At 46.0% G+C, this 288,358-nt stretch overlaps 1 protein-coding gene across 1 annotated transcript; it reads left to right on the top strand.

Annotated features, from left to right (window-relative positions):
* The first annotated feature begins 113,947 nt into the window (after positions 1–113,947).
* Positions 113,948–281,616, top strand: TMEM248 (transmembrane protein 248). Its single transcript, XM_085649753.1, has 7 exons — positions 113,948–114,299; positions 154,926–155,092; positions 200,166–200,448; positions 231,694–231,844; positions 232,424–232,607; positions 263,387–263,530; positions 280,291–281,616. The coding sequence occupies exons 2-7, from the start codon at positions 154,943–154,945 to the stop codon at positions 280,309–280,311; spliced, it is 933 nt and encodes a 310-aa protein (XP_085505879.1). The 5' UTR covers positions 113,948–114,299; positions 154,926–154,942; the 3' UTR covers positions 280,312–281,616.
* The last annotated feature ends 6,742 nt before the right edge of the window (positions 281,617–288,358 follow it).

Genomic DNA, 288,358 nt, shown 5'->3' with positions numbered 1-288,358 from the left:
GCCAATTACAGGCCGATAAGTTTAATCGACGTAATACAGAAGGTGGTTGGTAGGGTCCTCCTTATGAGGGTCAGGACTTGGATGGATGAAGCTAATGTGCTTTCACACTTCCAGGCAGGCTTTAGGCAAAGGGTGGGCATGATGGACCACGTCTTCCGTTTTTTTATGCTCCACTGGAAAGTAGTTGTTATCGGGAAAGGCAGCTTATATCTGGCCTTTATCGATCTCAAGACTGCGTTTGACCTGGTCCCTCGCTCCAAACTCTGGTTGGTGCTGTCCGATCTGGGCTTTCCACCTCTGATCCTTGATATTGTCATGCGCCTTCATGAGGGGAACTACCCAAAAATCAGGTGGGGTAACAAGGGTCAGTTGACAGATAGGGTGGCGGTAGATAGGGGAGTCCGCCACGGCTGTGTGCTGGCTCCAACCCTGTTCTCCCTCTACATAAACGGGGTGGTTGACCATTTGAGAGAGGATCCATCACACGCCCCAGCCCTGGCAGGGGAGAAAACTCCCACCCTCCTTTTTGCCAATGACACCCTTTTGATGTCAAAAAGCCCAAGTGGTCTCCAAAAGCTGCTTGTTAGGTTCAGCCAGTTTTGTGATGCTCGGGGCTTAGTAATTAATACTTCCAAAACGAAATTAATGACTCTATCCCCATCTAAACGATTTAAAATTGGCTTCTCACTTAATGGAATGCCATTAGACATCGTAGATTCCTCTGACTATCTAGGCATCAGGATCACTAAGACGATGAAATGGAATGGCCATCTAGCCAAAATGATTCTTAATCATAAGAGGGTGGCGGGCGCTATACTAAGAAAACAGCGGCTCTCTTTTAGTAGACCAGTAGTCGCAGCCCTCGAGGTACACGATGGGAAGGCTCTACCATCAGCACTATATGGGGCGGAGCTATGGGGGTTCGAGAATACCAGTGACCTGGAGAAATCTGAGAATCATTTTCTAAGAGGACTGGTTTCCCTCCCTCCTTCCACCCCCTTGTTACCACTTCATATGGACCGGGGCAAACGCTCTATCAAGCACTTAGCAAGATTACGCCCACTGCTCTTTTGGGTCCGCCTGAGACGCACCCCTGAACTGGCTAGTTAAGCTGATGCCTTGAATGAGATTATTAACCTAAACACAGGCAATAAGATCAAATGGATCTGCAAATTAAAGCGGTTGGTTACAGACATTGGTTATGGGGAGGCATGGCTCAACCAGACCCCACCTGAAAAGCAAATCATCAAAAAAGCCTACTGGGACTGGGTGAAGGGAGAGGAAGTTAGAAATCCCAACCGAGGTATCCTTACAAACCAGTTTCTTGAGCATAAATTGGTGGCCAAATCCGAGCAATATCTGGATTACATACAATGTCCACGAGACCGAACGCTCTATATGAAGCTTATGTTTGGGACACTCCCGCTTAATGCTTTGGTAGCAGGCTGGAATTGCCAGACCCCAATATCTGCCAACTGTCCCGGGTGTTCTGCCCCTAGCGAGTCTGTTCCCCACTTCCTCTTTGCATGCCCGGTTTATAGGGCGGCAAGGAGGAAGTGGCTCAGCCCTATTTGTAGAAATTTGGGCTTTGAGAACTATAGGGTGGCGCTACATTTCCTTTTAACCGATGCCTCTTCCCTGATGGTGGTCTGCGGGGTAGCTGAATTTTTGGGGTGTGCCTGGCTGATACGTACTAAACTGCTAAGACCTCATAAGAGTTTGGCCACTGGAGATTTTTGAGCATTTGTTTTTATTATAACATGAGGTGTTTTTTATGGTTTTTTATTTGTATATATTCCACTTCTTTATCACTTTTTAAACGCTATATGCTGTATCATGAAGGATCTTTAGGTTGATCTGTCAATGTACATACTTTTATGATATTTTATATCGAATAAAGTTATTCAACAACAACAAATGTTCTTGCGCTAGCCTTAGCAACAAAATCTGAATGCTGATCCTTAGCTATCTCAAAGGGCTTTTGCGTTAGATTTCAACAAAGGAAGGGGGAAACACAGGGAACACTTCAATGTCTCATACAGGGAACTATCCTCCATACACAGACAAAATTAAATTTAACATTCCTCTGCGTTCTCATCATGTGCCAACGCGTTTCGAGTCTCGGGCATTTAATCCTGGGACTCTCGCCAGGGCTCTTGAGTTTAACAGCAGTGTTGTTTGTCTAAATAAATGGGAGGACACACCTTACTCAACACCCTATTCTCCCTCAGGAGGAGAAGATGATAAGACAAAAACTTTATCGGATCCCACCTGCGAGAAGACAGGCTGTGTTTAAAGAAATAGAACAAATGCTAGAGATAAACATGATAGAACCTTCCCAGAGTAATTAGTCATTTCCCACAGTTTTGATTCCAAAACCAGATGGGAGCATAAGGTTTTGTATAGACTTTAGAGTCATTAACCAGAACTCAAAGTTGGATGCATACCCCCTTCCCCGGGTCGAAGAGTTAATTGAGAAAATAAGAGATGCTAAGTACATCACCACAATTGATCTTACAAAGAGATACTGGCAAGTTCCCCTAAGACCAGAAGACAAAGAGAAGACAGCCTTTTTCTACTCTTTTTGGCCTGTTTCACTTTACTGTACTTCCTTTCTGGATCCATTGGGGCCACAGCCACTTTCCAACGACTCATGAATTTAATTCTTAAGGGTCATCAGGATTACACTTCCGCTTACCTAGATTATCTCATTGTATTTAGTCACACATGGGAAGACCATTTGAGACATTTGACACTAATCTTAGCTAATCTTATTAAAGCCAACCTCCACATAAATGCAAAGAAATCGAAAATAGGCTTTAACCATGTGAAATACTTAGGATATAAAGATGGCCCTACAGCAACAACTAAGTAGTACCCATAGCAGGCTCGACCAAAAACCAACAGACAAAGAACCGTGTCGCAACATGGAAAGAGGGATTACCACACTGGAGACAGCCGATGGGAAACCTCACAGCTGGGCGTGATGCTACCAAAGCAAGACCTCACAAAATTTCCATCACGCGCCTTGGAAGTAAATCATAATCAGGGGGCTGATTTACCCCCTATAGAGCACGAATCGGTCCCAGAAGCGAAGGACAAAAAATCGTCATGTCACCAACACAGAAAATCTCCAACTAATGGCAACAAATGGCCCGTTGCTCTAGTAAAAAGAGCAAAAAAAAGACAAAAGAAGGCCAGAAACAAAGCAGAGAGAGATCGTCTTTCAAACTGGCTTTCACCCAAGCTAATAAAATTAAACAACAACTCGCCTAACGTATATCCACTGTTTAAAGGTTGTGGCAATTTGAAGAATGCATTACGATCTGCACAACCACCTGCTTCCTTACCCCAGGCAACCCTGGTCTTGACAACGACACTGCCTAAACCGAATACAGCCCCCACCATGGTACAAAGCCTAGCATCACAATCCATTACATCAGGAACACACCCGTCGGGGCTCCCACTCTCAACTATGCAACAGTGGTAACACAACAAAAGATTCAGAAATAGGACAACGGCCGGCTTTCTCATCCGAATGCAGTGAGATATTAGTTCAATCCACAACCAAGAAAAACCTAGACTCCATTACCGATCAAAGCCCCCCATCTCAACACTTAGAGCCCTCCATTCACTCGCAGAGGGCGCAGCAACCCCCAGGATGGGTGGTGACTTGAGCCCCAAAAGAAACTTTCCCTTCTACGACAGAAAGTGGAGATCCACGGAGATCATTGCTAGTGCATGAATTGATTAGACCAGCGATCAACAATCACTATCCCCTACCTCTCCCTAACAATGAAGGACATACTAAAAGGTGCCTAGGCGAGGATCAATCGACCAAGATGGCCCTCTTTCCATGCTATCCGTCGGAAGGGAGGCACGACGTACTGAATCGGTCCAACATAACTTCAGGCTACTCCTATTCAGTCAAAGCTAACCTCAGATGACATACTGATTTAAAACTACCCCGGAGTGCCACAATGGAAGAAAATTAGGGGAGTTAGGCCCAGGAGGCTAGGTTCTGGCAGGGCCGTATTTATATATAAGACAAAAAAAGGGGGGATAGACCTGAACCTGATTTATGTCAAGAAACGTGTTTTGATTCACCTTTGGACAAAACCATTGATTTTAGTTTGTACCGGTATTTTATTTACACCTTTTCTTTAAACTTCTTTGGTACTTTCAATATATACTCAAACACAGAAAAAGACAGAAAAGTCTACATACAAAAGTCCATATGTGCATTGTTAATTCAAATAACATTAAACAACAACAATTAGTTAGATTAAATACAATGAAAAAAATACACGAATAAATAAATATCCAATAGTTAAAATGTTATTGCGCTAGAATTAGCAACAGAATCTGAATGCTGATCCTTAGCTATCTCAAAGGGATTTTGCGTTAGATTTCAACAAAGGAAGGGGGAAACACAGGGAAACACTTCAATGTCTCATCTTGGGAACTATCCTCCATACACAGACTAAATGAAATGTAACATTCCTCTGCGTTCTCATCATGTGCCAACGCGTTTCGAGTCTCGGGCATTTAATCCTGGGACTCTCGTCAGGGCTCTTGAGTTGAACAGCAGTGTTGTTTGTCTAAATAAATGGATGTATAAGAAAAAGATTTTTTAATTATTAATTTAGACTCCCTTTTATATCATTGTTTCCTTCTCACAGTTGTTTTGTTATTTATACCTTCTGAGTAATGTTTAAAAATGGGGACAGTATTTATACATTGTCTCACACTATTTGTTTAGGTACTGATGACAGTTTTTGAGCTACATTATATGTCACCATTTTTCCTACCTTGTGCTACAGCTGAGCAATTCCTGCTACTGATCGTCTCAATTTGTATTGCCAGGGCCGCACTGTCCAAGAATATTAATGTGATGCGAGTTCATTGGGGCTCTTTTAGCAGGTGTCAATCTCTAATGTGTGTCACTAAAAAGCTTTGTCGCAGACCTGCAGGCGGGGTGCTTTCTTTGCTCGGTCGTTCTTGGTCCTTGCTAATCGATCCGATATTTTTTCAAATGCTGAAACACATTTCGCTTTATTAGCTAAGTGTTTAATTCACAAAAGGAATGTGTCAAAAAGATTTATGGTTATGGCGTACCTCTGAGCAACGTTTGCACGGTCGCATCTTCTTATGCCGACTTTCAGTTTCTTTACTCGAGTCTTCTAAAAAGAGTATCAGAGCGCATTTAGTGTTTTTGTCGAGTTTGGTTGTTCGTATATTTTTTAAGATGTTAAAAGGGCGGCAAACCTCATTCTTCGTACATTTGTTTTCATCTCTCCCTATCGAATGAAGCTCGGGCAGTTCCAAATGGAGGCACCTAAATATGGCTTCTAACTGAGATATATGGTAAGTATAGTTTTCAACTTCATTTTGGGCGGTCATAGCTTTACTGCTTTTGGATAAGCTTGAATATTGCATTATGGGTATTGTAGTGTTTATATTCTCGATAGCTCAGTCATGCTATTTAGGCCTGTCATTGCGTTACTAAATTTCAGAATTAAGTATGCTTCCTTATGTAGTAATGTACTCTAGATATCTGTCAGTGTTTTTGAAGGCTTAAAGCTTGCCAATACTGTCCATCTGCTCCCAGGAACATCAGAAAAATAGGGGTGGAGGGTTTTAGAATGTTTTCAAACTCATCTTTCTGTGTGTTAGATAGGCCATCATTTATGTGTACCTGATCTAAAGTTATTTCTGCATTAGTTTCCAGATGCACCATATGTATCATTTTAAGTAAAGGTCCTAACCATCTTTTTAGGAGATTTACATGAAAGACTTGTTCTCTTTCAGCTCCTAATTTTACCTTGTATGAGAGGTTCTCAAGTGTTTTTCCGTGATTTTGAAAGGGCCTCTCCATTCTGATTTCATTTTATGAGGAGAACTGGGTAGCAGGACCAAAACCCAATCACCAGATTGATAGCTCCTCAGGTTCTTCCCTTTATCATACATTCGTTTCTGTTTACTCTGACCCATTTCTAAATTTTTAGTTGCCAGTTCCTGGAGTTTCCCAATACAGGTACGTAACTGTTGCGTATACTCTAGGACGTTATCTGCTTTGGGTTTTATGCCTTTTTCCCAAGCCTCCCATGTTATTTCCAAAAGAGTACGAAGTTTTCGTTCATAAAGCAATTCAAATGAAGAACACCCCAAACTACTTTGTACTTGGCTTCTAAGCACAAAGAGGGCCAAGGCAAGCATTTGGTTCCAATTTCTACCTTCTCCAGCTGGCATTTTCTTAAGAAGGAGTTTGAGGGATCTGTTGTATCTCTCTACAAACCTGTCCATCTGGGGGTGATATACAGAAGTTTTAAGGTGTTTAATACTTAGCTGCTTACAGATTTGTGCCATTAGATGTGACACAAAAGGGGTACCCTGATCCGTAACGAAACCCTATGCGAGCAAAAAGTTCTATAAAGTTTTTTGCAATAGTTTTGGTGTCAAGGTTATGGATAGTGAAAGCTTCTGGATATCGAGTGGCGTAGTCAACTATAACTAGGGCATATTGACATCCTTTTGAGGACTTCAGTAAAGGATCTATCAAGTCCATTTCTAACCTCTCGAACGATGTGCCTAATATAGGTAAAGGTTGGCGGGGCGCTTTAGGGGGTACGTACGGGTTCTTTTTTTGGCACACCTCAAATTCTTGACAATATTTTTTTATGTGGGCATAGATACCAGGCCAATAAAAGTTATTAAGGATTTCTTTGGTTGTTTTCTCTGGTCCAGAATGACCACCTAATAAGTGTGAATGAGCATAAAACATAATCTGATCTTGAAAGTCTTTTGGTAAAATTAACTGGGGGGGTCCTGAAATGCGGTATAGGAGTCCATTCTTTATTCGGAAATGGGGAAAAATCTGGGTGCTGCTTTGTTGGGCCTTCTCCCAAATAGGTTGTAGAAGGACATCATTCATTTGAGTGAAACGAAAATTACAGTCTATCATCCAGGGTTCTGGGGTTAATAACGAGTTTTGGGGTTTTGAACCTCTAGCTGGTTCTTGGATGTCTTTCACACGAGTACGAGTCTCATAAAACATCTCTATCAAATGTGGATTGTCCGTTCCCAATATAACAGTTTCTGGTATATTAGGAAGTACTCCTACTTCGATCTCTGTTTGTTTTTCTTGTGTGGAAATGATCAATCTGGCAACAGGATAGGTTCTAATGTCCCCATGTACACACCATATTTGTACATATCTTTCGCTTAGGATCTGGGAGGGTAGGACCAAATCATCTCGAACAACTGATTGTTTACACCCAGAGCCCAATAAGGAGGTTATCCACTTTTGATTTATTTGTACACTTACAAAAAAGATGGGTCCCAATTCCTGAGTGAAGTAGACAGAACTTTCCATTGGTTCGTCAGGGGGCTTTTTGTAATTGCAAAAACGAGCTATGTGGCCCCACTCGCCACACTCGAAACACTGTGGTCCAGAAGGGATCTGGAATTCTGGTTTGACTTGGGGAATTTTCTTAGTCTCAGTGACTACTTTTGTTGTTTACAGTTCATTATGGGTGTGAACGGTTTTGGAAGTATTCCTTGAGTGTTTGTACGTCTCCAGAGAAAAAGGAAGGGGTTGAACCCTTGAAAAGGTACTAGCCATTTCAACTGCCTGTTCGCTACTAAGTCCTGAATACTGGCGTAACAACCGTTGTATTGCATGGGGTAATGCTTCTATGAACTGTTCTAGATAGATCTTCTCCAAAATCTCCTTGGAGTGATTATGGGGTTTTAGCCACTTCTCGGCCCCCGTCTTTAACTTAAAATAAAGCACCTTCGCTGTATCCCCAGGCTTCCCACTTTCTTGTTTAAACTGAAGTCTATCTGCTTCTTCATCTAGGCCTGCCCGGTCTAATATTATTCTTTTCACCTCTTCATAGGAGGCTTCGCCTTGTGGGTAGGCAGTTTGATAGGCTGCCTGAGCATCACCCGATAATAAAGGGGCCAAATAGAAAGACGACCTTGCTCCAGCGTGGAGTGCAAATTCCCTCCCTCCGTCACAGACCAAAGATCTCACATATACACATTATCCATACATTCGCTGGTGGGGCCCATAACACCAACATTCACTCTCCATTAATCCGTGTGGGAGGCGATTATCTTCCAAACGCTGGCATGAGAAGGAAATACCACTTTTATCCTAATGAGTGACAAATCTACACCACCTTCTGATACTCATTAGGCCCTAAACTTCACCTTTAGTATTCCTCTCATAAATCGGGATGGATCAGTTAGTTGCTGATTTAGCCTAATTTCTAATTCTCTAATTAACCTTTTCGTTAACACATTTCATTGAATAAACAACCCAACTCATTTCTATAGATATTCAATTTCAATCTTTATATCAATATTGCAAATTAAATCATTCATTTGATCAAGTTGCCATTCATATTTACCTATTTTGGCTAAATGTCGTCCTCTATGTCAAATCTGGCAGTCTCGCAAATCTATGACCATCCAATTTTGTAAGCTCAGTTCATCAGGAGTTTGGGCATTAATTCAGTCCGTCAAAGATTCAGGCACACAGCTGTCCTGCAGTGTCTCCGTCCTCTCCGTCAGCATAACGTCAGGAAATCAAGAAAGACCAGAAACGAACCCACGCCAACCTCTCTATTCTACCATAATTTATAGTAAAAATCATTGACAAATTGTATCGAAAACGGGTCTTCAAATGTTCTGATTGGTCAATTGAAATCGTCTGACAGGATTCCCACCAAAATATAGTCTCTGGGGTCATTATACTTGATTGTTCCGTTTTTTTGAAGCACATTATTGTTCTTTCAGAAAAGCTGGCTTGTGTCCCAGGGCAACCTTGAAGGGTACAGTCTGGTTAGGGTCATGACGAGGCCACTGTAGCTGGCGTCAGCGCAGGCGCACTTCACCCAAGCCTTGTTCGGCGTCGGCAGTCGGGTTAGGCACCAAAGGCAGCCATTATACGACAGGCCCAAATGGTCAACTTAAGCAAAAGAAACACAAAACGTAATTAATACATAGAAATGACTAAATAAATGTTATTCCCTCACTAATACCCATATGTGTGTGTATTTATCTAGCATTAATCAACACTCAAGCGGGTTTATACTTACAGAATAAAGCACAAATCACAAATACATCACAAACGCGACATATATCATGCAATATTCTAATTGTCTATGATTAGTATGCGTACATATTCTAGTTTATGAATTAAAAAAATCATGCAAAGCAATCCCACGTGTATTTCAATCATTAATAAGGCTGATTAGTTAATTCCACTTCAATCCATTAATTCGATTATGATTAATTAATTAATCTAAATAATAAACATCCAAAGTGGGGTAGGTATACAACATTTTTGTATTACCCGCTCCAGCAATCCCCCCTTTGGTGATTTTATCACCATACCACCCAAAAATGTTGTTCTGTCTTATGGAATCTTTAAAATGTTTTCATGCTCTTAATCATAATTCAGTTTCACCTACATCTTCTCTTTTTGCTGATTTGTACATACTCTCCTTCCACTCCTCCAATTCTACCTCCTCAATTTCCCTTTCTTGTTTCTTATCTTTTCCTTTTGATTTTTCGCTTTTTACTCTTTTCGTGTTTTTACTATTTTTACAACAAATACAACCTAATCTTATCACTAAAATTATGCAAATTACACATGTTAATGGGAACAATATTTTGCCTACAAATGTACTACCAAGCTTTACTAAGAAATTTTTAATAGCAGCTATTTTCTTTCCAATCTTTACCTAAACACCTTCAACCTCCAGTGGTACTATTTCATCATGCAATTCAGTAATTTTCTTAATATAAATTTTCAGATCTTTGCTTTCGTCAGGAATGTAAGTACAACAAAGTTGAACCTTCAGCATTCCACAGACTCCACCCTCTTTTGCCAATAATATATCAAGGGCAAGTCGATTTTGCATTACCATAGCACGCATGGCAACCATTTCAGTGTTTACCAATAAAAATCCTCCAGCGGTGCTTGTTTACAAGCGATCCACTACTGTTGATAATTTTCTAATTGTGTTTGCATTCAGAGTTATTCCCACGGCTGGTATCAATGCTTCAAAAATGTCACCTCCAATTTCTGCCCAGCATTCTCTTTTACTCCGCACTAAATGATTACTTAAACTATGTACACCATTTTCTCCTCTATCCATATGATTTTTTTTTGGAAAGAGCAGGCCTACGTAACATGTGCTATACCAATGGTCTGGCAAACGATAATATGCCCTGTTCCCACAAATAAAATATAATCCAGGAAAGACTGGATCTTTACCACCTTTAAATCCCGATCCACCCATGTTTCGATATGTATCATGGCACTCACTATTACCTAGAAAATGATTATCATACACAGTTTGATTCCTTCGGATGCAAAATTTCCCTTTCTGAGGCCAATCTAAAGCTATAGTTGGACTAGCTTCTCCTTTCAAATGTTTTTCTTTCTCTATATCCCAGACTGTTTTCTCCACTTTCCCTTCTGCTGCCTTTCTTTGCATTTTCAATCTCCTTTCTTCACCCATGTCTAAGAATGTCTTTTCCTCCTTCTTCAAACTGCATGTCAAATTGTTTCTAAAAATATACTCTAATGTTAGTTCTTTAGTTTCTAAGAAAAATTCACCTAATACCCTAGCAGGTTGTATTTGTTTAATTTATTATAAGAAGGCACTTGCGCAAAACTGTTATCTACATCTGAAAAATAATATTCTAATTTCCCTGTCTGATAAAATAAACTAGCTACACACTACATGTTATTCCATACGTTGCTGGAAGATGATGATAATTCACTCCTTCAGAAAGAGATGCAGGTAACTGCATACATACGTAGCAGTCCCGTACGTCCATTGTATTTACATATTCATACAATAATTTTGAAAACACATTATTAGAAAAATCTGTTATTGACCTGGTTTTATGCAAACAATTATTATCTATTCTAGTTGGAACTACCTTTGGAATTTTCCCTATATTAGTTTTGTTCTCACTATGTACTTCTAATGTATCTATAGTGACCTTAAAAGAAATGACAAGAGCAAGGATGCTCCATAAAAGCATTAATAATCCTGTACAACAACAACACATTTTACACCATCTTTTCATGAATGTACATCTACCTTTGCCACTATCTATGTTAGCCATCTTTGTTAAAATGGACTGTGTCTTTTGACTTAGCCTCTTTCACTTCACAACTAGTTTTCTAACCTAAGGCTCTAACACCTGTTTGTTTCTACCAGCCTCTATCTTTTGATTTAATTTCTTGTTCTCTTCATCAACAGTTTTCTTGATTATTCAGTTTGGCATCTCATCATTCTTCACTTTCCTCTCGTCATCCAAATACAGAATTTCCTGAACTTCCGTTTCTTCTTCTCCAATGTCGGACAAGAGAACTCTCAGGATTTCCGATTCTACTTCTTCTTCAACCACTTTCAGTACAGCCTCCTCTGGATTTCCTTGACTATCTGCCTCTTCTCCCTTTTCAGGCATAGCCACGTACGTCCATTCCGGTGAATTATACTTCTGGTTAGGTTTCCTTGTTTTACTCTCTTTATCCTCAGTTATTTCGTCTTCTTTTGATTTTTCTTGACTTGTCACTTCATTCATCTGTTCAGCTCTTGGTGAATTCACTCGTGTCAATCGACATCTCAGTTTCCTTATTTTATTGGGCCAAACGTCATCTCTTGCAACTCTTTTTACTTTACTCCCTTTGTCATTCTTTTCATTCCTCCAAGCTCTCTTTCTTAGAACTCGAACTTCAGGTATTTCATTTTCACTCTCTTCAGACTCTGTCTCAACTTGCTTTGTCTTTTCAACGACTTCTTCTTCCACCGCTTGTTTTGTTTTCCCTACTTATGTCCCTCCTCGGATATCCGACACGCAATCTTCCTGCTGGCTACTTGTCCCTTCACCTAACTAGATGTTGCAGTTCCCTACACCTCCTCGGGGGTCTTCCACAGAAATCTGTCCATCTCTCTCTGTACCTGTCCCTTGTTCACTTAAATTTGTTATTTCAGGTGGAATTTCTCCCAGTCTCTCGTCTGGTACTTCCTTTTCACGAATTTCTCTTATTGTTTCTTCAGTACTCTTTCCTCTTTTCTTCCTGTGTTCTTTTTTAGAACCCTGCGCTTCTTGCTCGTTTCCGGAATCGCTGGATTCAGAAATCTGCAATCTTCTTCTCAGAGAGCTACTTCTGGGGACCAAAGCTAGACTTGGTTCTGTTTCCCCCCTTTCAGAGTTTTCGCGTGTCTTTGACCCTTCGTCGTCTGACTCAGTACTTGATTCTGATTCATCAAAATATTCTTTTCCTGTGCTGTCCACTGGATTCGGAATTCTCAATGTGTGACTTGCATGGATCCAGTTTTTCAGCCCAGCATACTTCACAGCTGTTGTCGTGGTCAGAATGACATGTCTTGGTTTTCCCCACCGTGGAACCAAACTATTTCTTCTTCTGTGACTTTTATCCTTACCCAATCACCTGGGCTCAGATCATGGGCTGGCTTCTTTTCAAGTGTGGTGGCATCTGCTCCAACCTGATGAAACACAGATGGAACTGCGTCAGCCAGGCCTTTACAGTATTCCAACACCATGTCATCAGTTATAGTCATCAGCTTGTTGACTGGTATAAACACATGTCTCATCGCACGTCCCATGATTATTTCATGAGGATTCAAAACTGTAGTTCTGTCTGGAATTGACCTAATTGTCATGAGTACCAGAGGCAAAACATCAGGCCATTTCATACCTGTGGCCAAATACATTTTCCCTATTCTATTTTGAGTACCATTCATCTGTTCAACCACCTCTGGTCGGTAGGCACAATGTAGTTTTTGTTGTACATTCAATGCTTCACAAATTAATCCTACAATCCCATTATGGAAATGTCCTCCTCGGTCTGACTCAATTGTCACTGGGAACCCGAACCTAGGGATGAAATCTCTCAGCAGTAGCTTGGCCACTGTCATCCCATCATTTCTCCTTGTTGGGAATGCTTCCACCCACCTAGAGAATAGGCAGACCACAACCAAAACATACCTTAGTCTGTTACAGGGAGGCATCTCAATGAAATCTACTTGCATTCTGGCAAAAGGCCCTCCTTCCCGACCTATTGTCCCAGACTCACTACTGTCTTCCTTCCAGGATTGTATTGCTGACATATTAAGCACCTTTGACAAATTCTTTCTGCTACAAGTCTGAATTTTGCATTGTACCAGGTCTGCTTAAATGACCTGATCATGGCATCTCTCCCTATATGTCCCTGGCCATGATACATCCGTGCCATGGTAGACATCATACTATCAGGCATAACTGGTCTTCCATCTCGATAGACCCACACATGATCCTTTTCCCTTGGAGCACATCCTGCTTTTACCCATTGTCTCATTTCCTCATCTCCTGCCTCTTCTTGCAACTGCCTTACCTCTTCCCAGGTCCCTACAATGTTAGTAAACATTAATGAGCAAGAAGACATTTCTCTTTCCTTAGCCCGGTTGACCGAATTCTGATTTCGTGCACAATATTGTGCCATGTCATTGGCGTACCTGTTTCCTGTGGCGATATAATCACCACCTTGACTATGAGCAGCACATTTTACAACAGCCAATTGTCTAGGCAGCTGTATCGCCTCAAGCAACTTTCCAACCACTTCTGCATTCTTAACAGGAGTTCCACTCAAGGTCAGGAAACCTCTTTGTAGCCAAAGTCATGGACCACTCCAAAGCCATACTGGCTGTCAGTTATCACAGTCACTCTCACACTCTTCCCAATCTTGCATGCTCTAGTCAAAGCCACGAGTTCTGCTACTTGGGCTGATTTTACTCCTTTCAGATAGGACGCTTCTATTACTGCTGCAACTGTGCGTACTGCATACGCTGCACTCAGCACTCCTTCATCTGTTCTCAAACATGACCCATCAACGAACATCACAAAATCACTTTCTGGCAAAGGTACATCTTTTATATCTGGTCGTGGTTTTGTACAAAAATCAAGTACATCCAAACAATCATGATCTACTTCATCTCTTACTTCCACAATCTCAGCATCAGGAAACAAAGTTGCAGGATTCACATTCAAACATCTTGTAAGACTCACATTAGTTGCACCTAATATGACCTTTTCATACTTAGTCAGCCGACTGTGTGTCATATACTGAGTACGACTCCTTGTTAACAGAATTGCTACATCATGAGGTACAAACACTTTCAATGGATATCCCATTACAATTCCTTCACTCTGCTCCAAACTTCGACATGTTGCAGCCACCGCTTTCAAACATCCAGGTAAAACTACAGCTACTGGATCAAGCATCGATGAAAAATATGCAATTGGTCTTCTCAGTTTTCCATGCTTCTGGATCAACACAGAAAGTGCACATCCATTTCTCTCAATGCAATACAACTCGAATTCTTTCTCATAGTCCGGCATACCTAATGCAGGTGCTTCACACAAATCATCTCTCAATTTTCTAAACGCTGCCAATTCCTCCTTGTTTAATTCAATGGGATCTTTCACATCACTTCTCGTTAATCGCACCAAAGGTTTTGCGATCAAGGAGAAGTTGCTGATCCACTGACGACAGTATCCAACCATTCCCAAAAACATTCTCACTTCTCTTTGAGTCATGGGAGCTCTCATTCCTTTTATTATTCTGATTCTGTCTATGGTTATTTTTCTTAGTCCTTTCTCAATGTTATGTCCCAAATACTGTACTTCCTTCTTGCAAAACTGTTATTTCGCTGGTGACACTTTAAGTCCTCCATCTGCCAAATGATTCAGCAAGGCTATTGTATCTACCTCACAATCTTCACGTGTTTTTGACGCCACCAAAAGGTCGTCAATGTATTGGACTAATACAGAGCTTTCGGGCATTTTTAGACACTCCAAAGACTTCTTTAATAGCTGATTGAATATTGAGGGGCTTTCTGTATACCCCTGTGGGATTCGGCACCATGCCAAAATACGCTCACCAAAACGAAATGCAAAAATTTGCTGACTGTCGTGGTGCAATGGGAAGGAAAAGAAAGCATGACACAGATCAAGCACTGTATACCATTCTCCATCATGGGGAATCTGATATAAAATCACTGATGGATTTGGTACAATGGGACAACATGATACCACAATTGTATTCACCTTTCTCAGATCTTGCATTATTCTGAATTTACCATTAGGCTTTTTCAGTCCCAATATCGGTGAATTACATGGACTACTCATTATTTCTCTCAAAATTCCTTGCCTGATCATTTTCTCTATTACAGGAGTTACACCTTCACTTATTTCAGGTGTTAATTTGTGTTGCCGAACATTTGGATATGTTACTCCTTCCTTTACTGTTATTTTAATTGGATCTACATTTCTTATTATTCCTACATCTTCTCCAGTGAAATCCCAAACTTCTGCTTTTACAGATTGTCTCAATTCTTTAGGTAATTCATCAGGGTTGAATACAGCATATGTTTCAGTAACTTCATTTTCTCTGTTAGCTATGGTCATCTTGTACAATACATCATCATCCGGTGTTTCAAAAGCTATTTCATCCGGAGTACAAAATATAGTGCAATTCATTTTGCACAACAGGTCCCTACCTAATAAATTCACAGGACTGGTGTCACACACCACAAAGCGGTGCATTTCTGAAAATTTCGAGTAGCACCAGTATCCACTAGGAAAGTAATATTTTCATCATTAACCTTCCCACCAACAAAAGGACCTGTCTGGTCTACTTCTAGAGTTGCGCCAAGTACGCACTCTCCTTCCTCCCTTCGGCACCGTCAATAGCTCTCTTCTGAGTCACTCTCATCGCGTTGCAGCCAATACTGCGAGACAGCGCTAGCGCGTGGCAGCTTATTTACCTGTTCTTCATTGTAGAATCCCGATTCACTACTATACTTCTGTGTGTTTCTGCTCTGTGGAAAAGGCGGTTTTGGCACCTGATTCTGTGGGGGAACAACTTGCTGCTGTTGCTGCAGTTGACCACTCACCTCATGCTGCACCTGTGGGTTCAATGATGGATTTTCATTGTTAGTACTTGGGGGGAAACTTACACTCGGATTTCCAATGCCCTATCCTGCCGCAATTATGACACGGAAATTTCTTTTTAGCTTCTTCAATATTCCCTTTATACTTCCCAGTATTACATTTCGGCTTTGACCCTGCTTGTTCCACTAATTGTGCTTCCTGTCTCTCCCTGCTACCTTTACCTGTGCCCACATTGCCTTCTCTTTTAGCTTCCGCTGTTTGGCTTCAATTTCATCACTGAAGTATTTAGCATGTCTCAGTACTTCATCTATTTTCTTGTTTTGCCAATCTAATGTATGCTGCTTAATCATCTCACCAATTTCTGGACGTAAACCATATACGAATCTGTACACAAAATGACTCAAATCCTTTTCACTCAGATTCTCATCTCCGCTAAACTGCTTAAAAGCTAGTATTAGCCTCTCATAGTATGCATGTACTGACTCTTTACTTTCCTGATGCGTTCGATCAATTTTGACCCAATCTGTCTCTTTAGGGGGCACTTTATTTTTCAAAAATACCATAACCTGCTCATATTTCTTCATTACCTCGAGATCTGGAGCTCCTGTTTTAGGACCCCTAGGATATTCCTGGGTTGGCCAATTAATTATAAGTTTGCACTCTGTCCATAGATCTGCTGGTACAATTATGTCAAACAGACTATTCAAATCAATCCATAATACTTTAGACAATTTCACAAATCTGTCTACCTGCCTGTACCACTCGACGGGCTTTTCACGTAGTCGAGGGAAATCATTCGTAAAAGACAAAATATCCTGTCTTGTCCATGGAACATGTACATATCCTCCTCCTGGAATCTCTCTCATAGGGCATTCTGTCACTACCTTCTCCTTTTCTCTTACAGGAAATGCTGAAAATGTCTTATCTGAGGCATCATCATGTTTTCTATACCACCTGCTTCTCCATTTATCCACGTCTCCCCATTTTCTCAGCAAAATGATTATGTCCTTAATTTGACCTGGTCGTCCTGTGGTGTTCATATTCTCAATGTCCTTTTCAGTGAAATCTACTCAATATGGTTTCTGTAAGGCTTTTACTTTTTCAATATCAATGCCCATCTCATTTGCTACTTCCTCTAACCTTTCATGTAAGTTTTTTGCTCTCCAGATCACACTTTTACACAAAAATAATAATTCTTCATCCTGATATGTTTTCAATTTTTCTGTTGGGATAGTCCCTGCTATTAATTCTTCCAATACCATTCGTAACTTGGCCACATCGATTGATTGGGATTCCTTGTCCTTCCTCTGCAAGCTTCTTAACCATTCACTTAACTCCTCTGTCGATGGTCCTACTGGTTTTTCTGTACTTCGTGTCCAAAATCTTTTTGTGTTTCTGACACTGTCTCTATCATTCATAAACCCAAAGAGTCTGGAGGTCTAGATATACAGGAGAGAGAAATGAAAAGAGAAATGCAAGGAACAAAGACCCTTTAAGTGCTCTATCGCTCGAAGGATTTCCATCAATAACCAGTTTCATCATCTGGATATCCAACCTTACCACCACTGCCAACCTCTCCAACATGAGGTGTTTGTTTCGGTTGGGTGTCAACCAAATGACCAATGGTGTAAAAGGGAAGGAACCGGAGAGCAACAAGGGTTCTTGTCCTGACCAAGATGTATATCACTAAATGATATAGAAGGGTGCAGTGCAAAAAGGTGAGATAAAAAGGATTTAGGGGAAGAAGAGAATGTTTATTCAGGGTATTCCAACTAATCCATAGATTAAAAAATGGTGCAACAAAACAGCTTTAAACAAATAGGCTGCGTTAAAGTACGGTCGACATGTTTCAGCCTTAATGACCCAATGGTCAAATGGCTTTCTTCAGGACCTCATACCATGTTAGTATTGCTACTGCAACATTATTCGTGAAAAAAAGAAAGAAAAACTGTAAAATACAACCTTTGTGGTGTGTTTCCTTCCGTGTAAATGGTATATCTGTATTACCTGAATACATAGGAAAGGAAGGAGACAAGGGTTGGAAAATTACAATGACTCTATTGTACATTTCACTCTCCTGTGTTTTAACAATTTCGTGTAATGATTCCAGGTGCTTACCTGTTTAGCACGAGGAATATGCCTCACCTACCCGGAAAAGACTCCGGTTGATGGAGGCCCCGCCCTGTGAAGTGAAGGGAATGTTGCCATATGAGGCTATTAATGAGAGAGTAAAACATACGAAACTCCCATATGTCAAAAAAATTACATTGTGGTTTAAAAGGGATCCCATTGTGGATCCAAAGGTAGGTACCCATAATTGACACTCCTCAAAAGCAAATCGCCATAGGTGGAGGGATGATGTTAAAGGTAGAAAACCGAACAGGGGGTCCGTTCGGAGGAAGACACTGATGTACTGGTAGACTGTAATAGCGAGCAACACTAAACCGCCCCCAACATATACAGATACAGCAAAAATGCAGCAAAGAAACATTGCGCTGCCTAGAGAATCCTTTCGCTGTTTGAGAGAAGCTCCGGTTAAATACATGATTTCAAACATGCTCGTGATCTAGATACAAGCACTTGTTAGACTGATTCGCCTCTAGTGTCGCTCGGCATTTAAAAGTTATATTACCGAATACATAGCGCTGCGTGGGAAGTTAATTACGCTACTCAAGAACTCTTGGGAAGTTAGCCTTACAGGGCAGCAAAGAGAAGTAATGCGGCAACAGAGCGTTTACCTGTCCGTCGGTACCTCAGAGTTTTCCTGAGTCGTGTGGGAGGTAACTGGCGGACTGGGTCGCGGTCCTTATGTCGTCAGTAAGGCGCGCAAAAGACTGTGTCTAGCAACCAATGCCTATCTAGTGTCATCGTTGTTCAAGGAAAAACTACCAGATGACGTATCGAAACCCGGAACTAGTAGTCCGTGGGTCAAAAACGTACATTAGGGAGTTTTGCATGTGCAGATCTGTGTCTATATTTGTTTATTAGACGCAGAGTGTTATTAGATAAGGTGTGGTGCTCGCTAGTGTCTACTGCAGTATAATAGTCGCTTAACACCCTGTGGGATAGAAATGAGGCGTCTAATGTAAAAAAGCTGTATGGAATGTATGCAACTTTATTGAGTCAAGGGATAAAATACAATTACTCGACTCGTACGGATAATTGATTTAGTCCTCAATGAGTAAGATATGTGAAATATCTATTGTTTTGTAGAAAGCAAAAAGCCTCAAAGTACTCAATATAAACCATAGTTTAAGAGGTTTTAAATAGAGCACCTTGCATACCAGCTGTATAGAATGTGTAGGACTTAATGAGATCGATGAAGCGATCGCAGAAAGAGTAGGGAGAATTACTCAGTGAACGATGCCCACATGACTGGCCCACTGCGAACAGCGCTCAAAAAATAGTGATATCTATTGGTCACAAGGGATGGCAACAGTAGATGACGTGAAATCATTTGTAAACACATGTTTTGGAAACGGCGTGTTAAAGAGAGGATCATGGGATTGCATCATTCAGACCTGAAGTGTCGCTGTGAATTTTGAAGACCCATCTTTGTTCTTTCCGGAATAGGAAGTGGGATACATCACTCACATGAGATGGTACAAAAGGTTTCTCCAGGACTGTCCATGTGAAGTCTGTGGCTTGATGGTTGGTTTCAAGAAAATGCCTTGTCAACCTAGTGTTGTTTTTCTTACATCTGGAAGTGCTTTTGTGCTCAAGCATACGTAGTCTGACTTTACGAGTAGTCATACCCACATAGCGAAACTTACATGGGCACTCAATCAGATAGATCAGATTGTCGCTGTTGCAATTCGTGAACGTTCTTTGTTCCCAAGATGTTCTCATGCCAATGTCTATCGAATTTGAATGTTTAGTTTGTGGACAGATTGAACAAGTGCCACAAGGATGGTGTCCCTGAACTGCTGGTAAATCCCACAAAGTTCCAATTTGGCGTGGTTTGATTTGTTGTGGTCTGGTGTGCACCAATTTGTCTCTAAGATTCACACCTCTCTTTAGAGAGAAAATAGGTAGTTGTATCTTCTCTTTACATGAGTTTAAGAGTCGCCAATGTTTTTTGACACATTTCTGGATGCCGTTGGTCAGAGTGCTAAGGTTCTATTTCAAAGATTTGTCTATTGAAAGTATCCCCGTAGTGGGTTCTATACTGGTACTACCCGGATATTGTATTGTGGTCATGTGTAACGTCCATGTAATATAAAACATATTCCCTACTGCTGCTCTTTCTTATTAACGTGTGCCCATTGCATACGCCCGCTATGTCTTATGATATCGATTTGGTAAATCGCTGTGTACCAAAAGAACCTTGAAGCTACGTCGCTTTCTGTAACTTATTTTTGGATGAGGTGGTAGTAAGTTTCCTACAATTGGATCCCCTTTTAAAAGGTACTTTCAATAGACAAATCTTTGAAATAGGACCACTAGCAAGGTCGGTATTGTCATTTCAAATTATTTATTTCCAATTATGTATTTAACGAGTGACACAGGTATATCAAAACATGTTTGTGATGATTTTGTCCAGATACGCTAATCTTGTGTAATATATCCATGCAAATGTAACATATCCATGCAAAAGGTGGTGCTAATGAATATGTACCACAACTAATCAGTTACATCCCGAAAACGTAATCATATCGTAGGGATTGTCATTTGTGATTAACTGTATACAATTGTCCCACTCCAACATGGCGCCCACAGATGCCCCTGTAAGTCCCGTTTCGATGGCTATGGTGATATCGGAATAGTATGTAACTGTCGAGCGTTGTGCACAATGGTGTGTGAGCAAGCCCCCAGAGGGTGAAACGCGTCACGTTGGGTTTATGATGACAATAAACCCCCTTTGAAAATTCCTTGGTTTGCGGTGTATTCCTTTCTAAGGATCCAAGTGCACGAGTGGAACTCCGTTCAGTGTCAAGATTATTTACCGGCATACTCGACCGGCTTCGTGCCACCCCTCAACGAGCTACGTTCTCCATCAGGAGTAATTCTTCATTTGGATTTCAATGGGGAGAGCGACGGCCAGCCGCAAAGAGAAGGAACTGCTGAATATCCCGCTCCCATCCGGAGGACCCGACTTCACGCTATCCCAGAAGCGGGATACATCGTGAGGTAAGGACAAAGGGTCAGAGGCGGGAGGATTTTTTCGGGAGTACTCTTTCCTTCTTGTATCTTTAATTTTCCTCATAAATATTGACCTGCAAGGATTCTTTCCATGTGGCCATTGCAAGGCATGTGGAAATAGTTGTATGCAGAAAGAATTTTGGAACAGCAGTACCAACAGTATGCTAAGTATCACACAATTTCTCACTTGCAGCAGTGCCAATGTGGTCTATGTACTTGAATGTCCCTGCAAGCTCAGATATGTAGGAGTACTACACATATGGAAAAGAAAAGGGTCCTCGAACATATGAGGGCTATCACTAATAAGGACCAACAATATCCCATTGCTTGCCATTTTGAGACCAAACATTTATCAGATTATACCAAACTGTCATGCTATGTAATAGAGCAAGTTGTAGCGAACAAAAGAGGTGGCAATAGTACATTGAGATTAAGACAACGTGAATCAAGATATATTATTGGGATGGGGACACGTTATCCGAATGGCCATAATATTGATGAGGAAATGGCCATACACTTACACAATGACTAATTAGATATTTGCATGTCTCCCCTGTTTCAGAAAATAGCAATTATATGCGAGAAAATTAGGCTCAGTCACTGAGACATAATGTTAGCCTCAGATATACCTATGCAGACATTGCTCTCTTCTCTTCCCCCTTCCCCCCCCCCCTATATCCCCCCCTCCTTCCTCCCCCCTTCCCCCCCCTTGTTTCCTTTGGATAAGCAATGAATGTTCGCAACTATGAGGTTCTTGCAAAAATGATGCAAATTGATGTATTCTGTTTTATTTTGTAGGAGGAAAGGAAGGGACCATGTCTCGGGCTTGCGACAAAGGATCCCTACCCTTTTCTTCAAGCTGCTCTCCAGTGAACAGATAAGATCGTTTTCAATTTTAAAACAAATTATTTCATTATTTGAGTTTTGTTTGGGTCTTTTAGTTAAAAGGGTGTACCACGAGATCAGATTTACATGTACAGTGATATCATAAGACATAGCAGGTGTATGCGATGGGCACACGTGGATTAGAAAGAGCAGCAGTAGGGAATGTGTTTTCTATTACATGGACATTACACATGACCACAATACAATATCCGGGTAGTACCAGTATAGAACCCACTACGGGGATACTTTCAATAGACAAATCTTTGAAATAGGACCACTAGCAAGGTGGGTATTGTCATTTCAAATTATTTATTTCAAATTATGTATTTAACGAGTGACACAGGTATATCAAAACATGTTTGTGATGATTTTGTCCGGTTACGCTAATCTTGTGTAATATATCCATGCAAATGTAACATATCCATGCAAAAGGTGGTGCTAATGAATATGTACCACAACTAATCAGTTACATCCCGAAAACGTACTCATATCGTAGGGATTGTCATTTGTGATTAACTGTATACAATTGTCCCACTCCAACATGGCGCCCACAGATGCCCCTGTAAGTCCCATTTTGATGGCTATGGTGATATCGGAATAGTATGTAACTGTCGAGCGTTGTGCACAATGGTGTGTGAGCAAGCCCCCAGAGGGTGAAACGCGTCACGTTGGGTTTATGATGACAATAAACCCCCTTTGAATATTCCTTGGTTTGCGGTGTATTCCTTTCTAAGGATCCAAGTGCACGAGTGGAACTCCGTTCAGCGTCAAGATTATTTACCGGCATACTCCACCGGCTTCGTGCCACCCCTCAACGGGCTACTTTCTCCGTCAGGAGTAATTCTTCGTTTAGATATATAGATATATATATATATATATATGTGTGTGTATATATATATTCACTGAAAAAACCATAGGTTTCACACATGTTATAGTTAGCTGGACATTTTACTGATAAAAAACCAATGAAATTCCCCCGTTATAGTTACTGTAGGCAACTATAACTCACGCGACCGTAATCCTCTGCTGATGCTAATACTGTATTTAGACACTTATTTGCCCATGTCTTCTTCCATTAAATTTTAGCTATACATATATTACAAATATTTTTTTTTCATAAAGACACATATGTCATCAGCAGAGGATTACGGTCGCGTGAGTTATAGTTGCCTACAGTAACTATAACGGGGGAATTTCATTGGTTTTTTATCAGTAAAATGTCCAGCTAACTATAACATGTGTGAAACCTATGGTTTTTTCAGTGAATTTGCAAGGTTTTTTAAATGCTAATTCCTAACTATAACGTGTGTGAAACCTATGGTTTTTTCAGTGAATTTGTACGGTTTTTTAAATGCTAAGTTACTTTACGCCATTTGTGGCGTGCGCGCCCACTTAACGCAGTTCGTTCCGTGCGCGCACGGTGCGTTCCGCGCACCGTGCGCGCACAGTGAGCACGAGGTGCGCTTCGCGCACCGCGTGCCCACGTTACGCTAGATGGGCCATGAACGCACGATGCGCTTCGCGCACCGTGTGCACATGGAGGACATATGATGAGCATCGTTGTGACAAGTAAAATATATGTTTTGTTTTGCAGTAATAAGCCATGCTCAAATGGGGCCCTTCGGGCACCATTTGCACACGGGGTGGGGAGAATGTGGATATTTTTTTTTTTATTATTATTTATTACCGTATGCGTACGGTAACCGTAATCGGCGAAATGTTCGAAAAAATTAAAATTGCCTTTATTCACTTGGGGGATCGTTGGGGACTCCCTAACAGCCCCTTTACATGTTTTTGCACTTCGTTTTTCAACCCCCTGTCAGAGTGCGAGAGAGAAAATGGCGGCCGCCGCTTCCTGGTTTCGACCGATTCGAATGTTTACTAAGATCTAACGGCCAATCAGAATCGCGCTCGCGCACGTCACCGTACGCGTACGGTAAGCGCACCGTAAGCGCACCGTAAGCTGGCTCAGATATATATCTTGATTTAAAGGCTATTTTCTCAGAATCTACTGAACAGATTTACACCAAACCTACAAAAGGCACTTCCTTGACCTGAGGAGTACCTCTCTGCCAAATTTCATTACATTCTGTTCAGCCGTTCGGGCTCTAGCTCTGTCTAAAGGTCCTATGGAAAAATGCATGGGAAAAACGCGTTTTGGGACCCCGCTTTTATCTCAGCCCCCGCTTGACGAATCCCCCCGAGACTTTCAGGGTAGGAGCGGAGCTCAACGCCCCACCTATTTTGAAAATTTTGCGAGGATTCGTCGACCGGCGCCAAAGTTATTCAAAATAGAATGTTCCGGATTTCCTATGGTAAGAGGGTCCTAACTATAACTATCTACTGGCGACCGCCAGTAGATAATATATATTCACTGAAAAAACCATAGGTTTCAGGGGTGTTATAGTTAGCTGGACTTTTCACTCGTAGAAAACCATTGAAATTCCCCCGTTATAGTTAGTTCAGCTAACTATAACTCGCGCGCCCGCAATGCACTGCTGATGACGTCACATATTACATCACTCATGACATGGTCAGTGACATCACTCATGACATCACTGATGACATCTCAAATGACATCACTGATGACATCACTGATGACATCATCCAGTGAATGTGTGTTTTTCTGAAAATTACATATGTTTTATATATGTATTATTTCAAGGTCGATGGAAGAATAAATAGGTATATAAGTGTCTAAATGGATGATTTGTTTTTGAAAAATTGTTTGTATAACTGACTGATTAAGTGTATTTTAGTGAATACATGGCTTAGTGAGTAATGATTAAATATGTAAATATCTGTATCAGTCTCTCACTTTGTGTATAAATGGCTGCATGGGTTGGTGAGTAGCTACATGAGTGTCTATATAGGTTATTAGTTGGTTTTTTGAGTATCAGTATGAGTGTCTGAGTGTCTGTATGGTTTGGTGGGGGGTATTACGTAGTGCATAGGTGCATGAATGAGTGACTCACTGTTTGTATGTATTGAAGACAGCATGTGTGCAGGACTGTATGGGTGGATGAGTGTGTGCATGGGTGTGTTAGTGAGTGAATGACTGTCTCAATAGTGTCTTTATGAGTAACAACATATGTTTTAAACTAGTATATGTGACTATTGGTGTACATAAGTGAGTATATGTGAGAGTGAGAGATTGGAAGAGTTCCTGTATAAATAAGTATGTGTTTCTATAAGTGATTGTTTAAAAGACTAAGTATGTGTAAGTTTCTGTAGAAGTAAGTGTGGTGGTGTGTGTATAACTGTATATGCAAGTAAATGGATGTTTGATTCTTTATTAGCATGAGTGACTATGTGTGTGAGTAACTCTATGGATGAGTGGCGTTGCGTAACAGGATGTATAGGTGTATAAGTACATATGATGAGTGAGTACATGTATGAGTGACTGTATAGGACTGTTGGTGAATGAGTGGATGTGTATGTGGATCTTAGAATTACTGAATAGGTTGTTGTAACTGGTATTGGTATGTCCATTGTTTTGAAAATTTTAGTTTCTATTTTTGAATGTGTGTATCAAAGGTTATATTAGGTGGAGAGGAAGTCTGCCACTCTATCACAAGGATGATGTCATCAGTGATGTCATTTGAGATGTCATCAGTGATGTCATCAGTGATGTCACTGACCATGTCATGAGTGATGTAATATGTGACGTCATCAGCAGTGCATTGCGTGCGCGCGAGTTATAGTTAGCTGAACTAACTATAACGGGAGAATTTCAATGGTTTTGTACGAGTGAAAAGTCCAGCCAACTATAACGCCCCTGAAACCTATGGTTTTTCAGTGAATTTCTAAGGTTTTTTAAATGCTAATTCCTAACTATAACGTGCATGAAACCTATGGTTTTTTCAGTGAATTTCAAAGGTTTTTTAAATGCTAATTTCTAACTATGCCTACAGAGATAGGACATGTGAAGAAAGAAGAAAAAAGGCACGGAAAGAAAAAAAAGAAATGCAGAAAGAAGCAACAGAAGTCCTCAAAGACGAAGAAAAGTGCAGGAAGAAGGATAACGTGCAGAAAGAACAAACAGAAGAGCAGAAAGAAGCCTTGTTGCAAAATCATCCTGTACCCTCAACTTTTTCAGACGGATACTGGTGGTAACTGAGTCTGACTAACCAGTCCTAGAGCCAGTGCTATGTTAAAAGACACTCAGAATACAGTGAAAACACCTACATACACTAGGAAACACTTTGCGTTGGAGTCCCCCTGTGAATTGCATGACCTCCTCTGTAAGCCCCTAGTATATAATAGGGCAGGGGATTAAAACTACCTCTTAAAACTCGCCACAGGGCGTGTTTGCACACGTCACCTCAGGCCCGTCCCCTCCCTTCCCCACTGTGTAAACACGCCCTGTGGCCTTTTTAAGTTGGGAGATTAAGTCCCCTTGAATCCTGAGGGTCCCTAGGGTCCAACTAGACCACTAGGTACCTCCAGTAAGCGCCACAGAGCTGCGTTACAGAGAGATGTAAAAAGGGGCACGGCCTAGACCACCTCTCTGCAACGCAGCGCAGTGGCGCTTACTGGAAGCACCTGGTGGGCTAGTTGGCCCCCAGGGTCCCTCAGGATTGAAGGGGAATTATTTCCCCAACTTAAAACGCGCCACTGGGCGTGTTTGCACACGTTAACTCAGGCCACGTCCCCTCCCTTCCCCACTGTGTAAACATGCCCTGTGGCCGATTTAAGTTGGGAGATTAAGTCCCCTTGAATCCTGAGGGTCCCTAGGGGCAAAATAGCCCACTAGGTACGTCCAGTAAGCGCCATTGCAGAGAGGTGTAAAAAGGGGCACGGTCTGCACCACATCTCTGCAACGCAGAGCAGTGGCGCTTACTGGAAGTACCTGGTGGGCTAGTTGGCCCCCAGGGTCCCTCAGGATTGAAAGGGAATTATTTCCCCAACTTAAAGCGCGCCACAGGGCATGTTTGCACACGTCACCTCAGGCCCCGTCCCCTCCCTTCACCACTGTGTAAACGCGCCCTGTGGCCGTTCTAAGTTGAGAGATGAAGTCCCCTTGAATCCTAAGGGTCCCTAGGGTCAAACTAGCCCACTAGGTTCCTCCAGTAAGCGCCACAGAGTTGCGTTGCATAGAGGTGTAAAAAGGAGCGTGACCTCAGAACACCTGTCTGCAACGCAGATCCCTGGCGCATACTGGAGATACCTGTTGGGGTAGTTGGCCCTCAGGGACCCTCAGTATTGAAGGGGAATTAATTCCCCAACTTACAACTGGCCAGGGGGCGCGTTTGCAGAGAGCTGGGAGGAGGGGGCGTGGCCTCCGGCGCGATGCCGGTCTTTTGTTTATTTAATTTTTTTAAGAAGGAGGGCTATGTGGCCCCCTTCTTTTTCTAATTTATTGGCCTTGGGGACCACATCCCCCAGGGCCTGCACCCAAATTTTTTTTGTTGAAAAAAATAAATTTGGAAGGGGGCCGCGTGGCCCCCCTCCCAAGGCCTTAATCGGCCCCAGGGACCCCAACCCACGGGTCATGGCCTTTTTTTTTTTTATTCTTTAGGAGGGAGGCTGCATTGCCTACCTCCTCAGGCCACTTATGGCCCCGGGGACCCCATCCCTCGGGGTCGGCCTTTGTTTTTTTTTATTTTTAAAAAAAGAAACACCTAGGACATGCTGGACAAACCGTATGTACCTATCACCATGACGATTTGCGTGATATTCATTAAAAGGCGACTATGCATACAATGAATCCATGTGGAATGTATTTACACCACTAGTGAAGCTCTGACGTGTCTGACGCCCTACCGTGCCCAATCCCGGCGCCCCCGCCGGTGGGTACTCTCCAAGTAGACACCCTTGTCGTTTATTTATACAAACATGGGTAGCTATTGACGGGCAAATTTAATACACACGCACACCAAGCCATTCAAAGGGGATTCGACCAAAATTTGACCAAACTATGCAAGAAACCCCCCTCACGGTTAATAAAACACACATCCACCGCTGGATGTGTAATACTTTTTATTGTACTCTCTGGAAAGGAGAAAAACCTCACTTGAGAGTCACAGCATGCTCCTGGCTGAGCCCAATGCTGTGTTACACCCAACAGTGCCCGCCGAGTGCCACACATCTCTGTATTGTATTCCACCAGCTAGTGCGTATGCTATGACACTCTCTGGCCCATGTGCACTGTAACACCACCCCGTGAATATGTCATGCCACACTTGCCTTCGCACGGGTTATATTGCCCCATCTGCCTTCCTCGATGCCTATGTTATAACGCACAGCGCTATGCCATACATATTACAATCTGGGATCCATATCTTTGTCACAGTGCATATGCAACGTTACACTCCCCAGCACATATTTTATATTACAACTTTAGAGACTAGTTAGGTTACACAACACTGCCCTGTGCATATTACACTCCAAGGCGCATATCGCATAGCACGTGCTAGTGCCTGTGCTATCTCGCACTCTTCAATGAATCTGTCATTGCGCACAATGTATTGCATATTATATTTCACGCCCCGGTTCATCTTATATCACACTTTTTGGTGCATAGTTTATACCATATACTATATCTAGTTTTCATTTTCAATCGTGCTCTCAGGACTATGTTCTATATAACACTGCGTCCACCTACCCTTTTCACGGGCATTACATTTTGCAATGGGGGTGGAGGGTCAGGGGGTGTTTCTGCCAAGTGAGCCCGGAGTCACAGTCACAAACGTCCTCTTCTTCCTGAATAAAAGTGAGATTATGCTGCATACTTGTTCATGTTTTAAGTAGTTCGCACAGACACACATTTTAGAAACAGTAAAGTTCCTAATACCCACCTTCTCTGAACAGTTAGCTTGCTGCCCCATCCACCTCCTCCCTATCATCTGTTGTCTGAATCCATGGACAAGCCTCCTCCCTCCTGCCATGCATGGTCTGATGTGCTACAACTGCCCTCCATTTAGCATGATGTACCAGTCCACTCCTCCTGCCCTCCATTGCCCAATTCTATGGCCCATCATTGACCTCCTGCTTAGCCTCTGTGCTTAGCTTGCTGCCCCTATTCTCCTTCCCCCTGCCCTCCGATGTCTTTGTGCATGCCCCTGCTCCATCCTTTTTGCCCACCATGTTCCATGGACCTGCCACTCCTATCTACTCTGAGTGTTCTGTTGAGCTGCCACTCCCCTCTCACCTGCCTAGCATTGTCAGATGACTGTAACCTGTCCCTGCCACCTCCACCCCGCCTGTCCACATGCTATGCCCCTATCCCCTTCCTCCTGTCCTCCATGGTCCATTTTACTGCCACACCCTTATGCCCTCCCTGGTCTCTTGTGCTGCAACTGCTCCTCCTGCCTGCCCCACGCGGTCTGTTGTGAGGCCCCTTCCCCTGAACTCTCTTGTCTGTGCCCAGGTCCTGACCCTCCCTTCTATCATCCAAGGTCCTTTGTGCATGCCCCTGCACCCTCCTTCTTCCCCATCATAGCCATTGTGCTGCCACTAACCCTCCCGCTTCCCATGCATGGTCTTCTGTGCTGCCAAGGCCCCTCCCACCTTCCCTGTGTGGTCAGCTAGCTGCCCCTGACCCCCTCCCACCTTCCCTCCATGGTCTGTGTGTATGCCATCATAGTCTCACTGTTGCTCTCCATGGTGTGTCTTGTTTCTAGTGCCCATCTTGCCTGACCTCCATGGTCATCTTGCTGCTCCTGCCCTGCCCCCTTGCCCCCAGCCCTCTGTTTCCATGTGCAGACCCCTATTCCCTCCCTCCTGGTTTGTCTGTTCCATTGTAATGCCCCTGATCCGTCCCTCCTGCCCTTTATGGTCTGTTATGCTGCTCTCAGGACTATGTTCTATATAACACTGCGTCCACCTACCCTTTTCACGGGCATTACATTTTGCAATGGGGGTGGAGGGTCAGGGGGTGTTTCTGCCAAGTGAGCCCGGAGTCACAGTCTGTGCCCAGGTCCTGACCCTCCCTTCTATCATCCAAGGTCCTTTGTGCATGCCCCTGCACCCTCCTTCTTCCCCATCATAGCCATTGTGCTGCCACTAACCCTCCCGCTTCCCATGCATGGTCTTCTGTGCTGCCAAGGCCCCTCCCACCTTCCCTGTGTGGTCAGCTAGCTGCCCCTGACCCCCTCCCACCTTCCCTCCATGGTCTGTGTGTATGCCATCATAGTCTCACTGTTGCTCTCCATGGTGTGTCTTGTTTCTAGTGCCCATCTTGCCTGACCTCCATGGTCATCTTGCTGCTCCTGCCCTGCCCCCTTGCCCCCAGCCCTCTGTTTCCATGTGCAGACCCCTATTCCCTCCCTCCTGGTTTGTCTGTTCCATTGTAATGCCCCTGATCCGTCCCTCCTGCCCTTTATGGTCTGTTATGCTGCTCTCAGGACTATGTTCTATATAACACTGCGTCCACCTACCCTTTTCACGGGCATTACATTTTGCACCCTCCTTCTTCCCCATCATAGCCATTGTGCTGCCACTAACCCTCCCGCTTCCCATGCATGGTCTTCTGTGCTGCCAAGGCCCCTCCCACCTTCCCTGTGTGGTCAGCTAGCTGCCCCTGACCCCCTCCCACCTTCCCTCCATGGTCTGTGTGTATGCCATCATAGTCTCACTGTTGCTCTCCATGGTGTGTCTTGTTTCTAGTGCCCATCTTGCCTGACCTCCATGGTCATCTTGCTGCTCCTGCCCTGCCCCCTTGCCCCCAGCCCTCTGTTTCCATGTGCAGACCCCTATTCCCTCCCTCCTGGTTTGTCTGTTCCATTGTAATGCCCCTGATCCGTCCCTCCGGTCCTTTGTGCATGCCCCTGCACCCTCCTTCTTCCCCATCATAGCCATTGTGCTGCCACTAACCCTCCCGCTTCCCATGCATGGTCTTCTGTGCTGCCAAGGCCCCTCCCACCTTCCCTGTGTGGTCAGCTAGCTGCCCCTGACCCCCTCCCACCTTCCCTCCATGGTCTGTGTCCCTCCTGCCCTTTATGGTCTGTTATGCTGCAGCTTTCTCTCCTGTCTGTCCATTATGGTCAGCTAGCTACCATTGCCTCTTTCCCCTCTGTTCTCTGTTCTCCATGTGCATGGTCCTGTCCCCTCCCTATGCATTCTATGGATTGTTGTGCTGCACTCCTGTCCCGCATGCCCCATGTGGTGTATTGTGCTGCTGCAAACCCTGATGCCTGCCCTGTAGGGTCAGTTTAGCGCACCTCTCCATGTCCCTCCTGTCCTCTGTTATCCGAGTCCATGTCCCTACCCCAATTCCTCCTGCCTACCATGATCCAATATACCATACTTGCGAACATTTTGAACTTGGTAAGAGGGCGATTTTGAAAAAAAACTGGGGTATTGATTTTCCCCTTTGAGTTACATTGAAAAAGAGGAGATTGTAGACAGGAGACAGATCAAATAAAGCCCATTTGAGCTTAAAAACATTGGACGTTTCCTGGCTGAAACAGGTCTGTTGGCATGTATGGTTGTACTACCACTGCCTCTTCCTTCTGCCCACAATGGTCTATTATATTGCCACAGCCTCTCTTGCCAGTCCAGTATTGTTGGTTTGTTGCCCCTGCCCCACTTTCCACTGCTCTCCATAGTCTGTTGTGCTGCCACTGCCCTTCCTGCCTGCCCAGTGTGGGCAAATTGTTGCCTCTGCACTCTCCTACCTGCCTTTAATTTTCAGAGTCCGTGCCCCGGGCCTCTGCCTCTCAACAGTATCCCAATGAACAACTAGATTGCTAACATTCTATATTTATTACAAAAGTGTGGAATGCCTGACGTCATCTTGATGTAATCAAAACTGTAATAGCTAGAGCATTTACTTTAGAAATTACATATACATATATTTTAATATTTCTTTCAATCATCTAGGAATGCCACATAATCAGTACATGACCACCTATACAGGAAGGAAACCTAATGTTTATAGGGCGCTCTCCCAACTTAAAGGAAGTTTTGACCTAATAGATATTTGGGCTTTCAAACACCAACTAGATCCTGGATACACGTATTTCTCATTTCCACACAATAAATACGTACGAATTGATTATATGTGGGTAGCCAGCGAGCTATCATCTGGAGCTGAAATTGATAAAAGCCCCAAGCTACTTTCTGACCATAATATGCTCATTGTAACCATTAATCTGACTAAATTGCATAGGCCCCTATTTAATTGGACTTTTGACAGAAAACTTTTGGTAAATAAAGAATATACTGAACATATCAAGACTTGGGTGCAGGGATATTTCGACTGCAACCGGTATAGTACAACAAGGAACATGGTCTGGGATGGTTTTAAGGCTGCTCTCAGGGGTGAAACTATGAGTTTTGTAGCTAAACTGAGGAAAAACGCAGCCCTGGTCAATCAGCAGCTGATGTTGGATTTAGCTAAGGCAGAGCAGGAACACATAAACACTATAATTAATGGGGACAATAGCCAAGATATATTACGTAAATTAACAATTCTAAAAACGGAGATCAATAGCAAGCTTAATCAGAAAGCCGCGGAAATTTTCCAATCTAACCGAAATAAACTATACGAAGACGGGGAGAGGGTTGGAAAGCAACTGGCCCTTCGTACCCACCAAAAACACTCATTCAACAAAATCAACACCATTCATGCAAATGGTATGATTTATACAGAATCTGATAAAATACTAGATGTCTTTAAGAGATATTATGAAGATCTTTATAAAAATGAAGATTCTCTTGAGGCAGACAAACTACAAGAGGGATTATGCGATTGGGGTGCGAGTAACATTCTCAATGCAAATAGCAGAGAAGAATTAGAAAAGGATATCACCCTTGAGGAGGTACAAGTGGCGGTAATGGATCTCGCAGCCGGTAAGGCAGCTGGCCCCGACAAGATCCCCATAGATCTGTATAAAATTTTGGGATCAGTAATCATACCATATATATTGGATCTTTGCATAGGGATACAGACGAATGGAACCACGCCGGTGTCTTGGAGGGAGACTAATATAATGATATTCCTTAAGAAGGGCAAGGCGCCGATACATCCTACATCGTATCGCCCTATCTCCCTAATTAATTCAGATGCAAAAATGTATGCAAAGGTCTTGGCCAATCTGCTCAGGGGGGTGGTTGAACATCTGGTCTCCCCGTGGCAACATGGATTTATCCCTCATAAGGGAACCACGGATCATACCCGTAGGGTTATTTCACTATTTGATATCATGGCAGTGACGGGGGGCCAGATGTCCATGATCCTCCTTGATGCCGAGAAGGCCTTTGACCGAGTATCTTGGAGATATCTTTGGGCAATAATGGACTCTAATAACTTTGGGCCTGGGCTTATCAAAGCAATACAAGCCATGTATCAAGATCCGACAGCAAAAGTTCTGACGATGGGCTTAGAATCGAGACCATTTAAAATCCAACGGGGTACAAGACAGGGCTGTCCTTGCTCCCCAATATTATTTGCCCTATATATAAATCCTCTGATTGAGAAAATATTGGCAAATATGGCCATAACACCAATTAAAACAGGCATCTACGAAACTAAGGTATTGGCCTATGCCGATGATGTGGCGATTGTGACACCATATCCCTATGAGGCTTTAGAAGAAATCGAGAAAATAACTCGGTCTTTCGGAGATATGTCTGGATACTCTTTGAACACTGAAAAAACTGTTGTCATATGCACTCAAAGCACCTTATTCAATGATCCCCGAAAGACATCTAACGCAGTATATTTGGGTGTCTGTATATCCCCACAGATGGAAAATATTAACAAACTTAATTATGACCCCTTGCTTGCAAATATTAAAAAGGAGCTACTGAGGGTTAACAGCCTTAATCTTTCAATTATAGAAAGGACTAATTTTGTTAAAATGAACATCTTTCCGAAGATCTTGTATCTATTTCGCGCGATACCCATCTTAGTTGAGGATAAGACTATTAAAATCCTGGAAACACAAATTTCTAAATTTATCTGGGGATACGGCAAGATCAGAAGATCCTCAAAATTTCTATCTCTCCCACAGCAGAGAGGGGGCCTAGGACTTCCCAATATAACTTTATATTTTTGGACTAGCCTCCTCCAAGGGATGTTCCCGCTACTCAATGTTAGCCCGCTGTCTTATAGCACAGCTAGTATACGTAGCCCTTCTATATACGAGTTGGCTGTAGGTGAGAACGCAAAAGGATTATTGCTACGACAAATTGAACCGTCCTATTTTAAGAAGGTTAAATTCAAAATTATAGATAATGCTTGGAGTGTTTGGAAAAAAATTTGCAAACATTTTGATATTTCAAAAATTAATAGATATACACCCTTATGGCACTCTTTTCTTTTTTCTAGACAAATTAATGACGATATTGCTAAAAGATGGGAGGCCCTTGGGCTATTATCAGTGGGGGATTTCTTAGATGCTCCATCTAGTACGAGATTCTCCAACCTTCAACTTAAATTTATTATCCCGGCTTCCGATCTTTTTAAATATATTCAAATAAATTCCATTCTTTCCGCGAAGGTTTCACAAATTTCAATGAAGACTGTTTCTTTTTTTGAAATTATTGACAGAGGGGGGGGGGGGAACCTAGTATAAGTATAATATATAGGTTGTTGATGGAACAATGTCAAGACGACATGGAAAGAACAGAAACATGCTGGGCATCTAAATTGAACAATCCAAATGTGGATTTGGATAAGATTCTCTCCCTCGCTGATAAGATTTTTCTAACAGCAACTCTTAAAGCACAATTTTATAAAACTGTATACAACCTATATTTTACACCCGCAAAACTATTCACATGGGGCAAACGAACAGACGATAAATGTCCGCGGTGTGGGATGGGCCCGGCACATTTAATGCATATGTTCTCTTAATGCAGTAAACTGACCTTGCTCAAAACTAAAATATCAGATTTTTGGGAAGAGGTTTTTGGCCACAAAGTCCAGATGTCTCCTACTTTATTTTTGATAGGGCATGACAATACTTTGAGTCATAGTAAGGAGGAAGAGATGTGTCTGTTTTTGGGTATGGCAGTATATAGATTAATATTGGCTACCAGATGGAAGGATATAGATCCTCCTAATTTCCAAGTTTGGATAACTCGCTTTTTGGGAATAGCAATCCAAGAAATGGCAATTTATGCAGTTAAAGGCAAAAAGGCTAGACAACGTGGTGCTCTAATTTGGATGCCAATCACCTCTTGGAAAAACAGGTTTTAGTTTAGATTTTTTCTGGCTTTTTCTGTTGTTGATCAGACTAATCGAAATGTATTATTTATTTGTGAGTTATCTAAACCTTGGATTATTATTTTCAGCACTGTATTCTAAAAAAAAAATACGGAAATTTTGTTTTGTATATATTGTACGCAATTAAGTTGCCTAATAAAAATTTCTTAAAAAAAGAAATTACATATACGAGAGGGTCTTATTTGCATCAAAATTATGGTTAGTGCTCTAAAAAACTAAAATGAGGACATATTTTCCGAGTTTTCAAATAGCGACAAAGAACTTTTAAATTATTTGTAATCTTTATGCTTTTTTATCCAGTTGACCACTTGATTAAATGTTGCACTTAGGGGAGAGGATGTGGTGTTACATCCAGAGCTGCAGACTTTGCAACTGGGGAACCAGGTTGGAGTTTCTGCTTCAGCTCAACATTCTGTGATTCTGGTCAAATCACTTAATCTCCCCATGTCTACAACCAATTTGATCTTGTGTGATGTAACTAATGCTCATGTAAAGCACTCCAATACCTGACAAGTCTGCACTATATAAAACTGCAAATACACAACAAAATAAGTGTTTTGCACACTTCTGTCATTGGTCTACATGTGGGCTACATCTGGGTGATATTTGTGCTGCATTTTGTCTCTGGTGGCCATCTTGGGAGATTTATTTGTTATGAAGTTTCCTAATTTCCTCATTTACTGCAGTCTCCTCAGTAGGAAATGCTTTCAGTTTTTTACTTTGGTTACATCGAGAAGGCATTCAGATGTGTCACACATTTGCCATAAATTCTGAATGTTAGCACTCTAGTTGCTCATTAGATCACTGTAGTAAAGCCACTGCTCACCAGGGAAGTCTGCTGCTGGTATTCAAAGTGCATGTTTCAGTCTGCATGTCAGAATTTTTTTAGGAAATAGAAGAGGATTTGAGAAGTCAAAATGTGCCCTAATTTTTCTTTCTGCCGCACTAATCATAATTTCTATGGCGAAATGAACCCACTCATTTTGTTCCTTTTTAAATTAAATGTTTTAAGAGTTACCACTTTATTCCAATCAAGATGGCTTCAGGTGTGCAATACGTTTGTCATAAGTAGGACTGTTAGCGCTCTAGTTGTTCTTTAGAACACTCTGGGAAGCTGCAGTAGAACCCAAAGGAATCAACTGACAGTCTCTGCCCTTGTTGGATGTACATGTTTTACTGAGTATGTCAGACTTCATTCTCACATGACTGAGAAAGATAATGTGAATTTACAGAAAATATGCTCTCAGTTTAGCTTATAGATCACCTTCCAAACCTCTGTGGGAAAAGCATGAGAAAATAGTTTTCTCTCAAACATGATTAAGGATATCACAGCAGAAGGCTTTTTCACATGGTAAAATCACCTTAGAGCACATCACATCTCCTAAAATGAGTATGGTACCATCAACAAATGATTTATAATGTAACTAAAGTCTTAAAACCTTCTATTAACTGCAATGCTTTTTAATGATGTGCTATCATGTATATTGGTCCCAGGATGGCTGACAACACTTCTTGGATGAAGTACTGACAGCCAATCAGATCTCAAGATGAGATGTGTGGTTAGGCTCCACCCAGATATATCTATCCTTTTAACTCTAATTTTCTCAGGAACTAATGAACGGATTTACACCATTTAAGCAAAACGCACGAGTCTGAACTGAGGACTACCTCTTTGCCAAATTTGGTGTAATTCCGTTCAGCAGTTCGGGCTGTAGCTGCGTCAACAGGTCCTATGGGAAAATGCATGGGGATAACGTGTTTTAGGACCCCCCTTTTTCCTCGGCCCACGCTTGACGAATCACCGTGAAATTTTCAGGATAGGAGCTGACCGGAGCTGGCCAAAAGTATGGAAAATTTCGCGAAGATTCGTCAATCGGCACAAACGTTATTCCAAATAGAATGTTGCGGATTTCCTATGGAAAATAGTTCCTAACTATAACTACCTACTGGCGACTGCCAGTAGGTAAGATATATATATATATCGTGTCAACGTGAGATCAAGGGCACTGGATGCTCACTGGATGCTTGAAACGCGTCACGTATGAGGTCTTTGGAGAAATAAACATCTTTGCCACCATATCTGTGGGTTTGTGAGCTTTCCTCTCGCCGGCCAGGAGGTTTGGAATAGCTTTGCTGATTGGATATATATATATATATATATATATATATATATATATATATATATATATATATATATATATATATATATATATATATATATATATATATATATATATATTCACTGAAAAAACCATAGGTTTCACACATGTTATAGTTAGCGGAAATTTTACTGATAAAAAACCAGTGAAATTGCCCCGTTATAGTTAGTGCTGGCAACTATAACTCACGCGACCGCAATCCTCTGCTGATGCTAATACTGTATTTAGACACTTATTTGCCCATGTCTTCTTCCATACATTTTTAGCTATACATATATTACAAATATTTTTTTTTCATAAAGACACATATGTCATCAGCAGAAGATTGCGGTCGCGTGAGTTATAGTTGCCAGCACTAACTATAACGGGGCAATTTCACTGGTTTTTTATCAGTAAAATTTCCGCTAACTATAACATGTGTGAAACCTATGGTTTTTTCAGTGAATTTGCAAGGTTTTTTAAATGCTAATTCCTAACTATAACGTGTGTGAAACCTATGGTTTTTTCAGTGAATTTGTACGGTTTTTTAAATGCTAAGTTACTTTACGCCATTCGAGGCGTGCGCGCCCACTTAACGCAGTTCGTTCCGTGCACGGTTTTTATCAACTTTAATAAGCCCTGTACATTTGGTGGCCTTCGGCCACCAAAAGCACAGGGGGTGGGGTCAATGTGGATAGTGTTTTTTTTATTTCGATTTTATAATTTCATGTTGCCAAAATTTAGTTTTTTTTACCTATTAATAAGCCCTGTACATTTGGTGGCCTACGGCCACCAAAAGCACAGGGGGTGGGGTAAGTGTGGATAGTGTTTTTTTGTTTTTTTTGTTTTTTACCGTACGCATACGGTAAGCGTACGGTAAGCGTACTCGGCGAAATTGCCGAAAAAAAAATAAAACCGTTTTTGCTCTTGGGGGATGTTTGGGGACTCCCTCAACATGACTATGTGGGAGGGAGTTGTCAAAACAGCCCCGTAACATGTTTTTGGCCATCTTGTTTGATAAACAACACTCAGTGCGAGAGACAAAATGGCGGCCGCCGCTTCCTGGTTTCGGCCGATTCGAATGTTTACTAAGATCTAAGAGCCAATCAGAATCGCGCTCGCGCACGCCACCGTACGCTTACGGTAAGCGTACGGTAAGCGTACCGTAAGCGGGCTCAGATATATATATTGATTTAAAGGCTATTTTCTCAGAATCTACTGAACAGATTTACACCAAACCTACAAAAGGCACTTCCTTGACCTAGGGACTACCTCTCTGCCAAATTTCTAGTAATTCTGTTCAGCCGTTCGGGCTGTAGCTCGTTCTAAAGGTCCTATGGAAAAATGCATGGGAAAAACGCGTTTTGGGACCCCCCTTTTATCTCAGCCCCCGCTTGACGAATCCCCCCGAGACTTTCAGGGTAGGAGCGGAGCGTAGCGCCCCACCTATTTTGAGAAATTCGCGAGGATTCATCGACCGGCGCCAAAGTTATTCAAAATAGAATGTTGAGGTTTTCCTATGGAAAAGGGGTCCTAACTATAACTACCTACTGGCGACCGCCAGTAGGTAATATATATATATATATATTGTAATCAATGTGCCTTGCGCCCACTGGGGGCGTTCATACCAATGATGAATAAAATTGAGGAAATTGAAATGTGGTGCGCTTCATTACTTGCCTGCTGCCCATGAGGAAGGGATTTGATATCCCGAAACGCGTCGGCATGAAGTTAGTAAAGATGGACTAAGTAAGCAGGCTGCATTTCACTAAGGCAATGTCGAGTGACCTCCTATGCGCAAGGCACATTGATTACAATATATATATATATATGAAAGCTCCACAATTCCCTTGTTTTTTAGAAGGAAAGACGGCACTCATGGGACTTCGTTTCAGCAATGGTTTATTCCTTAAACCGAATACAAAACAGACGCGTTTCAGAATAGATCCTTCATCAGTGTTTACAGTACGCGCTGTGAGGCGCCATTTTCAAGCATCAATTTGATTATCATCGAAACAGACAAGGGCTGGCGACACGCTGTATTAACCATGCGCCATCTTGGAGGGGTTGTTAATACACTGCCTGCTATATCACAAACAGTCAATAAATTTTATAAAGCAAAATATTCAATGAAAATTCATCACAAATTCATCACAAATTCATTTGGTTCTATATTGTTACTGTTATGGTGATCATACATCCAATTGTAGTCTCGCCGTGTATCGGCCACTCGCAACCCATTATCCCGGGTTGCAAATCCCCCAAGTAAGTCGGTATTATAGCCGTATATCGGCTGATGCTATAAGTGTTAATTTCATGATTTTAGTCAATGACAATGTTTCAGATCCCCAAAGAGAAATATATCAAAAGAAGAAAGAAAAATACTTGTTTAAACAAAGATGAATCCACTTACAATAGTTGGATTTGATTTCATTAGTGAATGGATGACCCTAATTACCCAGATGAACCGTCAGCTCTTTTCCACCATTTAATCCATTAGGGGATTTAGATTGGAGCTCTATGATATATAGAGATTCCAATCTTCTCAATTTCAATACTCTATCTCCTCCCCTGATGTCAAATGGTACACAATCGATGCTGAAATATTGCAACAGATCCCTGTCGCTTTTGTGTTTAAGGGCAAAGTGGCGTGCTACAGGATAATTAAAATCTTTCTTTGTAATCGCACACATGTGTTCCAGCACTCTTAGTTTCACGCAATGTAAGGTGCTCCCTATATACCTAAGTCCACAAGGAGGATGTATGACGTTACAACGCGTGCTGTTACAACGCATGCTGTTACAACGAAACTGTTACAACGCAAGTGGATTTACAACGTATGCCATTACAACGCAAGTCTTTACATCGACTTGCGCTAGATGGCGTGCTAACATTAGAAAAGTGTAATTTACTATTACAACTCCAGTCCACTTAACAGTAGGGAAGGTGTTGGGATAGTAAACTACACTATTTGTAATGTTAGCACGCCATCTAGCGCAAGTCGATGTAAAGACTTGCGTTGTAATGGCATGCGCTGTAAATGCACTTGCGTTGTAACAGTTTCGTTGTAATGGTAGTGCGTTGTAAAAGTTGCGTTGTCAAGGTTGTTCCCCCCACAAGGACATTGTAGACAATAGACTGCATGTGTAGTATGGCATGTCATGAATTTGTTTATCTTTTTGGCTTTTCTTAAGCCTTTTATCTCATACGTTAACACCCTTTTACTGAAGGCACATGCCTTGCATTTTCCACAGGGAAAGAATCCTTTCATTTCATTCAGAGTTCCCTGTCTTAATGGTATAGCATCTAAATGACTATGTACAAGGCTATCTTTGAGTGACCGGGCCTTTTTGAAGGTGATTAAATGTGCCGCTGGAATGTCAGCGCCGATGATTGCGTCAGTTTTCAATACATGCCAGTTTTTTCTCATAATTCTTCTCAGACTGTCTGCATCCTCATAAAAAGTAGTTATCATTCGGAATTTGTCGGTTTGCTCCTTACGATCTTTTTGTTGAAGTAAATCCTTTCTGGGTAATAGTTCTACCCTTCTAAGAGTATTCTCTAGGAGACCTGGATTGTAACCTCTCACTACAAATCTATTTAGACTTGCTGTAGCTGCCAAATTAAAGTCACTTTCTTTTGAGCAATTCCGTTTCAATCTGAGGAATTCCCCATACGGAATACTGTTTTTTAATCTCTGGGGATGACTACTAGCGGCATGTAAGGTACTATTTCCAGTGGTGGGTTTCCTGTATAGAGCTGTTGTGATTCTGCCTTCCTGTATCTCAATTTTCAGGTCTAGATAGTTTACTGCCACTAAACTTATCTCCCCTGAAAATTGTAGGTTGACCTAATTTTTATTTAGATGTTTAATGTATTCCTCAGCTTGATTCACAGGACCATTCCATACTAGGAAGAGGTCATCGATGTATCTGTACCATGATACTACGTTATTGGTCCACTCTTCATTGACCGCAGACCATACCACCTGCTCCTCCCACCAGCCCACGAACAAGTTCGCGTAGCTGGGGGCGAAGCAGGTGCCCATCGGAGTACCTGAGATTTGTCTAAAAAGATCTTCCTGGAAAATAAAGAAACCCCCAGAAGAAAGCAAAAAACCCGAAGGGGGGGGGGGCCGGAAGAGGAAGAACAAGGCCAAATCAATCAACCAGAACTACAAGGAACAAGAGAGGAGGCAGATGGTAGATAAAGATCATCTAACCATAATAAATTTGACATCAAAAATCTTAACAACAGCCGAAGAATCGGTGCTTAAGTTAGGATTGACATTCTGTCCACAAAGCCGAATGGAGTTCACCCAAACAAGAATTGACTTGTTCAAATTTGTTCGTAAACTTAAGTTACATAAGTATTTCAAATTGAAACCAACACCTAAAGAAATGAAAATGCTCAAGTCACAGAACAACACTGACCTGCTGGTTGGCAATGACTTGATTGCATTGGAAATCTTAGAGGATTTGCGTCAAGAAGGGACTATTGAAGGACTACAGTCAGTGACCACCATGAGCCAAAGGATAAAACGGGTTGGCATAGAACAGGAAACACCGAGAAGTGGCATGAAATTACCCTCTAAGTTTCTACCAGAGATGCCTTTCGATGCCATAGACACCTTTTCCGAAATAGTCATCAAGGAACTGATCAAGTTCCGAGAAAACAAAAATGGAAAGACCCACAAAAAAAGAGACAATTTAACTAAAGCACAGAAACTCGCAATAAAAGATCTTGAACAAGACAAGTCGATTATCTGCAAACCTTCGGATAAAGGAGGTAATATTGTTTTGATCCCACGAGAAATGGATGTAGCAGAAGCCTTACGCCAACTGGGAGATAAGAACTGTTACGAATTGACAGCGCCTGTGAAATATCAAGAAAGCATACAGCAATTGCACACCTTAATAAAAAAATGGTACGAGCAATCAACGTTGGACTTTGATGAATATTTATTCTTGAGAACCAACAACCCCCTTTTACCCACATTCTATCACTTACCTAAAGTGCATAAGGATAAAAATCAACCACCTGGGAGACCAATCGTTTCTTCCATGGGGAGTCTAACAGAAAACCTTTCTAGGTTTTTAGACCATTTTTTATTTGAGGCTGTACTCGAGTTGAAGTCATATATCAAAGATACTACTGACTTTATCAGACACATCGAGAATCTCACCTGGCAACCATCTTACTGTCTGATTGTCCTTGACATTACGAGTTTATACATATGTATTAATCATAAATAGGGTATAAATGCAGTGAGATATTTCCTTCAAAAACGGGCATTGAAATTCAGTACCCATAATGAGATGCTATTGAAATTAATTGAGTTTTGTTTGTTTAATAACATCTTTATTTTCCAGGGAGATCTTTTTAGACAAATCTCAGGTACTCCGATGGGCACCTGCTTCGCCCCCAGCTACGCGAACTTGTTCGTGGGCTGGTGGGAGGAGCAGGTGGCATGGTCTGCGGTCAATGAAGAGTGGACTAATAACGTAGTATCATGGTACAGATACATCGATGACCTCTTCCTAGTACGGAATGGTCCTGTGAATCAAGCTGAGGAATACATTAAACACCTAAATAAAAATGAGGTCAACCTACAATTTTCAGGGGAGATAAGTTTAGTGGCAGTAAACTATCTAGACCTGAAAGTTGAGATACAGGAAGGGAGAATCACAACAGCTCTATACAGGAAACCCACCACTGGAAATAGTACCTTACATGCCGCTAGTAGTCATCCCGAGAGATTAAAAAACAGTATTCCGTATGGGGAATTCCTCAGATTGAAACGGAATTGCTCAAAAGAAAGTGACTTTGGCAGCTACAGCAAGTCTAAATAGATTCGTAGTGAGAGGTTACAATCCAGGTCTCCTAGAGAATACTCTTAGAAGGGTAGAACGATTACCCAGAAAGGATTTACTTCAACAAAAAGATTGTAAGGAGCAAACCGGCAAATTCCGAATGATAACTACTTTTTCGGATGATGCAGACAGTCTGAGAAGAATAATGAGAAAAAACTGCCATGTATTGAAAACTGACTCAATCATCGGCGCTGACATTCCAGCGGCACCTTTAATCACCTTCAAAAAGGCCCGATCACTCAAAGATAGCCTTGTACATAGTCATTTAGATGCTATACCATTAAGACAGGGAACTCTGAATGAAATGAAAGGATTCTTTCCCTGTGGAAAATGCAAGGTATGTTCCTTCAGTAAAAGGGTGTTAACGTATGAGATTAAAGGCTTAAGAAAAGCCAAAAAGATAAACAAATTCATGACATGCCATACTACACATGCAGTCTATTGTCTACAATGTCCTTGTGGATTTAGGTATATAGGGAGCACCATACATTGCGTGAAACTAAGAGTGCTGCGTGCGATTACAAAAAAAGATTGTAATTATCCTGTAGCACGCCACTTAGCCCTTAAACACAAAAGCGACAGGGATCTGTTGCAATATTTCAGCATCGATTGTGTACCATTTGACATCAGGGGAGGAGATAAAGTATTGAAATTGAGAAGATTGGAATCTCGATATATCATAGATCTCCAATCTAAATCCCCTAATGGATTAAATGGTGGAGAAGAGTTGACGGTTCATCTGGGTAATTAGTGTCATCCGTTGACTAATGAAATCAAATCCAACTATTGTTAGTGGATTAATCTTTGTTTAAACAAGTATTTTTCTTTTTTCTTTTGATATATTTCTCTTTGGGGATCTGAAACATTGTCATTGACTAAAATCATGAAATTAACACTTATAGCATCAGCCGATATACGGCTATAATAACGACTGACTTGGGGGATTTGCAACCAGGGATAATGGGTTGTGAGTGGCCGATACACGGCGAGATTACAATTGGATGTATGATCACCATAACAGTAACAATATATAACCAAATGAATTTGTGATTAATTTTCATTGAATATTTTGCTTTATAAAATGTATTGACTGTTTGTGATATAGCAGGCAATGTATTAACAACCCCTCCAGGATGGCGCATGGTTAATACAGCGTGTCGCCAGCCCTTGTCTGTTTCGATGATAATCAAATTGATGCTTTAAAATGGCACCTCACAGTGCATACTGTAAACACTGATGAAGGATCTATTCTGAAACGCGTCTGTTTTGTATTCGGTTTAAGGAATAAACCATTGCTGAAACGAAGTCCCGTGAGTGCCGTCTTTCCTTCTAAAAAACGAGGGAATTGTGGAGCTTTCATATTGTGCGGTGCACCGCCGCATTCTGGCACCCGCCCCCTTGAGTGACTCGCATCTCGGTGTATCGGAGCAGCATATATCTATATATATATATATATATATATATATATATATATATATATATATATATATATATATATATATATATATATATTCCAACCAAACCCGACTTCTTTGAAAAAATCGGACACCGACACTGGAAATGCTTTCAGCCATCCGGCTAGGGTATTTATTCTTTTCGCTTACGCGTTTCGGCACAACTGCCTTGCTCACATATATAAAGTCACAAAAAAGAAAAAGAGCAAAGAATTGAAAAGGAAACTCAATAACTTCAAAGCAGAAGGACTTTTGACTAAGGGTGAATTTATTTTCCTCAATAATGAAACACGAGTGCTCCCAGTGCTGTACATTCTTCCAAAAGTACACATGGGCACATCACCGGTTCCTGGACGTCCGATCATTTTAGCTTGCAATAGTTTATATGAAAACATGTCCAAGTAAATTGATTACTTCCTGCAGGATTTTGTCACACAGCTACCGTCATACCTACGTGACACAAGTGATTTTCTTCTCAAGATCAAAGATATCCCGTGGTCCACCATCAACATATTGATGTCAATGGATATTACCTCCCTGTACACTAGTATCAAGCATTGTGATGTGCTGAGACCTGTGAACAGTTCTTAAAGGACAGACCTATACACTGCGATAAACATAATGAGCTGATTTTGCTCATGATAGAGTGGTGTCTCAACAACAACTTCTTCATGTTTGACAGGGAAATCTGTCAACAGTTAAGAGGCGTCACATTGGGAGCCTGCTTCTCTCCTACCTACGCATGTTTACCTGTGGCTGGTGGGAGGAGCAGGTTCTCAAGGAGGTGCATCATGCAGCCGGGAGTGCACATATAGTTCCATGGCTCTGATACATCGATGATGTTTTGTTATTTGGAATGGCACTAGGGAGAGTGCACTATTGTTTATTGCTGCTCTAAATGTAAATGATTTCAATCTTGAATTCGACGCTACCATCAGCACTACCTCCATAGAATTTCACTATCTACATAGAGAATGATGCACTCCATTCCAATTTACACCGTAAGTCCACTGCTGGAAACTCCACACTACATGCATCTAGTTATCATCCCAGGCAACTCATAGCTAGTATCCCCTATGGCGAAATGCTATGGCTCTGCAGGATTTATAGTTCTGACAGTGACCTCAAACAGTGCCAAAAGGACGCCCACTGTAGATTTATAGCATGTGGGTACTCTGAACAAGTAATTACTAGAGCTAGAACCCGTGGCAATGCCATACCTAGGGAACACCTTTTGACAAGCAGACTAGGCAACGTACAGAGTGACACCACTACTATTCCTGATGCCAGTCATTACATACAGCAAGGAAGAACATGTATCAGATCCATTATTAATAAACATTGGCACATCATTTTTACTGACCCTGTCCTTGGCCCCATAGTTACCAAGCGACCTACGATCACCTGCCGTTGTGCATTCTCCATAAGGGACGCGTTGTTCAAGAGTAATCATGAAGTCATTGTAAAATCTAATTGGCTCACTTACATCAAAGGCTTTTTCAAATGCAGTACCTGCAGAGCCTGACGGTTTGGCATCAACACCACTCAAGTCACCGCCACTTTCCGCACTGAACCTATTATGATCAATAGCAAATATACATGCAGAACAGAATTTGCGGTATATGTATTAACAGTGTAGTTGTAGTCTCAGGTATGTGAGTAGCACCAAACTTCGAGTCCACATAAGAATTTTGCAGCACTTGAGGGCTATCGTTAACAATGACTCTTCATATCCAGTAGCCAGGCTTTTTAAGGACGTTCATAACATTAACCTCAAACGTCTCAGATATTTCGTCATTGATAGTGTAACTACACAAAGACGCGGCGGTAATCGCGAAAAAAGGCTAAGACAGTTGGAGCCACAGTATATATTGGAGCTCAATAATCAATAAGACACCGTCTGGTCTGAATATCAGTGAGTATTTATACATCTATCTGTAAATGCCATTCTGATATATTATGTTGTTGTCATTTTCCCATCATGAGATAGTGTATTTTACCTTCTACGTTGATATTCCTGCGTTCTGTTATCTGAATCACTGCATTTAAGCATCCATATGTGTACAGATTTCCATTTGATCATGTTGTATTCACATTAGCATCTAATGTTTTGCTTGAGTAAGACTTTGCTTTAATATTGAAATATACACTGATTGTTCCGGCTGGAACTTCATGACATCGGCTTATGAACTCTTTGTTAGTATTAACTTCGATTCCTAGTATTTTATACTAAGTTCTAGTACGAGTTTGTTTAAATTTTTTATTTTTATTTTTGTATTTTTCAGACAAGAGCACTCCTTTCTTTATATTTTGCACTTGCACGTCATTGATGTCATATGATGACTTTTTGCACAACTCTTCGACCCCAGCCCGTCTCTTTAGGGTGACAAGCATTTTAGCGCAATTAATATTGGCTTTTCAGCTATTCTGATCACTTGAGGTCAGTGACATTCTTTCTACTCTCTTGAGTATGACTACTTTGCTACATTGTTGCGCACGCTTTGTGGTGTGTAAACTGATGACATAGCTATTCTTTAAACTACTGCTGTCTTTTCTCTATATCTATATCAGGGGGATACATTGGTGTTGGTACTTTTATTTTACAAATTTATTACCTCAGCAATGCATTGTGCAGATAGATATGCTAGATTATCTCTGGTAACTTAACAATATGTATTCGAGTACTATAGTGGTCACCAATGCTTAACATTTTTTGTAGCTAGTCTGCTTACAATATCCATCCACTTACCTGTGTGCCATGAGCCTGTGACCACCCGGGGCCTGGTCGAAATGCACTCTGTGATGAAAAAACGTAAAAAATGCAAAAACATTTACCTGGCTACATAAGACGTTTCTTGCACTTAGCGCATTATGTGATCAAGGCTGCAGGTCGGCGGCGGAAACGCAGCATTTGGACCTTGTTCTGATGAAATAAAGCCACACATCAACTGTTGTCTGTTCCTGTGTTGTTTTTCCTCAGCGGGGGAACCTGGGATATGTATATATATATATGTGTGATCAAGGCTGCATGTTTGGCAGCCGAAACGCGTCATGTTGGACCTTTTCCTGATGTGTGAATAAACTACCATCCTTTTTCACACCAGCTTTCGGAGTCTGTGCCCGTGTGTTACGCCAGAGTGTCTGCTGTGGCATTGGAATTTCTTTGTGATATATATATATATATATATATATATATATATATATATATATATATATATATATATATATATATATATATATCCAACAACTCTCCTTTCTCCTCCTGCCGTTTGGACGCAAGAACGGAGCACGGACCACGGAATTCGCGCTAATTAATTATTTTATCTAGTTCCACTGAACAACAACAGCCATTATATTATCTACTGGCGGTCGCCAGTAGATAGTTATAGTTACAACCTAGTTTCCATAGGAAATCTCAAAATTCTATATTGAATAACTTTGGCGCCGGTTGACGAATCCTCGCGAAATTTTCAAAATGGGGCGCTCCGCTCAGCTCCTACCCTGAAAGTCTCGGGGTGATTCATCAAGCGGGGGCCGAGAAAAAAGGGGGGTCCCAAAACGCGTTTTCCCCATGTTATTTTCCATAGGACCTTTAGACACAGCTACAGCCCGAACGGCTGAACAGAATTACGTGAAATTTGGCAGAGAGGTAGCCATAAGGTCAAGGAAGTGCCTTTTGCAGGTCTGGTGTAAATCTGTTCAGTATTTCCTGAGAAAATAGCATTTAAAAGCATATCAATATCTATACGCGCGCACCGTGCGCGCACTGTGCGCGCACCCTGCCGTGCACGAGCGCAATTCTGATTGGTTGTTAGATGTCGGTAAACATTCGAATCGGTCGAAACCAGGAAGTGTCGGCCGCCATTTTGTCTCTCGCAGTCTGAGGGGGTGAATAAAAAAGGTGGAGAACGTGAAAAGGGGGCAGAGTGGACAGTTCCTGACCCCCTAGCCTTGGTCAGGGGGTCACAGAAGGACCCCAAGGGAGAAAAAAACATTTTTTTTTTTTTAAATCGCGAGGTACGCGCACCCTGCGCGCACGGCACGCACTACGACCCGTGGGTGCTCGGTGCGCGAAGCGCACTGAGCGCCCACAGCGCGCGCACGGTGCGCGAAGCACGTTATAGTTAGGTCTGTTGAGCTCCTGGCAGCTAGGGTGCTACTATGAAAGACCACTCTGCAGTAGCAGGGGCCTGTGGCAGCCATCTTGGGAGAAGGGTGCACCTGCACCTTAACACTGATTGGCAATGAAAAGGCGCCCGGAGACCTAGTCCAACATAAAAATGAGGGTGGAAAAAATGAGGCACGATCAAAAATAGAAGGGGAGACCACCCTAGGGCTGACAGGTCCAACATGCGTCCCCCCCCAGCCGAAAGAGGGGAGAGCTACCCAACCTCTAGGGAGTTCTCATCACTAAGGCGGAAAAACCTGGAGAGACCGTCAGCATTGGCGTGGTCAACTCCGGGCCGATGTTCCACCCAAAAATCCATCCCCTGTAGGGAAATGGACCACCTCAACAACTTGGGGTTTTCGCCTCTCATCTGCATGAGCCAGCGAAGGGGCCAGTGGTCGGTCTGAATAAGGAAGTGAGTGCCAAAGAGATATGGCCTCAACTTCTTCAGAGCCCAGACCACCGCGAAGGCTTCTCTCTCAATGGTGCTCCATCGCCGTTCCCGAGGGAGGAGTCCTCTGGATATGAAGGCCACTGGTTGATCTTGGCCCTCGGAATTGAGTTGCGAGAGCACCGCACCTATGCCATGCTCTGAGGAGTCTGTCTGTACAATAAATTCCTTGCTGAAATCTGGTGTTGCTAGTACTGGAGCGGTACACATCGCCTGTTTCAGCGTGTCAAAGGCTTCTTGGCATGCATCTGTCCATATGACCGTGCGAGGTTGCTTCTTTGAAGTCAATTCCGTCAAGGGGGCTACGATGGGACCATATCCCTTGACGAACCGGTGGTAATACCCAGTGAGGCCGAGGAAAGCTCGGACCTCGGTTTGGGTCTTGCGGGCTCCCAAGCCAAGATGGTCTCTATTTTGGCCTGGAGGGGTTGCACCTTACCTCCGCCCACCAGGTGTCCCAGGTACACGACAGATCCCTGTCCAGTCTGGCACTTGCTGGCTTTAATGGTTAAGCCAGCGCCTGCAATACCTCCTGGAGGTGTTGCAGATGGTCCTCCCAGGAGCTACTGAAGACAGCTATGTCATCCAGGTAGGCCGCTGAGAAGGACTCCAGGCCAGATAGTACCTGATTCACTAACCGCTGGAATGTGGCCGGAGCATTCTTGAGCCCAAAGGGCATCACTCGAAACTGGTAGTGGCCCTCGGGGGTGGAGAACGCTGTCTTCTCCCTTGCTCCATCGGCCATGGCAATCTGCCAATATCCGGATGTCAGATCAATGGTGCTGAGGTACCGGGCTGCTCCCAGCCGGTCCACCAGCTCGTCTGCACGTGGGATGGGGTGAGCATCTGTCTTCGTGACAGAGTTCAACCCCCGGTAGTCCACACAGAACCGAAGCTCCGGTGTCGTACCCGGTGGGGCCGCTTTCGGCACCAACACCACTGGACTAGCTCACGGGCTGCTGGAAGGTTCTATCACCCCCAGCACCAGCATCTTTGCCACCTCACGCTGGATGCTATCCTTCACTCAGTCAGAGAGCCGGTAAGACTTGTTCTTCACCGGGGGGCTGTCCCCTGTGTCCACATCATGGGTACACAAATGAGTGATTCCAGGCATGAGGGAGAACAACGAGGCGAACTGTCCCAGGACATGGCGACAGTCCCTCTGTTGCTCTGGGGTCAAGGATGGGTATGGACTACACCTTCCACCGAACCATCCTTCTTGTGTACCGCTAGAAGGTCAGGAAGAGCCTCACTCTCTTCCTCTTCGCTCCCATCCGTCACCATAAGGAGAGAAAGCTCTGATCGCTCATGGTGCGGCTTCAGGCGGTTGACGTGGAGCACCCTGAGGGGCTGACGGGGGGTTTTCATATCGACTACGTACGTGGTCTGGCCTCGCCGCTCCACAATGTCGAACGGGCCAGTCCACCGGTCCTGGAGGGCACAAAGTTCCCCAGGTTCCATAACCCACACCTTCTGTCCAACGTCTAACTCGACCGTCCGAGCGTTGCGGTCATACCACTCCTTCATCACGGTCTGGCTAGCCTCCAGGTTCTCTGTGGCTGCCTTCCACAGCTTGGCCATCTGGCTGCGGAACGCCAGCATGTAGCTGACAATGTCACGGGGAAGCTTCTGTGAAGTCTTCTCCCACCCCTCCTTCACTAAACTGAGGGGGCCCCGAACGGGATGGCCATAGAGCAATTCAAACGGGCTGAACCCGACTCCCTTCTGCGGTACCTCCCGGTAGGAGAATAACAAGCAGGGGAGGAGGACGTCCCATTTACGCCTCAAGCCCTCTGGTAGGCTTCGGATCATCCCCTTCAATGTCTTATTGAAGCGCTCTACAAGTCCGTTAGTCTGGGGATGGTAAGGAGTGGAGAACCGGTAGGTCACCCCACACTCCTTCCACATGGCCTGCATGTAGGCCGACATGAAATTTGTGCCCCTGTCCGACACCACGACCTTGGGGAATCCCACTCGGGTAAAAATCCCCAACAGTGCCCGCGCCACCACCGGTGCAGTGATGGTCCTCAGAGGAATAGCCTCTGGGTACCTTGTGGCGTGGTCCACCAAAACGAAGATGAACCTGTGTCCCGCTGCGGTCGGAGGGTCCAATGGCCCAACAATATCGATACCGACCCTCTCAAAAGGGGTCCCGACCATGGGGAGCGGTTCCAACGGGACCTTCAACTTAGTCCCAGTCTTGCCACTGGCCTGACAAGACTTGCAGGTCTTACAAAAGGTGTCTGAGGCAATCCTCATCCTGGGCCAATAAAAATGGCGGACCAACCGTGCAAAGGTTTTGTCCTGACCCAGGTGTCCGGCTAAGGGTATCTCGTGCGCTAACTCCAGCAGGAAGGCCCGGTAACATTGGGGGACCACTATGGCCCTCGAAGATCCATGTACCGGCACCCTGGGCTCACTGTATAGGAGACCATCCTCCCAATACACGTGATACCCTCCCAGTTCCTGACTGGCCACTTGGGCTTTGGCCTGCCGCCGCATGCCTTCAAGCGTGGGGCACGCCCTTTGTGCCTGACAAAATTCCTCCTAGGTAGGCCCTCCTTCCACATGCCAGTCAGCAAGGGTCGGCACGTCCTCCACAGGAATGACATCTACCTCCGCGGACTCCGGGGGCACCTCTGCGGCCTCCCCATCCATCTCACGGGGCATGTCCTCTACCACCTTCTTCTTTCCATGTTTGGCTTTGGGTTGGGCCATGATTTCAGGCTCCAACCCAGGGTGAGTTCCATGCCGGGCAGCCATGGACCGCGTGCTCACGCAAGTCCACCCTGGTAATCCCAGCATCTCGGTGTGAGCGTGAATCTCGACATCTTTCTACTTGGTGTGCTCCAGGTCGTTCCCTAGCAAACACCCCACAGGCAAGGCAGGGCTCACAGCAACTCTCAGTAGGCCTCTGACTCCTCCCCACTCAAATGGAACACGAGCCACTGGATAGTGACTCAGACTGCCGTCAGCCAATACGGCCGGATGGAACTCCTCGGGGACTACTTGGTCTGGGGACACCAGCCGCCGCACGACAGTGGTCATGCTGGCCCCTGTGTCCCTCAGAGCTTCCACCTCCTCCCCATTAATTCTCACCCTCTGCTGATATTTAGCAGTGTTCGGAGGCAGGGACACTACGGGGACCACCTCTCTATCCCCGAGTGAAACCAGCGTCAGGCCTGTCCACTCCCCTTCCCTATCTAAGGGCAGCTCCACCCCAAGCGCTATACTACTCACCCCGGGACTTTTCCCGCCCGTTGGGGCTGGTGGTCGCTTGCGACACTTGGGATCTCCCCTGTAGTGTCCAATCTCCCCACACTCGTAGCACCGCACAATCCTTGGCTGCTGACTCCTGTCAGGGTAAGTGGGTCTTGTGGAATTGGACGGGGGTGGGGTTCCTACTCCTTTCCCAAACTTATTTTGGGGACCTTTCGAGAACTCCACCTTTTTATCTCCCCCCTCTTTCTTCTGGGGGAAACCCTGTCCGCCTTTCGAGCCATCTCCCCCGGGGCCCTTGTGAGACACCCGGGTGCTCACCCAAATATCTGCCTCCTCCGCAAGCTCACGGGGATCCATCAGCTTGCGGTCCTCCAGATGTTGGCGCAGCTCCGGAAAGCTCTTATCCAAGAGGTGCTCCCTTAAAAAAAGATCGTACAACCCTTGGTAGTCCTGCACCTCGCTGCCACGCACCCAACCATCTAGTGCCTTCCTCGCATAATCAAAAAAATCTACCCATGTCTGGGTGGACAGCTTATGGCTGCCACAAAACTTTTGCCTGTACCTCTCGGGGTTGAGACCAAACTTTTTTAACAAGGCCTCTTTCATGGGGGCATACCTTACCTGATCCGCCTTGGCCAAATATAGCAGGGTGTCCCTAACATTGGGAGGTATATACCGGTATAAACCACCTCCCCAATTACTCTCGGGTACCCCATGGGCCATCAAGGCTACCTCGTATGCCTCCAACCATTTCATGATGTCGTCCCCCACTGTGTAATTGGCAATTACCTCCGTAGGTAGGTAGAATTTTGATTCTTGAGGTTCCTTAGGTATGCTGCCACCATTGTCCTTATTGGACGCGTTCACTTGAATGGCGCGTAGCTCCAGCTCTTTTAGCTGAAGCTCGTGCGCCAGCTTCTTCTCCTCCATTGCCCATTTCTTGTTCTCTCTTTCCCTTTCTCTTTCATGTTCTAATTTCCCTAGCTCCCATTTTAATTGCCTCTCTTCCCTCCTGTCCTCGTACTCCTCTGGAGACGCGCTCCTTCTAGACCCTGTCCTACTACTGGCCCCAGAACGTCTCCCTGGGGGCACATTTTCCGACTCGTCTATATTTAGTACCTCTAGTACTTCCTGGGCGCTCTCCTCCTGAGGTGCATCTGGCGCCTCCTGTCCCTCATCCTCTTTCCCTTCTGGGTGGGCCTCTACCCATGCCCTAATGGCGGTGCGGAGTTCCGGTCCTTTGGCCTTCCGCACCCCAGGCACCCCCATCCCCTGCCCGAACTCCCTTAGTTGCTTCACACTGTACCCCTCGAGGTCAGCTAACCGGAATTCCATTCTGGCAGGAGGGGACCTAGATACTAAGGAGAAAAATTCCTAGGGGATAGGCAACAGTTCTCAGCTAACCAGGCTTCTTGTACTCTCAACCTGGACAGTGGAAATAACAATGCAGCAATCAATGGTTTCAGAGCTCTGGAACAAATAGGTGTTTAATTGTGGCGCCCTTCGCCTCACGGAAGGGTGCTGTATGGTCACAGGTCCTAAGGATCCCACCGCTGCCACCAATGTAAGACCTGGGGTCTCCAGGCCCTATGGGGCGGTAACGTGACACGAGCGGTCGGGCCACCAAAGGTCTGTGTGTAAAGCAACCATACAACACGCACCTCACATGGGACGAGGAACACACACAATAAGTGACGCCACACTGTTGGAGTTATGTAAATACTCAAGTTTATCCAAGTAGATCACGTGATATGCAGTTCATGAGGTAGCAGTACATTTCATAAGCTGATAATACCATTCCTAGCGATGTACATGTCAGTCAGGAGCTATAAATGCTGGTCATACCATAAATGCAATTCATGAATTATCAGTACTGCCTGAGGTACAACTACCATTCACGTAGATGTACACGCGCGCGCTTCACCTTCCTGTCGCGCCTTAGGGGGGTGATTATAGCGTTATGCGCGCTAACCGGTGACGACCTCAGAACGGGGCATCTAGCACAGAGAGCTACTCGTAATCAATGACATTTAGCACTTCGATATGGAACATGAATAACCGAGCGCTACTCGTAATCAATAGCACGTAGCACTGCAATGTGGAACATGAATAACAGGGTGCTACTCGTAATCAATAACACGTAGCACTTCAATATGGAACATGAATAACATAGCGCTACTCGTATTCAATAGCACGTAGCCCTTCAATCTGGCACATGAATAACGTAGCGCTACTCGTAAGCAACGACATTTAGCCTTTCACTGGGGAGCATAGATAACATAGCGCTACTCGTAAGCGATGACATTTAGCATTTCACTGCGGAGCATAGATAACATAGCGTTACTCATAAGCAATGACATTTAGCACTCCAATGCGGAGCATGAGTAACAGAGCGCTATTCGTGAGTAATGATATTTAGCACTTCAGAACGGAACAGGGATGTCAGAGCGCTACTCGTACTCAGGGGCAGTCAATACTTCTCACGGGGCTGTCCGCAGGGAGCGCACGGGACTTGCGGAGCGAGTCTCTCGGGCTCCGGTGCAGTTCGTAGGGCACTGCGCTTCAGTGCAGTCACGGGGGGCACCAGGAAGGGATCCCTCGGCGGGGCCTCTCTGTCGCGATGACAAGGGGGACTCCCACGGAGAGGGAACCCGGGCTGAGGGTGCGGTGTGGCTCCCAACCAGTAGGGGGCGCACCAGGGACAATCCCAGCCTCCGGGCTTACCTCGATCTTGACGTCGGAAGGCGTCCGCTCCCGCGATGATGGGGGCACTCGTCCTCGGCCTCGCGCACCTTTCCTCACAGCTGCGACGGCAGCGACGGGGCCCTGGGCTTCTCCTTTGAAGCCCTTGACGGCAATTGAGGCCAATGCCGAGCCCCGCAGTTGCAGAGCGCGCACACCGCTATATTAAAAAATGCACGCCGAAGGCCCCCTTTGGCTGATGGCTCATTTGCATAGTGGTTGCCACACGGCAGTGGCCGGGAAGCTGCGACCGCAAGCCTGCATCATTTAATTGGGGCCAATGCGTGTCATCGCTGCGGATGCCAGTGACCTCGCATGCAAACACATTCTGCATTTGCATTGGCGTCATGCGAATTACATCACACATCACAACTCATTTGGATAAAGTGATTGATGCACCCCATGTGTAATATTGTGGTGCACAAGGCCCCCATGCATATAAAGTAAACACACAGACACTGTACATGTATAGGAGAACTGGCACAGGGCATGTGCGTCTGGCCCCGTTTGTTGGCAGGGTCACATGTCCAGTGCCGCCTGTGCTGGGTGGCTGTGGGGTGAGGGAAAGCAAGCCCTCTGGGAGTGGCTGGTACATCAGAACAACTAGAAAAGTGTCCAGCTGGTCACTACACTGTGAAGGTATGACAGAGCGTGAGCCTTGAGTCAAGTCTCCACACACATAGCATGTCCAAGAAAAGGAGAGTGAAAGTACATACATAGCCATGCCCCGTGGCCAGCATGGACTGAAATGAGGGAAGGAGTCTAAAAGGACAACGGTCTCTAGTACTGTACCAATGTTGTGTAATGAAACATCTAACCTGTGAACATCGCTTGTATATCCCTTGACATCTGACTGGCGTCTCTTGGCCAGGGTTCGACTTGTGAAGGGTCAGTGACGTAGGCAGACAATCAGAGGTGTCCATAGTCTGCAAATCCGACATACTTGTAATCCCTAGCACTCCCAACACACGTACTGGTGTGGTGTGCAGTGTGCATAGCTGCCATTGCCTGTAAATGTTCCCACACATGTCATAGGAGTGCACATGTATAACAAACAAACAGAGCTCAAACCGACATCATCGGTCATTGTCAGCCTTGTGGGCATGTATACACAATCCATGTGCATTTGTGCCTCATTCAGGTGAACATTATAATGTCTGTTACACAAATTCCACACACACTCACGCAAGACTGACCCCATGATGTCCACATGTCCGTCCTCCGTGTTGAACATCCATGTTGCATTGTCCAGATGACACCCACTGCCCTCATCCCTTAATGTTGTTGTGTATTGTGGGACTGAAGCTTGCGCTCGTGCAATGACAGCAGCTACATGCAACTCAGCACTGATGCTGGGAAAAACAAGTGATGTGCCATTTAACTACAGGGCAGCTCATCCTTATGTAGCAGTGTACCATATGCCATACACATCGACTTCATTGGATATCGTAGTGTCAGTATGTCGAGTGAGTGAAGAAAAACAACGCCTGAATGCAGGTCACTTGTGCATTTCAATTGACCATGAGTTCTGTCAATATTGTGGTTGTGCGAGTCTCTGTGTAAGCTGTGCACCACATCTCATCTATAACTCAGCCCATGCTTGTGTACCCTGACATACATAGAAGGAGACCACCCATTGTTCCACCTGTCCCTGACCTGGCGACGATGGAGGACATCGAAATCATCCGGAAATTCCGTTTGGATTGCCGCACACTACCAAACCTATGTGTCCAGTTGGAGCCCCATTTGAAGCCCGAAAGAATATATCCAGCTGCATTGTCTGCTACAGTTAAGGTTATGGCTGCACTGCATTTCTTTTCTACTGGGTCTATTCAGTACACTGTGGCCAGCACCGGTGGGATGGCACACCCCATGTTCAGCATGCAGTTGCGTGACGTCCTGTCAGCATTGATGCCTTACAAGGACAGTCATGTCCACTTCCCGAGGATGGATGGATTGCCCGCTATGAAGGGGGAGTCTTATGACCTGGGAGGCATTCCAAATGTTGTGGGAGCCATTGATGTTACCCATATTGCCCTCGTTCCGCCACAGGCAAGTGAACGCATCTATAGAACCTGCAAACACTACCACTACATCAATGTGCAAGTGGCATGCCAGGTGGATCAGATCATCTCACATGTGTGTGCAAAGTATCCTGGGTCGGCACATGACTCCCACATCTTGCGGAACAGGACCATACCCCAATTGATGGCCAACCACCACCCTGAGCGGGCCTGGCTTGTTGGTGAGTGGGCTGTGACAATGACTGTGATGTATGTGTGACATGCTGTTCTCCCCACATATTCAGATCAAACTGTTTGCCTATCTCACAACTAGGTGAGCCTGGGAAACCCAATCATCCGTGGTTGCTGTCCCCACTATGGTATCCAACAACACCGGGGAAAGTCCAATACAATGATGCACATGGGAGGACACATTGTGTGTTGGAGCGCACTGTTGGACTGCTGAATTCAAGATTTAGGTGCCTAGACCAGACTGATGATGCACTTATGTACTCACCACAGAAGGTATGCCAGAGAGAAGTCGCCTGCTGCATGCTACACAACCTGGCCTTGCGCAGAAGGATCCCCCTGATTCTGAACGATGATGAACAGCAGCTTCCCCCCGCTACCAACCCACACAAGTTCAGTGACGATGACAGTGGTGAGGAAGATGGCCTTGACCAGCGACAACAGCTCATCGTCAACTACTTACATTGAGTGTAAGTTAATAATGAGCGACTATAACTGTCTGTGTGCCTTGCTGTTGTCTAACAAACTTTGAGAAATGTTGCTGATATTTTGTACACATACAGGACTATGCGTGGGATCAGAGAACTTAGGCAGGCAGGGACTGAGCACCCAGAAGCACCCATTAGCACAGGACTCAATTGCTATAGTGCCTCACTAGTTCTCCCACTCACTCAGAGGTATGTAAGCATGTGTACACAAGTCGATAAGTTGAAGACAAGAAACGATTTGAAATGTGCATTTTTTTACTACAGTGTCAAAACAGGCAACATACGTGCCACAAGAAGTTGAGAATACATGTGTACATATACAGTTTCCATAGTGACACATCCATAACACATGGAGCAAGATGTCATATCAATAATCCCTCTGGACGAAGACCCACAAGCATATCCCCCACCCCTTGCTGGGAGGAGTTGAATGAGATGTCCCAGGTCTATGGGCTTCGTCAGCCGACCCATTCCTCAGCCAGTACATGGTGAAATGTACATCCCATGTGCTGTGTCGCCCTCATCACTCATTGGCTCACTCTCCAAGTGTGGGGCAAGTAGCCTGCCTCCCAATGATATCTAAAAGGCACCCGTGTCCTCTAGCAGCTGTGACACTTTGTTGAGTGGGGGTGCTAGGGCCTGAACAAAGCAGAATGACACGGACAATGTCCTCCGACAGCGGATAGAATGTTTAGGCAGTACTCCTGGACCACGCAGCGAACAAGCTCTGCGGACACTTCTCATGTGACAAATACTAATGTACTTGCAAAATGACTACGCCATGTAAATTTCATGCGCTACAGCTGCATGATGGGAGCTGGGCTCATGCCAGTCGACAATGTCCATGACGGTCTGATGACAGCACCCCTTGCTCGGGTCTGTGGTACCAAGCAAAACAGACCACAGAGGTCAGCAGAGTGAAAGCAGATGCAGACAGGGTAAAAGTCAGAGAGCTGAATGACAATTCCTGATAGTAGGTGTGAAAAAGGTAAAAGGACATTTAATTAGTCACCAACAATTCCTGTTGCTGTTAAATAGCTACGAATACAAGAAGGCACAAGCAGCTTCGAAGGCAATCAGTTCCAAAAGACGATCCAAATCATCTTCAGCAAAAAGGACCGCCATTCAATTCAGCAGTATGAAGGAAGAGATGTGCTCCCCACACCATGAGGATGAAAGGAGCATCCCATGGCAACCTAGGAGAGGTTCGATGTAGGCATGGCACAGGAGCCTTTGCGCAAACGCACAGGCGCAGCTGGCAGCTTGTCTGACACATTGAAAGGCATCCCACAAACGTGTATCACCGGAGCAGTCCTGATCGTGGACCAACAAAGGACTCACCCATGTGTTGGAAAGGCAGACATCCATGGACCACTGAAAGGGGCATCGTCTGCAGTAGAACACAGGTTGCACGCAGCTGAAATAGGCATAGCGGAAAGTTCGCCTATAACTGATGCGTAGCACAGCTAATGGGACACATCCAAAGAGAAGCTGCATGCGGTCACGGTACAGTTGCAACTGACCGGGGTTCGCCTGGACCACAGGATGGGCAGACATGGCGTGAGAGCACTCCTAGAACCAGCGCTCAGCTGTACAGCCACAAGTAGTGATATCAAACCACTAAATGCAGTCTGAAAATTGGAGGAATGACTCCCGGTAGTACTCCAGAAATTGCATGAAACGAAGGGACAAGGCCAGAGCCCAGAAGTGTTAAAAAAGTGTGCAACAGACTTCAGTATCAGAGGCTTTAGATGATTTTTGTGTCAGTCCCCCGGAAAAAAAGTGGGCGTGCTGTGTTCAGCAGTGACTGAATCGCGCAGGACGGTCAAGGCACCTGGAATTCGAGGGTCACAGGGCTGATGTATGAGCGAATACTTGTTGACACAGAAGCCCATTGTGCCTGCACACTTATTAAAGTCCACTTTCGCTGTGGGAATGTGAGGCCCCAAATGACTATCCACAATCACATATGGGGGAGTAAGGAATACATTGCTACAGCAAGGAATACCGTGTGCAACAGTTCCTATATACGTGATGCCTGCCCTGTGACCGCAGAACTGCCCATTCAGGAGAAGATAACTTCGGTTGTAAAACAGATTTAGTGTGGGTATGTTGTCAGGGACTGGTGTACATGTGGGTAAACATGCATAGATCGTACATGTCACTTAAAATCCCTGGGCAACAGTACTTAAGTGTGTGAATGTGACAGGATGTGTTGTGATGCTGGCTCTTGTCGGCACACTGCTAAAGATTTCATTGTTCTGCGTTGTGTGATCTGTGTCAACTTCTGTCATGTCCATGATGATGTTCTTAGGGGGGTGGGAGCACACTGCTTCACCTCCCAGCACAGTTCACCCCTCAGCATTCTGGAAAGTGCAGTTCAGTCATGATGCTTACTTGTCATGTGACTGAGGTGTTTCACCTGAGTTGGGCAGGGAGAGCTACAGAGACCCGAGTAGATTGTGGCAGCTTCCACCGATCACAATGTATCTTACCCCTACTGATGTGGGAGGATAACGCGACATACATGGTCTAGAGATTCACAGCACTGACCTGCACCAACTTTGGTGATACATGACAACGGTAACAGAAGTGAGCTTTTCAACGGAACTGCATTCACCGGGATGCTAAGGGCTCACCTGTGTTGGGAGGTGCAGTCGTGTGCTCCAGTCCCCCTGCTGTCCATGTTGATGGTGTTTACTAGTGTTATCTGTAATGCATATTGTACAGTGTTACCTCGTGGTGTGCTTTTGCTGTTATTCCATAATATGGCAAAGCACTGTTGTTTCCTTGTGTCTTTCCAGGTTCCTCCACTCTCTCAATGGATTTTTGCTTTTACGTATTCGGATACATTGCAATGTGAGTCAACATGCTACTTACTGTGATGAGAATGCTCTTGACGCAAAGGCATACTGTTGTGAGTTGTGTTTATTTTGCGATGTGTGACAGGTGAGGGGTGAAGTAGAAAGTGATGGTACATGAATAGTTAGGGGAGAACACATAATGGTAGAGTGCCAAAGTCCAACTGGACACTCCCATCCTTGTGGCAATGTGGTTTGGTTATGTTACAGTGGTGACATCAGCGGCTGCTCCCAGAACTGGTACGGCACGGTGCTGTGCCACATGATCCTCCAGGAGTCTTTTTTGGATGCCCCCTCTGCCGTTTTTCCGGGAGGAACTTGCTGCATGCTCAGCAGTGTCTGAGGATTCACCGTGGTGTGACTCACCCCTCCCTGTGGCCGCTACTGAGGTGGTGTGACTATCATCCGGCTGGCCACGGGGGGGGGGGGTTGGCAGCGACTTGAGCCGCATGCATGTCCCTTAGGACACCCACAAACTGGCCCATGTACTCCACATGTTGTCCCAAGCGAGTGTCCATGGAGCTCTGCAGCCGGCTGAGTTCCGCAGTTCATCATGGCCCTGGCCATCTGTCCCTGGTTCTGCTGGTATGCACTGTGTCCAGGGCCTCAGTCTCATTGTCCTCCTGTGGCTGACCCCCAGTTGGCCTCCCACCTGCTCTGCTGCCACGGGCCTGTGGCGGTGCCAGGTGCTGCTGCCGCACACCGTCCCCAGCATCCCCTAGTGGTATTCGCAACTGCTGGCAGAGGGACAGTGCTGGAGGCAGCGGTGGTGATGACACAGGTCTGCGTTGGCGGTGCAGCTGTTGTGGGAGTCATGTTGGTGGTTATGGAGACAGTGAGGGCCAGAGACTGAGCTGTACTGGGCACGCTGGAGGGGCCAGGTTGGTCCTCCTCATATGAAAAGACCATGGAGTCTGCGTCCGAGGGTTCACCTTCCTGGGGGGGGGGGGGGAGGGGGGACTGGCTGGGCTCGTCCATGGCATGGGCGCCTGTTGTTGCTGGCGAGTCACCTGTTGAAGAGAGGTTACATTGTCAGCATGTTCAGTACACAGCACAACTTTGATGTTCATGTTTGGCCCATTTCATTTGAGATGGCCTTACTTTTTAGCTTGGCATTACTTTGCATTCATGACAGTTTGTCAGCAGTCAAACGTGATGTGGAGGTACATACATTGATCGTTAGCTATGTGTCATGGCTGAATATACAAAATCATTTGTACAGATATTGTATTTTCAAGGACATGTCATCTGGTACCAACTTGTTGCTCATCCGATTCAGTTTATGCTTGGACATTTGTGGCTTCTCAATGAGTATCTGACTACTATGCCGCAACTTCATGATTTGTGTTATGCTTTTTGTACTTGCCTCCTGTGGTTTGTGAGTTTTGACAGGGTTTCCAGGCATGTGTTGTGTTGACCCGAGTCTTTCTGCTTTGAGGCAATGGGACTTGCAAATAGGCTTTTTATGATCGCGTTCTTGTATTTTACTTTGCAGTTACATGATACTTCATCACTGACACTGTGAATCATGTGGCCTCTCAATGGTATTGGCTGTATGTGCACTGCCTACAACTTACGGGGGGTTCTAGTGTTGGCTACCAGTGCGGGATGTGGGGGTCATTTGGTTCCATGCTTTCAGTGAGGGAAGACAGAGGGCCATGTGGCCTTGCTGACACGGCTCAACAACCCCCTCCCCAGTGAGATGGCTACCTACCTGTTAGGAGGCACTGTTGACGGAGTTAGCTGACACATGGCTGTGGGGTGGGGTGGGTGGGTCATGCTGTTTGGGAGGGAGGCCAGGGTGCATGAGCTGACTACCTATCTGTGAGATGAAGCTGGGTAAGGAAATGCTTGCCTTGTGATCCATTCATATTGAAAGCTTGCATTCCACATCAGTTTGATGTGGGCTGGCGATTAAGTCTCAGTTGTTGTGCACAACAATACATTGCAGTGTGATGGGAGACATTTGTTAGTACTTACCAGCCTCCACTCCCCCCTCGATTCCTGTGAGACACTCTGGATGCATTATGGCAAGTACCTTCTCCTCCCATTCGGTGAGGGTTAGTGGTAGAATGGGAGGGCCGCAACCAATTATCTGGGCCACTGCGTGGTTCCTCTGGGCCAGATGCTTGACCAGCCCCCCAGGGGGCCCCCTCACTCCCTGATGTCACGCACAGTGGGTGGTCCCTACGGCATTGACTTTGCTGTGGATACTTGACCACATCTGATTCTTGCACGCAAGTGGGGTGTGTTGGAGCAGGTGCACCAACAGATGTGGTTCTACCCTGATTATCTCGTCTACCATCACTTTCAACTCTGGGCATTGTCTTAGGGGGCATGGTGCAAATAAATGAGGGGTACAGGGTGCAAGGTAGTGGTGGAGATATGTGCAGTGTGTGAGGTGTGTGGGTGGAAGTGGCGTTGAGTGGAGATGGGTGGGTGTGATGTTGTGGAGGGTGATTCAATGGTGTCCTGTCTCTCTGTCTCGGCTTGTGGTGTGCATAGGATGCTGGTCCAGGAAGGGGTTGGTTTTATACTGTGGTATGTGGGTGTGTCCACATGAGTGAAGACCTCCAGTTGTCTCTTCCATGGTGCGCATGGCTTTCCTTACCAGGAGCAAGTTAGGGTGGATCATTGTGGCGTGTGTTGTGAATGAGGGCAGCAGGGAGTACAGGCACACTTTGGGCATAGTTGTGAAGTAGGTTCTGTCCCCCATTCATTTGGCCGATGTGCGTGCGCGGACGCAGTGCTTAGTCCGCCAGCTCCACATTCTCATCGTAGTTCACCGTGCAGTCATGACGCGGCGGGAGCGGCCTTTTCAAGCCGTTGCTCAGCTTTCCCCGTCCGCCGCGGGCGGATTTGCAGCTTTTCGACCGCAGTGAACAGTCTTTTGTGACATCTATCCGCCAAGGTATGATTTTGCGTACATTGCATCGTAATTTGGCTGACGGAAATGCAGCGGGTCATGCGGGGGAATTTTTTCAAAACCATGACGGTCGGAGGGCTTTTCCGTACGCCTTCGTAATTGGGCCCTAATTCTGAATTAGTCCAGATCGTTAGCCAGCATACAAATGGGGCCAGGCCTATCAAGTCAGAGACAAAGCCAATGCCTAATTCTTGATGTATAATGTACATGGGGATGGATTGAGGGACCGAAAGAAGGTTCCCAGGAAACCTATTTTCAACTATGCATCAGGCGTGCACATGCTGGCAGCTGCCAGTCACAGGTGTGCTGAATTCCACCACCCATCCTTGGCCTGCAGGGGTGGAAATGAAGCATTGAGCAGGGGATTGTAGGTATTGGAATTACAAGCATGAGCAGACTGGTGTCCACAAACCCTAACAAGGACTGGGAATGGATGGCAATTTCCATATAGCATCCCAATGGCTCGAAGTTATTATATGCATGCCGGGTAGGCCTGGAAGCTTATTAGAACACTGGATAGTCCCATAATTTGGCCCTCTGGTGGTGGGCACGAGAGCATATTGTGACAGTATGCCCCCTCTCAAGACTAGCTCCTGGGACCTGGAACTCGATTGAAAGCCTTTGCTCCTATGAAATAAGTCGATTTCCATCAGAGTTGTAGTGCAATGTACCAGAGAACTGCTGAAAAATGTGACGTTCTGGAGGGTAGAATAGTAGGCTGTAAATAAACAGCAGTACTTAAGGCAGAACTCCAAATACAGTAATGGAGGCTTACAAGCCTGAATCAAAGGTGCTTGAAGTTCAGATCGCATGCTGGAGTAGCACTTTTAAGGCAGATTGGCTGCAGGGTTAAAGCAGGTTGGTAGGAGGCACAGATGTCAAAGGTACGACGATGGAATACAAAGGAGGTAACAGGAAGCAGAGTTGAAGCTCTGGCCCTGGACGCTTACATTCTGAGAGTTTTGTCTCGAGGCTAGAGACTCAGTCTCTAAAAGTATACGTGAAGGCTCTGAAAGCTGGCAGACTGGAAGAACAGGGTCAGAAAGCAGGGAAGCTAGAGGCTCAGGGTTGGATGGCAGTCAAGCTAGAGGCTCAGAGTTGAAAGGCAGGCAAGCTGGAAGCTTAGATTCGGAAGGCAGGTAAGCTAGAGCGTCAGAATCGGAAGGCAGGCAAGCTAGAGGCTCAGGGTCAGAAAGCAGGAAAGCTAGAGGCTCCGGGTCGGAAGGCAAGCAAGCTAGAGGCTCAGGGTCATAAGGCAGGCAAGCGAGATGCCTGGGCTCTGAAGCCTTGGGCTCAGAAGGCAGGCAAGCTAGAAGCATTGCGCTCTGAACGCAGGTGAGCTCTGAGGGCTCAGAAGGCAGGCAAGCTAGAAGCCTGGGCTCTGAAGGCAGGTGAGCTGAGGGCTTGGAAGGCAGGCAAGCTTACAGCCTATGCTCAGAAGGCGGGTGAGCTGAGGGCTCAGAAGGCAGGCAAGCTAGAAGCCTGGGCTTTAAAAGCAGGTGAGCTGAGGGCTTAGAAGGCAGGCAAGCTAAAAGCCTGGGCTCAGAAGTTCAGAAAGCGGGCCGGCTGCAGGCTGAAGTTCAGAAGGTGGGCTGGCTGAGGGCCCTGGGTCCAAAGGCAGCAGCTAGCTAGGGCTCTGGCTCCGAAGGCTGAGGCTCTGGCTCCAAAGGCAGCGGGCCAGCTGAGGGCTCTGGAGACTCTGCAAGAAGACAAGCTGACTGTGAAAAGGCACATGGTTGACAGACTTTAAACTCTGGGAATGGTAGAAGCTCATGAATAGAAGATTCCCTGTTGTCAGTAGTGAAATCTTCACAGTTCCTTAGCACATTACAACACACTGTAGCTGTTTTTTCGGGATGGCTAAGAAAAGTGCTGATCTTAGAGATTCTGATGACCAGACATCCTTTATCATTTGGCAGTTCACATCTCATAGTCAGAGGAAATAGGTCAGAGATTACTTGATCATGGAAGATCGTTTTATTTTCTTCAGCATTAAAAGGTGGTACAGATGCATCAGAGCATGGGGTATTTATATTTCAGGAACTTTCAATATGTGGCATCTTTGATGTAGGGAAAGCAAACTAGGAGTCAGGATCTTGTTCCTTCTCAGTCAGGAAGTTTGCTACAGTCACAGCAGTTGGGTCAAGAGCATGTTCTGATATACAGGATATTGTCACACAAGTGATAATGTTGGGTACTGGTTCAGGTTTTGTCTGTGGGTCAATGTCCTGTCTATGGGTTACCTCTAGGGTACAACGGACCTTACCACCGGGAAGAGAAAGCAAAGAGATATTATGAGTTTTGCCTGCCATTTGGGGTTCCTTAAAAGCTGAGGGACATGTCTCACATGTAGCGTCTAAGTATAATTTAGCACTAGAAGACAAAACATCAGAGGATTTCGAAAATTCTGAATTCAAATACTTTCAATAACTGAACTTTGAGACAAGGTATCACGGCTAGTCTGAGCGGAATCAGTGTGGTAAGCTGCAGTATTATTCACACAATCACTGGACCAGCTATGAGGGGATTGCAAAATAGAACGCAAGGTTCCATTTTCCACTTGTAAGGAAGCTAACATAGATACAGAAAAGTAGTCTTGTACAGGGGTTTTAGATTCCCACTTGAACTTTGGATTATAGTATTTTAACATGGTCTGAAAAGTGTTATTGTCTTGTAATTGCAGAATCTTAGATTTAATTATATCCTGTGAAGATTGTAGATCTTTCCCTACAAGGACAGTGGTAGGCTTGGCAACTTCACAACAAGCAATAGCACTAAACCTTGTATTTTGTTCAAACTGGCTACTAGCTGCCTGTGTTCTAGTAGGTCTTTTCTCTCTTTTGTTAAACTGAGCATTGTTTACCTTGAATTTAGTATTAAACATTGTCTCGTTAGTATCAGGGACTGTGATCTTTACTGGGTCACAAGATTGGACTATATCATTCAAATGGAAAACTGAGGTTATGAAATGTATGTGCTCTTTCTTTCGACACTCATTCTTGGTCTGTAGGGGTGGAGACGAAGCAGTGAGCAGGGAATTATATGTAATGAAGATTCAAGCATGAGCAGACTGGCTTCCACAAAACCCGGCATGGATTGGGATTGGATGGCAATTTCCAAATAGGGTCTAAATGGCTGAAAATCAATATATGCATGCGATGTAAGGTCCGGAGGCTTAATAGAACACTGAAGAGTCTCTGGCGGTGGGCACGAGAGCGGAGGGAGCGAATTTATGACACCAAACCGATTAAACCAGAAACATTTATTAAAACTCTCTTGATGAACCTTTTCATTGCACTAATTTCTCAACTCCGCTGGTGGTGGAGCGGAGGCATAATTCGCTGAGTGTGAGACCCTCTCAGGCCATCATCTCTTGGTTATTGAATTATCAAGACTGCAACACAGTGCTGGGCTTAGCCAGTCAGAAGGGAAACATCAGGTATCAAGTCAGTTAATTATCGTGTTATCCTGATTTTACCTTTGCGGTGTAGGAAGTGAGGAGACCTTTTTCAGACACTAAGGAAATACTAAGGTAAAAAAAATTAACTACGGAATGCTGTGCCACGCTCGGTTGAAATTTCAACATCAGGATCAAACAAAAATATTCCTGAACCCAAAGGAGGCTCTGCGCTTTGCTAAGGAGATTTCTAAGAAAACTGGGGGCTCTGACCAACAATGCATGGAATTGCTGCATGCCTCAGAGGATGAGGCTCCTACTCGCTCCCTTAGTGATTGAGATCTGGACAGAACCGATGTAAGACCCTTTTGGAGTTACAATACCTAATCTGCATGGATGTTTTTTGGGTTTGTTCTTCTGAATACCTGGCGATGACTCCATACTAATAGGAAGCTGACTTTTTTTTAATGAGTTCCTATAACACTATTTAGATTTGGGGGAAAAGACAACTGGACAGAATATGTGGCTATGGCAATAAAGATAAATTGATTTTCCAGACGGTGATGGGCTCCCTGAGGCGCTACCACTTTGCGGGGACACGGACTACTCGAAGATGGCCGCGGCGCTCGCGCCAATAGGAAGTAACACAGGCGGTACAATGTCTACCCCCCATTCTATACCTCAGCCGTAAACTGTTCCCAGGAGAGATGGGTTAAGCTACCATGGACAAGGAGTGCTTGGCCATCAAATGGCCAGTAGAAGCCCTTCAATATTACCTCCTAGGCCGTCACTTTATCTTACTCACCGACCATGCACCTCTTACGTGGTTATCTCACCATAAAGATTCAAACTCTAAAGTTCTCAGGTGGTTTCCTGCCTTGCAGCCCTTCTCGTTTAGCACCATGCACGTTCCTGGCAAGCTTCAGACCAATGTGAACTTCCTGCCACGGTGCCCTGTGACCGAATGGCCCACGCGTCCATTCCTGGGAGCAAGGCAGTGTGATGGGCTCCCCGAGGCGCTACCCCTTTGCGGGGACACGGACTACTCGAAGATGGCCGCCGCGCCAGCGCCAACAGGAAGTAACACAGGCGGTATAGTCTCTACGCCTCACTGCGGCGAGACCACGCTCATCGAGGCCGGAAAAAGAGCCGCGAGCGCGGAAGCGGAGGAGCGAGACCAGGCGGTGAGTAGGGAGACGAGAGAAGACGAGGAAAAGGACGTTGCGGCTAGTGAAGGCGAGCGAGGACAAAGCGGACCCCCGGACGAGGACAGCGAGGCGGGACGACCCAGGATCCCGGGAGATAGCTTCCTGTGTACTGTGAGCGAGACCGGCCTTCTGAGGAGAGATGAGGAGGCGGGTTCTCACCACACCACGGCCCAGGAGGGTCGTGGACCGAGGCAAGTGGCTGCTGCGCGTCCGTTTTCGTGGACCTCAGCACCTTAACTTCCCTCACTTAGGCACCACACTGATAGGGTCACTGGTGGTGTTACACAAACCCCTTTTCCCCAATACTTTATAAAGAGGCAGTAGCCTGAGGAGTTTCTTTCTTTCCCGCCTCCTAATCTCCCCCGTTGTCTCATTGGTCCTCCCGAGTGCTGTAACCCGGATAAAAGAGAAGAGAAGACCTGAACCTGGCCAGAGGCGAGCTGCCGAACGGCAAGGGAACTTTCATTTGATTGCAAACCCTGAAAGGATTGAATACAGTAATAAAACACCCCTTGAGCCTAACCCAATGTCTTTGCCTTATTCACGATCCAGAGGGTGCGAGGACCATTCCCTCAGGGTAAGCTACGACACAGACCATTGTCGGGGACAGATATATTATTGTGATAGGTACCATACAAGACTCTTCGTTAACTCTTGTCAATGTCTATGCCCCAAATACAGATTCCACTGAGTTCTTTGAGGCTACAATGATGATTTGTAGACAGCACTGTTAATAGTGTCTGAAGAGAGGATTTTAATTTACTGCTGCGACTTGATGTGGATAACAGTAACCCCCTTCGCATAGATTACCCACAAGCTGTGTGTCTTGTGAATTTGCTAATAGAGATGATGGAGCTGACTGGTGTCTGGAGGCCATAAAGAGCCTGAAAAGAGCATGTTTGCTTAATTTATTGTTAGACAACACCCACTCTCACACTGATTTCCAGCTGGTGTCAATAAAGATGATGGTATGGACCCGCGATTTTCTAATTTGCTCCGCACTCTCGCAGATCACTTGCCCGTGTTGTTGTTGCTAGAGATCCCTGACACTTCCCTGCACTATACGATATGGCCCTTTCCTTCTTATGTGCTTCATGAGTTGGTTTCCGCAATGACATTGAGGAGGCTATATCCGACCTCTTTAAAAACAATGAGGGGTCGTGGACTTTTTTCCATAATCTGGAAGGCCTTTAAGGTCTACATCCATAGTATTTCCTCGGGCAAACAAGTCAGAGTGCCCCGATCCATTCGTACTCAATTGAGCTTGACTGAAAGACAGGTTGCGGAGTTGGACAACAGGTATGAGACGGTTCTGGAAGCTAAGACACTGGCATCATTAGGTGACACACTGTGTATTTTTCAAGAGTTTGCGCAAGAGGAATGCCAGTATCTGGGATGAGATGCTCAGGCACGCTGCTATGGGGAGTGAGAGCACCCTAGTAGAACCTTATTCTGGCTGGTGAGGAAGGTGTGTCTGAGTAGCTTAGTCCACTCCCTAAGAAGGCGTGGGAGACAGTGAGAGGCAGCAAGGGGATCTTACAGGAATTTTGTGCTTATGAAGAACAGCTGTATGCTAGAGAGGTTGACCGCTACACCTGCACACACAGAAGGATACCTCACTGATGTTGTGTTAACATAGATAGATGGAGGGGTCAGAACTTTCTTGTAGGAAACCATTGACTCCACTGAGATCATACGAGCTATAGACGGACTCGGGAGTGGGAAAGCACTGGGGTTAGATGACTTGACAGCGGAGTTTTACAAAAACTTTTAAGGTTTAGCTGGCACCTCAATTAGCTTACCCTTTTCAGGAAGCAATTGAAAAGGAGGTTCACCCACCCTCAGTTACGGAGGCCATTATAATTGTTATCCTAGAACAAGAAAAAGACTCATAGGACTGTGGGTCGTATTGTTTGCTATCTTTAATGAACCTGGATAATAAATATTCGCCAGAATCCAGGCGAACTGTTAAGGGGCTGGAGAACAGGAACACGACAGGGTTACATACTTACCTATTATCCCATACGCAGGTTGTGCACGGTCCTTTTCGATCATCCTTAGACAGAAGGAAAAGCGTTAGGGAAAGATGAAAGACAAACACCAAGACAGGGAAGAAGTACAAGTAATAGAAAACAAACTCACATTTTTTCAACAGGAAGAAAGACAAGGGGAGGGAGGATGGAAACAGAGATAGAAAAGGGACACTACAGAGAGGGTGCAGCGCGAAAAGATGAGGAGAATACAGGCTGCATGACAGTTGCTGGCAGATCTCGGAGAGAACCGAGCAGTTCAGAGGGACGTTGGGACCGGCGAGGCAAGGGAGACAAACGCCGACCTATTGGCAACGGGACCCAGAGGTCAGAGACAGAGGGCTAACCTGAAGATGAAGGTGGGAGGGCACTGCTTCAGCTGCAGTGCCTCCCAAGTGTCAGCGGGACTGGAAAGGCACCCAGCCGTAGCCACCCTCACCGGGGTGTGAGCATGACCAAGTTGGCTCCTGCATACGGCAGTGGCGGAGGCCTCTCTGACAGAAGGATGAAGGGAGGGAGAAACTCTAAAGGGGGATTAGATCAGCCCCTTTTGCAGGTTGATTCGGTGTTCAGGAGTTCTATGCTTTTAAATGCTGACAGTCATTTATTTTCCTTTTTTTCCCTTTAATCAAAACAAGTCTTTTACGCTAACTAGTGGAATGTACTTTAAGTTGGAAAGAGTTGGAAAGAGTTTGTTTTACTTCTGAATAGCCAAGTGAAAGGATTAAGTTTGAACTAAAAGGGTACATAAAGGATATGAGAACTTGAGAGAAAGCAAAGAGTTAAGAAAGTGAGAAAAGAAAAAGAAAGAAAAGTTTAAATGAAGAAAAGTAAATTAAATGATGAAAAGATGAGTAAAAGGAGGAAAGAAAGGGAGAGAGTTGGATGTAGAGAGAGAATACATATTTACCAGTAATCTCTGTGGTCTTGTCCGAAGCATCCGGAACCAGAGGAGAAAGTCCCTACTAGAGAACAAAAGAAACAGTGTCACCTGAAAAGTAGGGAAGAGAACCCCCCGGAAAAAGAACCAAGTGACAGAAAGATCCTTTGTACCAAACAGTGAAAGTATTTAAATAAAGACCTTCCTGTTTATACTCCTACCAAAGTCTGTTTGCTTATTTCACCATATCACACCAACCAACTTGACCCAGCAGTTGGGATTTATCCTGGGCAGAGCCACATGTAGCAACTTGAGCACATTGTTCATGCTGATACACAAGATCAGGCCGAAGGACGATACCCTGCCAGCTTTTTTAGATGCCAAGAAGGCGTTTGATTCACTTAAGTGGTTGTGTGTGTTTGTGGTTTGTGGTGTTACATAGGCCAGGCGTAAATACTAACATTATGGAGCTAATAAAACTGAAAAATAGGAAGCTCCGACTGCTAGGGTTATATAAACGGCTGTATCTCTCTCGCTTTTTTGATACATAGAGGTACTCTGCAGGACTGTCTTCTCTCATCGCTCCTCTTTGCACATGTTATGGAGCCCCTGGAATCCTGGTTGCGAGAGCGCCAGAGCCGTAGAAATAAAGCTTTGCCGTCTGCCATGTACTACTGTCCCTCTGCTGCGATGATATTATGTTCTATGTTGGTCGACCAGCCACAAATGTGGCCACCCGATCAAAGAGATACTAAGATTTGGAGATGATTCAGGAATCCGCATATGTTGGTCAAGTCAGAGATGTTCCCACTAACTGACGTTGCTAGTAGACCGCAATTGGACTTTCCATTGCTATTGTGTGATCGGTCAGTACAATATTTGGGGATAATGGTCAACAGAGAAAAAGGCATAGGATTATTTAAGATAACTATTGCCCGGTCACTCATAAACTGCAGGACCAGATAGAACGATGGATCACACTCCCCTTATCCATGGCTGGCTAACTGCCTCTCATAAAAATGTTGATCCTGCCCAAATTCTTGTATTTGTTCAACAGTATTCCCATATTCCTCCAAAAAATTCCTATTTGTTCAGTTGCGGTTGCTCCTGTCTAGGTTAGCATGGGGTGGGAAGAACCCCAGACTGAAGTGGGACATTCTCACAGTGTCCTTTGAACAGGGGTGTTTGCGGTCCTGGATTTGGAGTCGCTATTGTCATGTGGCTTAGGCCCACTATGCAACATACTAGTTTGACCCACAGATTAAAGTGCTGCACTTGCAGATAGAAAGAGACCAGATTGAGAACAGAAGTCTGCAGATCAGCATATCTATTCCGCCCAATCAACCATTGTGATACATCCAAACAGTACACTGTACCAATTGATCTATTTGGACCATGGCGGGTACATGCAGGATTGAAAGTGTATTTCCCCGAAACTGACAATACTTGGTAATTCAGCACCTCCCTCCCCTCAACATCAGAGATGGGGGTTAAACGGTGACTGGAGAAGGCTGGACTCCTTAGGGTGGGATAGCTCTACACCGAACATACATTTATTACATTGGTGCAATTACAAGATGGCATACATTACCTCAGATTACATCAGGGAGCTGTTGGCCTACCTATCTGGATACACCCCCTGAGTTTGTTCTCCTAACATATGTGCTAAAAGACCTAGGGGCATATTATCAAGAAACGGCGTTAACATTATCGCCGCTTTAGCGGCAGAAAACTGCCCCTAAAGCGGCGATAATGGGCTTGATAATATGCCCCTGAGAATTCCCATAGAAGCCCATGTTCTGGTGTCAGCATGGGCTTCTATTGGAATTCTCTATGGCATATTATCAAGCCCATTATCGCCACTTTAGCTGCAGTTTTCTGCCGCTAAAGCGGCGACAATTTTAACGCCGTGCTTGATAATATGCCCCCTGGTTGGTAAGTGCTGGGTCTCTGAGCTCTACAAAGGCTATACAAAAAAAGCTATACAAAGAGGGGAGGATGTAGCCTTACGGCTAGAACAGTTGTCCTCGAGACTGGAGAACCGGGTTCAAGTCTCGACAATGACGCTCAACATCCTGTGATTCTGGGCAAATCACTTAATCTCCCCGACACGGTTTCTCTTCCGGGTCTCTCCCAAACACTTCCCTGCTGCAGCTCTTAAAGGGACCGGGTCCTTTTGTAATTTGATCTGCTCTCATCACGTGGTCTTCCCTGTACAATGATACGGAAGGAGAGACAGATCTGCCTGTCTGTTTTTGAACATCATCGACAGGCTGTAGGGAAAGAGAGGATTGGTCCAGTAGGGGCTCATCACACACCACATGCCACGGTATGTCTTCTTCCTCGATGTCCTGAGTGTGGTCTGCCTGATGCATCCCCCCTCAAAGATTTTCAGGGAAAACGGGCAAGCGGGAAAGAAAGTCTGCATTACCGTTATCCCCACTTTTTAATGACGGACCTCAAACCTGACGGGTTGGCGAGACAAAAACCAGCAAAGCACCCTAGGATTATTACCCATGTTGCGGCTCATCCAGGTCAAAGCATCACAGTCGGTATAAAGGAGAAAAGGTGCACCCTCCAAATAATACCACAACTACTCAACAGCTCATTTAATAGCAAAGCATTCCTTTTCTATTAGTGGGTATTTCTGTTCACGGGAAACAGCTTACGACTCACAAAAAGGATGGGAACCTCTACTCCTTTATCATTGACCTGGGAAAGAACAGATCCAATACCAGTATCTGAAGCATCGGTTTGAAGGATGAAGGGTCTAGAGAAATCAGGATAACTGAGAAAAGGGGTAGATATAACAGCCTTTTTCAGAGCCTGAAAAGCTTCTCTGGCTTTCAGAGGTGGATTGCGTAGGTTCTGATTAAAAATGCCTTATTTCAATATTTCAGTAAGTGGACCTGCAATGTCTGAATATTGGGGAATGAATCTTCTATAGTAGCCAATAAGCTCTAGGAAAGCCCGGATTTCTGTTTGGGTTTTGGGCAATGGTGTGGCCATAATGGCTCTGATTTTTTGTTCTTTTTTTTTTTTTAATTGAGAGTTCAAATCATTGTACATTGTGAGCATTATCCCCCCAAAAAAATACAAAGTGCAATATGCATCCGTACTTATCCTATTTACAATTCTTCAAGAATACCTAAATATATATAAATATATAAATATATTCTGCTATATACGATACACTTAATATATTTTTGAAAAAAAAGTCTGTATATAAATAATCATATATTGCACACTTCCCCATCACATAATAAATAAATAAATAACTATTATAAAGTGACTTGTGCATATATTTGGAAATTTTTTGTCTTGGGATTGAATCGAACCGTTATCTAACACAAACCCTGGGTATTTTATTTTGGTGAAAGCCACACAACATTTTTTTGCATTTATGTGTAACTGGGCTTGTCTTAACTGTGTAATATGTTGTGGAGATCTTGGAAGTGTAGATCCCAAGTGGGAATCAATACGACTATATAGTCAAGATAAGCCGAAGAATAGGCCTAGTGATTCATCAACACTTTTAGTGTGCGTGATTAATAAAAATCATTGCAATCAAAACATTTCACAATCATGTAATATATAAAAACAGCAGAACGCAAAACATCAAATATTAAATATAAATGCATTCATAAATATCCCATAAAACAAAACATAAACCAGGTCATACATTAAGAACTGATTCCAAAGAGAAACGAATTAATTTTTAAAAATGTCAATCATTATTATAGCAAGATATTGCACATATTACATATCAAAGTGCCAACATGCATAAATGGTTTATCAATAGCTCAAAAACAATGAAAAAGTGCATCAATGATGTCAGACCCAGGGTTATTTTTAAAAGAAAGATTCCACAAATGCTATAACAAGATATAGCACTTAATTTTTGTTAAAGTGCTAACATGACATTAGCTATTGCTGCTGCCTGCCTGCCTGCCTGGGTAGACTACCGTTCCCATACCGCCTTGCCCCCGCTGCACCTGCCGCCATTTGAAACGCGCCCGGAGACGCTTAAATACAAACGCGGCTTCCGCTTCGTGGGAACCGCGCACGGGCGCGCACCGTGCGAAGCCCGGGCAACGGGCGGGCCGTCTGAGGCCGTCCGTGGTCTGACGAGGCTGGGCTGGGCCACCTTATTTACGTTGTCAAATCTGTGTTCCAGTGGCACCTGAGGTAGGAGTGTTCAAGTTTGGCATCGTTTGTACCCTCTCTCTTGCTGTAGCAGGTCTGTTTGTGGGCTGTTAAGTACCCCTACAATGAACAAACGCGAAACTGGCGATAGGGTGGTCGGCACTCTTGGCACATTCCTAAAAAGAGCGGAATCTGTCCTAATCCATGAAATTGAGGCTACTGAAAGAAGACTTTCCTTAGATCCCAGGTGTTTAGGGGGGGGGGGATCCAAGTTATGTACGTTCTCACATACTAATCGGTCTTCACCAGAAGCTGTTGCTCCGTCCACTGGTATACTGTCAAGACCGCCTAGTCCAGACTTTACCAATTCTGTGCATCATCTGCCGCCTCCACCATGCCCCCCGCGTCCCCCCTGCTGGAGTAACAACTAGAGGGATGAAAGTGGTGGGGAGTTCTAATAAAGCGGCACAGAAAAAAGTAAGGAAGGGGCGTAGCATTATAAAACACAAGCCTCTCTTTCCACCCACTGCCACGAATGGGGTCTTTTGGTGACTCAAGTTCTGTATCCTCCGACAACCCTCCTAAAGCTTCTACTGATCCTAATCATCTTGTGAGCGGGAATGACCCTTTTCTTGCTCTTAAGGAGCAATTAGCTGCTTTACTTGAACCATTTACCAAAAGACTGGATTCTGTTGACCATACGCTAGCTAGGATTGAGGACGCCCTGGCACATTTTTCACACGAGGACCAGGCCCTGCATCATAGGGCAGTTACTACTGGTAACATCTTGGCCTCGGTGAGGGACTCTCACAAGGACCAGAATGGTGCAAAGGTACAAGTCGAACCACATGTGGCTGGGGTAGACACAGCTGGTAATGTAAGATCTATCTACCCAACCAAGTCGAGCAATGTTGAGACAACCCCTAACCAGGTTCCATCTCTGCCAAGGAGCCCTTGGAGGTCGGATATCAACAGTGTTGTAGGGCATAATTCGAGGCACTCCCATCTCCATCTGCCCCCCAAAGCGATTCCCTACACGATCATCCTGGCGAATGTTCCTCCCCTTCCCCCGGGCACACAAGAACACTGGTCCTCTCTCAAAAACAAGGCCCTACACCACCTGAACAAAGTGACAGACATTGGGGTCGGTTTATTCGAGAATTTTAAAATGGCTAGGCGGATTGAATGGGTAGGGCACTCTGCCAAAACTTTAACAGGGGATTGTGTAGTTCTGAGCTTTAGGTCTCCGGGTCTGGTCCGTTATATCTTGGAGACGGTCGGTCATGCGCCAGCTGAGGGGGTATCCATTGGCATTCTTCCCCTTGGCTTCTTCTATCAACAGAGACATAGGGATGGCTGACTAGCCCAAGGTAATTATCCAAGGCCAGACTTTCCCACTCAGCTTAATAACCGTTTTGATGCCCTCTCTTCTCTTGAAGACATAGATTGACAACGGGTGGGTGTCCCTGGGGGAGTAGTGATAGGAGGTCTCGGGACAGTTGGAGCGACATCTACCACCAGTGCTTTTAATCCAGTTGACCCTTTGGTCCAAACCCTGGTTCCCTCTCCTGCTGTACCAACGCCGGTTTGTTGCTCCTTGCCCCCAGATGCTACTACTGGGGGTCTGCCTTCTATTCCTCAGAAAGAACAAATGATTATTTCCTCGTGGAATATAGCGGGGCTGGAATCAAAAATCGGGTCATTAGAATGGTCAGCCTTTATCAACAGAGTGGACATCTGGGCGTTCCAGGAAACCTGGTCAGTGGACAACGTGTTCCATGCCGGTTATTTAAACTTTTCGAAACCGGCTATTAAGGGTTTATGGGGGAGACCGGTAGGTGGCCCAACATGTTGGGTTAGGCAAACCGAGGGGTTATCCGTGGTCGAGATTCCCTTTGACAATCCTAACCTTCTTGCTATAAGAGTAAGATCTTCAGGCGGCCTCGATTTATCCTTGCTTAACATTTATGTTAGAGGTCAAGCGGGGGGCAGGAGTTCTCAGGTAATTGTAGCCCTTGAGTCCCTTTTAGCGGTGGGTGCTTTGAACACCAATTTGATCATCACCGGGGATCTTAATACATGCTTTGAGCCGCTGGACGGTGATGATGGAAGGCTTAGCGAGGAGGTGGACTCTCTCTGGGGTGTGCCTCAGCTGGACCTTCCACCTATTGAAAAATGGACCGAGGCCGCACTCCAGGTTAAAGGGTTGTGCCTGGAATGGGGTTTTAGGGCAGTCAACGGCAGGACCAAGTCTGACGCACTGGGGGTGGCGACGTTTGACAACGGCAGCCACAAAAGCAGGATTGACTACATCCTTGTAAAAGTCGAATTCTGGCACCACGTCGTAGACATGGAAGTACATTCTCGCCCCGAAAGTGATCATAACCCCTTGGTACTAACACTAAAAGGTCTGAGCTTCCGCCCCACTGCCACTCTGGAGCCCGATAGCAGTTCAGACCATGTAATACTGGGAAACGATCTGAGAAGGGTTCGTTGGGAGAAGGTGGCCCTCGACGAAAAAAGTGTGCTAGAAATCAGGGGATTAGTTATAGGATCTCTGAGGAAAATCAATGATTGTGGCCCGCAGGAGACTCTCAAAGATTCACTCCCAACAATTCACACTGAGCTCTTTAGCAAGCTGAAAATTTATTTTATTAACACCAAGCCGATTAGAGCGAATCGCAAGCTAGAATCCATCTCTTGGTATAATGACCTATGTAGGTCCACCCACAAGGCACTCGTAAAAGCTATTAAATCTAGGAATCACACTTCTATCAAACAGTCCAGGATATTTTATAAATCTTCCTTAAGATCTGCAAAAAGAGATTGGGACGAGGAGCGTTGGAAGGACCTGTTATTGGCCTGCAATGGGAGGAACATGACACAGTTTTGGGACCTAATAAAATGGGGGAATGGGCAAAGGTTGATCACCCCTAATAATAACGTGGATCCACACCTTTGGGTTGCCTTCTTTGAAGCTCAATACCGCCAGGGTATGGAGAGGGAAACTAGTACACCAATTATATGCATAGATACTCCCCTGACGTTTAGCACCAAGGAGGTTGAGGTGGTAATAAGGAATATCCCAAGCGGTAAGGCACCTGGGCCCTATTGCATCCCCCCAGATTTATTTAAACAGCATGGTGACCTCTGGGTACCCTATATTACGACCTTGATTAATTCTCTGGCGGGGGGATCTCCTTTCCCACCTTCCTGGTCTGGGGCGGAAATCATCCAGATCTATAAGAAGGGGGATCGTTCCGCCCCGGCCAACTATAGGCCCTTCAGCCTCATCGACGCTCTACAAAAAGTTATAGCCCGGGTCCTCCTGGGCAGGATCCAGAACTGGATGTCTAACGAAAATATTTTATCTCCCTTACAAGTAGGATTCCGGGCTCACATGGGGACTTTAGATCAGGTTTTCAGATTTGTCATGCTCTATTGGAGGGAGGTTATTCTAGGTAAGGGCTTGATTTTTGCAGCCTTCGTAGATCTAAAATCCTCGTTTGACCGCGTTCCCAGATCCAAACTGTGGGATGTTTTGTTGGGATTGGGGATGCCCAAGGAATTGGTGGACTTTGTGATTAAACTCCACAACTCTAACTATGCACAGGTTAGGTGGGGGAAACCAGGCGAGGTTACTGAGAAATTTAGTGTGGGGAAGGGTGTTCGCCAGGGGTGTGTCCTGGCCCCAACACTTTTTTCACTGTTTATTAATGGGGTGGTACAGTATTTTGACAACTTCCCCACAGACGCGCCTATGCTGGACGGCCAAAGGGTACCTCTGCTCATGTTCGCTGACGATACTCTGATTTTATCCAAGACGAGGCAGGGCCTTCAGTTGGCACTGTCTCGCTTTGAGGAGTTCTGCAGCGACCATGAGCTAGCGATCAACGTGGGTAAGACCAAATGTATGGTACTCCACGGGTCGAGGCCTGTAACCTCAAGAGTCTACATGAGCGGGAAGCTCCTGGAACAGGCCAAAGTCTTTACCTATTTGTGTATCACCATAGGTGAAAAATTGAGCTGGTCCCCCCAGGTGAAGCTACTTGTATTGAAACACTCTCAGCTAGCTGGGGCACTGACAAAAGAACACAGGCTTTCCCAGACCAAGCCTATAGCTCCAGTTGTTAAAATTTACACCTTGAAAATCTTACCAGCTATTCTCTATGGTGCTGAGATCTGGGGGTATAGTAACCTAACCGATTTAACATTGGTCCAAAACAAGTTTTTAAGATCTATTGTGGGCCTCCCTCGATCATCCCCCCGTATTCCCCTTCTCCTTGACCTGGGTTGCAATGCTATTGAGGACATTGTTCATTTTAGAATGTTGGCTTTTTGGAGAAGGCTCTGGACGGTCCCTGAATTACTCCCTTTTGCCAACGCCCTACTTGAAATAAGGGGTATGGATCGTTCTAATAAGATCCCTTGGCTCTCCAAAATTAAATCACTTCTTACTGAGATGGGGATGAGGGACTTATGGGTGTCTCCCGAGTCTGCTGTATTCCCAATGAAAGTACTGTATAAAGCAGCCTTCTGGAATTTGATCAAAAACCGGAGGCACTCCATCACGGGTGGTTCCCCACTGACAAGAGTTTTTCTGGATTTTAAAGACGACCCCCGGATGGAAGGCTACTGGGATTTGATCACGAAACCTAGAGACCGCAGGTTGTTTCATCAATTTCGAGTAGAAACACTCCCGCTCAGGCAATTTACCCGCAATTGGTTAACTTGTAAGGGAGACAAGTGTCCATTTTGCGTAGACCTTGTTGAAAATATTGACCATCTTTTATATGTTTGCCCTGCCTACCGTTTACCCAGAAGTGTGTGGCTCAAACCCTTGTGAAGAAACTTGGGTAAGAATTCAGCATTGATCACTAAAAGGTTACTGAAAAATGGCGGCGACTCCATCATTATAATTGGGGTGGCAAAGTTCCTGAGCTGGTCCTGGGCAATTCGCGAAAGAGAAGGAGGGTGATGCTTCTTAGCCAAGGTCTTATCCAGGATTGTATTTTTTACTTGCCTAAAAATTGATGTACATTTATATGCATAGCCCTTGTAATCACGAGTTCATTCCCTAGTACCTTGCATTTTATTGCTATGCACTTATGCACTTTAGTTCGCTATCTCCTGGCCCGTCATCGGGAATGCTTTATGTGTCTTTCATTTTATACTACTATATAATGTTTGTATTTTATAATATACCAGGTTTTAGCCTATTGGTATGAGTCCAGTAACTCTTATACAGGGACTCTGCTTTTTTGCACATTGTATTTTACAAAGCTCTTTTATTGTTGCTTTTTTAGATTGGTCATAGGGACTGATACCAGGAATACTTTAGCCCTTTTTTTTAAAAACCGTGTCATTGATATGTATTGTTGTTTAATGTGATCACTTTTAAGGCATTAAGTTGTCGAATAAAGTATTCTTGACTGACATTAGTTAAAATGTCATGATTCCAGGACACTAATAAAGTGCAACAAGTATATCCGTCCTGAAATAGGTATAGTAGGTTCAGGTTGTACTACTATGTGTCTAACTGAATTTAGTACATCTCAAACCGACAATACCAAACACTTTTCAGCTGAATTTAAAAATGTCATTAACTGACATAACAACGGAATAGACTCACCAGATAAGGACCTAACAAGTGCCTGACGTGCTGATGTAACCCCAATCTTCAAAAATAGATGTTTTAAATCAAAACGCCAAATTGTAATCAATTTAGGACACACACATACTATATGGACTAATGATTCATGTGGCTATCCACATAATCTGTAGTTACCGCCCATTGCTCAATTCAGGGCTGCATACACTCTTTTGTCGGATTTATTCCCATTCGTAGATTTAAGAAACAATTTTTTATATTAGCAGAGAAATATGCCGTCAAATAGGGCTGAATTTGTAACGACTGATATGAATTAATCACATACCAATCATGCTTTTTCCCAGCTAATGCGGTTTTATCCAACTTAAGAGATTCAATTTTAATTTGCTTTTTTATAAGTAACTTATAATTGGACGGTGTCAATTCCTGAAGGGCTACTTGCAGACCAATATCCCTTAAGCATGTTAAAATGTGGGATCTCCATTTTACAGTATGGATATACTTATTTATATCAATCCAGCAATAATTCCCCAGGTAGGCTGGGGCAGCAGAAAACATAGAGTACACACATTTCAAAAATACTCCGGCTGTCACCAAACTCTGCCTTTGGAGACCGAACTCTAATCTAATTCCTGCTTGCCCTAATGATCTTGGGATCCCAAAAGTTGATTTAAAAGCCTTGACCAGCAATAAATCTAAATGTTTTATATCTTTCCCCCTGGTAATTGGAGAGCCGTATAAAAGAGTTGGCCCTAGCTTAGCTTTCATGACTTTAAGAATATAATCATAAGATTGACAGTTCAACATTTTTTTTAAACTTTTAAAAGCATTAATTAAAACCACAGTTTTTGCCCTTATATCTTTCAAATGAAATTTAAAAGAAACTCTGCTATCAAACACCACCCATAAATATCTGTATGTTTTAACAACATCAATTGGTCCTGCTCTGGCTCTCAATGCATTAAACTTTTGTTTGGTAAGTCCAATTTTCATGTTTTAAGTCTTTTTAACATTTAATTCAAGGCCAATCGAGTCTATATAGTCATCAAAAGCATTTATAAGTCGTTGAAGACCGATAGGTGAGTAGCTCAGAAGGATAGTATCATCTGCGTATTGGAGGTAGCTAATTTGCACTTCCACCAACCTTGGCATGTGGGCATTTACAGAGTCTAAATGCTGAGCAAGATCGGCTAAAAATAAGTTAAAAAGACAAGGAGCAAGGACACAGCCCTGCTTTAGGCCATTATATGTACTAATTTTCTTTAATGATCTACCATCACCCAACTTAACTTGGACCCAGGTGTCCGTATACAAAAGAATAATGGCCCTCAACAATTTGCCTGGGATTCCCCAGGCTAGTAACTTTTTCCATAACAGATTTTGTGGCACTGAGTCAAAAGCTTATCTATGATAAGGTACCCCCTGTGCGTACTTCTAGGTCTGGGAGAAGGGGAAAACAAACAATAAAATACAACAAAATACTCCCACACGACCTATAGTGATTTCATTGCGGCTATCACAAGCTCTAATGGACTTCCTTTTCTGTGTGGATCAAAGCCTACTACAAGATTTCATTTAAATATTTTATTCAAAACATATTTTTCTTTTTTAGTCAAATTAATATTTTTACTCTATAGTGCACTTTTTTGGGGGTATGAAACATAAAAAAGCATCATTTTTGTACAATATGTGAAAAGCAAACTTTTTACATATGTATAGTTAAAACATGACAGACATATGAACAGCACATATCATAGTTCGAATTGCAATACACATGAATACACTTTCAATGATATGGTAATTGCCTATCTTATCCCCATCAAGAGAAAGAAGAATTTGTAAAGAAAAATCAAATCATGCCGCACCTGTCACTCCATTCTACCGTCACTCGGGACGCGCGCTGTGACAGAATTCTTATATAGCATCACTCACGGTACCTTCCTCTGTGTATTTCTCATGTGTTGCTCTTTTTAAACAATCGCCGAACTATTTTTAACAAACTGTCAAAAATCTAATTTGCCAAAACCTTTGAATCACTCACCTGCACTCCTGCACCCTTGGACACCCGACACCCGCATTCTCCCCGGTCCACCACGGGAATTCATCCCGATTGATGTGGAGGGAGGCGCGGTCATAGCAACAACTTCCGGGCTAGAGGGGAGGAGGGCGCAACGTCATATCCTGCACTCTGATCTTCAATTGCATAAAAGCTGTATGCCATATGCCACACGCAGCGGACGCGCGCAGCAGGCGCGCCAAAGGCAAACCCGTCTGCGCCCGTCCGTGGCCGTCCGGGGCCTGGGGACATGACCCCTGCCCGGGTATTCACCAATACCAGTAGCTACAGCCCCAACTCCTTACTGAAACTAAGAGCTAAGGCAACTACTTCTTGCCTCTCTACCTGGAACCCGGCATGCGAATACACAGTCTGCCCACACTGTGGATTTCTGCCTCTCCCTGATCCCCCAATCAAAACCTCACAGCGGAATATGTTCCTCCTTAACTGCAGGTCGCTCCCCAAGCACACTACAGAGATATCCATGCTTCTAGAAGAACTGAAACCAGATATCTTATTTTTAACCGAGACCTGGCTTCACTCCAACTCAGAACCTGACCTTATTCAGGCTCTACCCCAAGGATATCAAATCTTACGTGAAGACCGCATAACGGGAAGAGGTGGTGGCCTAGCAGTCATCTATAAAGACTCCTTTGGGTGCCGCAGCTATACTAACCTTATACCTGACTGTGAAAGCCTCTCCTTTTCCATAGACTTTTCACCCACAAGCACGTTCTCGGGGATACTTATATACCGCCCCCCTGGGTCCTTGGGTCAATTCCTCCACTCCCTGCCCTACACCTTAGCCAATCTAGCCTGTAACACATCCAACTTTACTCTCCTTGGAGATCTGAACATCCATCTTGATGATGCCACGGACCACACTGCCCTAGAACTGTCTATCAGTCTCTCGGCACTTCAGCTTAAACAGCTAGTGCAAAAACCCACCCATACCAAAGGGCACCCCCTTGATCCCATCTTCAGTAACTGCACAGAGCTCTCAGTAGGAACCCCTCTTCCTCTGCCTTGGACAGATCATTTCCTCATTCCCTTCTCCTGGCTAAATTCACTCTCCCCTCACTACAGTCATCCACACGAAACGCAACTGGCCAAAACGTTCCCAGTCTGATTGGGTAACGAGTCTCGAGACCTCCACACCACCCAACACCTCTAATCTCACTCTAGCTAATGAAAATTATAATAAATGGATCTCAAATTCACTTGACTCCGTGCTTCCCTTAAAACGCACGAAGTCCATACGCAGTGCTCGAACCGCCCCCTGGTACTCCCCTGGCTTACGGGAAAAGAAACGCCTCTGTAAAAAACTTGAAAGGAAATGGCGAATGGATTACTCTCCCTCCGTGAAAATAGCTTACAGAGCCGCAATAAGAACTTACAAAAATGAAATTCACACCGCGCAGGCAACCTTTTTCGAAAATAAAATCAATACAGCTGCCTCTAAACCAAAGGAAATATATTAAATTGTGAAAGCCCTCCTTAAGCTGCCAGACAAACCCCTTAACCCCCTTAATGTACAAACTCGCTGTAATAACCTGGCTGAGTTCTTTTTCCAAAAGATACAAACCATCTACACCTCCTTTCCCCACATCCAACCCCCCATCCCACCCACCGAGCTGCGTGAGCTGGAACTTTGTACCCCAGTAACACTCAGGAACCTTCCACATCTTGATTTCACCTCGCTAGAAATCATCATGCGTCAGGTGAAATCCGGCTCTCCCAACGACCCAGCACCTCCATGCAATTTGCTGACAGTAACCAACCACATCCTACCTACCATCCTCAACCTGCTTAATGCGGCGTTGTCCACTGGGACTGTCCCGCCCCCCTAGAAGCAGGCTATGGTGAAATCCAACCTGGACCCTGACAACCCAGTGAACTACCGGCCAATCTCCTTACTACCATGGCTAAGCAAGATCCTTGATAAACACGTTAACAACGCTCTGGTTGAATTCTTAGAAAACAATCATCTACTCGACCCCTCCCAGACGGGATTCCGTCCCATGCATGGGACCGAGACCGCCCTCATTGCAGTTACAGAAGAGGCAAGGAAGATCATGGATCAAGGAGGATCGGCCGTCATCATCCTCCTTGACCTAAGTGCTGCCTTTGACACGGTAAACCATATCATTTTACTGCAAAGACTCGCAAGCCTAGGAATCTCCGAGAACGCTTTGGCCTGGCTCAAGTCTTTACTGTCAGATCGTTCATTTAGGGTCTTCGAGGGTGAAACCATCTCCCCTAGTAAGCCTCTTGGGTGCGGAGTGACGCAGGGCTCTTCCTTGAGCCCTACGCTCTTTAACATATACATGAGCCCCCTAGCTGAGATTGTCCGTCCTTTTGGAATAAAAATAATCACCTATGCAGACGACACTCAGCTAGTGGTGGCCCTTAACCAACTACACACCGCACCCAACCATCTGAGGGACTGTATGGAAGCAGTACACTCATGGATGACATCATCTTGTCTCAAACTGAATGGAGACAAGACCGAGCTGATGCTCCTAGGTAACCCCCCCAATCCTACCATCGATCATCTATGGCCCACCTGCCTCGGATCCACCCCCATAACCAAGGATTCCATCAAGAGCTAGGCATCTGGCTGGACAAATCTCTTAATTTTAATTGCCAAGCAGCCAAACTTTCAGCAACGTGTTTTGGTTTGCTCAGGCTCATTCGGAAAATCCTCCCTCTCTTACCCTTCCAGGCAAGACAAACCATGATCCAAGGTCTAATTTTGTCGCGCCTCGACTTTGGGAATGCCCTTTTCCTGGGGGCCCCTCAGGCCACCTTACACAAGCTCCAGGTCATCCAAAATTGTGCATATGCCACACGCAGCGGACGCGCGCAGCAGGCGCGCCAAAGGCAAACCCGTCTGCGCCCGTCCGTGGCCGTCCGGGGCCTGGGGACATGACCCCTGCCCGGGTATTCACCAATACCAGAAGCTACAGCCCCAACTCCTTACTGAAACTAAGAGCTAAGGCAACTACTTCTTGCCTCTCTACCTGGAACCCGGCATGCGAATACACAGTCTGCCCACACTGTGGATTTCTGCCTCTCCCTGATCCCCCAATCAAAACCTCACAGCGGAATATGTTCCTCCTTAACTGCAGGTCGCTCCCCAAGCACACTACAGAGATATCCATGCTTCTAGAAGAACTGAAACCAGATATCTTATTTTTAACCGAGACCTGGCTTCACTCCAACTCAGAACCTGACCTTATTCAGGCTCTACCCCAAGGATATCAAATCTTACGTGAAGACCGCATAACGGGAAGAGGTGGTGGCCTAGCAGTCATCTATAAAGACTCCTTTGGGTGCCGCAGCTATACTAACCTTATACCTGACTGTGAAAGCCTCTCCTTTTCCATAGACTTTTCACCCACAAGCACGTTCTCGGGGATACTTATATACCGCCCCCCTGGGTCCTTGGGTCAATTCCTCCACTCCCTGCCCTACACCTTAGCCAATCTAGCCTGTAACACATCCAACTTTACTCTCCTTGGAGATCTGAACATCCATCTTGATGATGCCACGGACCACACTGCCCTAGAACTGTCTATCAGTCTCTCGGCACTTCAGCTTAAACAGCTAGTGCAAAAACCCACCCATACCAAAGGGCACCCCCTTGATCCCATCTTCAGTAACTGCACAGAGCTCTCAGTAGGAACCCCTCTTCCTCTGCCTTGGACAGATCATTTCCTCATTCCCTTCTCCTGGCTAAATTCACTCTCCCCTCACTACAGTCATCCACACGAAACGCAACTGGCCAAAACGTTCCCAGTCTGATTGGGTAACGAGTCTCGAGACCTCCACACCACCCAACACCTCTAATCTCACTCTAGCTAATGAAAATTATAATAAATGGATCTCAAATTCACTTGACTCCGTGCTTCCCTTAAAACGCACGGAGTCCATACGCAGTGCTCGAACCGCCCCCTGGTACTCCCCTGGCTTACGGGAAAAGAAACGCCTCTGTAAAAAACTTGAAAGGAAATGGCTAATGGATTACTCTCCCTCCGTGAAAATAGCTTACAGAGCCGCAATAAGAACTTACAAAAATGAAATTCACACCGCGCAGGCAACCTTTTTCGAAAATAAAATCAATACAGCTGCCTCTAAACCAAAGGAAATATATCAAATCGTGAAAGCCCTCCTTAAGCTGCCAGACAAACCCCTTAACCCCCTTAATGTACAAACTCGCTGTAATAACCTGGCTGAGTTCTTTTTCCAAAAGATACAAACCATCTACACCTCCTTTCCCCACATCCAACCCCCCATCCCACCCACCGAGCTGCGTGAGCTGGAACTTTGTACCCCAGTAACACTCAGGAACCTTCCACATCTTGATTTCACCTCGCTAGAAATCATCATGCGTCAGGTGAAATCCGGCTCTCCCAACGACCCAGCACCTCCATGCAATTTGCTGACAGTAACCAACCACATCCTACCTACCATCCTCAACCTGCTTAATGCGGCGTTGTCCACTGGGACTGTCCCGCCCCCCTAGAAGCAGGCTATGGTGAAATCCAACCTGGACCCTGACAACCCAGTGAACTACCGGCCAATCTCCTTACTACCATGGCTAAGCAAGATCCTTGATAAACACGTTAACAACGCTCTGGTTGAATTCTTAGAAAACAATCATCTACTCGACCCCTCCCAGACGGGATTCCGTCCCATGCATGGGACCGAGACCGCCCTCATTGCAGTTACAGAAGAGGCAAGGAAGATCATGGATCAAGGAGGATCGGCCGTCATCATCCTCCTTGACCTAAGTGCTGCCTTTGACACGGTAAACCATATCATTTTACTGCAAAGACTCGCAAGCCTAGGAATCTCCGAGAACGCTTTGGCCTGGCTCAAGTCTTTACTGTCAGATCGTTCATTTAGGGTCTTCGAGGGTGAAACCATCTCCCCTAGTAAGCCTCTTGGGTGCGGAGTGACGCAGGGCTCTTCCTTGAGCCCTACGCTCTTTAACATATACATGAGCCCCCTAGCTGAGATTGTCCGTCCTTTTGGAATAAAAATAATCACCTATGCAGACGACACTCAGCTAGTGGTGGCCCTTAACCAACTACACACCGCACCCAACCATCTGAGGGACGGTATGGAAGCAGTACACTCATGGATGACATCATCTTGTCTCAAACTGAATGGAGACAAGACCGAGCTGATGCTCCTAGGTAACCCCCCCAATCCTACCATCGATCATCTATGGCCCACCTGCCTCGGATCCACCCCCATAACCAAGGATTCCATCAAGAGCTAGGCATCTGGCTGGACAAATCACTTAATTTTAATTGCCAAGCAGCCAAACTTTCAGCAACGTGTTTTGGTTTGCTCAGGCTCATTCGGAAAATCCTCCCTCTCTTACCCTTCCAGGCAAGACAAACCATGATCCAAGGTCTAATTTTGTCGCGCCTCGACTTTGGGAATGCCCTTTTCCTGGGGGCCCCTCAGGCCACCTTACACAAGCTCCAGGTCATCCAAAATTGTGCAGCCCGAACTCTCCTCCAGATCCCTCGTCGACTCTCCACCAAATCCGGGCTGAAGAATCTTCATTGGCTACCAGTAAGGCAAAGATTTGAATTTAAGAGCCTATGCATCATCCACCGAGCCTTTTGGAAAACCGGCGCTCTCATTAACCAATCACTGGCTATCCCCTACATACCAAACAGACATCTCAGATCAATCTCCTCTTTCCTCATCACTATCCCCAGGATCAAAAGAGTCAGATGTGGGGGCCGCTCGTTCTCCTACAACTTGGCCAAACATTGGAACGCCCTCCCCCTTCCTCTCCGATCAGAGCCCAATCTGCTCTCTTTCCGCAAACAGCTAAAAACCCTGCTCTTTAACAAATCTGATTAAGTGTCTCAATTCTCACCCACACGCCCGTCCGTTAGCGCTGGGACGCCTCAGGGTAGCTATCGCGCTCAATAAATCCTCTTTTCATTTCATTTCACTCAAACCAGACATACATGCACACTTTCAACCTATCTTTCACCACCAAGCTTAAAAAGACGTGCTACTACACTGCATGGTAGAGATCCTATTTCTCCATCCATGGTGTGGCCGTCAGCCAGGAGTACATCTAGCCAACGTACGTTTCGGTGGATTCAATTAGTTAGTATCCAACTTCCTCAGGGCCATCCACTTTCTATTCTTAATCTCAATAGTAGAGGTGCGATGGGAGAATCCTGATTGAGTAATCAAGAAATGTTCTTTTCCTGCCATCTGCTGTTTTCTTGCCAGCCAGGAATGGAATCCTAGTTTAGATACTTCTTACTGCGTAAGAGGTTGGATTATGAACATGGCATAGTTATGCTTGTATCTCAGGACTGTGGGGTTCAAGCGTCCAGATTTTTTAAAAGGAGATCTTTTGAGATGGTATCTTCCAATGTATTATAAATTAGATCTTTAGAGCAGGCTCATAATTCGATCAGTCAGGCTGCATTTATTTGTTCAACCAGGAGAAAAGGCTTCTTGCAGCTGAGACCAGCTGGATCACACACGCAAGGAGATCGGATGGAGGGAGCTGGATGGCTGTTCCATCATAGGCAGAGATCCTTCTGTGGCTCTTGATGAAGGTCCACAGCGTCACACACACGTTCTTCAGTCTCTCTGTCAGAGAGCGCAGGCTGTCTGTCTTCAGATCATAGTTCAGAGCACAGAGCTGCTCCACCACTTCCAGAATCAGCTCCTGGTGTCCAATGCTCTTCACACCCTCGGAGGGGTCAGAGGACTCCATTCCACGATTCAGAAGTATTGCTTTGAGGAGTGGAATTTGACTGGTGAAGACCTGCTGCGCATCTCTTCCCTGGAGCTGGAGAACCTTGGAGTGAAGAGCATTGGACACCAGGAGCTGATTCTGGAAGCGGTGGAGCAGCTCTGTGCACTTATTTCCGGACTGCAGTAACAGCAGAATGCTGTCACTGCAGTCTAGAAAAAACACAGACCGCCTGTGCCAGACCGCCTGTACCAGGGCACAAAACAGAGCCCGATAAAGACCCGTTTCAAGGCCTTCTTAAAACAAGCATTTGCAATGCAATAGGTCTCGCATTATAAAAGTGTGAGCAGTTGGCATTGCTAATAATAATGCAACACTAGCTATTGGCATTATAAATGATAATGGCATTTATTTATGTGTTTGTTTTATAAAATAGATAATAAAATAGCTTAAACTTTTGCGAATGCGAGACCTATTGCATTGCAAATGCTTGTTAAATAGGCTGCAAGATACTGCCCTGCCATGATGCAGGCACGGTTTCCAATGTCAATATATCTTTAAACAAATTGGACAGAATGTCGGCCCACATATCAACATTTGCACGAAACAAGGCGTTAGGCATCCCATTAGGGTCTGGTGCTCCATTTGTGCGAAGCCCACGTAACAGAATAACTAATTGATTACTACTTGCACTTTCTAGAATATTATTAATATCAAGGCTTGAATCACTAATTTTAACAGGAGTAGTCATCCCCGTGCATACGTCACTCTGCATATTGATTGTTGATGAACTCTTTTCAATGTAACCACTACACATATCTTGTTGATTTGCCTCATGACTCACTGTACCATACAATTTTGCGATGAAAGTTACCCAGTCAGTATCGGAGACATTTACACGAAATGCCCTGTTGCCCCCCCTTTCAAGCTTATTAATTATTGTCCAGAAACTTTTTGCATCATTCCATTTAGAGGCGCATAATAGACTATTCCAAAGTCCTGCTTGATGATTAAGTTTAGCCTTCCAAACTTCACATCTCTATACTTTTCTAAGCTCCTTCATATTTTCTATATAGTGGGAATGTTGAAATCTATGGGCATACACATCGCGCACAGCTCTGTTAAGGGACTTTTTTAACCTAAATAGCTAGGGGGAAAACCATTGGTTTGTAGATTTTTATAGCTTATTTTGTTTCTTATGTTGTTCAATGACAAACGTCTCCACCAAAGATGTAATTATGAAGTTCCATTTGTCGATCAAATTAACGTCCCCTAGATCACACTGGTCTACTTTTATTAATTTTTTAACCGCCTTTATAATTTCTTCTGCTTAGCCAAACTAGCTTCTTCAGATTATATGAGGAGTGGGCCACATTGGGAAGTTCTATATATCTAGTGTTACATTTTACTAATGAATTAAGGGCCACTATCTAAGCATAATGATCACTTTCAGGCCGGGGAATTACTGCATATTCAGAACATTTTGTTTTTAAATTGTCTGAGATAAATGTATAATCAATTATTGAGCCTTGATTTGAATATTTGATTGACGGGGTGAGCCTAGATTTTTCCTTTAACAAACTAAACTCCGCCTGGGACATTATATCACAGCATTCTTTTGCAATTCCCTAAATCTTACCTTTTACTAACTGAAACGGAATCAGATGTAGATTAAAATCGACAGAAACTATAAGGCCAGCTTCCGAGTGCTTGATAATTAATGAACCAAGAATATCTCATAGAACATACAGCTGCGTGATTTTATTTTTCTTGGCACTTAAATATACATTGAGTATGATTAACTTAAATTCCGTATTGTATAAAACTAGACAGGTCCAGGTCAATATCCACCCCTTCCACTATTATGTTTAACACACTCACTATATAGCATGAGAGCCCACACTTTGCACAGCCCATTTTATTTGTTCGTACTGCCTGGAGACTGTTTATTAAAGTCAAGTAAGGGGGTAATTTGCTCACTCCACATTTCTTGTAATAATAAAATTGTAAAGGTATTTAGAAATGATAATGTTTCAGGGTCAGACAATAAATGAGTCAATCCATGGAAATCCCAAGAACATATTCGTAATTCCACAACATTATCACCGATATCTAAAAACTTTCAATTTCCATCTCCTCTATGTACATTTGCAAGGGTAGCTGGTAACCGGGACCAGTCTTATTTTCTAACATTATTTTTTGGCAAGCACTCACAAATTCTGCTCCCTGATTGCAAATTGGTAATCGGCAAACCTGAACTGCAAGCTTGGATAGCTGATGGGCCTATAGCTCCTCTAAGTACTGGATTTGGCTTATAGCTTTCCACCTTTATTCTCTCCTTATCTACTTTAGGGGCCAATACCTCTAGCATCAGGGGATAATCTAAAGCAATCCACTTCCCCATCTTAATACCCCGTTCCAGAAAATAACAACCTGAATCTAAAATTTTATTCACAATTTCATTTGTGGTCCAAGTTATAATAGTAGACTCACAAGACGTGAGTGGTTGCATTTGTTTGAACTGGACCGACACTAAATCTGAGGTTTTGATACATGCTAAATCTGGGGTAGTTGATAGTATTTTGAATATTAAGCCCTGATTGAAGCTATCATGGACACCACGGGATTCATACAAAGGATATAGAACCAGTTTTATTCCCTGATTATTTATACTATTATACTGTATATTGCCTTGGATGCTTGATGAGGCTGATTTGCTGTCTTTATTTAAGGGGATATTTGAGGATACTTTCAACGATGTTAGACTTTTGGTGCCTATGGGATTAATCATTTCTGCCATACTTAGGCAATTCTGAGGGTGGACTACTTTATCTTGAGGGGTGGGCAGAATTTCCCGAGATTTATTAACAAAGATAGACCCTTTTCCCTTCTTGGTCCTACCTGTTTCATGATTCTTTATGCCCATGGAAGGAGAGGCTTCTTCTTTACTACCATTTACAAAAGGTTTTTGCTTCATGTATCGAGTGTTTCACAGGGCCGGATTGGCTAATAAGAGGTACCAAGCCATCATGGGCAGGGTCCTGAACTGGGCATTTGTTATTGACACAATTAAAAATGGTATAACAGTCCTTTATTGCTATAACCGCAACAGCAGCTGACTTCTTTGCCTTATTACGGGCTTTCTGTAACCTTTTACGTGCCCTCCTAGATAATAGAGAACAATCACTGAAACAAACTCCAGGGCTTGAACTTTGGGAATTAACACGCTGAGTTGGCTTAATTTCCTTTTTTCTTTGAGAGACATAACATTCATCGTTTTGTGTGTCCAAACCTAAGCAGATCTCCGAGGCCCCACCTGATTCTTCCGATTCCCTAATAATATCACTATTTACATCAATCAGGAGTTGTTGCTGATTCATAACTATACTGGATGCACTCATTCCCAAGGCTTCGTGTGAAACCGAGATTTTATCAGAAAAAGTATTCCCCACTGATTTTTTCACTTCATTGACAAGTGATCCTACTATTGTCGGAAGGTCGGCCACCTTATCTAAAGTATGAGAAAATGTACATCTTATTAATTGATCATTTACTTCATTTTGAGCATTAACCACGAAGCTTGTCAGATTTTGCAATTTTGTATCAATGCCTGCCACATAGATAGCTAGAGTGTTTAACAGCTCCACCTGTATTTCCAGTTTGTTAGAGTGGAACTCAAGCGCAGTTGTAATAGCGTTCATTGTATTTAGTAAATTTTGCCACATACCGTTATTATGTGCATTTTTATGGATAGTAGAACGCTCATACATTATAGGCGGAGATCTGCTGAGTTTGATGAATTATCCATGTGTTCCGTGGTCTATGTACCAGGTTGAATATTTATGGCACTACGTTTTAAGGGGATTAAAGGGGAATGGGCATCTATAACCTGATTCCCATCACAGATCCCTGAGCCAAATGGACTCCATGTTTTATTATTAATAGATAATTCCAACATAGACGAAACGAGATTCTCACATTTCAACACCCCTTTATTAGGTACATGAGGTTTCAAGAGGCTTTGATTTATAGGATTTATATACAATTCACCCACACAAATAACAGAATCAGTACTAACATTTGAGAGATTAATACACTTGGAAATATCTGAAGGAATATCTCCCGCCTGTTGCACAGAATTCAGACTACGTTTCAGATTGGATTGGGAAGCCAACACATTTACCTGCCCAACTTTGGGGTCATTATGAATTTGACCTATAGCTACTACCTCACCAGGTAAATTTGTTGCCACAGGTGAATTAAACACTAAAGGCAAACCACAAGCAGACTGTTCTCCAATAACTCTCAGTTTGTCGTAATTTAAAGTGCGGATGCATTTGATTTTAACGACGTACAGCTTGCTGACAGTCTTCCTGTGCCTCTCAGTTTGTTGCAGTGCAGTATGGCATCATGACCAATTGTATGGACAATAGATACACACATATTTTCCAATTCAGGTGTAGAAAGAGGAAGTTTGGCTTCATTTTTGCCTTCAAACTGAGCAACATCTTTTGGTTTAAAGAAGTCCATTATACTTGACTGGGCAGAATAGGCCACACACCCCCCCACAGGGCATGGATTGCAAACTACTCCCACAACACTCGGTACTCCCACCAGACTTTGTAAAGGCCCATCTGTGACTTGTAAGTCCTCAAGATCTTTATTGAAGCAAGTTTGCACATTCCTTGATGTTTTTCTTCTTTTTTGGACTTGAAGTGAAGGTTGCACTTCCACCCTTGAGCGACCTGACCTCATGATGTGGACGTAGAAAATCCGAGTATCTAATCAACAAGATAACTGCAGCTCTGGGGTTCCGGTGCAGTCAAACGGCGGTGCAGAAAAGTGGTCAGGTGGAAGAGCGGGCAAAAAGTCACCTGGTTTTATTTTGGCTTACTTTCAACAGTCTTTCTTTCATCCCTCAGTTGCAAGGATATGTGTGTTTCTCACCTTGGGACAGTCGTCACTCAGTGTATAAGGAGTGATGGTGGGAGGCAGCACTATGAAGCCGGGGCTGGCCGTTGAACTGGCTACTTTGTATTACTAGAAGAGTAAAGCTCTGGTCCTACCATAGGTAATGGTGGATAATGGTGAGGCAAGGGGCAATTATGTTCACAAGGCAGCTGCCTGCTTCAGAGCGCCCACTACTATTGCTGTTGTTTATGCTTTTTCCTCACTGTTCGCTTCACTTACTTCTTGTGCTGATTCACGGCCATACTGTTTCTTTATCATGCTTAGGCAATACTTTTCACTCTTCTCCTTCAGCGTGCAGCACGAGTGGGGCCTGCCAGGCAGACTGCAAGCCGAGCTTGGACCTGGCCAGGTCACTTCCGCGGTCACCCGGGGCTCACTCTCTGCGAGGGACGAGTACAGCTCCCACGCTCAACACGCTCCTGGCGCCTGTGGGGAAGAGAAACTAGGAGAACGGTTGCTCCGATAAACAAATTGGCGATTTTCACGGTAAAGCAGGGAAGCAGTAAAGCGGCCCAACCGACGAGCGCGGGGTGACTCTGCTTCTCTGCTTCTGGCCTGCTCACTGTCACCACGAGCCAGGACAGAGGATCGGTCGCACTCAGCTAACTCTGTGCAGGCTCGGCAAAGCAAGATCCAGCGGGGGCCGCAGGCTGCAATTCGGGGTCTTGATGGAGCTTTGGCAGGATTTTTTTACGGAGCCGTGCAGGGCAGCGAGGAAGCAATACGGCGTCTACCAGCACCTCTACCTCCTCACTGCAACTGGCGGTTGACTGCAAACTCGAAAACACGAACCTTGGATAGGGGTGAGAGCACAAGGGCACAAATACTTGATTATACCATCAACACTTTATTTATAAACCTCTGAAAGGTTGCTGGGGTGCCATGATGGCCGAAGAGTTATGTTCTAACATATTTGTATTGCGCAGGATCATCAAAGGTTTCTTGGCGCTGGGGTAAAGAAAGGCAACATCCGGGCAAGATTATTAGCAGTATGCTTGTGTGAATAGCCAAGTTTTCAAAAGGGTAAAACAGTAAACTCAAAAAGTCTGACGGTGTAGCAAAAGCTGTTTTATTTTGGTCTTCTCATTTAAGTGGTACTTGCCAATACCCCTTTGTCAAGTCCAACGTGGTAATGTACCTAGCCCCGATTGACGGCCCTAAAGTCAATGCAGAATCTTATTGATACATCGGGTTTGGGAACAAATTCTATTGGAGAGAACCAGTTACTTTTGAAGGGGCAAATTACTCCTATTCGTAACATGGATATCTCCTTTTTTATAGCATTTCTCCTAGCTGTGAGTATCCTAGAAGTGTCAGGATTGCCGATATCAGACCCAAGATGGCGGCCCGCTACCGCGCATGTGCGAGGAAGTCAGGCAGGTAGAAAAGCCTGACTTCCTGTGAAGACGAGGCTTCGCGTTCTAGTGTTGCCCCGTATCCGGTTCCTGATTTCCTGTTATACGAAAGGCTTCCCGGATTTATCCCGCAGTGGTTTTTGCTACCACGTCCTCGTCTCCTTGTTTTCCCTCCGCTTCTAACCGGACTCACCAAACGGTGTCCGGAGCTCTGGACTGCCCCGTGTTCCCCATTTGTCCCCTCGCTCTTGGTGTAGCCGGACTATTTCCTGCTCCATTTGCTAGTGGGTGGAACTGGTTGTGGCGTACTCTGCCCGCCGTCCGGATTTAGTCCCGTCGGCCGGCCGGGTTTCGTGGAGCCGGTATTGGCCGCAGTGAGCTACGAGAGGTTCGAGGTTCCGCTGCACCTGGAGTGTGCTCCCATTATTATTTACCACCAGTTATCTTTTGCTTTCCTCCTGGAGCTATGTAGTACCTTTGGAAAGGGTGCTACGTAGTGTTTCTGGATTTGGTGCTACGATACCCCTGAAGCTCACCTGAGACCAGATTCATCGCTGGAGTCTACTTTTGGTGTCACGGAACAGACTGCCGATTGGAGAATTGACATAGTCCAAATACCTGCACTCCCTATCTGTGATACTCCTGTTTGAGACCCAAGTCTACTGTCACACCCAGAGGCCCAGTTCTGTGTACCCCTGATCAGAGATTAAGATTAAGGCTCTAGGTACTTTCATTAACTGAGTTAACAGAGTTAATTACCGGTCTCTATAGGTTTGCCTGTTAGTACACTACTCATTGTTTCTTTCCATTTCAGAGCGTTAAGGTCCTCTTACCGGCTTGTGGAGTGGTGGCTGAAGACCAGGGATTGTTTCCCCTTTCTTTTCCCTTGTTTTGTTTCCCTTCTTTCCCCTATTTACCAATGCGCTCTAGTGGTGATAGTGGAAGGTTGAGGCACTATCTACAGAGTCCTGGAGTTCCGTGACGCTCCTGCAGAAAACTCTTCCGGTAAGATTCTTACAGAACGCGAAGCCCAAGTGGTGTGTTCTGCCCGAGCGCCATGGACCTTCATCAGGTGACGTTGGCAGATGTGGCCAACATGATTGGTAATTTACAGGCAGAAACTCAGGCGTTAGCAACCCGAGTGAATGCTTTACAGAGGGAGAGACAGATGGGTCCTGGGGGAGGAGGTTCTAGGGATTCAACCCCAGTGATACATGTAACAACACCCCCGTCCATACCTCTAGCCCCACCTGAAAGGTTTTCGGGCGAGTCAACCTGGTTTGCTGCATTCATTAGTCAGTGCCAATTACATTTTACATGCAAAGCCCATTGTTTCCCTACGGACCAGGCGAAAGTCGCTTTTGTGATTTCATATTTGGGTGGATCAGCGGCTAATTGGGCAATCCCTTTAATAGAAAGAGACGACCCCTTGTTACAAGATTATGGAGCCTTCAAAAGAGAGTTTAAGAAGTTGTTTGACAAACATACATTTACCCACTCGGTAGATACCGAATTACTCTCTCTCAAGCAAGGAACTACAGACCTTACTTCATACATCACCACTTTTCAAAGGTTAGTGGTAGAGGCGGGTTGGTCAGAAGAGAAACGCAGTGCTCTGTTTTACAAGGGTCTTAGGGATGAACTTAAAGACGCCTTAGCCCAAATAGTAGATCCACCTGAGACATGTAAGGAGCTTATAGATTTAGTCGTGAAAATGGATCATCGTATTCAAGAGCGCAAGAGAAAGAAGTTAAAATCCGACGTTCGAGTCATATCATTACGAGATAGGAGAACAGAAGCTAGTTCAGCAGCCGACGATGGAGAACCTATGCAGATAGGTATTGTAAGAGGCCCATTAACTCCTGAGGAAAGACGACGAAGGCGTGAAAACAGGCTTTGTTTATATTGTGGTAAGGCGGGGCACTTTCTCAGAACATGTCCCACAAAACCCATACAGAATAAGAAGGCGAAAAACTAGGAAGCCCGAGGCCCTGTGAGGCAAGGACCCCGGGTTATTCAGGTTTAAGTGTCTCCTCTTCTGACCCTGATAAAACCCCTTCTAGTCATTTCTTTACCTTGGCAGACCTCTCTTGGGAACAAGGGAAGGCCCAGGTCTTAATAATGATTGATTCAGGGGCCTCAGGAAACTTTATGGATAACACATGGGCACAGGCACATCAAATAGGAAGAAGGAAGGAATGTGACCACTATTGATGGTAGTGCATTAAAATCAGGGCCTATCACACACCAGACTGTGTCTGTACAAGTTATCATTGAACCAGGTCATCAAGAACTGCTAGAATTCGATCTGATTCAATCCCCTCAGTTCCCGGTTTTATTGGGTTTACCTTGGCTGAAGTTTACATAACCCCCTTATTAACTAGAGGCAGGCAACTATGCAGTTTAGGCCGGAGTGTTGTGATGCCCATCTCATGGCATCTAGTCAGACGGAAGACGTGGTAACTAGTGAGGAAGGGAGTACATTACCTCTGGAATATCGTGATTTGATGGCCATATTTGATGCAGAAAAGGCTACGAGCCTTCCTCCTCATAGACCCTATGACTGCAGGATTGATTTACAAGCAGGAGCTAAAATACCCTGCAGTCGGGTTTACTCCCTCACTGAGAAGGAAAACCTCTATCTGCGAGAATATCTAGACACTATGTTAGAAATGGGTTTTATTCGTCCTTCTAGATCGCCTGCTTCCTCATCATTATTTTTCATACCGAAATGTGAGGGTGGCCTTCGATGTTGCATCGACTATAGATCATTAAACAATATCACTATTAAGAATAGATATCCTCTCCCACTCATCTCCTCTCTCCTTGACAGAGTAAAGAATGCCCAGGTCTTTACAAAATTGGACCTGCGGGGGGCGTATCATTTAGTGCGAGTAATGGAAGGAGACGAGTGGAAGACCGCCTTCTGTAAAAAATACGGTCTATTCGAGTATCTCGTAATGCTCTTTGGGCTTTGCAACACCCCTTCGGTGTTTCAGTTTTTAATTAACGAGGTCCTCAAAGAGATGCTAGATGATTTCGTCATAGCCTATATAGATGACTTATTGATCTACTCTCCTTCTCTACAAGAACATATACCTCATGTACGTAAGGTATTGAAACGTTTACAAGACAACCATTTATATTGTAAATTAGATAAGTGTACATTCCATGTGCAAAGAGTTGCCTTTTTGTGTTTTATCATCTCACCCCAGGGTTTAAGCATGGATCCCCAGAAGGTAGAGCCTATCTATCGTTGGCCGGCCCCCCAGAAAGTGAAGAATATTCAAAGTTTTCTTGGGTTTGCCAATTTTTATAGGCGTTTTATTAAAGGTTTCTCAGGACTAGTGGCACCCATAGCAGGATTACTGAAGAAGGGAGTTCCTTTTCTGTGGACATTAGAAGCTAATGAAGCTTTTGACACACTGAAGAAAGCCTTCACTCAAGCTCCTGTACTGCATCACCCTGATCCTGTGTACCCATTTGTATTGGAAGCCGATTCTTCTCAAGTGGCAGTGGGCGGAGTTCTTTCCCAGGCAGACCCATTGACAGGGGAATTACATCCAGTGGCTTTCTTCTCACACAAACTAACACCAGCTGAGTTGAACTACGCAATTGGGGACAAGGAATTACTGGCCATTAAGAAGGCTTTTGAGGAATGGAGGCAATACCTGTTGGGTGCACATCACGCAGTTACAGTGTTCACGGATCACCGTAATCTTCAGTTCTTGAAGTCTGCCAAGGCCTTGTCCATGAGACAATTGCGTTGGACTCAATTCTTTAGTGAGTACGATTTCACCATTCAGTATCGTGCAGGGAGGAAGAATGGTAAGGCAGACACCTTGTCTCGCTTAGGGTTTAATCACCCGGAAGAACAAGTTGAACCACACCTCATACTACCCAGGAATAGGTTTGTTGGAGGGACCATTTCGGAAGAGGAGTTTTTGGAAAAGGTAAAAACAGACCAATTGTCAGATGATATGCAAGAGTTAGTCGGTTCACAAAACCTTATAAATAAATCAGGCTTTTGTTTATGTCCAAGGAGGGTTTGTTCTTCCAACTCCAGAACTACAGAGACACGCATTGGAGTGGTGTCATTCACACCCCTTAGCGGGACATCCAGGGATTAAAAAAACCATAGACTCATTGCGTAGGTGTTTCTGGTGGCCTACTCTGTTAAAAGACGCTGAGCATTACGTAAAGACATGTCATATATGTGCTCAGAGTAAGGTGTCTCATCAAAATCCTGTAGGTCTACTTCAGCCCTTGCTTACACCTCCTCGTCCATGGCACACTGTATCCCTGGATTTTATTGCAGAGTTACCACTCACTACTAAAGGACATAGCACATTATTGGTGGTAGTTGATCTATTCACGAAAACAGCTCATTTCATACCTCTACAGGGTCTGCCTACTTCTAAAGAACTGGCATCCATTTTTTTACAACATGTGGTCCGTTTGCATGGTTTTCCCTCTGTGTTAGTCTCAGACAGGGGTGCCCAGTTTATTTCACGTTTCTGGAGACATCTGTGTTCCCTTCTTCAAATAGATGTAAGACTGTCATCTAGCCATCACCCACAGACAGATGGACAAACTGAGAGGGTTAATCAGTGTTTCGAACAATATATGAGAAGTCAGGCTTTACATTCACTCACTGAATGGGATAGGATGGTATGGGTGGCAGAAATTGCTTATAATAGCAGTCATCACACTTCCACTAAATATACACCTTTCTTCTGTTCTTATGGATATCATCCTAAAACCTTGCCCTCCATAACATATTCGGATTGTACTGCTCCTGCAGCAGCTGAGTTAATTCAGGACATTCAGAACGTACACAGAAACGCGCAGGAGAACCTAGATCAGGCAAAGGCCAACTATAAGAAAGGGGCTGATTTACATAGGCGTACTGAACCATTGTATAAACAGGAAGATGAGGTCTGGTTGTCATCCAAGTACATACCCCTGCGAGGCCCCTGCAAGTTTAGACCCAAGTTTATTGGACCTTACAAGATAATAAAGGTGGTTAATCCAGTAGCCATGAAGCTGGAACTTCCTGCTTCCTTCAAGGTACATCCCGTTTTCCACGTTTCTCTGTTAAAACCTGTTGAACCTGGCACCCGTCTCCCTACGACCGCAGCTCCGGTATATCTGGACGATGATAAGGAATATGAAGTGGAAGCCATCATAGACTCTAGAAGAGTTAGACGTCGTTTGTAGTATTTGATTCATTGGAAGGATTTTGGTATTGAGGAGCGCACTTGGGAACCTGCCGGTCAAGTACACGCCCCACGATTAGTTCGTCTGTTTCACAGAAGATATCCTGACAAGCCCAAACCGGTGGGGAGCACTCTTGGGGGGGTGTACTGTCAGGATTGCCGATATCAGACCCAAGATGGCGGCCCGCTACCGCGCATGTGCAAGGAAGTCAGGCAGGTAGAAAAGCCTGACTTCCTGTGAAGACGAGGCTTCGCGTTCTAGTGTTGCCCCGTATCCGGTTCCTGATTTCCTGTTATACGAAAGGCTTCCCGGATTTATCCCGCAGTGGTTTTTGCTACCACGTCCTCGTCTCTTTGTTTTCCCTCCGCTTCTAACCAGACTCACCAAACGGTGTCCGGAGCTCTGGACTGCCCCGTGTTCCCCTTTTGTCCCCTCGCTCTTGGTGTAGCCGGACTATTTCCTGCTCCGTTTGCTAGTGGGTGGAACTGGTTGTGGCGTACTCCGCCCGCCGGACGGATTTAGTCCCGTCGGCCGGCTGGATTTCGTGGAGCCGGTATTGGCCGCAGTGAGCTACGAGAGGTTCGAGGTTCCGCTGCACCTGGAGTGTCCTCCCATTATTATTTACCACCAGTTATCTTTTGCTTTCCTCCTTGGAGCTATGTAGTACGTTTGGAAAGGGTGCTACGTAGTGTTTCTGGATTTGGTGCTACGATACCCCTGAAGCTCACCTGAGACCAGATTCATCGCTGGAGTCTACTTTTGGTGTCACGGAACAGACTGCCGATTGGAGAATTGACACAGTCCAAATACCAGCACTCCCTATCTGTGATACTCCTGTTTGAGACGCAAGTCTACCGTCACACCCAGAGGCCCAGTTCTGTGTACCCCTGATCAGAGATTAAGATTAAGGCTCTAGGTACTTTCATTAACTGAGTTAACAGAGTTAATTCCCGGTCTCTATAGGTTTGCCTGTTACTACACTACTCGTGGTTTCTTTCCATTTCAGGGCGTTAAGGACCTCTTACCGGCTTGTGGAGTGGTGGCTGAAGTCCAGGTATTGTTTCCCCTTTCTTTTCCCTTGTTTTGTTTCCCTTCTTTCCCCTATTTACCAGTGCGCTCTAGTGTTTGATAGAGGCAATTGGTGATAGTGGAAGGTTGAGTCACTATCTACAGAGTCCTGGAGTTCCGTGACGCTCCTGCAGAAAACTCTTCCGGTAAGATTCTTACCATAAGGTTTCTGTTTTATGACCACCACTTTCTCAGTGGATATGGCATGTTCTGTTAAATTGCTACGACCGGGAGAACAAATCATTGAAAAAGACTGTAAGAGAGAAGATCTTTGTTCCATATTCAGATCATTATTGATGACTAGTTCTTCAACTGTACTAGTCGGGACGACTTTTTTTTTAAGCAACTGTACTTTGGGAAAAGGCCGAACCACTTTTTTGAAAAGATTTATGTGGTAGGTTTGGTGATTGGAAGGAGTGATTTCTAGTTTGTATGTTATCTTCTCTAGAGTTGGGCCACGATTTTATAGGGCCTTTCTATACTGTTTTCATTTTTTTATTACAGGAGGGAAGAAGGACGAGAACACAATCATTTACTTGATATTCCCTCGATTTCTTTCCTTTCCTAAAAAATGTTTTAGTCTAGATTTATTTTTCTCTAGTTGGTTGTGTGTCAAGTCATGTAATTCACAAATCCTAGACCTTAGTTCTTGGGCATACTGTAAAAGATTCTGAGCCTCGGATCCTGTATCTCTTTCCCAGGCCTCTTTTATCATTTCGATCAAAGGTCTGGGTTGTCGGCCATATAATAGTTCAAAGAGGAACATCTCAAACTGCTTTGGACTTGTCCTCGAATGACAAAGAGGGTTTTGCGAAAAGACTGGGAGGAAAGCCCTGTGAGGCTATCTTAGCTATTTATCAGGCTAAAACTATTTCAATTGCCAGGTATGGGGCTGCAATATGGGGGTACATTAAAGCTGATCCCATACAAAGAGAAGAAAATAAATTTTTACGTGCCTTACTCGGCCTCCCACAATCTGCTGCGACCCATTCGGTCCATCTAGAGCTGGGGATTGGTTACATTTTGGACATAATAAAAATTGCCCCAATCCTGTTATGAATCAGAATTTGGTCAAATCCGAATCTCGCGCTAAATCATAAAATCTTGAAGGATTGTATTAAACTTGACAACACTAAGGAAATCCAGTGGCTGTCCTACATTAAAACGTCAACTAAGCAATTAGGGCGCCCAGAGATATTTACCAATCCTGAAGGCTTATGTAAAGCTGACTTAAAGTGGGTCAAAATAAATTATATTAAGCTTAGTGAAGCTGAGCGAGAAGCCCAGGAGTTAAGTAAACCTTCAGTCAGGGCTCACTTCTTGCTTATTTTGTCCTTGGACATACAACCTTATTTGTCTACTGTTATGAATTCTTTTCATAGATGGTAACTGACAAAATTTAGTTTTAATCAGATTCACCTAGTACTAAGTGATTCACAGGGTTGGTTTAGGCTGGAAGACATGACTCCTTGTAAATGTGATAACTTCTCTCCCCAAGATACCATGCACTTTATGTTTTTTTGCCCCCTGTATCTTGAAGCAAGAAAAAGGTTTATTTTCCCAATATTGAAAGAGAAAGCCTTTATACAGACTAAACCTGCATTACTGTTTTTACAATTAATGGAATCCCCCGTAACCATGTTTGGTGCTGCTAGCTTTCTCGTTGCATCTATTAGGAGTAGGAGGAATAGACATGTAGCTTTGCTGGAGGAAATCAATTAGTTTTTATAACTTTATTGCCTGTGATTAACTGTTTTTTAACAATGAAAATGTTTTTAACTGTTTTCTAATGTACTGTATACTTTTATGATTTTAAATAATCGAATAAAGTGGTTTTGATTGATTGATTGATTGACAAAGAATTAAATCCCAATTTTTTACATCACCAATAAGCATTTTCCTAAGTGTTAGTTTGAGAGTGCCAGTGTAGCATTCAACCAAACCGTCAGTTTGTGAGTGGTAAACTGAGGTTTTGATATGATAGAGGTTAAGGTTTTTACATACCTCTTTCATTAATCTAGACATGAAAGGGGTTCCCTGATCAGTAACGATTTATTTAGGGAATTCAACTCTGGAGAACACCTCAAAAAGAACATGGGCTAGATTTCTGGTGCTAGCAGTTTTTAGGAGAACAGCCTCAGGATAATGTGTGGTGTAATCAATTATTACTGAAACATATAAATTACCCTTGCTTGATTCTTGTAAGGGACCGATCAAGTCCATGCCAATACGTTTAAAAGGTTTACCCACTATAGGTAGAGGTTAAAGAGGTATGGATGAGGGTTTGTATGGGTTTTTGCGTTGACACGTCACATTCCTGACAATACTTTTTCATGTCAGCATGAATACGAGGCCAATAAAAGTATCTTAGGACCATTTGGGAGGTTTTCTGGGCCCCTGTATGACCAGCTAACAAGTGAGAAAGAAAAGGATGTTTCCTAAATTATTTTCGTACTAATAACTGTGGTTCATCACCATGTCTTCCTACCCTGTACAGTAATGCTTTTTCCATAAGGAATTTAGGGAAAGTAGATGTGGGGTTTGTTTCAATAGCTCTTGCTTCCCTCCAGGCATTTTGTAAATTACCGATTGTTTGAGCAAGGTGGAAATCCCAGTCTAATTGCCAGGGTTCAGAGGTAAGTAAGGTATCAAGGGTAGGAAGTTTGGAAGGGTTCACTGAGTGGGTATCCAGGATTTGAAGCTTACTGAGAAACACCTCTAAGAAATCAGGATTATCCGTACCCAATATTATAGCTTCCTGTAGATTATGTAGAACCCATACTTCTACCATTATTGTTTCCTCCTTTTGTGTAGTTACTGTTATATGTGCTACTAGATACGTTTTTACATCTCCATGGACACATATGGTAGCTACTATGGGGAAGAATCTGAGGGGCTTGCACTAATTCCCTTTGGATTACTGACAGTGTGCATCCTGAGGCTAATAAGGCCGTAACCCATTGGTTATTAAACAGAAGATTTACGTAAAAATAATTTCTCAATTCTTGAGTATAAAGTATGGAGCGGAGTACGCTGTTAATGTCCATAGGTTCCTCTATGGGTTTTTTGTTAGGACAATATCGAGCATTGTGGCCCCATTCCCCAAAGTCAAAACACTGGGGTCCTTTGTAGATGGATGGCTACAATTTTGTGGTTCTAGGCATGAATACCTTCATATGGAGGTTAATTAGGTTGTCTATCTGTTATCCCCAGTTACAACTGTTGTCAGCCTGTGGTATTTGTCATGTTCCCAGAGGGAGAACCTGGGTCGTGCACAAGCATATGTTGTAGCCATTTCCACTGCTTGTTCAACTGTTAATTTGGTGTGTTGTCGCAACCATTTTTGAGTTCCAGGTATATTTGATTCATGATTTTGTCTTTTGTTTTCTCTTGAGGTTTGAGCCACTTGTCTGAAACCAATTTCAATTTGAAAAAAGTGTTATGGGAATATTGCCAGGCAAACCCCTTTCCTTCCTAAATTTCACTCTATATGATTCTGCATCCATCCCTAAGTGGTCCAAGATGAGTGCTTTGATTTCCCCATAGGGCATGTTCCCGTGAGGATTGGCAACTTGATAAGCAGCCTGGGCCTCACCTACTAACAGCTGAGCCAAAAAGGAAGGCCATTTTTCCTGAGGCCAGGCACAGGCCTTTGCAGCCCGTTCAAAGTTCAGCACGAAAGCATCAGGGCCTTCTCTAGGCGCATATTTCTATAAAGCTATGTTGGAGCCCAAGGAATGTGTGGTACGAAAACCTGAAAGACTAGAAGTTAACAAAAATTGATCTTCTGCTACTTTATGAAGACTTTTGACTTGCGTATTTATATAATCTTTGAAAATCTCCCAATCTGCCTTAGCAGAGGACATTTGTCTCTCTAGGGCCCATTCCAATTTGTGCTGGCCCTGTACCATTTGCTGAATAAGATTCTCTATTTTTGTCAATGGTATTTATGTCTGCATTAGACTCTGACAACAGTTTAGGTTGAGTTATTTCATTTTATTTCAACAAAATTATAATATTGTTTATTTCTTCTTTACTTCTAGTTCCCAAGGAACTACAGCCTCTCTGCAGGAACTCGCTGTCAAACAAAAGGAGAAAGCCAGGGATAAGTCCTGGCACATCCACTGTTTGTTATATAAACAGAGATCGGGGGAAGAGGGTTGTGAAAGAGCACCTAGTAGCTAACACCAACACCACTGGTTTTAATAATAATTTAAAAAAATAGTAACGTAAGTAATCTAGTTACCACCGGTAGACTCCTAGGTTTATTGTTTTTATAAGAGTGTATACGAGCATGCAGAAAGATAATGACCGTGTTCCGATCGAGCAGCGTTCAATAAGTACGCAAAAAACAGGTTTTCCTGCCGCCTCTCTTTAGGAGACTCCCGTTTCCTTCCTTCCCAGTATGCGACCACGTACCTGGCTGAGCCACGTTTCTCCTGAAACGTGGCTGGGCGGTGCGTTGTGCCAGTGGCTTCCGCGCTCTTTCCCATCCTGTCCTAGAGCAATGCCGGAAACTCCCTTGCATCCTCTGTGTCGTCTGTCTTGACCTCTGGGTTATTCCAGTTCAGCCGCATAACGAATTTGCAGGTGTCCGGCACGTTCGGATGTCATTGAAGTCATCCTGACTTCTCGTGGCAAAAACCAAGTAAGTCCCTGCTTGGTTCTTTCTCCTTCCGTATGTTGGAATTTTTCCTCCTCAGCCTTGCGACATAGCTTCTCTCCAGGGTCTCTCCCAAACAATTCCATGCCGCATGCTCTTAAATTGACAATGTCCCTTTGAGATTTGATCTGCTCTCATCATGTGTTTTTCACCATACGATGATCCGGAAGGCCAGACAGCCCTGCCTGTCTGTTTTTGAACATTGTCGAGGGGCTGTAGGGCAAGAGGGGATTGGTCTGGAAAGGGCTCATCAAGCACCACATACCATGGTATGGCTTCTTCCTTGATGTCCAGAGTGTGGTCTGACTGACAGGGACGTTAGAAATACTGTTTTCCCAAACAAAATATAAATATCAATTTGCTATAGGCACAAGTTACTCCATTTTAAATTTCTCAACCAATGGCATTGCTCCCCTAGTTTCCTACACATGACTGATCCGGCTAGATCTCAGTGTTGTGAGAGATGCTGTGCAGACTAGCCGGGCTTCTTTCATCTGGTCTGGGAATACCCGCCAGTGGAGCACAATTGGCAACAGGTTGTATAGGTTAAAGGAAACAGAGCAGAAATATCATTGCCAGGCAGGCCCTGGACGATGCTGCTAGAATATACTAAATTTCTCCCATTCGGGACTAGGCAAATGGTGTCAGTCCCATTGTTGTTAGCGAGACTCAGGTTGGTTATGAGATGAATGAAGGAGCCTACTCTTCTGGTCTCGAACTGTCTCAAAGATCTTGCCATGAGTAAGACCCTGGCTTCAAATTTTACTACACTACAGCATCATACAGCCTGACCATGAGATATCTGGAGCCCATTGACATCATATCTTTGCGGGTCCAGGATAGTGCCAAGAACTCTGTTCAAGCAAGTCATTGTTTTGTTATGTAGGCAAAATCGGAAGCAGAGAACCCTGGGTAGTTCCCAGATTTTGGTTGAGAGCAGCTCCTATATAGAGACCCCTACAACACCAGCGACTCTCTGAATCTGCTCACCTCAAATGTCTGTTTTTCTAGAAAAGATTTAAGCATATGATTAGCACAGCACCATCCATGCTGAGCAAGAAAGGGATAATGCCTTTTGTCATTTATACAGAAAAATCTTCAAGCATAGGATTAGCACAGAGCTATCCATGCCGAGCTGTAAAATGACAAAAGCCTTTTAAAACTCCAGGCACAGTATTAGAGCTTTAGATTGGTAAAACACCATCCAAGCCAACCTGGAATGCATAAAAGCAACCCCTGGCATGTGTTGCTCTCATTAGAGCTCTTCAGAAAGGTATAGCTTTGTCTAGACACAAGGGAGCACCCAATTAATCAAAATGTTGTGGTATCGGTCATAGGTACGTTGGCGCTTCAAGGGAAATTCACATTCATATGTTGATATTCATTTATATGACGGTGCTGTAAGGTGTAGAGAAACCACCAACTCTACAAGAAGAGCAAGAGCTCTACGTAACAGTTCAGCAAATCCCCAGCACTCGTAATTATTACAATTTCAAAACGTTTTAAGACGTGTAAGTCAGGAAAAAACATTGACATCAAAAAATCATATGCGAGGTTTTTCTTCTTTGTTCTTTATTTTCAATGGATCATCCTAGTCACAGCCAACACGTGTTTCGTCGTGTAGGGACATTAATCCCACGACTTCCTCAAGGCTGTGTAAATTAAAAGACAATAAATACCATATGGCATCACAAACTTCTGAAAAGAGGGGTCGTGTAGGTATACATTACAAGTCAAAATTGTCTTGAATAAATACAAAGAGGTTTCACATGCGGTGAAACAGTATACAAAGATATATGAATAAGAATCCATTAAAATCCAAAAGTGAAGAGATGCACATTGCAGGTATATACAAATAATCATTTGGAAAGAAGTGTACCAACGTGAAAAGAGATCAACAATTTGTAGGTATCTAGTAAGACTAGCGACCAAAAGGGATGGAGAGAAAGGAAGGGCGTGAAAAAACAACGTGACCTGGTCCCGCCTAGTAAGATACTAAGTTACTAAGATACTAAGTCGTGATTAACGAGATGAAAGTGACGAAGTGAGTGACAAGACAGCATGCCAAACATAGTGAATCCACTTAAAACGAGGCCAGTGGCCAAGCATATTTACCTATTTTCTATTCAATAGGATCTCTATTGTAAGAAGACACAATAAAGGGACAAGTGCGTTAGTGCTCTAGTCCACAAAGTATTATTGATTCTCTTTGGTGAGTGTGTACAAACCAAACCTACTTGTTATGTGGTTGAAATTCCAGACCACATGGGGGTCAAATCCAGGATGGGGACAGTCAAATTCAACGGTCTCTTAAACAACGAAGCGTACGTTTAGCGCTGAGCTGTAAGTAATAAATGTGCCAGTAAGTACTAATAAGTAGACATATACTAACGGGTAAACACGTGATCTCCTAATCTTATTATACGGCAATTATTTACCAAGGCTGTCATTATATCTCTCAGTCAATGAATATCGAGAATCGTTTAGCTGTCATGAGCTCACAATTATAGGTAAATACCTCATATGTACGTGCCACTGTGTCCTTAAAATAACAAAGTCTCTTATATTCGCTAGCTACAATCACAGTTCACCAGATCCCTACCATAATAAGCGTATACTATGCTACGTTCAAACAGTAAATTTTCTCACCCAACTTCTCAGTCGGTATCCTGTTATCTTAGTCTCTTATATTCGCCAGCACTCGGCTCCACTGTATCGGTTGGATGGGAGGATTAAGACAACGGGATACCGACTGAGAAGTTGGGTAAGGAATTTCACTGTTTGAGCGTAGCATGTTTAACGCCTATCTTGTTAGGAATTGGTGAATTGTGATTATAGCTGGCGAATATAAGAGACTAAGATAACAGGATACCGACTGAGAAGTTGGGTGAGAAAATTTACTGTTTGAACGTAGCATAGTATACGCTTATTATGGTAGGGATCTGGTGAACTGTGATTGTAGCTAGCGAATATAAGAGACTTTGTTATTTTAAGGACACAGTGGCACGTACATATGAGGTATTTACCTATAATTGTGAGCTCATGACAGCTAAACGATTCTCGATATTCATTGACTGAGAGATATAATGACAGCCTTGGTAAATAATTGCCGTATAATAAGATTAGGAGATCACGTGTTTACCCGTTAGTATATGTCTACTTATTTTTACTTACTGGCACATTTATTACTTACAGCTCAGCGCTAAACGTACGCTTCGTTGTTTAAGAGACCGTAGAATTTGACTGTCCCCATCCTGGATTTGACCCCCATGTGGTCTGGAATTTCAACCACATAACAAGTAGGTTTGGTTTGTACACACTCACCAAAGAGAATCAATAATACCTTGTGGACTAGAGCACTAACGCACTTGTCCCTTTATTGTGTCTTCTTACAATAGAGATCCTATTGAATAGAAAATAGGTAAATATGCTTGGCCACTGGCCTCGTTTTAAGTGGATTCACTATGTTTGGCATGCTGTCTTGTCACTCACTTCGTCACTTTCATCTCGTTAATCACGACTTAGTATCTTAGTAACTTAGTATCTTACTAGGCGGGACCAGGTCACGTTGTTTTTTCACGCCCTTCCTTTCTCTCCATCCCTTTTGGTCGCTAGTCTTACTAGATACCTACAAATTGTTGATCTCTTTTCACGTTGGTACACTTCTTTCCAAATGATTATTTGTATATACCTGCAATGTGCATCTCTTCACTTTCGGATTTTAATGGATTCTTATTCATATATCTTTGTATACTGTTTCACCGCATGTGAAACCTCTTTGTATTTATTCAAGACAATTTTGACTTGTAATGTATACCTACACGACCCCTCTTTTCAGAAGTTTGTGATGCGATATGGTATTTATTGTCTTTTAATTTACACAGCCTTGAGGAAGTCGTGGGATTAATGTCCCTACACGACGAAAACCGTGTTGGCTGTGACTAGGATGTTCCATTGAAAATAAAGAACAAAGAAGAAAAACCTCGCATATGATTTTTTGATGTCAATGTTTTCTCCTGACTTACACGTCTAAAAACGTTTTGAAATTGTAATAATTACGAGTGCTGGGGATTTGCTGAACAAGGGAGCACCCAGTATAAGTCAAGACAATACCCTTTCAGGCTTAGAGTACAGAATAAATTATGCAAAATAGGAAGCAGAGAACCCTGGGCGGTTCTAAAATTTAGGTGGAACGCAGCTCCTATATAGAGCACCCTGCAACTCCAGCGAAATTGTGTTTTGCCTGAGCCTCTAAATGTCGAAATGCGCACATTGATTTGTTGAATCGCATGAAGAAAATATTCAGAAATTTTGGGTTTTTTAAAGGCCAATGTCTGGGCCTCTGCACAATCCTGAACAAATGACCTGTATGTTTCTCTGGAGAAAGTCTAAATTTTACAAGTGCAATGGAAATATAAATGTGTCACACATTATCAAACTGCAATATCTATAGCTACATAAGGACTGGGAGAAGGGACGTAGAGATGATGTTTTATTTTAGTCTGGAATTCGGTTCAGTTCAGTTCAGATATGTACAATCGTCACCCTTCACAAAAACCACTTACTCATATACAAACTTGCCAACATGTGTACATGCTATCCTTTTAACCTTTTACCTTGGAAGGAAAAATGTCGGGTTACTCAAAATACATTTACTCACATACCTTCATCAGTCTGGTCCTCACCCTGATCGCCACACGGTTCTGAGAGGGGAGAAAAAACAGAAAACATGGTTAGAAGCTCCTCTAGGGTTCCCCAGCAGAGCTGGGAGAACCCCTTAGATCCTCAAATGTCCTCGTTGATGTCATCATCCAATCCATCAGTTACCGCATATTCACTATGGAAGGCTGTGGGTCTTCTTTCAGAAAGCCAAAGTTGATGTCTCCTTCTTCTATACTACCAGGTGATTTCTGGAAAACAGAATGACATCTTTAAATCAGCACAGGAGACTCCAGCTGTCCTGGAATAGATCATACATTACCAATTATGCAATGATGCTCGTCATGGATATCAAGGCTCTAAGGTCTGTGCTTAGGACCCTTAGCAGGCCCTAGGCGTAGGTGCATCCACAGAAAAGGTGGTGGGTCGTCTCAGTTGTGGTGCACCCTCTCGGACAGGACATCAAGTGGCTGAGCCCTCTTACGTACACAAAGACTCTCACTGGCAGACCTACTTGGATTGCCATTGAGGTGATGTCTTTGTGCTTGTTGGTAAGGCATCTGGGGGTGAAATTTTTCCACACATGGCCTACTGTTGCAATGGGGAAGGCACTTATCTGTTTGCTGATGTCCTACTTCTCTGTAGTACCATGGCATATCCCAGTTGTATGGCCCTCACCCATTCTGCACATTCAAGGTGCCTCCACGTCGGCTGTAAAAAGAAGCGTGCCATCCGAAAACCAGTGTGGATCTTGTATTCGTTCCTCAGGGTGTTCCTCACGTAGTGGCACACAAAGATCCTACTCGGGATTGTGGTGATGTCAGGTACTCTTTTGCTTCCCTTGTTGTGGGTCTGAAACATCACCCCTTTCTTCACTCTGTCCATCTTTGAGCTCCAGATTAAGTAGGTCATCCGCGTGATGGCCTTTGCTGTTTGTGTCTGCATCGATGAGACTGGGGTGATATACTAAAGTATCAGCATGGTCTTGTTCTATAGGACGATCGGGGGACGTCTTCACTCATTCGTCAACTTCCTGAGGCTCCAGAGCCCCAGGTTTTGCTTGATCTTCACCAGTCACTAGTCCCACGTCTTCTCTGCCACTACGCCTTTTCTGAACCAGACTCCAAGGATCTTCACAAAGTTCTGCTTGATGGGGAATGACGGTGAGTCTTGGCTGGGGTCCAGTGGTTGAAGAGCAGAGTTACTGAAATGGTACTGTTGATCTTTGCTCCAACTCGATGCATGTTTTCTCCGATGCATTCTTTGAATGCCTGCTGGAGCAGAGTTGTGTCAATGTATGGAAGCACCTCACTACCTGCTGCCAGGTACAGTCATGCCATTGATGTTCCTTTTCGGGCTGATGTGTTTAGAGGCGCTCTAAATCACACATAAACAGAAGTGGTGAATGGCGACAGCCTTGCCTAGCACCCAAAGGGACTGGAAAGGGGTCTGTTTTTCTACCGTTAACCAAAGTTGTGCAAGACATAGCTGCTAAGTTTCAGAGGGGCATGCACATACATGATGCCAATAGACCCGATTCAGGTGGGAGACACCGGATATTTTAAGCTAAAATTGCATTATTTTGCCTTTCTCCCTCCTGAAATTGTCTCTTCTTCAGTAGAAGTCAATGGGGGAATTTAGTCTCCCGATTATTTTTGTTTTAAATCTCACACTAGCTTTCCTCTTCTAAAATGTTAGCATTTATGCACGCATTATGTGCTGCTCCAGTTCAGGTTTTTTCCTTTGAATTCTAGGACTTGTAGTCCTGTTCTATAAGGGAATAAAACACGTATAGGAGCATCAGAAAGGGGTTACCTTTGCCACCAAGATGCAATTCGCAGCCAAAATGCAATGCTGTTTAGCGAGCTGCACGACTCTCTTTTACCCCAAGAATGGTTTATTGATGACGGACAGTACCAAAGCCTGAGGCATGAATCCACAGTAGCGGGCATATTCAGTGACACGAACACCGGGCGTGGTTTCCAAGACACCAAAATCTGGGACACCCACCCACAACTCTAACGAATTGAGAAAATTGGAATCAATAAGGCATATCTTCACTGCGCATATTACCCTAGAATACAAAATGGCACCAGCATTTAAGCTATAAAGACAATTGTATCCCAATCCAAGATGGCCGCGAAATGTTGCTCTAGTTAAGGTCTTTCTTCTCTTTCTAGAACGGCACGTCACCCGGAAGTCTAAGTCCAGCAGTATTTTGCAGAGTGTATGTTGTGTAGTTGCTTCTGAAGACCGTTGTCTTAAAGCTCACGCTCCGTGGCATTACAGGTCCTTGAAGCCATAAGGATGTTCTGATTGTGCCGCCAATGAGTCCCTCCGGGGCCCGGCAGTCGGAGGGACTCTGTGTATGCCTGCAGCCGGGTCTGTGGCCCATTGGGCTCGCGCTGAGGCCTACAGCGTGAGCCTGGGAACCTTTCATGACAGCAGCGTTAGCCCGAGACCCGGAGTGTAGAGGCAGCAGCGCCAACATCGTGTACAGCACAGGCGTAGCCTGACGCAGGTATGGACAGATCGCGCTGTCAGTCACCAATACGAACTGTGAGGGCTGAAACAGTCTGGCACATTACGCAGACTTGACTATATCGATGCGTCCGAAACAGATATGAACTGTTAATGCATAACTAGAGATTTGCAGAGAAATCAGCCGGAAGGCGAGCCTTCGGTATGAACAGAGTCATATTATGCCATGGTATGAACACAACACCTAGACTGACTCTAATGCACCTTGTTAGCAGAGATGTTGCTTCACATACAGATCTGACCGTAAAAAAACACATCGATCGCTTGGTGAAAACTGGAGTCTGACGTATTTATAGACATTTCGTAGAAAGACAGATTCAGGCGCAGACTAAAATAAGTCAGAAAAAGATCCGCTAATGGATCCACGCTAGAGTCAAAACTGGTCACAAATATGGCTCCTAAAACAAAGCACACTAGGGGTACCTATAAACATGTAACAGTCCAAGCATACGCACAGAATTACAACGGAACGACAACTGAGAAGGCCAGCTGAGCCTGTAACAGGTAAACTACGAGAAAATAGAACCCGGTATAGGTATAAACTCTGAAGCTGGCGCCCAGGGTTTGCACCTTGACAACACAGATTTGAGTTTGGTATACATGTTGGGGGAACCCCGACAGGTGGACTTGTCTAGTTATAAACGCAGAGAATAGATCGTTCCGAACTCTGAAAGCACAGGCAGTTCTGTTTATGTTTTTAAAAAAACGAGGACATGGAAATAGTAGGATGCATGCGTGAACATGTAAGATCTCAGTACAAGTGTCAACATAGAGCTCAGTCCGAGTTTGGCACAGGTGTGAACCCAGATAGTGTTTGTCCTCAGTAGTCCTGTGCCACATATATATTTCCTCGAGTACACAAGAGACTGAGTCAGCTCGCTGGCCACAGAAACTGCGACAGAGGGCAGAGCCCATCGAGTTGTACGTGTCTTTAATGCTTCAAAGATTGCTCGGCCAATTTTATTCCTCAATTAAGTGAAGAAAGATTACATATTTTTTGTTACTCTAACAGAAAGCATATTTTCGATTTGAGCTGATGCTGCTTCTCATGCACGAGCTTTGATTGCCGTGTTTATACAGGGTGCTGCAATTTAAACTCTCTAAATGCAAAATGTCATAGTAGAATTAAACAAGACCATTTTGCCACCTGTAACCGATGATACTTAAGCCCGTTGAAAACATCGTTTATAGAAGGCTAGTTGAAGTGGTTGGTCAGGCTATAATGTGAATGTATGCCCTGAAAAACGCAACACTTATGTTTGGCACGTGCAAATGGGTACTGATGTTAAGTAAGTTGTCCGGAAGCTGGCATTTAGAGACAATCAAATTTTTCTTTTCTCTGTTGTACAAATCCTGTTTTTTTGTTGTATTTCCGTAGTAATGTTAATAACAGGTCTGAAATATTCGACGTGGGGGACTTGAGGCTTTAGTATGGCGAATGGCTCAGCTGGCCAAAATGAGGTTCAAACCTATAGCAGACAGTGATTTCTTAGTGCGAAATCATAGACCGGACTTGAACTCCCCTAAGTAGTGTTCATTCAAATAGAGTACGTTGACGTAGGTGGCAGTCTTTACTCTTAAAATTGTATTTCCCCCACGTGTCCTGTGTGTGTGTGTGTGTGTGTGTGTGTGTGTGTGTGTGTGTGTGTTTCGAGTTGCCAAGGAAGAAGCAACGTGTTTTTGAGTGCTATTTCTGGGCCGTGTATTTTTTTTTTTTTTTTATATGCATGTTCTACACACTGCCAGATCTATTGTCTCAGACCTGGAAGTTAGTGACTTGCCTGAGCAAACTGTTTCATGTCTGTTTTTGTGTTTATTGTAACCTACGCAATAAACTCTTGCAACTTGTTACTCTCGGACTCCTGTGTATCTCCACTATCGTGCTACTACAAGTCCACGTCAGATGATTTTAGGTAGGTAGTTAGTAGTAAGAAAAAATTAGAACAAATGCATTATTTTACAAAATGCATTTGGAACAAAGAACATTGAAGTAAACATCCACTTATTAATCTCTATAAGGCAAAGTATACATTTTTAAAAACCCATTTTATTTTTGAAAAGTGTGCAACGTAAGCGGAGTATACTGAGAAATTGCCATCAGAGACATAGTATAATTAAGGCTCCCTGTTTTCACGGATTTTAAGAGCTAAATATGCAGCAAAAAAAAGCCATTTATTTTCTTGTCTGTATTTATTTTTAAATGTGGATAAAAACGAAAATTGGGTGCTTTTTGAGTGATTCTGAATGCACTTTGCCATGATTGCCAGGCCAATAACTGTGTGCATTGATAGGTAAGTGGTTAAAAAAAAGACATTTTAGTAAAGCGGCTTTAACAGCTGTAGATATGCACAAGGCTGACAATGAAATGTGCAGATAAGTGCATTGATTTATCTTATGCGGGTGTTCATATCACTGAAACCTGGCAGGCTTTCAAGCATGACTGCATATTTATTGGTTAAATAAATGTGGAAATATACCAGGTTCAGCTTTATTTTGTTCACAAAACCCAAAGTAAATATGTTTAAATACAGAAAGTTGACAAAAAATTAATATGGATAATCAAAGACTGCAATGTAAAAAAAAAAAACAGGAGCCTTAAGTATAATTAATAATTAGAATCCTTCTATTCTCATGGGACCATTGTTTTCAAAGTGTGTGTGTGTGTGTGTATATGTATATGTGTGTGTATATATATATATATATATATATATATATATATACATACACAAACTCAGTATTAAGGAAACCCATGGCCATTGCTTCATGGAATATTGCCGGGCTGGAATCTAAGGCTGGCCTAGCAGATTGGTCATCATATATTAATGAAGTTGACATCTGGGCATTCCAAGAAACATGGGCAGTGGAGAACATATTCCATGCAGGCTACCTAAATCTCTTGAAACCCACAATTAGGGGACATCGGGGGAGACCGGTGGGGGGCTTGACTTTCTGGGTTAGGCAAACTGAGGGGGTTACAGCAGACGTGATCCCCCTTGATAACCCGGACATTTTGGCAATCAGAGTTAGATTTCAGAGTGGTCCCAACTTATTTTTGCTTAATATATATGCCAGGGGCCAAGTGGGTGGCAAGAGCTCACAGGTTATTGCAGCACTTGAGACCTTTTTAGCCGAGGGGGGACTTTAATACTTGTTTTGAGCCCCTGGATAGCGACGATGGTAGATTTAGTGAGGAGGAGGACGCTCTCTGGGGCGTGCCTCAGTTGGATTTACAACCCATAAAGAAATGGACTGAGGTAGCGCTGCAGGTAAAAGGGATGTGCCTGGAATGGGGCCTTAGAGCTGCCAATGGTAGGACTAAGTCCGATGCCTTGGGTGCAGCGACTTTTGACAACGGTCGATCCAAAAGTAGGATCAATCACATCCTGGTAAACTTGGAAATTTGGCACATTGTGCTAGATATGGTAGTACAAACTCGCCCTGAAAGCAACCACAACTCCTTGGTCCTCACTATGGATATTCAAGGCTTTAGTCCCACGGCCGTTGGGAATACAGTAAGTTGTTGTGCTCCGCTAATAATGGGTAATGACTTGAGAAGGGTCAAATGGGCTAAGGTGGCACTTGATGAGACAAAGGTGTTAGAAATTAGGGCCCTGGTCTCAAGGGCCCTAGGAGAACTAAATGAGTGTAGTTCACAGGAGATTCTTAATGTTAAATTGCCATTGATCCATATGGAGCTCACTAGTAGGCTGAAGAGCTATTTTATTAATTCAAAGCCTATGAGGGTTAACCAAAAATCTGAACCCAATTCCTGGTACAATGAGCAATGTAGGTCTACTCATAAAGCCCTTTCGACCGCTATCAAATCTAGGAATCACCCTACAATTAAACAGGCCCGGATTCTGTATAAATCCACCTTAAGGCATGCTAAAAGAGAGTGGGACGAGGAACGTTGGAAGGACCTGCTGAAAGCATGTAAAGGCAGGAATATGACTCAATTTTGGTATTTAATAAAGTGGGGGAATGGGTATAGGTCGATAATCCCTAATAATAATGTGGACCCCCACCATTGGGTTGCCCACTTTGAAGCCCAATACCAGCAGGGCTCGGAGAGGGTGTCCTCTGTTCCATCCGTATCCATAGACGCTCCTTTACGGTTTAGTACCAAGGAGGTTGAGGTGGTCCTGAAGAACATTCCGAGTGGTAAGGCACTCGGTCCTGATTGTATTAAAGCGGACCTATTTAGGAAGAATGGTGATCTTTGGGTCCCCTACATAATGAATCTGATGAACTCTTTGGCGGGGGGAACTCCATTTCCCAATTCCTGGTCCGGTGCGGAAATAATCCCGACTTTTAAAAAGGGGGATCGTTCCGCACTGGGCAATTATAGGCCAATCAGCCTTATCGATGCTTTGCAAAAGATCATTGCCCGTGTCATCCTAGGAAGGATCAAAAGTTGGATGGATGAAAAGAATATATTATCTAATCTTCAAGTAGGGTTTCGGGCTCATATGGGAACACTGGATCAGGTTTTTAGGTTCGTCTTACTTTATTGGAAGGAGGTCCTTTTGGGCAAGGGGCTAATTTTCGCAGCATTTGTGGACCTACAATCCGCATTCGACCTTGTCCCCAGATCTAAACTTTGGGATGTTTTACTAGGGTTAGGGATGCCTAAGGAATTAGTGGATTTCGTGATCAAGCTTCACAGCTCCAATTATGCTCAGGTTCGTTGGGGGAAACCAGGAGAGGTCACTGAAAGATTCAAAGTAGAGAAAGGAGTTCGCCAGGGGTGCGTCCTGGCCCCAACCCTGTTTTCCCTGTTTATAAACGGGGTTGTACAGTACTTTGACAACTACCCCACTGATGCTCCAAGTTGGCTGGCCAAAGGGTGCCCCTGCTCATGTTCGCTGATGATACCCTGATATTATCCAAAACGCGGCAGGGTTTGCAGCGGGCCCTATCTCGCTTTGAGGCCTTTTGCAGTGAACATGAGCTAGAGGTTAATGTGGAGAAAACAAAATTTATGGTACTCCATGGGGCAGGTGCTGTTTCGGCAAAGGTTTTTGTGTGGGAAGCTCTTGGAGCAGGCCAAAGTCTTAACTTACCTAGGCATTACCCTTGGCGAAAAGTTGAGCTGGACTCCTCAGGTGAAGCTCCTAGCATTGAAGCACTCACAGCTAGCAGGAGCCCTTTTAAGGGAGCATAGGCTCTCTCAAACTAAGCCAGTGGCTCCAGCTGTTAAGCTGTACTTGTTGAAAATAGTCCCTGCTACTTTATATGGTGCTGAGATCTGAGGTTGTAGTAATCTGTCCGATTTAGCCCTGGCCCAAAACAAATTTTTAAGATCAATTGTGGGCCTCCCAAGATCGACTCCACGAATCCCTCTTCTGTTCGATCTTGGTTGCAATCCCATTGAGGATATCGCACAGCTTAGAATGTTGTTCTTCTGGCGAAGGCTATGGTCTACCCCCGAATTACATCAATTCGTAAAGGCCCTGCTTGAAGTAAGGGGGCTGGACCACTCAAACAAGATCATATGGCTAAAAACTATCAAAACCCTACTTATTGATATGGGAATGAGGGATTTGTGGGTATCCCCGGAAGTGGCTGTTTTTCCAACCAAAACAGAATTTAGAGTAGCATACTGGAGCTTAGTAAAACTTAGGAGATACTCTACTCTGGTAGGCTCTCCATTGACTAGAGACTTCTGGGACTTTAAAGATGAATCATTCCTCGAATCTTATTGGGACCTAATTACTAAACCTAGAGACCGTAGGTTGTACCATCAGTTCCGGGTAGAAACGCTCCCACTCAGGGAATTTACCAGCAAATGGAAAACTGGTCAGGGAGATAGGTGTCCATTTTGTCCCAATTGTATAGAAAATGTATGCCACTTCCTTTATGTTTGTCCAGCCTATCATTCAGCTAGGAGCACGTGGCTCAAACCCCTGAGCAGAACTCTTGGTACGATATCCGCACTGACTGCCAAAAGGTTACTGAAAAATTGAGAAAATGAAATAATTATCATAGGGTTAGCCAAATTTCTTAGCTGGTCTTGGGCTATTCGCGAATGAAATGGCGGACTCTAGAAGGTTGTTAAATTTGTATCTTTTTTATAGAAGAAATTTTAATGGACATTTAAAATTTTTTTTAATGTACTGTATTGGTTGTGTAAAACCTTTATATCCTGTGATATCCTATTTATGGTCATGGTATTTCACCATAGGTTTCACACACGTTATAGTTGGGAATTAGCATTTAAAAAACCTTTCAAATTCACTTAAAAAAACATAGGTTTCACACATGTTATAGTTAGCTGGACATTTCACTCGTAAAAAAACCAATGAAATTCCCCCGTTATAGTTAGTTCAGATAACTATAACTCGAACGCCCGCAATCCACTGCTTATGACGTCACATATTACATCACTCATGACATGGTCAGTGGCATCACTGATTACATCATCCTTGTGATCTAGTGGCAGTTGCGCGAGTTATAGTTATCTGAACTAACTATAACGGGGGAATTTCATTGTTTTTTTTACGAGTGAAATGTCCATCTAACTATAACGTGTGAAACCTATGGTTTTTTAAGTGAATTTGTAAGGTTTTTTAAATGCTAATTTATGTATGTATTATATTTTTTATATATTTATTTTACAATAAACTACCTATGTATATAGTTATAGATTGACTGTATCCTGTAATATGGAATGGCTCGTTTAAAATGTTTTTTTTTTTTTTAAAGGTTTTTCACCGTGCGCGCACCCCGCGATTTTTTGAAAAAAAATAAAAATGTTTTTTTCACCCTTTGGGGTCCTTCAGGGACCCCCTGACAAAGGCTAGGGGGTCAGGAACTCTCTACCATGCCCCCTTTTCACGTTCTCCACCTTTCTTTTTCACTGTCGCACACCAAACACACAAAATGGCGGCCGACACTTCCTGATTTCGACCGATTCGAATGTTGACTGACATGTAACCACCAATCAGAATTGCGCTCGCGCACGTTATGGTGCGCTCACCGTGCGCGCTTATAGATATTTATGTACTTTTAAATGCAATTTTCTCAGGAACTACTGAACAGATTGACACCATATATGCAAAAGGCACATGCCTGACCTGAGGACTACCTCTTTGCCAAATTTCAAGCAATTCTGTTCAGCCGTTCGGGCTGTACCTTCGACTAAAGGTCCTATGGACAAATGCATGTGGAAAACGCGTTTTGGGACCCCCCTTTTTTCTCAGCCCCCGCTTGACGAATCACCCAGAGACTTTCAGGGTAGGAGCTGAGCGGAGCGCCCCATTAGTTTTGAAAAATTTCGCGAGGATTCGTCAACCGGCGCCAAAGTTATTCAAAATAGAATTTTCAAATTTCCTATGGAAACACGGTCCTAACTATAACTATCTACTGGCGACTGCCAGTAGATAATATAAATATATATATATATACATACACAAATTGGCTTACAAAGCCGATCACTGGCACCCTATTCGTTTTCCAGTAAAACTACAGTTCAGATATGTACTACAATGAAACAGATTGCCATATCTCATGAGAACATTGAAATTTGCCAAAGTGATCAGCTTTGTAAGCCAATTTGGCCATTTTTCAAGGACAATGTTGTAAATGTCATTGACCCAAAAGGTGTCCTGCTTAAATGAATAAATGATTGTGTTTTTTCTTTCTTTAGATGCATGTACACCAGCATTTTCGACTGACTCAAATTCTCTTTGAATGCCTTCAGTAACAGTTTTTGGTTTTCACTATCCGGGTAAAGTTCCTGGATTTCTTGTGCCACTCTTAAAACCTTGGTACTTGCCTGTATTAAACTATCTTCTCCAATCATTATCAAGTCCCTTCAGGATGTAAGGTGATATTCTCTTGCCCTTGCTTTGCCTCTGAGCCGGTCTTTGCCTCTACGTGTTCTTCTATATACAATGTGTTGTTCACCTTGGCAACACTTTTTGGGAGTTTTTTGGGAAATTCCTCGTTATGACAATATCTTTACATCTTTGCATCATACAAACTGCATCGTTACATTTGGGAGTTTTTGAGTGCCAGGAGAATGTGTTCATCCATCCTGGCCAATCTTTGGGTAGTACGTGAACAGAGCCATGTGCCCTCTTTCTGGTTCCAACATTCTGGTGAGATTTTTCTTCCAGAAGCCTGTCTGAATCCTTTTATTGCAGCAACATGCCTCTGAAAGTGGAGCGCGTGGATATCCATATGGCTAGATTTCTGGCCATCGTAACTTGTTCTGCTTCACCCTCCTATAAAGGGATTGTTAGTTGCTGCAGTCAGCTGACCCTTATGCAATACGGATGAATTAATAGCAGCTTAATGTAACTAGACAGCATTTATCTGTATGCCCATGTGATACATCCATTGCAGCAAGGTGGAGACATTGGCAATATCGTCACACCTGCCCAAAGCCTCACCTTTGCGCTCTCTAATGTTGCCATATGATGAAGAGTCATTGGCAGTTCAGGTCTTTGTTTTTTTTGCTACTTGTGTGTATAGATGTATATTTCACTGAAAAAAAACAAAGGTTACGGGGACATTATAGTTAGGAATTAGCATTTAAAAAAACCTTCGAAATTCACTGAAAAAAACAAAGGTAATAAGGACGTATAGTTAGGAATTAGCATTAAAAAACATAGAAATTCACTGAAAAAACCAAAGGTCACAGGAACGGCATATTTAGGAATTTGCATTTAAAAAATCTTAGAAATTCACTGAAAAAACCAAAGGTTACAGGTATGTTATAGTTATGCTTGAGTTTCACTCATACCAAACCAATGAAATTCAGCAGTCTAGTTAGCTGAGCTAACTATAACTTGTGCCCCCGCAATGCACTACTTAGGACCTCGCATATTACATCACTCATGACATGGTCAGTGATATCGCTGATGACATCTCAAATGTCCTTGGGGGCAAACTCCCCCTCCTGTTACCTCCTGTAAGTCCCGCACAGTGGGTTTGCTGAGAGGTTTTCGGTGGCCACACTCTCTTTCTCCACCACTCTGCAAAAGCGCCTCATGGCGTACTTGCTTCTAGTTGAGGGATGAAGTCCCCTTGAGGATCCTTGGGGGCCAATTGCTCCTCCGGTTACCTACAGTAAGACCCACTCAGCTGGATTGCAGAGAGGTCGTCAGAGGCCACACACCCTTTCTCCACCACTCTGCAAACGAATAAGTCCACTTTAGTCCTGAAGCCCTCAGGAGTAAGGTGGAATTCATTTCCCAACCAGTAGTGTGCCAGGAGTCGGGTTTGCAGAGTTGTGGAGAAAGGGGGCGTGGCCTCTGACAACCTCTCAGCAACCCCCTGTGTGGGACTTACTGGAATTAACAGGAGGACTTGTTGGGCCCAATGACCCTCTGGAACCAAGAGGACCTCATCACCTATAGAGCAGCGGCCCAGGAGGCATGCTTGTATAGTGGCACGGTCTACGCCGAGTTGCCGGGTTTAAAAAAAATAAAAGTATTTTCTTTATTTGGAAAGGGGAGCTGTCTATACCCCAGGGCCAGTCTCATATGAAATGTTGATGGGGCTGCTTCGCCCCCCTGCCTGGGCAGATTACGGCGCTGGGGACCCCATCCCGAGGCCCGGCTTTTCCGTTATTAACATTTTTATATATATTTTATTAATAAAGGAAGGGGGGCTGCCTGGCTCCCCTCCCAGAATGATTTTGTCCGCGGGGACCCCATTTTCCGGGGCTTGGGCTTTTTGTTTTACTGAAAATTACAATGAAGGGGACAGAGCTTCGCATGAGAATTTTTACAAAATGTACAAACCTAAAATTCTTTTTTTGGCCTAGCAGGTCCAAGTGGGACCCCCCAACCCCCACCCCTCCAAGAGGCCTAGGGTGTCAGGGTGTTTCTACCCTGCCCTCTCTTCATTGATTTTGTTTTTTATTCTTTTATTTTTTTTTCCTTTCTTTTCCCTTAACTTGTTTTGTGGGACTCCAACCGAGTCCCAAGATGGCTGCCAGCACTGCTGGTTGAAGTGTTGACAGTCCTCACATTTCCGTAGGGGTTCGGTGGGATTTTGGGCTCCCAGATATCTATTTTTTTAAACTTAAGTATCTATGAAACTACTGACCGGATTTACACCAAATCACAAAACAGATACTTTCTAGACCAATCAACATCTAGGTTTTTGCCAAATTGGGTGTATTTCCGTTCAGCAGTTCGGGCTGTAGTAGTGTTCAAAAAATTAAAAAAGCCCCAGTGACATAACATGGGAAAAACGCATTTTGGGACCCCCCTTTTTTTTTTTTTCTTTAATCGGCCCCGGCTTGACAGAGCACCCCAAAATTTTCAACGCAGCAGCTCACCCAAAAAGGGAAGTGTTTTGAAAATTTTGTGAAGATTCGTCAAGCGGCACCAAAACCGTTGGCACAACAAAAAACGCTTTTCCTATGAAAACTTTGGTCCTAACTATAACTACCTACCTGACAGCTGATTGCTTCTTTACCATCTCCTTGTGTTAAATCGTCCTTTTGTTTTCAATTACTAGACCCGTTAATTTACCTACCACCCCTTCTGTATAGAGTACATTCCACAATTCCCTTTTGCCTCTCCTACTTTGACTCTGTGGTTCAGGTATTTGATGTAACAATATATGTTGTTCTCCATCCCATATTACTTGTAAATGTCTCCATTTATCAGGAATATTATACATTGAAAAATTAAATTGGAAGAGACATGTTAGTGGCTCCATGGTGCATTTGTGATTATTGCCCTGTAATGAGACCCCAGTCTGGACTTGATCAGGAGAGGTGACTGGAAGACACTATGTCTCTTCTCTGTAGAGCTAAAACAACAATTGATGGACAGAATGCAGAACAATGTCATACATTCCCCCCAGTACAGAGATCTGGGCCTAAATCCATTGTTTTTTGGCTCACCATGCCATTCCAGTTTGGACCCAGCCATATGCAAATCAGTCTTGACCCTGCGCCCAATGGGAACAGTCTAGCCCGAACTGCCAGGCCAGGTCCTCTCTGGACTGGAAACAAGCATCCTAGGACCGGTTTCGGGCTTTCAGCCTTTATCATCCAGGATAGCTTGACTTCAGTGGCATGGAGAGCACAGGACCCACGTCTGGGCATACCCATCCCACTCGGGGTGACAAATGCAATTCGGGCTGGACTGTTCCCATGAGGCACAGGGTCAAGACTGATTTGCATATGGCCAGGTCTAAACTGGGGTGGCATGGTGAGCAAAAGAATGATGGATTTAACCCAGATCTCTTGACTGGGGGTGAATGTTTTGATTTGTTCTGCATTCCGTCCATCAATTGTGTGTCTTTTGTCTTCTCTGTAGAGCAGCTGTCCATTTGGCTATTCTGATGATGCTGACATTCCCTAGAGGCAACTTCCCTGATATTAAAAGGTTCAGTGGGATGTGATGGGTCTTAATACTTTTTTGGTCCCCAGTAATGTAGTGGAACTTGATCAGTGTTCAGTACAAAGTTAAAACACTCCACTCCCAGCTGGTGTAGCACTGTACTAGTGGGGATAGGATTTAAAAAGCAAATCCAATGGTAACATTTTTTGTTTTCCAGCAATTGTGAGATCATCTCTGACATTGTGTCAGTGCTGAAGTGGGCCATAAATAGTATTGGAATTCAGGGGTGGGGCTGAATAATGCTGTTGTTTTAATTTAGCAACTGTATCAATATGTTCTATCAATGTCTCAGCATGTAATAGGTCATACAGGGATTAATACAGTGAGCACACAACGATGTGGATGTTCTTGGGGAAAAAACCAATAGATGTTGAAGACCTGTCTGGTTCCATTTTAATGACCTTGTAGTGTATGGAGATCATGAAATTGAGGTTTAGCGCCGGGATATCCCTCTAAAGATGATGGTGCGCTTTATAAATGTTATAAAAAAATAAATATTTCTAACATTGACTGAAGGTCAATAACATGCGGGTAGAGGCAGTATCAGTTATAGCCTGCAACCTGTTTTGTGCAATGGATCGCCCATTCTGGGGTATAATGAGGCCCGAACACCTTAATGAGAGATAATTTGTCTTTATCGATCAGTAGCACACCCTGCTGGAATGCCTGACATAACACAGCCAAGTCAGACGGTTGTATGTCGGAACCATGCAGGCATTTACCACACCTGACTTAACGCGGTCCAAACCACAAATGCGTCTTTACAACGCAAGTCATTACAACGACTTGCCTTAGGGAAAGTGATGGACTTTGGAATAGTATAATTTACTATTCCAACTCCAGTTTGCGTAACAGTAGGGAAAGTGATGGACTTAAAGTCCAACAATGCTTTCCTTAGGGCAACTCGTAGTAATAGCTTGCTTAGTAAAGTAATGTGAGCGCCAGAGGCAGCAGATGTATTAGGCATACTGGGGGTCAATGGTGGCAGACGACCCTAGGATTCCTGAGCGACAGGAGCTGAAACGACTCTGGCCATGACGTGGATCTGAGGCCCCAAGCAGCTCTCTGGCACAAACCCTGTGCCGGCGTGGCCTGCGAGGGAGTGCAGACCCAGTTCTCCTTGCCACCACCGCCCCCCTCCCCCCCCTCATGTCGCGGGCCTATGCCAGCGACTATAGCCCTGTGCAGCGGGACTGGCGGGGCCTGCGAGCTAGAAGGCAAATGAACGTGAGCAACCTGAGGGCACAGCAAGAGTAGTCAAGACCAGGACTCGTAAGTGCTATAAGCTCTCTGGGCCACATAAGATCCTGGCGCAGCATAGACTGTAAAGATCTGGCCCTAAATGAGCTAAATTACTGCTTGGCACTTAATGGGCTATTGGGAGAGACTGCACCAGACTATCTCGTGGCAGCTGTGATCTTGCTGCTGCAGCTGATTTAGGCATAGGAACGCATAGAAGTGCCCCCATCTTCGACCTTGCTCCCTGCTGGCGCTCTACGTACAGGGTGGGGCAAGCTAGCTGGGAACTGCACTGCCGCTGTGGTTGGGACTTGGGGACAAGTGGGGGAAGTACCCGGATGGTCGGTGAGGTACTACCGGGTGACCCCTGTGCTCTGTGACCCTCTGGACTGGCAGCCCCATGCTGACGAGGGGGAGCCCACCTCTTCTTGTTTTGCTGTATGCTGAGGATTTGGCGTGTACATAATAAGTCACAGTGTTAACGCTTGGGTCAAAGTGGGGGTGTTTTGCTGTATAATCAATAGTCTATAATAACATCAGATCGATCCCACCGACTACATTTTTATGTAGCGCTTACTACCCCTGACGAGGCATCGAAGCCCTTGTGCCTCTGTGATTTGAACAATTCCAGCACCCTTCGACGATTAAAGATGTTGCAGTGCGGGATAGCTGCGGCCCCAGGCGCTCTCAGCAGGGTCTTTGGAGGCAAGCCGGCAGTGCCCTTCACGACCTTGGAGTGCGCGTGGAGACCTTACAGCTTGGCACAGGTGAGACGTCTCGGTGTCAAAGGTTAGGGGTAGTGACAGGAGTCCTGAGGCAAGTAATGCTATGAGGTTGGGAAAGTAAATGTCATCCACCATGGCCGCCAGACGGTGAGGAGCTCCACGAGTGAGCTCCGAGGCTGAGGATTGCTCAAGCGAGCTGTAATCCTTGTTTGGCCTTGCATCCCGTACATTGGACCCACGAGCCGATATCGGAACATTCAACCCATGCTGGGGATCCTATCTGAATGAGGACTCACTGCCAGTGGCCAGGACGCTTCAAGAAGGGACAGGAGAGGTGCCCCGGCAGGGCGTTGGTTTCCGCTGCATCCCTGTATCGATGGTGGTGACTGCGGCTCAAGGTCAGGCTGGGCCTTTGTTTTCGAGTGTGGCCCAGGTGGCACTGCTGATGGGTAATGGCTCGGCTGGCTGGAGTGCCCGACGAGGCTTGGTCAAGGTGCAGACCTGGAGTTCGCTTGAGACTCTCACCCAGGCTTGAGAGGCCTGCACTGCACCCTCACCCCCCTGAAGGCACAGCAGATACTGTAAAAACATGGTTGGTGGGGCCCTGACCTCTTGTGATTTAGGAGATACACTGCTAGGAATGTTTTACACTGCAGTTAATATGGCACTTTAAAGTTTAGTGTATATACTGCATATAATTGTATGATAACTACCTCCCTGCCTCATGCTTGATTCCGGACTGTGCCTCGGCATTTCTTCTTCGGCCTGATTGTATCTCGGAATTTCTACCGTTCAACCATGCACCCACCTTACCCCACCCGGAACTCTAATCTTGTGTGCTACGGTCCAAACTCCTGGTCCATTAAATACCCAGACAAAATGACCAGTAATGCAAAAAAGAACTTCAAATAAAGTATTCTAAAACAACACCCGTAAACACTCATTGTAGATAACTACCACACAGCGACCAACGGCAACACGAAAACAAACTTCATTTTCTACACCAATCGCCCGGCTAAATGGAAAAACACCTTCTCTCTTCACCCTCAAGTCGCCAAGTCAGTAATCATTTCCTATGGTGATAAAATCTCCACTACCATCTCCCCGACATTCAAAGGGGAACTCACCATCTACAGAACTGGAACCATTCTCATACAGGTCACCGACCCGCACCTCACCACTTTTGACCGCCACTTCCCCACACTTCTTTCCTCGTTAACTCAACTGAGCCGTCAAACCATATCTCCCCAACCCACCAACACCCTTACTAATAACGTGGAACTGATCCCATCTCCCTGCCCTAAAGAACCTCTCTCCAACTCATGGACATCCACCATCACTCACTATAATCACACTACCCCTATCATTACTCTCCGACGCCAAACACCCACAACTATTACATCTACTGCGCACACCTGGAACAACAAACTCACAATTAACTAACACCACAAGACCGATCTAGATCTTGACAGCTCGGACTCCAACCTCTGCCCTCTCGTGACCGAAATCCCCACAGGCACTCTCCGCTTGACCCGTGATAATCTGATCCCTCCCTCACAAACTACCTCTTCCTCCAACACAGACCCTTTTCCCCCGACCCTTACTTCCCCCCCCAACCCCCCATGTCCAACGTCATCTTCAATCCAGTGGTCTCTCTCCCCCTTACTACCACTGCACACTCCCCTGCCGATGTCCCACATCCACAGATAAAACCGGTCTCCACCGATTACCTCACTGACAACCCCCGTGACATCCCCATGGCCAACGTCCTCACCAATCCTTTAAACTAGTTTTCCCCCCCCCTATTATCACTACACGCTCCCCCTCCGCCGTCGCACACCCACATACACAACCTGCCTCCACCGCTAATCTCATTGACATTCCCCGTAAATCTGACTTCTTACCTAGAATTTCTCTCCCTCCTCACTTGGACAGTAGACCCTCTACTCCTCCTTTGAACCTCTTGAATGGGAGCATTACTAATCCGGCCCCCGCGTCCAACCTCTCCCCTCTCCTAACCCCACTGATTCTGTCCAATCCCCGACCCCTGTTCACTCTCCCTCCAAAGACCCAAGTCATTCTCGGCCCCTGCCTAAAACCTTAAACTTCTTCAGCTCAATAGCACAGCAACTGAACAGAATGGAGCTGAAAATTAACTCCCTTGCTGCTGATTTCATATACTTACAAGAAGATCTTCGCAACAGGACCGAGCCGCCGTGCTCCCTCTCCCTGGGTAGATTTCCTCCCACCCCACTCAATACCGCTCCCTTGGCCCCTCAGTGCATCCCTCGTCCCTCCAGTCCGTCAGTGAGTCAGGCCCTTTGACCCAACCGTGATCGCCAACCCTTTTCGATACCGAAACCTGATGAGATCAACGACTCATACCTCACTTTGAGCCAGAAGTCAGCCCCTTTCCCCATCCCTGTTATTATCGGCACAAACATAATCCCTAAAAATGTCCACTCGCCTAGACCTCCTACTCAATACTTCTCTATCTGCCTTACTCCCCCCCCCCCCCCATCATCGAGGCTCCCCGTCCTCTCTCTTGCATGCTCCTCAACTGCAGATCAGCAGTACAACACACCACAGACATTGCTGAAGCTCTACTCGCTGAAGAAATTGACATCACTTTCCTCACTGAATCCTGGCTCAATGTCCACTCCACACCCATTCTTGACATTCTCACCCCTCCAGGGTACACCATCAGACAAGACCGACCGATCAAAACGGGGGGAGGACTAGCCATCATCCACAAGTCAGGAATACAGATTACCAAACTTAAACCTGCAGAATACCTATCGTTTGAATACCTGGGTGTGCTAAGGGCACCTCACCCATCAAATTCCACACCATCTACCATCCTCCTGGAGAGCGTACCCTTTTCCCCGAAGAACTGACAGACCTAAAGACTTGTTCCTGGGTGACCTCAATATCCACTGGAACGACCCAGAAGACTCCACTGCCCAGAACCTATCCAACCTACTTGAAATATATAACCTCAAACAACTCTGCAATAAACCAACTCACTTCAAAGGTGCAACACTGGATGCGATTATTACCAACAATGATCTGGTCTCTCTGAGAGCGATTTCTCCCATTGACTGATCCAACCACCACCTCATTCTGTTCAAGATTGATGCACTTGTCTTCCACCAACCTATTCGTGATGACAAACCTAAACACTGGACCAGAAATATCAAAGCAATCCCTTTATCCGAACTCGAATCCAGGATTCATGCCCAACTTCAACTCCAACCCTCATCGACGGCCGATGACCTCACTACACACTTTAACTCAAAAATGACAGAGGTTCTAGACCAAGTAGCTCCTCTCAAACTCAAACAATTGAGGCGAACCAAATCTAAACCCTGGTTTAACGTGGATCAGAATGAGGAAAGGCATCAACTCAGACAAACGGAAAGGTCTTGGAGACTAAACCCCTCAACCTTACACCTAGCGCAACTTAGATCTGCTCGACAAGCATAAAAAAAACACATTTTCAGTGAAAAGGTGTCTTCTTTCGCAGCTAACTAGATCTGGCAAAAAACAGACCGAGAGAACTCTTCAACATTGTCAAAAGCCAAACTAACTGCACTCCCTCTCAAGAAATCAAAGCCACCCATGAGCGTTGTGAAGAAATTGCCACCTTCTTCACTAATAAAGTCTCAAATTGATCAATCCTTCATCCAAACCTCTAGCCCTCCTTCTCTCTTAACCTGCCCCACTCTTACCACCCCTGATCATTCAGAAAGAGTTCTTACCAAGGAAAATCAGGTCTGCCTCCAGCTAAAAAACAATGCGCATTAGTCCGACTTTGAGCCAATGTCGGAAAATGAGGTTTTCAGTATAATTTCTAATCTAAAAACTTCCTCCCACACTATGGACCCCATCCCATCCACAATCCTAAAAGAACTTAACCACACCATTTCCCCTTTCTGGACAAAAATCATCAACTCCTCTCTCACCTCAGGCTGTGTCCCAGACTCCCTTCAACTAGGACAAATCGCACCCATTCTCAAAAAACCAGGGGCCGACCCAAATGATCTCAACAACCTTAGACCTATCTCTAACCTCCCATTCCTTGCAAAAACATTGGAGAAATGCGTTCTCCACCAACTCAACAAACACATTGAGTTCAACCTCCTCGACACCTTACAATCGGGATTCAGGAAAGGCTGTAGCACGGAAACAACTATGCTCCACGTCTCTGACGATATTCACAAGGCTTTAGATGAAGGTGATGCCTGCCTACTCATCCTTATTGACCTATCCGCGGCATTCGACACAGTAAATCATCCAGCGCTTCTGGAGACCTTGTCGAAGCGCTCCGGCATAAATGGCACAGTACTAAAATAGTTCACCTCCTTCCTTCAAGACCGCTCGCAACAAATTAAAATCAACTCCTGTCTCTCGAAGCCAACAAAAGTCACACTTAGGGTCCCGCAAGGCTCGATCCTCTCCCCGGCCCTCTTCAATCGTTTTTTATTTTTTAAACTGTTTTTATTATTTTCATGTTCAAGGCATCGATATTTCTGACATATTGAAGCATATACATATAATCATTACCTTTGCATTAATGAAAATTGTGACACTCAGTTTTATAAAATCGTAAACATTTCCTTAGACTGGTAACGGTCTTCACATTACATTTCTAACTCTCCTCCGTTTTCATTATCGGAGTCCTCCTCTGCTTCGAGGTCGGAGGTTCACAAATGTATCCCCTGTATTTATTCCCCTCTTCAATCTTTTCATGGAGCCCCTCACAATCATCTTGGAAAAAAGCTGGAATGAATTACCGTATTTACGCTGATGACACCCAAATCGATTTCAAAATCAAGTCTCCCAGCGACATCCAACACCTCAATGCCACTCTAACCGAGATCCAAATTTGGTTCAACGCTAACCAATTAAAACTCAATCCAGATAAAACAGAACTAATCCTATTCTCTCCAAAAAGCAACCATCATCCAATCCAAAAGTGGCTCAAGAATCTGGTCTCCCTAAACTGCCCCATCGTCCTATCCGAGTCAGTTAAGTCTCTAGGCATCACCCTTGACAAGAACTTATCTTTGGAGGCCCATATCAAAAACTCTGCAAAAAAGTGCTCTTTTCTCTCTAAAACACCAAGAAATTGAAACCTTTTCTTCCCCATGATGACCTCAAGACAGTAGTCCAATCCCTAGTTCTCTCTAAAATCGTCTACGGGAACGCCATCCTAACAGGGACTCCAAAAGCTCACCCAGCCCCTCTAAAGGCAGTGTTGAACATGGCCGCTCGACTCGTAGCTGGAGTAAAAAGATTTGATCACATCACTCCAGCTCTCGACTCCCTCAACTGGCTTCCCATGGAAGGGAGGTGTATTTACAAACTGGCCTGCATCACACACATATCCCTTCACTCTCCGGCCCCTAACTACCTGAACAACAAACTGATAAGAGCAGGTCAATCCAGACTCATTCTTATTCCTCCGAAACTGAAAAAGAAAACCACACAATACCGATCGTTCTCTGGCAACGCTCCCAGGATGTGGATGCTCTCCCTAGAGTCCTCAGATGCAACCTCTCCTTCTCCTGTTTCAAAAAGGACCTGAAAATCCATCTCCTTAACAAATACTTTCCTGACCAACGTCAACTAACCTAGACTTCAATATCCGAGTTTACTCCTCTCTTGACATTCAAGGATAGTTGGTGACCGGACTGTGTTAACCACCTTATCTTCCATGCTGTATTTTATCCCTGGTTTTGCTTCCTTACTGCCTGCCTACTATGTAATGCAATTTCCGTCTGTTTTTCTTTACAGTATGTATGTAAAGCACTCTGATACCTACGGGTCAAGCTAGCGCTATATAAAACTTTTTAAATAAAAATAAATAAAATAAAATTATGGTTTCAGACAGCGTTGTGTAGGCACAGCATGGTTTGAGCCACAATGTAAAGTGTTTCCCAAGTCAGACAGGTGTTGTACATCATTTTCACTGGCACTCAGGATGGCGTCCACATACTGTTTGACTCTTTCGTGGCAGGTGATATTTGCAAAGAGTGCTACTACTGTCTTGTGGAAAATTGTTGGTGACGTTCTCAGACACTGGAGAAGCACATAAAAGACTATTACTGAAATGGAAGGCAGTATACTCTCTGCTACTTTCTATAAAGGGGCAGCTCAAAACCCATTTCTCAAATCCAGTGAAGAGTATATTGTGGCTTTGGGGGCTCCTCTTTGCAACGAGTTCAGGAAAAATGGCCTCCACCTGTGCCATAGAGGCTAGAACGTTATTTAATTCACAGTAATCCACACATAGGTGGCACTCTGTCAATTAGTGTTTGTCTTTTTTGCTGTTGATCAACAGTTGATGAAGAACCTCACCTGTGCAGGTGCAATTACTTTGTGCTGCAATAGTTCTTCCATTAGTGCACTAATACTGAGTATTCTGCCTCTAGGAATGGGGTACAACTTTTTTTTGTATTGTATCACTCATATTTTTAATCTGTTTGTACTTTCAATCAATCTGGGATTTATAGAGCGTACTATTCATCCGTGAGGGTCTCGAGGCATGGGGAGGGGAGGTTCGGGTAGCTCCGAGGTAATTCGAACAGCCAGGTTTTGAGGTCTTTTCTGAAGGCTTGCAGTGTAAGGCTTCGTCTGATGCTGAGGGGGAGTTTGTTCCAGGTTTTGACCACAATGTAGGAGAAGGATCTGCCCTCTGTTCTGGCTCTGTGGATGCAGGGGATTTTGGCAAGGGCTAGATCGTCGGAGTGGATGTATCTCTTGGGGTTGTGGAAGCAGACTCATTTGTTGTGGTATTGGGGTCCAGTTTTGTGGAGGGCTTGGAGGTGTGTGTGAGCAGCTTGAAGGTAACTCTTTTGAACGGGTAGACAGTGGAGGTTGCGGAGGTGCTGGGTGATGTGCTCATGTCGTGGGATGCTGAGGGCGAGTCTGGCTGTGGCGTTCTGGGCAGTCTGGAGTTTGCGAAGGAGCGATTTGTTGATTCCGGCGTAGAGCGTTTCCATTGTGCAGCCTGCTGGCGATGAGTGACTGTCTTCCTGGAGTCGGGGGGGGGGGTGGGGGAGGTGGGATCCATTTGAAGGTCTTGCTGAGGATGTTGAAGCATGTGGAGGACACTGCATTGATCAGTCAGTTCATGGTGAGTGAGGAGTAAAGTATAATGCTGAGGTTGTGGGCGAGGTCCGTCGGGGTGGGTTTCCGAGGGCGGGAGGCCAACAGTTGTCGTCCCATGCGGTGGATGAATGAATTAAGAGTTTTTTTGTATAGCGCGACGTTCACTCCAAGGAGCATCTTGGCGCTTAGCGGAAAGGAAAGTTAGGAGATTTCACAGAGGAAAGGATGCCTGAGTGCAACGATTTTAAATAAGAGATAGCACCAGGTGATCTGGGGTAGCAAAAATCCACGTTTTGAGGAGCTTCCTGAAAGTAGGTTCCGTTTGTGTGTGCCTCAGCTGGGTGGGTAGAATGTTCTAGGCTTTTGTCGCTAGTACTACCATAGTCTTTCCACCCCTGGTTTACAATGAAATGAAATGTGGCATTTATAAAGCGCGAACTGTCACTCCCAAAGGAGCCTCTTGGAGCTGTACAGATTGAACTTAGCAGTGGAGAATGAAGACCTAGATGAGGGCAAGGCAAGATTCGTCAGGTGTTCCGTAGATCCAGGTCTTTAGGGCCTTCCTAAAATGCATTTCAGATTCCATCGATCTCAATTTGTTTGGCATAAAATTCCAAGCCTTTGCACCTAACACAGTAGCAGATTTCCCTCCCCTAATGTTAAATTTGGAACCAGGCAATTTGAGGAGGTTTGCAGATGTAGATCTGAGTGTCCTCATTGTAGTGTATGGTGTAAATCTTGTGGAGAGATATACTGGTCCTAGTCGGCGAGTAGCTCTGAAGGTGGTAACAAGGAGTTTGAATAGAATTCTCTTGTGTAACAGGAGCCAATGAAGAGTTTTCAGAGCCGCTGAGGCTGATGCCCTACGGGGAAGTTTTAAGACCAATCTGGCTGCTGCGTGTTGCACTACCTGTAGCCTCCTCAGGGTTGATTTATTGACCCCTGCCAGGAGGCTATTACAGTGGTCTAGACGTGAAAGTAATAATGCCACTGTTTTCCTCGCAGCAAGCAGAATCAAAGAATTTTTTCATGGTTTTAATTAGGCCAAAGCATGTACCCACCACCTTGAATATATGGGGTTTGAAGGAAAGGGAGGAGTCAAACCACACCCCAGGTTTTTAGCCACCTCCACAGTAGATGGAGGGGCTGCTGCCTCTTCCGGCCACCAATCCTTGGGTTGAAAGGGGTTATCTTTCCCATCAGCAAGATTTCTGTCTTGTCCGTGTTACATCAGAGGTGATTGTTTTTCATCTATTTGATGACCGCCGTAAGACAGGCTTTGAAATTTTCTTCAGCATCCGTGGAGTTTTTATCAAGGGTCAGGATCAGCGGAGTATCGTCAGCGTAAGATGTTGTTTCAATCCCATAAGCCGAAATGAGGGAGATAAGCGGGCCATGTATCTATTAAATAGGAGTGGAATAAGTGAAGCGCCCTGTGGGACTCCCGTGGTGATGGTACGTTCTGAGGAGAGAAAGGTGCCAAGAGAGACTGCTTGCCTCCGATTGGACAGGAAGGACGTGATCCAGGTCAGTGCCGTGTAGGAAATGTCGCAAGATTTTAGTCTGGCCAAGAGGATATTATGAGAGAGAGTATCAAAAGCGGCCGACAAATCCAAAAGGATCAGCACTGCCTTCCTGCCATTGTCTGTGATAAATTTCAGAGTGTCAGATATCTCCAGTAGAGCAGATTCCGTGGAATGTTTCGGGTGAAAGCCAGATTGTCGAGGGTGAAAATCTGGGCTGATTCATAAAAAGTAGAGTTCCTTATAGACCATTCTTTCTGTGATCTTACCCAAAATTGGCAGTAAGGATATGGGCCTATAATTGGAAAGATTAGAAGGATCTATATTTTGTTTTTTCTTTATTGGCTTCACAATGGCAAATTTCCACTCATCGGACACTATGCCGGAGAAAAGAGAGGAGTTCACTATCATTAATCACAGGATTCACTATGTCCATGATATGATGTAGTATCGTTGGGGGGCATGCATCCAATGGCAAACCTGATTTGAACTCTGGTATTGTTAACAAGTTCCCAGAAGTGGACCGCAGAGTACGTTTGGTGGTGTATGGCTTGATTCTGGATCTTAGATATTCTGGTCCAGTTTTGCTTATGGCTGTGTATGTAATGGTCAGGATTTTGAAAAGAATCCTCTTATGAACCGGTAGCCAGTGAAGCGCTAGAAGTGCTGCTGCTGAGGGGGGAGTCTTTAGGCAGTTTGAGTACTAGTCTCGCTGCATCATTTTGGACCATCTGCAATCTCTTCACAAGTCTTTTTTTATTCCTGCATAAAGGTTGTTGCAGTAGTCTAAGCGAGATAAAATTAGGGCTGCTGCATCCGTCTTCCTAGCAGGCAAAAGGAGTAGGTCGAAGAATTTTCGAAGAGTTTTATTAGTTTGGAAGCACATGCCTGTGATAGCAAGTGCTTGCTTGTGGAAAGATAGTGTGGGGTTGAATTTTATTCCTACATTTCTGACTGTATCTACTGTTGTGGGTGGAGCATCTGAGTTTGAGAGCCACAACTGGTTGGGCCTAAATACATTGGACTTTCCAAACAGCATAATTTCTGTTTTAGAGCTATTACATTTAAGGTGATTCAGTTTCATCCAATCCATCTCTGCTGTAAGTCAGTGGTTAAACTTCTCTTCCACCACTGTTGAATTTTTGTGAAGAGTGAGGATCATTTTAGTGTCATCTGCGTATGCAATAGATTCCACATCAGAGGTGGCCATCCGTGAGAGAAGTGGTGTCATGTAAAGATTGAAGAGGGTTGGGCTCAGGGATGAGCCCTGGGGAACCCCCGATGACAACCACTTTTCTCCCGATTTGTAACTTCCCAGTATTACAATCTGTTATCTACTATCTAGGAAAGATGTCATCGAGGCCAGTGCCTTGTTTTTCACTCCGCTGTGTTCTAGCCTGTCTCTCAAGATGTCATGAGAGACAGTATCGAACGCCGCCGATAAATCCAACAGAATCAGTACTGCCTCTTTGCCCTGGTCCAAGGCAAACTTTAGGGTGTCGGTGGTGTGGAGCAGCACTGATTCAGTTGAGTGGCCTGGTCTGAAACCTGATTGCCTGGGATATAGGGTGTTGGTTTCTTGCAGAAAGTTATTAAGTTGGGTATTGACTAATTTCACCGCAATTTTACTCAGACATGGTAGTAGTGAAATGGGTCTGAGGTTGGAGAGAGCAGTAGGGTAGCTAAGTTTCTTTTTTTGGAGTGGCTTCACAGCAGCAGTTTTCCAGTTATCAGGGATTTTCGCTAGTCTAAAGGTGGTATTGATGATCTGATTGAAAACGGAATTTACAGTATTCACCAGAGCATGTAAAGTTTTCGGAGGGCATGGGTCGAAAGGTGAATCTGACTTACATGAGAGAATAGCCTGCCTGGATTGTTATAGATTTATCTCCTTAAAACATGTGAGTTCCCTTTTTGTTCATAGTGCTTGGGCTTTGTTTGGCTGGGGTGGTATGTTTGTGAAATCTTTCTTTAGGTCTTTGATTTTATTGTCAAAGAACTCCGCGATTCTATCACATGGGTCCTGTTTAGGAGGAATTTCTCGACCTAGGCTTGTGGGATTAGTGAAAGTATATTAAAGATAGTTTTCTGATTTTCAACTGCACTATTTATTAGATTAGAATAGGGTGGATCCGAGGATGAGGACTTCCATTTTCTACGAGTTGAGCTTCAGGCAGCTGCTGCCTATCCAGGATGCAACGTCCTTCATTCCTTCCTGGAAACTGTGCCTGGTGATGTCGGGTTCCTTGGTGAGGGAGAGGATGAGCTGGGTGTCGTCTGCGTAGGATATTATGCGGAGTCCGTGTTTTCTGACGATGGTTGCAAGGGGGGCCATGTTGATGTTGAAGAGCGTGGGGCTGAGGAAGGATCCTTGGGGTACTCTGCATCTGATCTCTGTCGGTTTGGAGAGGAAGGGCGGGAGCCTTATTATTTGGATCTGCTCTTTCCTCTCAGGCAGAACACAGTCTAAGGCAGCTCCCTATATGCCGGCGTTGTGGAGTCTGGCCGCTAGTGTGCGGTGGTAGAAGTTGTCGAAGGTTGCAGAGAGCAATAGTATAATGAGGGCTGCAGTGTGGCCTCGATCGTGGAGGGTGCAGATGCCCTAAGTGGCGGCTATGAGGGCGGTGTACCTGCTGTTGCTGTGGAATCCGGATTGAGATGAGTCGAGGATGTTTTTAGTTTCTATGAAGTGTGTTAGTTGGCTGTTGACTATTTTCTCGATGACTTTGGCGGCGAAGGGGAGGTGAGAGATGGGCCTGTAGTTCTTGAGGTCCGTCGGGTCAGCAGAGGGCTTCTTGAGGGGTGGTCTGACTTTGGCGCATTTCCAGTCGTCTGGGAACGTGCCTGTTTCGAGGGCGCAGTTGAGTGTCTGAGGCGGCCCTGTGGAAGATGCGTGGCAGGCAGGGGTCAGTGGATGCTCCAGAGTGGATGCTCTTCATAGTCTTAGCAGTGTCTTCTGTGGTGACAGGTGTCCAGATCAGGAGGGTCGGCTTAGTGGCATAGCTGGTGGATGTGTTGAGTCAGTGCTTTGGACTTGGTCATCGAAATTGTCATAAAGTGTCCTGATCTTGTGGTGGAAGAAGGAACTGAGTTTGTTGCAAAGGTCCTGGAAGGGAGAGACATCTATGAATCCGCTGTGGGGGGGTTTGGTGAATTCTTGTATGATGGTGAAGAGTTCCTTGAAGTTGTGGCATTTGGAGAGGATTCTGTCCTGAATGAAGTTTATCTTTGTAGATCTGATGAGTTGGTGGTGTGCTGTGGTGGTGGCTCTGTAGGCAGTGCGTGCTTCTGGATTTTGCTGTTTCGCGACGCTTTCTTCAGTCGTCTGTACAAGCGCTTGGATTCTCGGAGGTCCGTGGTGAACCTAGGTGGCTTTCGTGTTGTGTCGTCTGTCGAAGTTCTGGAGGGGGGTGATCCATTGGTGGAGGTTGTTGGCTGCAGTGTTGGCGTCTGCTGGTGTAGGGGGAGGAGTGCGGCTTCAGTTTCTGCATGGGAGGCGAGGTGTAGGCTTATGTGCAGTGGGTTTCGAGAAGGATAAGTGGACACAGTAGTGGTCCGTCCAGAGAGGTTCCTTGGTGTGACTGAAGCAAATGTTTCCTCTGGCAAAGATGGGGTGGAGAGTGTGTCCGCTATGTGGGTGGGGCTGAAGACTTGTTGCTTCAGTCCAGCGTTGCCGAGGTTCTCTAGGAGAGCGGTGGAGTCTGGTTCGCTGAGGTTGTCAAGGTGGAAATACAGGTACGTAGTCTGTAGCGGTGAGGGCGTGAGGAGCGATTTATTCTGCAAAGGTGCTGGGGAGCAGGGTCTGGGTGGTCGGTAGGCGAGTGTTCAGCGGAGTGTCGTTCTTGGGTTGGGCTAGAAATGGATGTGTTCCATGGGGGGGGGGGGGGGCGAGGCGTCGTTCGAGATAGAGGTTGTCAGTCGGAGGGAGCTTTGGTGGGCGATGGCGAGGTTTCCACTGGGGTGGTTGGGGCGGTCTTTCCTCAGGATCTTAAGCCAGTCGGGGACGACGTTTGTGATGTTGAAGCAGAGCTGGCATTGGTCCAGGTCTCTGTGAGGAAGGCTACATCAGGCGAGAGGGTGTTGAGGAGGTCCCAAACTTCAACTGTGTGTCTGTCAGGGAGCGAAAGTTGAGGAAGATGCAGCTCAGGTTTGGGTGCTCTGGCGTCCGGTGGGTTGGTGGTAGATGTCTGGGTCTGGAGGTGGGTGCAGATGCGTCAGCAGTGTCGTAAGGAGAATGGGCCTTGGGAGTTGCTCGGCATCGAGAGCTGGCAGTTGTTGTATCCAGGGTTGAGTGCGTGGAGAGTGCTGGAGTCATAGCGACGGGGGAGAGGGGGGTCTTAGGACCAGGGTCCCTCCAGGCGCTGGTCGTGGCAGTGTCGTGGTTGGATGCAGACAAGGTTGCCTTTGGCACGCCAGTGTAAGTAGGGGTCAGGAGGGAAGGGAGAGCAGGAACATGCAGGGGGGAGGGGCCGCGGGGGCTGCAGCGGTGGGATAGGCAAAACGAAAACAGTGTAAATAGGCAGAGGCAAACAGCGAAATCAGGAAAAAAGGCAAAGATAGTAAAAGGAAAATAAAAAAAAAAAAGCAGACAGAAAAAGGCTGGCTGAGCGGACCAGCAGAAGAGCAGCCTCAAAATGGTTCACCAGGGATGAGGCGCAGGCAGGAGGAGCCTGCAGGTGGAGAAGGGCCTCAAACACCTACCTGGAACTAGAAAGGTACTGGGGTCAGTGCCTCCACGACGGAGCTGCGTGAGGGGAGAGCACTTTCTCTAACCAGGAGGTCAGATGTCTTGCTTGTCCTGTTGCGCAGTGGCCGCAGTTATGTAGGAGTCGGGGGAGGGAGAGAAGCTGGGAGGCAGAAGTGGGAACACGCAGGGTGGGGAGGGGCTGCGGGGGCAGCAGCGGCAGGAAAGGCAAGAGGAAAACAGCAAAAACAGGCAGACGGACAGGGAAATCAAAAAAAGGCAAAGACAGAAAAAGGAAATGGAAAAGAGAGCAGACAGAAAATGACTGGCAGAGCGGACCAGCAGAAGAGCACTCTCCCACTTGACCACCAGGAATGAGGTGCAGGCTGGAGCTTGCAGGTGGAGGAGGGCCTCGAACACCTACTTGGAACCAGAAAGGTGCTAGGGGCAGTGCCTCAACGACAGAGCTGCTAGAGGGGTAGCATTTCCCCAGACCAGGTCTTACTTTGACCCTATTTATGTCTGTTTTGCTTGTACTCCTAATGGAGCTGTATGTCGTAAGGATGTGTAGGAATTACTGGTCTTTAGTGGTTGTAGAAGTGGATGCAGTAATTTATATCTGAGATTGTGATGGCAATTTGATTTTGTCTGGCTGTGTCCCCTGTGGCAACTGCCATAGGATCATATTGGACACGTCTACATCATGGGTGTGCTGCCTCGTATCTTTTGCCAAGAGCAAATTTTGTGTCCCTTCCTTTATTGCTGCTTCGGTATGATATTCTAACTTGGTTCCTAGTGCAGCGGTCAGGGCTTTGATGGGTGATTCATGCGGTGGGTCTAATGTATGGTTTATATAAATTTACTTGTACGTTTGTATTGACAAACCGGCACAAGTACATAATACTGTATATTTGGTCACATTTCAATATACTGCGGCACAACTAGGAGACATGAATACATATCTGCAAATATCATAATACTGGTAGTCTTGAAGGAGCCCTCCTTGAAGGTTAAACAGAGATGGGGAAACCTGCAAACAGCTCAAATGCAGGCATTCTGAAACAGTGTCCACACTACCAGTATCGCATATATCGTTCTGAGGTAGAGTGAGCGGCTGTTTCCGCCTTGTCATTTTGTATAGTTGGGTGGGTATCAGAGTCCCAAGTTCAAGCCAAATAAGTTGTTGGGGTTTCCCAGATGTGTCTTGACCGGGAAGTCCGGGTCTGTAGTGATGCATAAAGTTCACATTGGGTATTGCAGTGCACCAAATCTCCAATCCAGTCTTGTCTGCGTGGCACCCTGTGACTCACCCAACACATCACTATATCCCTCTTTGCCAACAGCTGAGCTATCGCAACGAATGTATGCACTCCCTTTCAGATCTGCTTCACAAAACCCTGCAAGGCAACCACAACGAGTGTAATAACCACTCAGAACTCACTGATATTTGTTATTGTGTCCGCCACCTCTTCCCAAAAGACCTATGTCAGGACAGCCCCATGCCACGTAGAGAAAGTCTGCATGATCATGGGAGCACCACAGACAGCAATTTGAGCTAGAGGGGTCTAATTTGGCCCTCTGGGCAGGTGTGGAATATAGCTAGGCATATATTTGAAGTGTTTTTGTACTTCAATGAGCTTAGATTAATTTTCATGTAGCATTATGTCCGTTCGAGTCCCTGCTCCATGCACCTCTAGAGGTGTCTGGGGCATGGGTGTGCGCAGCAGAGCAGGTTTTATTAAGGCCGGATACCCATTTGGTGGCTTCGGTAGAGGAGATAATCAAGGTCAAGGCAGCATAGTCGGCAGGATTGCAATGTATAATGTCCACGAAGGTTGATCACGCACTGATTTTGATCAGTTTGTGTATGGGGGACCTGGGGCTCTGGGGTCTCACCCACAGTAAGCAGATGACATTCAATAAATAGAAGAATGGCAGTTCTCTGTAAAGAGTTAACTCCACCCTGCCTCATGTTCTGTGTACAGCCCGCAGACACATACATACTCTCTTGTGTTGCACTTTATAAAAATGAGAAATAAATTAAATAATAAATTGTTTGGAGAATATGCTACTACAGGTGACAGACATCCCCTTTTCACGTAACTTACCAGCATACGTAGTTTTGTGCTGTGACTTTGAAACCTTATTGCTGACCATAGAGGATGCCTTTAGAAAGGAAAACTACTTTCATGTGGGATTAAAATATTCCAGGTGGTCATCCAATAATGACAGAGCCAGACAGATGTTTTTTGGTTTCGACTGTTAGTGCAGTTTTAGGAATACCTTCCATGAGCTTTATAGACTGCAGGATTTAAATAAATCCAAAAGATGTAGGTATTAAAATAGATTTAGTTTCATAGCCAAATGTTTAGAACATGGGTACACCCAAAACCTTTTTAGGGGCCAAATGGTATGGTCTGTGGTGTGTCCGAGAGCTGCATTGATGTCAACGTGGTCAGTGGGGCATTGGGTTCGATGCAGGGGGTGGGGTGTAAGGTGGTCATAGAGGTAGCAAAGTATGTTCATGGTGTTGACAGTGAGTCAAGGTATTTTGAGGGGTTCACTCCATATTGCCCTCAAAATTAAGGCCCTAGTTTCAAGGAGAGTCGTAGACTTTACAATGCTGTGTTATGCTGTACCTGAATCTCTATCCCGCACCTTAGGTGAGTCTTCTATGCCTACTCTCGCTACATTTTGAGAATCAGTTAAAGATGCGAGCTGTGCTAAACCATCTCTAGTGTTACATTAAATGAACTATAATTTTGTCAATGTAGATCAACAACTCGGGCCACCAGTAAGGTACTCATGACAATTGACTTGCCTGTTAATTCACTACTGGCATTGTTGTCAGGGTGGTGGGAGAGATTTGAATGTTTCTAAATTCATGTTTGAAAATTATCAGTCTTTAAAAAAAAAAAAAAAAGAATTTCTTCTCAATCCAATGATGTAATCTTATGTCCTATAGTGAAACGTTTCTTCATGTTGAATCAAAACTTTATCAAATTTAGAAATTACTTTTATCATATTTTTACACGTTTGTAGCAGGATGTCTTTAAAAAGACGGTGTTCCTAAAGTTAAGTAGTGCAGGACACCTTGCTTCTATTCTTTTACTCTAGTTAGCTTGTAAATAAATACTCGCACTTGTATTTAATATCTTAGTGAATGTTAGTGCTCGCTCATGCAAACAGCAGCTGTGGGCACGATAAAGTCAGGTGGGCAGCAAGAGGCCCCTGGGCTGTCCTTTGAGCATCACTAGTCTAGAAGATGTTGAGAAAATCAACACTGTGTTTGCAGAAATGCGCATAATTCAAAATTCTGTGTTGGAAAAAAATTAGTAGGTCTTTTCCATTGTTTATCAGATTTTATGAAATGGCAGTAATTGGAACTCGCAGCATTAGCAGCGTCCACGCATTGTTGGAAGTAATCAAATTTGATATTAGTTATGTGCTTCTTGTGTAATATTTTAAAGGTACTTTACAAAGTTCTTGGTGAACACCAATAAATAACCAAATGAAGCCTACATAAACTGAATATGGTTCTGAAACTTACTTAGGAAAATATTTTTGCCAGTACATTATAAACCAAACTGAAACATTTAGGGCCTGATTACGATGACGGTTGGACGAGCGTTCGACCACCATCGCCGTGGGCAGGCAACCGTCCGACAATGAGTCGGCAGTCCCGCCTGTCCTCTTACGATACGACTGCCATGCAGGTGGTCGTAAAATGCCATTTTCTACTGCGGCCCGGAAAAGGGCAGCAGCCCAAGCCACAGTAGAGAGAGGCACTTTTCAAAACATCCATGCACCGTGCATGGATGTGTTGGGGCGGGGGGGCACCAAATGTGCCCCCTTGGCTACTTAGTGGCCCCAGAGGCATTGGGCCCCCCAAAGTCCGTTTCAGTCTACCTTTTCATGGTGGCGGGACCGCCATGATAAGGCAGTTGGAAAGGGACCTCCTAATCCCAACTGCGGTGCCTGTGCATGCACCGCCTCCATTGTTCAGCGACCAAACTCCTCAGAGGTGAAAGTGCGCTTTACAAATAACGCCTGTTTATATGGAACAGGGTATTTACGCAAAGCAATTAAGACCTGGGAGAGAGAAGAATTAACAAGACTGAGTAAATGAATTAATTGTGTGGTGTTAATTAAAAGTCATTCCATTAAACGTGTGATCATATATTTTTGCCTATTTAGATTTTATGTCAGTCTGTACTTTTACAATTGCTAATTAGGGGATCAAAACCTATCCACTCTTCACAGCAGGGTTTCCTTGTATAAAAAAAAATTCTGCTATCAACAAAGCTTGTTGAAATAATTGTTATTTTCTTTGGAATGTGTTTATTTGCATTTTCATACTTGCATTACAAAAACAGGTCAGATCTTCAAAGCATATTATTTCTTCTACCATTACATCCAGAGCAGATTTCAGCGATCTTGACACATAAGTAACCAATAGTACAAAAATATTTCTAATCAACAAGGCCCCCCTCTCCCTCCAATCCCTCCCACAGATCCCCCCCCTTACCACCATTTTTTAAAAAATATTTTATTTTTTATCCAACCAGCAGTTACATTTACTTTGTGTATCTACATAGTATTGAAATATAACATTTCCTTTGCACTCTGGATTACAATCGACATCCAATATTATACATTCGTCACTTTGCGATTCTCTTTGTACAACAGCTGGCACTCCGTTTAATTGGTAAAGAATTACCCCCCTCCATAATTCGTATACATTAGATTTGTATCTGCCCCCACTGCCTTATCTCTTTTTGCAGCCACATGTGTGCGTCCCTATTGCGTTCATATAGGTCATTTTATGGAATCGGGTTCTTTGGTCGTCTGCAGGTATTGAACAAGTGGTTCCCAGAAATCCCTGGGCCTCGAGGTTTGTGGGATATCTTCTGCATAGGTCTCTCATTTTGATTTACAATATGTCATGTCCGTGATCCAGTCTTTAAGCCTAGATGGCCCTTACCACCATTTTACTGCGAGTCTGTGAGCGTGAGACCATAGTATGCCAACCATGGCTTCCATATTATCCAGAACTTTTTTGGACACCCCTTTGCTTTGTAAGTCGTTTTCTCCCCTAGCATGTACATGTCCATTCCCCTTCGCCATTTGGCCAGTGTTGGGTTGGATGCAACCCCCCCACACCCTGGACAAGTCTCTTTTGGCTACTACCAATCCCAATTGTAGGAACGTTAATTTTGGTCGTGGGAGGTCAATCTCTGTAGTTAGGCCCAGCAAAATGAACATGGGATTAGGGAGTATCTACTCTTTCAAAATGAGCTCAAGCTCCTTCAGCAGCATTCCTCAGTATATCTGTATCTGCGGACACCCCCAAACCGTATGGAGAAATGTCCCTTCGTAGTTTTACATTTCAAGCAGTTGGGTGACTCAGTTCTACCTATCCGATGCAGTCTGGCCCTATCATAGTATGTTCTGTGTAGATACTTAAATTGAATCAGCCGAAGCCGTGATCTAACAGCAACTTCCCTGGGATGCATCAGCGCCATTTCCCAGTCCAGGTCTTCTTTCTCCCCCAGATCTGCCTCCCACCTTGACCTGAGCTTCCGTAAGGGGTCTGGTGTATTGTTTATGATTGTCCTGTACGTCCAGGATACCGCCTTTTCCTCTATTTCATCCATCAGTAACCGTCCTTCCAAACGTCTGTACTCTGGGAGACCCTCTATGTTGATATGTTGTGCCCGCCATGCATGCGTCCGCTGCAGATATTTAAAGTGTTGCGTTTTGATTCATTTCGTATTCTTTCTGGAGGTATGAAAACTTCACTAGTTCTTTACAATGCACTATGTCTTCAAGTTGAGAAATGCCCACCAAATCCCACTTCCGAAAGCCTGTCATCTTAGCAAATTCTTTGTCGTGTTCCTACCCAAGGCGGGGTTTCCCTAGTCACCCTGCCTTCCCATTTCATGCGTCTCTCTGCTTTCTTCCACGCTGCTATCACAATTTGCGTGGCTGGCAGTAGCTTTGCGGTTCCCCTGCCCCCATAGAGGTAATGTATGTAAGGTCTATTGACAAACTGCGTATGTTCAAGCACATATGTGAGGTGGTCCCTTGTTGAAATCATCATTTTTGTTTCTAATGAATAAAATCCATCCCTATAGCTATATAACAAGGTTTTTAAATTGGAATGTGGTCACAATGTAAATTCCCTCAAACTACGAAAAGTATTGAGAACCTTCAGTACCAAAGCATCTGACTTAAAGTTTGACTTCGCAGAGCAGCTGTCGCCTTGCCATAATGGGATCAACAGAAAAAGAGGTTTAATTAGCACTACTGAAAGTAGGACTTTGGCTCCACCCAAAGGTTGATTACCTTGTGTACAGATGGTAATTGGGCAGGTGTTATACTTCTGCTTGTAGTGCACTTTTCTGGTTGTGGCAAATCTTATGTTTAACAGACAGAACTCCTTTGATTATGGTCAGGCCTTGAAAAATCATAAACATTTTACTAGATCTGTAGGTCTAGTAACTTAAATAATCTACTCGACCTAATGCTCTTGGCCCATAAACTGGTTTCAAATTATGATTGTGATCGCAAATAGCCAGACCCTCTAGGATTTAGCAATTTGCACCAAAAATTGGCAGTTTAGTGCCTGTTAAATTCCCAAATTTGACCAAATCCGTAAATAACCTACCCCCCCCCCCCCCCGATCCCCTTTGAGACCTTGCGTGCCCCTTGGGGCACCCGGGGGCATTAGTTTTTATCAAGTTTTGACCTGCCGCCCACAGGGCACATAGTTGGCTGAGAGGGCATTTATTTTTTGTAAATTATCAGAGCCCGCCACCCATGAGGCACACGGGCCCAGGGGACATTTATCTTTATCAAGTTTCAGGCTCAGCATTGAGGCCTGAAACCTGATAAAAATAAATGCCCCCTGGGCCTGCCATGTGCCCTTGGGAACGGGGCCAAAACTTGATGAAAATAATACCCCTGGGGCATTATTTTTTATCAAGTTTTGGCTCCGCCGGCCATGGAGCATGCAACGAGCCCAGTGGGCACTTATTTTTTGTAAATTTTCAGAGTACACGGCCAGTACAGGGAACATTTTTTTTATCCAGTTTCTGCAGTGGACCCGAAACTTGATAAAAATTAACGCCATCTGTACCTGCCGACCACCCCCCACCCAGGGTGCATTCGTTTTATCAAGTTTTGGACCCACAGGGCACGCAGCGGGCTCTGGGGCATTTTCTTTTTTAATGATTTAGGGTCCACAGTGTGCCCTGTGGGTGGCGGGCCCAAAAACTTGATAAAAATGATTGCCCGTCGCCCAAGCGTTGCCTGGGGGGGGAGCCATTCGATTTTATCAAGTTTTGGGCCTGCTGCTTACGTGGGACGTGGTGGCCCTTGGGGCATTTTTTTTATTTGTAGTTATGATTAGAGCCAGCCGACCCACTGGGCAAATGGTTGCCCTAGGGCTAAATGATTAGGGCCCGCCTCCCATGGGGCCCTGTGGGTCATTATTATTATTATTATTATTTCTTTAATTATTAAGGCCGCCGGGGGCTCTGGGAGCAATCATTTTTGGGGGTTTGAACCTGCCACACAGGCGGTGGGTCCTGTGGATATTAATTTTTTAAAATAATTTAGGCCCTCTGCATGCAGGGCCTGGGGGCATTTATTTTTTATCACAATAACACAATAAAGTACAGCAAAAATGCCTGAATTTGCGTATTTGTGCTACAAATTTGTGCGGCAAAATTTGTTAGTCTATGCCGCAATATTTGGGGGGGAGGGGTTGGGGGGGGAGTCTGACAAGGTAAGGTAGGACATCCTTGCCCGTACCCATGATGAAGGATTGGAAAATAGATGCCACGGCTTAACTCTGGCACTTAGGGCCATATATAAAAAGCAAATCCATTTGCACCATTTTGGACCAACACCTGCCTTGTTCAGGACCCCCAGCATGTAGTCCCAGTGGAGAGAGCCTAATGCTTTAGTTAAGTCTAAGGTAATGCGGCAGCTTTTTGGAACTCATCTGCTATGCTAGAAATTATATTGCAGATTTTGAGAGGTGCGGTGACCCAGAATTAGGCCTGACTGGTGGGGGAAATAAGGAACGGGAGCTTTGGGAGTAATCCATTAGCTAGCAATTCACAAAGGATTTTAAAATCCGCATTAAGGGTAGATGTCTGTCGAATCCCTCGGTGGGGCTTGAGCATTTTGGAAATAATAGGTTTATTATAGGAGATGGGAAGGCACCCTAGCATGAGGGTGACATTAGAAAGCCAAGGCACGTGCGATGTCAGTTGAGGGGCATAGAGTGTATGAAATTCGGATGGCAGCCCATCTGCTCCTGGATCTTCCCCCGGGTAGGTCCTTCTCAACCCCATTAAGCTCTTGCAACGTCAAAGGAAGATCACATTCCCGCACAGTTGTAGCCAAGCGGTATGGAAGTAGGTCAAGAAATAGCGCCTGCACCCCTGTCTTAGAAGATGGTCGGGGCTTATAAAGGGTAGCATAGGAGGCACAAAAAACCTCCGTGATAGACGACTGTGCAGTGTGCACCACTGCCAGAAGGAGGATTCCGTCTGAGTGGCAATGAAGTGGAAGCTCTTGGCTTGGCTAGAAAAGCCAAGAGCTGACACGATCGCCTTCATTGTCCGCTTTAGCGCGGGGTGTGGAGTAATTGAAGTGACACAATTCTTAGGTCTCTCCTAGGCAGTGCCTGTGCTGTCTCTTTGAGACATGTTGTATTCTGAATATGGGCTTTAGGCCCGGCCATTTTCTGCCCATGTATTTTATTGGCACCTTTGACTGTCTTTTAAAAAAAAAAAAGAAAAAATTCCATTGGTAAATTTGTTTAGAAGTACCTCCTTTTCTCCTGTTATAACCTCCCATAAGGACTGCCCCTGTGTCATGTGTTGTTACTCAGTATGTGTTATTTACATTTGGGAGCACTATTTTCTTAATGGCTCTTCTCCTAGCTGCTGTTGCAGGCACAACATGCTCTCCCGCTTCCACAAAGCGGAGTGCACGTGTTTTCCTGGGTCAGGGTGGCGCCCGCTTATGGACCCCACATTTTCTTTTAAAGATGCTCCCTTCTCTCCCGGCGTCCTCAAATTATCGCCTTTTCACTTTTTTATTTATGCGCGGCTCGCCAAATGCTCTTTAAAAAATTTTTTTTATTTTTTTTTAAGCAGCCCGGCAAGCCGCGCTTCATCTTCAACAACGGTGGCTGTTCGCCTTTCTTTTTATTTTGTGCTGCTCACCCAACTGTATTTTTTACTATCGTGTTTCTCAAATAATCGTAGCATGCCGCTCTTGATCTTCAACAATGGTGGCCACACGCCTTTCTTTTTTCTCCGGCGCGGCGACTGGCCCAACTCTTTACACTCTTTTCTAGTCCGCAACATTGGAGTCCTAGCTGTCTTTAAACAGAGCATGCATACTTGTGTGTTTTGCTTCTCTGCAGCTGCGTGAACTATGTACATCATCTGCCATGGATGCCTGCATACAGTGCATGCTGGCAGTGGACCTCTGTTGTCCATAAGTGGACTCTAAGTAGTGTTTACCATGGCTGCGTGTACTTTGTCAAGTTACTTTACATTAACATAGCCATAGCTTTACTGTACAGTTGCTATGAAAGCCTATAATACGGTATAGTGTTAAAAAATTTTCTTTAAATAATCACACCACTGCAAACAAAATACTATAAGTAAAAAACATTGCCGTTTACAATGCCAATAGCTCCAACAAATGCGAGACCTGTTGCATTGCAAATGCTTGGTCTAGGATGTTGGAAACCGCTTCAGGCCAAGGTCACCTCAGCAGCCTTGGTCTGCAATAACTCCTCAAGGAACTGCTACGAGGCCTTCAATCTAGTAAACTGTCCTGCTAATATTCACCAATCCTCTATCACCAAATGAATGCAAAATCCCCTAGTGACATCCTTGAATGTCTTCCACTCCAGTAAGAGGGAGGAAGCAGAACCCTTGTTATTGAATCTATATGGTCACATAAGGATTGACGAAACACTGTATTGTCCAATATTGACGGTTGTAAACGCTAGGTCGGGATCAGCGTCCATTGCCTTCGCCTAGCCAGCTCGACTTGCAGAGGGTTATGGGTGGATAGTAACCGAACACAGTATGAAATTGCAACTACTCTGAAGTGCATATCTGTGGTGTCCACAAATCTATCTATTCTAAAGTGACCGTGGTGTACTGAGGAGTAAAAGGAGTTGTTCCTCTGAAACGGGAATTTCAAGCGCCAAAGAGATCCAAACTGCCAACCCTCTACCCAGGCCTGGAGTTCTCTAGCTGCTGGAACGGCCAAAGACTGTGGGAGTGGAGATGTAGAATGATCCAAAGATGTATTAAGTACACAATCAAAACCCAGGGGTTCGGGCCCAATCAAGTGAGAAATTGGATAAGCAAGATGAAAAACGAGTTTGAGCCACTTGGTGGTTGGGGGGTTGAGAAGGGCGCGTATATACTTCCCAGTACTAAGCCCAAACCATCCAGCTGGCCAAACGGCGATACATATTGGCCAGCCTCATCAGTCTTAGTTTCCTCAGCCTCAATGGGTACTCTGGGCCTAATAAAGCTCGCAACTCCCCTTGCCTATGCAGAAAAACTAGTCTCAAACACCATGTATTGCAGAGTCTGGATACCCCCTGGGCCAATAAATATGACTTGTGCAAAATAGCTAAATGTGTTTTCCATCGAAACAGGGTAGAGCGAATTTGATGAAATTTATGATGAGAATTCATCCCACTAACATTCCATGTCACTCATTTATTTTGAGTTGCGTATTATGTAATGGGAGAGGGCTCTGGATGGTGAGATGACTAGTCGACAAGCCCAGAGAGGGTCGAACTGGGAGACCAAGTCGACCAGGTTATGATGATATCTATTGTCAGAGTGTGTAGTAAATGTGTCAAAGGAACCCCCAAGAAAGCCAACCCTAGTAACAAAACTGAGAGCCAAGGCTCAACAAAAAACTTCACTGAGGTTAGTTCCTCGGCCAGAAGCAAGCAGAGGAGTCTGGTAAGGAGGGTGATGCGGGGCAGCAAAAGAGCCTGCTGGCTTGCATGTAGTTTGTGAAGGGATCGTCTTATTGCATCAGCAAGTGCTGGGAAGAGTCCAACCACTGGAACAGACATGTCCGAAACCGAGGAGTGCGTGCACTGTCTGTGGGTCACTAAGTGGAAGGTTGGGCCCATATAGCCAAGGCATCTTGAGTGTAGTATGCGGTTCTGCATGTTCCTAAGTGCGGTTATAAACCCGAAGAAGCAGGAAGATCATTACTTTAGTATTATCTATATGAATCTGGTCTTTCTTGCGGACTTGGTAGGTGGGGGCATAGTTGACAGTGCCACCCTGGGCTGTGATTGAGCACAGGAATGCCGGCAGTTGTGCCTTCGTAAGATGCGCATTCTACCCATATCGGAGGGAGCTTGACGTGAAGAATCCACTATGCAGACTGCTGTTGCTTGGATATGAATTTACCTAAAAGACTAGAGGAATTTAGCTAAACAGGAACAGTTTGGTTTAATTAAACGCAGCGACAGGGAGAGTCTTGACAGAGTGCGTCTGAAGAAAGTCTCATTTCGCTGACAAAATATACAACTCGTGACGTACTCTTAAACAATTCTGCATTCTTGAAAAAGCATATTGGTCATAAGTTTTGACCATCTGACAAGGACACAAATGGCTGGTGACCTCGGGGAGAGCTAGTGTTGGCCAGTTTTTATGGGTCCAGATGTCTGTTATGAGGAACGCATCGTCACTGTGTGTGGTGTGCATGTCGTGTCCCGATTGGCTCAGTGTTTTTATCTATACGTAGCATCTAGCTTTGTGGTATTTTTGGGGAACGTGCACCTTTGACCAAACATGTTTTATTGGGGCCAATTTCTTCAGACCTGTTTGTGGTGCAGCTCTCTATCTGGGGAATTGATCAGGGTTTACCCTGGGTGCACGTTTGTCTTTGGGATGAGTGAGACCCCACCTGTGACCTGACACTCGATAGGCATGGATTGGGGTGTGAGGGCCTCTCTGACCACGTCTCTCTGACTTGGGGTGGATGGGTAGGCCACCTTGGGTGAATCAGACAGCAATGATACGAGTTCATTAGAACTTCTGAAAATAATATGGTGGCCATTGATATCAGTTTTTACTGGCATGCCCAACATCGTGCATACAGTTGTCACAGCATACATCAACATTGTCTTTGCTGATATTGACATAGTTATGCGTGCCTAGGTCATCACGTTCATGGTTTCTACTGATAACCTTGTTATGCATGCATGGATTATGGCATACATAGACATTGTTACTGCTGGTGTGAACACTGTTGTGCGGGCATAGATAATGGCCTACATTGACATCGCATAACAATGTCAATGCCTATAAATGCAGACAGGTTACGGCATACGTTGACATTGCATTTTTTGGTATTGCTATTGTTGGGCCTGCACATATCATGGTATTCATTGACATCGTATTCATTCATTCCAACACCGCAGACCGAATGCCGGCTGTAGTCAGTGAAGCTGTGAGTCTTGATGTGCCCACGCTCTTGGTTCGCCTCAACCCACATTGAAAAAGAAATTCAAGGGGGGGGAAAAGGGGCACGAGCAGCCATGGGTGACGGGGGCAAAAATGAGCCTATTGTAGTCAGTAGTAAACATAAAAGAATCAATAGTGCAGATATGATGGCCAAAAACTTAGTTGGTGAAATTTTAACATATCTCTGGGTCACCCTATGGAACCCGTCTCACTCCGGGGGGAACAAGTAGCACCTAGGGAAATTGATTCATAATGCGTAAAGGGGGTGTCAGGAGGCCGTTGTCAATCATAGGTAATACTGGCCGGGGGAAAGGGACGAAAAATGTCACTCACCCAGCCTTTAGGCCTTCATCTGCATCTCTGGGCCCTTGATTTCCACACAGTGCGCTGGCCAGTTGAGGGAAAGAAAACCTTGAGAAGGCCCACCGGCTGCAGAAGAAAGAGGCCAAGCACCAGCCACTGCACTCCGCAAAACATTGCAGTTTGAAAGCCTAAGAGGAGTAGCGCACAGTCTCTCCGACTGATGCATCTGTAGGTCACTCCTGCAAAGTGTGACTTCGGGACCATCCCCAGACCCTGCCGCGCAAGACTGTGTCCCTGCTCAGCCGGAATATCAGAATCCAGAATCCAGCAGTCCATGCACGGCGCTTCCGCAAACTGTCTCCATGTTTGGCAGCTCAGCCACGCCTCTTTGTCTTTAAAGATAACTTCTCGTCCTGCCTTGTTGTGGCTTTGAGTGACAAATGACTAGAGGTTTTTTGTTAAAAATCGATTGGATAGGCCCTTGATGGTAAATTAAATCTGTAAAGTCTGTAATGTGACAGTATGGAATTACATAATCCAGATGCAATCACTAATCTGTTTAGAGTATTGCATACTTTGTAAAAAAAAAATGTTTTTTCTTTTTTTACTCTTTCTTTCTACCATCCCAGCCAAGGAGTTTTATTGTGCTTTGGAAGACAATACAGCCTACCTCTGATCTTTGGAAAATGAAAGCCATTGTTATCCAGAATTCTTTATATTGAGTTTGACTGTACATTATAGGGCAAACTCTTTTCTTTCTTCACCTCCTGCCAAACCAAGACTTGGCATGACGTGACTAATGTGTGCAGTAAATTATTCCTTGTTTTATTTGGCAAGAGCTAACAGTCCTTTGCACTGGAAGCACACACCTGACTTATGAAAGGTATCTTCAATAACTGGAAAGTGGATTTATGAAGCAATCATTGCTTGTGAAAGATGTTTGGAAGTGAATGGCAATCCATGAACTGTTCTTTCTTAAATTACCAGTTTTCACTGGAAGATTCGAGCATTTAGATGTGGGAAGGTTAGTTTGAGAATTGGTATTCTGTATTTGCTTGTATATTGTATGTATTGATTGTGGTCCTGTGTTGTTTACTTGCAGGTTAATTGGAGCTAGCCATGTTCAGCATACATCCCTTGGAGATCCTGAAGAGTTATGTAAGCAGCCGTCCTCCTCTTGTGGTCTTTATGATCAGTGTCAGTGCCATGGCGATCGCCTTCCTGACACTGGGATATTTCTTCAAACTCAAGACACCTGCGATGACTGAGGTACAGCAGCTACGTTTTATCAGTCATCTGCTTCATCTCATTCTATCCTAAAGTAATGCAGCTTATTGTAGAATGTACTGTCAGTAAATGTTCGAGGTTTTTTTTATTTTAACACTTTAATTTTCCACATAAAGAAGGCAATTCACAATGCATTGCGTATGGTTATTGCACAACCAAATAAAAATAACGAATCGTACCTGACAGTACATGCTACAATAATGCAAAAGGTATTGATTCATACAGTGGCAACACCCAATAGACGCCGGATCCCGACCCCCCCCCCCCCTCGCACCCGCCCACCTTCCCCACACCATCCTGCAAAGTTTGAGCAGTCGCTTTCCTGTGGATATTCTGGGCCGCAACCTCACCACAAGCTTGCGCCATGTCATGTTGTGTGACAGTGTGCGGCACCCGTCTCTCAGCCCACTCCCTCCGGCACTATGCCATTGTCAGTTTGTGAGGCAGAAGCTTGCCTGGTCGTGTCAAAGTATGCTCTTAGTAGTCCCCATATGTCTTTAGGACGGGATGCTGGCGGCATCAAACTGGCATATAACTCTGCATTAGTGCTGCAATACACCAGGCTATGCAACCAGTCTTGTAACTTGGGGGCTGTTTTCCTACCCCAGTGGATGGCTACCTCCCTCTTCGCCAGCAGCAGCCCCAGGGACGCCAACCTTCTAGCCTTCTTGGCAATCTAAACTGTATAACCCAGGAGGGCTATTTCAGGAAGGGGGACAAGTGGAATCCCAATGATTTTCCTCAGTGTTTCGTGTACCTCCACCCGATAGGTCTGTAAACGAGGGCAGGTCCAGGCCAGATAAAAAAAAACAGCATGTGGAGCGGTGCATTTCAAGCAGTTGTGAGGTTTGGATGCATCAATCTTGTGGGCCATGGCAGGCGTGTAATAAGCACGGCAGAGGAATTTAAAATGTAATAACTTATGCCGGCTGTTAAGCGAGATATCCCCGGTGACCACACCGCTCTTCTTCCATTGGTCCTCTGTGATCACCCCGCCTACATCCGCCTCCCATTCCTGTCTGATCCTGGAGTCTTCTACAGGAAGAAGCTGAGCGCAGGCCTTGTACATTTTAGAAACCAGGCGAGCACCACCTGTATCTTCCAGGACCAGGCTAAGTGGGGGGGGAATGCATCCGGCTCAACCGGGAATGAGGGAAGCTCCGCACGCAAGGCGGCTTTCATTCTGCACATGAGGAAGCGGGTCATAAAACTGCAATCTAGGAATCTGCCTTCTTCGTCTGTTGTGAAGACATGCCCCCCGGGAAATAGGTCACCTATCTTAGCTGTCTGCTGTTGCTAATGTGCGCTGTACTATACGCTCTCCAGTAAGTGGGAACCATCTGCTGTTGGGCAAGGGAAGGGCAGAGGAGTATAAATATGTGGTCCCCGTACGCCTACTCAGTCTATCCCAGGCAGTCGTTGACACTGTCTGAATATCCTGCTTGTCCCGTGGGAAACCACCCGGTAGGATCTCGCTCAGTTTGTCTGGAAGAACCAAGTCCGCTTCCAGTCTCAGATACGGGATACAGGCGTCTGGGTGAAACCAGGCGTGCGCGTAGCGGCACTGCGCCACCAGGTAGTACAATTGGAAGTCTGGGACACTAAAACCTCCTCTGTCATAAGGCTGGGTCAATATGGACCAGCGAACTCGGGGACGCCTGCCACCCCACACCACCCGAATCATAAGTGACCTTAGGTGCGAAAGAAAACATCCGACAGGGGCACAGGGATATTATTAAATAGATATAGCAATTTGGGGAGGACCACCATTTTTATGATAGTCGCTCGGCCAGCTAGAGACCAGGGTAGTCTTAGCCATCTGTCCACCTGCTCTTCTATTTTTTGAAAGGTCTGCCCATAATTAAAGCGTATGAGTTGAGTGGTATCCAGGTGGATGTGGATGCCGAGATATTTCACCGAGTCCTGGCCCCATTCCAGAGGGAATTCACAGTCCCATCGGACCGTGGACTCCGATAGTGGGAATATAATAGACTTGTGCCAATTGATGCCCAGCCCGAGAAACTGCCAAATTAGTCTAGTCAAATTAGTTCAAAAAATGGGCTAACCTAGAACTAATTGCAATACAATTTCTGTGAGTGGATTGTTATTGAAATTTTTCCGTAGAAAACGATGGTGAAAAGTCTGCCACTCTATCATGACGCGTTAATCCAATATGGCAGTATTTTCAAAATGGCTGCCCGTTAGTTGAGGTATAGGGTATAACTGTTTATATGCCCATGTGTGCTATCATTTTATATGTTTTTAGGGACGGAAAAGTCAAAAATAACATCAAAAATTGTTTCTGATGACCATAATATCAAATTGGGATTAATACAATAAACAACGATAATTTTATGTTAAAATGCCAAACATAGTTTTGACATTATTTTTTTATTTACATTTTTTTTAACATCATTTGAAAAGGATAAACAAATTTCAACTAGATAATATAGCACTTCTCAATATGACACTGACAAATGAAAATTGTTAAAGAGATATATTCAAACAGCACTCCTCAGTGTAAGAATAGTATGATTTCAATCATCGTCCATGTCCACTTCCATGGAATTGCAACAGCTTATTCCCCGACAATCCGTGCACGCCTCTGTGCACACTATTCCCTGTCTTTTGCATATACATTGCAGAGTCGCACAATGACTCTGGCTACAACCACATGTCACAAATTTGAATAAATGAGCTGGTGCTTGACTCATTCTAATGGGAGCCAGTCTTCCATCTTTCACTTCAAATCCCCACTGTAATGGATCCATATGAATACCCATCCACTGCTGCACCTGATGATCTACTCTGAGTGAATGAAATTTGCAGGCATCCTCTGTAGGAGGCAAGACTTCTGGTTTCACATGTATTGTTGATTTTGTTGCCTTTGAAGTGAAAGTTCGAAGTCTCATATCATGTAGTGTGCTGTCTCCTGTTATTCCTCCATACAACTCTATAATAGCATTAGGACCAGCATTTTCAATTTCTTCTGTTGATTTTTGTGAAGTTTGGAATACGGCAACACTTTCTTTGAAGCTGCCTGATTTTCTTAGCAACTTTATGGAGTCACGTTTTGCTAATCCAAACGGTTTGGAGGTGGTATCACATCCTAATACAGCGTGAGCAAATAAGATGTGAGAGCAGACGTCATTACCTAAAGATTTGGCTAATTTCCTAATATCATACACAGTTATGTTTTTGGAAGATTTCGTAGGTTCTGGTCAGCATATTGAACGAATTTTGGAGAACTTTCAGAAGGTTCCACAAGGACAGGTATAGTATTAACTCTTTCTGCTGCAGCTGAACGTTCAAAACGAAGAACTTTCGAATAGGAGCTGCAGAATCCCATATGATTTACTGCTTCAACTCAGGGGCGTAACAAACACCCCCGCAGCCCCGCGGTGCGGGGGGGCCCCCACTCTTCAGTAAATGAAGGGGGCCCCCTCAGCTCTTCGGTAGAGAACTGTGAGAGAGAGGCTTGCTCTAAATCAAGCCTCTCTCTCTCTAACCTAAGCAGCCTGCACGGAGCTCCTGTGCTGACCCAGGACGTAAGAGAAACAATGTAACAAGTTACATTGTTTCTCTTCAGTCAGAGCCACGAGCCAGGCCCTGAACAAGGATGGGGGTGGGGGCCCCAGAGAGAGCAAGAGGCAGCACAGCATTCCCCACAGGAGCCTCTGAGAAGGGAGAGGACAAGGATGGGGGTGGGGGTGGGGGTGGGGGCCCCAGAGACAGCAGGCAGGAGGCAGCACAGAGGAGAGCTGACAGGGGAATGGATGGGGGTGGGGGCCCCAGAGACAGCATTCACCACAGGGCACTGCTCCTCTGAGGCAGCACAGAGCTGACGTCAGCCAGCAAGTTTGCAGCTCCAGAAACAGGATCTGCTGGGACACATCAGAAGGTGAGAGTTAGAGCTATTGACGTTGTAATGGACAATGTATTTTACCTATGCGTTTTCTGTTTGGAGTGGAGGGAATGTGTGTGGTGTCAATTGGACATATATGGTTTGGATTGGAATTGTTGGTTGTGGAATTGTGTTGCGTGGATTGGATCTGTGTAGTGAAATAATGTGGCATGGTGTGCAGTGCAATTATGTGGTATTGAGTGGAGTGGGATTGTGTGTCTTGGAGTGGGATTATCTGGAATGGTATTTTGTGTTGTGGAGTGGTATGTAGTGGAGTTTCCTTATGTGGTGTGCTGTTAAATATTATAGCATGATGTGGAATTTGTGGTGTAGATTGGATGTATGTGGTGTGTTGTGCATTTGTAGTGTTAGTCTGAATTATGTAGTTTGTTGTGAATTATGTGGTGTGGAATGGAAATGTGTAGAGTTGAATTGTGTGACGTGGAAGTTGCGGTGTTGAGTGAAATTATGTTGAGTGGTATTATGAGGCATGGTGTGAAGTGTAGCTATGTGGAGTGTTGCTACGTGGCATAGACTGGATTTATGTGGAGTGTATGTATGCAGTATGGAGTAGAGCATAATTATGTGGAGGTTAATTATGTGGAGCTGAGTGGTATTATGTGGAGTGTTATTATGCTGTGTGATAAATTGTGTGGGGATGAATTGTGGAATTGTGTGACGTGTGGAATTATGTGGCATGGTGTGGTGTATAATTATGCGCAGTGGAATTATGCAACATGTTGCAGAGTTTTATTTTGTGAAGGGTAATTATGTGTTTTAGAGTTTTGTTGTGTGGAGTGTAATTATGTGGTTGGGAGTGGTATTAAATTATGTGCAATGTGATTCTGTGAAGTGGAATTATGTGGTATGGAGTGAAGTGGAAATCTGTGTATTTTTTGGATTGTAATTATGTGGTATGGAATGTTGTAGGGTTAAATTATTTATAGTTGAATTGTGCAGTGTGGATTTATAAGCAGGGGCGTAACACAGGCCCCAGGGGCGTAACACAGGCCCCCACAGCTCCCGTGTTGCGGGGGGGCCCCAGTGCTCCAGAGGCCCCCTCAGCGGTGCCAGCAAGCACCACAAATCCGTGACTGTCTAGGATAGGTAATTAATTAATATAGGTAGGTTATGTAATTTACGCTTGCTCTAGACTTCTCTTTATAAATTAAATGGTAACATTAAAAAAATGGTAATGGTGCACACTGCACAGCGTGCAGATGTCTCCGTCGCCGCGTCTGCGCTGTCTTACTCTTCACCCTTAGGGTGGGGCTGGTGACCAATTGTCATGCGCATTGCTGACTGGTGAAGCGAGGAGGCATCCCAGAGGCCAGAGTGGAGACAATTGAGAGGTAACCGGCGGCGACTACCTGCCATAATTTTATTATTTCTCTGGCTAGCCTTGTTTGCCCTGTCTTCTGCGGCTCGCGCAGGAGAGTCTGTCTGTTCGCCCAGTCTATGCCACCCCCCCCCCCGCAGACAAGTGCACCCCACCCAAAATTAATTGCGACGACCACTTGTGTGCGTAAGGTCTCCAGTTTAGTGTGAAGGCATTTAGTAAAAGAAAGGCGCCTTTGGTACATGAAGGTTGTTTGGAAAATATGGGCGGGGGTTATGTTACACATTAAAGATTAAAAGTGTGTGTCATCAGTTTCACCTGCGATTTATATTGATTTGCGGATTTTACAGAAAACACAAAAATCGTCACTGAAGTTTGTGGGCGCAAGAAAATATACCCTTCACCTATGAATTTACACCTTAGTCTGTGACTTTGGGAGAAGTTTCCCGGTTTAGCCCGACTTTGTCAAGGCAAAGTGATACCCACTTCCCCCCAAAACTGACCCGATTTCTTGTCGCTGATTTCTAGTTGTCAAGTGATGTCGGTTCTGAAGGGGCAGGTCCAGCTGAACTGGACATCTGGGTGTGAGTGGGGCAGAGAGGGGGAGGATTGGGGCTGTGGTGGCAGTGGTGCTACATAAATTGCAGCTTGCAGATAAAATGGTTTCTAGCTGAAACAGTTAAAATTTACTAAAATACAGCAACATGCATTGCTGCACAGTCGAATGCCCTTCGCTAAAATTGACAGGCCATCTTTCAGTTACTCTTTGTTGCTTGGTTGTTAAACTGAGACTGAGGTGAAACATTTGCCAAAACAGTCTTAAAAGGTGCAAAAATTACAAAAAATTAAGTATAAGTATCACAAAATGTACCTACAGCATAATTCTCATGGCACTGCATACCATGTACTTCCCCTCTGTTTACTGCTGTCGCAAAGAGCCACCAATCCTACCCATTGATATGAAAGGAAAAAAATAACATTTACGGCCTTTCTATGTTACGAAGCATGTTCTACCAGAGGTTGCACGTGACTTTCGTGGAAACAGGCACCAGCGTGTGTAACTCTCTTCTCTTTCTGGACTTTTTTTTAACACCAGCACAACCAACCTCACTTGCGACCTTTGAACTGTGGGGCGCTCCATGCACTTTCCCGCTCTGAAGCCGTCGTACTCCACTCAGTAGCAGTAAAAGGATCAATGTTTCTGGTCCATAAATGGCTCCAAATCCCTGAATCTGTGGGTGTGACAAGATCACCCAGCATCCTGCCCCAAACACCTGCCAGCCCCACAGAGCTCTCCAGGCAGAGAAACCTGCCAGCCCCACAGACCTCTCCGGCTACAGAAACCTGCCAGCCCCACAGACCTCTCCGGGCACAGAAACCTGCCAGCCCCACAGACGTCTACGGGCACAGAAACCTGCCAGACTCACAGACCTCCCCAAGCAGAGCAACCAGCCAGCCCCACAGACCTCCCCAGGCACAGAGACCTGCCAGTCCCACAGACCTCTCAGGGCACAGAAACCTGCCAGCCCCACAGACCACTCCAGGCAAAGAAACCTGCCAGCCCCACAGACCTCCCCAAACACAGAAACCTGCCAGCTTCACAGACCTCCCCAAGCACAGAAACCTGCCAGTCCCACAGAACTCAAGCAGAGAAACATGCCAGTCCCACAGACCTCCCCAGGCAGAGAATCCTGGCAGACCCACAAATCTCACCGGGCAGAGAAACCTGCCAGCTCCACTGACCTCTCCAGGCACAGAATCTGCCATCCCCACAGACCTCCCCAGGCAGAGAAACCTGCCAGCCCCACAGACCTCCCCAAGCACAGAATCTTGCCAGCCCCACAGACCTCCCCAGGCAGAGAAACCTGCCAGTCCCACAGACCGCCACAGGCAGAGAAACCTGCCAGTCTCACAGACCTCCACAGGCAGAGAAACCTGCCAGCCACACAGACCTCCCCAGGCACAGAATCCTGCCAGTCCCACAGACCAGCCCCAAGCACAGAATCCTGCCAGCCCCACAGACCTCCCCGGGCACAGAATCCTGCCAGCCCCACAGACCTCCCCAAGCACAGAAACCTGCTAGACCCACAGATCTCCCCAGGCAGAGAAACCTGCCAGTCCCACAAACCTCCCCGGGCACAGAAACCTGCCAGTCCCACAGACCTCTCTGGGCACAGAAACCTGCCAGTCCCAAAGCCCTCCCCAGGCAGAGAAACCTGCCAGTCCCCACAGACCTCCCGGGCACAGAAACCAGCCAGTCCCACTGACTTCTCCAGGCAGAGAAACCTGTTAGCCCCACAGACCTCCCAGGGCACAGAAACCTGCCAGTCTCACTGACCTTCCCAGGCACAGAAACCTGTTAGCCCCACAGACCTCCCCGGACACAGAAACCTACCAGCCCCACAGACCACACCAAGCAGAAAAACCTGCCAGCCCCACAGACATCCCCAAGCACAGACACCTGCCAGTCCCACAGACCTCCACAGGCACAGAATCTGCCAGCCCCACGGACCTCCCCCAGCACAGAAACCTGGCAGTCCCACAGACCTCCACAGGCACAGAATCTGCCAGCCCCACAGACCTCACCAAGCATAGAAACCTGCCAGCCCCACAGACCTCCCCAGGCACAGAAACCTGCCAGCCCCACAGACCTCCCCAAGCACAGAATCCTTCCAGCCCCACAGACCTCCCCAGGCAGAGAAACATGCCAGTGCCATAGACCTCCCCATGCACAAAAACCAGCCAGTCCCACAGACCTCCCCAGGCACAGAAACCTGTTAGCCCCACAGACCTCCCAGGGTACAGAAACCTGCCTGTCCCTCAGACCTCCCCGGGCACAGAAACCTGCCAGCCCCAGAGACCTCCCCGAGCACAGAAACCTGCCAGTCCCACAGACCTCCAGAGGCACAGAATCTGCCATCTCCACAGGCCACTCCAGGCAGAGAAACCTGCCAGCCCCACAGACCACACCAAGCAGAAAAACCTGCCAGCCCCACAGACATCCCCAAGCACAGACACCTGCCAGTCCCACAGGCCTCCACAGGCACAGAATCTGCCAGCCCCACGGACCTCCCCCAGCACAGAAACCTGGCAGTCCCACAGACCTCCACAGGCACAGAATCTGCCAGCCCCACAGACCTCACCAAGCATAGAAACCTGCCAGCCCCACAGACCTCCCCAGGCACAGAAACCTGCAGCCTCACAGACCTCACCTAGCACAGAAACCTGCCAGCCCCACAGACCTCTCCAGGCAGAGAAACCTGCCAGCCCCACAGACCTCCCCAAGCACAGAATCCTTCCAGCCCCACAGACCTCCCCAGGCAGAGAAACCTGCCAGTGCCATAGACCTCCCCATGCACAAAAACCAGCCAGTCCCACAGACCTCCCCAGGCACAGAAACCTGTTAGCCCCACAGACCTCCCAGGGTACAGAAACCTGCCTGTCCCTAAGACCTCCCCGGGCACAGAAACCTGCCAGCCCCAGAGACCTCCCCAAGCACAGAAACCTGCCAGTCCCACAGACCTCCAGAGGCACAGAATCTGCCATATCCACAGACCACTCCAGGCAGAGAAACCTGCCAGCCCCACAGACCACAGTGCCAGTTTGATCCATCACCGTTCTTTATCCCACTCTGCCACCCCAGTTCAGACATGGCCATATGCAAATCAGTCTGACCCTATGCCTCATGGGAACAGTCCAGCCCGAACTGCCAAGCCATGCCTTCCCAAGCACAGAATCTTGCCAGCCCCACAGACCTCCCCAGGCAGAGAAACCTGCCAGTCCCACAGACCTCCACAGGCAGAGAAACCTGCCAGCCACACAGACCTCCCCAGGCACAGAATCCTGCCAGTACCACAGACCTCCCCAAGCACAGAAACCTGCCAGCCCCACAGACCTCCCCAGGCACAGAAACCTGCCAGCCCCACAGACCTCCCCAGGCAGAGAAACCTACCAGCCCCACAGACCTCCTCAGGCAGAGAAACCTGCTAGACCCACAGACCTCCCCAGGCAGAGAAACCTGCCAGTCCCACAAGCCTCCCCGGGCATAGAAACATGCCAGTCTCACAGACCTCTCTGGGCACAGAAACCTGCCAGTTCCAAAGACCTCCCCAGGCAGAGAAACCTGCCAGCTCCACAGACCTCCCCAGGCAGAGAAACCTGCCAGTCCTACAGACCTCCCCAGGCAGAGAAACCTGCCAGCCCCACAGACCTCCCCAGGCAGAGAAACCTGCCAGCCCCACAGACCTCCCCAGGCAGAGAAACCTGCCAGCCCCACAGACCTCCCCAGGCAGAGAAACCTGCCAGCCCCACAGACCTCCCCAGGCAGAGAAACCTGCCAGCCCCACAGACCTCCCCAGGCAGAGAAACCTGTCAGCCCCACAGACCTCCCCAGGCAGAGAAACCTGTCAGCCCCACAGACCTCCCCAAGCACAGAATCCTTCCAGCCCCACAGACCTCCCCAGGCAGAGAAACCTGCCAGTCCCACAGACCTCCCCAGGCAGAGAAACCTGCCAGTGACATAGACCTCCCCATGCACAAAAACCAGCCAGTCCCACAGACCTCCCCAGGCACAGAAACCTGTTAGCCCCACAGACCTCCCAGGGTACAGAAACCTGCCTGTCCCTCAGACCTCCCCGGGCACAGAAACCTGCCAGCCCCAGAGACCTCCAGAGGCACAGAATCTGCCATCTCCACAGACCACTCCAGGCAGAGAAACCTGCCAGCCCCACAGACCTCCCCAAGCACAGAATCTTGCCAGCCCCACTGACCTCCCCAGGCAGAGAAACCTGTCAGTCCCACAGACCTCCCCAGGCACAGAATCCTGCCAGTCCCACAGACCAGCCCCAAGCACAGAAACCTGCCAGTCCCACAAACCTCCCCGGGCACAGAAACCTGCCAGCCCCAGAGACCTTCCCGAGCACAGAAACATGCCAGTCCCACAGACCTCCACAGGCACAGACTCTGCCATCTCCACAGACCACTCCAGGCAGAGAAACCTGCCAGCCCCACAGACCTCCCCAAGCACAGAATCTTGCCAGACCCACAGACCTCCCCAGGCAGAGAAACCTGCCAGTCCAACAGACCACTCCAGGCAGAGAAACCTGCCAGCCCCACAGACCTCCCCAAGCACAGAATCTTGCCAGCCCCACAGACCTCCCCAGGCAGAGAAACCAGCCAGTCCCACAGACCTCCCCGGGCACAGAAACCAGCCAGTCCCACTGACCTCTCCAGGCAGAGAAACCTGTTAGCCCCACAGACCTCCCAGTGCACAGAAACCTGCCAGTCTCACTGACCTTCCCAGGGCACAGAAACCTGCCAGTCCCACAGACCTCCCCGGGCACAGAAACCTACCAGCCCCACAGACCACACCAAGCAGAAAAACCTGCCAGCCCCACAGACATCCCCAAGCACAGACACCTGCCAGTCCCACAGACCTCCACAGGCACAGAATCTGCCAGCCCCACGGACCTCCCCCAGCACAGAAACCTGGCAGTCCCACAGACCTCCACAGGCACAGAATCTGCCAGCCCCACAGACCTCACCAAGCATAGAAACCTGCCAGCCCCACAGACCTCCCCAGGCACAGAAACCTGCAGCCCCACAGACCTCACCTAGCACAGAAACCTGCCAGCCCCACAGACCTCCCCAGGCAGAGAAACCTGCCAGTGCCATAGACCTCCCCATGCACAAAAATCAGCCAGTCCCACAGACCTCCCCAGGCACAGAAACCTGTTAGCCCCACAGACCTCCCAGGGTACAGAAACCTGCCTGTCCCTAAGACCTCCCCGGGCACAGAAACCTGCCAGCCCCAGAGATCTCCCCGAGCACAGAAACCTGCCAGTCCCACAGACCTCCAGAGGCACAGAATCTGCCATATCCACAGACCACTCCAGGCAGAGAAACCTGCCAGCCCCATAGACCACAGTGCCAGTTTGATCCATCACCGTTCTTTATCCCACTCTGCCACCCCAGTTCAGACATGGCCATATGCAAATCAGTCTGACCCTGTGCCTCATGGGAACAGTCCAGCCCGAACTGCCAAGCCATGCCTTCCCAAGCACAGAATCTTGCCAGCCCCACAGACCTCCCCAGGCAGAGAAACCTGCTAGACCCACAGACCTCCCCAGGCAGAGAAACCTGCCAGTCCCACAGACCTCTCCGGGCACAGATAACTGCCAGTCCCACAGACCTCTCTTGGCACAGATACCTGCCAGTCCCACATACCTCCCCGGGCACCGAAACATGCCAGTCTCACAGACCTCTCTGGGCACAGAAACCTGCCAGTCCCAAAGACCTCCCCAGGCAGAGAAACCTGCCAGTCCCCACAGACCTCCCCGGGCACAGAAACCTACTAGTCCCACAGACCTCACTGCCGGGGTATATGAGAACGTTATTCTATTTTTGGGCTGTGGCCAAAATAGAATAATCTTACTATGGGCTAATTATTGTTGCTATGTCAGTGCAAAATGAATTTGTTCTGTTTTTTACCTGGTGTTAAAGTGGATGTCTTATAGCCCGAAGTTATAGGTCTGTTGTTTTTCTAATGTGATCGGTCCATAACTGAAATAAGAGGCATGTCTGGCATCTTCACAGTGGCGTAGGATAAGCCCCCGCAGCCCCCTCGGTGCAGGGTGCGCCCTCAAGCTCTAGGGGGCCTCTTCTGCAAAAAAGGTGGGTGGTGGCCCGGGGAGGGGGCCCCCTCCGTGTACTTTGCAGGGGGGCCCCCTCAACTTTCTTTACGCCACTGCTTCAACTACAAATCTCGAGCTTGTGTTGTCATGTAATTGAACTGCCAGCCCTAACTGCAACGGTGCAACTAAGACTCGTGGGTACACAGCTTGCATAATTGCCTGTCCTATAGAAGCTACTTTTCTCTCTCTGTTGGTTTTATCAGTAACAAAAACTGATAATAAGAGCCTTAATGAATCAGGAATATAGTTCACATTATAGTCAACACTACTCATGTTTTCAATGGGTGGATATGTTTCCGGTTCTACAGGGATGTCTTAATATAATTTCTTATTATTTCTGCAGCTGCCATAAGGAGATTGTTTCGATCCTCTTCAACATCTTCATGGCTATGACTGTGGTACTCTTGCAATACATGAGCAGCTGTACTTTTAAAAGTAACGACATCAGCAGTCCGTGCAACTGTTCCTATGAAGATTTCATCTTCAAAATGCTCTGAGTTTTTGTTTCATATACTTCGAACTGTATGGTTCGCTATCTTCTGGCAGTAATTCTCGCATTTTATTAATAAGTTCTCTAACAGTAGTTTGTTCTTCATCATTTGCCTCCATGTATTTAACTACTTGAAGAAAAGTTTCCTGGCGAACTGAGTCCTCTGGTCGACCTGAAGATATTGGAGGGTTATCAGTGAACTGCCCGGGAATGAATTTTCCAGTATAAAAATTGACGTAACACTGTTTGTGGTAACATGCATCTACAGCATGTAAATCAGACACATTTTGCATTTTTGTAAAACTGATGATTTGAATTCAACTGTTTGTGCATTAAACCAAGCATTATTTTTCCTCTCCCTGAAGTATAAACTTAACTCAGTACCACAGAAAAAATAATTTTTTCTAAAAATCAAACTGGGTTTCATACGACCGTAGAACACGAGAAGTTTTGGGATCTGATTCTTTCTCCTGGAACGGAGTTTTCAAGTTAACAAAACGCGCTCTACATTTCCTGTGAACTTTCTGCCCAACAGAAACGTGAAACTTAGATATTTGTCTCCCCTTGCATGTTTTTTTAATTCGTCACTCCTCTTTCAGTGAGTACAAATACATAGTCATCTTCTTGAAACACCACATCACAAATGAAATACTTTTCTACGTCCATTTTCACTGTATCTCGCAGCAACTCGTAAGAACCTGTAACACATAAATGAAACCTTTTTGATTAACAAAAAAACAAACCATAACAACAAAGTTACAAAACAAAACCCAAACAATCAAACTTTTTATTTCAAAAGTTAATTGTAATATTTACATTCCTTCACACTTTGTCATGTAAGTCATCAAAAAAATTATACAAACTTTGTCTATCTGACATATTCTATGATTATTTGATATTATGGTCATCCGAAACAATTTTTGATGTTATTTTTGACTTTCCCGTCCCTAAAAACATATAAAATGATACCACACATGGGCATATAAACAGTTATACCCTATTTCTCAAATAATGAGCAGCCATTTTGAAAAATCCGCCATATTGGATTAACGCGTCATGATAGAGTGGTAGACTTTTCACCATCGTTTTCTACGGACAAATTTCAATAACAATCCACTCACAGAAATTGTATTGCAATTAGTTCTAGGTTCTGCAACAAATTGACTAGTCTAAATCGGATAATTTCCCGAATTAGAGGAGCCAGGTTTAGACGAGGCTCCCGGACATACAGCATGGTGTCATCCGCGTATAGGGAATCCGAAACCGGCCCGTTCTGAATTGTAGACCTCTATGCAGATGTCGCTCTTGGAAGTGCCGGACTAGTGGGTCCATCGCTAAAATGAATAATAGAGGGGATAGAGGACAACCCTGTCTAGTCCCGCGGTGTAAACGAAACTGCTTGGACAGAGTACCATTCAGGAGATGTCAAACCGAAGGGCCTCTGTATAGTAAGGAGACAATTGCGATGAAACTATAAGGTAGACCCATGCGCTGCATTACTTCCACTAGGAAAGGCCATTCCAAAGAATCAAACGCTTTCTCAGCATCAAGCAATACCGCTGCTGCAGGAACCTCCGGTTTGATTCTGTGCAGTACAGCAAACCGCGTTTGGAGGTTCAAGGATGTAGAGCGTTTGGGTACAAAGCCCGACTGCATTGGGGAGATGACAAACTCCATCAGCTGTGAAAGCCTGTTAGCGAGCACTTTTGCCAGTATTTTGTAGTCCCAATTCTGTAGGGACAGCGGTCGGTAAGAACCGCACTGTTTAGGGTCTTTCCCTGGCTTCGTAAGCAGAATAATCACTGCTTCACGCATCATGGGGGAAAGGCTTTGATTTTCCAAGGCCTCTGCGTACACCTCGATTAACTGGGGGGGCCAGAATATTCCTGAGTTCATTATAGAAGTCCCCGGTGAAACCATCCAATCCTGGGGCAGTAGAACCCCGCATGGTGTCTATGGCAAGAAGAACATCTGCCACGGAGATTGGCGCCGCCATGAAGTCAAGCATGTGCTTCTCCAAAAAAAAGTGCGATTTCGTCTAGATACGCAGTCTGTGCCGTACCATCAGGGTTAGCTCTGGATGTGTATAGCGTAGTATAATAATTTAGGAACTCATCCCGGATGGTCACCGTGGAAGTGAGGGTGGTGCCGTTTGCGGAGTGCAATTCCGTGATATAGTTCTTGCTGTAAGGCGGTCTTAGCATTTGTGCCAGTACTCTGCCGGGCCGCTCCCCTTCTCCGTATCGTCTAGCCGTGTGGTATTTCCCCATGTATAAAATCTCGCGATCCGCTGTGTCCCTGTATTCAGCCAATAGGGCACGTCTCGTAGCCCGAGCCACTGTGTCGGGGAGTGTTGAAAGTTGGAGTCTATCTCCACTATTTCCTGCTCAATGCGGGTCATCGTACATTGAGATCTCGAAGTACCCCCGCCTGCTTGGAAATGCACCCCCCCCCCCCTATCATGGCCTCGAAAGCCTCCCATAGAACCGCCATGGTGTCCACTGAACCGGTGTGAAGTTCAAAATAGTCCTCTATCGCTTCCCTGACCTCGGCCTTGAACAGGTCGTCTTGAAGGGCACTGCCAGGGAAGCGTCACTGTCTCATACCTCTCTGGGCGTGGGAGGCTTAAGTGTAACACTATCGGAGAGTGGTCGGAGTACGTGCAAGGAAGCGTAGTATGGGAGGCAAACCAGTCCGCAGCTGTGGGAGAGAGCAGCCAGTAGTCTATTCTTGACCAGGTGCTGTGTGGGCCAGAGTAATGGGTGTAGGTGGTACGGGTGGGGTTGCGCTGCCGCCAAATGTCAATTAAAGTGTGTTGTTCACAGTGGTCCCTCAAAGCTCGACGCGCACGCGGCTTGGTGTCCGACACCTTGGAGGTGCTGTCCAAGACGGGGTTAATCAGTAGGTTGAGGTCACCTCCCGGGAGTAATGCTTGGGGACTTAGTTTTGTGATCCGTGCGTTCAAGTCATGGAAAAAATCCGGGGCATCTACATTGGGTGCATAAACATTGACCAAGGTGACTGTGTGTCCCTACAGGGTACCTGTGACCATCACGTACCTGCCCTCAGGGTCTCGGACCGCGTCTGTGAGTGTAAAAGGAACCCTCCTGTGGATCAATATGGCCGTGCCCCTGTTGTAGTTGCTGTAATTGGCGAAAAATCAATGCGGGCCCCAGCTAGTGCCAAAATGTGCTGAATCGGTGACGGGGAGGTGCGTCTCCTGTAAATATGCTATGTCAACCATGTGCCGCATGAGATAGTGGATCACCTGCCGCCTTTTACGAGTATTATTGAGCCCCCTGACATTCCAGGACATAAAAGTGACGGCCGATGGCCCCTGAATGTTACCTAACCGTGTCATTTGGCCAGTGTATGAGCTCTTGCCTGTCAGGACGTGTGCTCAGCGTCAATATGGCAAGCCATGTTACAATAAAGTGTGCAAAATAACCACAACGATGTGTGCTTCCACGCCCCACCCAGCCGCCCTCCATCCCGAAGGTGGCCTTCCCTTTCAACATTCACCTGCCCGTTGGTCATAGGGATCGTAAGCCTAACAACCGAGGACCAAAAAGTGGACCCCTTGAATGCAAACACAAAGGATACACCTAGGGGGGGTGGCAGCCCTCAAATTAAACCAACCAAGTGAAATAACTGAATGTAACGTTAAACAGTGCAAAATCCCCATCGCAAATAACAAAGCAAGTAAATTCAGTCAAACCATCATCCAGTTCCAGAGTTTGAAAAATGTTCAGCGCTAGCATCTGATCCGCTGTGTGGAGGTGAGGCCTGCACGCCTTCCGTCGAGTTCTGTGTGTTCCGCACCCTATATGTGCGACAAAATTCCTGGGCTTCTGTGGGAGTATCAAGTATTTTGGACCTGCCGTCAAAGTCCACCTTTAGCCTCGCCGGATATAGCATTCCATATTTGAGCCCAAGGTTGCGAAGTGTGGCCTTTACTCCCTGGAATTTCCGGCTCGCCTCCTGAACCATCGGGGTAAAGTCCGAATAGAAGGACAGCTTCGATCCCTGCCAGTCAATTACTCCGCGTTCCCTCACCATTCTTAACGCTGTGTCGCGGTCCCGGAAGTTCAGGAGTCTTGCAATGATAAGCCATGGGGGGAGGCCAGGATTTGGTCTTTGGCCAAGTGATCGGTGCACGCGTTCAACGACAAAGCCGGGAGTGAACGCATCGCTGCCAAAAAGGTCTGTAAGGAGCTTCTCAACAAAAAGGTCCCTTAAGCCTGTCGGTGTTGTCTCAGGAACTCCCATTATGCGGATGTTGTTGCGTCGCCCGCGTACTTGCAAATCCTCGTTCTTGATAGAGACTTCCTTTAGCAGGCATTCCGTTCTTTCTAGGCGCTTCAACGATTGGGCGACCCATCTTCCAAGTCTGATACTTGAGCCTCCATCACATCCAGCCGTCTGTCGTGGGCCTGGACCTTGGTGCCCAGCGACGAGATGGTGCGCTCCAACGAATCAAAGCGGGAGTCCAATGATCTGAAACCTGCCTTCATCTCGAGCAACAGCGATGCCGCAGAGGTCTCAGGAGTCTTGTCCGCCATCGCGTTGGGAGGTGCTGTGGTTCCCGCCGTCGTCTTCCTAAAAGACAGGGTGCTCTGCCTGGAATCTTTACGACCCATGCCTTCAAGTTGGCGCCCTGCTTGGAATGGGCCCCAACAAACCTGAAAGTCGTGAATATGGCGTGGGCGAGTAGAGCTAGCCACGCACTCCGTGGACCACAGGGGGACTCTGGGCAGTGGGATAGCTGTTGAGCGCAGTCCATAAGGGTCTCAGCCGTGGAAGAGCGCTGGAGGGCAGCAGGAGTGCTACCCTCAATCAAAGGGCGAGCGAGTCACGTTCAAAGCTCCGCTGTGGATTGAGGGCAAGGTTGCGCTGTGTACTGTGTGGGACTAGCGCTGCCAACCGGAGGTCCCGACCTTCGAGGCGGTACGCCGCAGGTCCAGCGCGTTACATGCTGCGGTGTAGGCGCGATACGTGAGGACCCCAGTGGATCTTCTCCAATGCTTCAGCGAGGGGCATCGCGCAGTCTCACCCCTCCGCCCCACCGGCCCACCCACCGCCCTAGGCCGGTGCTCCAGCCACGATGGTTCAGGCGCGTGGGCCCTGTCCCCGCCGCACCTGATTTTCGCCTGCTGTGTCTAGGGGGGGGGAGGGGAGGAGGGGCCACCAGGCCAAGAGCAGATCGTGGGTACCGGCTACCGGCCAGCAGGGGGAAATCAGACGTGCGCCACCTACCTCCTCACAGGTGCCGGTGATGCTGGGCCCGGCATCGGCAGCAGTCCGCGGGGCATCACGTAATGCGGGCCCGCCCAGGCGCTTGAATCAGCCACGCCGGCAGGCCCGGTCCCCACAGCCGTCTGTTTCTCGTTCGGTCCCGCTGGTGCTGGCGCGCTGAATTTAACACCGTAGATGCAGCGCTGCCTCCACCATCGATGCCGCCTGGAGTGGGGCGGGTTGCACCGCCAGTATCGGGGGAAATCGCTGCTGGGCCGGTCTAAGGAGGATAGCTTCTCTAGCAGGCGGCTATCTTCGCCGCTGGCTTAGCCACGCCCCTCCAGGTAATGTTCGAGGTTAAGTACTTGAACAAAAGCTTTCCCTTATTTATTGTCTTTGCTATTATTTATAGTAATTGAATATCCAAGGCACAACAGGATGCTTAACCTGACCATAAAAAACGAGTGGGAAAGGCAAAGAAAAAGGGAGGGAGTGACAGGAAATAGATGAAATCAGCCATTCTGATAGACAAAGAAGATGGCATATGGTTTGGTAAACCCTGCTTGGAGAGAGGGTGAGGTACACCAAGACTCTGTGGAGGGATTCACGTCTTTGAGGGCAAGGGCTGAGAATTCTTGATGCGTGATTTTTACGAAATGATATGGAAACCAGATTCATAAGGATAGATCTCTGAAGCGATTAGTGGAACATTCCGATGTCTGCAGTTCACTGGTGTTAGAATTATTGTAACCCCCTTTGCTTCAGGATGTTTACTAATACCACTGATCTTCAGGTTGGAAATTCTACTCCGCTGCCTTGGTCAGACCATTGCCTTATTCCTTTTTCTTGGACTCTTCAAGCCAATAGTAGACCAGTAACAACCTCTACCAAAATGTTTCGGGCATGGTCACAACTCCCACTAGATCGCTGGGTATCAATACTTAATGGTACTAGACCTGCACCAGAGTCCAATCCGATCCTTGCAAGTCGCAACTTTGAAAACTCGTTTATTTCCTCTTTAGATATGGTGCTCCCAAAGAAACAAATTTAAGGATAAAAATGGAGCAAACCGAACAACTTGGTTATACCCCCAAACTGTGTAGGCTTAAGCAGACTTGTAAGCGGTCTGAAAGAAAATGGAGAAAAGATTACTCCATTATTAATAAAATAATCTATAGGCAGGACATTAAAAAGTATAAGGAAGAAATTAAGTGTGCCCAGTCTCTTTAATATGAAAACCAAATATTGTCAGCCCCCAATTCTTCTTGCGAAATATTTCGCATAGTGAAATCTTATTAAACCCCCTCCTCTACCTACTCCGTGCGATGATATGTTATCTCGCTGTAACCAACTAGCCACTTTTTTTCTCCAATACATTTCAAGATATCTATACCTCTTTTCACCAAGAAACAGGTTTAATCAATGCTCCCTTAACCAACAACAAAGGAGGCATTGATAACTGTATCCTAGCTGATTTTCCCCTCCTTGATCAACCCACTTTGCAAGGTATTCTTGGCCAGCTGAAATCAGGCTCCCCTAAAGATAGTCTTCCCCCCTCATTTTAAATTACATTTTTGATACAGTTGTCACTGTTATCTTAGATATGATTATGCATCATTTCGGAAAGGCATAGTTCCCCTTTCCTGGAAGCAAGCAATGGTCAAAGCTTTGCTGAAAAAAATCAACCTTAGACCCTTAGGTATTAGGAAATTATTGTCCTATTTCTCTGTTGCCAGGGATCAGCAAAATTGCTGAAAAACATGTGAATAGAGCTTTGTCATGGTTTCTGGAAAGCATTAACTGTCTTCACCTGTCCTAAACTGGTTTCAGACCCCTACAGGGTACAGAAACTGCCCTCCTGACTGTGGTCGAGGCTACTAGAACAAGCATTTGCAATGCAGTAGGTCTCGCATTAGGAAAGTTTGAGCTATTGGTATTGTAACTGCCAAATTTTGTATTTATGTGTTGGTTTTAAAAATAGCTAAATTAATAGCTTTGTCACTTACAATTCCAATAGTTTTAACTTTCGCACCAAATACATAGCACCGACAAACATTGACCGAAAACAAAAAAAAATGCTTCCTGTAACGTTTGACTTTAAAAAAAAAAAAGTGAAAATGCACGTACAAAATAGGCGGCAGTGTGTAAGAGGGCAGTGTGTGAGGGGGCATTGTATGAGGAGAAAGTGAGTGTGTAAGGATGCGGGCTGTGTGTGTGTGCGGGGTGTAAGGGTGCAGTGTGTGTGTGGCCTAAAGTAGTGTAAGTGGGTAATGTGTGAGGGTGCAGAATGTATAGGGACAGTGTGAGGGGCTGCAGAGTGTAGGAGGGGTGCAGAGTGTGAGGGGGCAGTGTGTGTGGTCTGCGAGGGGGAAAGTGTGTGTGGTCTGTGCGAGAGGGGGGCAGTGTGTGTGGTCTGTGCGAGAGGGGGGCAGTGTGTGTGGTCTGTGCGAGAGGGGGGCAGTGTGTGTGGTCTGTGCGAGAGGGGGGCAGTGTGTGTGGTCTTTGCGAGAGGGGGGCAGTGTATGTGAAGGACCAGTCGCAGGCGACTTGCGAGGGCAGACCTCAAGACACAGCGAGGCGTAACAGAATAAAAGTGCTGTTAGTGGAGAGAGTGAGCTTCATCAGAATGTAAGCAGGAAAACAAAGAATGAAAGTCATACAAAAGCATACGTGTTCGGGTGCGTAACGTAAAATAATGAAACACACATTCAAAAGTAAATAAATATAAGAGATGAATACAAAGCACAGAGGCAGGAGGTCAAGTAGTAAGTCACACTGAGCCGAGATTCCGGGAAAGTTGCGAGAAAGAGAAGGCGGGGCGGAACTACACGGAAGGGGAGAGACGCGTGGACGGAGAAGAGCCTGTGAGAATGTGCTGCGGAGATCAAAGAAAAGGTTTGCGACCATATGGAGAGTGAGGGGGTGTGCAGCCTGGTGAGCTGAATGCGTGTGTCAGAGGGAGAGCGGTGCGCGCGCGCCACAACATTTTCAGACCGCAACGTCCACGGGAACTTTGTTCATTTGTTAAATAAAGTTAAACAATAATTCTAATTTAAGCACAAATCACCTAGCACATACTGACATCGTACTAACTAGGGGGCAGTGTGTAAGAGGGCAGTGTGTGAGGGGGAATTGTATGAGGGCACAGTGTGAGTGTGTAAGGGTGTGGGGTGGGTGTGTGTGTGTGTGTGTGCGGGGTGTAAGGGTGCAGTGTGTTTGTGACCTAAAGTACTGTGAGTGGGTAATGTGTGAGAGCAGTGTATGTGGGGGCAGTGTGTCAAGGGGTCAGTGTGTGTAGTCTGTGAGGGGGGCAGTGTGTGTAGTCTGTGTGGGGGGGAAGTGTGTGGTCTGTGTGAGGGGGGCAGTGTGTGTGGTCTGTGTGAGGGGTGAAGTGTGTGTGGTCTGTGTGAGGGGAAAGTGTGTGTGTGTGGGGTGGGCAGTGTGAGCGGTCTGTGTGGAGGGGTAAGTGTGAGCGGTCTGTGTGGAGGGGTAAGTGTGAGCGGTCTGTGTGAAGGGGCAGTGTTTGTGGTCAGTGTGAGAGGGGGCAGTGGGAACGGGGCAGTGTGAACTTTGTTCATTTGTTAAATTAAGTTATACAATAATTCTAATTTAAGCACAAAACACCTAGCACCAATAGACATTAACCGAGGAAAAAAAAACAAAATCTACTGATGCGTTTTAGAAACGCTTTGATCCTGTAACGTTTGTGTTTTTGTTAAAATTTAGAAAAGGCACCCACTGACATCGTACGAACTAGAGGGCAGTGTGTGAGGGGGAATTGTATGAGGGCACAGTGTGAGTGTGTGTGTGTGTGTGTGTGGTGTAAGGGTGCAGTGTGTGTGACCTAAAGTACTGTGAGTGGGTAATGTGTGAGAGTAGTGTATGTGGGGGCGGTGTGTCAAGGGGTCAGTGTGTGAGGGGTCAGTGTGTGTGGTTTGTGTGTGAGGGGGCAGTGTGTGTGGTCTGTGAGGGGCAGTGTGTGTGTGGTCTGTGTGTGAGTGGCAGAGTGTGTGTGTGTGGTCTGTGTGTGAGGGGCAGAGTGTGTGTGTGTGGTCTGTGTGTGAGGGGCAGAGTGTGTGTGTGTGGTCTGTGTGTGAGGGGCAGAGTGTGTGTGTGTGGTCTGTGTGTGAGGGGCAGAGTGTGTGTGTGTGGTCTGTGTGTGAGGGGCAGAGTGTGTGTGTGTGGTCTGTGTGTGAGGGGCAGAGTGTGTGTGTGTGGTCTGTGTGTGAGGGGCAGAGTGTGTGTGTGTGGTCTGTGTGTGAGGGGCAGAGTGTGTGTGTGTGGTCTGTGTGTGAGGGGCAGAGTGTGTGTGTGGTCTGTGTGTGAGGGGCAGTGTGTGTGTGTGTGTGGTCTGTGTGAGGGGCAGTGTGTGTGTGGTCTGTGTGTGGTCTGTGTGAGGGGCAGTGTGTGTGTGTGGTCTGTGTGAGGGGCAGTGTGTGTGTGTGGTCTGTGTGAGGGGCAGTGTGTGTGTGGTCTGTGTGGGGCAGTGTGTGGTCTGTGTGGGGCAGTGTGTGTGTGTGGTCTGTGTGGGGGGGCAGTGTGTGTGTGTGGGGGGCAGTGTGTGTGTGTGGGGGGCAGTGTGTGTGTGTGGGGGGGCAGTGTGTGTGTGTGGGGGGGGCAGTGTGTGTGTGGGGGGGGCAGTGTGTGTGTGGGGGGGGCAGTGTGTGTGTGTGTGTGGTCTGTGTGAGGGGGCAGTGTGTGTGTGTGTGGTCTGTGTGGGGGGGCAGTGTGTGTGTGGTCTGTGAGGGGGGCAGTGTGTGTGTGGTCTGTGAGGGGGGCAGTGTGTGTGGTCTGTGAGGGGAGCAGTGTGTGTGGTCTGTGAGGGGGCAGTGTGTGTGGTCTGTGAGGGGGCAGTGTGTGTGGTCTGTGAGGGGGCAGTGTGTGTGTGGTCTGTGTGAGGGTGGGCAGTGTTTGTGGTCTGTGTGAGAGGGGGGCAGTGTGAACTTTGTTCATTTGTTAAATAAAGTTAAACAAAAATTCTAATTTAAGCACAAAACACCTAGCACCAATAGACATTAACCGACGAAAAAACCCAAAAATCTACTGATGCGTTTTAGAAACGCTTTGATCCTGTAACGTTTGTGTTTTTGTTCAAATTTGGAAAAGGCACCCACTGACATCGTGCGAACTAGGGGGCAGTGTGTAAGAGGGCAGTGTGTGAGGGGGAATTGTATGAGGGCACAGTGTGAGTGTGTAAGGATGCGGGCTGTGTGTGTGCGGGGTGTAAGTGCAGTGTGTGTGACTTAAAGTACTGTGTGTGGGTAATGTGTGAGAGCAGTGTGAGAGCAGTGTATGTGGGGGCAGTGTTTCAAGGGGTCAGTGTGTGAGGAGGGGTCAGTGTGTGTAGTCTGTGAGAGGGGGGCATTGTGTGTGGTCTGAGTTAGAGGGGGGCAGTGTTGGTTAGTGACTTGTCAGTAAACTGTATTTCTATTTTCTTTAAAGGCTGTATTAGTATTGAAAAAAAATACACAATATGACACTGGCTCACGTAAATGACTGCAGTGCTTTGGAAGTAAACTTTATTCTTATTTATTTGAGTGTGAGGGGGGCCATTGTGTGTAGGGCAGTGTGTGAGTTGGCATTTTGTGGGGTCTAATGTGTGTAGGGTAGTGTGTGAGGTGGCAGTTTGGGGGGTCTATTGTGTGTAGGGCAGTGTGTGAGGTGGCATTTTGTGTGGTCTAATGTGTGTAGGGCATTGTGTGAGGCAAAACAGAATAAAAGGATAAAAGTGCTGTTTGTAGAGAGAGTGGGATTTTTTTGTTTGTGCATCAGAATGTACGCAGGAAACTCGGACAAAAGCATACGTGTTTGGATGCGTAAAGCAGAACACAGAGGCTGGAAACTATTGAAGACTAGGGCAGACAGCAAAACACAGAGGCAAGACAGGATAAAAGTGCTGTTTGTGGAGAGAGTGTTTTTTTTTCCCGCATAAGAATGTAAGAAGGAAAGGAAACAATGAACGTGTTTGGGTGCGTAAAGTTAAATAAAAAAAAAACATTCAAAGTAAATAAATATAATAGACGCATGCAAAACTCATAGGCATGAGGTCAAGTAGTCAGTCGCACAAAGCCGAAAATCAGAAAAAGATGCGAGAAAGAAAAGGCGGAGGGGAACTACATGGAAGAGGAGAGACGCGTGGGCGGTGAAAAAAAACCCATTCAAAGTAAATAAATATTATAGACTCATGCAAAACTCATAGGCACGAGGTCAAGTAGTCAGTCACACAAAGCCCCCCCCCCCCCCCAAAAAAATGCGAGAAAGAAGGCGGGGCAGAACTACACGGAAGGGGAGAGACGCGTGGGCAGAGAGGAGCCTGTGAAAACGCGTGGCGGAGATCAAAGAAAAGGCGTGCGACCATATGGAGAGTGAGGGGGTGTGCTGCCTGGTGAGCTGAATGCGTGTGGCAACAGAGGGAGAATGCGGCGCGCGCGCGCACGAAGTGTCTGGTAGAAAATGGAAGCTGTAAAGAATGCGCGTGGTTGTGGCAGTTGACAATGCGCGTGATTGTGTTCACATGAACTGTACGCGATCCGCAGCTAGGTAGACTTTTCAGACTTACTATAATCTCGCCTATCCATCCCTGCGGGATAGAATAGGCGAGACCTAAAAATCTTAGACAACAGGGGGCTGCGCTGCCATTGTCCTTTTAGATCTTAGCGCAGCCCTCGATACAGTCAATCATCAGCTGCTTATCCAGAGGCTTAAAGATGTAGGAGTGACTGATTTGGCCCTTAAATGGATTCATTCATTTTTGGATGACCGGTCATTTCAGGTGTTCCATGAAGACTGCATTTCTGACCCTCAGCCGCTCCGATGTGGGGTTCCTCAGGGATCCTCCCTGTCCCCCACGCTATTTAATGTGTATATCAGCCCCCTGGCAGGTGTCGTGGAACCTTTCGGCATTCAAATTGTTACTTATACCGACGATACGCAGCTGATTGTCTCTTGTAATCAGCCCAACAACACTGCCTCGGAGTTGGCCTTATGTTTGGGAGAGATCTCAGCATGGATGGAATGCTCATTCCTGAAGTTGAATGGATCTAAAACTGAGTTGATGTTTTTGGGTAATTCCTCCGTACCTAACTTAATATCATTTTGACCAAATTGTTTTGGCCTTCCCCCATCCCCCAAAGATTATATGAAAAGTTTGGGGTGTGTGGTTGGATCGTAACCTTGATTTTGGGGAACAAGCAAGGAAAGTTGCTGGTAGCTGTTTTGGGTTGATGAGGATGACACGGAAAATTATTCCTCCCTTTCGCTGCAAGGAAAGTGGTGGTCCAGTCCCTCATTCTTTCCAGGCTCGACTATGCCAATGCCCTTTACCTAGGAGCACCTTGCTCCACGGTCAAGACATTGCAAATAGTTCAGAACTGTGCGGCACGTCAACTCCTGAACATTCCCAATCGACAGTCAGCACGGACGGCCTTGGCCACCCTTTACTGGCTGCCTATTCAGCAAAGAGTGCAGTTCAAGGCTCTCTGCATTTCACACAAGGTATTGTCAGGTTCTGCTCCACCTATAAATTTGTTCCCTTGCTTCCTTTTACCATCCTGCGAGAACCATGCGATCGGGCAATAAGTGGTTGGCAGTTGTTTCTAGAATTAGGAAAGTACGTGCAGGGGGTCGCCTTTTTTCATATAATGTAGCAAGACTATGGAACATCCTCCCCCTGGACATTCGGTGCGAAACTAACCACCTGGTCTTCCGGAAACGTTTAAAAACGTTTTTGTTTCCATAAATTGATACGTAGTTCATTTAACTTTGGCCTCTAGCACTGGGATGCCTTTCGTAACCATGCGCTTGACAAATGTTTTACAATTACAATGTCATCTTTATATTGTTATCATCAGCTTCTATTGTGTAAATAAGTAATCTCACAAGTGTTCACTAATATTTAGAAATCATGAAAAACAAAAGTTTTAAGAACATCTACAAAAATTAACAATCATCAACTCCTCTGAAAACCTTTGTGGGCTGCTACAAGACTGTGCAACCAACCAATTAAACTTGCCCAAGTTGGCTTGTAGATTTAAGGTTTGTATACAGTTTCTTTTTGCATTGTGCATTTCCCTTTACACACAGGCTCAGCCCTTTTGAATATTCAAGTTGGGGTGAATAAAGTGTACAAAACCAAAAGCTACTTGGAACAATGAGTCCAATTAAGAAATTGTGTTTTAACATTTGAAACAATTACCAACCCCATTTTACTTCCAAAATCATTGTGGCCAACTACTAAGTTAAAATTTCACATGAATATGATTTTAGGACACTCCTAACTGTGTTGGGCTATAAGAAAATATTTATGCCACTGCCCTCAAGCCTTTAGAATTGGGACCAGACAGGAGTCACTCTCTACATAGATGGCTGTTTACAGTGTACTGCTTATCAAAATTTGATGCCCCTCAATGATGCCCTACTGGCTTCCCAGTTGGCTTGGACATGTTTAATTGCATTGTCTTCATGTAGTTAAAACTGAAATTGTCCTATTTAGAATTGGTATAGTCTGTTTACATTGGTTGTGATAGAGTGCACCCCAAGAAATTGAACTAAAAAACATTATTGATATGAGCATAACCTGAGATCACCATAATATCAAAAAGACAATCCCTGCCAATAATGCTCAAAGTCAATGCAAAGTCAGAAAACGTTTGTAAACTTAAAAATGCCCAAGCAAACAATTTCACTTATTAGATAGTGCAAAAACAAATTGCACGTTAACTTGAAGGATGAACAATATATGTTAAAGGCCTAGAACGTAAAAAGACTCTATGGTGTGTTTTTAAAAGCATGAAAAATAACAAGCATTTGCAATGCAATAGGTCTCGCATTTATAAGAGTTTGAGCTATTGGCATTGCAAAATTACAATGCCTTTTATTTATGTTTTGGTTTTAAAACAAATAAAAGGCATTGTCATTTACAATGTCAGTAGCATAAACTCGCCTAAAAGCAGTGTGTGGCGTGCAGCAGTGTGCGGCGTGCAGCAGTGTGTGGCGTGCAGCAGTGTTTCGTGTAGCAGTGTGAGGCATGCAGCACTGTGTGGCGTGCAGCAGCATGCAGCAGTGTCGTGCAGCAGTGTCGTGCAGCATGCAGCAGTGTCGTGCAGCAGTGTCGTGCAGCAGTGTCGTGCAGCAGTGTGAGGCGTGCAGCAGTGTGAGGCGTGCAGCAGTGTGAGGCGTGCAGGAGTGTGTGGCGTGCAGGAGTGTGTGGCGTGCAGGAGTGTGTGGCGTGCAGGAGTGTGTGGCGTGCAGGAGTGTGTGGCGTGCAGGAGTGTGTGGCGTGCAGGAGTGTGTGGCGTGCAGGAGTGTGTGGCGTGCAGGAGTGTGTGGCGTGCAGGAGTGTGTGGCGTGCAGGAGTGTGTGGCGTGCAGGAGTGTGTGGCGTGCAGGAGTGTGTGGCGTGCAGGAGTGTGTGGCGTGCAGGAGTGTGTGGCGTGCAGGAGTGTGTGGCGTGCGTGCAGGAGTGTGTGGCGTGCGTGCAGGAGTGTGTGGCGTGCGTGCAGGAGTGTGTGGCGTGCAGCAGTGTCGGGCAGCATGCAGGAGTGTGTGGCGTGCAGCAGTGTCGGGCAGCATGCAGCAGTGTCGGGCAGCATGCAGCAGTGTCGGACAGCATGCAGCAGTGTGTGGCGTGCAGCAGTGTCGGACAGCATGCAGCAGTGTGTGGCGTGCAGCAGTGTCGGGCAGCATGCAGCAGTGTGTGGCGTGCAGCAGTGTCGGGCAGCATGCAGCAGTGTGTGGCGTGCAGCAGTGTCGGGCAGCATGCAGCAGTGTGTGGCGTGCAGCAGTGTCGGGCAGCATGCAGCAGTGTGTGGCGTGCAGCAGTGTCGGGCAGCATGCAGCAGTGTGTGGCGTGCAGCAGTGTCGGGCAGCATGCAGCAGTGTGTGGCGTGCAGCAGTGTCGGGCAGCATGCAGCAGTGTGTGGCGTGCAGCAGTGTCGTGCAACATGCAGCAGTGTGTGGCGTGCAGCAGTGTTGTGCAACATGCAGCAGTGTGCAATGCAGCAGTGTGCAATGCAGCAGTGTGCAATGCAGCAGTGTGCAATGCAGCAGTGTGCAATGCAGCAGTGTGCAATGCAGCAGTGTGCAATGCAGCAGTGTGCAATGCAGCAGTGTGCAATGCAGCAGTGTGCAATGCAGCAGTGTGCAATGCAGCAGTGTGCAATGCAGCAGTGTGCAATGCAGCAGTGTGCAATGCAGCAGTGTGCAATGCAGCAGTGTGTGGCGTGCAGCAGTGTGTGGCGTGCAGCAGTGTGTGGCGTGCAGCAGTGTGTGGCGTGCAGCAGTGTGAGGCGTGCAGCAGTGTGAGGCGTGCAGCAGTGTGCAGCAGTGAGCAGCAGTGAGCAATGCAGCAGTGTGCAATGCAGCAGTGAGCAATGCAGCAGTGTGCAGCAGTGTGTGGCGTGCAGCAGTGTGTGGCGTGCAGCAGTGTGGGGCAGCATGCAGCAGTGTGTGGCGTGCAGCAGTGTCGGGCAGCGTGCAGCAGTGTCGGGCGGCGTGCAGCAGTGTCGGGCGGCGTGCAGCAGTGTGCGGCGTGCAGCATGCAGCAGTGTGCAATGCAGCAGTGTGCAATGCAGCAGTGTGTGGCGTGCAGCAGTGTGTGGCGTGCAGCAGTGTGTGGCGTGCAGCAGTGTGTGGCGTGCAGCAGTGTCGGGCAGCGTGCAGTAGTGTCGGGCAGCGTGCAGTAGTGTCGGGCAGCGTGCAGCAGTGTCGTGCAGCAGTGTGCGGCGTGCAGCAGTGTGCGGCGTGCAGCAGTGTGCGGCGTGCGGCGTGCAGCAGTGTGCAGCAGTGTGAGGCGTGCAGCAGTGTCGTGTAACATGCAGCAGTGAGTAATGCAGCAGTGTGCAGCAGTGTGCAATGCAGCAGTGTGCAGCAGTGTGCAATGCAGCAGTGTGCAGCAGTGTGCAATGCAGCAGTGTGCAATGCAGCAGTGTGCAATGCAGCAGTGTGCAATGCAGCAGTGTGCAATGCAGCAGTGTGCAATGCAGCAGTGTGCAATGCAGCAGTGTGCAATGCAGCAGTGTGCAATGCAGCAGTGTGCAATGCAGCAGTGTGCAATGCAGCAGTGAGCAATGCAGCAGTGTGCAGCAGTGTGCGGCGTGCGGCAGTGTGCGGCGTGCAGCAGTGTGCGGCGTGCAGCAGTGTGCGGCGTGCAGCAGTGTGCGGCGTGCAGCAGTGTCGTGCAACATGCAGCAGTGAGTAATGCAGCAGTGAGTAATGCAGCAGTGAGTAATGCAGCAGTGAGTAATGCAGCAGTGAGTAATGCAGCAGTGAGTAATGCAGCAGTGAGTAATGAAGCAGTGAGTAATGCAGCAGTGTGTGGCGTGCAGCAGTGTGTGGCGTGCAGCAGTGTGTGGCGTGCAGCAGTGTGTGGCGTGCAGCAGTGTGTGGCGTGCAGCAGTGTGTGGCGTGCAGCAGTGTGTGGCGTGCAGCAGTGTCGTGCAACATGCAGCAGTGAGTAATGCAGCAGTGTGGGGCAGCATGCAGGAGTGTGTGGCGTGCAGCAGTGTCGGGCAGCATGCAGGAGTGTGTGGCGTGCAGCAGTGTCGGGCAGCATGCAGCAGTGTCGGGCAGCATGCAGCAGTGTCGGGCAGCATGCAGCAGTGTGTGGCGTGCAGCAGTGTCGTGCAACATGCAGCAGTGTGCAATGCAGCAGTGAGCAATGCAGCAGTGAGCAATGCAGCAGTGTGCAATGCAGCAGTGAGCAATGCAGCAGTGTGCAATGCAGCAGTGAGCAATGCAGCAGTGAGCAATGCAGCAGTGTGCAATGCAGCAGTGAGCAATGCAGCAGTGTGCAATGCAGCAGTGAGCAATGCAGCAGTGAGCAATGCAGCAGTGAGCAATGCAGCAGTGTGGGGCAGCATGCAGCAGTGTGCGGCGTGCAGCAGTGTCGGGCAGCGTGCAGCAGTGTCGGGCAGCGTGCAGCAGTGTCGGGCGGCGTGCAGCAGTGTGCGGCGTGCAGCATGCAGCAGTGTGCAATGCAGCAGTGTGCAATGCAGCAGTGTGTGGCGTGCAGCAGTGTGTGGCGTGCAGCAGTGTCGGGCAGTGTGCAGTAGTGTCGGGCAGTGTGCAGCAGTGTCGTGCAGCAGTGTGCGGCGTGCAGCAGTGTGCGGCGTGCAGCAGTGTGCGGCGTGCGGCGTGCAGCAGTGTGCAGTGAGTAATGCAGCAGTGTGTGCCATGCAGCAGTGAGTAAATGTAAATGTACAGATATTTATATAGCGCAAATCACCAACCGGTCTCTAAGCGCTTGCTTAGGGAACCCGTCCTGGTATTCCCCTGTGAGATAACCCAGCAGGGCATCTACAAGGTGAAAGCCAGGCATCCCGCCGCGAGGGGCCATTGTGAAGATTAAGCAAGCTATTGCCCAGAGTCGCAGAGTGTGAACCCATTAATCGAGTATGCACTGGAGCGAGAATTATCGAGTCCATGGACAATTTATGGACTCAAGACCCAGCCGAGCCGGGAATTGAACCCTGGTCCCGGGCTGACCTCTGCTTCCAGGTCTGCCTACTCTAACCAGTGAGCCACACTTCTCCACAGCAGCAGCAGCAGTGTGTGGCGTGCAGCAGTGTGTGGCGTGCAGCAGTGTGTGGCGTGCAGCAGTGTGTGGCGTGCAGCAGTGTGTGGCGTGCAGCAGTGTGTGGCGTGCAGCAGTGTGTGGCGTGCAGCAGTGTGTGGCGTGCAGCAGTGTGTGGCGTGCAGCAGTGTGAGGCGTGCAGCAGTGTGAGGCATGCAGCAGTGTTTCGTGCAGCAGTGTTTCGTGCAGCAGTGGGAGGCGAGCAGCAGTGGGAGGCGAGCAGCAGTGGGAGGCGAGCAGCAGTGTAATGCAGCAGTGTGCGGTGTGCGGTAGTGTGAGGCGTGCAGCAGTGTTTCGTGCAGCAGTGTTTCGTGCAGCAGTGTTTCGTGCAGCAGTGGGAGGCGTGCAGCAGTGGGAGGCGTGCAGCAGTGGGAGGCGTGCAGCAGTGGGAGGCGTGCAGCAGTGGGAGGCGTGCAGCAGTGGGAGGCGTGCGGTAGTGTGCGGCGTGCAGCAGTAGTGTGTGGCGTGCAGCAATGTTTCGTGTAGCAGTGTGCAGCATACAGCAGTGTCGGGCGGCGTGCAGCAGTGTCGGGCGGCGTGCAGCAGTGTCGGGCAGCATGCAGCAGTGTCGGGCAGCATGCAGCAGTGTCGGGCAGCATGCAGCAGTGTCGGGCAGCATGCAGCAGTGTCGGGCAGCAGTGTCGGGCAGCAGTGTCGTGCAGCAGTGTGCGGCGTGCAGCAGTGTGCGGCGTGCAGCAGTGTGCGGCGTGCAGCAGTGTGCGGCGTGCAGCAGTGTCGTGCAACATGCAGCAGTGAGTAATGCAGCAGTGTGCAGCAGTGTGTGCCATGCAGCAGTGAGTAATGCAGCAGTGAGTAATGCAGCAGTGTGTGGCGTGCAGCAGTGTGCGGCGTGCAGCAGTGTGCGGCGTGCAGCAGTGTGCGGCGTGCAGCAGTGTGTGGCGTGCAGCAGTGTCTGGCAGTGTGCAGCAGTGTCTGGCAGTGTGCAGCAGTGTCGGGCAGTGTGCAGCAGTGTCGGGCAGTGTGCAGCAGTGTCGGGCAGCAGTGTCGTGCAGCAGTGTGCAGCAGTGTCGTGCAGCAGTGTGCAGCAGTGTGCGGCGTGCAGCAGTGTGCGGCGTGCAGCAGTGTGCGGCGTGCAGCAGTGTGCGGCGTGCAGCAGTGTGCGGCGTGCAGCAGTGTCGTGCAACATGCAGCAGTGTGCAGCAGTGTGCAGCAGTGTGTGCCATGCAGCAGTGTGTGCCATGCAGCAGTGTGTGCCATGCAGCAGTGTGTGCCATGCAGCAGTGTGTGCCATGCAGCAGTGAGTAATGCAGCAGTGAGTAATGCAGCAGTGAGTAATGCAGCAGTGAGTAATGCAGCAGTGTGAGGCGTGCAGCAGTGTGAGGCGTGCAGCAGTGTGTGGCGTGCAGCAGTGTGTGGCGTGCAGCAGTGTGTGGCGTGCAGCAGTGTGTGGCGTGCAGCAGTGTGTGGCGTGCAGCAGTGTGTGGCGTGCAGCAGTGTGTGGCGTGCAGCAGTGTGTGGCGTGCAGCAGTGTTTTGTGTAGCAGTGGGAGGCGTGCAGCAGTGGGAGGCGTGCAGCAGTGTGAGGCGTGCAGCAGTGGGAGGCGTGCAGCAGTGGGAGGCGTGCAGCAGTGGGAGGCGTGCAGCAGTGGGAGGCGAGCAGCAGTGGGAGGCGAGCAGCAGTGTAATGCAGCAGTGTGCGGCGTGCGGCAGTGTGCGGCGTGCGGCAGTGTGCGGCGTGCAGCAGTGTGCGGCGTGCAGCAGTGTGCGGCGTGCAGCAGTGTGAGGCGTGCAGCAGTGTGAGGCGTGCAGCAGTGTGAGGCGTGCAGCAGTGTGAGGCGTGCAGCAGTGTGAGGCGTGCAGCAGTGTGAGGCGTGCAGCAGTGTGAGGCGTGCAGCAGTGTGCGGCGTGCAGCAGTGGGAGGCGTGCAGCAGTAGTAGTGTGTGGTGTGCAGCAAAGTTTCGTGCAGCAGTGGGAGGCGTGCAGCAGTGGGAGGCGTGCAGCAGTGTGCGGCGTGCAGCAGTGTGCGGCGTGTGGTAGTGTGCGGCGTGCAGCAGTAGTAGTGTGTGGCGTGCAGCAATGTTTCGTGTAGCAGTGTGCGGCGTGCAGCAGTGTGCGGCGTGCAGCAGTGTGCGGCGTGCGGCGTGCAGCAGTGTGCGGCGTGCAGCAGTGTTTTGTGTAGCATTGTGCAGCGTGCAGCAGTGTGAGGCGTGCAGCAGTGTGAGGCGTGCAGCAGTGTGAGGCGTGCAGCAGTGTTTTGTGTAGCAGTGTGAGGCGTGCAGCAGTGTGAGGCGTGCAGCAGTGTGAGGCGTGCAGCAGTGTTTTGTGTAGCAGTATGAGGCGTGCAGCAGTGTGAGGCGTGCAGCAGTGTCGTGCAACATGCAGCAGTGAGTAATGCAGCAGTGTGCAGCAGTGTGTGCCATGCAGCAGTGTGTGCCATGCAGCAGTGTGTGCCATGCAGCAGTGTGTGCCATGCAGCAGTGTGTGCCATGCAGCAGTGTGTGCCATGCAGCAGTGTGTGCCATGCAGCAGTGTGTGCCATGCAGCAGTGTGTGCCATGCAGCAGTGTGTGCCATGCAGCAGTGTGTGCCATGCAGCAGTGAGTAATGCAGCAGTGAGTAATGCAGCAGTGAGTAATGCAGCAGTGAGTAATGCAGCAGTGTGTGGCGTGCAGCAGTGTGTGGCGTGCAGCAGTGTGTGGCGTGCAGCAGTGTGTGGCGTGCAGCAGTGTGTGGCGTGCAGCAGTGTGTGGCGTGCAGCAGTGTGTGGCGTGCAGCAGTGAGTAATGCAGCAGTGAGTAATGCAGCAGTGAGTAATGCAGCAGTGAGTAATGCAGCAGTGAGTAATGCAGCAGTGAGTAATGCAGCAGTGAGTGGCGTGCAGCAGTGTGTGGCGTGCAGCAGTGTGTGGCGTGCAGCAGTGAGGCGTGCAGCGGCGTGCAGCAGTGTGAGGCGTGCAGCAGTGTGAGGCGTGCAGCAGTGTTTCGTGCAGCAGTGGGAGGCGTGCAGCAGTGTTTCGTGCAGCAGTGGGAGGCGTGCAGCAGTGTGCGGCGTGCGGTAGTGTGCGGCGTGCGGTAGTGTGCGGCGTGCAGCAGTAGTAGTGTGCGGCGTGCAGCAGTGTGCGGCGTGCAGCAGTGTGCGGCGTGCAGCAGTGTGCGGCGTGCAGCAGTGTGCGGCGTGCAGCAGTGTGCGGCGTGCAGCAGTGTGCGGCGTGCAGCAGTGTGCGGCGTGCAGCAGTGTGAGGCGTGCAGCAGTGTGAGGTGTGCAGCAGCAGTGTGGCGTGCAGCAGTGTCATGCAGCAGTGTGTGGCGTGCAGCGTGCAGCAGTGTGTGCTGTGCAGCAGTGTGTGCTGTGCAGCAGTGTGTGGCGTGCAGCAGTGTTTTATGTAGCATTGTGCAGCGTGCAGCAGTGTGTGGCGTGCAGCAGTGTTTTGTGTAGCATTGTGCAGCGTGCAGCAGTGTGTGGCGTGCAGCAGTGTTTTGTGTAGCATTGTGCAGCGTGCAGCAGTGTGTGGCGTGCAGCAGTGTTTTGTGTAGCATTGTGCAGCGTGCAGCAGTGTGAGGCGTGCAGCAGTGTTTTGTGTAGCAGTGTGAGGCGTGCAGCAGTGTGAGGCGTGCAGCAGTGTGAGGCATGCAGCAGTACATGAAATACAAGCATCTCACTGCTAATGGGTTAAACACTGAATATAATACCATTTACCAGCACAACATGGGTCTAGAGACACACAGAAAGGCAGAATAGAGTCCGCTATTTCAGATCACATTCTCAGCCTACAGCTTGGTGCCATTAGCTGGTGCGCTTACACCACCACTGTTAAGCGCCCGGCTTTTAACTAGTGCACCACGTGCTGCCCCACGAGGCCGCCAGTAACTGCAACACTGGGGCTCGTGCCCCAGCCCTTTCACTTTATAAATCACTGTTAGCAGATCTATTAATCCCACTGGTGCAACTCCAGTGAGGCAGGACTACGGCTCCCACAATGCATCACATTATTAAACGAAAGCTCAGGACTGGAAAAGACTCTAGACCTGACTGTTCAACTGAAACCCCCACCGCAGCAGCCTCAGCGCCTGGTTACCCTTGGGGGCGATTAGACGCACTTTACAAAACTTGTTGATGTTAAATTGATAATGAATACGTGGTTGCTGGCGAATGAGTGCATCAGATAATCTGTGCTAGAAGTAAAATGTGGACTTTATGCCACACCCGAGCGAATAAACAGAAATACTTCTTTGCTCGGATACCAACCCCACCTTGTTCTCTCTCTTACACGCACATCACGCACATGGTCACTGCTTATCATGAACTAGCATTACGGGCGCTCTATTACATAAATAAAAAGCCATGGTGAATGCTGCTGGATGCTGTTTGGGAGGTGGGAGGGGTAAATAAAAGGCCACAGTGATTAAACAAAGAAAGTGAAACCAGCCATGGCATCTTGCTGGATGATGTTTGGGAGACAGAGAACAAGAGCACACTGAAGCTGACGAGGAGGGAGTGGGAGGGGGGAGTGGGGGCGGGCGCAGTGGTGCGGGCCGCAGTTGTAAAAGGCAGGGAGAGGGTGAGATTGAGGAAGGAAAAGATAGGGATCAAAGGAAAAAACAAGCATTTACAATGCAATGGTCTCGGCAATATTATAGGTAGAGCTATTGGTATTGCTCATTATTTTTTTATCATTTTTGTACCCCTAAATAAATGGCATTGTCACTTCTATTGGCATTAGTTTTTTTTTTGCATATGTGATACCTATTGCATTAGCAGAGAGAGAGTGAGGTAGTGAGAGCGTGAGGTATTGAGAGAGAGAGTGAGGTAGTGAGAGAGTGAGGTAGATAGAGAGTGAGGTAGTGAAAGAGTGAGTTAGTGAGCGAGGTATTTTCTGACGTAGTGAGATAGAAACAGTGAGTGATGTGAGATGGCGAAAGATTGAGGTAGTGAAAGAGAGAGTGAGGTAGTGAGGGATGTTGTGAGGTATTAAGATAGAAACAGAGTGATGTAGTGAAGTAGTGAGATAGAGTGATGTAGTGAAAGAGTGAGTGTAAGTGACTTTGTGTATTTGAGAGAGAGAGTGAGGTAGTGAGATAGAGTGAATTAGTGAGTTAGAAAGAGAGAGTAAATTTGCGAGGTAGTGAGAGAGTGATGTAGTGAAGTCTTGAGAGAGTGTGTTTTGATATAGTGAGGTAGTGAGAGTGAGATAGAAATAGATCATAATAGATGTTCTTATTACCTAAGAGCCATTTTATTGACATGGCTGGGATTCGAACCACTACCCCTAATAGAAGCTCCACTCTGTGACCTATTTTAGAGGTTTAAGAAAATACCTGATCATTTTCAACAGATTTAGGTCCGTTCCAGGCCTATTTTCACAGACCTGGTGACGAGAGGCACATTTGGCAGGCCCCGGCTGGAGGTGTGAAGCCCTTCTGCGTGCTGGGAAAGTGACACATCCGCGGGGAGAGGAGGCCTGCCGTTCCTGCATGTGCCCCCGACGTGTGACCGACGCCCCGGCTCACTTGTGCTACCCGTGTGAAGAGCATTTGTAAGAGACACACTTTTTCACGCCTGGCCAGATGGGCAGCTTCTGCCAGCCGTGGTTCCCAGGCCTGAGGGGAGGGGGAGGTGCGGTTTCATCCAGCAGCGATCGCGCTCTTCAGCGTGCTCCATTGTGGGGGCACGTGGACCGCACCTCTGTAGGACTCCAGACCCACGCTTGGATATTAGGAAAACATCTGCACTGCAACCTCGACATATGCACACAACCGAAGTCGTGCTGACAACACCGACCCAGAAGCCCGGGTGGAAATCATCAACAAAAAGTGATTTCCGGAAACACGTCACAATTTCCAAACGCCAGCACCAACTATGTTGGTCCCACAGGGAGGGGTGGGGGTGATAGAGGTCTCAACAGCCGTCCCTGCCACGATTGGACGTACCAAGGGTTACAGATATGAATAGTGCAGCAAACGCAGTAGCACCAGGACCCCCAGGTCAAACCGGTTGGCCCGGCTGCGAAAGAGAGAGCAAACCCAACGGTTCTCGCCGTGTAGATCTCCTCTTTCCTAGACCCGCGGCGGACATTTCAATTACAGGCTGACGTTTTACGCTGTTCAGGGCGGGAAACGAGCAGGGAGCCCACAACCTCCTGAAAGCATGAATGCAGGAGGGAGGTGCAGGAACTCTGTAGGCCTTCCTGCTACCCTGCGGGGTCTGAAGGAAGATGGCACTTGGCACTGTTTTCGCTCTCCGGGAGACGCGCACTGAAGCCCTCGGGCGCCCCCGAGATGATACACGCTGGGAACACTGGACACGCTGGGACCACAGGAATAAGGCAGAGCAAAAGGCAAGCACACCACTGCCTTTCTCCGATGCAAAGCAGAAATGCCTCGGAGAAACGCAGTGAGGGTTTCAGATTCGGGGGCGTGTTTCTTTTTCTCTCCTCTTGCCATTGGCAGGAGGAGAGAAACACGCCTAAAAAGGGCGTTGCTAAAAAGTGGAAAGAACACCAAAAAACACGCCCCCGAATCTGAAAAAGACGGAGCCTATTTGGAGGGACGGCTCTCTCCTCCAATAGCTGGCCTCCGTTTAGGAAGCCAGCCAATGGAGGAGAAGCTAAAAGAGAGGCGGGCTAAATCGCCACTCTAGAAAACATTAAATCTTCCGACTTCCGGTTCTGCCTTCGGCAGACCGGTAGTCCTCGACCTAACAAGGGGGTGGCAAATGGTGTGCACTTTGATGTCCTCAGTGGCCGCGCGGCTCACTGAGGACATCAAAGCAAGTGATCAGGCAGTGCTTTTCAGGCTGCCAAAGGAGTGCTTGCCTGTGCGGCATTATGGCACTTAATAGGAGACAATTAAATCTCGACTACATATTTGCTCTTTTTACCTAGTGTTCAAGTAATAACTCTAAATAAGTTAGCAATCTATTAAGTAGCCAATTCCACTATCAATCCATTCTTTTTTTATTTCGAGCAGTGTTTCCTACCCATATGAAAGCTCACTCTAAGTACTGTCTTTTAAAGCTATTTTGCCTGGCTAAAAGGCCAGTCAGTCAGCCAATTCTTAGACAGACCACAGTGCAGTAGTACATAGGTAAGTATTTGTTTTGTTTTTATGGGCGGAGTATCAGTCCTCTTCCGCTCAAAGATCTTGCTGCCAAAGGTTCCAGGGGGAACCATTTTGGGATGCAACAGTCAATGATTCCATTTTATCACCGCATCCAGAGCCATTGCGAAAGCACTTGACACACCCATCTTCAACGTTCAAGCTTGGTGTGGAGCAGAAAAGTGCATACCTCACAGCGTTGGATTCTCGCCTGTAGTTTTAGATCACACCATATTGTGTGGGATATGTATTCAGTTGCCTGAAGTACCATACAGCGATCTTAATCTTGAAGATGGTAATTGGATGTTTAAAATGTACCTCCTATGCCCAAGACATAGTGTTTTAACCCTTTACTGAGTCCTGTGGTGTAGTATGTAGGTAGGAGGAAATAATACTCCCTAGATAAGGATATCCTTTTCTCCTGACCTAGTTTCCATGACATGATTGTTCTTGTAGGGAGATCTTGCAAAGAGAATGTGAAGAGAAGTGGAGCAAATAAGTAGCCCTGCCTTACCACAATTTGAGTCTTGATCATCTCAGACGTCCTCTTACACCAGGAGAAAGATGATGTGCAACAATCGATGTCCAGAGTCTCAGCAGAATCCTCAAGGCTACCTTTCACCTGAGAATGTCTACGAAGTCTATTGAGTACTGTCGAAGTCTATGTATGATGCTTAACAAGTAATCTCCTAACACCTGATTATCTCTCTTTGGTAGATTATACATCACAAAGCAGTTGGCTTTGAAGCCTGACTGCTCCCAAAGTATAATTGTGATTTCTGTAGCTCAGGGTGAAGGTGCTCAGCGATGCTTTTAGCACAGATCTTTCCTACCAAATCTAAGAGGGCTGTTTGAATTGTTTCCTCAAAGAAATATTTTGGATACATGTGCAACAAAGGACCAAATCCATAAATGCATTTAGAAAACATCAAATATATGGCTCAAACGGAGTCATTTCAAAAGATCAGTAAAATACCATAAACGAGGTAAATATGAGGCATGGATCAAAAGTTCTAGCCACCATGAATTGGGGTCACTTGAGCAAAAACGTCTTTCTTCATCCCCATTGTTCATTTCTTGTCTTTAAAATAGTCATTGGGGACAAGAATGCGTTAGTTCTTGGGACTGAGTGATGTATTTCAAAATGAACTTGATAGAAGTCTCTAATTATTCAGGACTAATGGACCAACACTAATTCATGAATTTCATTTACTGGAGCTCTTGGCAGCTCCACGTCTGGTCCACTGAAAAATATCAAATTTCAACTGGTTCCTGTCAGGCAGTTTTTCTTCACCAGCTTTCTTTTTCTCAGTCTTCACTTCCCAGGCACAGAAGAGTGTTTTCCACAGGAGCTGGCAGGAGAAATGTCCAGTTGTACCTTGCTCTCTAGTTTCCTTCCAGGTTGTTCATAGATTTGTCTGTTGTAGGACATTCTTCATTATCTTCAACATGGTTAAAGGTCCAGAAGGACAAGCAGGCTTCTTTAATGCGGCTGAAGGTTCAAAGGGACAAGCAGGCTTCTTTTGCAAACTTTAGACTTTTGTCTTTTTGGGAGGTTACCACGACATAGTATCACTAACCCTCAAAGCAGCATTCTGATCTCAGAAATTCAAACTACAGTGGACCACATCTTTCTTGGTTCTTTGCAAGGTATACAGTGACTTATCGAATGCAGTGAAACAGAAGGAAATGTATTGATCAGAGTATTTCAAAAGAGGAAAACAACCAGTGATACACAAGTGGATCCAATTAAAAGTTACAGGCTTTCCCCTCTAACATTTTGTAGCAGCGGGATCCAGCGATTTTTGCAGGTATATACTTTCAGGCAAAAGCTATCCAAAAGTCACTTCCAAACCAGAAATCCAACATGGTGAAGTCTTTGTTCCTCTGCACTCCTATTTTATCTTTTTTAAACCCCTCCCAAGGGCGGCCCTTTCATGCCCACTGAAAAGCTTCACATCTGAGATTCAAAGTTGCTTATGAGTCTATTTGAGGACATTCCATTTCCTTAGCATGCTGAAGTAAGTAAGTTGTTGTGGCTCTGTTTGCACTAACAGTAGGCACTCGCATAGGGAGAGTGGTGTTGAACGACGTGAAATTGACTAAAATGTTGAACATCCGGCTATCCACATTCCCGGTTGATCTTCAAGGAGCATATATATTCAATAAGTCAAACAAAGTTTAAGAATTATGGGTAATACGAATTTGGTCATCCCTTTAAACTTGTGCTGGACTAACTGCACTGTAATTCGGGTTTTGCAAGCGTGTTCTTTTAAAATGTTAGCATAAAGTCTTTTAGCTTTGCTGCAAGAAAAATGGTCACCAGCCCTCCGCTACTCTAGAGGTCAAAATATAAAGAACTTGATTGAAAGGCAATTTGTGCTCCTTAATCAGATTTTCGATAGCAAATGGCTGGATTTACCACTGCATGGAATTTACATAAGGTGCTCTTTCAATTGCAGACCTTTTTACTCCTGCAAAATTCTACTCCACACTCTTGTATTATTAATTTGGAGTAAATTCCACACAAGGAGCAGTAAGTGGTTGTTCCAATACAAGAGTAGCCATTGAAAGTTAAGAGGACTCACAAACAAGTGAGCTTGTATGCATTCAACAGCTTTTCACTAATCCTGTCCAGCCCCGGAAATAACTGCATATTTTCTCTACTTAAGGAGAGGAGTAAATCTATTTCTTCAAAAATGTTGTGGGGCTATATCGGAATCTTCACAGCAGAAAATATATTCCCTCGCTAGAAAAAAAGCAACCCAACTCTTTCAAATACTAAGATTGTATTATGGAATTATATTTTGAAGTTTCCTGGAGTCTGAAAGGAATAGGTAATGTGTGTACTACACATGCACATCCCTTGCCTGTCGATTGCCTGAAATCTTACTCCCTCTTGTAACCGGCTTTGCCAGATACAACTTCATGAGCCCAAAGCGTATAAAAAGTTTATACATTTTATAAAAGTTTAGCAGATGTTCAATGTCTCCAGATCTATTGCTTTGATCAAAGTTCAAAAGCAGACAGTAAAGCAAGACTATCTGTGGTTTGTGATTGAGTAGTATTTTGGTTCTACTTACAACCATTCGCTTTCTCTTTGACAATATGAAGCTTGGCCTTGCTACGGAAGTGTCTTTGCTATTGATTGGCAAGAAGCCTTGATCAACCCTTGATGTTCACTCTGAGAGGGAAAGCTGTGGTTTTAGCCTCTTGTCTCAATTCAAACATTATTTTGTTTGCTCGTAGCTTGAACCTTTATGAACTGGGCCTTGTTTAGGTGCAGCCCTAAGAAGCACTGTGAGTGTAGTCTGGAATACATGTGTACATTAACTCTCTCCTGACATAGCTGTTGCAGTGTAATCAGTTAATCAAGCTAAAGCTCATCGACAACACTACACAATTGAAGTGTCTTACTTTTTGGCAATAGTATTTAGTTGATTACTTTTCTAGAATCAAATCATCCCATGTAGCCTCCTTGAAGGTCAGATAACCTAGTTCTGTTCATGGCTAAATCAGAGAGGTTTGTGGCTGTATAGAAATCCATTATTTGCTGACATAGGCCCCTCAGTAGGTATTTTGGGTCAGATGGGCGATGTCAGCCACCTAACAATAAATTTGGCTACCACTCTACCTCCTCTCCCAGAGCTCAGCAGATGTGAGCAATATCATACTTTGGTTGGTTTACCTTGCTCACTAGACTGGTATTGTTTTTTGCATGAATGCATGCTCATTGCAAATATGTTTCACACCCTTCCACCATTAGCTCTGAATAGCAGTTTGTCGATGAGGCCTTTAACAAAAGGACATGTGCTGCACAGGTACTAATTTTGCTGGCCTAAATCATGAATGGTGTGCTTTGTGTCACACCAGCAGATCTCGCCTATAAGTCCAGAGCTGTGGTTGAGTGGTCTGAGTACTCACACTACATGGGTATAATACTACTGAAATCCCCTTTCCTGAATTTGGTGGGAACAGACAACACTCTTTAACAAAACAAAGACAATCCTGCCTAGCGCTCCTATGGAGTGACTATTGTGTACGGGCTGCTGGACTGAAAAGAAGACCCCGCTTTCCACCCGACCTATAGAATATTGTGTATATATGTAATATTTGTTTAATCAAACCTAGCCATAAAGCCTGCAGTTGTCGGCAGAAGCAAACGGCTTCTCGTATGTTTCGCGCGCTGCTATATGTTTTATTGAAATAATTTTTAAACTAAATTGTTCTGAGGCTCTGCTGCGCATTTAAAAAAAAAAAAAAAAAAAAAAAAAGGAAAATTAGACATTGCACAAACTTCCGGGGCGACGCCAGACATGCTGGCGGTTTTAAATCAGGGGTGCCTATTTACACCAGGGAGCATCTGATGTCCATCGGCCAGCGGGTCAGTCCATGTGGACAGTATCAGGGGGGTGCAGTGGAAGGACCTTTCTGTTGTCTCAAATGTGGCTATAATTCCTGCACCTACCTCTCCTACACCTACTATGAAAATATTACATCTTAATGTCCGCTCCTTGGTGAAACACTATATGGAGATCCATGACTTCATAGAGGATGAATCTCCGGATGTGTTCTTTATAACCGAATCCTGGTTGACTCATGCTACGGTGGCTGAACCTGGCCTCGCTCTCCCCCCGGGGTTCAGTATTCTGACTCTCAACAGGGAGACTAGAGGCGGGAGTATATCTGTTATCTTTAAAACCTGTTACCGCTGCTCATTCGTCAAGGAGGATGTGGCCGGGTGCGAATGCGCTCGCTTTACTATCTCTTTTAATGCCCATTCCTCCATCTCAGGTCTATTAGTCTATCGCCCCCTCGGACCTATTTCGGCATTCAAGTCAGCCATCATTGAGGCCGTTAGTTCCCTGACACTGACAGCTACGAATTTCAGCCTTGTTGGTGATCTTAACCTACATTTTGACCGTCCCAGTGACCCCGAAATCAGCAGCTTGCTTGCCGACTTTGCTGCCTGTCAATTAAGACAGCTGGTAGTGGGCTCCACCCACACTGCTGGGCACTTACTTGACCCGGTTTTTCTGACATCTCTTCGCTCCTGGTCAAGACACCTAGCCCGCTGTGTTGGTCCGACCACTTCTTAGTTGCTATCTCCTTCCTGCTCTCAGAGTCTATACCTAGAACCAACCTCAAGGCCACTCTTCGGCTGGCACAATCTTAATATAGAGGATCTGTTTTACACTCTGGCATCCTCTCCCCCTATCCTAGACACTGATCCTGAGCAAGCGTATAAATCATTCTGTGACTGGATACTACATGCCCTAGCCACCTTGATTCCTGCCAAATGGTTTAAGGGTCGCTGCTCGAATTTCAATCCCTGGTACATTTGTAAGAAGCTAGAACGGGCCTGGAGAAGGGTGTACGACCTTGGGGCTAAAAAGCTGTACCAGGATGCGATTAAACGTTACCACAAGGCCATACATCTGGCGCGAACGGCCTACCTCACTAACGAGATTGTCCTGTAAAAAGCATTTTTAAAATACTCAACGACTTTAAAACCAGGAAAGATCCTTCTACTCCGTGGATCACGTCTGAGCAGCAATGTGAGGATCTGGCCACTTTCTTTGTTCAGAAAGTTGAAGCCATCTATAAATCCTTTTCTATCTGCCCTATGGACCACAGAGCTCCATCAGATCCTCGGCCAACTAATAACCTGGCAGCCATCCCTCCTATCTCCCAGGATGAGTTTCTTACTCTGAGCAAGAAGGTCAAATCAGGTTCCCCTACAGATCCCATGAGGCCTGCCCAATTCAGAGATGCCCTACCTGTTCTAATCACGCCTTTACGTCAGATCATCAATGCCTCCTTCACCACGACGGTGGTTCACCTGTCATGGAAACAAGCAAGGGTGGTCCCCTTGCTGAAAAAAAAGTCACTGGATCCTACTAAACCGGAAAATTTTCAACCCATATCTCTCCTGCCCTGGGTCGCTAAAATTGCCGAGGCCCACACCAATAACATTCTCTCGGGTTATCTAAACAACACCGGTGCCTTGCACCGCTCCCAGAATGGTTTCCGTCTGAGTCATAGCACCGAGACCGCGCTCTTAGCAGTGAGTGAACATCTACGGACCATCCTGGATGAGGGACAAACTGCGGCCCTCATTTTGCTCGACCTTAGCGCCGCGTTTGACACTGTCTCCCATCAGATCCTTCTGCGTCGCCTAGAGGAGGCGGGGGTGGTGGGTCCGGCCCTGGAGTGGTTTTGTTCCTTTCTATCTGACAGATCATTCCAGGTTTCGCCCCCCCCCCTTCCTCTCACACGCTCATGTCATCAAGCAGGGGGTTCCCCAGGGCTCTGCATTAAGCCCTGTCCTGTTCAGCCTCTGTTCAACTCCTAGCGGCGGTGGTGAGGGATCATGGCTTGACCATGGTCTCGTACGCCGATGATACGCAACTGGTGGTGGCCCTCTCTGATGACCATACTCTGGGCGCCGCGCAATTTCGGGGCGGCTTAGCGGCGGTCGCGCACTGGATGACCACCAACTGCCTTCAACTTGACGCCAACAAGTCAGAAGTGCTGTTGGTGGGGAGAGATAAGAGGCTCTGGAGCAAGCATTGGCGGCCGGCGTCTTTGGGCAGCGCCCCCCCCCCCTAAGTCGGCAGTAACAAATATAGGGGTCTAGTTTGACTCTACTCTTGGGTTTCAGGAGCATACCAAGAAGATCGCTGGTACCTGCTTTGGTCTCCTCCGGGGCTTGAGGCCCTTGTTGGGCTTCTTTGATCCACCTACCCGTCAGTTGATAGTTCAGGCGACTATTCTGTCCAGACTAGACTAGACTATGCTAACTCACTTATGTTAGGGGCCAACAAGGCGAAAGTCACTTGCCTTTTGCGAGTCCAGAAAGCAGCTGCCCGAGTCATGTTGAGGCTCCCCAGAACTTGCTCTGCGACGGATGCCTTGCGTCGCCTACACTGGCTACCCATACCTCAAAGGATCCAATTCAAAGCATTATGCCTGAACTTCAAAACCTTAAAGCTGTCTTCCCCCAAGATTCTATCTAATCTGTTGGTCTCCTATGTACCCACACGCCAGTTACGCTCTATTGCTGAGCAATTCCTGGCAACGGTCCCCCGGGTGAAGCGCTTCAGAGCGGGGGGGGGGGGCTGGTCATTTCGGTACCTTGCCGCTAAACTATGGAACTCCCTCCCTGTCCAGATTCGTCGGCTAAATTGTCTGTTGGCTTTCCGTAAGGCTATCAAAACCCTTCTATTTCCTACGGTCTAGCTCTCTACTGACACTGCTGCAAGTGCCGGGACTCCTCTTCACTGAGGCAGCTGCGCGCTATACAAAATTACCTAATATAACATAAAGCAGAAGAGGTCTACTAGGTCAAAGAAATACACAAAGATACAGCCAAAGAGTGATTGTAGGGTAGCAGGTATCTGGGAGCAAAAGTGGACCGTTGTTGCATTGTGATGTAATTTTCTGTAAAGACATGCTTCTTCAGCTGTTTCCCTTTTTCCTGAATTAGAGGCGGGTTGGGGGATGGTCATGGGACGAGTAGGTAATTTCCTTATCCTAATGCACAGATTGAGAGTCATGTGGAATATTTTTCTATGTTCAGGATTGGGTGATCTATGGAGATTCTATAATTCAGAGGTACTGTTACCGGTAAACTACTTTTCTGATAGGAGGCATGTGTTTTTGATGATGTGTGCTACTAGTAACGTAGTACACTTGTTTAATAAAACATTGTTTTCCATTTTCAGTTTTTTTGACTTTTGTCAAATTAATGTCTTTCTTTTTCCACTAAGGATTGGAACACGTTCCTTTTGAGTTTTAATGATTTGGACTTGTGCATATCTGAAAATGAAACGTTAAAACATTTAATTAATGATACAACAACTCCAGAAAGCACAGTGAGCAGTGGACAAGCAAGATCAACACAAACTCCACAGACTATTGAGGACTCTGGGCCTATAAATATATCTGTCTCTGTCACCTTAACTCTGGATCCTTTAAAACCATTTGGAGGATATTCACGTAATGTCACGCATCTCAGTTCCTCGATATTTGGACACCAAATTGGACTTTCAGGTATGCGCTTTGTATTTGTTTGCAACAATAACGTAAACTATTCTTAACATATTTTTACCATGTCAAAAACGATTTTTTTAAATTATCAACCAGTAATCACTAGAGAAAAATGAAATAGGTTTACACCTACATAAATCTTGGTAAAGAATGTTTTTATCTTGGCAAATTTGATATAATGCTTAATTGTTTACATAATATTTTGTTTTTCATTAATGACTTTGAACTAAAATAGCTATCAACCATTCAAAAGTACACATTGATCCACCCCCATCCCTGAACAATACTTTTACAGGCTACGTTGTTGTAATCCTGTCGGCACATCTTCCAAAAGAGCACATGTCCCCCACCATTAAACCTAATGAGTTCTAGTACTTTATATCACTCACTCTTGTCAGGCAAACTGTTGCTGTTGCCTCTCAACCTATTGGGAGTATTTATTCGAATCTGTGTGCAATAGATGTATGCTGCAGGGTTGTTGAATTTTATAAAATATCTACTGTCCATAGGGCAGGTTGTTTCATAAATCTACTTGTCCTGTAACAAAATCCACTTGTGCCAGGTATTGCGGTGACAAATTATGGCAGCAATCTCATTATATAAGAGCTCTTGTATAGCCTCTCTGATTATTCCAGCGCTCATACCGTAGTGGTGTTTGAATACTTGCAATCCCCTTATGTTGCCATGTTTCTGCAGATCTACATACAGGGGCTGAAGGTAGTGGTAAGCAATAGTTCCAGGGATAGAATGCTCTTTTGAGTCTGTGCAAAACTACTAACTTGCATGTTTTAAGGGATTTCAACAACATTTCTCTAATTTTTCCCCCTACTGAGAAATGTTGGATATTTACCCCTGACAATGGCTGACGTAAACCTTCTTCCAGAGTTGGGAAAAAAGTGGTTGGAGGGAAAGTGAACTTGCAAACACTCAGATTTTCGCATTAGCAAATCTACACGTGCAAATTGCTCAGGCTAAAATGCAGTTTACAAATATTTTCTACTAGTACGATTTCTTGTCCTACTTTTGTACATTCTTAGGAATTCAGGAAAGCCATATAGCTTCACTTAATGCAAGGACAAATACTATGGGTGCACTTTTGAGGCTTTCTATAATAATTGAACCCCTAATTTGGTCTGGCATTGACCATGACCTTTTGTATTTATTAAAATTCTCTCCCTCTCCCCCTGCCCCTCTCCCTCTTCCCCTCTCCCTGGATTGGCACATTCAGCTCTTTCAAAAGGAGCATATCGGCACACAAAGTAGTTTTGTTCAGTGCTAGTAACTACTGTGGCAGTGTGTGCTTTTTGAGATCATAAACTATTTTTGCTTTTGCCAATCTTTGTTATAATGGTAAGGGCCCGGCATCTCCCACACCTATAAGGTTTTACAAAAACCATGAGCGCTCACCCTAATAATAAAGGCTTTCAATTGATGAAACATAAATACAAGATTGAACAGCATAGACATATGGACAAAAATATTACCTTAACTGCAGACAGTGCCCTTCCCTGATCTATAATGTGGTACTGCAACCTGGCAGGCAAAGGTTTTGTGCTGCAGGGGGTTGGGCCTACTTGTCCCAAGGACAAAATACACATAAACTTGTTGCCCTTGACCCCAAACAATATGTCCTCTGCATCCTATTATTGGAATTCCACATCCCTGATACTGTTTGTGGTCCTCGTGTCTTCTTGAAGTGTTTATTGTGCGTCACACTCTGAGTTTTTCCAAGGCTGGTCATTGCCACACCTGTGAATCCTACTTCTTCCAGTGCAGCTCAATAAAAGATTTAGCTACTCTGCACATTAGTATGACTAAGGCTTGGTCTGCCCTGTTGATATTGTCTCCCCCCTCCATCCCTTACTCCCAGCAAACTCAGTCCTGGATCCTCTCTATAACACAGGATGGCTTTTCACACTCCTTCTCTTTGCTCTCCAGTTGTAGCATTGGTTCCCATCTCTTCTAATAGCCCCACTTATTGTCATCCATGCCCTACCGCAAAACTGTGCAACTCCAAGACCAGCACTTTTGTACCCATATGTGATCTTACAAATATTTCTATATGTCTGCCTCTTTGTTCACCTCCTCCTAAGATGCACCAGATACACTGCTCTGGGGAACTCCAAGGATGCATCAGCTTTCCTGCAGAGCCTGAGCCCGACACCGGAGAGAAAGGCTGTGCCGCAGGCCGCCACGGTCAGGCTATTGATGATACCGGCGATGATGGTGAGAACCGCAGACAGACCTCCGGTGACGCAACGTTCTGCTTCTATCTCAGCCTTTGTTGTGTTTGTGCCCTCTGGTGTGGTTTGGGTGATCCCCATGCCGCCCGCTCCATGCCGGACGCTTTTTGTTTTGTTTTTGTTTGCTTTGCCGCTGACTGGCTCTGATGATATCAAAGCCCCACTTGCCACCCGCAACTAGCCGACCGCCACCGTGAAGGCTATGCTGCAGGATCAACTGGGATGCATCGACTCAGCTGCTGGTGAGCCCGCTGCTGCACCTACAGCCCGACCTCTGGCGACGCAATATCCTGTTTCGGTTTCTGCCTATTGTTTTTGTTTTGCCCTCTGGTGTGGTTCGGGTGATTCCCTAAGCCCCCTGCCGCCCGTACTGTGCCGGCCGCTTTTGTTTCGGCCTTTGCTTTTGATTTGTTTTTTACTCTGTCGGGCTCTGATGATATCTAAGCCCCCTTGCCAGCCGAAACTAGCCGACCGCCGCCGTGAAGACTATGTCGCTGGATCAAACGGGGCGCTTTGACTCAGCTGCTTGTGAGCCCGCTGCCGCTCCCTCCACCGACTGATCTGGCGGGCTACGAAACCAGGCCTCCCACGAGGGTCCTGGCTAAGCTCCTCTGGCCCCCTGGTCTTCCATTCTTCTCCCAAGTTAGGGTAAGTGCCCTCACCGTGCCTTTCTACTGAGGTCTAAACAAACGCTTGCAGGACCCCACCATCTCAGGAAACTTTAGACATACAAAATGGCTGCACCTTAAATACTTGTACACCCTCAAGCCTTAGACCTTGCTGGAGCCTCCCTCGCCTACTGAGCTCCAAAGCGGCATAAATGGTGTGGTGCCCAAGTTTGGAACTCCTGAGGGCGCAATAGCTCGGTAGCCTGACCTGGACACACAAACTATTTCTGGCTCGGGTGCTTCCAGCCTGGAGACGCGGTGGGGCTCCCCCACTTACTGACCTTGATCCTAGATCGAGTGACTAGAGGCCTGAAGGCAAGAACCATGGGTTGTCCCACAATCTACAGACTTAGGCTAGCGGGAGGACGAAGCGAAGGGTGTTTTCCAATTATACCGGGACCGATGCCTTTGATTGAACTATGATGATGCCCCATGGGCGACAAACCGAATCTGTTTGTAATTTCCGCTGAACCAGAGTACCATTGACTGTTACCCGGTGGAGCTGTCCTATGCAGCTATAGTCTGGCCATGGTTCACCCCTTCGGCCGTCACCTACCTAGCCAGACATTGTTTTTAACGGTGCTTCACGGTCTTGTCTATCTTTCACTTTGACTGCTTGTTTCCCCTGAAGTCCCTCCCCCCCCCTCTGGTCTGCCTAACGCCATCTGCATTTCTTTTCCCCTGTTTACCTTTCCCCCTCTACGTTCCATTCCACATAAGACATTTCGGTCTTTGCTATGTAACTCGAAAATAACCTACGTTATCGTGTAATCTCCTGTTTTTCTACTGTCTATTCTCACCGCAGAGTCCGAAGAACCTTGTCCAATGCCCGGTGGAGCTGTCCTATGCAGCTATAGAGGAGTCTGGCTAGGGTTCACCCCCTCGGCCGTCACCTGCCCTGCCGGACATCGGACATTGTTCTTAACAGCGCTTCATGGCTTTGTCTATCTTTCACTTTGACTGCTTGTTTCCCCTGAAGTCCCTTCCCCCCTCTGTCTGCCTGACGCTATCTGCATTCCTTTTTCCCCTGTTCACCTTTTCCCCCCCTCTACCTTCCATTCCACATAAGACATTTTGTCTTTGCTACATAACGCGAAATTAACTTATGTTATTGTGTAATAGCATGTTTTTTTCGTCTGTCTGTTCTCACTGCGCAGCCCGAACAACCTTGGCCGATGCCCGGTGCAGCTGTCCAATGCAGCTATAGCAGAGTCTGGCTAAGGTTCACCCCCTCGGCCGTCACCTACCCTGCCGGACATCGGACATTGTTCTCAACAGTGCTTCATGGTTTTGTCTATCTTTCACTTTGACTGCTTGTTTCCCCTGAAGTCCCTTCCCCCCTCTGTCTGCCTGACGCTATCTGCATTCCTTTTCCCCCTGTTTACCTTTTCCCCCCTCTACCTTCCATTCCACATAAGACATTTTGTTTTTGCTGCGTAACGCGAAAAAAACTTATGTTATTGTGTAATAGCATGTTTTTCGTCTGTCTGTTCTCACTGCGGAGTCTGAACAACCTTGGCCGATGCCCGGTGGAGCTGTCCAATGCAGCTATATAGGAGTTTGGCCCTGGTTCACCACCTCGGCCGTCACCTACCCAGCCGGACATCTGACATTGTTTTCCTCGTCTCCCCGTTACGTTTCCTTCCCTCTATCTTTCTCTCTCTTACGTCTATACCTGGAATCTGTAAATGAAGTAATTATGTAATCTTTAACTTGCTGATCCTCAGGTAAAGCGCTCTGATACCTACGGGTCTAGCCTGCGCTATATAAAACCTTGCAAATAAATAAGTAAGTAAAATCAAACAGACTGTAATTGAGAAAGGGAAGGTAGTAAGCCCCCCCCCCCCACTCCCCTCTACTCTAGACCCAGTACCAATTGTTTAGCACTGTCTTAATTGAAACCACCAGGTTGGCATTTTGTGGCTGCTGTCTTTTGGCAAGCCATGGCAAATCCCTCTGTAACCCTCCCCAGCTGCTCTATATAAAGGAAGCCACTTTATCAGTCTCTCTCTTGTTCATTACTCCAGGATGTGAAGGTAGTCTGCTTAAAACGAAAAGGGATATATAAAGACTTGCTAGCCCCCCTCGATCTCGCAATACAGTTAATACCCTTTTGCTTACTTAGGCACATGCAAAGTTAATAGTTCTTCTCTTTCTCCTTGTAGCTCCGTCTTAGAAATGGGTTTTAGGAGGGGCAGAAATAGATATAATGGCCTTGATAGCAGATTCTTGTTCAGAACATTAATTCTCTCTATCAACGATAGATATAATGAACTCCATCTCTTTGAGTGCACAGTCTGACACTTGGCTGAATAGCAGCCCAACAGATTATTTGTGAGGTCCCAAATATTGTAGTCTTTACTGTCCAGCGAAAAAAAGCATTCTTCCCTTATATAATGCCTCATCGCTTCTAACACATACAATTTGGTTCTTTTTCATAGTATCCCTATATCCTGAAACTGCTTCAAATCTTTGAACTTTTTCACTGCCTCTGGTGTTCCTAAAAGAGGTATGCTTTATATTCCTTTTGACCAAAGGGTATCCCAGTTATACCTGGGTGCTTCTTGATCATGTCAGCTAGGGGCTCCACACCAGGCAAATAGAAACCAGCAAATGGAACATTGCTGCCTTGTTTCCCTTTGAAGGCAAAACATTGGAGTGCCTGCTGTTCACTATTACCCCTACTTCAAGAGCATGTTACCCTGCTAAGATCTAATTGGTCATGGTAGGACGCAGTCCCTGTTCTCCTTAAGAAATCCCAGCTTTTCTAGTCGGACACTTTCTCATTGTCCAGACTTAACAGTAGTGTTTGGATACTTTTCTTTTTTTTCTTTCTCAGCTAGGTGCGCACTTCATTGTAGGTTATTGTCATGCGAGTCTACCAGATAAGGCATTTCACTTTCAAGCTTTTTGTCTTAGATCGCAGTGTCCATTTTTAGGATCTCTGTTTGCAATTTGCAGTCTTCTGGATTCTTTCCAGCTTTTGGTACCAGGGTAATGTCTGCCTCTTCATGATGTGACTGCTCACTCCCCTGAGCTAAGGTAGACTACTGGCCTCTCCAAGAGACTTGAGAAATACGCTGGCAATCCCTCTGATTACCCTACGGAATTAAAGAATTTCTATGGGCTTGTCTTGCTTCTGGTCCAGTTTAGATGGAATTGAGGGTAGGGTGCTGGACTGTACGTATTTTGATGCTGGCTTCGTATACTCTCTACCATGCATGTAGACAAGTGTATAGAAGTCTCAAGAGGTAGCCTGTTCCTTTTTACTTCTATTTGCCTGTTGAAGTGCCATCCACTTAAATTCCCATGCAAGCTCTGGCTCTCTGGGCTCTCATTCGCCTAGCCAGATGTTTGCTCACTCGGTTTCCCCTTTATAGGTTAGACTCAATTGCAAGAGAGTAAACTTTGCACTATTTGTTCTCAGTATGTTCAGCTGCCACACATTCTGGCAACTTAAGGCGCCATGCCAGGTACTCCTCCTTTTCTTCTTTCTCCAAATTTGCTCTCTGCTAATTTTTGTCTCTTCTCTTTGTAACCCGCCCCAGAAATCGCCATTACTCAAACTACCACCTTAAATGCATCCCAGGTTTTCTGATGTGATGAGTCTTTGGCATACTTAACCACAAAGAAATTTCTTATTTCCAATGCTATTTATGCTTTATATGTTGGATGCGCTAATAATCCCACCCCTAATTTCCAGCCCCACATTCCCATTTTTCTCTTCTTGTCCCACATTCCCATTTTTCTCTTCTTGTCCCACTCTACATCCACATGTGCATGATCGAAGATGGAAAGGTCTGCAATTTCCACTCTGATCAAGGTGTGTAGCAGGGCTTGTCATGAATGGTTAATCTATGCGCGAATAGGATCAATGGACATGGGTGTAAAAAGAAAAATCCCTGTTCTTGGTCTACACTCTGTGCCATGCATCGACAAGGCACCTTTCCTTAAATTTCCTTTTTAGACCTTGCACAATGCCCCTGAACTTGTTACCACCTCTATGCTGCCTTTCCATTTCTGGGTCCCAAACCGGTTTCTCAATTAAATCTTTTATTAACCGTCCCTGTGCCACGTTAGGGACATAGAGGCTTCCGAGTCTTGGAGCTCACTGTAGTTGCATCTTTTTAAATCTCATCTTGGGTTTTTATGAATTCTTACCCCATCTCATGATCATTTTACCCTTGCATAGTATGGCTACTCATGCAGTTTGTTAGTATGCTCAGGGCCAGTAATAGAGTATAGGACCTGGACCTCATTCTTAATTGTTCTGCCCTTAACCAATGAGTTTCCTGAATGTAGAATACTTATGGGTCATGTTGCTGCGCTTATGGCCATCATTTTGCATCATACTGGTAAAGTTCAGGTCTTTGATAATTTAAATTAATTTAACTTAATATAAAAGTGTTTTGTGTATCACCATGTAGCTTTCCAACAACCTTGCTACTCACCCTACTCCTAAGTGTATCAGTTCCAACCATTGAAAAACCTGTTAACTACTATATAAGCACATTAGCATTGCCGAGGCGTCCCTGTCGCACGTCCTAGTGCTCTGCCTGCTAAGCTGTTGGGGAAAGTTTATGTAACATTTCCCACGCCCTCACCTACAATTGCCGGCTTGCACACTTTAGGTGTCTGCAGAACCTGTAATTCCAGAGCATGTTCACTTGCCACCAACTGGACCATCTCCCCACCACCCCCTTCTCCCTCGATTACCACCCCTGCTATACAGGGGTGGTAATATAGGGATAGTTTGCACCACCAAAAATATTGGTCTTCATTTGAGACTGCACCTATTACTCCACTGCATAGGAGTATGTACTTTTAAAAAGGATTCAGCATACTATAACAGTTGGCTTGAGGCATGTGTGGCTGTAGATACACATGCTGTGAATAAGCCCGCCATCTAGTGTTTTGAGCTCGGATGATTGCAAGTTATTTTTGTTTGAAGAATGTTTTTGAGTCCCAAGAATGCCCAGCTCCTCGTCTCGGTGATGCTGTGCATGGACATCAACTCCATTGTTGGATTGTTTTTTTTCCTGGCAGACTGGTCTGGATATTCTCTCTCGTGCTCTGGTTGAAAATAGTTTCTGGTTCCCTTCGGTTCACCGTTGGTCATCTAACCGGCCGAATTGTCTCTCGGGTACCTTTTCTTCCATCTTGAGCTCTGAAACAATCACTTGCGTTGAATTTCTCGATTCGCTTTAGCGGCCTTCGAGTTACACCCAACCGGGCCTCTTTCATATCATTCATCTCTACCCGAAAATGAGCTGCTGATGGAACACACACTATTCCATCTGAACTGCCACTCAAAATACCCCCTTACCGATCAACACTTGGTCTGTATTTTATGCCTCTTGCCCAACCATCAAGAAGATAACTGTGAGGCCTGCAGGTCATTTCGGTCTAAAAAGACACTTCGTGATTGACGTGTGCTGCGTCTAGAAATGCAGCGCAGAGACTACACTTCAGATACCTTTGGCCAGTCAGAAGAAGAGACCTCTGCAGCGGTGGTAAAGTCTGTTTCCATACAAGACTCCGATTCACAGTCAGACACCGAACAAGATCCAGTTCACAGGCAGCTTTCCAAAGATCATCAGACTGAGTACAGTGACCCCGATCCGAAGCCCAAAAAATCGTCTCTGACCGAGAAAACTGCTCAAGGTTTGCCACCGCAGAAAAACCGTGATGCACACCTCTCTATCGATTTGGAGGCCTGCCCTCAGACTCTGCACCGAAAGCTCTGTCTACAGCAGGGGCCTCCACATTAAAAACTGCATCTGAGCCTTCACACAGTACCTTACCATTAGGTTTAAAGGCTAAAGCCCATAGCTCTTCTGCTCCGACCACTCTGGTACCAAAATTTAAACCGGCATCGGCACCTTAATGTTATACTTTCGGACCGAAAAAATCAGCTGAGCCCATTCTCATAACAATGCAAGAACGACTCGATCCGAAACAAAAAAAAAAAGAAAATTCAGCCTGGTACAAAAAAGATTGTCCTACAATCAACAAAACCTCAATTAAAAAGAGGTCTTTCGAGGAAGCTATTTCTGATCCTTTTTTGCCTCCGAAGAACAGCAAAAAGGACATTGCCACAAGTACTCTACATATGCCTATCCCTACCTCTCCCACTCCACCATCACCATCTCCCACCCCTTCACCTCAATCACCACAACCGTCTCGGAGGAGGGTAACCTTACACCACAGACACATTCACCCATTAGGGATGAACCGGATCATACGGGAGAAGATACACAACCGACAGACCCTTGGGATGCATATGATATAGACTCTCAATGGTATACAGATCCAGACCTCTACCCAGTACGTCCATCCCCACCAGATGATGCTGCAGATTAAGATTTAATAGCTAGAGCTGCAGCATACCACCAAGTGCCTTTACATAAAGACTTGCATAAAGACCCAATAGAAGACCACTTCCTTTTTGAGACCCTCACAGCTACACAAACGGGTTCTCAATATTTACCCATGCTTAAGGGAGTTTTACGCCACACTGATGTTTTTAAAGATCCTGTAATGGCAAGAATTAGAACTCCAAGAATAGACAAAGTATAAGGCGGCACCATCTGACCCCCTGTTCATCAAAGATCAATTAGTGGTTGCTAATGCAAGAAAAAGGGCAAACTTACAGACTACAGGGGATGCACCCTCCCCCACACAAAGAATCCAAGTTAATTGATGCGTCTGGTAAATGGGTAGCTGCACAATCTGCTAATCAGTGGTGTATAGTCAACAGTCAGGCCTTATTAGCAATTTATGACAGAGCACACTGGGACGAGCTGGAGGGGCTCCTTCAGGATCTCCCAGAGGAACATAAAAAAATTAGTTAATGAGGGAAGACTCCTTACAAATAATTCCATCAAATGTGCTCTGGACTCTGCTGATACAACTGCAAGAGGAATTAACACAAGTATCCTCTTGCTCAGGCATGTGTGGCTCTGTGTTTCTGGATTCAAAGGTGAGGTTCAACAGGCTGGCCTTAATCTACCTTTTGAAACGTAGCACCTTTTTGGACCAAAAGTAGATGCACAACTTGAAAAAATGAGAACACCAATGTCACAAAATCTATGGATGCCTTTCAAATACCCTCATTTTGTGGGTATTTTCGTAGCCCTAGTTTTAAACAAGGCGCAAAAGCTGCATCAACAGATACCTCCGGTACACAATATAAAAACCAAGGACAGACAGCATCCTCTAAAACCTTCTACAATGGCAGTTATAGGGAAAATAATTTGAGGTCACGCAAGGGATAATAATACCAGTTTCTCCAAGCAATAACTCCCTTACTATTTTCCCTCTTTCATCTAATACTTGTCAGCGGACGTCTACAACATTTTTATACAGAATTGAAAACAATTACAACAGATCAATGGGCATTGGACATTATCCAACATGTGATCCAACATGGCTACTGTCTAGAACCTATCAGAATCTCTTCAAATATTCCATCCAAAAAACACAATCTGCCAAGAAACGCCAAATCCTGCTCAAGCAGGAAAGAACGGCACTTCTACTCATCGGAGCCATAGAGAGACAGTACAACATCAATATCCAGGAACAGGAGTGTATTCACTACTTTCTCATTCCTAAAAAGACAGGCCACTAAGACCCGTTTTAGATCTCATATCCCTAAATGATTAGTCTTTCGGAACACTGCCACATGGTTACCCTGAAGTAAGTAATACCCTTGTTACAGAAGGGCGACTTCATGTCTGCATTAGATCTCAAGGACACTTTTTTCCATATACCAATTCATGCTGCCCATCGCAAATACCTACGGTTTGTCTTTCAAAGACAACTGTCATTTCAGAGTGCCTCCATTCTGGGTCCCCACCACACCACGGGTATTCACAAAATGCCTAGCAGTAGTTGCAGCACATCTATGCAGAGAAAACATTCATCTATTCCCTTACTTGGATGATTGCAAATTTGAGCATTAATGGCTTTTATAAGCTAATCTACATACCTCAAAGACTATTATCTATCACGTTGTCTAGAGTTTACCATTAATGTGCAAAAATCACATCTTCAACTATTGCAAATGCAACCATACTTAGGAGCAATTCAAAACACTCAATTGGTTAGCATACTCAAATACTATCCAAATTCAAAACATTCCAAGACTAATCCAACAGTTTCAAACAGAGAATCTACTCAGTCAGGACAGTAATGCACTTTTTAGGCATTATGGTATCCTGCATTGCAATAGTCTCACATGCCCGGCTTCACATGAGACCACTGCAAGAATGCAATAACAGTGGAATCAGTAACTGGGTCAAAAGAACAATCTAGTGTTGGTAGACAGACGCGCTGATCTCGCTCTCTCTCTACAATGGTGGAACTCGCAAAACCTTTCAGAGGGGCGACTGTTTCTAGAACCAGTTCCCCAAGCCATTCATAAAGCGGATGCTTCCCTGACAGGATGGGGAGCCCTTCTGCAAGATCTAACAATGTATGGGATATGGTACCCAAACATCCGTGTCTCTCTACCTCAATTACCTAGAGCTTCAAGCTGTTCACCTAGCATTAAAAGCGTTCCTAACTCACCTGAGCAACAAAGTTGTACTGGTCCGGAAGCACAATATGACAACTATGTATTCTCTGCAAAAACTGGGGGGGGGGGCACACACTCTGGCGCTTAGCGATATATCACAACATTCATCTCCTAGCAGAACAGGTACCAGGGACTAGCAATCAAGTTGCAGACCTCCTCAGCAGGATGCAACAACAGGTACACGAGTGGGGACCCCCCCCCAAATACTACAAGCATACCATACTTCCAGAGATGGGGGTTTACAATAATAAACTTATTTGAACACCAGAAAACGTAAAATGCCATAACTTCGCCTCCAGGTTCCCATCACCATTTTCCAAGGGCAATGCCATATGGATGAACTGGTCAGGGATATTTGCCTACACTTTCCCCCCCTTGTCCACTATTTCTATTTGTATTCAGAAAGCTCAGGCAAGCATCTCTCACCCTAATTCCCATAGCCCCGATATGGGCTTGGCAACCATGGCTCACAACACTACTAGACCTCTCATAAGTTCCTAAGTTCCTCATGAGAAACCAGACCTTCTCACGCAGAACCATGGCTGAATCAGACATCCCAATCCCAAGGAGATGAACTTTGCCATATGGCTCCTAAAGTCATAGAATTTGGATATCGACACCTTCCACAACAGTGTATGGATATTCTTAAACCATTGTGTAAATTGATCCAGCAGGTTACCAACCTCAGGTACTCAACTACCATATACTCACCTGGGCCCATAAACTCACACACAGTCACATAGGCTAGTAAATCCCACTGGGGTCAATTTTTGTGATTACTCTTGATTAGTTACCTGCTATTTAACTAATCTTTCACTGATCAAAAAGTTCTTTCCTCTGGTCAGTGGACCTTTTAGATGGAACTAGTTGATGGTGAAATGACATATCTAATTTCTTTCTGGTTTGAAATAATCACAGACTCGAAAGTTTTAAACGTTTATCTGGTTAATTTCACGCAAGCAAATCCATATACAGTAAGAACTCCGTTTCTCCAAGGAAGAAAGACAATTTAATCAATTGGGTCAATCATCTATTTAAACAATATTACCAACAATGACAGTACCTGGAGAGGAGAGAAGAAAGAGAGCAGTACAATGACATACTACACAGAAATATAGTTACCTAGTATGGTGTGGAAACCAACCACTTGGCCAAGAAGCTGGGAAGGCCCCCTGGGACAGATCAGGTGACATAGCTTCAGGACAGGTTACAGGATAGATGACCTCTTCTAGATCTGATGCCTGCGTCGTACCTCTCTGACACTATCTTCCTCTTCGATTCTTCCACGACTTTCTTTTAATTATTTGCCTAATTTCCCTCCTCGATTCGTCCGCAATCTTCTTCTAATTCTGATTAAGTTTAGGATCCAAGTTCTGCAATTCGATTCTTCTTCAGCATTTGTTCAGCTCTTGGACAGCATCCCAGTCTCTCAGCATCTCAGCAACATGAGCAATCTGCATTAACGAACTAACTAAACTACCTCAATTGTACTTTCCTAATGGCATGTACCACCCCTTAATGTTTCGACTTTATGAAACTCCTAATTATGATTGGACAGGCAAGGGGGATGATCATCACACCATGTTAAGTTTAATAATTTTCTTTTGTTCTTTGCTTGATATTCCCGCCCATTAATGTATTTTCCCAAGCTTTATTTCCCACCCGTATTCACATTTGTATCAACAACAATGTATTCATTTAGCGTTCACTTCCATTCAGCACTGCGGATGTCCATCAGGTTCCCTGGACATGTTACAAGTTGGATTTGGACAGGTTTCAATGACCGCATCATGGCTTCTGTTTTTTTGTTTCTGCGCCTACGTGAGGAGTCACATGAAGTATTGGCTTTAGCATCGCACAGAGGCCCAAATATCAACTAATAGAGAGGTCAAAAAGAAACATATTAAAATCAAAGTAAAATGATTTCACTGAATACCACCTATTTCTACTCTTATCCCATTTACTTATAATAGCTCTCTCCGCATTAGCATTTAGTAAATAGCATGTTTTAGTTTCAGCAACGCAGATGCTTAGCATGTGAGCTTCCAAGCGGCCATTTTAGATGCAATTGCGCAGCTGCAGAAAATTCCCTCCAAGCAACTGATCGTCATACTACGTAGATGTAGTTAACGCATGCGCAGTATAGTTTCCCGCGTCGGCAGCCATCTTAAGTTTCACTCGAGTTACTTGTTAGTATAACACATATGCAAGCGTCATTCTGGCTAGAATATGAAATGTGGTGCATATTAGTTTACACAAAACATAATTAATACCATGTTTCAAGTTATATGAGAGAATCGCATCCTAGCAAGTCTCTTTTACACGAGTCCTTGCTCCATCAAAACCTACAACTGGAAAATGTTACCATAAGGAAAAAGTGAACCCTTTACAGGTAAGTGTACAAACTATTTTCTGTTATCTCTTGCATCTTCAAACATCAGGGTTAGCGTACACTTCAATATGTCTACACCTTGCTGCTAATGCAGCATATTCACAAAATAGACAACACATCCCTCTATTCAAACTATCAATCATTAAAGTTTTCATGGAAGGACTTACAAGAGTAAGTCCTCAAACTCCCACCAGCCCCAACGTGGAATTTAAACATTGTGCTAACAAGGCTCTTGGGCCCTCCATTTGAGCCACTACATTAATGCCAACTGCAGTACTCCTACTGGAAAGTAGAATTTCTAATAGCCATCACTTCACTAAAACGTGTCATTGAGATCCAAGCACTAACCCTAGAAGAACCCTTCTTCTAACTTCATAGAGACAAAGTTGTACTCTCAATTAACCCAAAATGTCTCCCCAAAGTAGTCTCTCCCTTCTATATTAACCAATCTATAGAATTACAGGTCTTCTTTCCATGTCTTGATTCAGTGGCTGGACGGGCTCGTGTCGTCTTCTCCTTCCTTACTTTCTCTCTCCCCTTCTTTCTCCTTCCCTTTTCCTTCCTTTCTCCCTTTTCCTTCCTTTCTCCCTTTTCCTTCCTTTCTCCCTTTTCCTTCCTTTCTCCCTTTTCCTTCCTTTCTCCCTTTTCCTTCCTGCTTTCTCCTTCCTTTCGCTCCCTCCTTTTTTCTCCGTCTTCTTCCTTTCTCCTTCCCGTCTCCTCCTTTATCTCCCTCCCTCCCTCCTTTCTTTTCTCTCACATTACTATTTCCTACTCTACCTCCAGTCTCACCCGTATTCCAGATAAACAATCTAACAATGGAGACCACAATCACCAAGAGGAGGAGCTGAACATCCTCATGACTCAAACATTCTTCATACAAAAACAACTTACAATCATCTGAGCCCAACACTAGACCACAGTCCTATGCACAGCATATACAACACTAAATGCTTATAGGGTAAGTAACATAATCCTTCTACATTTCCTAATGACTGTGTCTTTCAAAACTGTCCCTTTGGTGTATAGAGGGAAGTACCCACTCTGGGTTCTGCACCTACCAGTCCAGTGAGAGCTCTCTGTGTCTTTCAGTTCAACATTTTTTTTCATTGCCCTTTATTCAGCTTGTACAGACCATGTTCTGGATCCTTCTGGAAGGTCCACTTGTACCATAGCTGCCTCTTGAGCTACCGAGTTCAGAGCTTGTGCTCTCGCCTGTGGTGCAGAGTGTTTTAGGAGATAACTTGGAATATCTGTACATGACTCTTTTCATAATCTCTTCATAATTCGTGGATACCTTCCTAGCCTGGGATAGTATCTGTGCTTTTAGTTTGACATTTTTAACCACTATCTTTCAGCCTCCCTCCAGGTTCACAGGAGTTAAACCCCTGTGCACGCTCACTATTCCAGTTGCCATCTCTTTATTTGGTCTCAAAATACCTTGAAAAATATTAGTGAGGCACTTATAGATGTTTTCAGCCTCCCTGCCCTTCAAGTTGCAAACCCAGATGCTATCCTTTGGGTTCTATTTTTTTAAATCTTTACATGTTTACAGCAGTAAATGTGTGTGTCTTCCCATTGGTGCTTTTGTAGAGTTAATGAGCTATTCTGAGATGTCCCTTAACTCCAGACGCTCTCAGCCTCCAGTTATTGGTTCAAGGATTGCATATTTGTCTTCATCTGCGGAATATCTCTACCCATGTCAGCTTGCAAGGAGGATAATCCTTACATTAGGGTCTTGTCAAAGCTGGCTTTTAGTTCTGCTAGGTAGTCTTCTAGATTATCTTTTGTCAGAAGGGTGTAGGGTTTCTGCTGCTTGACCTCGGGTGGATCAGTGGCTTTCCTGTGCTCTTTGCTTTTTAGTAAGGGGTTAATGGGCCTTGCCTTGTCCAGCGTCCCAGGCATTGGCGTGTAGCTCATCTTCTTCCACACTTCTACTTCCTTGTGAGAGAGCTCGAATTTTCTGGTTGCCTTAAAACCATCCCAGAACCCGGCTTGTGCAGCACCTGACATCTTTAGACTGGAGGCTCCGGAATCCCCATCCTCAACGTCTCTCTTTTTCTGACTCCCACTGGGCCACAGTGTCTCCACTGAATTTATTCCCTGCCACTTTTCACTAACAGCAACACTGCCCTCGAGCCACGTACCCTCTTTTCGCTGACAGCAATCAGTTTGTTGCGATCACTGATGTGGTCTGATGCCGGTTCTGCTGATGCCTACTTCTGTGACGTGTAAAAAGCAACCGGAGTTAACCCAAATACCACGTTGAGAAGTGGGTCGGTACGCAAGAAATAACAACAATATCTCAACTGGTGTAATTCAAGTAAGACAAGCATGTCAAATACATTGCAGCAAGGAAGAAGAGAGACTCTTGGGAACAATTGTTTTTTGATTGGAAGGTGCACTAGGCATCGTATATTTAAAGCATAATTGAGTACAGTTTTATCAGCACTGTAAGCAAGAAATAGCATAAAAACAACCCGAAATTGAACTTGGTGCTAATTGTGTAGGTGACACAACAAGTGGCGACGCAAGTGACAAAGTGTATTCAGCGGAAAACGTCGCAGAGTGAGATTGGTGACTTAATATATACAGTGAATAGTGGTGGTTCTGGTAGTATTTAGATACATTTGAAATTTAAGGCAATCGTTTGAGGGAACCACAGCATATAATGCGCTATTATTTGCGCTGAGCGGTCGAAGACGTTTCAATCCTATAAATCAGGATCATCTTCAGGACCGGCTTGTTAGTTTTAAGCGGTGCTGCACAAGTGGGAGAAAGGGAGGGGCATTAGGCAGGAGGAAGGGGGAGGTGTATCGCATGCAGATCAACAATGGGTGAGTGTCGGTGAAGTGGGAGACATTGGGGGTTTAAAGGAAAGGGAAAACAATAGGGAGGGGTGCAGTGGATGGTTAGCGCAGGGAAGGAACGAGGGATGGCCGTAGAGAGAGTGGCAGGAATGACTACCTTGAAACGGTCCCGTGTGGTGATTAGTCGGAAAGTTATTCAGCAAGTTAAGGACTCCAGATGTGATGTCCTAGAGAGAGGAGGAGGGCGTGAGTGTAGATAACAAGGAGTGTGCACCAGAAAAGAAAGCGCGTAGGTAGGTAAAAAATTACCTGAAGAACCGTGCCGGGGCGCGTTTTGTGGTGGGTGCCAATTGGAAATGGAGCGTCAAGCAATCTGAAGGGCGAGAAATCAATCCGTAGTTGAGGCACCGCGAGTTGGTGTCGAGCGGGGGTGCTGGAGGCAAAAGGGGAGAAAAGTCGGTCAGCAATCCGGAAGGCGGTGAGGCCAAGGCGGTCAAGGGGAGCTGAGGGAGGATGACGAGGGAAGGGTGAAGGTTCCGTGATTACCTGTGGGAGCACGCCAAGGATGCGTGTAGGAAAGCCGAGTGATAGCCGGAAATTCAGCAAGTGTCGGGGGCGGGCAACGAATAGGTCTGTCCAGGTGGGACCGCAAAGCGGACATGGCGGGGGAAGAGCTGGGGAAGGAAGGAGAATACAAAAAGGGGGTTGAGGAAGGGGTAGGGATGCCTAGGGGAGGCATGAGGAGAGCGCAGGGCAATGACTTACTTGTAGTTCACGAGTGAATCCGAACGTGAGGGAGTGCCAGAGCTGGCGACTTCCCTCTGCGAATGAGGGCAGGTGAATGAGCAGAGCGCGCACAGCGGTGTAATAAGGAGATACGCCGAGGTAGCCGGTCATGTGATCGTGTGCCGATGACCAGAAGAATTGAAGCCCTGTGATAGGTGGAGGCGCTTGTGAGGGGATGGGAGCAGGGTGGGGAACGGAAAGGGAGAGGAGAACTAGACTGCATATGTGGCAGTTACAATCATTGCATATGGTGAAATCACAATCATTTTTTGAAAAAACGAACATGACAATTATAACCAGTTCATGGACAAGTACAGATAGCAAGACTCAGTCAATGGGACAGAGGTTGAAGGGAAGGGGGGAAAAAACCATGTGAAGCTGTTTCTGCAAATAGCCACAAGGGCACAGTGGATCGAAAGGGCAAGGTTTTTACTGCCGAAGTATGTAAACAATGGTTGAGCTATCACATAGAAGTACTGTCACCAAATCATGAAAAACAGGGATATCAGTATGAAAATGCGGGGGGGGCAGTAGAGGGAAACAAGAAAGTCACTGATTGAAGGTGGGAGGAGAGGACGGGGGGGGATGAGTGATGGAAAAAACACTGAGGTCTGCTAGTGTGGAGTGGAAGGAGCGGTTTAGAGGGCAATAGTACTATTCCACTCATCTATGGTGTACAGGCCTGTGTGGACAGAGTCGCAGATAGTCATCCATTTGCATTCGCATATATTGAGTAGTCCTTTCATATTCCCGCCCCTGATCGGGAGTATAGGTTGGTCTATGACTTGGCAAGACATGTCTGTTTCGCAGTGATTCTTTTGAATGTAATGTGCGACCAGGGGGGCAGTGAGGACTTTGCAATTGATGTGTCTCCACACATGCACACCGTGGTGCTTTACTAATGCGAAGCTCATTAATAAAAGTAGTGCTTACAGACTAACCAACGCGATCGGGATCCGAGCATGTGAATCGGAATCCCGGCTTCTCTTTCATTTTCTATACTATTTGACTCACTCTCCTACATCTTGGTTATCCCCCAAACACTGGGAGGCAATGAAGTTTGTCAAGGGGGCGGGGCAGTGGGGCTTCAGGGGTACATGAAAATGTATTCATTGCCTAGTTGTCAAAGGTCGCCCGGTGCTATTAGTTAAGTGTGCAGATTTCATTAAGATATTAAGAGTACTTTACTCGCATCTATGAGAAAATCGACATTAACTAAACAAAATGCCAAAATGCGTGTCAGTTTTCACAGTGTTTTAGACCGTACTGGTTGCTTAGTTTCATTGCATTCATTTTGAATTTACTCTTTTACACAGCATCCAAAGTAGGTTACCTAACCCCAAATCCCCGAGTTGTTAAATGACCCATTGAAGGGAGTGTTTTACAGTTGAGCAAATGTGTCCAAATGTAATTTTGGTAGTGCCATGGAATGATCAGCCAATGAGGTACTCTATGAGCAGGTATTTAACTACACGTTCAAAACGTACGGTATTGTGGCTGTTGTTTGTTTGTACACAACCACCTCTCCGAATGTGTTTATTAACACAGAGCTTCTTCTACCAGACAGTGCTCAGAGGGGCGACTTAAGCACAGAACAAAATGTATTCATTTATCCTGAGTGTGAAGGCACCCAGAAGGCTTAGGTGCCCGCCTGAAGAGGCTAGGGATCCCAGCGCTTCTACAGACTCTGCCGTGCTCCTCTGCACCAGCAGGGCACAGCTCAGAATCTGCCGCTTCTGCTAAGAATAGGTGAGGGGGGATGAGGTTAGGGCATGCGGGAGTTGCTGGCAGATTTCCAGGTTTTTGAAAGTGATGATTCTGACCTGAGGCAATGGAGACTGAGTTTGTCTGTTTGCCTGCACTAGTCTATTTCTCTACCATCTACCGGGCTCACTGTCATGTATCCATTCATCTCTTTGTTAGAGGTGCGCGTGCCAATATATTAATTAGCAGGTAGAGCCAGCCGGAGACGAGCCAAGCATATACGAGCCAGTGGGTGAGCCGTGAAAAGGATCGGCGTATTAATTATACAGTAAACATGATGTAAATGTGCGATAATGTCTCTTCAGAATTCAAAAAAGTGCATTTCTTTAGCACGTCACCTCAGTACACTAGATTATTGCTCTGAATTGAGAGGAAGGTATTACAAGTGCTCGTTTATAGCATAAGTTAAAACACTGCCGCCCCTCCCGCCTGCCAACAATGCCATTTGTGAACTAAGAGGTGTCAGTTGCCATGCATACCCCGAATGTTGCCTAGAGTCTTATTATATTTAGAATAAGATTAAAATCTAGTTCATTAAACACAAGAAGCTTTTGTACAGCACGCATCTTGAACTCTCATATTTCAAGGTGGCAATAATAAAGATGAAAACTGAAGTGCCGGCAGGCAAGAAAACACAAACGGGAGTGGGGGGGGGGGGGGGGGGTCTGGGGAGGGTGAGAAGTCACAGACTGAGGGAGGGGGTGGTGGGGTGGGGAGATAGGGAAGAAAATAGTTTTAGGAGTAAAGGGGCCAATAGCCGTGGAAGGATTCAAATGATGAATGAGAAGGGACTAACCAGCCTCAAACGAATCGGAAGGCAGCATTTAAGACAAAGGCCAATGGGCAGAGAGTGGGCGGAGCTTCCACGAAGCAAAGCAATGGCAGCGCATTCGCGCTGCAACGCTAGGCGAGACCTAAAAATCAGACCTATTTTGCCATTTTTATTCTCAAAATAATTTTCACATGTGTTTATCACAATATTTTCTGATATGTAGTCAGAGCTCACATATAGTAGGTATTCTGGAATATCACAAAGTTAAGATCCTAGAAGGAAGTTCAGATGTAATATAAAATTAGTTTATTTCAGTGTTTGCACATGGTTACAAACATAAGAGAGTATCGATTATGAGCTGGTAGACGCATTCTGGAATGTGTCATTACAATTTGAATGAGAACAACACAAGATTGTTATGATAGAATTCCAAAAGAGGGTTGTTGTTTCCCTGTTGCACGGATTTCTCAGTACAAGTCGAGTCATCACCATGGAAATGACAAATAGAATCTCGACATTGATCTAGCAAGATATTTACTAACATCCGCTTTTGAAGGAGGGTGAAGAGGGCGAGAATCCTCTTAAAAACCTACTCCAACAACCATAAATAATGAAAGGCACGATACTTAAACACCCCTATTGATTAAAGTATAGCTCTTTGGTGGGAGCTTGTGCCAAAAAGCTGTGTGATAACGTTTTTGTCTCTTTACATCGGAAATATACCTTACTTTTTGTTTGACTTATTCCAAGAATGCTAGTCAGCACATTAAGTCATCTACTGCTGATAAGATAAGTGGGCCACTACATTTGCAAGTCCCTCCATATAATTAGAGTAAGGATTTGTGCAGTGCTTAATTTGTAGAGAAATGAATAGGTACAGGGACCCTACGTTTTTTCGTTGGTATTGTCGTATACCTAGGCTGTCAAGTTGTGGTTCCACCGTATGCCTCTTTCGTCCATCACCTACTGTTAATGCTTCTTGCAAGATTGGTCTTCAATCGACCTCCAGTATTTACCGTTTTGCTAGGTTTCTCTAGCATACGTTCTCCCTATTCTGCTGTGGAATATATGTGGTTCACAAATTGCGTCTGCTGCATATAGCACTGCTTAGTTGTAGGACAGGAGTTACTAATGGATTTATATTTGTTAAAACTAAATTGGAGAGTTGTTCAAACATTTGCCCTGCAAATATGACTGTTAAACATACAAGCACTGTTTACATTCTGCCAGTTTGATCTTTCCTTGCAATTGAAGGCGGCAACTCGTAGTTACAGCTTCATCTAAATTTCAGATTATTAATTTGATGAGCCTGTCGACCGACATGCTTTACAGAGGTTACTTTTGAAAGGCATCGAGTCCGTTTATAATGCACAATTAAATTCATGTTTTTCAGCATTTAATTTAATTCGATCACAAAGATGACGTTTGTGTCTCGATATTTTTCAGCTCCTTACAGAAGGATTCATTTGAACCTTTGTCCTTTGGAGATTATTATTCTCCGTCACCAAAGGTTGGGAATGGATGACGCTGACCAAGAACAGAGGAAAGTGTGCATTTGAAAAGAGAGTAGGTGGAAACAGGAGACGACACAGAGGTGTCCCCTTTGAGTTCTTAAAGAATTACATCGATGTCATTGAAGAGCCACTGAAAAAGGCATAGTCTTGAGATAAAATTTGCAAAGCCATTCTTAACAGGACAGTCATTCTTACCTATTAATACCTCATTCAGCAAGTCCTTTAAACACAGTATTATTGAACTATAGTGCTCATATGCAGATCTGCCCTTTCCAGAAGTCCTGCAGAACCGAATTAGCTGACCTAATATTCTTAGCTAGTTTCTCTTTTCAAAATCCTCACACTTCTTTAGGGTTACTTAACACTCTGACGAGACCTGGATTTTTCTCCTCAGTAGGTGGCCATTTCTAGAAACCCTTTGGGCCCAGAAAATATTGGAGCACGATTATTCAAATCTGTTTTCACAGCACCCTTTGTTGGCCCATCCAAATACGGAGATTTCTCTTACTTGTGACTTTTGCAGTAAAAGCTACATGCAGGTCCTCGTTATTTATTTTTGACTTGTAAAGCACACACTGTAAGCCTTATTGTTCCTCGCTATATGAGCAGGTATAAAATGCACCCATCAGAGTAATGAAACTTGTACTTTACAACCAAAGGTTATTTAAAGTTGTATTAAATGATAACATGAAATACATCTGATGGAGATTAAATGTAAACCTACACATTAGCCAAAGGCCTACACCAAAAGCATATGCCCCTTGTATAACACAGTGATTCTGGGATCTTTTGTAGGTGGCAAACATCGCCATCCATCTACAAAGATCACCCTGGATGCTACCAGTTGATCTTGTTCATTGTATAGAAATCAGTCTTGAGCATGAACCCATTTTACAGTAAAACTGAAAACACGTTCTTAAATTGGATCCTGATCCTAACCTTCTTGTCTGTCTTGGGTGGTGCTCCTGCTTTTGCTCTCCAGCTGATGCAGATGATTGGGTTGCCATGTTTTGATCATTTTAGTGAGGGCATCCTAAACGGATGGCTCGTGTTAACAAGCGCATGCCAGATTTCAGCTTGGTAGTGGTAATGCAGAAATTCAGCAGGACTCAATACTTTGTTGCCTTTGAAACTGTTCAAAGTGGGAATTGTTTGATCAACCCAAGTTAAAGCGGGTGTATCTTGCTAGATACATGGAGTCTGTCAGAGGCACAACTCTTTCCTCTTCTACACTCCTCTGTTTAATGACGCATCCCAGAAATTACTCCAGGAAGCAGTGGCGGAAGGAAAATGACTAATAAACTAAGCACAGGTTCACTTAAAACTCATTTTCAAACACAATGTGATTACACAGACTTCTGTGCAGACTTAATTTGTATAGATTGAGTTTTATAATAGAGCGGAAATATATTCTGTAAAGAGTTTATCTTTTTACAAGGTCGAATAATATTCTGACCACCAGTATTCCATCCTTTCTTTATATAATTTGATTCAGCCGAACCAAAGTTTTATTTAGAAATGCATGAAAAAAAACGATTCTCATTACATATATAATGAGGTGAGTGGTGGAAAGATTTAGAAAAACACCCCAAGTGAAAAAAACAGAACCAGACCGTGACCATTTGGCCGAGTATGAACACTAAATTGGCTTTTCTTGGTACACAGCCAGTACGTCTTTAAATGATGAGACACAAAAGGTAAATACACCATGTTTTCATTTGCACTGGACTAAGGTCTTTCTCGTTTAGATGTCGACGAGGTTTCGACTCTAAATGCGGATGCTGGGGTCTCATGAATGGAGGATAACCTGGGGAATGGTTGTGTCACTGGATAGTGGTCTCTTTTATTACTGGTTTGCTCATTAAGCACGGTACAATATGTGCTGACCTACGCAGGCCAAACAGTTGGTCCTGTATGGAGGATTTCTTTCGAGGTAGGACCACCAATGTAAATACAATAGGTTCGGTGTGCACTGTTACAGCCGTGTAAGAATGAGAGTGAATATATAAGGTAATGGCCCCGTCCAAGTTCCTATTTAGCTTTTGTGGTTTAGGTGCAAGAAGAGTGTTCGGTCCTTCAAGTTTCTAGTGGTCTTGGGGGGGAATGTAAGCATGTCAACTATCATCTTTGGAAGGTAAGCCTGCACTGCTAAAGACAGACAATCAAGTGGTCGGATCCTATGTTCATCACCAGGGAGGATCCAGGAGTCTGAAAGTATCTGGTTAGATCCATGTCATTGGGCAGGAGAAAATCTCCCATCTCTTCAAGCAGTATATCTTCTGAGAAAGGGCCTGCATATCACCTCATTCATCAGTAGCACTCTTTCAGTCCATCTGTTGAGAGATTTGGTCAACCATGGCTTGATCTTTTACAACTCAAAATTCCCTTACTTCCAACTCTGAATGCTTAGGCCATAGATGCTGTGTCTCTTTCTTGCCCCCTGGGTTTTCTTTATGCCTTTCCTCCGAATCCACTAATCCCAAAGGTAGTGCAGAAGATAGTCCTGCACTACCTTTACTGTAAGTAATTCTATGCTGGTCGATCTGTCCATATTTCCTGCTTCTTCCTTAAATGTCCACTCATTATCACCCCAGCCCTTTTATTCTTCGCACCTTCTTTCAGAATCCTCTCGGGCACGCTTCCAACCAGGAGCTTGGAGCCTTAAAAGGTTAAACTTTCAGGGTTCTGCAGCAGTAGCCTCTTGTAGCCAACAGTCTAGAAGGACTTCCATACTGAAAGCTTATGGTCATGGTTGATGTGATTTGAGAACTGGGACTGTATTGTAACCCCCGTCTTTGTGGTGCGTTGACGCAGAAGGGGTCTGCATGTTTCTTTTTTCCATCAACTATGCAGAGCTTAGGAACATGAAGAGGTAATTACTCCCCTGTGTTTCTCAGCTCTACTGACTACCCAATGCACCTATTCCGATTTTGTAGAGTTAATGTGTGTGCGCGCTAAAGACAGGAAAAAGGAAATAATGAATAATCACTGTCTTAAAATGGATGGTCACCTAAAGATCCCTTGATTGAACAGTGTAACAAATTCATGTGCTAAACTTGGTGGACCCAACTTATTTACAGGTCCCTGTAGCATTACCCAAAGTGATGGGCAGTCGGTCAAGAAAGTGTTTTATGAGATCTGGTAGTCGAAGAGGAAAACAATTGAGGTATCTTGGATGTCTGCTTAACAATTATGGTTTTACTAGAGTAGGCCCGCACTTACGTTTTTACAAATGGTAAAACCCAATAAAGAATTGGTTGCTGTAAAATATATTTATTTGTTTCTCCAAGAGATTTCAATATATTTGTTTTATACTAGGCCTCTTTATTTCAGCGACTTTTATTCCTCCAGGAAGTTATCTGTGCCTTACAACCTTCATGATTCTTAAAACTGTTTTATTGATTTAGGGAACTTGTGCTTTTGGCCTATTTCTAGTAGATGTAAATTTAACTAAAGTAGCTAGCAATACGTAAGCCACAATAATTATAATTGTATTGTGCAAGAATGCAGTAGATTCTTTTGTTACCCTAGATTTATCATTGTTGCATGATATGGTTAAACTACGAACGCTGCAGGAGAGAGCATTCGGTGCTATTAAGTTATTCGATTTATCAGTTTATGAATGCTGGTTTAAATGTTGGCTCAAATTGTATTATCTGAAAGAAACACGTTAGTTAGATTCCTCACCTTAGAATATCCCCAGGCGTCAGACTGGATCCGGAAGATTTTTCGTCAGCAATACCCCTTGCGCGTCGCTAGGCGTCGTCTGCGGCTCCGCGTCCGTCGTCGGCGTCGTGCGCCGGAATGACGTCGTCGGAGTACTTAGACGCCGCCCTCGCGCGCTGACGTCAGTTCTTCTTTTTTCCGCGCCAGTAAGCGCAGATCCGGGAGAGCTACCCCTTTAGTCAATTTTTGACTAACTTTTTCGATCCATTTTGATCCTGTCAATCGACTCCGGTGCCGGTAGGATGCCTGGTTTGAAAGCCTGTGCTGACTGTAACCGCCTGATGTCGGTTACGGACCATCACCGCCGGTGCCTGTACTGCTTGGGCCTCGACCACGACGCGGAGTCGTGTTCCGACTGCAAGGCCCTGACCTCGAAGGCTAGACGGGAGCGGTCCCGTAAGCTTCTCGAGATCCGCCACTCGGTTCCGCGCGTCGCTCGATCCCGGTCCAGGAGGAGGTCCAAGGATCGGTCGCGGAGCCGCAGCCGACGTCACCATCGGTCGTCGGGATCCAAGTCTTCGGGTAAGTCGAAGCATTCCAAGAAGTCCAAGAGGCGACATCGCTCTTCGAACTCCCCTCGCCGGTCGCGCGACTCGGCCGAGGGTCAGGGTGGTTCCACTCCCGCGGCTCCGGCGGAGCCGCAGGCGCCGCGCACGTCCACATACCCTCCGGTCCCTGGGACTGACGCGACGCCGGCGGAAGTCAGTGCCTTCCTCTCGGCCATGAGGAACCTGGCTCCGCCGTCGGCGCCCGCTGGTGCACCTTCGGGCCCCGCGGACCCGACTGGGCTGCCTTGCCTGCCGGTGGCTCCGGCGCCGTTGACGGCTCCGGCCTCGACGCTTGAAGCGCCCGAGGGACCCGTTCTCGAGTCCCCGTCGACGCCGGTCGACCTCGTCACGCCTCCTCCGCCGGCGTCGACACCGGTACCACCCCCGACGCCGACGTCGACTCCGCTCAACGTCGTGCCCCAGTTCAGTCCCGCTCCGGGCCCGGCGCCGGTCCGGCGTCGATGGACGCCGAGATCGACGCCGCTAGAGACACATTTTGTCTACCGCCCGGCTCCGTTACTTTCTCCTCTACACCAGGAGTCGGATGATGGGGACTACTGGGAGGGATCCGAGGATCCTATGGCCGCTCAGGCCCAACTGTCCCAGGACTGGGCGGATGAACTGGGGGAGGCCAGTGGTCTGGATACCTCTCCAGACACTGGATTCATCTCTCCTCCGACTGTGGCGTCGGAGGAGGGTGCTGCTTTCTCCGTGGTGCTGCGCAAGGCGGCCGCAGCCCTTGAGCTCGAGCTACCTGCCGTGGCTGTGAGGATGAACGTCCTCACTGAGGTGCTTCAGACTGCAGCAAGCTCCACTGAGCCTCTGCTGCCGTTCAATGAGGCCCTCACTGACGTTCTACAGGGCACCTGGTCCAAGCCCTCCACAGTTCCTCCTGTGGACAGGAACGTCGCCAGGCGCCACCGCCCTGCTCCGGGCGACCCCAGTTTTCTGTCCCAACACCCTACCCCTGAGAGCCTGGTTATCCAGGCCTCCACCTCCCAATCCTCTTTCCCGACCGCCCCGCCGGACCGGGATTTCAAGAGACTAGAGCAGTTTGGCAAGAAGCTGTTCTCTTCCCTTAGTTTGGGCCTGCGGTCTTTGAACACCGCTTGTCTCTTGGACCGTTATTCCCACTCTCTGTGGGATGCGGTGGAGGACGCGCTGCCCCTGTGTCCGGAGGAGGTCCGGACACGACTTACCCAGGCTCTGGCCGATGGGAGGGATGCCGCGCGACATGCTATAAGATGTGGGCTTGACACCACGGACTCGCTGGGTAGGGCCATTTCTACCTCAGTGGCGCTTCGACGTCACGCCTGGCTGCGGTCCACGTCATTTTCGGGTGATGTCCAGAGCTCTCTCATGGACATGCCCTTTGATGGCACTCGCCTTTTTGGCGAGAAAGCGGACAGTGCGCTGAATCGCTTTAAGGACTCCCGGGCTACAGCCAAGTCCTTGGGCCTCTCGGCCCCGCGGTCGCAAACTTCCGCCTTTCGCCCCTTTCGTGGCCAAGGAAGGGGTGCCTCCTCACGTACGCCTAGCCACCAGCCGCAGAACCAACCTGCGCGCGGTCGCGGACGTGGTTTCCGCCGAGGCGGTTCTGGAGGACGACGAGGTCAGTCCACATCCACCCCGGCAGCATCCGCCTCAAAACCTTCCTAGTCCGAGCTTTCAGGCCCATTCCACGCCAGTGGGCGGCAGAGTTCGCCATCACCTGCTCCACTGGCGGTCCATCACATCGGACAGGTGGGTGCTGCAAATCGTCCGAAGGGGCTACTCCCTCCCCTTCGAGACAACCCCTCCAGCCATGCCACCGCAGCACCACCGTATCTCGGGGGATCATTTGAATCTTCTCCACGAGGAAGTTTCGGCCCTCTTGGCCAAGGGGGCCGTCGAGCGCGTTCCGAGTCCAGAAGTAGGTCGTGGTTGTTATTCCCACTACTTTCTGGTTCCCAAGAAGGGCAAAGGGGGCCTACGCCCTATCTTGGACTTTCGGAACGTCAATGCCTTCCTCCGGAAGGAAAGGTTCAAGATGTTGACTTTGGCTCAGGTTCTAGCTGCCCTAGACCCCGGAGACTGGATGGTAGTGTTGGACTTGCAGGACGCAGATTTCCACATCCCCGTCCTGCCGGCCCACCGGCGTTACCTGCGGTTCACGGTGGGCCAAGAGCACTTTCAGTTTACCGTGCTCCCCTTCGGCCTCACCAGTGCCCCTCGGGTGTTCACGAAAGTGATGGCGGTGGTCGCAGCTCATCTGCGCAGATCAGGGGTTCCAGTCTTCCCCTATCTCGACGACTGGTTGTTGAAGGCGGGCTCGCCCCAGGCAGTCGTCTCCCACCTCCAGACTACGGCGGATCTCCTGCATTTGCTGGGGTTTTCCATCAACGTGCCGAAGTCACACCTGAGTCCCTCTCAGAAGCTCCTCTTCATCGGAGCGGTTCTCGATTCGGCGCAGTTCCGGGTCTATCCACCGGAACAGCGGGTCCGGGATATACAGGCCCTGATTCCCATCTTTCGGCCTCTATCCTGGGTTTCGGTTAGGCTAGTGTTGCGGCTTCTGGGGCTGATGGCCTCCTACATCCTGCTAGTGCATCACGCCAGGCGGCGCATGCGGGCTCTGCAGTGGGACCTGAAGTTTCAGTGGGCCCAGCATCACGGCAACCTGTCCGACCATGTCTTGATCTCGGAGGGCACTGCACAGCAGTTGCAGTGGTGGCTCACGGACCGCGATTGGGTCATGGGCAGAAGCCTCTCCCTTCCCCAACCGGAGCATGTCGTAGTGACGGATGCGTCCCTCCTGGGATGGGGTGGCCATATGGGAGAGGCGGAGATCAGAGGCCTCTGGTCTCCGGCGGAGTCTCGTCTCCACATCAACCTGTTGGAGTTGAGAGCGATCTGACTTGCACTGAAAGCCTTCCTTCCCTCTGTCAGGGGAAGTGTCGTGCAGGTGTTCACGGACAACACCACCGCCATGTGGTATTGCAACAAACAGGGCGGGGTGGGGTCGTGGACCCTTTGTCAGGAGGCCCTGCGCCTCTGGACGTGGCTGGAACACCAGGGCGTCACCCTGGTGGTTCAACATCTGGCGGGCTCTCTGAACGCCAGAGCAGACGAACTCAGCCGCCGGTGCATGATGGATCACGAATGGCGTCGAACTCCGAAGTGGCGCAAGGTCTCTTTCAGCAGTGGGGAGAGCCTTGGTTAGATCTATTCGCCACCGAAGAGAACGCGCAATGTCAGCAGTTCTGCGCGTTGGAATTTCCAAGGCGGCACTCGCTCGCCGACGCTTTTCATCACGAGTGGAGTTGCGGTCTGTTGTACGCCTTTCCGCCTATACCACTTCTGCCCAGAGTGCTGAAGAAGATCAGGCACAACCGGGCCCAAGTCATCTTGGTGGCTCCGGATTGGGCACGAAGGTACTGGTATCCCGAGCTACTCAGTATGTTGACCGATCCTCCGATACGTCTGCCCCTTCGGGAGGATCTTCTGTCGCAGCAGCAGGGGACGGTCCTCCACCCGAACCTGTCCAGCCTCCACCTCCATGCGTGGAGATTGAGCGGCGACAGTTGATGCCATTTGACTTGCCTCCTGAAGTCTGTGATATCATTCTGGCAGCCAGGCGTCCCTCCACAAAGTCGGTATACGCCTGCCGGTGGAACAAATTTGTGGCATGGTGCACAGCAAAGGCTGTGGATCCCCTTTCCGCCCCTCTTTCTGAGGTTCTCCTCTTTCTTCTTTCTTTGGCCCGGCAGGGCTCTGCCCTGGGCACCCTGAAAGGTTATCTTGCTGCCATCTCTGCCTTCTTGCGGCTTCCTGATCAGCCTTCTCTTTTCAAGTCCCCTGTGGTTACACGCTTTCTAAAAGGCATTACTCACACGTTCCCTCCTGTCCCTTTTGTAATGCCTCAGTGGGACTTGAATCTTGTTCTCACATTTCTAATGTGCGCTCCCTTTGAGCCTCTTCATAATTGTCCTCTTCGTCTGCTGACGCTTAAGACTGCTTTTCTGGTAGCCATCACCTCGGCTAGACGGGTGAGTGAGCTCCAGGCTTTATCTTCAAAGCCTCCTTTTCTGTCTGTTCATCCGGACAAGGTTGTCCTTCGGCCTCGTCCCTCCTTTCTTCCGAAAGTGGTGACTCCATTTCATCTTGGGCAGTCTGTCACCTTGCCCACCTTCTTTCCGCCTCCGCATCCTTCCAAAGAGGAAGAGAGGCTCCACCGTCTGGACCCAAAACGTGCGCTCTCCTTTTATTTGGACCGCACAAAGCAGTTCCGGGTGGACGACCAACTTTTTGTTGGATACGTGGGTGCTAAGAAGGGGAAAGCGGTGCACAAACAGACCATCTCTCGGTGGGTCGTTTTGTGCATCAAAATTTGCAACTCCTTGGCAAAAAAGGACCCTCCTGTTGGGCTGCGCGCCCACTCCACTCGGGCCACAGCGGCTACTACTGCTTTGGGACGGGGTGTCCCTTTGCAGGACATCTGTCAGGTGGCGACGTGGGCTTCGCTACACACGTTTGCCAGGCATTATTGCCTTGACAGCCAAGTCCGGAGGGATGGCTTCTTTGGCCGTTCTGTCCTCCAGGACTTTCTGGTGTGATCTTGGTTCGCAGACCCACCACCGGAGATGGTATTGCTTGGGTATCTATTCTAAGGTGAGGAATCTAACTAACGTGTTTCTTTCAGATGAACAAGTTACTTACCTTCGGTAACGATGTATCTGTAAGAAACATTAGTTAGTTAGATTCCTCACCGACCCACCCATCCTCCCCGTTCTGCGAACCGACATCTAGGGTTAAGGATATCCTTTTCAGGACCCTAGATTTTCTTTTTGGCACCAGTGTCGGTCTTTGCATGGCTCTGCGTTCCTGGCGCGGAAAGCTATGTACAAGAACTGACGTCAGCGCGCGAGGGCGGCGTCTAAGTACTCCGACGTCATTCCGGCGCACGACGCTGACGACTGACGCGGAGCCGCAGACGACGCCTAGCGACGCGCAAGGGGTATTGCTGACGAAAAATCTTCCGGATCCAGTCTGACGCCTGGGGATATTCTAAGGTGAGGAATCTAACTAACTAATGTTTCTTACAGATGCATCGTTACCGAAGGTAAGTAACTTGTTCTACGCTCACACATTTACATTTTAAGGTATGAATTTCCCTCGCCTTCAGTTTAATTTATAATTGGTGCTTGCTATTAAAGAATTACATCTTATGTTTGAGGCAGATGTCCTGTTTTGGCTCCGTTTTATACTAATAGAACAGGGCTAACTCACAGATTACTTCTTCTCGTTGCCCTACAAGATCAGCTTTTGTGATCCACATGCTCTGGATAAATCCATCTGTCGTTAAATAGAAAATGCTAAATACATTGCACTGAAAATGTAAGTATCGTGGCTCTTTAACTGTAGTCTGCCGAGATCTCTTTCTAATCTGCTCTACAATTCATCTTTAAAAGGCAGAGAATCGCACGAAGAAATTAATATCACATTCACCTTGCCTGCCTCCTGGAACTCAGATGACTGCGTTCTCCATGGCCACTGTGAGCAGCTGGTATACACAACATGCATGACTGTCACAGCTGCCTCCGAAGTGTTCCCAGTCACAGTGTAAGTACAGGTGTTCTTGTCTACAGAATACTTGTATTCGTGAATCTGCCTACTTTGCTTTTGGTCTCTAGCACCAGATCAAATTGGTTTAACACTCAGTGGATTGAGAAAATGCATTGGTATTGTAACCCATCAAAACCTATATTTAGTTTGCTATTGCTTGTCGTCTGACTGCATGTCATTACAAAATCAGTCTACTGCTGACATCCATGTTTAACTATCTTCAGCTCTGGCATTTGGGTATAACTGAGTGTTTGTAATGTGCTTTGTGTGCAAAATGGCTGAAAGCAACTGTCAAGTTGGAGGCCGTCCCCAAGCAAACAACCATTTTCCTTTCAAACAATACAGTTTCAGAAATACCATGTAAACAGTAATACTTTTAGTTATGTCCCATATATAATTTCCAGCAAAGCATTTGTAAGATGAGTACCAAAGCATGTGCAAGACTGGTACTGTCTGAAACATTAGAGCAGCTGTTGTGAATGTAAAGAAATTATAATGGATAAGCCATGCTGAAATATATTGCAATGTGCATTTGAAGTTGATGACTAGCCTTAATTTTTTTACTTATTTTTCCAGTCAGCCACCTCATTGTGTCCCTGAAACGTACAACAACTCAACTACCTGGTACAAGATCTATACCACAGCCAGGGATGCAAATACTAAATATTCTCATGACTACAACCCATTTTGGTGTTACAAAGGAGCCATTGGCAAAGTCTACCATGCTTTAAATCCTAAGCTGACTGTTGTTGTTCCTGATGTAAGTGTACATATTCTTGCTCTAGATGTAAACTTTTATGAATGTTTTTCTGCCAAGATCGGTTCTTGCCCCAGTTGCCTATGACAGTAGTGCTGTAACATGAGCAATTAACTAGTTGAATTTGCAGTTAACCGTGTTCTCCTGTAGTCTATAAATAAAATAGCAGCAGCAAACGATTGTGTTAAATCGGTAATTAACTGTTAGTTTTGTGCCCGGCATATCTTATTCCAGACTTGCGGGTTGTTCTGAATACAGGCATTTCATTTCCGTGACCCATTCCCATGCTGGTCAACCTCCAACAAACCAGTCCCTTTCATCAGCTGTTCAGGATGACAATTTGTGCACATTGAGAGCTCTTCACTGCTGAGATTTTTTTTTTGCTAACTTAAGTTCTGGGTAATGTGCTAGAGTGAGAAGATACCTTTCATTCTTCCCCTAAGATTTGTGTGATGTGATTGATCTTGGTCTTCAGAGCTTCGGCAGAAGCTTGGGTTTCTATTAAATCCGGTGCTTTTAAGGTACTTACGGAGATCAAGTAGAATCTGTACTAGTGGGGAATATATTATATACTTGCAAATATCTTGCCTCTTCTGCTACTTTTTTGTATTTATTAAATTCAAATACACATAAGTATGTAAAACAGAAAGAAAGGAAAGACTCGATCATATCATGACATATTTTGTAGGGAAGAGCCTTATCCAACATCTAAGCAGCTCACATTTTCACATCAGGATATAAACTGTGAGAGGGAGGCTTATCAAGAATTAGCCTCTTGTGCCACATTGGTTTTAGATTAGAAGGCTACATTTATGTACTTTTTAGGTCTCGCTGAGCCAGCGCGCATGCGCTGCTCTGAGAGACATCTAGTATACGGTTTTTCAAAGTGCTACCCACATGATTTCAGGCCTGAAGCTTGAGTGCACAATGGCGTGCACGTGCACAGCTGCTGCTCGCACTTCCTCCTCCCTTCTCCCTTTTCGTCAGCTTTAATCGGGCTCCTCTGCTGCTGGCATTCCCCCCCCTCCCTTCTCGCCCAGCCCTTCTTGTCACCTCGGCTTGCACTCACTCCTCCTTTCTCCCCTTTCGGCCACTTTGATGTTCTCAGTGAGCCGCGCGGCCAATGCTTGTTTTCTTTTAGGCAGGGCTGACAGCTTCCCATACACTGCCACTGGGTTGCTTCTCCTTCTAGTGCATTACTGTCGCAGGTCCCCAGTCTTCTAGCTCTTGCTCACCCCATGGCCTACCCTCCTTATTCTCCAGCTCCTGCGTTTCCCCAGTCCGGTGCATTACTGCCGCAGGTCCCCAATCTTCTAGCTCTTGCTCGCTCCATGGCCTACCCTCCTTGTTCTCCAGCGTTTCCCCAGTCCAAGCGACTGTTCAGGTCCTGACCACCCCGCTCTAGCCCCTTTCCGCCCTGATTTAAGTCACCATTCCTTTTTTCACTCTGTCCCTCATACTTCTTTTGCTCCCTTTTAAGAACTCCTACCATCTCCCCGTCACTCCATCTTTCTCTTCCTCCATATCCTGCCACCCCAGTGCCCTTGTCTTTCACTTACTCGTTCTTTGCACCATTCCTCCCCCCACCCCCGTCTCTCATTGCAACCCTCCTTCCCTTTAGTTCCAATAACCTATAACCACCTATTGCAGAATAGACGTAGAAGAAATTAATTTGCGTTCCAAATTCTTTTTGTAGGCTGCTTATAAGATACATCGTTTACCCAAAATGCCTCACCCCTGATTCGTTTAAAAATAATAGTCTCCTGTTCTAAAGGAGTGAAGCGAGCCGAGGAAACAGCAGGAATTTCGGGCACAGTGTGTGGCTGCAGAAGCCATTATCAGCACACAACCCACGGCGTCGCCAGTCTGTGTGTGCTGTCTCCGTAGGCACCATGTATATGTCCATCTGCCTCACCGCCCTTCGCGTGCTCTAGAAGCGGTCAGGGTCCTACATACCTGCACAAGCCCTAGTGTGGGCTGAGGTGCTCGTGTTTGTGCACCCTCCCCCTTTGTCCTCGCTCCTACTGCGTTGTCAAGCTGGAAAGAAGATCTTTGCTATAGTCCAATTTAATGCATTTGAGTTAATCGAACTCAGAAGGATGACGAGCTTAGTCGGCCCTGGTAGAGATTCAAACACATGATTACACTTTACATTCCGATGTCATTAGCAAACAGTTGTGTTTTTAAGCATGTTAGATGAGGTCATGTTTTATGGGGTGAATGTTTATGTTAACTGATTACACTGTGCGCCAAGGCAACAAGATTACCACCTGCACCAATTGTTACAGTACATATATCAACCTTTTAAAAACTTACTTTGCAATGTATGATGGCGGAGATTGCGGTCTTTGTGGCACGTGGCTGCCCCCGGAAACATGGGAAGATATGGGGAAAATGGGCCATATACAGGGGTGTGGACCTGCCACAACTTACTCCAGATGATTCAGGGGATCCCATAGAACGCCTGTTGAGACAGGAGAGATAAATACAAGGTGTGGGGTGACTGTGTACAAACATATTAGGATAATAGTAATGATGCCATCCCGGAAACGGATGGGACTACGTGTTGACATGGGGTGGGTGTGGGAGTCTGATGTTTGAAGACTAGGGGCTGGGGGCGGTAAATCAGCACAATGTGTACCCTGGGGGATGTACTTGCACCATAATCTCTGGATAACTGTGCTGGTTGTTCGTTTAATAAAATCAATAAAATATGTTTAAAAAAAAAAACTAAAAAATTACTTTAATTGGACATTGATTTGCATCCTTTAGGTCGGATATATCCAAGGGACCACCACCATTCTGAAACAGTGCTATACCGCTCTTGGTGTACATTTCTTCTAGATACCTGCAAGGCACGGATGCGGACAATGATTCATAAAGTAGATTCGAATGTATGATGTTACAAAGCATACATTTACAATGCATGCCTTTACAACGCTGTTTTTACATTGCAACATCCTTTACAACGCATACATTTACATCGCATACCGCTTCAACTAGTTTTTTAAAACTACATTTACAACACCTTATACCTTTACAACGCATACATTTACAACGCATACCATTACATTGCATTTAAGGTAAGTGTTAGATAGTATAGGGGTAAAAATTACTATTCTAACTCCATGGGGTGCAACAGTAGGGTAAGTGTTGGATAGTGTAGGGGTAAAAATTACTATTCTAACTCCAGGGGGTGCAACAGTAGGGTAAGTGTTGGATAGTGTAAGGGTACTATGCGTTGTAATGGTATGCATTGTAATGACATGCAATGTAATGCCTGTGTTGTAGTGACATGCGTTGTAAAGGGTGTTGCGATGTAATGACTGCGTTGTAAATGTAGTGCGTAGTAATGACTGCGTTGTAAAGGTTGTTCCCCGTAGATTCAAATGATCACAGTAAACTCTCACTTGCCTCTTCCTGTACTCACCAGTAACCGTGGAAGTTAGGAAAAAGCACTTGCTTCCAATTACTACTTTTCCCTGGATGCATCACAGAAAACAAAAACAACAAGCAATCAGACTTCCAAAAGCCTCTCACTTCCCTTTTCAGCTCTGGAGGTGATTGAACCTATTTGCACCTGTGACTTACTGGACTTCTCACAAATGTGATTACACCATAGTCGTGTTATTGACGGAAACATAACTGTGTAAGCCTTGGGAAAGCCAATAGCTCTGCCATATGTTAACAGGCAGCCATTAAAGGCCAGACTTTTGGCCTTGCCCATACTAGTTGGACGCGATTAACTTCCATTGATGGAATGGAATGTGTTCTTCACTAGGTCACCTTCATCCCTGCAAGAAGCAGGAGAGAAGCCTCAACTCAGCAATACAAAAAAAACAAAAAATGCATTGGCAATGCCGACAGGTTTGGTACTGGCAACCTGGTGCATTTTTTTAAATTCTCTTATTGGTACTTCTATTATGATTGTACAAATAGAGAACAGACATATGGCATTGTTACATTTTTCCATTTCTGCATTCTAGAGTTACATTCTTCCATTAAATCATAAATGACAATATCCCAGTGTTTATTTTATAATCCTCGGTAAGTCGTCCAGGCCCCCCAGATTTTCTCCCCTTTTTTGGGGCACCCTCTGCTTTTGCTTTTTTAAAATCTTTTACTTTAAGCATGCACCATAAAAATAACAAGCATTGGCATAGCCAATAGGTCTCGCCTTTGGGGCCTTATAAGTTTTGAGTTACGCAGCACAATTTCCTTGGTGCAACAACATCAAGTGTTGCATGGCTAAACACTTATACGGTCCCAAAGGCGAGACCTATTGGCTATGCCAATGCTTGTTGTTTCTGTGCCATTGGAACTAGGAGTTTTGAACATGGAGGATGAAAAGTTGTGGTGTGAGTTGTGTACACTGCTAACCACACTTGCCAAATTTCACTAGTTTTGCACATTTAATCCAGAACCATAAATCCGTTTTTAACTCTTGTTTTCCCAGCAAATTCCTTCTTTTCCAATCCTGCTGCGCATGTTCAGACTCTGTACCCAATCCCCACGGGCAGTCAACCCCCACAGAGGATGGCCTTTTGCCAGACCTTGCACCCGATCACCAATGAGTAATCAACCCCCGCTGCCTTTAATGGCCGGACGTGTTTTCTCATTGAATACATTGAGGCTTACGTATCTGAAAAGGCCAAGTGCATGAAAAAAGTGGTAATATACCTGGAAGACTCTTCAATCTGCAGCTGATGATATATCTTGTTGAGGTCAAGTTTGAAGAAACATTCTGCACCATTCAGCAGGTGCAACGTCCATTTTTTCGGGGTTCAAAGTATGATATCAAACTGCCTTTCGAACATTTGATGGCTTAGTCGGTTCTGAACGTTCATACATGTCATGCATAGATGCACTAACAAAGTGCACCAGGAAGCTCTTATTCCTCTCCTCATCTTTAAAACCCCAGGCAATATACATTTTACATTTCTTGAGCCAGCAGGCTCAATGGAGCCTAAAATTGCTCATTAGTCTTCATTGACATGGGCAAACACCTTGTGCGAACATAGCTGACGAGGCAGAGGAAATGACTGCACAGTCAACAAGTATGGAAATCTCATGCTTTGCTTGCCCATTGTGGAAGTTATTCAAAATTTGAATTATATGCCCATTAACCTGGAGCTACTACAATTGAAATGATATTGTTATGCTGTGTTTTTCTGGCTTACACTAAAGTAGGCCTGAACTACATCTATCAGATATGGCTGCTGGTTCTTAATGTTCATTGCGTGTTTTTATTTCTCAGCAAAATGTGCACTGTTTATTTGGCAATGATTTGCTGTTCTCACAAAAACTATAGTGGAAGCATATTTGTTACTTTCAAGGCTTATTCTGCCCACTCGCTGAAGACTGTGCAACCTTGAGTCTTTCCATTGTTTACTGCAACACCTTTGTTCAGCCACTTTCAATTACATTAGGTCAGAAAACATTGAATATATTTAAATTAGGGTATAGTGCTAACATGGTAGGTTTATACGACATTTTAAAATAGTGAAATTTGATTTGCTAAAATAATTATACTTTTGCTTGCGCCATGCTGACGTAGTTTCCTTAATTTTTAGGTCGAGTTTTGAGCAGCGCATGCGCTGCTTGCTCGACTTTTAGTAAGGGGGTTTTCAAAGTGCTACCAGAGGCTTTTTGCTGGCCTCAAGCTTGCGCGCGTGAACGTGCGCAGCCGCCATCTGTCTTTTTTCCGTCGGGTAATTAAGTGCATCGTGATCACTAACTTTCGGCGCCCGCGCAGCTAATGCTTTTTGCGCGCGCTTGTTTGTTTGTTGAAATCAAAATCCATCTAAACAAGTCTGCGCACACAGGGACAAATGCTGCTTACAGCCTGGTGTTTTGGAATCCTGTGTTTTTCATGTACCATTTTTTATAACCCTCTGTCCAAACACACACAATGCCGTGAGTTAGAAGTACTCAGCTCAATGGTCCTCAGCTTCTAGGCACAAGAGGCTGGAAAGTTGAATGAGCATTGCTGGGTTTTTAACCTGCTCATGTGAAGCACGGCTCGCGGCAGTCATCCGATTAACTATGCATTCCAAGAGTAAATTACTGTGCATTTAGCTGACCTCACCACTGCATTCTTTTGTTTGATTAGCTGTGTAACAGACACAACGTTGCTTAGAAACAGATTGACCAGGATCTGAATGGCTGGTGAAGCTTTGTGTCAATATAATGTTGATACTTGTTGAGCAAGGACTTTTCCCAGTTTTTTTTCTTTCAATTATGAACTTATATTTTTTGCAGTTTTTGAATTCCTTATACACTTTTCTCTATTTATTATTCATTTTTCTTATGAAAGGTTTGTCTTATGTCTCTTAAAATTGATATTTTAATCGAGTACGGATGAAAAAGTCCCCTGCATAGAGACAGATGTTTCATCAAAGTAACTTTATTCAGTCTGAATTAGAGGATAAAAGTGCATAATACAATCATTACAAACATCAATCAGCCAATAAAAGCAGAATGCATCAGCATTATTAAGATAAAATCAATAAAAAGACGAATACAGGTTAATGCATTAGGTAAAAGATCACTAGTTCCATCCTGGACTATACATTAAAAAATGGACATGATGAAAAAAAAAAAAGCTAGACAAAAATATAAGCGATCCAGGCAATTCTGGCCAACAGAACTCCTACTTAGTAGAACCCCACAATACTAACATGAAAACAACATCTCACAATGTGCATTACATTGGGAGCCAACTAGCCCATCGCTAGTTCCCCAGGGCTCATCCCTGAGCCCAACCCTCTTCAGTCTTTACATGACACCACTTCTCTCTCTGATGGCCACCTTTGATGTGGAATCTATTGCGTACGCAGATGACACTAAAATGATCCTCACTCTTGACAAAAATTCCACAGTGGTGTAAGAGAAGTTTCACCACTGTCTTACATCAGTGATGGAGTGGATAAAACTGAATCACCTTAAATGTAATAGCTCTAAAAATCGAAATTATGCTGTTTGGAAAGTCCAATGTATTTAGGCCCAACCAGTGGTGGCCCTCAAACTCAGATGCTCCACCCACAACAGTAGATACAGTCAGAAATGTTGGAATAAAATTCTACCCCACACTTTCTTTTCACAAGCATTCACTTGCTATCGCAGGCATGTGCTTCCAAACTATGAAAAACTCCCCGAAAATCCTTCGACCTACTTCCGGTGCCTGCTAGGAAGGTGGTTGCAGCAGCCCTAATTTTATCTCGCTTGGACTACTGCAACAGCCTTTATGCAGGAGCAAAAAAGAGGGTCGTGAAGAGATTGCAGGTGGTCCAGAATGCTGCAGCGAGACTAGTACTCAAACTGCCTGGAGACTCCCGCTCAGCAGCAGCACTTATAGCGTTTCACTGGCTACTGGTTCATAAGAGGATTCTTTTCAAAATCCTGACCATTACATACAAAGCCATAAGTGAAACTGGACCAGAATATCTAAGATCCAGCCGTACACCACCAAACGTACTCTGCGGTCCACTTCTGTGAACTTGTGAACAGTATCCGAGTTCAAATTGAAAACCAGGGGTGGAAAGACTATGGCAGTACTAGGGACAAAAGCCTGGAACGTTCTACCCACCCAGCTGAGGCACACACAAACGGAACCTACTTTCAGGAAGATCCTCAAAACGTGGATTTTTGCTACCCAAGATCACCTGGCACTATCTCTTATAAGCTTTTAAGTCTTTGAAACCCAGATGCAAGTCCTGTTTCTCACTATTACATTTTTCTGCTATCATAGTGATTGATAGGATATTCAAGATCGTTCCAATCCCCTTCCTAAAACCTGTTTGATTGATTGGGATCAGATTACGTTCCCCAGACAAGTTGACCAGATCTTCAAGGATTAATGAGGCAAAATATTTAGCTTCTACATCCTGTAGGGCAATGTAGCCTGTAATTTGAAGGGTTAGTTCTTTTTCCTCCTTTATAAATGGGGGTTATAATCGACCCTTGCCAGCTGTCTGGTACTTGATTATTAATCTCTACATCAGCGTATAGCTTCTCTAATTGTGTACTCCAGTATTCAGAGGCATGTTTATAGATGGCTTGCGGAATGCCGTTCGGGCCCGGAGCCCCATCACTTTTGACTTTATTTATTATATGTGCTATATCCTCTGTTGTATATTCGAAGTGGTTTATTACTAGGACTAAGTCTTGCGTAAATGATTGAATCAAACCCATTGGTGGTGATTGACAGTCGCCTACGTCCATTAATTTTAATTTATTTGAAATTACTGCTGCCGATTATTTCTGAGTATTAGATGACATCTGTTTGAATTCCTGTGAAAGGAAGTTGACCCGTTCCTGCTCCTGAACATTTGACATTCGGATGTATCGATGCCTAGCCAGTTTATTTATCGTGTCCCAAAATTTGTTCGTGTGCCTTATGCTGTAAGTTAATTTGACCCAAAAGCTCTTTGTTTTCCCTTTTTTGAATTCCCATATCTTCCTTTTGTATTGTTTTCTTAATAGTCAAAATTTCTCCTATGCTGTCCCTTCTGTTTTTTTTGATTGTAGCTTCCTTTGTGTTCTTTTAAGGTCCCTTTTTAGGTCTCGCCTGACCAAGCGCATGCGCTGGTCTGGCGAGACTTTTAGTAAGGGCTTCAAAAAATGAACCATGGCCAGCCTACAGCTTGCGTGCATGTGCGTGGGCGCACGCGCTTAAGAGCAGAGGCGCCATATGGCTTTCCTCTCGCGTCATGGGTCATCGGCTTTCAAGATAAGAGAGCTTTCTTTCACATTCCTGAAGTCGATAGCTTCTTTGTCATTTGCGTTACTAAGCAATCCTGGGCGGAGCCAACTGTTAAATGAATCTGGCTATTCGTGTTAACAAGCATCTCCGGAGAAACACGCAAAACTTTCAAACGACTCCCTAGTTTGAAAGTTTCCCTGGGTTTTTCAGGAGATGCTTGTAATCAGCTTTCAATATTGGAGAGCTTTCTTTCACATTCCTGAATTCAATAGCTTCCTTTTAATTTGCCTATATATCCCTACCTTCCGTCTACCCCTCTACCTCTACTCTCCCTCTCTTCTACCCCTCTACTTCTCTTCTACCCCTCTGCCTCACTCACTCGCTCTCTCACGGACGCGCGCTCTCTCACGGACGCGCGCTCTCTCACGGACGCGCGCTCTCTCACGGACGCGCGCTCTCTCACGGACGCGCGCTCTCTCACGGACGCGCGCTCTCTCACGGACGCGCGCTCTCTCACGGACGCGCGCTCTCTCACGGACGCGCGCTCTCTCACAGACGCGCGCTCTCTCACGGACGCGCGCTCTCTCACGGATGCGCGCTCTCTCGGACGCTCTCTCTCTCGGACGCTCTCTCATACGCACACACACTCTCTCAGACTCCCTCCCTCTCACTCACTCACTCACTCACTGACTGACTGACTCTCTCTCTCTCTCTCTCACACTGACTGTCTCTCTCACACTGACTGTCTCTCTCACACTGACTGTCTCTCTCACACTGACTGTCTCTCTCTCTCTCACTGACTGTCTCTCTCTCTCTCACTGACTGTCTCTCTCTCTCACTGACTGTCTCTCTCTCTCTCACTGACTGTCTCTCTCTCTCACTGACTGTCTCTCTCTCTCACTGACTGTCTCTCTCTCACTGACTGTCTCTCTCTCTCTCTCTCACTGACTGTCTCTCTCTCTCACTGACTGTGTCTCTCTCACTGACTGTGTCTCTCTCACTCACTGACTGACTCTCTCACTCACTGACTGACTCTCTCTCACTCACTGACTGACTCTCTCTCACTCACTGACTGACTCTCTCTCACTCACTGACTGACTCTCTCTCACTCACTGACTGACTCTCTCTCACTCACTGACTGACTCTCTCTCACTCACTGACTGACTCTCTCTCACTCACTGACTGACTCTCTCTCACTCACTGACTGACTCTCTCTCACTGACTCCCTCTCTCAAACTGACTCTGACTCTCACTGACTGTCTCACTGACTGTCTCACTGACTCACTGACTGACTCACTGACTGTCTCACTGACTGTCTCACTGACTCACTGACTGTCTCACTCACTGTCTCACTCACTGTCTCACTCACTGTCTCACTCACTGTCTCACTCACTGTCTCACTCACTGTCTCACTCACTGTCTCACTCACTGTCTCACTCACTGTCTCACTCACTGTCTCACTCACTGTCTCACTCACTGTCTCACTGACTGTCTCACTCACTGTCTCACTGACTGTCTCACTCACTGTCTCACTCACTGTCTCACTCACTGTCTCTCTCTCTCACTGTCTCTCTCACTCACTGTCTCTCTCACTGTCTCTCTCACTGACTCTCTCACTGACTCTCTCTCTCACTGACTCTCTCTCTCACTGACTCTCTCTCACTGACTCTCTCTCACTGACTCTCTCTCTCTCACTCTCTCACTGACTCTCTCTCACTGACTCTCTCTCACTGACTCTCTCTCACTGACTCTCTCTCACTGACTCTCTCTCACTGACTCTCTCTCACTGACTCTCTCTCTCACTGACTCACTCTCGCTCTCTCTCACTGACTCACTCACACTCTCTCTCACTGACTCTCTCTCTCACTGACTCTCTCTCACTGACTCACTCTCACTCTCTCTCTCTCTCACTGACTCTCTCTCTCACTGACTCTCTCTGACTCTCTCACTGACTCTCTCTCTCTCACTCTCTCACTGACTCTCTCTCTCTCACTCTCTCACTGACTCTCTCTCACTGTCTCTCTCTCACTGACTCTCTCTCACTGACTCTCTCTCACTGACTCTCTCTCACTGACTCTCTCTCACTGACTCTCTCTCTCTCTCTCTCACTGACTCTCTCTCTCTCTCTCTCTCTCTCACTGTCTCTCTCTCTCTCTCTCTCTCTCACTGACTCTCTCTCTCTCTCTCTCTCTCTCTCTCACTGACTCTCTCTCTCTCTCTCTCTCTCTCTCTCTCTCTCTCTCTCACTCTCACTGACTCTCTCTCTCTCTCTCTCTCTCTCTCTCTCTCTCTCTCACTGACTCACTCTCTCTCTCTCTCTCTCTCTCTCTCTCTCTCTCTCTCACTGACTCACTCTCTCTCTCTCTCTCTCTCACTGACTCTCACTCTCTCTCTCTCTCACTGACTCACTCTCTCTCTCTCTCTCACTGACTCTCTCTCTCTCTCACTGACTCTCTCTCACTGACTCACTCTCACTCTCTCACTGACTCACTCTCACTCTCTCTCTCTCACTGACTCTCACTCTCTCTCTCTCACTGACTCTCACTCTCTCTCTCTCTCTCTCACTGACTCTCACTCTCTCTCTCTCTCACTGACTCTCACTCTCTCTCTCTATCACTGACTCTCTCTCTCACTGACTCTCTCTCTCTCACTCTCTCTCACTCACTGACTCTCACTCTCACTGACTCTCTCTCACTGACTCTCTCTCACTGACTCACTCTCACTGACTCACTCTCACTCTCTCTCTCTCTCTCACTCACTGACTCTCTCTCTCACTGACTCACTCTCACTCTCTCTCACTCACTGACTCTCTCTCTCACTGACTCACTCTCACTCTCTCTCTCTCTCACTGACTCACTCTCACTCTCTCTCTCTCTCTCACTGACTCACTCTCACTCTCACTCTCTCTCTCTCTCACTGACTCACTCTCACTCTCTCTCTCTCACTGACTCTCTCTCTCTCTCTCTCACTGACTCACTCTCACTCACTCACACTCTCTCTCACAGACAGACTCACTCACACTCTCTCTCACTGACTCACTCACTCACACTCTCTCTCACTGACTCACTCACTCACACTCTCTCTCACTGACTCACTCACTCACACTCTCTCTCACTGACTCACTCTCACTCTCTCTCACTGACTCACTCTCACTCTCTCTCTCTCTCTCTCACTGACTCTCTCTCACTGACTCACTCTCACTCTCTCTCTCTCTCACTCACTGACTCTCTCTCTCACTGACTCACTCTCACTCTCTCTCTCTCTCTCACTGACTCACTCTCACTCTCTCTCTCTCACTGACTCACTCTCACTCTCTCTCTCTCTCTCTCACTGACTCACTCTCACTCTCTCTCTCTCTCTCACTGACTCACTCTCACTCTCACTCACTGACAGACTCACTCACACTCTCTCTCACTGACAGACTCACTCACACTCTCTCTCACTGACAGACTCACTCACACTCTCTCTCACTGACTCACTCGCACTCTCTCTCACTGACTCACTCTCACTCTCTCTCACTGACTCACTCTCACTCTCTCTCACTGACTCACTCTCACTCTCTCTCACTGACTCACTCTCACTCTCTCTCTCACTCACTGACTCTCTCTCTCACTGATTCACTCTCACTCTCTCTCTCTCACTGACTCACTCTCACTCTCTCTCTCTCTCACTGACTCACTCTCACTCTCACTCTCTCTCACTGACTCACTCTCACTCTCTCTCTCTCACTGACTCTCTCTCACTGACTCACTCTCACTCTCTCTCTCTCTCACTCACTGACTCTCTCTCTCACTGACTCACTCTCACTCTCTCTCTCTCTCACTGACTCACTCTCACTCTCTCTCTCTCTCACTGACTCACTCTCACTCTCTCTCTCTCTCACTGACTCACTCTCACTCTCTCTCTCTCTCTCTCACTGACTCACTCACTCTCTCTCTCTCTCACTCACTGACTCTCTCTCTCACTGACTCACTCTCACTCTCTCTCTCTCTCACTGACTCACTCTCACTCTCTCTCTCTCTCACTGACTCACTCTCACTCTCTCTCTCTCTCTCTCACTGACTCACTCTCACTCTCTCTCTCTCTCTCACTGACTCACTCTCACTCTCACTCACTGACAGACTCACTCACACTCTCTCTCACTGACAGACTCACTCACACTCTCTCTCACTGACAGACTCACTCACACTCTCTCTCACTGACAGACTCACTCACACTCTCTCTCACTGACTCACTCTCACTCTCTCTCACTGACTCACTCTCACTCTCTCTCACTGACTCACTCTCACTCTCTCACTGACTCACTCTCACTCTCTCTCACTGACTCACTCACACTCTCTCTCACTGACTCACTCACACTCTCTCTCACTGACTCACTCACACTCTCTCTCACTGACTCACTCACACTCTCTCTCACTGACAGACTCGCTCGCTCTCTGTGTGACTCGCTCTCTGTGTGACTCGCTCTCTGTGTGACTCGCTCTCTGTGTGACTCGCTCTCTGTGTGACTCGCTCTCTGTGTGACTCGCTCTCTGTGTGACTCGCTCTCTGTGTGACTCGCTCTCTGTGTGACTCGCTCTCTGTGTGACTCGCTCTCTGTGTGACTCGCTCTCTGTGTGACTCGCTCTCTGTGTGACTCGCTCTCTCTGTGTGACTCGCTCTCTCTGTGTGACTGGCTCTCTCTGTGTGACTGGCTCTCTCTGTGTGACTGGCTCTCTCTGTGTGACTGGCTCTCTCTGTGTGACTGGCTCTCTCTGTGTGACTGGCTCTCTCTGTGTGACTGGCTCTCTCTGTGTGACTGGCTCTCTCTGTCTGACTGGCTCTCTCTGTCTGACTGGCTCTCTCTGTCTGACTGGCTCTCTCTGTGACTCGCTCTCTCTCAGTGACTCGCTCTCTCTCAGTGACTCAGCACCACCACAGCATCACTCCGCGCAACCACAGCATCACTCTGCGCCACTCACGGCCAACACCGCATCAGCATCACCCACATCAGCATCACTCACGGCCAACACCACATCAGTATCACTCGGCATCGCCTTTGCAATAGTACACCACCACATCATCACTCAGCAAGACCTAAGTATCATTCAGCATCACCTCCGCATCGTCTCAGCACCAGTCACCACCACCACCACCTCAACACCACCTCAGCCTGCTCTCGGAATCTGCCATCTGTTGATTCTCCCCTAGCGTCTGGCCGCTGCTAGTGTTATAATACAGGTACTAGTTCACAACCTTCAACCACCAATTGTTTACGCCCCCTAAAAAAAAAAACTTTAACAAGCATTGCAAGAACAAAAGAAAAATGAGAATTTTTTTATTGTACGTACATTTTTGAATATGGTCGTTCTGTAGGACATAATGCCTTCTTGGTCATATATAAGGTAACAAAAATGCTTCTGGCACTTTTTTATTACAACTTTTCAGCATGCTGCACAGCAGCCACACTTCTCTACAGCACAGCTTAAACACATTGGCAAAGACAATAGCTCTGCCTAAACCCTTATAAGGCCCCAAAGGCGAGACCTATTGGCTATGCCAACACTTGTTAAATCTTGCACCTCTTTTGGTAGATCTTTAATTGGGTCATATCTTTTATCCTTCACCTTGGGTGCTTTCATTTTCATCTTTAATTTGCCTAGGAAAAGAGACCAGGCTTGAATCTTATTTATAGGATCGTTTGCCAATTCAGCCAGGATATCTTTTATTATTGAGAACCAATCTGTTTTATTTTCGTTTGTCCATTTAGTACGTTTTAAGTTGGTTGTATTGATTTGGCCCTCTGGTATATTGATGGACTGAAATCTTTCCACGTTAAAGTTAATGTGTTGAAACGCGTAGTCACTCAAGGTGGTGTACTCTATATAAAAACAGACCAGCAATGGCATTAATGAAAGTTATAATTGTAAAATCAAGTATCGTTTGTGCCCTGGGGCCATAGTGTATGTTTTTTTTCATAGGGCGGTCTTCCTCCGTCCTTCCATTGAGCACTCGCATACCTTGGTATTCGAGATCTGTTACTAATTGCTCGCCAAGTCGATCCTTACGAGCCTTCGTCCCAGCTTGAGATTGCTGTTGAACACACCAATATGTGTTATCTGCTGTCAGGATTTTGTCTTCATCAGGCGTTAATATCAAATTAGAATTAAAATCTCCAGTCACTATTAGGCTCCCTGTAGGCTCGGCATAACGTAGACCTGAGATTGTTTAGCTCAAAAGAGCATTTTTTTTTTTCCTTTTTAGTTCGGGACTTCAGTTGAGTGTAGTAATTAATCAATATTATTGTTTTTATTATCTGAGTATTGATCAGAAAATTTAATATACTAGGATCAGGAGACTTCAGCTGTTCAGTATAAATTTTTAGAGCAGTACATACGTAGACTATCAGTCTGCCTGTTGCACGGCCATATTGCTTACATTTTTCTGCTGCTACTGTATAGTGGGTGACGCCTGCTATCGTGAGTTCTTCTTGCGACCATGTCTCTTGCAATGCAATTACATCACAATTTGCCCATTCCTGAAGTGGGAAACCCTCCTTGAGTAGTTGCCTTGCCACAGCTATATTCCAAGATAACATATGTATAACATCAGATTCAAAGTGACCCTCCCTATCTTGCTTTTGTCAATTACTCCTCTTATTGCTAAGTAAGCTGGGAAGCCAATTCCATTGATCTAAGTTTGAATCGATCTCCCCGCGAGGATCTTTATCTGATCTTTCTGGGGACTAGGCTGTATCACTCCTACCTTTTGCATTTTGTAAAATTGAATAGACCTGTGTGTGTGCTGCTGTCTGTTCTAATTTCCTATGTATTTGGTGTGTTTGAAGTTCTTCCAAGGGAAATGGATAACGGGGAGTTATGCTGATATTCATATACCCCAGGCTATATATCTCCAGACATCACTGCCGAATGTGGCCACATAGACCTACTTAGCCTGGTAAATTTTAATAAAAGTGCCCGAGGCTTGCTACTGATTCTGGAGGAGAAGGAGAAAATCGCCCTATAGAGCGGGACAGGGATAATCTTTTAGATTTTATCAAAGGGCATCGGGTGGATTATTAATCAAAAAACACACTTGAGTACGTACGAGTCTGAACCCTGGTCCTCTTGTGGCCCTGAACATGAAAGGATCTTGACTTCGTCCCACTAGGGCCCACAACCATCACCTGAGATTTATTATAGTTGTTAGAGAGGTCGAGGCTGTTCATTTACGTGACAAAACAATCCAGCAGTGTCTGAAGACCCAAGGCTGTTCTCGCCAGCAAAACAGTCATCTGCATGCGCGGGGATCTGACGGGCACCTGCTCAAGGACAATCCACCTGCGTATCTCACAGGCTGGCCCCTGCTCATTCACATATAAGGTGAACAAAAAAGGGGCCAATATACAGTCCTGTCTTACCTCACTCTTTAAGGGGAAGGAACTAGTAGAGGACTCATCTGAGTTATATCGGACGACTGCCATCATATCCCTGTGCAGCTCTCTGAGGACGTAAACGATATTTGTGTCCATTCCCATGTCCAGCAAGATGGGCCATAACTTGGATCTGTTTACTGTGTCAAAGGCAGAGAACAGATCCATAAATGCAATAAACTGTTTTGTAACAGTATACTTTTTGATCCATAGAAAAAGGTTTAGGCATTGGTCACATGCCCCTAAACCCAGGTGAAACCCAAACTGTAGATCTTAAAAAATTGAGCCGTCCTCTGCCTATGACATCGCCCAATCCAAAATAATTCTGCCCATCACCTTTTCTACTGAATCAATCACGAGGGATGGGCCTGTAACAGGTCGGCAGGTGTCTGGAGCCCCTTTTGTATACTGGGATAATGACCATGAATGTGGTCGGCCTCTACGTACTGCCAAGTTAAACATACGGGTTAGAATTGGGGCCAAGACCTCAGGTGACATCTTAAACAAGTCAGCAGGGATCCCAGTCCAGGAGCCTTATGACCAGTCATGCCTCCTATGGCGAGCATGACCTTATTAACATTAAATGTAGGATTAATTTAATTGTCTCAGCTTTACATGAGACACTCAAGAACCGCTTTGGCATCAATGGCACAGTCCTGATATAGTTCACATCTTGTCTTCAACATTGCTCCCAGCGAATAAAAATCAACAGCTGTCTCTTGCATCCCGCTCCGGTACCATAGGGTGTACCTCAAGCCTCCATCCTTTCGCCAGGCCTATTCAGTATTTTTTTAATGAAACCCTCACATTTATCCTGAACCAAATTGGTATCAAGTATCACCTATATGCTGGCGACACACAACTCTACTAAAGAATAAAAACACCCAGCAACATTTGACATCTTAATGCCACACTAATTAAGATACAAACTTGGCCAAACACCAACCACCTTCAGCTGAACCCCAACAAGACTGAACCACTTCTCCTCTCACCAGAAAACAAACCCACACCCATCCAAGAATGGCTCAGAAATTGGATGCACTATACTGCCCTACAACACTGTCCAACTCCGTTAAATCCTTGGATGTCACACTAGATATAAACTTGTCAATGAAGGAACACATCAAAACAGCAGCCGAAGGAGTTCTCTTCAAACTGAAAAATCTCATTAAAATCAAAATGTTTTACCCCTGACTACCTTAAGATGATAGTACAATCCCTAGTCCTCCTGAAACTTGACTACGGGGATTCTGTCTTGAGCGGAACCCCTAAATGCCACCTTGCGCCCCTTAGAACAATTCTCTATGTGGCTGCCAGTCTCCTCACAGGAATCAAACAGTTTGACCACATCGCACCAGCCCTTAAAAGTGTCATTTGGCGTTCCCATAAAAGGAAGATGCATTTGCAAGATAGCCTGTATCACCCGCAAAGACCTACATAAAAAAAATATATATATAGAAACTAAACTATTGAAAGGAGACAAAGACCAGGCTTTTGAGAAGCTCAACTCTTCTCATAACTCACAAACTTAAAAAGAAATCATTACATTCACACTCCTTCTCTGGAAATTCCCCCACGATTTGGAACTCACTGCCTGAGGATCTACACCGCACTCCCGCCTTTTCTTGCTTCAAATGGGACCTCATATCTCTTCTGCTCTACAACTACTTCAACAAGAACACAAATTGATTTATGTCTCCCACAAACCCAACCCTCTGACAATATCCTTTGGGGAGGTCCCCTGACTCATTGACTATGCAGACTCTAATTTGTCCCCATCCCCATTACCAATTTCTTGATTGTTTTATACTACTGTATCCTTACTGTGGACTACATTACTGCTCTCTTCTCCTATATTTGACTGTTTTTAACCCACTTGACTGATTTTCGTCAGGTGCTCCCTGTAAAGGTATTCTCAAAACATGTAAAGCACTCTGATGCACTTGGTTCTAGTTATGTAAAACTCAAATACATTTATACCATCTTAACAAAGATGGCTCATCTTTAACACCACTGTCCAAAGTGTACTAGATAAACTCAAAATGCTGAATCCACTTCCACGGAAGTATATGTAAGGAAGTGGCTTGGGCCCCGCTATCATTAAATAAAGGACTATTAACAACCTCCCATAATTGCCTCTGTGAGATCGGCCCAAGTTTCCTCTTCAATTGCTCTCTTCCTTGAGTGTAGCAACTTCTTGTAGGAAATGCGTCTACTTGCTATTTGACCCTGGTCTTTGAGCTGAGCTTGGAGTGTAGACATTATTAATGTGTGAGCTTTCAAGCTATCTTTTTCAGACCAATGGAGATTACTATTTTCTGCAAGTTTAGAGGAGAGTGATAGACTGGCTTTAACATCTGCCCCGATCACTGAATAAGCATGCAGGAAAACGCCGTCTTCACTTAAGTCCCCCAAACACAGATCACATTCTCATCGCTTGGCATTAACAAGGGCTTTCAAAAAATCTCTTGGAACAATCTTCGACCACTCAGTCTTCATCCCTGATCAGTGGCCACGCACTTCAAATGGTTAAAAACATCCTGAACTGTAGCTCAGATGTTACAAGTTGGTAACACTAACCGATCTACAATAGTGATCACTAAAACCAGAGACTCTTGTATCAAAATGAACTAAAGAATCCTGCAAAGATACAGAAGCAAAAATAAAATCAATTCTGGCGTACAAGCCTTGTTCGCTAAAAGTAGGGGCAAAACTAACATCTGCGCTTTGGATCATTTTGGTCATGGCACTTTCCAAGTTAAATTCTAAAAGTAATTTATATTCATAAAGTTGCCCGCTTGACTGTGTTCCAGGTGCAAGAAATCTTCATTATGCACCTGATTAAATGGAGCAAAGGAGTGAGGGCAGAGGTGAGTATTAAAATTTCCCACTAAAATAAATCCCGCGTTTGCATTGCTACATTTTTGCAGCGTGAATCTTTCTGGATTCACTATGCTGTGCATTATTCCGCAATCTGGTGGTTGGGTCCAGATTCGCAGTCTTTCTTTTGGTTTTTGGGGGGTTTTTTTTGTAGCCCAGGTGGGCGTCGACGTCCCACCATTTGATGCACCTCTCGTGACGTCGTCGTGCTTCCTGCGGAAGTCCCACCTTTGGGGCATCATCTTCAGATTCTTTTTTCCACCGTTGGGTCTAGATCGTCATCGAAGCTCCAGAGTTTTAGACGAAGGAAGAAGGAAAATACGCGAGTTTCATCGAAGGAGAACTTTTAGAAGACTACAGAGAGAACGGTATTACAGCCGGGACGACGAAGGAGGGGATCCTCAAAATTCTTCGAGCCCATAGGAAAATGCGCACTCAGAGGCTCTGAGCGCAATGGACAAGACACCATTTAAGTTCTGCCCTAACTGCCACCACAAGTACGCACAGAAGGACCAACATCCGGTCTGTAACCTTTGCCTGCCGTTCGACCATGAGAGCAAGGACTGCAATGCCTGTTCCGCTTTCGCGCCGAAGACTCTCCGTGTGAGAGAACGTCAGAGGAGAGCCAACTTCAGCATGGAAGGCAAGGGTAAGGCCCCGTCACTGTACGATCTGGGCCTCTCCACCGACGATGAAGACAACATCGCCGAGGGGCCTGATGTCTTCACGGTCGCAGAGACCGATAAGATAACGCCTCACGAGGTAAGAGACACGTCGAGTACAAAACCACCAAAAGGGCCCTGAAAATCGGAAGGTGACTCTCGAAAAAATGAGTCACAGTCCTCGTAGGAAACACCGGCGCCGAAAATTTCGACGTCCACCAGTGGTTCAAAGGACAGAAGGCCGACCGGATCCTTCGAGAAGGACTCCCAGGTGCCGAAGACTGCCGAGAGACCGAGTTCGTCGAAACAGACCCACGAGGTGGGACGTTCGGCGACGAAAGACAAGGCCACGTCGACGCAAGCTCTTGTCGAAGAGACCTGCGGTCGACGCCGAGCACATCTCAAGCATGGAAAAGAAAAAGAGAAGCCTCGAGGCGGAGATGGAGAGCATCCTTCAGAGGAAGAAGGAGTTCGACGAAAGAATGAAACAATTCAAAATCCCAACGGTCCCGTCGACGGATGTCGTTGAGATCGAGGAACAGGGAGATTTCGACGCCGAAGAGCAGTCGAGCGGTCCTGAAGAGGAGGAAGAAGGCCCCTACTATGAGGGAAAAGATGATGAAGAAGATCAGCAGTCGTTCTACGGCTCGGCGCCGTCGACGACTCAGGAGCTGGAATGGCAGGACATGGACGCCGAAAATCCCGAAGAGCCCGTGGACTCGTATCCTTCGAGGCCTTCGCCGCCAGACGACATCGGGGCTTACAACATGGTCGCCAAGAGTGCTGCAGCAGCCTTTGGTGTGAAATTGGACGAGGAGAAGCCGAAAGCAGACTTCCTACTCGAAACTCTGCTCCCCATCCAGACGAGGAGCCAGTTCCTCCCCATGCTCCAAAGCGTGATGAACCAAGGGAAGGAGGCGTTTAAGGACCCGGGAACATGCCGGTCCATCACACCCAGAACGGAAAAGAAGTACAAGCACTCCTCGCAGGATCCTCCTTACATCAAGGGATCGGTCACTGCCGACTCCATCATTGCTTCCACGGCCAGGAAAAGAGCCAATGTGCCGGCGACCTCGGGCCCACCTCCTGATAAGGAGAGCAGAAGGATGGACCTCACTGGAAGGAAGGTAGAAAGAAACGCCGCAATGCACTGGCGCATGGCAAACTCAAACGCGCTACTGAACAGACACCAGTACCAGCATTGGGATGAGATGGGGGAACTAGTCAAGCATCTCCCAGAAGAGTACCGTCAAAGGGCTTCCCATCTAGTGGAGGAAGGGAAGAATGTCGCCAACTCGTGCATCAAGACTGCATTGGACGGGGCGGAAACTTCGAGCAGACTGATGGCCATAGGGATCACTGAAAGGAGACAGGCTTGGCTCAGAATTTCTGGATTCAAGCAGGAAGTCCAGAATAACATGCTGAACACCCCTTTCAACGGTGAAACGCTGTTCGGGGAAACTGTGGACGAGAAGCTCACCCAAATGAAAAAGGAAAATGAGACAGCAAGATCCATGGGGGCCCTGCAATTCAGAGGGATGCGAAGCGGCACCCCAAATCGGAGACCCTACGGAAGGGGAGGAATCCAGCAGGGTACGTCGCACCAGACATTCCAGCAAGGGCAGCAGGGTGACAGTCACAGCCAGCAGGGACAGCAGAAGCAGAACTGGCAGTACCAGCCTCGAGGCCAGTCCTTTCGAGGGAGGGGAAACGGACGTGGCCAAAGGAGGAGAGGGGGAGACCAACCCTCATCTAAGTGACTACACACGCAAAAAGACGCTCACCTCCAGCATACCCCGAAGGGTGAAGCGCAATGTAAGAACACCAAGGGGGTTACACAAAACAAGCGCCTACGAACATGCAACACCGGTAGGCGGAAGACTGGGCCTCTACCTGCAACAATGGCAACAAATAACCTCAGACAAATGGGTTCTCAACGTCATACAGCACAGATACTGCATAGAGTTAGAGAAAAGGCCTCCAAACAAGAAACCAAAGAGAAGACAGCGCTCGGGTCAAGAGCTCGCTCAACTCAGGGAGGAGACACTTCAACTACTGAAAAAGAGGGCCATAGAACCAGTGCCATGCAGAGAAAGGAACAAGGGAGTGTACTCAAACTACTTCCTGGTACCAAAGGTGGACGAATCACTAAGACCCATCCTGGACCTAAGATTCCTAAACAAATTCATAAAGACGCAAAAATTCAAGATGACATCACTACAAGAAGTGCTACCCCAAATGCGAGGCGGAGACTTCATGTCCACCGTGGATCTCAAAGACGCCTACCTGCACATCCCAATGAACAGACGACCCAAAGACCTGTTAAGGTTCAACATCAACTAGGATCATTATCAGTTTACAACCCTGGCATTCGGTCTAAAGTCCGCCCCAAGGGTTTTCACAAAATGCCTTGCAGCAGTAGCAGCGTACCTACGAAGGGAAGGGATTCATGTGTATCCTTACCTAGACGACTGGCTAATCAAAGCAAGCACTCGCGTCAAGTGCGAGGAGCACGCAGAACGGGTGACAAGAACACTAACAAACCTGGGGTTCTCGATACACTGGGGGAAGTCATCGATGGAACCAGCACAGGTGAAGATCTTCCTGGGGGCGAAGATCAACACCATAGACGGAACGGTCATGTCCAGCGACAGAAGAACAATAGCCCTGCTGAACGAGACGCGTCTCTACCAGAAGGGGCGAGTTCTGACAGTGAGAACAGTGAGCAAGATCATGGGGATGATGGCGTCATGCATCCACCTAGTCCCCAATGTACGGCTTCACATGAGACCATTCCAAGAATGGCTGCAACAGCAATGGTCACAAGCAAGCGGGAGTTGAGAGGATCTAGTGGTTGTTACGCACGCAGTGCAGGAGGAGATAGCATGGTGGAACAGGGAGAACTTAACTACAGGAAAGACCTTGATACCACCAAACCCAACTGTGACCATCACCACGGACGCATCACAAATAGGATGGGGAGCACACATGAACAAACTCGGGGTGAGGGGTCTGTGGACTCCGGCAGATGCGGTCAGACACATCAATTACCTGGAATTGAAGACTGTCCTGCTAGCCCTGAAGGCCTTCCAGGGGCAACTATACAACCAGAAAGTGTTGATACAGACAGACAATACTACTACCATGTTCTATATCAACAAGCAGGGAGGGACACAATCGTTCCCCCTTTCCACTCTGGCACAGGAGATTTGGAGATGGGCCATCCCACTCAAGATAGACCTGCTGGCCATACACCTACCAGGGAAGGACAATGTGGAGGCAGACTGGCTCAGCAGACAGACATCGGCATCCCACGAGTGGGAGCTCAATGGACAGGAAACGCAGAGGCTATTCCAAAGGTGGGGAACACCGACAATAGACCTGTTTGCAACACGCCTGAATGCAAAATGCCAAAACTTTGCATCCAGACAACCAGAACAGCAATCGCAAGTGAATGCCCTATGGATAAGTTGGTCAAAGACATTTGCCTACGCTTTTCCTCTGATACCGCTGTTACACAGGGTGCTCGACAAGTGCAGGACCAGCAACATGACACTGATCCTAGTGGCACCACAGTGGGCAAGGCAGACCTGGTTCTCTCAAATAGTGGAAATGGCACAAGGCACTCCTCACAAATTCACAAGAGGAAAGGACCTGCTCTCCATGCAGAACGGAGAGGTCCTGCATCCAGAGCCAGAGAGCCTCAGCCTGGCGGCATGGCTCCTGAAGACTTAGTTTGCGCACCTGAACCTACCTCCAAGCACTATGCGAGTGCTGCGGGAGGCAAGGAGACCTACAACACGAAAATGCTATGGGGAGAAATGGAAAAGGTTCACAATATGGTGCAGCAGAAATAAACTACTGAATAAAATGACAACAGAGTCAACGGTGCTTGGATATCTCACACACCTACTAAAAAGTAATCTATGCTCATCCTCCCTAAGGGTACACCTAGCGGCAATCATAGCTTACACACGAGGGGAGAGAGGAGGAAGTCTCTTTACGTCACAGGTAGTAAAGAGGTTCCTGGAGGGGGTGAAAAGAATTGCGCCACCAAAGAGGATGCCGCCGCCGGCATGGAACCTCAACGTGGTCCTAACCGAGCTTATGAAGGTGCCGTTTGAGCCCATCCACAAAGCCACGCTTCACATGCTGACCATGAAAACAGCCTTCCTGGTAGCAATAACCTCGCTGCGCAGAGTGAGCGAGCTGCAAGCACTGACACTGCAAGAGCCCTACATCCAGATACACAATGATAGGGTGGTTCTAAGAACGGACCCACACTTCATGCCTAAGGTGGTGTCGGCATTCCATATGAACCAGACAATTCAGATACCGAGTTTCTTTCAAAACCCCACAACAAGCGCAGAAAGGGCACTGCACACTCTAGACGCTAGAAGGGCAGTGATGCACTACATTGAGAGGACCAAAGAGCACAGGAATACCAAGCAGGTCTTTGTCTCCTTTGCAGCTAGTTTCCTGGGTAGACCCGTGACAAAAGCCACCATTGCACGATGGATCGCACTGACAATACAATTCTGTCACAAACAGGCAGGGCAGGAGCTATCGGATGGGCCACGAGCCCACTCCACAAGGAAGAAGGGAGCAACTATTGCCTTTCTGGCAAATACGCCAATTCAAGACGTATGCCTGGCGGCAACATGGGCTTCAGTGCACACGTTCACTAAGCACTATTGTGTGGACATACAGATGAACAAGGAAGCACAAGTAGGACAGAAGGTGCTTCAACACATATTCAACAGCCAACACTCATCTACCACCCAGCAGCCACAAAGATAACAAACCGCTACAAAGTCTATGCACAGCATAGTGAATCCAGAAAGATTCCCGCTGCAAAACGAATAGTTTCTTACCTGTCGGTTTAGTTTTGCAGCTTGAAGATCTTTCTGGATTCACTAGCGAACCCACCCACCTCCGCCAGGAAGATGAGGATGGAGAAAGAGGTGGAAGGACAAGGAAGAACAGAATAATTGAAATACTAAAGGAAATTGGAAAAGGAAAATTAAGAGAACGCCTAGGGTTACAAAAAAAAAAAAAAAGAGAGGAAAAAAGAACCCGAAGATGGCTCCCCAAAGGTGGGACTTCCGCAGGAAGCACGACGACGTCACGAGAGGTGCACCAGATGGTGGGACGTCGACGCCCACCTGGGCTAGAAAAACAAAAAGACTACGAATCCGGACCCAACCACCAGATCGCGGAATAATGCACAGCATAGTGAATCCAGAAAGATCTTCAAGCTGCAAAACTACACCGACAGGTAAGAAACTATTCGATATCCTTGTTCAACAATTGATACCTAAGAGTGGAGAGTGTGTTGCAAAAGGAGGGACCAGTAGTTGCATAAAGCTTAACAAAACAAGATCACCACGAATACTTGCAAATCTGCTACATGAACCGCCATGTGCTTAGGCCTACAGTTTAGGGAAAGAGAGACCAAAGTTTTCCAACTCCCCTTTGGGTGTCCCCTTAGTGAAGGTACAGCGTGATTGAAATATGATTTATAGCCCTCCAGAAAAAAAGGAGCCTTCCACTTCCTACGTCTCCTGTAGGCATACTATGGCGAATGAGCTGAGAAATGCCTACCAATCTGGGGTCATTTCTTTTACTATAGAATAGTAGTCCTACAACTATACTTCCCTACTGTGGTGAAATGTACACCATTTGATGGACTCAACCTAGCATCTCCACATTCCCAGCAGCGGGTACCCCAGATTAGCCCCCCTAGTGTGCAACTTACTGTATTCCCACCAAGACCGTCCCCTTTGTTGAGGCGATCACAATTGTTATGATTAATCAGAATATTGGACCAGTTGTTCTCTCCTACCCTCAGTGACCCAGCTTCATTGCTATCTAGGACCCCTGGTACTGATTGTTTGGTCTTGGGCAACCATGGATCATGCTCATGTGCTGTGACCTAGGCGTGTCTCATGGCGGGCCTGTTAGACTGGGAAGGGTGCACCAAGCACTACTCTATTAGTAGAGGCCTACTGCCCTTGCCAGGGTTTAAATAACACAAGTGCTGTGGTGGCAGCATACCCGTTTTGTGTTTGATAAGAATTATGAATGTGAACAGGCCTATTTACCTGTGTCACTAGAGTATTGCCTGCTGGCCCAGGCCCACTCATAAAGTTCTCCTTCTTTGTACTTAACTCACCCTTGGCCTGCATGATGACTGTATGTTGCTCTGTGAAGCACATGCTGTTTTTGTGTGCATGCTGTGTTGTATGTGTAACTGTACACCTTTGCTTGGTACATAACATGTAGGACTGCAGGTTACATTTTGAAGGCTCAGGGCATGGAAATGGTAGGTGGAGGTGAGGACTGCAACCCCACACAGGAATTGTGGATTGCTGACATTGGCGTGATAGAAACACACTTTGGAGGAACGGTGAACAGAGCATCCTCCGTGTACATAAAAGGTCTCTGATCCCAGGAGAAGTTACTGGCCAGTGATTCTGAGCTTCTTGTCAAGGAAGGTGGTGTGTGTGTTTGTGTGTGTGTGTGTGGGGGGGGGGGGGGGGGGGTGGGTGTGTGTGTGTGTGTGTGTGTGTGTGTGTGTGTGTGTGTGTGTGTGTGTGGCTGTGTGTGTGTGGCTGTGTGTGTGTGTGTGTGTGTGTGTGGCTGTGTGTGTGTGGCTGTGTGTGTGTGTGTGTGGCTGTGTGTGTGTGTGGCTGTGTGTGTGTGTGTGTGGCTGTGTGTGTGTGTGTGTGGCTGTGTGTGTGTGTGTGTGGCTGTGTGTGTGTGTGGCTGTGTGTGTGTGTGTGTGGCTGTGTGTGTGTGTGTGTGGCTGTGTGTGTGTGTGGCTGTGTGTGTGTGTGTGTGGCTGTGTGTGTGTGTGTGTGGCTGTGTGTGTGTGTGTGTGGCTGTGTGTGTGTGTGGCTGTGTGTGTGTGTGTGTGGCTGTGTGTGTGTCTGTGTCTGTGTGTGTGGGTGTGTGGCTGTGTGGGTGTGTGGGTGTGTGGCTTTGCGTGTGTTAAGCTTTGCACTGTAGGCCCAGGTAATCATAATACAGGGGAAGGATTAGGAACCTTTGTGAGACCCATTTCAGTGCAGGCTCACAGTATGATCCTTGGTAACTTCCTCGGCCTGTGTTGTGGATCAGTCAGAATTGCAGACACTTCTGTTGTGGCAGACTGTCTGTGAAAGGATAAAGGAGAGGGCAATTCATAGGAGTTGACATCCACAACTCAAATTTCAATGAACCAGAAACGAAATCACATCTGTGTCTGGAAATAGACTATAAATGTAGGATTGAGTCCCACATGTTATTCATCAGTGTTGACAAGATCACCATGACTTCGAGCTGGTGCAACCAGGACTTTGAATCAAAGTCTTTTAGTCTTTCAGCTGTTGGAGGGGCCATCACCAAAGAAGCCAAGAACACTTGCTCTGCACCAGAAGCATCAACCTCTGCCTGCCAAGACTATTGTGCCCTCTGTTGAGGAGGAGAGAGCCTGGAGGGAGCGAGGCCAAGCAGATATCCTCGTGAGTGAAATGGGAGGAGTTTGGACAGGACTGGACCATTGTTGCCAGTGAGAGCCTGCAGTCTCTCCCATTGGGAGGTGGGGGAATTGGGGTGTATTTAGTTTTGAGTCATTACTCAGTACAGCTGACATTGTTGGGGCAGTCGCCTTTGCCCGTGAACGCCCATATGCTAGAAGGAGGCCACTCGGAGAATTAGGCATATCAGAGGGGTGCGCTGAACCATTAGACTCTAGATCAACAGCAAAAGCCACACTGAAACACTTCTACTGCCCCATCACGTTACCTGCAGAAACTGTGATGGAGAATCTACCTGCTGTACCCAGAAGCTGAAGCTGAGTGCAACCGCTTCAGCATGCCATTCCTGCGGACCGTGGGAAGACATGGTGCATCCTCCACATTGCTGGGGCATGGGTAGATGTCCCCCCTTAGTTCCTGAACACTTCTTCAGCCTTGGGTTTGCAGGACTGGAGGAGGGCCAGAAGGGCTTTTGAGTCTTGCATGAGCTCAGCATTTGCCATAGTGAGCTTAATGTTCAGGGCCATAGGGAGACTTTATTCTAAATTGCTATTGCGGGCAGCGCTTGTGGGGGTTACCTTAAGTAAACTGCCAGGAAAACGTTTGTTACCGTGGGGGAGGGAGGAGAAGGTCCCAGAGGACACTGCCAAGGAAAGCGCAAGATTGCTCACCCTGAGAGACTGTAGTATGTTGTAGTATACTAGATTCTACTTTATATGTGTAATAGATACTTCTTTTCCTACTAAAAAATAAGTATTGGACTGGACAATCTAGTTATTGGGGTTCACGGGTTGTATTTAAGTCTAGCGCCTTTGCTTACCTTGCATCTACCACACCCTGAGAAGCATTGGACTGCTCAAACCGCACTGCCACTGAAATTAAAGTGCTGAAGGATGTGTAGTTGACAACGCCGTTGATGATCCATAGTAGGCCGTCCCCCAAACAGCAGGAGTTAAATGCCGCAACCACCACGGTTATTCCTGCCTGCCCAGTGGGCATTTGAAAGGGGTCCTGACATACCTCCTAACTGCTGAATCTTTTTCTATCCCAGCTCAGATTTTATTTTTCGGACAAACTTCACACATTAACTTTTATAATGTTTTTTCCCATAATAGTTATCCAGATCAAATTTGTGTCCTTTTTTCCCCCCCGTATGTTGGGTTGGGGACTCTCAAGGTACACTGAGATTCGCCTGGAGGAAACTAGGAAAATAGCCAAACTAAAGGAACTATTTTTTTTTTTAATGGGACATAGTGCTGCGGAAGAATGTCCATTAAGAAAAAAAATGAACATTAACATAGTGTTTGTGGTGCTAAGATCACCATCTTCCCAGCAATCAGTTGTAATAAACATTTTCTTCCCCAGTTTTTGAATTTTTCTTAGTGGTAGTCGGTTTTTTGTTTCTGTTTTTACCTACTTCAAGTTGTGGTAGAAACAGGTGTGAAACCCACTTGTAAACCTGGAAACTACATTTATGAAAAGTAGACACAATTGCAAATTCAGCTAGGAGCCATTTGTGTAGATTGCTCGTAGTTTTCCCACATAAAGTAATTGTTGAAACCAAAAAGTAATAAAAATAGTAAGATAAAAAAGAACAGAGTAAAGTTTTCATCAGTAATTTGTTTTGTCCTGATGTCTGTTGTACAAAGGTAATGTGCAGTTGCATCCCTCAGACACTTCTGGTGGTATGGATAAATATATTGTTTGTTGGTTGTCTACAAACATGTGAAACCCAGAGTCAACAATTGAGCTGCAGCTTAAAATTATGTTTCATTTTGTATCAACTAGACAGCAATTCATATGGTAAAAGCTAATGAATGAAAATGGGTAGAAACAGAACCTGTTCATTTTTCAAATATACCCATGATACTGAGTTTAGAAGTAGTTAATTTTTACGAACTTGGAGTTGCCCATACTCTCTTGCGGTTTAATTGGCATTTTTCAAAATGTCTTCTGGCATGCCCACAAACTTCTATTTAGAAGTCTTAAATGGAAAGAAATTCAGTTGATAATAGCAATTACTGTTCTGTATTTCCACACAAGTGGGGTACTGTTTTTATCGGCAGAAGTTTTGGAATGCTGGGTGTTAAGAAGTTTGTGGAGTCCTGCAGATTTTGCTAACTATTCCTCACAGAAATGTGAGGAAAATGCGTGATTGTAGCCAAATTGTGATATTTGCAGGGCATTCTGGGTAGGAAAACAGTGGGATCCCCATCACACCACCCTGGATTTCCCAGAGTGTCTACGTTTTAGAAATGTCCTGAGTTTGTAGTGTTCCCTTGCTTTTGACTGAACCAGAGCCTGAATAGTGTGGCCATTCACCATGGCAGGTGAGAGGAAATTGGGATATGGCCCCTTTTTGCTGGCCCATATTTTAAAACGAAGTCCAAGTGAATCCGAATTTCCTCCACATGCCATGAGGATAGGAATGCTCTTGACTGCAGGGAGTGGGGGACGGGGGGGGGGGGGGAGCAGAAGGCTGTTTGAGCTTTAGAGGTGGTGGTGGTGGTGATGTCCGTATGGGCAGCCCATATTATGTATATAGTTATGTGTAAATATCTCTGGCATACCGTGGGCTTTCTGTTAGGTCCTTTATGATGTGAAGTATTGCCCGATACCTGGTTGTGCCCGCCCAACCCCTCCTTTGTAAAATTATTTTAGGTTATAATATTCCTGCTGTGCAGTGTGTTTTCTGCCCCATGGCGGAAAAACTGTCAGGCCTTTTTGGAGTTGGAGCATGGCCGGATTCCAGGGTGGGTTGCCCCCTCCACCTCTTCTTTTCTTTAAGCTCCATTTTCTTGTTTGTTTAGTAGGCTTTCTGAATGCTCACCTCACTCCTTCTCTCCATCCCTTTTACAAAAAAAGTGTCTAGTAGGTTGATCCCTACTTGGGGATCACAGTCCTGGGGCCATCACCACGAGGGAATCCACTAGGGATTTTCGGCTTTGTGATCTCTTAGATCAGTGCACCGGGGCTTTGGTTGTTTGGGGGGGTGGCAGATGGGGGATGTGCAGGGGGAATGACTGCCCCTGATAACTGATCAAAGCGAAAGCAGTTGGCAGCTAACGGTGCCAACTAATTTCACTATCAATCAATGTGATGCCAGTTTGCTGCACGTCACAGTGACTGGAAACAAAAAGCTGAGACGCGAGGGTAGCCCTTCCTGGTAGCCCTTCCTTTATTTATTTTTTACCTGCACTAGAAGAATTTTCCTAAGTGCACCTGTTGACCCATTTTTGTCTATCACACTACTGAAGTATTGCACTTGACATTAACTGTTCAACAACGAGAGAGATTGATTCAGGTGTAAAGGTTATTCTATATGGTTCTAAGCATGCATTTGCAGAATTGTGACTGTTAGTATTGCAACATACCGTGTGTGATTTCAGAAAAAACAGCTCAGTGAGTGACATCTTTTTTTGTGTGAAACTAATGGGGACATTTTGTTTCCTATAAATATTCAAAGTGTTCTTCCAACAAACGTACTTAGAGTGACTGTAAATTTGACTTTGGGTCATTTCATATTTTAGGGAAGTAAAAGTGGTGTAACGAAAGTCCTTTTCGGTGTATAGAACTTTAACCTCTGTGATGGTTACATTTTGCAGGATGACCGATCGCTAATCAACTTACATCTGATGCACACTAGCTACTTCCTCTTCGTGATGGTGATTACGATGTTCTGCTATGCAGTTATTAAAGGTAGACCAAGCAAATTGAGGCAAAGTAACGCGGACTTCAGCCCTGAAAAGGTAACGTTTGTTGTAAAAAATCTTGTTGAATCAGTGGCAGGCATTCTGGGCAATATTTTACCTCCTATTTCAATGTGTTCACTGGAATGATGGTCTAAATCTTTTGTATATTTTTGTTATTAAATAATTTAGATAAATACTTATGTTTGAGAGCGGAAAATCAATTTTAAAACAAAGAAGTAATGAGCCAGTCTATACTCTTCAGCCCCTGTTTTTAGGTCTCGCCTACGCAGCGTGCATGTGCTACATAGGAAAAAGACCTTTAGTCATCGGCACAGCTTTGCAGGCAAAAACGTGCACGCGCTGCATTGCTTCCAATGGCAACGCGTGCACGTCTGGCGATTCCTTTGCGGGAGCGAGCTTTTTCGCCATGTGTTATCAATTATCTCTCCTGGTGCCGCTCGCTCCCGCAAGGGAAATGCTACCTGCTCTCGGCCGCAATTCTGCATGCCCCCTATCTCTTTTCAAGAAGCCTATGGCACACCCATCCTTCCATGCGCACGACTGCCCCGTCCCACTTCTCCCCTTCTGTTGGAACCCCTTGAATTTAATTGTCTGACTTCCTTTCTCAGGCCACATTATGTAAGTAACTCATTAGATTCTTGCTTTCTTTCGCCACATTCCACTGAGACTGCACCTTGTCACATTTCCAACTCTATTGCATCTGTTCGCCATTACAAACAGTGTCCACCAATGTGCCTCAGTCTCTGACTTGCATTCAAGACCTTTGACCTGCACCGCTCCTAACTCCATTCACTGCTCCAGGGATCCCAAACCAATCCTTCAGATATATTCCTATCTCTCGATTGTTCCATGTTGCTGTCAATTATCTAACCCAACTCCTTTCCCAGTTGTAATTTCCCAGGGTGCAGCCTGGGAAATCTGCTCTGCCTTGGCATTGTACATCCCTTGGAGACATTGTCTCATCTGTCTCATCTCTCTCTTACTCTCTTTATGCGAACAACACGCACATATTTGACCCCTTTCCACCTTTTCCTTCTGATGTCCAATATAAACCAGCATTGGCATAGCCAATAGGTCTCGCCTTTAGGACCTTATAAGTGTTTAGCCATGCAACAGTTGATGTTGTTGCACCAAGAATATTGTGCTGGAAAACTAAACACTTATAAGGTCCCAAAGGCGAGACCTATTAGCTATACCAATGCTTGTTCTAAGTGGTAGTTGGTTTTTTGTTGTTGTTGTTTTTACCTACTTTAAGTTTGGGGTGGAAACCGGTGTGAAATTCACTAGTAAACCAGGAAGCTATACATTTATGTAACTTAGACAAGAACAAGAAATGACAAGAAATTCAGTTGATAATAGCACGTTTTCTACTCTTATGTATTTCCATACAAGTGGGGTACTGTTTTATTGGCAGAAGTGTTTTAATTCTAGGTGTTGGGTATTTTGTGGATACTTGTAGATTTTGGTAACTTTTCCTCACATAGATGTGAGGAAAATGCATTATTTTAGCCAAATGTTTGCAGGACATTCTAGATAGGAAAACGTAGTGGAATCCCTGTCGCACCTCCCTGGATTTCCTTTGGTCTCTGTTTTAGAAATTTCCTGAGCTGGTACTGTTTCCTTGTTTCCAACTGAACCAGCGCCTGAATATTGTGGCCATTTACCATGGCAGGTGAGAGGAAATTGGGATTTACCTCCTTTTTTTCAGCACCCACTTCTCAATTATTATTTATCCATTTATTGGCTGGCCTCTCTTATTGAGGAGTTGTGACAGGTAACTCAGAAGAACGGGTCCGATTTCGGTGCACTGTTTTAACTGCTGGGGTGTCCCTCCTAGTTTATGGCTGTGGCCAAAACACTTTTGTGATACATTGAGTATTGTAAAATTAGAATCTCAGTCACTCGCACACACCTCCAATTGCACACAGGCCCTGCCACATCACAGTTCCTAGATTCTGCTTTATTTCTTCGCACTTTGTCCCTATGACCACAGCCTCTTGCTTCTGGCAAAAAAAAAATATATATTTATATATTGCTTTTAAGCTTGGTTCCTTAACACCCTATACATTTGTGTGACTATTTTTCAGTGAAACCAGTCAAGCCGATTGCTGCCAGGTACAATTTGAAAGTATATACACGGGGGGAGGAGCCTAGCGCGCAACCAAGATGGCCGCGTAGGTGCGAGGCTCCCGAGGACCTCCGCGACCTCCTATCACTATCCTAAACATATCCTGTCCCAGATGAGGGGACTGTGTTGGTGAGCCCGAGCTGAGGTGGCGCCCGTTTTCCGCTTCCAAATCGGACCTCGGACACCGACTCTACCACCGATCGAGGTTTGCGGCCTTCTCCTAGCCGAACCCCGGATTTGCGTTGTGGGGCGATCCAGTGACGAAGTGAATAACAGCGGCGGGCAGGGTTTGGTGGCTCGCGGAACCCGCACTTTCACTTTCGCTTTCGTACCCTCCTGGCTGTCTCTGCGAGGTTGGGTCACGGGGCTTTGTGTGTTGGTGTGGCCTCTCTGGGGGACCCCGCCTGCCCGCCAGCTGTGATCCGCCCTGCAGATCTGGGGTGGCACCCCCCCGGAGCCCGTGGACCGGCTTGCCTGCCCTTCACGACGTGGCTGGTGCGATCGGGAGACTGGGACCATGGCCACGAAACAAGATGGCGATCGGGCAAAGGTAAAATCGACCCGGCGTGGCGCAGCCCAACAGTCCAACAGCATGGATCGCTATACCCTCCAGAAGGGATCTCCTGAGGTGCCCCGCAAGTCCCCTGAGGGCCCTACTGATGCCCCCGATTTGCCCACGGATCTGGCTCTGCGGGATGTCATGGGCGCCATCGCCGAGATGAAGGCCTCTGTGGGCCAGCGTTTTGACACACTGGCGCAGAAGATCGACTCGGTCCTCGTAGATGTTGGCCTGATAAGGGCCGATCTTTTCAAGACCAACGACCGAGTTGATTCTTTGGCCCACACCGCATCGGGCCTTACGACAGATGTGGCGGCCCTGCAAACGGAGGTGCGCCGACTTGCTCGGGCGAGTGCGCTAATGGATCGTCGCCTGGAGGACTCCCGAGAGTCGGGCCCGGCGTAACAACATCCGTATCATCGGGGTGCCTGAGGGACGTGAGGAAGCAGCGGCGGACCTTTTCGTGGAAGACCTGATCGTCAACCATCTCCAGCCACGGGGGCTGAGTAAATTATTTGCTGTGGAGAGAGCCCACAGGGTTCCCGGGGGAAGGCCTAAGGTCGGAGCCGCTCCGAGACCTCTCATCGCCCGGATTTTTAATTTTCGGGACAGAGACGCTATCCTGCAATCCTCCAGACTACAGGGACCGATTAGACTTGATAATATGGATATTAATTTTTATCCTGATTTCACCCCTGCGGTCCAGAAGCAGAGACTGAGCTTTCTTGGTGTCAAGCGCCGTCTTCGGGACCTAAACATCAAGTACGCCATGCTCTTCCCAGCTAAGCTGCGAGTGGAGGAGGAAGGTCGCACACACTTTTTTGATCGTCCCGAAGCGGCCGGGGACTGGCTGGATACTCTGTCTGGAGATCGGGATCGGGGTGGCGGGGGAGGAGCGGCCGGGGGAGAGGGCTCGCCGGATCAAGACTGAGGGACTAATATTAGGCCTCGCTCGGGACAAAAATGATGCCACTTTTTGACTATACGTCGGATTGCTTAATTTCCCCTCCTATGGAGGTTGTGTGGGGTCTCTTGGGGGTTCTCCCTCCTCCTCTGGGGGTCTAGTTAGTTTAACTATCTATGGGGCGACAGGCACACTGCACATTGGGGGGGCTGTCTGGGCTCATGCAGGGGTGCAGGGAGGGGGGAGTTTTGTTGGGGTGGGTGGGTAGGGATGGGGCGTTGTTTGTTATTCTCACAAGGCAACCCTTTTTTTGTGTAGGCTCTACTGTGCTCTCGGGGGGACGAATGATGGTCTTTGTGTATGATGGGGGGTAGGGAATTGACTTTGTTGTCTTGGAACGTTAATGGACTGGGGGACAGGATCAAACGAGGTGTGGTCCTACAGTATCTGAAGCGACTCTCGCCTGATGTGGTCTTCCTGCAGGAGACACACCTTATTGGCAATTCCTTCTGCGCCATGAATCGGCGTGGCTACCGCCTCGTGGCCCACTCGGGCTTCACGTCAGGCTCGAGGGGTGTGGGTATCATGGTAAAGAACTCGCTCCCGTTAGAAATTGATGAGGTGCTCCATGATGACAGGGGACGTTACACTGTCTTGGTGGGGAGAATGGAGGGCAAAGTGGTTGTCTTTGTGTCAGTGTACGTCCCACCGGGGTTGCAGTCGACCACCTTTGCAGATCTGGGGCGCCTCCTCCTTGGCGTTCCGGGGGGGCTTCTGGTGGTGGGGGGGATTTCAACGCGGTGGTTTCTGGAACTGTGGATCGTCACCCCCCTAGGGACCTCCCCCGGGCACAGGCGTGGCTATCCGGCCTCTTGGATACACTGGGATTGGTGGACTGCTGGCGCTTAAAACATCCCACACAGTTGCAATACACTTTCCACTCGGAGGCCCGTGGTAGTCTCTCACGGCTTGATTATGTCCTTGTCCCGGCGGCCCATGTTGGGAGGGTGGGGGAGGTGCGCCATTTGGCACGGGGTATCTCGGACCACTCCCCGCTATTGTTGCATGTTGATGTCTTTCCGAGGGCTGAGAGCAGGGTGGTCCCAATCAACTCCTGGTACCTGCGCGACCCCACCATTCGCGCTGACTTGATTAAATCCCTCCAGCGCTATTTTGAGGAGAACGTGGGGTCAGTGCCTTCAGCTATCTCCCTGTGGGAGGCCTTCAAAACAGTACTTAGAGGGGAGGCCCTATCCCTTATTTCCCACGCCCGGAGGCGTGAGCGGGAAGAGGTGACCCGGGTGGAGGCTGAAATAGCGGAGCTGGAGGGTAATCTAGAAGATGGGGTGACGGACGCTGCACTACATGTCCTCCAGCTCAAGCAGGCGGCGTATAGGGCCCTCGTTACGGAGGCGGCCAGGGGCCTTAGCAGAGAGCAACAGGGTGTATGATGTGGGTGATAAGGCTGGTAAACTGATAGCGTGGTTGGATAAAAAGGAAAGAGCGAATCGTGTGGTCCCGCTGATTGAGAAAACGAATGGTGTGTGTGTGTAACTGAACCAGAAGACATTGTCTCGTGCTTCGCGGAGTATTTCCGCGAGGTGTATTCCCCGGTCTCCTCTTGCTCGGAAGAGGATTCCCGTGCCCTGCTCAGAGATATCGCACTGCCTTCCCTGTCCGGGGAGGACAGGGTGTTGCTGGACGCCGCTCCCACCTCCGACGAAATTGCCCTCGCCATACGCTCGGTCGCTTCTGGCAAGGCTATGGGCCCGAATGGTATCCCTATCGAGCTGTACAAGCTGCGACCGGATACATTGGCGCCTCACCTCCGCGCAATGTTCCTTGCGGCCCACTCAGTGGGCTCCCTCCCGCTTGACCAGCGTCTGGCTACAATCGTGGTGATCCACAAGGAAGGGAGACCTCGAGATCCGGTTACTTCTTATCGGCCTATCTCACTACTGAATGCGGAGCCTAAAATTCTCGCTAAGGTACTCGCCAATCGGCTGGTCAGTGTGGTGGGAGATCTGGTTCATCAGGACCAGTCTGGCTTCATTCCCCATTGCAATACAGCCCTTAATCTGCGGCGTTTGCATGGGGTGCTTGCGCGCGTCCCATTCATACGGGAACCGGCCATTCTGGCCTCCTTAGACGCCACCATGGCGTTTGATACGCTTGAGTGGCCATACATCTGGGCGATGCTTGCTAAGTTCGGGTTTGGCCCAGGATTCATCAGTTGGGTCAAATTGCTGTATGCGGGCCCATTGGCACAGGTGGTCGTGAACGGAAGAGTATCGGCCCCGTTCGAGCTGGGCCAGGGCACGCGGCAGGGCTGTCCCCTGTCGCCGCTTCTTTTTGCGCTTGCCTTGGAGCCCCTGACGGAGTGGCTGCGGTGGGAGCCTTCCATCCGAGGTCTCCGTTGGACCCCCGAGTATGAGGATCGCGTATCCCTATACGCTGATGATATCCTTCTGTACCTAGCCTCCCCACGCAAATCACTTATAGTCCTAGTTGATTTACACTCGTTTGGTCGTAACTCCGGTCTCGTCATCAATTGGGCTAAATCGTGTGTGTATGTTCTCTCTGGGGAGGCTCCTATTCTCCCGCGGGGCTGTCCGATCCAGATCGCCCCGCAGGGATTTCGGTACCTGGGTGTCTTCATTACTCTGGACCCGGAGGCCCGGTATGAACGGAATCTGCTTCCCCCCCTCCAGCGTCTGCGGGTAGATGTCGCACGCTGGCGGCGCCTGCCGCTTTCGCCGCTCGGCCGGGCAGCATTGTTCAAGATGATGTCTCTGCCGCGTTTTCTGTACGCTTTGCAGAACACTATGGACTTGGTCCCGGCGCGCTACTTCCGTGAGGTGGAGAGTCTGCAACGCCGCCTGTTCTGGGACGGGAGGCCGCGCATTGCTCTGGCTAAGCTGACGCTCCCATGGTTTGACGGGGGGATTGCCCTCCCGGATATTAAACGGTACTATTGGGCCTCCCAGCTCGCTGCCATTAACCATGGCCTCTACGGGCCCGCCTTAAACCCGGCTTTTGAAATGGACAAGATGCTCCTGCCAGGTGGCGACTACAATCGAGCGCTCTACTCTAGCGCGCCCGACGCTCGTCTGACGGGCCCCACGCGTGTCATGGTGCAAGTCTGGCACGCGGCCAATGCAGCTATGGGGTGGAGGGACCGTTTGACCCGGGCATCACCACTATACGCGTCTGAGCGGTTAGGTTCCCTGTGGACCTCTAAGGGCTTTGAGAAGTGGGACATGATAGGTATCAGTAAAGTGGGGGATCTTTGGACGAGGGGAGGATTTAAAACGTTCGATATGCTGCAGACGGAATTTCAGTTGCAGGGCAGTGAATACTTCCGGTATTTGCAGGTCCGTCATGCGCTGGGTTCCGTCTTCATGGATGTTGCCTCCATCCCGGAATATTCCCCCCTGGAAGATAGAGTGCTGGATGGGCATGTCCCGGACAGCACGATCTCACTTATATATAAAAAGCTGATAAACGACCGCTCGGGCCTGTTGACTGCCCTTCGTGCGGCTTGGGTTGCCGACGGGCTGGAGCTGGACGACGAGGACTGGACCTCCGCGGTGGCCTCCCCGAAGGAGGTGGCCATACCGGCTCGCCTTCGCTTCATCCAGCTCAAGATACTCCACCGGGTCTACATGACAGGGCCAAAGCTTCTGCGTATGGGCTATGCCGGAGATGGGTTATGTAAGCGTGGGTGTGGTGCTTTGGGGACCTTTATGCATATTTTGTGGGAGTGCCCGGAGGTAGAGGGGTTCTGGCGTGGTGTACATGAGGTGCTGCGTCTGGTTACGCATGTGGCGCTGTCGCCTGAAGCGAGAAGATGCCTGTTGAATGTGTGGGAACCGACTGATTACTCAGCGCCACAGAAGTGGTGGGTGACTCTGGGATATATGGTAGCCAAGCGTGATATTGCTCAACTGTGGGGATCCCAGAGGCCCCCGACGGTCTCGGCCTGGAAAGAACACATGGACTGGTGCATGTTTCGCGAAAAAGTGGTGTATGTGGCGAGGGGTAAGCCTGGGACATGGGTGAAAGTATGGGGCCCCTGGAACGCCTACCGCGGGGGTATCTGTGCGCCGCCGCTGCTGCCTGATCCCTCGCCAGCCCCATCCCCTTAGCCGACTCATTCCCCCGCTGCCGGGCATTGGGTTCCCCCAGTCCTCGCTTTGCTCTCTTCCCCCTCTTCACACTTCTGTGTATAGTTGGGATCCCCCCTCTTGGGGAGCACGTGCGGCTATTTTTGATTGTGGGTTGCCTTGTGGGTGTGGTTTTAATTTTTGTTGTTTTAATTTAAAATGAAACCGCATAATGGGGCCTGGATGATGTGGTTTTTCGACATTGTTATCTATTGAGAAATGCTCCTCCTGTAATACCACGTGTTCCATGTATATATGTCGTGTGTTCCTACTATTGCTAGCGGCCGGCCGGAAGGTTGTGGGCCCATACTTGTATACTTTTAAGACCTGTAATAAAAGGTTTCAAAAAAAAAAAAAAAAGTATATACACACTCTTGGGAGCCTGGGGGTGTCCTGCCACGGGGGACCCGGTGCCCCAGTCGCTCCTGCACCGCCACCGTCCTGCTCCCCATGATCCTGTCTGCCTTTCCTTCCACCCTTCTACCAGGGGCCCTCTTCTGCAGACTGCCTTTCCTTCTTTGCCCTCGGTGTTGTCTCCTCCGTCACGGGAAGCCCGGTGGTTAGATTCGTGGGGGCGTAACATCTTCGCCTCCTCCAGTGCTGCCTTGCGGGCGCTCAACACACTTTGCGTGTTGGCCAGAGCCACTTCCAGCTTGTGGGATTGCTCGGAGTCCATTCTGTCTTGTGATTCTCAGGAGAGTGCCTGCGCTGATCTGCGGCACCATGTGTTGGATGGCCGGGAGCTGGCCGCGTTTATTCTTTGCTTAGCACTGGATGTCTCCGTGGTGCTTGGTCGCACTATGGCTTCTTCTGTAGTGTAGTTCCTATATTCCTGATAGGGTCTGCTCATTAGAATAATATATACTATAGTTTTGACATAGGACTGAGGTCAGTATGTCACTATCGAGTACATTAAACTTAATTACTTGTGTGTGCCAGCTAAATCAGAGGTCACTAGAAACTTCTTGAATAAACAAGAAGGAATTAGTTTCTGACAACCGCATAAACATGACAACTTTGTTTCCCTTAGAATCGGAACAATCTCAGAATCGTGGAAACGATAGATAAGTTTCACTCAGTCAATCGTGCATGCTTCGTTTCTACAGAGTTACACAGAAATAGATAGACGGGCGTTTCAATAAAAAGGGTTTAGTGAACAGTCATATTTCTCGTGCAAGAGATGTGAACTGCTACAATCGTTAGACAGAATGTGAAGTAAAATATGTACAGCGTTCGCAGTAAGATAAAATAATACTGCAATAGCATGGTTTATAGCTATGACAGATATTCATAAAAATACATACATAAATAACACAGGCTAAAATGTTAATACTCATCTGATGCTTCTAGCTAGTTCTACTCCAGTGTACCTAACCTGAGTGTAGTACGAGGTAAGAAGTAGGTGCTGTTTATCTATAGTGTAGTTTCAGCTATAGTTGCCAAGATTTGCCAAACGTCCCTCTAGGTTCTAGTCCGCACCATACCTCAGAATGAGTGAGGTTGGAATCTCTTTCCGAGTCTCAATCTCTAACACCCCGCAAAGGGAGTCAGAAACACTGGAGCTGGATTCTCTGCGAGGAGGATGACAGTGTCTGGTCAGTGCATCAGGCGGGGACTTGACTTCCTTCTGATTTTGCCGTGGCATGCAAGTAGATAGCCGAACCGCGGTTTGCCATGGTAAGTGAAGGTATATTTATACCTTGAAGGTGTTTAGGAATGCCAGTATTGACGTAAAAGTCGGGCATAGGAACGTCATGAATGAACCCCTAAGGAATAGATGTACATGCATAATAAATGAGTTCTTGGAGAAATCTATATCCAAGCAAGGGGAAGTCCTAAAGGCTTAAGAGTCTGGTTTTCCAAGAACTCGTTGTGACGTAGATGAACGGATGTAAATGGTCATGCCTGTATTTGGTTAGCATGGATAATGCCTAAATAAGGGTAGGATTTCTATGCCTAAATAGGGGCAATGCGAATTGTGCCTATATGAGGACATACATCGGGAAACCTATATACGGTATCTAAATCGACACACAACACCCACTCCACTTTTGTGTGAACGACATTACTAAATCCTAAACATGGTAAACATATCTAAAATATAGCTACATATGGATGGCTAAGAACATGTTCAAAAATACATCGTAAAATGCATAAAAACTGTTGCCACGCATAAAGATACATTGGTGCTCTACATATCAAAGCTATGTTTCATCCTAAGCATATATTTACATTGAATGTCAAATAAATGAACATATGTATGTACATTATGAAATGGCTCGTAAATACAGAAGAAAAAAGCTGAAACCATTTCATGTCAACTTACATAAATCAATTGTTTGTTTGACAAGGTGACATATTGTCTCTGCAAGTGTATCAGAGAAATATGTTCTCTATGAATAGTTCTACTATAAGCAGATTACTCTGCCATTAAAAAAAAAAAAAAATTGGGGGGGAAAAAAATTATCATAGGAAAGTTCCAAGTTTAGTCTTTGTTTTGAAAAATGAAGGCCAAATTCAGAGTCTTCCTGGTACACTGTGTGCTGAATCAAAAGGCAGTGTATGGGGATGGAGAAAACATGAAATCTCCTGATCCTGTAGACAGAAAGTCGTCTACTGTTGTAGGTGAAAGTTGGATTACCTAGTTTAGAAAACTAACCGCACATAGATGAGAAGCATCACCTTCAGCATTGGTCGCATCAGCAATGTTCGTATCGGATGTTAACTGCGTGCCTGTTTCCTCTCGTACCTCAGCAGTAGCAATTTGCGTCTGTGAGATCTCAATGAATGCCATCATCAGGATTGGTAGCCGCTGGGGACAACACACAGCATGGGCCGTTCTCGGGTCCAGCAGAGTATCGATATCCGTAGGCATGACTGATGGGAGTGGTAGACAGATGTCTAGCACGTATTCTTCACCGCAAAGCTGACAGCGTAGAACAGGTAAGATGCAATCTTTCCAGATTTGTCTGAATTTCAGAAACCATGTGGTATTTAATTCTCGTAGACTAGGTAATCCCAAAATTTGGATGATGCGCTCACGACACCATATCTCCAAAAGAGCTCTCTATGCTGCTTGGAGTAACGTCGGTGATTTGGCATGCCATATCGGAGCAGTAGGAGCAAAATAGGATCCCTGCAACGAGTCCAAAAAGTAGTGGCAGTCCGCCAAACACAGAGTGCACGAAGTTGGGAATTATTCCGAGGACTGCTTGAAAAGGTGCTAAACATCCTGAACACACTGTCTTAAATACATGTACAATACCGCTCGTATCAGACCTGTTTAAGATACGTTCTAAAATTTCTGAGAAATGTATAGGGCAGTTTGTATTTAAAAGGGCATGTATCTCGGCAGAAGTCCTTGCGACTTGTAAATCATAGGTTTCTTTGGCCGAGGTCAGTGGCACAGTTTGTTGTAAAAGAATGGCTTTCATTCTGCTTAGAGTATCAATTTGTATAGAATAGATATTCAGTGAAGGCCCTAGAGGCGACTCCCTGACTGTCTATATTTGTGGAAACAAGACTTGCATACAGCAAGTGACCCTGGATGTAACCGTTACTAGATATGGCACAGCAGCTGTGATCATTCAACATGAGGTAACATCCGAATAATTCCACAAATGGATCACTAAGTTGCGTACGTTTACGTGTGTTTGTAAGTGTTTTGTTGCTAACATGTCAGCTTGAAGTGAACGCAGGATATCTGTGTGTTCCCGTGTCCAATGTGTGATTTTAAAATCAGGTTTGATTAATTCGTATTGGTTTAACCCTTTCTGCGTAGTTTAGAATGTATGTTCTTCCAAAATTTAGGAAACCTAGAATTGACTAAGTTTTTGGAGGTTGAAGCAGCGCACACTTTTCTAAAAAGTTGGCTGCTAGGCCTTTGCCTTCACTTGATAGTTCATATCCTAGAAAAGGACGTTGAGATGAGCAATTCTCTATTTTTTTTTTTGTAAGTTGAATTTATAACCTTCAGAGGTGAAGCCCAGTGTAATGGTATTCACCCTGTTCAAGTGCCTGTTCAGGTCATCGTCTGTCAGATGGATATCATCGACATATGACAATGCCTTGTTGTTGGAAATACTCCACTCCCACACCGGAAAGGGTTGGTGGTAACGGGGTCTTTCCAGGACATACAGTGGTAGCTTGGCTCGAGTGGTTAGGAATCAGGCTCCGTGCTAAGCATACGACATACCCAAACAATAACCATGCGTGCATCCGTTCCAAAAACGACTACACCGTAAAAATTATGAAAATATCTTTCTTTATCTTCTTTTTCTCTTAGTTGCTGATTGGAGAAATAAATAACAATCACAATATACCAACTTTTTAGATAGTGCAGGTCAAATAAATACTGGCTTAATGATTCAATAAATAGGGGTGATCATAAATAATGAGGGCATAAATATAAGTGCAATACATACAGGCAATTAAATATTCTGAGGCAATAAATACTGTAAACCAATAAATATTGTGCATCAATAAATACTGTGGACCAATAAATACAGTGAAGCAATAAATAGGTTAAATACAATAAATACAGTGCCCCTAATAAATACTTAAAAGCTGACAGTGACACTCATAGAATCAGATCACATTTGAATTCCTAAGGGCTGATTTGGCCCAGGCACAGCTTGTGGGGATGTGGAAGGCTTGAGGGTGTCTACTCCCTGGCTTGGACAAGGCTGAGGCCTAAACTGAGGTAGATCAAGGGGGGAATACCAGAGACCTGGCTCTCTCCCTCCACACAACCTCTCTAGATTAGTCCCAGCTCACCCCTGGCACAGTCAGGTTGGTTCCAGCACCTCCCTAGCCCCTTAGAGCAGTCTCTCAGGTCTCCACAGGGCCTTAGGCGCCCTCTACTCCACTTACTGCCCTTTTTCTGATGCTCCGACGCCGCTGGAGTCGTGTCGACGCCGTGAGGCGGGTCCGGTTCGATGTCGGCGGCCTCGGCACAATGTCAGTTCCTGACGACGCCGGTAGGCGGTTCCGGTTTCGATGTCGGCGGCCTCGGTTCGATCTCGACCTCCGATTCGATGGCGTTGGGCAGTCTTTACTCGATGTCGACTTCGGGCGGCTCCGGTCCGATGGCGACCTCAACTTCGATGACGTCGGCCGGCCTTGACTCGATGTCGACTTCCGGCGGCTCCGGAGTGCGATCCTCACTCCCGACCTCCGGTGCTCCTCTCCTTAGGTTTCCGGCGACTCCGGAGTGCGACCTCCACTCCCGACCTCCGGCAGGATTCTCACAGGTTCCGGCGACTCCGGAGTGCGATCCTCACTCCCGACCTCCGGTACACTTCACCTCGGTCTCCGACGACTCCGGAGGGCGGACTTCACTCCTCCGATGACGCCGCTCACTCGACCTCGGGTGACTTCCTCCTCGACCTCTGGTACTCCTCACGACCTCTGACGGCGCCCTCTCTCGACCTCGGGCGGCTCCGGGTACGACGTCTGCTTTTCCAGTCAGCGCCGCTTCTCCACCTCGGGCTGCAGGTCTCAGGCTACTCGACGTCGGACTCCAGGGAAACCAGTTTCCAGGTCAGGATCTTGCTGTTCTCTGTTTCTAAGGCCTGTTCCTGCTGTCCAGGTCCTTAGGATGGTTTTTCTTGCTTCTTCCCACACAGGGCTCCAGGCTGGGCTCAGTCAGTAGGGACTAGTATCAAGGGTGGGTTTATGGACCCCACTCCAGGCACAAGTTTCCACCCCTGCTGCCTCACTCCTTCCTCCTTCAGGTTTCTGCTGCTCACTCTTCACCAGTCAGGTGCCAACTGCCAGCTCCAACTGCCAACTCTCTGTCTTAGCTTCCCAACATTCTAAACCGCCTCCAACTGTCACAGGGTTCTGGAATGTTCTGGAAGGTGCTGGTAGGTTCCAGTGGATGCTGGTGATGTCACAGGTGGCCACCATTTTGTGCTCCAGGCCCTCAGACAGAAGTTTCAGGGGTAGCTAAAATGGCTCCCTGAATCTGCAGCAACACGAAAAAGTCTGGTGGTTCCCAAAAAGGAAAAATTCAAACAGGGTTTGAGGCAAAAGTGGGACAAAATAAATAATGATGAGGAGGGACCACCCAAAGGGCTGACAGGTCTAACACTTGTCATCATAAATTTGTAGTAACTCTGTTACCCTTGCTGAGAATAACCCTGGACTATTCTTGAATCCCTGAGGGAGATGACCGAATTGACGCTGAGTCCCCATTATTGAGAAAGCTGTCAAATACCTACTTTCAGGTGCTATGTTTTGACAAAAGAAACCGTTAGAAATATCTAATGTGGTTTTATATTTTTTACAGACAATGTTATTCATTAATGCTGTACTATGTGCATTTTGCAGTGCAAATGTTTTACAACAAGAGTTTAAGTGTCTGTAATCTAAAACTAGACAATATGTATTGTCTGGTTTGGAAACGGGAAACCAAGGATTGTTCATTGATGAGGTGCATGTTTCAATCACCCCTTGGTATTCAAGTTGATCTAAGATCTCCCTGACCTGTTTTTTAGCTTCTTGCTTAATTGGATACTTCCTTTGTGCAGTTGGTTCATTTTTTAACTGGATCTTATGGTGAGGTGAATCTTCATCCCATCCTACATGATTTTTGTATAATGCTGGGGCTTGGGCCACTGCCCATTTCCTGGCATAAGTATATTTTAAATGTACTGGAACATGGTTAGAGAAGGCTGGCATAATGATGTCTTCGCCATGTGGGCACTCTCTAACAAATTCTGGTGGCCAGTCCTGTTCTGCTAGAAGTATGTCATAACCCTTTGAAAGTCTCTCCCAAAAGAGTGCTTTCACTTTTCTTGGTATGTCTCCCTCCATCCGGAGTGTTATTTCATATAACCTATGTGGAGAGCTAACCCTGGTGACTACAGTCTCAACTTGAATGTCCTCATTCAAGTCCACTGTCTCCAGAAGTCCCTTCAGGTTCTGGCGAGCTATTGTTACTTCTGCTGCGCTGTCCAACATTGTCTGAGCATATTCTCCGTTCTTGCGTTGTGTTCTCAGAATCCTCGTCATGTCTTATCTTCAGACCTGTTACTTTCTTCTTGTCAAATTGAGGTTTTGGTTTGGATAATGCCTAAATAAGGGTAGGATTTCTATGCCTAAATAGGGGCAATGCGAATTGTGCCTATATAAGGACATACATCGGGAAACCTATATACGGTATCTAAATCGACACACAACACTTCGGTGGCCCTCCGTCGCCATGCTTGGTTGAGGGGCAGTGTTTTTCCTGAGAATGTTAGGGAGTGTCTGGTTGACCTCCCTTTTGATGGCACTCTTTTGTTTCATGACCCGGCGGATTCTGCTATTCAGCGGTTCCTTGCAGGGCTTAGTCGTCGTCCTCCTCCTCCTCCTCCTCCCCCTTCCCCTTCCCCTCAGTAAACCTGGCTGCCTGTTCTCCCCTTGTTACTCTGGGGTCTAGTGTTCGGTAGCCCCGGTTGCGTGTTCTGTCTGGTTGGTGTCCCTTCAGGGTCCTTCTGTTGGCCCTTTGGTGCTGTTGGCCCGGACCTTGTTTTACTTGTGGTTTTGGCTGTTGGTTAACTCGTGTAGGTCCTGAGATTAGGCCTTCTGTGTCTTCTTTATTGGCTGATTGGCAAGCCGTCTGCGGTTTTCCCCGCAGGTCTTTCTGTTTGTCCTCTGCTGTGGAAATGTTTTCCTAAGAGGTGTTCCCATGTTTCTTGGGACATAACATACCATATGTGGGGTAATTGTAGCTATTACATAGCTCTGTCATGGGCTGGGGAGGTGTGGTCGCCTTTTTCGGGCTCCTTGCTGTTGTAGCTTTCTGGTGCCTTGGTGCCAACTGGTGCTGTTCCACACCTTTTGTTTCTCTCTATTTTGTTTCTCTGATTTTTTTCGCACACTGTTCTCATGCTCGCCTCAGTTTTGTTGTGATGGCTCCACGTTGTGGCGTGGAAAAGTTCTCAGAAGCAAACTGTCAGCGCGCTGGGGTGGGGCTTATGTGACCTCGCTGACATCACGCCCGCGGACGACGTCGGGGCAGAGTCAAGTGGTACTGCCTCCCGGCGCGCAGTGATGCTGGGCAAGAAGGTTTTCCGGGTCCAGTCTCATGCCTGGGGATAATTCTACGTTAAGTAATCTACCAGATACATCGTTACCGAAGGTAAGTAACTTGTACATTTAAACTCTGACCTATATTGTATATTAAAGTGACTATTTTGTGCGAAAGTGCTATTTCTCACCTGGTCAATAACGGTACCACGGGTTCGTTGTTTACCAGGTGCAATAAATAGTACCAATTACAGGTTTTAGGGAAATAACACATAGATTTTGGTGTTTAACACACCAAAATCTGTATGGTAAATACCAAATGCTTTCCCTGTTAAATTTCAGCAGGTTTGACCTGCTGAAATTTCAAACCTGCTGAAATGTAACGTATTTTGAGGTATTTAATGCATGCGATAATAATCAGCTGCATTAAATACCTTCAAACTCTTAATTCCGACCCATGCGTAAACAGTGGTTTGTGCATGGGTTAGAATTTATTGAGCAATTTGTAATCCGGACCCTATTAGTTTAATTTATAGCTCCTAAGGCGTTTAAAATGTTGTATGACTGAACGTCTTGTGTTTGCTTGGTTATTTCATTTGACAGCGGTCACTTAAATCCTGATGATAATCAGAGCCAGAAGAAAGGGTGTATGGGATTGGAAAATAAAATCTAATTATTGTATGTTTTTTGCCTCAGAGGGTCTGCTGTTTGATTTTCATCATCCTTCTCCTCTGTAGCCTTCTTTAGACTAGCGATAAGCATTTTTCAATGTTTTTGATCAGCCTACTGGGTGTGGGTGTGGGTGTGGGTGTGTGTGTGTGTGTGTGTGTATAGACACACACACAGTACTGTGTGTGTGTGTGTGTGTGTGTGTGTGTGTGTGTATAGGCACACACACACACACTAGTGTGTTTGTGTGTATAGTAACACACACACACCACCCCCCAGCCCCCACCACCCACCATTAATAATGTAAAGTATTTCAGTGCCGTAAGGCGGTAACTGTATTCTACTTTCTTGCAGGTTGCGCTATCTGAAGCCTGATCTTTCTTTTACAATGGATGGAGAACCATCATCGTTGCCTGCTGAACCCAAAGTGGGTCTAAACACTACTTCATCCCGCAATGTTGGTTTATTCCAACCAAAGACATTTCAAGTGCCTGTAATTGATTTGTACATATTTCTTATAGTATATAGAGTTTGTCCAAAAATGCACTTGTTCCGCATTAAATTGCGGCTGGAATATTTTGATTTTTACCTGTGGACATTGAGGAATGTTTGTGTCGATCTGTATAGTGACTTGGCGACCGTAGTCGAACCAATATATTTTTGTCTAGCAGCATCTGGGCAGATGAAGATGCCTTTTTGCAAGTGTCTCAAAAGGAAAAGACTTATTGTTTTCTCAGTGACATGTACAGTGTTTGGAAAAAGTTTGCACCTTTGATATACTGCTACATTTTAAAAAGTGACACTGGTTTACCACATGGGTCTAATGTTTAGATGTGGCAGACTATCCTTGCCGTTTATTCTTTGCTTGAAGGAAGTAGAGCTGATCTTTATACTTTTTTTGAAGGAAAAATAGGTGCATATTATTTACATTTTAAAACCGCTGTATCTAGAACAAATTTGTGCTGACATGAGCAGTTGTAAACATGTTAATCCCTTTAAATTAATTTCTCTGAAATATTTTACGTTCATATTTGTTGTCTTCTTTTTTCAATTTGAGCTGTCATTCCTTCCACAATTTTATTCTGAGCCCTGAAAATAGTTCTGAGATATCATGTAAAGTTGAGTTCAAAGGTAAATACCCTTTGACAATATCTGAATTGCATTCCAATGTTTATTAGGCAGATCAAACACATACTCTGATAGGCAATAACTACTGTTTTCTTCAGTGGTGGAGTCATTCAAACCAAACACTAGTTTAAAGTAGCTTGCAGTCAATAATGTAGTTAGCTAAAACTCTACCTTGTTCCACAGTCCGACGAGTTGAAACTCATCACCATAAAGAAACCTAGCTGCTTAGTGAGCTACAGTAGGATGCCTCGTCATTATCAGGGTTGTTGTATTCAATGTATTTCTTTTAATGTTGATTTTCTAAAACGTGTGCAAAATATTTGCACACTAGTGGTGTACAGTATATTTGGGGAAACTACAGCATAGGAAAATAAATCTCAGTATGCTTGCTGGACATTCTCATTGTTCAATATGGCAGCATCGTTGCTTCCTTGCTGCAAAACTGCCCATCATTCTGATATACAATACTTTTCAAAATACATTTGTTTCTGTTACAGCTCTTACTTCCTGACATAGTGTGTTCAACCATAATTACAGTTAGTCAAAACATGAGTCTGCCTCTGTAGTGTTCTGTTATTTTTTTATTACATTATTGTAAATGAAATTTTGATAACGATTGCCGTAGTGTCAGTAATCTGTGTCATCACTTAATTCTTACCTATCTAATAACTATTTCCATTCATGTGTAAGTGTGTGCTGGTTGAATCATCATGCAAACTTGAAATGTGTCTCTAGGCATGGCAGACATATCTTACCAGATGGTCCACTATGATGGAGGCACAATTTGGGAGCCATATGCTATCTATTTGAGGTAACTTGTGACTTTATCTTTTCTACACTGAGTTCTTATCTTCTCGCTGTAGTTTCTTTGTGAGGGCAGAATACAGAGGGTATCGTATTGATTGAATATAGGCTGCAGAAAAGGGGGAGGTTTTGGAATTCTAAGATAGGGAGAATTTTAGAATTCCGTGTTATGAAGAGTACCCTTGAGCATTATCAACATTACCACTTTGGGGCTCTTCCTTGCAAAATCCTTTCTTCGTGAGGGTGTATTGAGCATTTCCGAGCTTTTTATCTGCCCGTGTATTGTGAACAATCAAGACGTGCAAAGACTGAAAAGAAAACCTCTCACTTGAATTAGAAGGAAATAAGATGAGATCCACTCAGTGTTCCATTTCACTGATAGGTGAACATCAGATCATACCTGGAGTATCTTAATCAAACACTGGTTACAAAGAAACAGTAGGGATGGTAATGTCTTTAAAGAACCTCAGACATGGTGAAGAGATTGCATTCTTCCTACTAAGAATGATTTGACTGGGGCTACCCAGACAGTCTCTTGCCAGCTACCATTGCAGCTTATGATGCCCCAAATAAAACTACCAGCTATACCCTACTTGGCAAAGAAATCGGACCAATTGATGTCCTACATCTGCATTCTTAAAAGTTGAAAGTTGCCCGAAAAATATTTCCAGTTGCAAGAGTGTCCAAATGTGCACAGAGCACAAAAAATAATCGTGAAAAGCATGATGCAATGAGACTGTAATACCATGGTAGTAGCATACCATTTATGGTACCTCAAGTACAATTTATGACTGTGTGAGAAAACATCCCCTTATAGAAAGAGGTTTTTATTAGGCACCTAACATACTAAATGAAGCAGTTAAAATGCTTATTAAAAGACATCACAAAATCTATTCTAGATCACCTGTATCTGTCTTAAAAATGATAGACTAAGTTACTGTGGACTGAAAAGCTAATCAAAGAGAAATGCTCACCAATGGAAACAAACCAAGGACTGGAACTAGAGATTGACCCCCACCCTCTGACACAGCACCTATGGAAAACCAAATCTACCACTGTCTGGCATACAGGGCTATTTTAAATACTTAGTACATGCATTCTCTGAGGTACACATACATATCTGTGCGAGATTTCTAGTTGCAGATCCCTTACTATAGAATATCCCCAGTAAGTCGAGACATAGTTCACGTTACAGCGCTACCCATTTGTGTGACATTTCTGCCCTATGGCAACGCAGATTGCGTGTTCGGTCGGAAATATAGCGCAAACGTATCCCGCTGTTGTACATGGGCGCAGCCATCTTGTTTCTTTCTGTTATGGTACTGGGGCCTACTTTTGGGATCCTTCTTAATCCTTTCAATCCTTGTTTTCTAAAACTTTTTTTTCTGATCTTCATTTATTTTAATTTTATTTATGATCTTTCTCTCAGGCCTTCCAAGTGTGTATTTGGCGTTTTTTTTTTTTATCTACCTTTTTGTGTATTTTATTGAATTTTTGTCCTGTTTTCCTCTCAACTTCCTTCCTAATTTTTATTACCTCCTTCCTGTTATTTTTTTTTTTTATACTTTCTAAATTTTATTCCCCCCATCCCCCACCCAGCATCATGGCAGAGAATTGTGCCCCGAAAAAGGCGGCAACCAAGAGCCACTTTGCTTGTGGAAGGCTGAGCCTGAAAGGGTGGCGGTGGCAGCACTTGTTTGTTTTTTTGTGTGTGTGCAGCGCCACCTCCCCTCCACCCTGGCAGCAGATGGCAGGCGTGGGTCCTGTTACAGGTTCCGGGAGTGCCAGCAGTGCAGTGCAGTGCTGGGCGAGGGAGCACCGGGCAGTGGGTATGGCGCACCCTCAATCGGCTGACTCACTGGTGGTCCAACATCCTGGACCGATAGCAGGACCTGCTATTGGTTGAGGTCGCAGGGCTCGGTGAGTAGCTAATTATTATTTTTATTACTTGCGTGTTCTATGCTATTCCTAATTAATTTTTCCCGAAATAGCAAGCCTGCTGCTCACATGCAGGTATGTTACATTTACAAATCTTATATTATGTGATCGTTATTCTAGACAGGTTCTCAGCGCTGCCTATCGTACTTGTTTGCGACTTTGTGCTCATGTGGGCTGAATATATACGAACTTAAGTAATGCCCACTAGAGAGAGAGCGACTCCTTTTCTTTGTCCTGTCACTAAGATAGTGGTAGTTAGTATTAGTAATTTAGCTGCGCTCGTCCTCTCACTTCAGTTCTTAGAACCTTTTTTTTGTAGCTCGTACAATGACAAGCAACCAACCCAATTTGGTGTATGCATGCGTTCATCTATGCATTCAAAGATGAAATGCAAATTTAGTTAATTGGCCCATCAAAGGGGGTTGATAATGATTGTGAATGAGATTGGAACTTGGAAGCAAATATCATTCATTGTAATTTATTAGTAATTGCAAAGTCTTTGGAATTGGCGGGCTAGGTACGTTTAGGAAATGTGGAATAAATAGATAGGACGGACCGCAATACTAGTCTACTACTAGTCGATCTGATTTATGAAGGTTCAATGTTATTGCAATTGCGGTTTCCTGTCAATCTTTTTGGAGAGATTATTTATGTACCACCAATAATTGTTTATCTCTTTATGTCTTACATCAGCATCCAGAGGCCAAGAGGTCGTCCGATGCGGGAGCTGGAGGTTCCTTCTGAGAAGAACACTCTTTGGCCGATGGCTCTACTGGCCCCAGTAAGTCCTCATGTTGTTAATAGTAATATATTTTTCCCTAACTTTTCCCGCTCAATATTCTGAACTATTTATTTCTACCCGTTTCCCGATTGAACTTTTTGCCCAAATTCTCTTCGATCTATCCGTTTCTAAATTCTTGTTATCCCTGCATTATCCTATGTACTAAGTTCTTTTATATTTCTAGTGCTGTATTTTACCTCAAACTGTCTATCTGTACTAGTCTGTCTGTAGCTTTCTTTCTTCTGGTTTTTCCCTCTCCCCTTATATATTTTGTGGACTGCCTAGTGGTGTTACTGTATAACTCAGAACTCCTTGGTCATGGTCACTCATTACTACTACTAATACTCTGCCGTACAGATTGCATGCCCAAGTAAGGTACTCTACGCATGTTTGTTGAGATAAGAAGGCTTTCTTTTACTTATGTCATCATTGCTCAATCAGTAAAATGAGAGCGCGGCCATGGTCACGTTGAACACCCCAAAGTTCTTTTCTTCTTATCTAGGCCTAGTATTATTCGCAGCATTTGATGGTGAACTGATTACCCTGCACCATGGCTGGAAGGAAGGAGGAGGAGGCCCCATTGCATGTGCCACCCAAGAAGACCTTATGTCCGTCCAGTTGGCCACTCTTATTTTTTTTCAAAAACTCAGATTCATCAATAGCTCTAGCCACTCAGTCGAGTCCTTTACAGGTTGTCTTCTTGAGAGGCTTTTAAAAAATTGCAAACAACAAAATGACCAACTGGATTTTTTTCAACATACTGTCTGCATCCGAAGTATAGTATGTGTTGTGTATGTATTTTCAATTTTGCTACAAAATAATAAGCGCATATGGCATCTAAAGAAGTGCAATATTTTTTTCTAGCTGCACCGACCACCAGGGCCGGGCCCAGCGGTGACGCTATCCAGGAAGCAGATGCAGCAGGGGTGAGCCAGCGGCAGTGCAGGGCGGTGGTAAGTTGGCAGTAGTGCCGGGCGGTGGTAAGTCCTATTACTTGCCTATTTACAATTTAGATACTCGCTGCAAGGATATACACTGTACTTTTGAGACTTGTGAACAGTTGACCACACCACTCTTTACTTGGCGTACGCAATGGCGGTTGAGTAACTAATAGCTTCTTCTATCTTCAACTGAGCAGAGAACGTTTTATGGAGAGGCAGACCTTGATGGGTTGATGGAAAAGGGAGAGTAGGAAGGACAGGTCAAATGTAATATGACTGGCAGAGAAGTATGCGTGGGTTAAAGGATGCATATACTATAGGTGGCTGAAAGGAGGATGCATCAATGGGTGAAGGCTGGATGAAAGGTGAAAGGAGGCCTGCCTGCCTGTCTGTCTGCCTGCCTGGGTGGGTGAAAGTGTTTGGGTGAAAGGAATCCTCATGGGAGTTTGATGGGTCAAAACAAGGACGCATTGGTGGTTAAATGACAAATATATGTGGGTGAAAGGTTTGTTGAAAATTGGAGCCTTGTGTGGATTGAGGGATAGATGGGTGGTATTCTTAGGTGAAGACTGGATGAAGCGAATGTAACACTTAAATGGTGACAGATTAGCAAATCCAAGGGTGTAGAATAAAAAATACTAGAAGAAAAATGCAATGATGAATGGAAAAATCCCTGGGAAGAAGAGTAAACCAGGAATTTTTTTTAGCACGGTTTTTGATTCAAAGGTTTGAGGTTGGATTTCAGACTAGTCCTTTGACTCTATGTAGTTTTCAAGCACAACATATATCATGTACGCACCCACTCATCATCATCATCATCAATTTCCTCCCTCTGAGTCCCTACCCTTGGCATTTTGCCAGTGACTGCCATGGGCACCCTATCAGCTGCATGGATACAATAGTAGTACCTCACGTGACGTATATCTTTCATATATTCGCAACTATTCATCTGCCTTGTTGTAGTCTGGTTGAAATTGAGGCATTTCCTTTTTTTTTTTATTATATAAAGCATGGCTATGTTAGAAAAAGAGATAATTGTCTAGTACAGCTGCCCCACCTGTAGACTGTAGCAAAGTAAAGCGACATGAGTATGTCTGTCTAGGGCGCAAGCTGAGCTGGCATGCCTGCATTAATTTAGCTAAATAAGAGAGAGAAGAATGTTTGATACTCTAATCACAGCAAAATCTAACGGACCGAGGAATCAAGGATACCAGCAAATGTTATGTACTGCTAATGCTACTGTGCCACAATATAATTTTGTCACTTGTATTGGTTACAATTTGTCTTTTTTTCTTTCTTGATAGAACTACTACTGCCAATCTATTCTTCACAACAACCCAACAGGCAGGATATAGCAGCCTGGACCCATCAAAGGAAGTTGGAGGCCCTTAGGACTTAACATCGGTGGCTGGTGGGAGGAGGAGGAGGAGGAGGAGGAGGAGGCGCTCGGCAAGCGCCGTGGTCAGGTAGCTACCCGCTGCCATTTAACTACTGCTGCTCAACTCTATAGAGCCTTTCAGCGCTATATGCCGGAGGTTGGTGCCCTTGGAAGCTAGGATAAAGAAGCGTTTTGCCCGATCAGAGAGGAAGCTCATGACCGGCCGGCCGCCCTCTCTTGCCCCTTTTTGAATCTTTTGTTTGTTTGGTGGGTGCTACTTGTTGGGGAGAGGGTGGGAGTTGGGGCATTCTTGTTTTTGTTTTGCTTATTTATTTATGGACAATTTAAGTTTTTGAACTTTGTCTAAGCTTACTTTGGATATTGGTTGGGGTTAGGGGGAGGGGTGTAACAGATATTGGGATTTTCTAGTTTATATTTGTTAGCAATGGCTGCATGGTTTCCAAGGTGCCATGGTGGTAGTAGACAGTACCAGCATGCTAGCGCACTAGCCGAATAGTGAAAGGAGCAGATACAGTACTGAGGTCCCACTGCCTCCTATCCTAATTCAAACTGTAGGAGGAGAAATATTCATCACAGGGAACTAATTCAATTGAAATAAAAACTGAGTTAATGCTGCTTTACATGCAAACTTTACCCATAAAATGAGACAGTCACCAGAGGGAGACTAGCCTACTTGTATACAAGAAGAAGAGCGACATTAGAGAAAACATGGTAAGCAATGCTAAATTAAAATAATTAGAATGGTGAGCTAGTAAAAGTTACAAAATGAAGTCGACTCGAGCTAAGAAGTGGACAAGTATAACTTTTTGATATAATACAGTGCTTGAAGGATGAAGATGCTGGAAATTATGAATTATGTTCCTCAGAAAAGAAATTAAATATTGAATACTGTGCATGGGTGAGTAATTAAATCTATATAATATTGCCAGTGTGGGCTATACTTGGAGATCCTCGCCCTTCCCTGAGTTGGTGTTGCTTTTACCACATCTAACCCACCAAGTGTGTGTAATCAATTAATGGTGTAAATTTTAATCTGAAAGAAACACGTTAGTTAGATTCCTCACCTTAGAATATCCCCAGGCGTCAGACTGGATCCGGAAGATTTTTCGTCAGCAATACCCCTTGCGCGTCGCTAGGCGTCGTCTGCGGCTCCGCGTCCGTCGTCGGCGTCGTGTGCCGGAATAACGTCGTCGGAGTACTTAGACGCCGCCCTCGCGCGCTGACGTCAGTTCTTCTTTTTTCCGCGCCAGTAAGCGCAGATCCGGGAGAGCTACCCCTTTAGTCATTTTTTGACTAACTTTTTCGATCCTTTTTGATCTTGTCGACTTCGGTGCCGGTAGGATGCCTGGGTTTAAAGCCTGTGCTGACTGTAGCCGCTTGATGTTGGTTACGGACCATCACCGCCGGTGCCTTTACTGCTTGGGCCTCGAC

This window comes from Triturus cristatus, chromosome 3_2 (genome assembly GCF_964204655.1).
Source record: "Triturus cristatus chromosome 3_2, aTriCri1.1, whole genome shotgun sequence".
NCBI lineage: Eukaryota > Metazoa > Chordata > Amphibia > Caudata > Salamandridae > Triturus > Triturus cristatus.
This window is presented reverse-complemented; position numbering and strand designations above follow the sequence as displayed.

What these genes read in the sequence shown, in the direction of transcription:
- TMEM248 (XM_085649753.1), top strand. Translation starts at nt 154,943, where the DNA reads ATGTTCAGCATACATCCCTTGGAGATCCTGAAGAGTTATGTAAGCAGC. An exon ending in AGACACCTGCGATGACTGAG is followed by an intron (nt 155,093 to 200,165) that starts GTACAGCAGCTA and finishes TTTTCCACTAAG; the next exon opens with GATTGGAACACGTTCCTTTT. An exon ending in ACACCAAATTGGACTTTCAG is followed by an intron (nt 200,449 to 231,693) that starts GTATGCGCTTTG and finishes CATCTTTAAAAG; the next exon opens with GCAGAGAATCGCACGAAGAA.